This window comes from Maniola hyperantus, chromosome 7, assembly GCF_902806685.2.
Source record: "Maniola hyperantus chromosome 7, iAphHyp1.2, whole genome shotgun sequence".
Classification (NCBI taxonomy): domain Eukaryota; kingdom Metazoa; phylum Arthropoda; class Insecta; order Lepidoptera; family Nymphalidae; genus Maniola; species Maniola hyperantus.
In genome coordinates, this window is record NC_048542.1 from 11,189,737 (window position 1) to 11,432,639 (window position 242,903).

Genomic DNA, 242,903 nt, shown 5'->3' on the forward strand with positions numbered 1-242,903 from the left:
TACGTTCAAATTATAGCTAGTTCCTTCTATAAAATAATTTATTTATATAAAGTAAACCTAATAAATCGGTAGGTACCTATGTGTTGTACCTATTTAGCAAGGTAATAAATATTTAATCACTACCCATATTATAAATGCGAAAGTGTGTTTGTTTGTCCTTCAATCACGTCGCAACTGAACAACGGATTGACGTGATTTTATGCATGGGTATAGTTAAAGTCCTAGAGAGTGACATAGGCTACTTTTTATCCCGGGAAATTAAAGAGTTCCCACGGGATTTTTAAATACCTAAATCCACGCGTACCTACGCGGGGCGAGTATCAGCTAATAATAATATTATATTAAAATATACTTTTAATTCCGCATTATAGTTTCCGTATTTCATATTTTAAATTTGAACATAATAGTACAAGTTAGTGCCTTGCTTGACCAAGTATACCCTGCATTGAAAGTATGAATGAATAAAAGTTACTTATTTTATTTTACACCACAAAGATCAGTAAGTGCCTTATGTGTTTGCAAGGACAAATGGCTTTTCTGTCGCGTTTGCCTCTTCTTTTTACGTGTACCTTCTTAGTACCTAGTACGTAGAGATAAGTGATAAGCCTTACGCCCACTTACAGCGCTATCGCCAGATAGATTGTACCTATCTATATTATGACACAATAACAATAACATATTATAACAGTAATAATATGTACAAAACCTATAATTATTTAAGTATTAATTATGTATGTTTTATAAAAATGAACTCTGCAGTCAAAATTGATGTAGGTACCTACACGATATGTGACAAAATTCCACCCAAAATAAAACCGTCGTTAAGGGGACATTTACCCCACAATGACTTGCTTCACGCAGCCCTGAAAATATCAAACAAATTTTCCCCGTAATTGACAACGTAATAAGCAGAAATAGCACCATCATTACCCTCACCTCCGCATTGAAAAGAGATTTCTCCCGCGGGCTCCGAGCTCCTTCCGTCAAGCGGCCATTTTGAAGAATTTTATTGGCATTAAAGAATAGATGCTTTTCCTTTGATATTCTCTACAAAAGACACATATAGCACACAAGCAACTCAGCATATATACTAATTTATCACCTCTATCATCTGTATCCCGACCATCAAAAACAGTACCTACAATAGTACCTACTTTGAATAAATGATTTGAATTAAATTGAATTGAACTGAAATAAAAATAAAATATATTACAAAAGGATAAACTTACTGAATGCCTCAATCAATGAAAAAAGCCTCAATAGCTCAACGGGTATTATGAAGCGGATAAAATCCGAAAGGTCAGCTTTTCAATTCCCACCCGTTGCACTATTATCGTACCCACTCCTAGCACAAGCTTTATGCTTAGTTGAAGATGAAAGGTGAACTATGGGGCCGATTCTCTTGTACACAATCTCTAAACTAAACTAAACTAACAGGCCTAAATCTAGTTCCATCCTTTTCCGCAAGCAACATTACATAAGGGATAGCAATAGATTTAGGAGTGACATTTTAGTTTAGTTTAGAGATTGTGTACAATGGAATTAGCCACATTAAAATATTAAACTAAACTCTGGATCTAGAAACATAAGATTTTGCATGCAGGCTTTCTCTACAACGCACACCTGCCCTACTAAGTAAGGGTTTTCAGGAATTCTACCCGAGCAAAGCCGGGGCGGATTAGATTGTCTTTCTAACTGATTTTAGCTACCTAAAGTATTATAGAGTCCTTGTACCTAAATAATACCCAGACACTAATATAGATTTATACTTTCCCGGGAATATTTTAAAGCTTTTAATTTCCCAGTGGCTCATAAAACAAAATCCTACGACAGAAAAACGAAAATGTAAATATTTCCAAAGCACCTGTATTACTAGGAGACCGACTCTCTTTATTAAGGTATCGAATCCACCGAGACCTTCAGCTAAACATTAACTCTATTTACTTAGTTTTTATCGCGAAGCTTTGGTCTGAATATTAAATAATCTATTAAATTTAAAACGTATTTTCACTCAAGTGAAAATCTTTTAATAGCACTAATTCAACTTATTTTCATTTATAATATTATTATGTTCATAGGCATAAATCAGCGTTTTAGTTTACTTCAAAAAGAGGAGGTTCCGGTTTTACCCCGTATGTACATATATTATGTATGTAACACCGAAATAATACAAAAAATTATAAGCGACATTAAAAAATCGGTCTACGGTTACATTTAGAAAAACCACCAACCAGTCAAGTGCGAGGCAAACTCGCGCACCGACGGTTCCGTACTACTGTCGTATTTTTTCGACATTTTGTAAGATAAATCAGAAACTATTGTACGGGAGCGGTGTGCAGGCTCGACCGTACCAAAGGGGAGATCTCCCACCGAGCGGTTGGTTGTGCTCGGTAGCGCCAGCTGGGCCGACGGTTATGTCTTGAAACTTCTATATATAGTCCAGATTGCAGAAAACTCCGTTAGTGCGATTACTATCGGCGGTACATTTGTTCGGGACTACGTCATCGATTGAACAGCGCCATCTAGTTTCTATTGTGGTAACCGCCACATCACTCTCCTCCGAGATGAACGCGTAGTGTGAAGCAGTGAAGAGAGGTGGCGTTGTAGCGTGAAGGCGTGTGAAGGGCAATGGCTGCTAACCATCCAGAGAAGCGGTAGACCAGGACGCTTGTAGCTGGCGATGGAGTGCAGGGCCATTGTTGCCCCGAAGCTGTGGCTACATCCGTCTCACAGGCCTCGATGTGCTTGCTGTTGCTGCTTGTAGACTTGGAGTTGGAGGAGACGTCGGCTTGCGGTGTGTGATCCAAAGGTGTTGCGGTGTATGCGATCACCCTTGATCACGTTGAGTGCGCAGTGCGGAGTGCGGCGGTGTGCGGTTGATCTTCGATGACGTCGGCTGTTGTAGTGTGCGACCATTCTTGATTTCGTCGGTTGTTGAGGTGTGCGACCGTTCTTGATCACGTCGGGGTCACCAATGTACGGGAGCGGTGTGCAGGCTCGACCGTACCAAAGGGGAGATCTCCCACCGAGCGGTTGGTTGTGCTCGGTAGCGCCAGCTGGGCCGACGGTTATGTCTTGAAACTTCTATATATAGTCCAGATTGCAGAAAACTCCGTTAGTGCGATTACTATCGGCGGTACATTTGTTCGGGACTACGTCATCGATTGAACAGCGCCATCTAGTTTCTATTGTGGTAACCGCCACACTATTATGCGTAAAAATAAATAAAAATCTGTTAAGAATCTACAAGTGCCCTTGCATAATATGATACCCCCTTGGTATAGTAATCTTACATTGAAAATTGAAATTTTTTCTGTGATGCACTTAACCACAAATTCACGGTTTTTGGATTTTTTCCTTTACATGTGCTATAAGCCACCTTTTCCTTTTGAGGTACGAACCCTATAAACAAAAAATATTATGTCATAAAGTCATAATTAATTTCGCTTTAGGTATTGGATAATGGACCTAAAGGAAAAAGTAGCCTCAAAATGGCGTACTCGAAAAATCGCAATGCAACGAAAACTTCGTGTTTCAATTAAGTTGGAAACGTCGTCGTCGCGACTTAAAAAGTTTCGACTTAAAAGCTTTCTGCCAAAAGGTCGGGATTATTTTCTGCTCGACCTTTTAAATAGACGTTGGTATTGTTTAAATTAAAATCTACAGGTATTTTAATCTATATACCTACTTAATATTAATTACCTAATACATGTTGTGGTGTTTGTGCAATTAATTAACAAGTTAGCCTATCTTTCTTTTCATGGATCAACAGCTGAACCCACATAATATAGCTGAACCAACATGTGGCTGAACCGATCTTGATTGAACTTGGCACAGAAGTAACTTAGTTTTCATCCCAGATGAAAAAAATTATAAAACAAAATCCTAAAATTAGCTCTCTTAATCAGATTTATAAGTAAACAAATTACAAAATTTCGATGCGGAAACATATTAAAATTTCAGTTTTAATTAAAAGGAATTTTATTTGAACACCAGCAAGACCATATATTTAGCGGTGCATAAATTTTCGAGTTCCTTGTTTTTTCCCCGCTTCAATCTGTGTAATGGCGGTGGAAATGAAATGTGGGTTTGGGAGTTATTTCGTAAGTCGAACAATAAAATATCACTCGAGAAATCTAAAATTTTATTCAAAAACTGTATGAGCTGTTTACGTGGACAATCATTATGATCAACCCTTCGCCGACTCACTACTGAGCACGGGTCTCCTCTCAGAATAAAAAGGATTTGGCTACATAATATAGTCCACCATGCTGGCCAAGTGTGGATTGGCAAACTTCACACACATTTGAGAACATTATGGAGAACACAAAACGAAAATATAGCTATGCAAAATATATTAAGTACTAATGCTTTAGTTGCTTAATAGGTAATATTCAAGTAAAAATCAAACTTCGTTTATATGGGCTGTGCTTGTAGGACACTTCTTTTAAACTTCAATAATATAAAATGTTATAAAGTGACTTTTCATGTTACTTGCTCGAAAGCGAAGAAGGTTGAAATATCACCCGTGTGATAAACGCTTAAGGTGACGCTGGATGCACGTCCGAACTGCTCGGCCCACGTGGGTAACCTGTATGCTATTTCACCTAACATTGTGATAGAAAGAAATAGACTCAGTGATGAGCAGTGTAGCGAGTGCATGCGCTCACACTAGCGTCCGGATATATTGATGATGGCACACAGATAGTTGGACAGATGTCACCGATGAATTTTTGTAAATATATGATTTATGAAGGAACTACTTATTTCAATTATTATTGTATAAGATTTTATGGAAGAGCGGGGTCGCCTGCCACGAGTACTCGTAGCAATACTAAAACACTTACTGGGATGGTCCCAATTACTACGCACTATGTGAAATTGTTTTACCTACTGAAATAGATATTTTTAATTTTTTTTTGAATGATAATGATTACCTACTTATCTTTTGATGAATACTATAAAATCTCACTTACATACATACCTATTAGGTAACTACTACCTCAGCGTGTATAAACAACTCGTACTTATATTATATTATAGAAATCCATACTTCTATGAAGTGTCTGTCTGTAATTTCGAAATAACTACCGCAAGCTCATAATATTGTTATTTGAACTGTACCATAACAGCTGAATCAAATGTTTTTAAAAACTGTCTGTCTGTCTGTCTGTTTGAACGGGCTAATCTTCGGAACGGCAGAACCTATTTTGACGGGACTTTTACAGACGTAGAGGATTAACAAAGGATACTTTTTTAACCGACTTTTAAAAAAGGAGTTGTGTTTTTCTACCTATGTACACAGAAATCTCCGAGATTTCTGAACCGATTTGCGTATTTTTTTTAATTGATAAAGAAACTTTGCAACATTGTCCTATATAAAATGTGGATTTCAACTCCTCAATCCTGATGCTGCAGGGGACATGACCACCAAAACTTATGGGATTTTGAAACTGTCGGTTATAAATTGATATTGAGAGGTAGGTACCTATATCTACCAAGTAAAGACTTTATCATTGAACTCGAAGACCCACTTCTCGACCCTGATGCTGTACCTAAGGAATTGCATTGCTAAATCGTGGTGATCCCACGGAATTTTAAATGAATCATCGCCCACGCCCGTTCGGTACCCTCATTCCGCACATTGTTTTTATTAGTCAGTCCACCAATCACAACAAAGCATTCTCCCCTGTCCCCCGCCAACATTTTTCGATTTTGTTTTCATGTAAATCCTTGTATATGCGTACTCTAGGAGTTGAATTCTCTGTGCTGGCGGATTACCTATTAGGAACACATGATTACACATTCGTTTGTCTGTGAAAATAAATTTTGTTGCCTACACTTATCTATTAGTAGCGACTAAAAACTATATATACCATCTACTTGTGTATAAAAAAGTCTAAATAAATTCCACTTTGATCTCAAAAATGAAAATTTTATTTTTATAAGTAGGAAGTAGGTACAATTCAATTTCCCTCTAAAAGCCCACTACACACATAAACACAATATGTATCATTTTCTGTTTCAACAGTCACATTAGATGTATCATTCGACGCAGAACTATTGAAGCTCTCCATTTCATTTCTGGAATTAATAAACATACAATCAACATATTAAATATATTGTGAGTATTATCTATATAGAATGTATGCAAAAAACATAGCATAACAACTTACAAGTATGGTATGGGTAGACCTTTCAATATTTAGTACGGAATTGAATGTTGCAGCATCATGTTGGATTTCAGTGGTACGTATATTGGGCACATTCATTTTATTTTCCTTGTTTTCTTCTAAAAGGAATGTCTTGAGTCACTAAAATACAACATAATTCAGCATTGACAAATCTGACAACAAATAGTAAATCTCTATATTATTATATAAAAATGAATCGTTGAATGTGTTGCTGATCGCAAATCTCGAGAACAGCTGCACCGATTTCGCTAATTCTTTTTGATAATATTCCTTGAAGTACGGGGATGGTTCTTATGGAGAGAAAAATTTAAAAAATGTCCTGAAAAAGAATCTACTGTAGGCGGTGCGAAGTTCGTCGGGGCAGCTAGTAACATAATAATAATATTATCCTAATCCTAATTCCTAATCTAAATATATAAAAGAAAAAGGTGACTGACTGACTGACTGACTGACTGACTGACTGACTGACTGACTGACTGACTGATCTATCAACGCACAGCTCAAACTACTGGACGGATCGTGCTGAAATTTGGCATGCAGATAGCTATTATGACGCAGGCATCCACTAAGAAGAGATTTTTGAAAATTCAACTCTGGAGGGGGTGAAATAGGGGTTCGAAATTTTGTGTAGCCCACGCGGACGAAGTCGTGGGCATTTGCTAGTATCTAAATAATATCAACTTACAAACACAGTGTCAAACTTTCAGAAGCTGGCTCTAAATGGTACGGTGTGATAGCATCATAATCTAATTCAATTCGATTTTTTGCTTTGTCGTTTCCTTGCCAAAGAAAATCTCGTGATCCACTAAAATAGAAGTATAATATATAAGTATTTATTAAAAATAAATAAATGTCATCATCAAATTCACCATCCTGGAGAACCTTGAAAACGACACTCGCGTCTATTTTTTATAAAAAGTGCTGGCCCGCCATCTTAGATTAAAAAATTAATGTCATTATCAAAACCAGCATCCTGGAAATTTTTAATTAGTTTACGTTTTATGAAAACTTTGAACTTATGACAGTCACTTTGAACTTATGACAGTCACTTTTTTTTTAATTTATTTATGTTTTTATATACGTACAATAAATTTTCAAAAATATATTGATTATGCACTGTCATAAATTTAGTTCTCAGCGACTCTCGTGGTCCCATACTATATATGGCTCGAACAGCCCTTTTCTGCAGCACAAAAATAGAATTTATATCAGCAGCATTACCCCATAATAATTCCGTGGTGCCATCTGAATCAGGGTTTCTACTGAAAACCAGCGCTGTATGTTTTTGTACTTGTGCAAGACAATATGCATTTATGCTGAGTAGGGACCTTTTTTTTTGGGTTGTGCCACACATGACATACTTTATTCCGGCGCTTCTTCTACTTGAGGTTTTTTGACTTTATTACTCAAGTATAAGAGGCGCTGGGATAACCTAACCAGTTGGTAACTGGTAATGTGTGGTACAGCTTTAAAAAATAAACGTTTTTTCTTTTCTTGGTACGATTTGACGTCATACTATGAGGATATAGGATATAGGATACTTTTTATCCCGAAATTCAGCATGGTTCCCTTAGGAGAGGGGTTGAAAGTTAAAATGTATACTGAGCTGTAATTCATTAACGCGTAGTCCGATTTCATTCATTCTTTTTTGTTAGAAACCATACATGTTAAAACTTCAAGTTCCAACTTCTCAACCATCATCATAATAATGACGGGTAGCTTTTGTACTTTTGGATTTCAATCAGCTGTTTTAGGAATAGTTGATGTTGAATTGATATTAAAGGTACGCTTAGAATAAACTATCTCTGGTTTAGGTACCAAGCAACGACTTCATAATTCAACTCGATATCCCAACTCTTCAACCCTGATGATGCAGGGTACTGCACTCCTAAGCCACTGTTGATTGTGAGATAATATTGTAGATGCCAAACATATATACCATTATTGAACTTTAAGTTCCAACTCTTCAATACTGATGCTGCAGGGTACTGCACTCCTATTCTATGGGTTTTAGGAACTGTTGTTGGTGAATTAATATTGTACCATTTACTATTGTACCAAACCACGACTACATGGTTGAACTCCGTTCACAAAAATCCACGCACTCCATCGAAATCCTATTCTATTCCAAACTTATTCGCCAGCGTGACAGGAGTGGAGAAGGCGGATAGGGACGTGTGAGGGGTGCAACGGATCAACGTGATTTTTTTCCATCATCATCAGCCTGCGGTCGTCCACTGTTGGACATAGGCTTTCCCTAAAGAGCGCCACCACACCCGGTCCTCAGCCTTCCTCACCTAGCCACTTCCCGCCAGCCTCTGTATATCGTCGGTCCATCGTGCTGGAAGGCGTCCCACACTACGCTTACTTATACCTACGCGGTCTCCACTCAAGAACTTTCCGGCTCCAACGGCCATCACCTCTACGACAGGCATGACCTGCCTTCTTTTATCCCAGAAAATAAAAGAGTTCCCACGGGCTTTTGAAAACCTACATCCACGCGGACGAAGTCGCGGGCGTCAGCTAGTAAATAAATAAAAAAGTACTATTTGTACGAAGCGTTGCGTACTTTATTTGTAAGACGGACAGACAGACAGACAGACAGATAGACGGACAGACAGACAGACGGACAGACCGACAGACGAACAGACGAACAGACGGACAGACGGACGGGCAGACGGACCGATGGACGGACCGACAGACGCATGGACGGACGGACGGACTGACGGACGGACGGACGGTCGGACGGACGGACGGACGGACGGACAGACGGACGGACGGACAGACGGACCGACAGACAGACAGACAGAGGGTTCCGTTTTTTCCTTCTGAGGTACGGAACCCTAAAAATACAAAGAAATACCACCAGGTAGGTACCTACCTACCTATATTATTATACATATACAGGTACCTTTTTAGGGTTCCGTACTTTATAAGGAAAAAAGGGACCCTTAGGATCACTTCGTTGTCTGTCTGTCTGTCCGTCTCTCCGTCTGTGTCGTATCTGTCACACAAACCTATAGGATACTTCTCGTTGACCCAGAATCATGAAATTTATTAGGTACGTAGGTCTTAGAGCACAAGTAAAGGAATAAATCCGAAAACCATAGATTTGTGATTACAACTTACAAAAAAAAATTAAAGTGTGTTAATGAAAAAATAATTAGTATTTTCAATTTTCAATGTATAATAAGTATACCAAGTGGGGTATTATATGAAAGGGCTTTACTGTATTGTGTGTATTCTAAAACACATTTTTATTTATTTTTATGCATAATAGTTTTTGATTTATGGAACAAAATGTCAAAAAAATACCTGAGTACGGAACCCTTGGTGCGCGAGCAACTCGCACTTGGCCGGTTTTTTAAAATTAGATAAAATAAATAACTAAACAAAGTTACTTACCTATTGTACTAGGACCACACGAGTAGATATCCCTACTAGGACCTCAACAACAAAGTCAGGTCAATAAACCAATGAATAAAATTGGTGTCCAAATTTCAAATTCCAGAGGTCAATGTACAAAATGCAATAAGTATTTGAAGGACTTATTGACTCTGCTCTGCTCAATCTTCTACACATTTGCATAGCCACTGAATAAAAATTAATTTTATAAAATCATTACGACTTTTGTTTTTGAAAACATATTAATAACAACAGTTGTCGTCATAGAAACCACAGTATTACACGCGCAGCCGCGCGCCCGCTGGGCTGGCCCTTCCCTCCGCCACCCGCGCGGTGTCTAATGTTTTGGGGTGAGAAGCATGATGATTTTAGCCGAAATCTAGCGCTTGAAAAGGGTTGAACAGTAGTTTGGGAAAAGTATTTTTGAGAAAAAACTACTGAATTTAGGTTTGCAAAGTAAAGTTATTTCAACTAATGAATAAATAAACTACGTGTAATGATAAATTGTTTTAGGATTTTCATATCCCTAATCTTATTTATTTACGCCCAAAGTTGTCATAGATTTAGTGTTAAAATAGGAATCTTTTGAGGCTCGTAACTTTTAAATCAATATTTTTTTCAATGTTTTAGATATCATTGAACCTAGATAATGACGAGATAAATCGATATAATTCTTAGTTTTGTGCGTACAATATCGAATATTGTTGTATTTTCCCTCCTACGTTTGTATGAAGAAAGCACCGAACTGAGCTGCCTTAAGGAAAAATTTCCTCCGTGGACTTTTCTAGAAAATGTTTACGGATAAGCGTTGCACCTTCAAGGGCTGTCTTAGAATAATTTTGCAAGATTATATTATTTTTCAACGGCAGACTGAGATTTTAAAAGTATTTTCCAGAAAATGTTTAATGCATTTATATACAGGATGTTTTAGCTGATGAAAATTAATTTTGAACTTTACAGGTAGCTAGATTTATTGATTTCTGATAATAATTAATTGTTCCTACTAACGTACCTATCTTGTTAAAATCAGAGGCCCTAGTTTAATTTTTCAAATTAATATTAACTGTGCGTAAATTGGTATTTTAGTATGATAGGAAAGGGATAGAGAATTTTTCCGTCCCTTTTTCTTTTCCGACTTGTGCGGGTGGTGTATAAATGACGAATTTACACACAGGCACAATAATTTAGGTACTTATCTAAATTATCTTAAAAGTTACACTAGTGTCCCCGATAAGATTTGCACTTGGAAACAACATACAGTTTAGAAAAATTGAGGATCGATACAGGAACATACCTACATAGATTTGGACATACATTTTAGTACATTGTTTGACTAATTTGTACCAGTGAAATCAGCTACTTAGGCTACTTCAATTCAATTCAATAATCAGCTACTTAATATTATCGATCCCGAACTACATTTTATAGGCAAAGCTGGAAATAGTCCCCCATTTTTTTCATTTCACGTCGATAAACCGAGCTCTTATAATGCATCGGTCGGAATAACACGTATTTGCCGACAAACCGTAACTTTCCGTTTACTTTTAACTACTTTTCAGCTTACCTACTTTATGAATTTCGAACATTATTTCATTCGCTACAAAATAAGAAAAAAATTATGAGCTAGATTTGACTTTCATAATACGGTATTTTACACCAAGCGAGAAAAAAAAATTAAAAATGTATAAACAAGATAATATTAACAATAAGGAATCGAAAAATATTATAAAATAAATTTTATAGTTCATTTTAAAGATTTCACTTTTACAAATATGCAAAACACATGGTACCGTAGACGCCACGTTAATTCCGACTGTAACGTCACATGGATTGAAATCGTAATGTATTTCACTAATAAAACACCGTTGCTTACCAATCCGTGTGACGTCATGAACCTAAAAAGATGGCGGGCAGCGTTTTCGCGGCGAATTTGACATGCTTAAATGCATTTTTATTGTACTTATCGATTGAATAAAAAATTTGTAAATTTTTTGGTAGTTTTTTATCACTTTAGGACCAAATTAAGACACTTTTCAAAAAAGGGTAAAATACCCTATCAGCAACCTGATGCCCGCAACTTCATCCGCCTAGATTTGGATTTCTAGAAATCCCGTTGGAACTTCTATTTTCTTGATGAAAGGTATCTAGCCGACTCCGGCGTGATCAGCAAACAAACAGACTTTCGTATTTGTAATAATATGGGTATGGGGTAGTGGGTAGTGGGTATGAGCCGCAAGTACCCGCAAAAAAATCACGCGCGAACGGCTTCAGACAATTTTCATGTCACAGAATTCTGCGGAAAATTATATCGCGCGGCGAGCCGGTGAAATTTTGCTGTGCGGGATTACCCTAAGTCCGTAAATGCAGCAAGAATTTATAGCGGCCATGCAGTAGGTATTTTCCTTCAAAAACTCTCTTCTTTATAATAATTGCAAGATCGTATTTTGTAATATTACTGTACCAAATATCGTACGAAACAATAAACAACAATAAAAAATTTAAACCAAACACAATTATCTAATTCGAGATGCATAATCGCCTTTACGCAAAACGCTTTAGAATTTAAAATCAATTTCGCTTCAAATTGCTTCCATACATCATAATCTGTTATTCATATGCAATACAATTTAATAATGAACTTTGCTATGTAAAAAATAGAGTTGAAAATTCATTGAAGTGGCGACGCTAAGTAAAATATAAAGTAAGTGGATACTGAAACGGCTCGGAGTGATTTCAGAAAAGCCTTCTGAAGTCCGCCGAATTAGGGCCCTGGGTAAATAGGATTACATATATTTGTTCAGCATAGCCTCCCAGTTGGGGATAATCTATTTTGAAAGAGATTTTTGTCTTAGGGAATACCTACTCTAAAAGGCTTTGTTTAAGTTATTTAACTGACTTTGAAATTGTGTTTACAGCTACCTACGCCTTTTGCTCAGATCTTGGCTTGTACGAGTATGTAAGATGCCTTCTAAATATTTCTAAATAAGTAGATATGTTTTGAAATAATTATAGTTCGTCAAGTACCTACCTAAATATTTTTAAAATTAAAGTAAAAGTAAAACAATAGAACGAAATTGTAAAAGAAAGTTTTTTTTTTTAAATATTATATGTAGAAGCAGGCGTTACTTTGCGAAAGTCCATGTGATTATTATGATGTACATCAAGGAACCAAAAGCTTAATTTGCCACTTCGCTAAAACTGACAAATACTGGACGGATTGGGCTGAAATTTTGGGCATGCTATTATGATAGCTATTATGACGTAAGCAACGGCTAAAAAAGGATTTTTGATAATTCAACCCCTTAAGGGGTGAAATAGTGGTATGAAAGTGTAGTCCACGCGGACGAAGTCGCGAGCATAAGCTAGTAAACAGAGCAAATATTTTTATCGATGTTTCATGATGATCATTCAGCAAAACAAACTTCATTTCCATAACAAAAGAATTCCTTAATAAAAGTAAACATTAAATGGCTTTCCTATAAACAGTATGCTTTTACATAATGATGAAATTGTTTTTAAGGGAAACATTGTTCCTAACATTATAATATTTTGTCAAGAGCGAATCTTTTGTCCTTCAAATTCAATGGCCCACGAGTTAAAATCATAATAAACGAATAAATCATCGATCTACTGAATCATTTGTCTGGAAGTGTCATTATGAAATACCTACCTTATTATGGACTTTCCCTGTATCAGTAATCGCACCTAAGTGCTGTACTAAATTCCTCCTATATCAATGGTTTAGGTCAGCGGTCAGCAACAGGCGGACCGCGGTTTGAATGTTCATTCTTTTTCATTTCCTTCCCTGCCTTTCCTTCAAATGAAGATGATTCGACTTGCAAGTAATATTTCCTTGCAATTTTTTTTCTGGACCTCGATAAAAAAATTCAGCAGTATCCGGACCCCACTTAAAATTACTTGCCGACCCCCTGATTTTCTATCTCGCACTTGCAAAGTGTAAAATCCACCAATTCTTAATGCCTTGAATTCCGAAAAATCCATGACATTAAAACTACGTATGGGACCCTTAGAAAGCTTTGAAATTTTTTCTAAGCCTTCATTTTTATTTTTTATAATATAAACACATCGATAATTGAAGCACAGATATACTCGTAAGATTCAAGTGTATATACGCGAAAACCTGTTGGTTTGTCCTTCAATCACGCCGCTACGCAGCAAGGGTTGATTGTAAATTTTTTCATGGATAAATAAGTAGGTATATTTAATGACTTGAAGAGTGATAATCATGCTACTTTTTATCCCAGTAAAATAAAAGAATTTCCATGGATTTTTTTAAAAACCCAATCAGGGTCGTTAGAAATTCCATGGGAATTTTTGGACTCATTGGAAAGTTGTTTTGGGCAGAATTTGAGTTAGGTAGGTACGTACCCACCTAATGATCAATTTGCTACTAGAGTCGCTACACTTTTTACTATTGCGTGATTTTGCTTTCTAGCCAAATAGCTCAATCTGTATGTTTCTTCCAGAATATTTTACATCTTTGTGCGAAAACAAGCGGGAGGTGTCCGGGACGTTATCAAGAGCGTTCAACTTCGGAAAATTGTTCTCAAGATCTCCAATCTGAAACAATGGGCGTTAGCGCAGTTGCCTACGGCGTTAATTGAAATTTTAACACGGAAAAAGTAGGAACACTCTTAAAACAATGGCATTTATTCTCTATTGTTTTAACATTAGTTTGATAAAATACGAAGAATAAAATACACTACAAAATAGAAATACAAATAAAGATCAGTGTATAATCGAAATAACTGTCTTTATTTCTTATTTATATTTATTAAGTCGAGGGTTCCATACTATGGTAGTTTTTCGACATTTTGCACGATAAATCAAAAACTATTATGCATAAAAATAAATGAAAATCTGTTTTAGAATGTGCAAGTAAAGCCTTTTCATATGATACACCACTTGGTATACTTAGTATAACTTGAAAATTGAAAATACTAATTATTTGTTCATGAACACTTTTTTTGTGATGTAACCATTTACATGTGCTATAAGACCTACCTAGCTACTAAATTTCATTACCTACCCTACTCTATAGGTTTTCTTGACAGACACACCGGACAGGCGGATAGACAGACGGTCAGACAGACAGACAGACAACAAAGTGATCCTATAAGAGTTCCTTTTTTCCTTTTGAGGTACGGACCACTAAAAATACACGGATGAAATCTGGGATTCAAAGAATTTGCATTAATTTCAGTACTCGTTACAGTGCAGTGTGGGACGATACCATAGAGATTAGAGATATATATATAAATAAGTGACGACCTTCATGTTTGCGGACGAGCTAGCTTTACAATCGTAGCATCTTTTGACGACCTCCCTGGCACAGTGGTAAGCGCTGTGGTCTTATTAGTGGGAGCTCCCGGGTTCGATTCCTGGCAGGTGTTTGGGATTTTATAATTTCTAAAATTTCTGGTGGCTTCGGACGTGGCTAGTTACCACCCTACCGGCAAAGCCGTGCCGCCAAGCACTTTAGCGTTCCGGTATGATGCCATGTAGAAAGGCGCATGGGTTTAATAAAAACTCCCATATCCCTGCCAGGTTAGCCCGCTTACATCTTAGACTGCATCATCACTTACCACCAGGTGAGATTGCAGTCATGGGCTAACTTTAATGTTAACAAAATTACAGAGAGTAAAAATACAGGATACACTTAAAAAACAAAGGGCAACCTTATCGCTAAAGTGATCTCTTTCAAGCAACCCAAAGAACTTATAGAACTGTAAGATGGGAAGTCGCAACGCAGCTACATAGCAATATATTATATTATGTATACTAAGAATAACTTAGAAAATAACGCCAAACATCTCTCAAAAGAGGTGGAAAGTAGAAACAGTCGCGAGGAAAATTCTTGTATTAAAATCATAAGTAGGTAGGTAGGTACCTATCTATCGGTTTTCGATATTCTGATTACCGGAAAACATTTTGCTTGGAAATAAGATTGAGTCCCTCAGGAGCTGACGAGAAAACTGCTAATGAAATAACCTTCCTTCAGGCATTTTGCACTTTAAGATATTTATTATTAACACCGTGTTCCTAGAGCATATTTTCATTGTACATAATATATTTTTTTATCTTAATTTACTGCAGGTTAAAATCATGTCTGCAATCTTATCTGGTATAGCGACCCGCCTAGCTTCGTACGGGTAGCTTATTACAATTTTCGTAGCGATTTCAAATTTTTTGAAAAAAGATAATATAACCTATGTCATTCAGGAATAATGTAGCTTTCTACTGGGGAAAGAATTTATAAAATCGGCTCCGTAGTTCCCGAGATAGGAAGTGTACTACAAACAATCTTACAAACTTTACCTCTTTATAATATTAAAGTATAGGTAAGTGTTATTAAGTAAGTTTAGAAAGGGGTCCCAAGATGCTCGAATGGCGACCTCGCACCAGTAAGTGCATCGTTGGAAGAGCCCCTACTAATTAGTAAACGACAACATCAAAGGAACTGTAGGGATCTGCTGGATTTCGTCCAGTAGTGGACGTCTATCGGTTGACGATGATGATGATGATGATGATGATGAGAAATTATGAATTTCCATATAGACCCCACCAGGATCGAAATCGAGACCTCCTTGATTCCATTCAATCACCTATGGATCCTGTAGATCCAATTGTAAAGTTAGCCCTATCTCCTGAGTCGAAGTCATTTTGTCCCAAACGAAAATTTCACATTTTCATATTGAAAGAGTATCTCTGTAAAATAATCTGCCCATTTTTAATGCAAAGGAACTGGGGAATATGTAACATTTGTTCTGCATGATTGATTGGCAAAGTTAATAACCTTTGGGACCCGATCCTTTTATTTTGTTCGATATATTTCGACATTTCGTTCTTTGCACTATAATATTATGCTTAATGTTCAAACAGGCTACAGTTTCTACCAATAAAAATATTAAAATAAGTATTATCATGGGACTCTGTTTATTTATTGTTATAAATCTCACAAAGATATTCTGTTATTGTAGTTTCCTAATATTTCCTCTCGACAACAATAGAACGAATTCAATATTGCTTTATCTAAATCTGCTTTTATATTTTTCTTTTGAATCGACATTATTACTTATTTCAAGAAGATGTTGAAAGCTGGGAAACCGATTACCTAATATTTTATGGTTTTGTTCTTTATATACTTACTGTTAGAATGACAACCACTTTGATATACTTTAACATACTTTTAACCACTGTTTAATTATTTAATTAATTTACAAGTCGATACAATGCACTATTCATATCCTAAGCGTCAGCATAGAGTGTAGAGTCGATCCGAAACCATAGACTCTCGGACAATGTCAGAGCTTGTTAGGCAGACTTTCAACAATTCATGTAACACACTATCAACAATCCACCTAACAATACTTACAGGAAATTAAACACGATTATATATATCGTTTATTTTTTTAAATGAAGATAACGGAGCATAAACAGAACTGTCGTGCCTCCTCGGGGAAGATATAATTTGTAAAGTTTATAATGAAATACTCCGCTGAAGATGCCGAGTTTGTTATAGAGCGAGAAACTGAAGTTCATGAAAATACTGAAAGATATTGGGTCACACCGGGCGATTTTTATGTTAGGTACATTTTTATTATGTATATTTTTTACAAACACACATAATACGTACATACTGTTCTGTATGTACGTATACGTAACTCTTACATACAGAACAGCAATCGAATCGATCTTGATCAAGTGTGATCAGCCCATCGGTTGGGGTTTAGGCCATAATCTACCACGCTGGCTAAGTGCTGACTGGCAGACTTCACACACTTTTGAGAATATTATCGGGAACTCTCAGACATGTAGGTTTCCTCACGATGTTTTTCTTCAACGTTAAAGCAATTACTGATATTTAATTACTAAAATGCACTCCGAAAAGTTAGAGGTACGTGCCCGGGATCGAACCCCCGACTTCCGATTAGGAGGTGGACGTCCTAAGCATTAGGCTATCACAGCTTTTACCACATACAAAAAAAAACAAATTTATCTATATATTATATTAAATGAAAAGGTGACTGACTGACTGACTGACTGACTGATCTATCAACGCACAGCTCAAACAACTGTACGATCGGGCTGAAATTTGGCATGCAGATAGCTATTACGACGCAGGCATCCGCTAAGAAAGGATTTTTGAAAATTCAACCCCTAAGGAGGGGTTTGAAATTTGTGTAGTCCACGCGGACGAAGTCGCGAGCGTAAGCTAGTTTTACAAATAAAATTGATCTCATTGTACCCACAGGTTTAGTAAAACTCGCCAGCGCGTTCCGTCGAAGCGCGAAATGGGACGAGCGAGTTGTTAAAGTCTCGACTGCCGACAAAAAGAGGACCTTATCTCAAACTTACTTATACCCGTCAAATGACGTCTTTTCACGATGCATTGCGCTGGGGAAATGAAATGAAAACTATCGTAAACTTGTCTGCTTTAAGCTACAGTATCTATAGGTTTGTTTCCTTGAGATTTTCTGTCTTTGACAAGGTACTTACTGTGATAAGACTTAACTTTAAGGTTTCTGTGCTAAAGCACGAACATGACAAACTAAACCAACTTTTCCAAGATTTTTAATGTGTATCATCCATTTAGTTTGACGTGCTTTTACAGTTCCTTGTATTACAAATATCGTATATCTACGCGTACGCGCGCATTTAGTGTGATATCCTACAGTGCAGCTGATCGATTGCGAAAAAGACGCTACATCAGTCATTGCAACAATCTCAATAATTGTGATGATTCGCTGAATCTATGGTACTCTTGCTGCAACTGGGAATTTTAGCTAATAGAGAGAGAGAGAGTCAGCCAATCATATGACGTGATTGCGATCGTTACACTGTGCCTACCCACCTAGCTGTCAAACCACGATGGTAATAGGGCGATTGTCTAAAACCTGCATCAATCATTATTACAATCTCAATTGTTTTGATTGGCTGAATTTGTGCGATTCTTGTTGCAACAATGCATTGTAGCCAATAGTGAGCGAGCGTTAACCAATTAGAGATGATTGCGATCGTGATATTGTAGCTGTCATTCTCCCGCAATCGCGCATTGTTTTGGTTCTGTTTGCGCGTTCTGTTTGTTTCAGGCTTAACACGTTGTTTTAACACGTGTAAATTGTAAAAGCGAGTCTATTTACTCGCGGAATTAAACCAGCGTTTATTAAATTCATACGTTTCATGAACACGAGCGCTTCAACTAGGTCTGCGGGTCACACTTTTATTACAATAATAAAAAAATTTATGTTTAAACTTAATCTTATCTTTTAATTTTTACATAATATCACAGAATATAAAGTACAGTAGCCGGCAAGAAATATTGTACCTACATCGATTGTATTGTGTAGAATGACAATTCGGCTTTGTAGAGCGTTGTCTCTGTCACTCATACCTATATGACGTTTTGTCGGTCTCAACGAGACAGTGCTCTATTTTGTTATCTCCTTCTAAAGGTCGATGGACTTACATTACTTTCAGCCGCGTAGGTACTGTAGTTCTTAACTCTTAACCAACCAAAAAGTCAAACATCTCGTGAAATTGCCGTCTGCTTCGAACCTATTAGATTGGTGCCGAATGAATATTAAGTTAGTGCTTTCGCGATAGCGGAAAAAAATGTTAAGCGGTTTTCTAAAAAAATACCTAACCTCTTAGTTTAAACCATCAATACCAACAATCGATAAATTTATTTTGTAATATTTAAAAAAAATGGATAAAAAAGATATAGAAAATATTACTTACAATAAAACTTATTAGCTAGCCTATTGAACTATTATGTACTAACGCTAGCCTTATCTAATTAGGTACATAATTATGCAGCTTTCTATTAACATTAAACTTAGTTACCAGAGTATCTTCTTGACTTAATCTAAGAGGTAGAGATGATCCCACAAAATTAATTATTACCACCTAGAAACTACAGATAATATTATGTAGAGTCCATGTTCTAGAATGTATGATCACTAAATACGCTACTCCCTACAGTATATCCCCAGGCTTGATCCATGATAGTTTGATTGCCAAAACAAGTTTGAACTATTTGCACTTGACACTAAAGCACTAAGTGGGTGGCCCGCCGATCGGATCGTTGTAGACTGGAGTAACATTGCCCGTAGCAATTAAGATTGCATGTCTCCAAATTAAGTTTAAGCCCGACTCCAATTTATTGGTTCGTTTGCTTTGATAGTGCCGTCTAGTTTGGTACAGTCGGCAAAGGGCTTACTAAATGAGACCATGACCTGACCGTAGTATAAATTACACTAAATCTACGGTTACTTACTTTAAACGCTAAATTGCTTAGAAACTTGAAAACTCCAATGCTAGTTGCTACAGTTTAGTACAGAAAATACAGAAATATATTATTGTTGACTTGTTGACTTGATTGTAATGAATCGTTACCTTATGAAGAACTAGCTTATGCTCGCGACTTCGTCCGCGGTGACTACAAAAATTCAAACCCCTATTTTTGACCCCTTAGGAGTTTAATTTTCAAAAATCCTTTTTTAGCGGATGTCTACATCATAATAGCAATCTGCATGCCAAACAGCCCGATCCGTCCAGTAGTTTAAGCTGTGCGTTGATAGATCAGTCAGTCAGTCACCTATTCCTGTTATAAGTATAATACTAGCTTATGCTCGCAACTTCGTCCGTGTGGACTACAAAAATTTCAAACCCCTATTTCACCCCTTTAGGGGTTGAATTTTCAAAAATCCTTTCTTAGCGGATGCCTACGTCATAATAGCTATCTGTATGCCAAATTTCAGCCCGATCCGTCAAGTAGTTTGAGCTGTGCGTTGACAGATCAGTCAGTCAGTCAATCAGTCAGTCACCTTTTCCTTTTATATATTATTTAGAAGATATAGATAGGCGTCCATCAGAGTGTGTTCCCACAAAACTACAGTTTGGTGCTAGTCAACCCTGGTGCTGTTGATGTAGGTAAATGTGCGTACATACTTTATACCGACGACCAGGGAGGTCCCTGGCGCAGTGGTGAGCGCTGTGGTCTTATTAGTGGGAGGTCCCGGGTTCGATTCTTGAGTTGCATGCCCAGGGTCAGACCCCCGACCTCGAGGCGGACGTCCCAACCACTAGGCTATCACGGCTATCTTAACAATGTTGATGATGTTCTTAATCATTAAACATAATATCAGTTTGATGCCTCAGCTATTAGTTGATAGATCTTAAGACGGGCGGTTAATTGGCAACAAGAAGTGATGCGAAACATCAAACCGCGCGAGGGGCTTCGCCGGTAACAGCGTTTAATCACGCCCTTTGAGCCCCCACCTTTCTACTAGTGACTCTATAATTTTGTCTTTTTCAGGATAATCCGTAAAATATGTGATAACTTAAGTCCCTAGTACAGTGTTTTGAGACGCCTTCATTTAGGACCTAATTAAAACTGTGATACATAAGTACCTATCCCTAATAATAAACCATTCTATTAGGCTTTTGTAAATTGTATAAAAACTTAAAACGTCATGATAAAAAATACCCTTTGTTGACTGAAATACTCGTAGGCAAATACACACTAAACTACGTGAAACATTTGATAGAAAGTCAAAACATGGACGTTTCCACAGAACACGGTCTTGTGCCGCTTGACGTATGCGACAAGTGACAATTCATATTCTTCATCTAACTTCTAAACTTATAGAAGTATCTCCTAACTCCCACCGATGCATTTACAGATGTCGAGTTGCCATTCCACCATCCCAACGTTTATCATTTCTTCGAGCTAAACACCTATTCCCCATTTTTGTGTGACCCGATTCTTTGAGCTATATCGGTAACTCGTTCGTCCACAGATCTCCGCATTTCCGATTTGATCACATTGAGAAACTCCGAGCATAGCTCTCCTCGTTAAGTGACTCTGAGCATTATTATGAAGCCCATAATATTAGTGACCATGTGGATGTCACTAGCCACATGCAATGTTGGAAAACTTTGGTCTTCAATACAAAATAAAGCATAGTCACCTATTTTGCATGCTCAAATGGAGAGTTCACCTTAATTGGAGGCCCCAATACGCCGTAACAAGGCAAATGGAAATTACAGCGAAGGGCGAATGTAATCGAATAAGACCTCCGATTTTCCCATAAATATCGTCTACTATTGGAACAGTGATTTAGTACGGTCTATTAAGTTTGTTAAACAAAATCGGAAGAAGAATAGAAGCACGTGAGCCCTTGTGGATTTAGGTCATCATCATCATCATCGTCAACTGATAAAACTGACAGGTTGAAATGGCAATCGGGGAGGGAACGCCCCACACACCCGCACAGCCCCCGCGCTAACCAGGTGCAAGCGAGCGCGGGTGACGTACGGGTGTGCACTGCGCAGGGCGTCCCTCTGCCTCATACCCCAATCGCCATCTCAACCTGTCGCGGACTATAATTATGTAAATACTAGGACATAGAAAACAAAAAAGTGGAATTATCTAAATAAAAATACTTTATTACAATATTATTTACAATTAGATCAGTATTTACAATTAGTGAATATTATAGAAAATCATTTTTGGAATATTTTACAAACCACAGAATATTCAAGTTATTTTTTAAAGAAGCTAAGTAGTTAGCGAAGTAAACCTTAAGTAGAGTTTAATTATTACAAAATACTGTTTACACTAGGTGTATTAAACACAACATTGGTGGTAGCTTGGTGATAGCTTGGTGGCCATTCACCAACGGTAGTTGAAGTTGGCCATCCCACCGTATTCACGGGGCAAGCCGTGTTGGCGGCCGTACGTGCCTTGGAGAGAGATGTCGCCGTTTTTGCCAACTGGCCATTTTCCACCAGCCGCTGCTTGGTACTGTAAAAAAATAAAACAATCAATAGATGTACAGTACCTACCTACGCGGCAGAAAATAATGTACATCGACCTTTAGAGAGACTTTAGCAACAGACAGGTCTACCAAGTACCGCCACTTCACTGGTAGCAATAGACAGACAGCAATAGATTCCTCCGTGCTTGTGTAACCTATACCCGGGGTTGTAGGTGGTCCAATAGTTTTGTTGTATCTTTCAGCTTATATACAGCTCTCATTGTATACCTAGGTATATAAGTAATCGCTGAAGGACTGTAAGTACCGGTATTCCACCCGCATTTAGGAGTTCTGCAGTAACTCAGTCATTGTTTGGTGACATGTTGTTTGTAAACTATTTGACAGCCACACTAATCTCGTATTGGCTGACGTCCGGAATCCTCCGTATAGTATAGGGTCAGTTGTCTCTGGGTATCTTTAGCCAAATCTTTTACTGACTTCTGTATAACGGCGTATAGGTATACTCACTTTAACTTTACTTATAATATACGGTACTCCGTAGAGAAAAACAAGCGTGATAAGGATAAGGAAGATTCTTACAGAAGTGCCACCATGGATCTGTCGGCTGATATCAAGCGAGGCAGCCGCGTTAGGGTTCTGCCAGTTGAGGCCGCCACCTAAGTGCGAGGAGTCGCCTGCGGCACCCAGTACACGTGTTCCGTAGACTTGACCGTTCAGCTTGCCGCGGTTGTCGTTAAAGATTTGGTGCTCGTAACCGCCTTTGCCCTGCAAAAGTAGGTATTAAGTCCAAGTCAAAATCATCGTTTAGGTACATGGCTTACTTTACAACTTAAAAATCAGCTTAAGTATTTTTTTCAATCCCGCTTGAATAGGCTGCATCTGTATTTTCAGCATCGTGACTTTTGAAAATTCACGTCTATGTTTAGGCATTTTTGGAGACCGTATGTTTGTTGGAATTTGCCTGTGATCAGCTTGAAAACCTCGGAGTTATCATTTTAGAAACCACTTAAAATAAATGTTACAATAGATCCTAACTAAGTATATATCCTATTTTTGATGTACCTATCAAGTGCTAATTAATACAAGAGAAGAAACAAAAGAGAAGATCGTGTGAAAAGCTGCACTCAAAAACCCAGAAAACGTCACTAGGTAATGCATGTCTCGAAAGAAATTCTGGTACATAAGTTGGTAGCCCACTACATCCCACTAAAGTAACAAGGTGTCTCAAATCTCCTCTCTGCTTTTGTCCGCCAGCGCATTAAATCTTGAAGCCGAATCAGGCTTCATTATTACATAGCTACCGCAGTAGGTATAGCCAAAACTTTACTCACAAATAAACCGGCGCCATTTTGTCCAAGAGTTCCAAACACACGACCATCATCTCCGATCTTCCTGTCCAGCAGGGTAACATCACGACGCTCTCTCGGATGACTTTGCACGTACCATTCTGGGTAACTAGAAGAAAGATAATCGAGCTAAGTTGCCTATAATAAAATTAACCATTTAAGAGAACATAATATTTGGCTATGGCAGTCGGCGAGTGTTTAAAGGATTTTCTTTGAAACGAATTTCTAGTGAAATATTATGATTGCCATCAGGTTAGTCATGTTGCCCGTTTCGATGAGATAACTGATTAATCTGTTCTAATTGATGCATCCCATTACGATTTTTTTTAAATAAGTACAACCTTATGCGTGGCACTTGTTAGGTTAGATACTCACATAGAGTAAAGGATCAATACCCGCAGGAGCACGGGTCTTCTATCAGAATACTTATCAATCAAGGAATCAAACCTCGTACCCCCTAAATAGAAGGCCGACGCGGTCTTAATCACTAGGCTATCACCGTTTTTTAAAATTACTTGATTAGGCAATAGAAATTATTATTAATAATAGACTGTTATACAATTACATTTCTATGCTTATTAGAATGTCATTGCTGTTATATAAATAGGGTACTTACGTATCAGCTACTATAACTTGTGGTGCATAGTACTCTTGGGCGACAACAGCTAGAAAGACCGCGGGTAAAATGTAGAGGAACAGCATTTTCTACAGAAGAAAAATAAAATTAGGAGATAAATTAGGAATTTGAATATTGGTTGATACGATAACAGTCTAAAAGTCAACGTTCACATACTACACTTTACGATACATCAATGCAGGCATTCTGAACCAGTGGTAGAAGCATTTAACGATTCAAAAAGTTTACTTAATTGTATAAAAATATTTTTATTCATTTATCACTATCCTTACAACTTATTCCATTATAACGTGGTTAATTGACATCAGCAATGAAGAATTAAGATTTAAGACCGACATAGAGAAAGATGAGTAGATATACTTATGTGCGATAAGTACCTACCTACATAGTAGCTTAAAAACCCTTCTTCTCATATTTAATTAAGTAGAAAAATTCTTACCTTTTTATTAAAGTACGAACACACGAAGATAGAATACTGATGTTCTTCCAAGGAGATTCACAGTTGGAATGATACATTTCCCCGTCCAGAAAGACTATTTATATAAAAAAACAGTTAGCGCGGGAGTTCCTGCGCTCACACAATCTGTAAGCTAACTGCTAAGTTATTCCCCTGGTACGCGGTAACGGGACGATCCACTAAATTATTAATTTGCTTGCAAATAATATTATTTGATAAGAGGTTAATAATTCCTCTGCCTTTTCTTATCAGTTGTACAAACGTATGACGTTTTCATCTTACTATTGAGGTGGTGACTCATTGCAAAATTTTATGCATTTTGTCGTACTAGTCTAGTACCTACCACCTACCTAGTTCATGGGTAAAAATCATCTCTTGAATTTTTAAATAAAATCACCTAATTAAATTTTTCTACTTCTTGTCCACAATTTCTCAGTGCTTCAAGACCAAAATCTTCAAACAGTGCGTGTTGCCAATGATAACATAATATGGATCCGAGACATGGTCGCTAAGTATAAGGGCCTCATAAGAAAGCTCAGTAACTCAGCGGGCGATGGAAGGAAGGGAATGTTTTGAAATTGTTGGCTCCTTGTGTCACAGTGTTACACACGGGGGTGTGACTCAACGGGAATAACCCGAGAAAGCTATGCTTGGAGTTTCTCTACGTGATCAAATCAGAAATGAGGAGATCCGTAGGTGAACTAGAGTAACAGACGTAGCTCAACGGGTTGCGAAGCTAAAGTGGCAATGGACAGGGCATATAAGTAGTTCGAAAAACCGTTAGACGTTGCTGAAATGGCGATCTCGCACCGAAAAGCGCAGCGTTGGAAGATCCCCACTAGTGGTGGAGTACGCCGACTTTTAAAACGGCCGATTATAAAAGCCGTTTTAAAAGTCGGCGAACTCCGTTCTTAGTGGACGGACAAGTCGCAGGGAGCAGCTGGATTCAGGCGGCGCAAGACCGTGGCGTGTGGAAGTCCCTAGAAGAGTCCAGCAGTGGATGTCTATCGGTTGATGATGATGATGGATTAAAATTTTAGGGTCTTGGGACTGTAATCATAAAATGACGTCATTTTTTTTAAATTATTTTCTTCAATAATGAATTCTAGCGCCATGCGTAGAATTCATTATTGAAGAGAATCATTTTAAAAAAATCATGATTTATATTTAACTAGCGACCCTCCCAGCAGACCAGACCAGAAATTTAGAAATTATAAAATTCCAAACCCCTGCCGAGAATTGAACCCGGGACCTCCCACTAATAAAACCACAGCGTTTACCACTGCGCCAGGGAGGTCGTCAAAACTTGACTTAGAAAGTGATTAGACGGAGGACTATACGAGTCGGTTCGTCTGTTCTTACTCAGAACGAATTTTACTAGGTTAGTAAGGTAAAAAATAAAATACCTAGTAAATAAAATAATCACCACTTTATTTTTACTTCTGTTGTGTATAATTTCTTTTATACACAATCTCTAAACTAAAATGTTCAAAACTAATGTACCTATCAACATTTTCATTAGTAGGTACACTGTAACAAAAAACATAAGAGCTAAAGTTAAATTAAACTATTTTAACGAAAATAAAACTTATAAAGCTTCTGTTCTTAAAAAAATTATATATAGGATGTACATTACACCAAGAATCCTATGTTATGCTTCCACCAACCTACAATACACAACAATAAGATACTTACTTACCTCCTATGATAGCATTGGTTTTTATCAAAAGGTTGATTATAATTTATCAACCTTTTGATATACATAGGTAAATCAAGTGTCTGATCAAAAACCAACAATAGGCTACTTGACTCATATCTAATTTCGTCCAATAAATGATTATTTATTATAGTATTTTGCTTAAGACAACGAAATATATCAATAACAATTTTTAAAAACGCAGGATGGATATATAAAACCAATTTAAAAAAATACAGTTTTTATTTTTATTTGAAACGCAGAAAACGCTGTCCGCCATGATGTGACGTCATTAAATATGTAAACAAAGAAATGTCATCCATATGTCACGCGGGGACTAACGTAGTATCGATATATATAAAATTTAAAGTCCTGACTAACTTATATATCAACGCACAGCCTAAACATCTAAACAGCTGGTCCTAGATACATGAAATTTGGTGGGTGTGTTCTTTGTAGGTAAAGAGAAGGTATCCACTAGGAAAGGATTTTTTGAAATTCCACCCCTGAGTGGGTTAAATGGGGGTTTGAAATTTATGAAGTCCACGCGGGCGAAGTCACGAGCATAAGCTAGTTTTTATATATTTCTAAAAACTCATAGTAAACGTAAAAAAATATCGCTTTCTCTTTATAAATTGAATAAGTTATTAAGTAAGACTTACAACAAACTGATCTTTGCAAAAATAAATTTGGGTTGAAGTCTTTGTCATATAGGATCCCTTTAAGCAAGTCTTCGTGTGTTACGTATATTTATTTCACTGGGCACTCTAATCCACAACTTTCCTGTGGTCTTTATCGATGCGTTTTTTACATTCTCGAATGATACAATAACGATAATTACTATATTTTTCATGTAAACTAGTATAGAAGTCATGTTTATTAAACTTTGGGAGGTTATGCTGTTGTTTACAAATGCATGACGGCAGAGCACAGATAATCTATGGGCCAAACATGGCCGACAGTGTTTTCACCTGTCTAAGAAAAATATATTTTTAAATTAAAGTTTTACGGTTTTTAGGGCGCAAAAAAATATAGTGTTAATTTTTTTGATCTAATAGGACAAATATTAACCATTTAAGACCAACTTAAAAAAAGTGTCAACTAGCCTATTCCATTTTCAAAAAAAAAATCTTTTTGTTCTGATCGCGATAGTGACGAAAATATTTAAATTTATTAAAAACTTCCATTGACTTATATATTAAAACTTCAGACATTTTGTTTCAAAAATCAATAGTTCTGTTGTAAAAAACCAATTCAAAAATCTAATTCGCATCAAAAACCAATAATGAAATAAAATGAATTTCATAGTATAATGAAAGATGTACATCGTTTTCTGTAAAATGACTTAGAATGTGTAGTGTAGCAGAAACTCTTTGCAGTTTCTGCAGAACGAAAACTAAATGTAATAATTTATTGTCACTCCTTCCTGTCGTAGCGAAAATGCTAAATTTATATTTTATTTTGCTTATTAAAACCATTATTCTAAAGGTTTTCACTTATTTAACAGAATGGAAATATTGGTTTTTGATCAGACACTTCTATGACCTACCTATATTTAACCACTATCCAAAAATGCAAGATTTGTTCCAAAAAAGAATTAACTTCCGTGATTCACGATGTTTTACAAAATCTATAAAATTAAGGTGTAGAACTGTAAAAAATCATAAAGTCCTTATCAATACTGTCAATACTGTGTGTCCGTCTGTCTGTCTGCTAGCTTTTCACGGGCCAACAGTTTTTAACCCATTTTGATGAAATTTGGTACAGAGTTGTCTTACACCCGGGGGACTTAAGAAGACGTTGGCTACTTTTTATCCCGGAAAATCAAAGAGTTCCCACGGGATTTTTAAAACCGAAATCCACGCAGACGAAGTCGCAGGCAGATATGCGCGCATGATCACTGTTGAACCAGATTTAACTTATAGGTATAAAAAACATACATAAGATCAAAAAGTGTGTTACAATGTCAAAAAGTAAAATATAAACTGAAAACTTACTAAGAAATCGGGTGCATATAGAAAAAGATTAAGCAAAATTAAAAAAAATTAGGTAGGTAGGTAGGTAAATGAAATAAAAAAAAATGAAAAACTAATAAACAAATTAGTAAATATTATGTTAAATGTAACTATGTCATACACACTTAGTTTTTAAAGCAAATCAGATTATTTGAATCAAATCACAGCTTACTCAACACTTGTAATAACAGTCGTATCCGTAAACAAAGTCAAAAAGTAAAACCTTATAAAAGTAAAAGAAAAGCGAATTTATTATAATAATATACTAATATAATAATAATTAATAGTAATGTGATTTGCCCTCAGCCAATCGAGCAATATCGGACAGATATAAATAAAAAATCGGTATAAGAAAGCTTGAGTTGCAATGACCTAACCTGATTTCTTATTCACAAATATCACACAGACTTAAACGATAAGCTCGCACAGCAAAATTCAACCGTGCGATTTATTCCGCAGAATTCTATGACATGGAAATTGTATGAAGCCTTACACACTTTAGAGCTAATAGCAACATATTGACCCTTTACAGTACGCGGCAGAAAGTAATGTACATCGGCCTTTAGAATGACAATTCGGCATTGTAGAGCGTTGTCTCTGTCACTCGTACCCATGTTTTGTCGGTCTCAACTACAGAGACAACGCTTTACAAATCTGCTTCCAAAGATCGATGTATATTACTTTCTGCCGCGTACTGTACTAATAAACGTTTTAAAACTGTTGTAACTGGTATGGAATGGGTCCACTAGAGACAGGGCGGGCCGCGGCGCGGCCATCAATATTTTGTATGTTCATATGTATTATCCGTCCTCCCGCCGTGCATCTTGTTTTTATATTATTTATTTATTTATAATCAAGATAATTGTACATTTTTACGCAGTTGGTTACGCAGTTTCATAATATAGAATGTATAGCAGACAGATTTTTGCGTTGCAATGCGGCCCGACCCCGTCCGTCTGGCTCTCTCTTCTTTCGAATCCCAAATTACCGATGTCTGAGAGAAAAAATCGGTGTGTAACTATATATCCGCTATACACCATTAATTAAAGACGTACCTAAATAAATATTTGTTTTAACGTTCTACCTTTAATTTGAATATGGCGTAACTCAACACCGTGAATCCCGAGATCTTCATACGAACATCACCCCATACAAAATAATTTTATTAATTAGGTTATTTTGGAACGTTGTAACTTTATAACCAAAGTAATTTTATGAGAAATACTGAAATCCTATAAATTAATTATCTTGATGAATTTAATTCCGTTGCCTATTCATTACCCGTATTATAAATGCGATAGTGTGTTTGTTTTTTGTTTTGTCCTTTGTCTGCAACGGAGCAACAGATGAGGAGAGTGACATATTATGCTACATTTTATCCCGAAAAATCAAACAGATCCCATGGGATTTCACAAACCTAAATGCACGGTGACGAAGTCGCGAGCATCAGCTAGTGTCTAATAATATGCTACCTATGGGCGCCTTATTATTAGATTAAATTGACACGAGCCGTTGCTTGCAAGCAAATACTATGATGTTTGCTTGCGAGCAACCGCATGATGAATCATGGCCACAGTTCACTACAGGGAACTTGCACTGGCAATTGTCCTACATTTGACGCTAGGAACCCTATGAATAGCCTATTTTTAGGGTTCCGTACCTCAAAACGAAAAACAGAACCCTTATAGGATCACTTTGTTGTCTGTCTGTCTGTCGGTCTGTCAAGAAACCTACAGGGTACTTCCCGTTGACCTAGAATCATGAAATTTGGCAGGTAGGTAGGTCTTATAGCTGACATTCGGGGAAAAATCTGAAAACCGTAAATTTGTGGTTACGTCACACAAAAAATAATTGTGGCCATGAACTAATAATAATTAGTGTTTTCAATTATGAAGTAAGATAACTATATCAAGTGGGGAATCATAAGAAAGGTCTTCATCTGTACCTACATTCTAAAACAGATTTTATTTAGTTTTAAGCATCATAGTTTTTGAATTATCGTGCAAAATGGCGAAAAAATACGATTGAGTACGGAACCCTCGTTGGGCGAGCCTGACTCGCACTTGGCTGGTTTTTATTTTTTTTCACGTCACACATAGCCTAAGTTTTGGTGCTGATTTTGTCGTTTCCTCACTCTAGTTCACACTGTCATGGCGCAAATTAAGCAATTTTCGTGCTGATTTTGTCAGTTGAATCATGTATAACATGCGAAACTGTCTGTTCCAACGCAGATATTTCACTCGAACCCCTTTGCCTGTACCTACATAATTCTGGAATCATGATTATTTATAACGAAAAATAATAGCCATAATTTTTCGTTCAGTAAGTTAACTTGAACATAATTTACCTACCTATCATAAAATCTTGAACGAATCCTCGCCCAAGTTTAAGACTTAAGTAATAAGTTAAAGGTAAATAAACAGTACGCAGAACCCGAAAAAAATATAAAAACAATACAGACTACCAGCCGTTTTGCGAAGACAAATCTAAAATAAATAAAAATATTTTTCACAACTTAAAATAAAAATTGTTACAGTAAAGTTTAAAACTTATAAGCTAAGACACTAAACCTAAAATCACACAATTTGTATTTACTATTTACTTTAAACTTAAACTACTTACTTACTTTACTTAAACTTTTAAAAAAACTTAATTTACCATAATATATTTAGTTACTATATTTACAGATATTTATATTTAAATAATAATAAAATTTTGTGGCCGACCGATCATTCACCTTCGGCCGAAAAAATCACCGTCAGCAAAATCTTTGGCTTCGGTCACATTGGGCCAAAGTTTTTGGCTGAAACCGAAGGTTTTTAGTTCAGGTAAAAATTACTTGTATATATAAGCCTAATCGACATTATTTCGACGTGTTACCTATAGTCCGTACAAAATGACTCCTCACGCGCCATTTTAACTCAACTGTCATGTCAAAAGTACGGTTCACCGGTTCACCTTTAAAATAAGGACTAAAATCGTACTTTTGACACGAAATTTGACACAAAAAGTTAAAATGGCGCGTGAGGAGTTAAATTGTACGCGTTATAGCAAAGAGAATATATTTTATGACAAGTTCAACAAAACCATTCCGTCAACATAAAAAAACAGGGTTATTAAACCTTCGGCTTCGGTTAGAAATTGACCTTTGGTCGGACACTAAAACAATAGTAGTAGGTACCTACTCACATAAATGTTGTTTTTCTTTGTAAAAAGTTTATAAAACACCAAAAATATGTTATTTTGATGCGTGGACACGATTTTGCAAAAATACGATTCATCCATTCGCTCATTTCGAAAGTTTTTATAAGATAAATAGGTACTTTCAAAGGTAAAGAAATAAAAAATATACTCAAAAGATCCAAACGCACTTACACTGCGCGTCGCGTTCGCATCAATTTTACCATAAAAGATTGTTATCAAGATGAAGTACAAGTGATAAGAAAGCAATAAAGAATTAAGAAAGAAATGAGGAACAGAAAGATGGAAGACGATTGAGAAAACCTGTCTTACAATTTAATAAATGAACGGTATCATGCAACAAAAAAAAAAATACAAAACCTTATGCTGATTGCATGTTACATGCAAACCGAACGTGCCGTATGAGACGTACCTAATACGTATCAATGTGCCATACCGTATTCAAATGCTAACAGCTATGCTTTAACATCTTTATTTTAGGGCAAATTTTGAAGCAACTCCGTGCGTAAATAAACTGTAAAAAATAATTAGAAAACTACAAAAAACAGCTACCCCAAGACATACTGTACTCAATAATGATTTCAAATGTGTTTAGTTTGTGTACAAATATTGATCAGTTTTGCATGATAATAACGTAATACCAAACTTTGACGTTGTTAAAACATCGTGCATCTCGCCTTTGAATATGTGACGCTCCGTGAATGTTGATTGAAATAGTAAGTACAATACGCAACAGAAAGTAATGTACATCGGCCTTTGGAATGACATTTAGTCTTTGTAGAGCGTTGTCTCTGTCACTCGTACCTGTCGTTATATGACGTTTTGTCGGTCTCAACGACAGGGACAATGCTCTACAAATCTGCTATCTCCTTCTAAAGGGCGATGAACATTACATTCTGCTGCATACTGTAAAATAATTATGTTCTCTAGGACGACCACGTTCTACCGAAGAGAGTACTGAGACTAAGGCCACACGATACGTTTCCAGTGCATTGCGGCACAGCACTACTGTGGATTTCAGTATTCGATGATGCACGGACACTGCGTTGCCGCTCCAGCACAAAGGCGTTGCAACGCACCACCCCTCCTCGCCTCGTCTCTTTGGTCCTAAGTCCGTTGCGCGTGCGGTGCGGCGCCGCACGACGTCACAACGCATCGTGTGGCATGATACAGCAATTTCTATGTAAAATGGCGCAGCTAACGCAGCGCATCGTGTGGCTTCACTTAGGTGTAATTAGAAGAGACCGGAGTCTACAAAAAATTCAGCGATCGTGGTTTTAGGGCAGTCTTCCGCAGATACTGATGGGCGAGCTTGGTTAGGTCGAGTTGATCCTGAGTCTTACCGCATACCAACGTCTGCCATTTATTGTTATCATCAGCCTGAAAGATAATGTTTATTCAAGTACAAGGACTCAAAAGGGAAACATTTTTAAAAAGAAGTTTTACTTGCGACTTGAGACCAACTCTGTTCATTTCTGGGATGGAAGTAACGCGAAATTTATTTCCGGTCGTATTTAAAATGGCCGCCAAACAGAACAGCTGTTTTGAGACCGCTATCCGCTGTAGGTATAACTAAGAAAGTAGCGGGTACAGCCCCGGTTTATTTGCTGTCCAGCACTACCTACTAGGTAAAATGTTAGATTATAATTTCAATTCGCTTCGACTCTGCGTTAATATGAATCGATCCTAAGTCTGACTATAATTTCGAACTGTAGTTTTTTTAATAGGTCCAGGGATTTTGCCGCCATTTTACTTTAAATATGAAAATACAAACCAAAATAAAAGATGGCCGCTCCTCTTTAAGCTCATCGGACGGTTCTTCGTCGAACTTAATGGAGCGTACTGCAGACTTCTTCAGTACCAGCGGCTCCCCGGTTACACGAGATACCTATTGGAAAATTGAGAACTTTCTATGTTTTTCCCCAGTCCGGCAAACCATTCCTTTAACATCTTGATATTACCCACTGAACGACAAAACATAGAAGGTGTCATTTGAAAATAGAGGCTCATGGTGGTTCTTTCTGTCATGCGACACTGGCTGCTGCCGTGATTGGCAGACTGAAAGTGACAGTTACGGAATATGGAGCTACTCGGACTCGCGTGCGGTATAGATCGCCCACCACTATAGGGATTTCGTTGCGCTATGATGAAGCGTACGGCATATTTCTATGTTTTGTCGTTCACTGATATATTCAACTGCTTACTAATAGTCTAACACGTCTCGAACACTTTCATAGTGTTCGGGACGTGCGTTTTGTCTGTCCATTTGTCCAAGCCTTAAGCTAGCATAAAAACTTATAGTCTGTACTCAATGAGAACTCACTCGCCATTTTAACTTTGTGTCAACTGTCATTTCAAAAGTATGATTTTAGTCATTATTTTAAAAGTGACTGTACTTTTGACATGACAGTTGACACAGAGTTAAGATGGCAAGTGCAAACCTAAAATTTATGCATTATGCATAGCTTTGGCAAGTAACTTGCACGTTTCTTACTCTGAGTAAACGCTTGTAGCTAAAGTCAACTTCTGCATTTTGTACATATTAAAACTTGCAGACATTGACGTAACAATGCCAGTTGACTTCTGCAAGTTTTATTGTTACGGATATTTAGTAAAGTATAGTATAGTATAGTAGTATTTAGTATAGTAGTACCGAGCCTTTGCAAGGCTTTTTCCTATCTTTTTTCCATAGGTACTTAGAATATTTTGAAATCGGTTCAGATGTGAGAAATATTACAAAACAATAATTATCATATTTTATGCTTAGATAAATTAAAAAAGTATGTAACGAAAATATCGATTGATAAAAGGCAGCTTTTGGGTGAAAACAAACAAAAAAATTAGTTGTTAAGTACATTTATTGAAATAAAAAAATGACATTGGGTCACATTTGGACTTTGGAATGGACTAACAATATTGACAGCGACTAAACTAAAAAAACAGAAATAAACACAATGTTACTTTAATCTTACAATAAAATAGTTCGTGATAATACAAAAAAAAACCTATTACTACAGAATAAATTAATACATTTTTTGTAAAACATAAAAAATATTAACAAAAAGAAAAACAAAAAATGTTCAACAAGAAAATAAATAAGTTTTTAAAATAAATATCAAAAAATGTAGATTCAACACTGGTCTGTCAATATTGTACAGGGAAAGATGGGAATATAAAATAGATTGAGCGATTTATAGCTATTAGCCCCTTCATTAACTGAAAGAAAAAAGTGATAACTATAATATGTAACAGTCAAGTTTTAATACAGAAATGCGATATGTTTTCGCTTTGTATAAACTCGATTGCTCGATTTTTCGATATTTAATAAAATTTTGATTTTTGATTTTTGGCTAACAATAATAGTGATAAAAAGATTAATTTTATTGAAGATTTTTACTGACTAATTGTAGAGGTTGGCATAATGCACCAAGACAATCTTTTAGATTGTAAACATGACTGTAGTTCCATTTATTCCTCTTTTGTTTAAATGAAAGGATAAAAATCGCAGTCTATTTTATACCTGTACTGGAAAGGGCCTAGGTAAGGGTTGCAAGATAGTGGATCAGGTTATGGGAATATGCCATTTTATCATTTCAAAAAATACTCTTTAAGTAGCTGCCGATTTATATTAAAATTGTGAATATTTTAACAAAAAAAAAGTGATAGAAAATAAATAGTTTCGTAATCACATTACACACGATGGTAGTCGAATAAATTAAAAGAAAAAAAAGATAATAAAATTTACAGGCAAAATTACAAAGCAAAATACTATTTAATAGACTTTCACTATAAATAAATACAATGGTAGGATAGGTCACCTAACAGGGAAAGTTAGTATTTGAAACTTAAAACCGTAACTACGACAGCCTACGTCTAGATTTTTATCCGTACAGCCAATTTTAATACTTTCAATTCACATCCAAATCTTTCTTCCTAACCGACTACGGTAAAATTTATTGCAAGTTGTTTTTTTTATTAAACAAGTTTTTAAATCAGTGTGGCTAATTCTGTTGTATACAATCTCTGAACTAAAATGACAGATCTAAATATACTGCTATTTCTTTATTTTTTTTAACCTTCAGATGTCTTCTTCTGAATATATAAAAAGAAAAGGTGACTGACTGACTGACTGATCTATCAATGCACAGCTCAAACTACTGGACTGATCAGGCTGAAATTTTGCATGCAGGTAGCTATTATGACGTAGGCATCCGCTAAGAAAGGATTATTGAAAATTAAACCCCTAAGGGGGTGAAATAGGGGTTTGAAATTAGTGTAGTCCACGCAGACGAAGTCGCGAGCATAACCTAGTACTGTATAATACGAAACATCAATTTAAGGCGCGGCAGCAATGTAGCGGAACATTGCTGCCTAGCTCGGAATGTAATGTCATTTAAGCTTATAGAGATTGTATGGGGACCAGTAGTGCCGCGACAGGACTGACAGCTGGGGACAGCACTGTTGCGGCAGCACTGGTGCGTGCAGCGTGGTTCGGAATCATACCTTAAAATACAGGCTTTTTGCCTAGTTCAAGGACAGTTGATTTTCTGTATGCACCTCTTTTTTAGAATAAGATAACAATAAGTACATTTCAATGCAGATGTAACTAAACCTATCTATGCTTTGCCTAATAAATGACTTACTTATTTCTTTCTTTCTTTCATAATACTTCTTGCGGAAAAGGAAAGCAAAAGATTTAGTCCTGTCAATTTAGTTTAGTTTGTTATCTGCGTGAAACAGAATTAGCCACAATATTATAACTTTTTTTAATTTTAATAATTATTATTATAATAATAATATGTTAGTGGATGTTTTGTTTTGATAGTTTATTTTCAAATCACGCCAAAAATTATTTTTCGTAACCGTAGTCGGGCTTATTTTCTTTACAAACAATTCGTTTCACATTATCCAAAACAAACCAAACCTAAACTCTAAACTAGCGATTCTTAAAAAAAAATAAAAACTAATAACACTAAAATAATTTGGTGCATGGTAAACTTGAGGTAAACTTTTATAAACGTAGAACCTAATATTAATGATGAATATATTAAAATCCAAGGATATATTCATTTGATGAAGATTTCATCTTTGGTAGCCTACGCCCTAATCACTTCTTTTGGTGCACTTATTACTATTCATATTATCTAATTAAAAGTTTAAACTTTTTTTACAAAAAAAAATCGAACATTTATAACTTTGATCATAATAATTAAATCCTTCGAAAAGCCGAACAAGTATCCTTACAAATATTTATAAGCAAAAAAGTTTTCATATCTTTGCGATTATGCAAGAAATGATTTTCAAATTTAGGCATGGCGTTGTCATGATTCGTAAATATTTTATAACATTATTAATATTGTTTTTTTGAAAAATCCCTATCCCCATCTGAATGAAATTAAAAGTTATTATAATCCGTAAAAAAATGACTCCTCACGCGCTATTAACTCTATGGGTCAACTTTCATGTCATAAGTACGGTTCACCTTTAAAATAAGGACTAAAATCGTCTTGAAATTTGACACAAAAAGTTAAAATGGCGAGTGAGGAGTTAAATTTTACGCGTTATACTTGTCTTTTCAAAAATTTGAGTTAGATATATGCACACCCGCCAGCAGCCACTATTAAAGTACAAACACATTACACTGTTTTGTGATGTGTAGTAACCACAGAAATCTAAATAAGTTAATAAAAAATTATATACGCAGTTTTCAATGCTAATTTTTTATATAATAATACTCGATTCGAAAGAGTATAACTCTAGCGTATAAATCAAACTAACTGTAACAATAAGCAAATACGTATTTTTGCAAAAACACACACTGGTGCTTTTGATGGGACTGGAGTGGCGACATCTCACGTTCCTATGACAATCCTATATTATCTACTTTGATTTCTAGAGTCGCAATGCAATCTCGTACGACACATGAGAGCCTGAGAGTTATATCATCTTCAAACGATAAGAGAATACTTATCTATATAATAGCACCTTACGTGTACAAAAGGCTGACGCCGCGAAGATTCGAATAAATTGAATTGATATAAATTGATTATTGTGAAAGTGCAATTCAGCTCGCACAGTAACTGCTTCTTAAAGTTTAACAAATGCCTCTCTATCTGTCGCGTAAACTCTTCTAACTCTCTCTCACGTGACAAAGTGAGCCCGGCCTATTCCAATGTAGATTCCGATCGCCATCTGTCGTGTTATGACTCACGAGTCACGACACACCACACAACACAGTAATGTGTTTGCGTCTTTATATTATAACCTACATACCACAAATCGGTATTTATATTAATTACTTCACAACCTGTTTATACTCCTGTACATTTCTATTATCTAATTATTATCGATTTAATGCGAAACATCCTGTAACTTTTAGCGTTCACGTCAGTCATCGAGCAACTGATTAGAATGACGTTACAAAAACTAACGTTATTAGTTACGTTTTGTAACTGTTAGCGATGTTTTATTACCATATCCCTTTTACTTAATACCGAATTTCACATATTATTAGTGAACATATAATAGTCATTGTATAATTCATCCGTTTCTTTTTCTATCTGCCACCATTGATTCTCCTTTTCAACCTCATTCGTTTTCAGCACTTTATTGGTCAATATTTCATCTATACGTGACGTAGACGGCTTCTGATTCGTCACTTTATAAATATGATCGGCCAAGGCATTAGCGAGTACTTCTTTAGGTGCTATTAACGAACTTCCGTTATTTGTAACGTTACTGGCGTTAGTAACGTTATTACTAATATTACTTACGCTATTACCGTTATCGCAACCTAACTCATTAGAACTTGTAATAGTTCGTAACCTATCCGCGTTTAATCTTGCGAAAGTTCTGGGGGATTCGATATTAGTGATATTTCTAAATACACTAGGATTCGGCCGTAAGTCCGTCTGATTGTCGTAAATGTCGTCATAGAGTATTAAATTGGGATCGAGGGTGTTAGGTAGAGGATTAGTAGGGATATAGGACCTGTGTTGTACCTTAGTTTTTTCTGAGATAACGTTTTCTATGTCCATTTCCTCCATATTCATTGGTTCCGGAGTGTTTTCGAAGCTATGGAGGCTGGTAGATTCTTCAAGAAGCGAGTTCTTCACGATGGATGGTGGGGAGAAGAGTACAGAATTATCTCCAGCAAGGGTTTTGCTCTGAAACAATAGAAAAGTCGTTAAACTATTTTAATGTTTCTTTTCACAAAAAAAAAATTAGTTTTTAAACTTATTGTAGAGTGCTAGTAACAGTAGCGTTGCCCCAGCTCTGCGCCAGCGCTTTGCGCGCATTCTTTTGTGACGGCATGTTTTCCTTATATTGGTACTGATTCTGAGCACAACCTAATTTTAGAGTATTCGCATCCTCTTCTTATTAATGTAATATGAAAGGACAGACGCAGTTTGATAGTTTTAAATTTAATTTTTAGATGGTAAAACCCGTGATATTAGGGCACAGTCGCGAGCCTACTGTATAAATTTGTAGCGTGCACTAAAATTTAGAGTCTTTAAATGTAAAGTTCATGTTCTGTCCCTTTTTAGCATTGTTAAAAAGAAAAGGATGCAGATACTCTAAATTTAGTTTAGAGAAAGACAACGGAAACGGTGCCATTATCCATGTAATAATCAATTTTGAGCCTCAATAGCTCAACAGGTAAAGGAGTGGACTGAAAACCGAAAGGTCGACGGTTCAAACCCGCCCGTTGCACTATTGTCGTACCTACTCCTAGCACAAGCTTGACGCTTAGTTGGAGAGGAAAGGGGAATATAACATGGCAAATATTCTTTTTACAAAAAAAAAAAAAACTTACCGGCGTTTCCACGATAAATGACACGTCGGGCACTTGCGATTGCGCGTGCGAGTGCGAGTGTGGAGTGCTAGTAGCAGTAGCGTTGCCCCAGCTCTGCGCGAGCGCTTTGCGCGCCTTCTTGTGCGACGGCATGTTTTCCTTGTCCGTATTGCGTCGACCGCTGCCTATGCCTGAATCGTTTACCTGTAAAAAATAAATCAAAAGCTATATTTTTGAACAACGTAAGTACGTACTGTTAGGTCGTATTTTCATTCATCTAAAGCACTTGTCTTTCTTCCCTTTTCTTGCAGAGTTGTAGTTTGAAATCTGGTCATTAACCCCGTACAGTTGTAAAAATATGTGAAAACCATTCCACATCAGAAGGAATTGGAATCGAACACTGGTCTAGGAACAAAAATACCCACACATTATTTTCTTGTTCCACAGTTGATGATAGTATAGAGTGGTTCAGCTGCACAATGTATTTTATTATTTATTATTATTTATTATTATTTATTATTATACCATAATGTGCACTGTTCACATGTACTAGTCGAATTCTCGTCACGTTTGATTATCTGTTATATTATTTAGGAGAGCCTCTTTTATCAAAGACTGCAGACTGCACCATCACTTAACACCAGAAATAATTATTGCAGTCAATCGAAAACTGGTCACAGAACAAAAAGCTTAGACATACATAAAATATATAAATTATGTGAGGTCAATGATCTTTGTCAGCCCTGGCACAGACTACGGTCTATTTAGGCTGCAAATTGCAAACACCAGTCTCGGTTTTTATCTAGTGCTTTCGTCTAAAAATGTGGTGTAAAATGGTCGAAATAAAAAAATAAAAAAAAATACCTGCACATTAACTTCTTGTTCTGCAGTGGATGACAGCATAGAGTCGTTCAACTGTACAGTACTATCGGAATTCTCTTCGCGCTGTATCATCTCTGTTATGTCCTCAACGAGCAGACCAGGGCTGGACGGTTCGTATTTGAGGCCGGATTTCTTGCCTATTTCCGCCATTGCCATTTTGAAAGGAGTCGGTGTTCTGAAATAATATAAAAATATTTTTTAAATGAAAATATTACAATAAAACTTAAAGCCTATCTAATTACCATACAAATCATGCCTGCGTGGAATGGTGCCAAGAATACTGGCTGCATATCCGCGCTGGACAGCCAGGCTGATCCATTGCGCAAAAAATGAGCACCAGGTGAGACTATTAATCGCGGTGAAATGTCTCGTAAATTTTTTAGCACTAAAAGACTCCATGGCCCCAGGGTCTCTCTCCACGGTGATGTAACTCTCGATAAGAGAGGCATAATATAAAAATATTGAATTATAACGTAATATCACAATATAACGAGAGAGAGAGAGAGAGAGAGAGAAAAAAAATTAAATAAATTTAATTTTTAATTATAATTTTTTTATTAAAATAAATTTAATTAAATAATTTGACTTTGACTGAAAATTTAATAAGAATTGTGTACTAAAATAATTTTAGTTTTTTGAATACAACTTACTTTGGTGTGTTTGCCTTGAAGTGACTTCCTTCGGGGGTTATATTCACGGGCGTAGGAGTGTGAAGTAATGGACTAGTGCCCAGATCCTGAAATGAAGAATCACTACAGTTAATATCGTAAAGCAGCCAAAATCATATTCTCAACTAGCTTATGCTCGCGACTTCGTGGGCGGCGTCTAAATCGTGAAATGTTAGTAGCAAAGAGTTCCCAAGGGATTTTTAAAAATCGCGGACTTGACGAAATTTGGTACAGAGATAGCTTTTATCCTGGAGACCTAGAATACTTTTATACCGGATTCTTTTCGGGATGGCATCAGCTAGAAGTAAAATACTGTTAAAACTGTATGAACTTACTCTGCTGCTTTGCGTATGCCTCAGAGGCGTATCGAAGGCCGGGAAGGAGAGTCCGGCGGGCGAGTTGAGGAATTGAGACGGACTGAAGGGCAGAGCTTTGATTGGCGTTGCGCCGTCCAACACTTTTGACATTGATTTCTCCCATACCTGGAAACAAAGTGAAAAATGTATCAAAATAACCACAAAAATATAATTTCATAGATTACATATTTTATTTTTAACTAGCGACCCGCCCCGGCTTCGCATGGGTACAATGAAGATACTAATGTGGTGTCAGTGAGGAGATTACAGGTGCCGCGGCACCGCCGCCGCCTCCGTCTCGTTTGTTGCGCGTTTTTTCCGACCTAATTCACGTTATTTCAATTTCCCTAGGGATCTCTAATTTATTGAGAATTAAACTATACCTATAAACTTTCCTCTTGAATCACTCTATCTATTGATGAAAACCGCATTCAATTCCGTTGCGTAGTTTAAAAGATCTACGCGTTCATACATACATACATACATACAGACAGCGGGGAGCGACTTTATTTTATACTATGTAGAGATTTAATTTCATATTTTAGTAAGTCAAGTACTAATAAATCCTCTTCCGACAGATTACACACACTCATTTTATTTCAAAAATAAATATGACTTTAAAAGGATTATAAAAAAAAATAGTGATACAATACGTAGACTCACGTGTGGGTTGTGTGTGAGGGCGGCCTGCCTCCTGACTTTGCCTCGCCTAAGTATGGGCGGAGGGCTAATGGCCTCCATAGTCTTCTTCTTTGGAGATAGATACACTGTGGGAATCACGATCTCTTTGCTGGCTTCCGATTGGATTGAGTATGTTACTGGAAAACAATTATCCATACTGAATACTATCCATATTTATTAGCCTCATCTTTTTATTATTATTCAGATACAAGTTAGCCCTTGACTGCAATCTCACCTGGTGGTTAGTGACGATGCAGAAGCGGGCTAACCTGGAAGGGGTATGGCAGTTTTTAATAAACCCATGCCCCATTGGTTTCTACACGTCATCGTGCCGGAACGCTAAATCGCTTGGCATGCCGGCTTTACCGGTGAGGGGCAGGGTGCCATGCCCCTTCCAGGTTAGCCCGCTTCCATCTTAGATTGCAACATCACTTACCCCCAGGTGAGATTGCAGTCTAGGGGTTATATCTGAATAAAAAAAAGTAATTTCAATACTCAAGCCAATGACTCGTTCGGTCACCACCCCGTATCCCCTAAAGTGGCAATTTACCTGTGCTGTGGCTATTGCTATCGGCCGTAGAGGCTTGATTTAAATAATTCTTGATAGTGGAGTCATCGGGGAGATGTTCTATGTTCACGAATCTGAAAAGAATTTTTTAATATGTATTATATTAAGATTTTGATATCATTTATACTCTATCCACGAAAAGAAGTCAGTATAGGGCTCTCTCTGTTACGTTATCCCATATAAATGACAGAGACGAAAATCTCAGAGGGCGTTAACCATTTTGAGCCACCAACAACATTTCCGTGGGTAGAATATAGTTATGTTATAGGTATTTTTGACTGATAGGCCGACTTCTTAACTCTTCCGCTTCATTCAGTATTATCGACATGAATCCTACCAATGAATGCAATGATCCAAATCCTTCACATTCTGAGCAGAGACCCGAATAATATCATCGATTCTGATATTTTTCTCTGAACTAAATTTAGAGTATCTGCCTCTTTTCTTTTTAATATTGCTAAACAAGGCCGAAAAATGAAACTTAATTTTAGTGCACTCTACAAATTTATACAATAGGGTCACGACTGGCACCTAAAGTCACAGGGTTGGACATTTCTAAAGTCTGTCTGTCCTTTTCTTATTAATGTAATATATGGTATTATATCTTATTAATTTTATGGTAAGAAAAAGAGGCGAATACTCTATTTAGATGTTCTAAGAATCAGTACAAATGACGATGAACTTACTTGAACGGTGTTTCAACAATCTCCACAGTATCGGCGGCGACCAAGCCTCCTCGATCGGGCGACTTATTCCTTATAGGCTGCTGCTGCAAGTTGTTGAGCTGATCCTTCAACAGTTGCCTAAAGTGTAACACTTGCTTCGACGGCTGGCTCGTGCTAGAAGAGTTGCTCTGTGTTGACTCGTTGAACGTGTCTGTCCAGGTCTGACTCGACTGAAACCAAATACGTGCCGAATCGAGAACCTCTTTTTTTGGAAGTCGGTTAAAATATTGATATGAGCAGACAATACTTGGCGAGATTCTAGAATTTAGGGCGCGATTTAGGGCGCGTTTCTTCTCATACGGATCTGAGCGAAGACGTGTGTTTTCAACAAATCACTTTAATGGGTGATGACATGACACAATGATCACGTCATCTAACAATAAACTGATTGGTCTATTGAACACGTCTCCGCACCGTTTCGCTTCAGTGTAAACTCGCCCTTACCTACATTGCGGAAATTGAAACGAAGCGACAAAGAAAGAAACAAAAAGAAAACAAAATAACCACACTAATAAAAAACAAACACGAAATGATTATGGAAGAATGTGTGTCTTGGAACATTATTACACGTGGCGTGGGGTGGCGTAACGTAGTGTGGGTGGGGTAGTGCAACATGTAGTGGTGTCTTGGTGTGGGTTGGGTGGCATGACATGTAGGTGGGGTGGCGTGGGGCATGTAATGATATGGGTGGGGTGGCGTGACATATACTGGTGTGGGTGGAGTGACTTGACATGTGGTGGTGTGGGTGGAGTGGAGTGACAGAGTAGTATGGTATGAGTGGAGTAACATGACATGTAGTAGCGTTGGGTGAGGGGGAATGACATTGTATGGGGAGCGATTAGCATTAAATTAAAAAAAAAAAACACTACATCAAAAGCGTCTGCGACCCTCTCTTGCCCCTCTCGCGTGGGGTGGCGTGATATGTCATGGGGTGGGGTTAGTGACATGGCGTGAGGTGCGGTGTTGCAAAAGTGTTTTATTATAACATAAAAAACAAAAAGCACATTACATCATTGAAAGCGACTACGACCCTGTCTCTATGCTCGTCGCTTACTTGCTCAGCTCGCTTGGCTCGCGACTGCTTGCGTCGGAGTGTTTCGAAGCTATCCAGCAGGTCCAGCTTGTATTTCTGTCTCATTGTGGAGTTCCAATGTTATTTTATTGCAAGTGGCGTGGCGTGGGGTGGTTTGACATGTAATAGCTGGGGTGAGTGGCATGGCGTGAGGTGCGGTGTTGCAAACGTGTTTTATTATAAAATAAAAACAAAAAGCACACTAACATCATTGAAAGCGACTACGACCCTTTCTCTACGCTCGTCGCTTACTTGCTCAGGTCGCTTGGCTCGCGACTGCTTGCGTCGTAGCGTTTCGAAGCTATCCAGCAAGTCCGGCTCGTATTTCCTCCTCATTGTGGAGTTCCAGTGGTTTTTTATTGCATTGTCTGTCCTGGAATTATAAAAATTAAATAACTACCACACTACTAGTAGAGTTCCATAATATGAAAATACATATAAATAACATACCTAAACCGGTCCTCTAATTATTGTCAGATTTTAGTTGACTTTTGATCTTATATTTTGAACTGTGTGATAGGGTTCAGTTCAGGTCTGGTATAAAAGGAATGAATTCTGGTAATATTTACAAGTGTTACGATTGCCGCATTGGCAATGCGTTGCATTGTAGACAGTAGTCAACATTTACTGAGGATGCCCTAGTATTGAAACGTGCTTGGAGTGTGACTAGGGGCATCTCTGTGGTAGTGGTGCGTATTATCCTATTCAAATACTAACAGGCAAAACTTGACACATACCACATTCAACGAATTTAAGAAAGCAGTAAGAAGCAAGGGTCACGCCATCTATGTTAGCATTTGAATATGACTGTATTGCTAGTTTTTCTTGCATGAATAATAATAGTTAAGACTGGGGGAGTGACGAGCGGTTCATAGTGCATGCTGCATATTGTGGCATACAAAATATTTAGCGCATTATAGCAAGAAAATCTAGTTAATTATGTGTCACTAGCGGACTTCGTCCGCGTGGACTACACTAATTTCAAACCCCTATTTTACCCCCTTAGGGGTTGTATTTTCAAAAATCCTTTCTTAGCGGATGTTTAAGTCATAATAGCTATCTGATGCCAAATTTTAAGCCCAATCCGTCCAGTAGTTTGAGCTGTGCGTTGATAGATCTGTCCGTAAGTCAGTCAGTCAGATTTTCTGTTTATATATGTAATGAACTTTCGCTAGTGACGCCATTCTTCTATCTGACCTGATATATTCAAAATAGCTTTAAATTACAAGTTATTCTCAGTTGCTTTTTACCTGCCCGGCAGTAGTTTGGCAATCCTGGCCCACTGGTTCCCTAATTGTTTGTGCGCTTGGTATATGATTCTGTCTTCCTGATCCGTCCACGCAGTTTTCTTTATCGACGGATTTAAATGATTGTGCCATCGCTCCCTGAAAAGAAGCATAGAACTTTCTTGTATATTCTACAATCCCTTACCAAATTGCTGAGATCATTTTTATCCAAGCTGATATTATAAATGCAAGTGTGTCTGTCTGTTTGCAACCTTATCCGGCTGATTTCCAAACAATTTGGTACTTAATAGAGGTCCGTAGCATGCATTCCGGGGACGGGCAGGCTACTTTATATCCCAGAAAATTAAAGAGTTCCCACGAGATTTTTAAAAACCTAAAAACCACGCGGCCGTCCAGTTTTTATATTAATTGGAAAACTAATTATAAGATACTAGCTTACAATACAAATTTCAAACTCCCTGAGGGGTTGAATTTTCAAAAATCCTTTCTTAGCGGATGCCTACGTCATTGCGTTGATAGACCAGTCAGTCAGTCAGTCAGATTTTCTTTTTATTTAAATAGATATCTATCTCTACTGAGAATTACAATTCGTTTTATTTAAAAAATATTGTTTAGCTGCAAACCTCTGCGGTATTTTTGGACAATATTCTGAATATGTTGAGAGAATTATAACTTAAGGAGAAAAATAGCTGAAAATAATTACCTGCACTGTTTTCCTATCCTGCCTTTGAGGTGCCTCGCGATTAGGGTCCATTTCTTTGGACCGTACTTAGTAACTAACTCTGTGACTTTCTCGTCCTCCTGGAACAACAAAACGAAGAGTCTTTAAATAATTTATTATAAAATCTTAAATTCTGCGTGGATTTTATAGGTATGCGTGTCTCTGATTTTTGTATTTGAGTATTAAATACTTAATTGGTCATGATATTGCCTTAACGGAAGATATGTCGTTCCAGATGGCTCTAAACGACGAATTTGTGTAAAATTATGACTATCGAAAACAAGACATTTTGCACGATAAATCATAAACTATCTACTATGCATAAAAATAAATAAAAACCTATTTTAGAATGTAACGGTAAAGCCCTTTCATATGATACCTAATTACTTTGAAAATTGAGAATACCTACTAATATTTTTTCATGAACACATTTTAATTATTCTTTGTGATGTAACCACATATTCAAAGTTTTCGGATTTATTCCTTTACTTGTGCTATACGAATTACGACCTACCTACCAACCGAATTTCATGATTCTAGGTCAACGGGAAGTACTCTATAAGTTTTCTTGACACACGACGGACAGACAGACATACAGATCCTATAAGGGTGGTGGTCCTATAAGGGTTCCTTTTTTCCTATTGAGGTACGGAACCCTAAAAACATGCGTTATATCAGTTTTTACTACAATATCAAGTTCACATGATACAAACAATTTAAAAAACAATATTTCAATTAACGCAGTCATGCTCTTGTTTTTTACGGCCAACATACAAGTAAGTTCCACGTGATCTCTCAAACTAAAAGTATCATTATAAGATTATCAATGACCAATATGATTGCAAAAAGCAATCAAAAAAAGTACAAAAGAAGTGATGAACAAAACATGTGAATCGTTACTTCTCAAGGTAATCTGGTGTTTGAAAAAATTCGAATAACATCGTTGGATCAGCTGTGAGTGGTAGAGAGACAGCCAGTGCGTGCCAGACCTTCGTTATTTTATAAAAGCTGAATCTTTCTCTGCGTATTGTCTCCAATACAGGGAGGGACGATCAGTGACCAGACACCCTTAAACTCAAACAATCTTTCCTGCCTATATTGGGGTTTCTTTTTCTGAAAGTTTCTTTGCGTATTGGACAAAACTTACAACTTTTATAAAACAACAAAGGTCTGGCACGCGCTGGCTCTTAGTCTTATAAAAAAAAAACTCGTCACACGACAATATTTATGATTATTAAGTTAATAAAGATGTTATTGATCTTAAGGCTCAACGCTGAATGACTTTGTCTTTGATATTTAAGGTCTAAATTGGTATTAATAGAGTTTATTACACTTTTAGTCATGATGCAAATTAGTTTTGATCCTTTGGATTGTCTAGTCATCATCATCATCATCTTCATCAACCGATAGACATCCACTGCTGGACATAGGTCTCTTGTAGGGACTTCCACACGCTACGGTCTTGCGCCCCCTGAATCCAGCGGCTCCCTTGTCTAGTATTTTGAATTATGTAGGCAAGAGAGCACTAAAAAAATCATTTAATAGTCCCATACTAAAACTGCTCCAACAATTCGTCATGCCTATTATAAAATACACGTGTTCTGTTACTAGAAGCGTAGGCATATGGGAAAAATAACTCCTTTGTAAAACCACATCCATATTATGTAGTTCTATAGTTTGTAACTAATTGCGTCCTTGAGATGCCGTCATATTATACTAAACTTTATAGTCTTGTTATCTTGTAGCACTTGAGAATGTTAACAAGATTATATTCAGAAGATTAACAATGTGATATGATATGTGGGCTATGTCTGACATGTTAAGAATTAATATTTTCTATAGTGGTATATATTATTATGACAAAGTGCTTAAATATCGAGAATAAACATGGCTGAGACAAAAGGATTAGGTGATTTTCCGTTGAGTTGGGGAGCTCAAAAAATTACCTAAGACGGCGACAGAAGCAATGATTTCGTTTGTTTTTGAATAAAATATAACTGGTTTGGAAATAATTGCAAAGAACGTGTAATCTTCAGATAAAAATGTGCAGCCATGATACCTAAAGTCAAATCCATACTTCCAAACTAATATTATAAATGCGAAAGTGCGTCCGTCTGTCTGTCTGGTAGCTTTTCACGGCCTATCCGTTTAACCGATTTAGATAAGATTCGGCATAGAGATAATTTACAACGCGCGGAAGGACATAGGCTACTTTTGATCCCGGAAAATCAAAGATTTCCACGCGGACGAAGTCGCAGGCATCGTCTAGTCGTTGATATTAGCCTTAATTATTGTCATCGTCATCATCCGATAGACGTCCACAGCTGGACATAGGTCTTGTCTTCTGCTGACTTTCACACGCCACGGTCTCCGCCTGAATCCAGCGCGGAGGCTACGTGTGACTCGTTTGATGTCGTCTGTCCACCTAGTGGGGGGTCTTCCGACTTAATCGTAAATGAATCTACGGGACATACAAATTGTCTCAAGTTTCAATTTATAATCATCTACAAAGTCATACTAACGTCTGGTACAAATCGATTAAGGATAGGACTACCATATTAAACATACTAAGATTTCTGGCCCCATTTATAGAAATGTCGTCCATAGGGACGACTCAAGTTTTAGAAAACAATGCTAATGTAACACTGCGAGAGTAACAAGAGAACCGAAAATGATCTGAAAGTACTGAAAATAATGTAGGTACACCAACCTTTAGAAGGAGATAGTGGATTTGTAGAGCATTGTCTCTGTCGTCGAGACCGAGAAAACATCACATAGGTATGAGTGACAGAGACAACGCTCTAACGCCGAAATCTCTTTCTAAAGGTCGATGTACTTACAATATTTCCTGCCGGCTACTGTACTTGCTTTTTACTACATGTAAAACCACAAATTAGGTCTCTATATTATTTCTTCTGTTAGGTACCATAATAATTTATCTCACTACTTAAAAGTTGATAATAAAAGAGGATAATTTTAAGGTATATGTCCCGGAAACAAACAACTAATCATGGAAACCCTAGCCAAGGATCATTTCTAGGGTACATACGGATAGAAAAAAATCAAGGTCACAGACGATGTCACCGTCTAAACGCGTCCAGGCAAACATATCGTCATATGTTTACTTAGGTCTTCAAGTGATCCTGTTTAAATTAATGTTTTTATTGCGTGTGAATGAAGCTTTTAATGGGCAAGGCGTTTTGTTTTCGCAGCTGGCAGATTAGTCACAGACTGGAGAATGCCTTAACACTATTTTTAAAACAAGCCAACTAGCAGAGACCTAGCCAGAGAATAGAGACCATCACAAAAGGCAAAACTGCTCAGATACCCGCCTTCTAATTTTGAAGTTTGATGTTTTGAATGTTTAGCCTAAATATTAGCTTTTTAGGGTTCCGTACCTCAAAAGGAAAAACGGAACCCTTATATGATCACTTTGTTGTCTATCTGTCTGTCTGTCTGTCTGTCCGTCTGTCTGTCAAAAAACCTACAGGGTACTTCCCGTTGACCTAGAATCATGAAATTTGGCAGGTAGGTAGATCTTATAGCTGACATTTGGAGAAAAATCTGAAAACCGTGAATTTAGGGTTAGATCACACAAAAAAAATTAAATTGTGGTCATGAACTAATAGTTAGTATTTTCAACTTTTGAAGTGAGTGACTATATCAAGTGGGGTATCATTTGAAAGGTCTTCACCTGTACATTCTAAAACAGATTTTTATTTATTTTTATGCATCATAGTTTTTGAATTATCGTGCAAAATGTCGAAAAAATACGACTGTAGTACGGAGCCCTCATTGCGCGAGCCTGACTCGCACTTGGCCGGTTTTTCTTTGAATATTTTTGGTACAAATAAAAAATAAAATAAATAAGTTTATTTACTATATTGGGAATAGATAGTGATTGAATAGGTCATTTAAACTAATAGAAAACGGAGATTAGCTGCTGTAGATGTATTTTTCTGCATAATGTCGCACGTTTTATAATTTAGTAGATTTAGCTCATATTATCCTAGACGGGGAAGTTCATAATAGTGCTTAGTGATTATATTTCTGCTGACACAAATTTTATTCTAAAATAAACTTTGCTCTCATAAAATCTTATCAGTATTCTTGTATTTTATTCGAGACCACCTAAGAGAGTTATAATCTATCCATTCATACATGAACAATACAAAATGAATCTCTATGGTCTTGAAAAAAGAGTGTTAATTCTAGTCATTAAGTTTACAAATTTTTATATCCGTTCGATGTCAACACATTTAGGGTGCGTCCACATCTGGCGAATGTGCCGCGAATGTGCAGCTCGCGAGCCGTTTGCGAGCTGCCCGCGAGCTGCACGCGTGCAGTCACGGCAATGGTTTGGTGCGCCTCTAGCGCAACTCATGCAAGGCTCGTAAAAGGCGAGCGCGCGGCGCGCGATCTGCGCGCACTCAATTCTCGCGCTTACAGTTCCGTTTACTGGCTCAGTACTTCCGAAGATGTCGGACGACACTAGTGCTTTTAATATAATTGCTGCATCATTAGCTATTATATTACTGATAAAAAGGAAAAAAAAGAGACAACGGCGTTGGTGGCAAAATCCTATTTTTAAAAGAAAACAGAATATAGTAGCGGAGTTGAAAAGCCATCAATTAAGCGGACACTATGCCAATTTTTTAAAATTGTCACCAGAATTATATCAAAATCTTCTACATATGGTTAGTTTCAAGATTGCTAAAAAGGAAACGCATTTTAGGCTACCAATTTCAGTTGAAAATAAATTAAGTTTGACATTACGATTCTTGGCCACTGGAGATTCCTACACAAGCTTGCAGTACCTTTTTAGAATTTCTAAGCAAAGTATAAGTATTATTATTCCTGAAGTGTGTTTGGCGATTATCAAGTGTTTAAAGGAAAACGTACGTGTGAGTATTTTTCCAATTATTTTTATTTAAAAATCAAATAGCCTTTTTTATAAGCAACATATAAGTTTACGAAAAGAAAGTATTAATATTGAAACAAATCATCGAGGCTGTCATTCGTATCTTCTGTCGAATAATTACTTTCCTGACTGTGCGGTCTGGACGTAGAAGCACTTTGAGAATAAGTTGTATAACCTTGCACATCTGGTTGATAATTATAGTACCCAGAATCGGCTTTCATTATGACATCAAATATTGCCTTTTGAACCATATTTTTTGTTAAACGTGAATAAGATTCCATTTTGGCTCCAATAAAATTTATAAATGAATGTACTTCTTGTGACAACTTGGAATTATCGCTCAATTTTTCTGTAGCAGTCTTTAAAACTTGTAGGGCTTCAGTTACGATTTTATCATCCGTCGATTTTTTCTTTTTGGGCGGCGGAGGTTCAATAAAAGACAGGTTGCTTTCGGTGTCAGTATTTATTCCATCATCTTGTACCTGTTCCTCATCCACTTTATCTTGTTCTGTATCTGCTTGTTCCTGTAATAATGTTTTTATATTTATATTATTATTATTCAGGTGCCAAGGAGACCAGATATATGGCTAGAAGTGAGTAAAGGATTCGAAAATAAATGGCATTTGCCCCATTGCATTGGCGCAATAGACGGTAAACATATAGTCATACAGGCACCTCCGAAAAGTGGAACTGAATATCATAATTACAAATCTACTTTTAGTATTGTTCTGTTTGCACTGGTAGACTCAGATTATAAATTTATGTTTGCTGATGTTGGTTGCCAGGGGCGTATATCTGATGGAGGGATATTCAAAGATACAGAGTTCTACAAGATGATGCAAAATGGCACCTTAAATTTACCAAGCATTACCTTATAGGACTAAAGCGATACCCTACTTCTTTGTTGCTGACAGCGCTTTTGCTCTAGATAAACATGTGATGAAACCATACTCCGGTAACCACAGTAAAGGCACTCCGGAACGTATTTTTAACTATAGATTAAGCAGAGCTCGCAGAATTGTTGAAAGTGCATTTGGCATTGCATCATCCATTTTTAGGGTACTTAGAAAACCCATGATATTAAAACCAGAAGTTGCTGAAGTGGTCGTTATGAGTATTATTCACTTGCATAATTATTTGAAACTGAACGCCACCAATACTTATACTACTAATTCTAATATGTACATCAATCAATCCGTACCTAATTTCACATCTCTTTCAAATATTCAAACACCACAAATAAGATATTCCAGAGAAATAAACGAAATAAGAGATGAGATTGCTTCTTATTGTGTAAATGAAGGCCGTATTGCATTTCAAGATAAATATTGTTGATTTAATTACTTACAGTATTTAAACGTTTCCTTGGTTTATCCCGATCAGCTAAAAAGGAAAAAGCGTCGTAGGCAAACCATCTACTTTTGTAAGTCTCGGATGCACCTAAAAATATATGTAGAATAATATTAGTTACATAGTCAATTTAATTAATAAAATAAAACACAAAAAGTAACAAGTAGTTTTTACTCACCTTTCCCTGTCCCTTTACTTTTTTTACTTTTTCCTTTCTCTCTTCTAAAAGAAGATAAAAGACTTAACAGTTTGCTACGGCATTGTTCATAATCGCTTCCCATTATAGCACCTATTTCTTTCCACGCATCATTTTTTAGATTTTTTCTATAGTAATATTGATCTTTGGGATCCCACAAAACTGGAAATCTTTTATATGTTTCAATTAAGCGTAAACAATTATCCTCCGTCCACTCCATGACAACACGTACTTAGCCTCCAGTAATCAGAAACGAACTGAGCGGAGGGGTGCGGGCCGCGGGGCTTGAGGCGCGGGCGGAAGGAAGACGCGAGCCGCTAGCGCGCCGCCCGCTCGCTGATCGCGTACGGCGCATAGGTTGCGCGCGAACTGCGCGCGGGCGGCGCAGGAGCGGCTCACGAACAAAAATGCACGCGCGCAGCTCGCGGGCAGCTCGCAAACGGCTCGCGAGCTGCACATTCGCGGCACATTCGCCAGATGTGGACGCACCCTTAATATTATCACGAACTGATTTTACTATACCCACTATAATTATTATGAATTATATAATTTTTGTTGAAGCACTAACAAAAATTAAAACGATATGTATATTTATACCTAACGAAAAAATGCGTGCGAAATGTTTAATTGTTTATCTTTGTACAAATACGAAAATATTTTTGAATGACGCTTTACTTTAAATCGTTTTTAAATTGCATACATTTTCTTTAAATAGGTCAGGTAAGTAACCTGCATTAATATGAATTTTGTTTTCGATTTTTAACATTAGTTATTGATTGTGCCAGTCACGTAACTTACCACTTGCTCACTTATTTGAACCATAATGTCTCCGGTTCTATACATTTACTATGCAAAACATGATTGAAAGCAATGAACGCCCAAAAATATTAAGCTTTATCTATTCGCCAAATCACAAAGTAGACCTACGTAAACGCACATATTCGTTTAATCTGTCCTCCGCATAATATAATTGTCAAATGGCAGTAAAATCCAGCGTAAACAATTTTGATTAAAATTCCTAGTGCGTGCTCCTAGACAATGGATTCATTCATGAAATCTTAGAACTGTTACAAGAATGCTAAGTTCTGTTACTTAAGTGTTCAATAATACACCTAGGCGCCAATTTTAGTTGTGTCAGAATAATCACATTTTTGCTATAAATCGTTACAGTACAGTCAAATTTTTACATAATAATAAACAAATCGTCTAAGTAATTTCTCTAGCGCCTTAGGGCGTCTAGCTAGTTTACTCAAGCTATCTTTTATACTTTGTCAATTCATCAAGTTTTTCAAACAGAATTATGGTGATTTTCTGTTTCTAAGATTTCTCATAGTCTGGATACAGCATAATGATAATTTAAACTAGTTATTCATCTCTGCAGTAACCAGATATTTAGAATTTAGATAACGAATAAAACTGCAATGATGTCATATCTATAATAATTTATACATAAAATAATTTGATTCTGAAATCTGAAAACTCGAGCTTACTTTCAGCAGATCCAAATCATTATCTCTCTAAAATATAAATGGTGATCTATCTTGACCACTGCAAATTGCAACTGCAGAGTGCTAATTTCATAATGTTGCATTTAGCTTTAGTTTCCTTTGCATCTAACGAACAATAACAACATAAGTGACGGTATGAATGAAAGGTGTAACATTCAACGAGCGTGCAAGTTACTGACCTATGACGCATCTTCCTTGCACTGTTAGACTCAATGGCGTGCGTGCGTGAATGGAGAGATGCGATAAATCTACACTAACGCGGCAAATTACTAATGCTAATATTATAAATGCGAACGTGTTTGGTTTTTGTTTTTTAGTTTGTCCTTCAATCACGTCACAAGGAGTAGTCGACGTGATTTTTCGCATGGATACCTACTGCCGCTAAATAGATTGAATATGTATGTATAGTACGCGACAGATGAGATCGAGATGGCAATCGGCGTATGAGGCGGGGGACGCCTCAACCACTCGCATGTCACCCGCACCGGGTTAGCACGGGGGCTGTGCGGGTGTGCGGGGCGTTTCCTTCCCAATTGCCATCTCGACCTGTCGCGGACTAAAGTTAAGGACCAGGGAGAATGATAGACTACTTTATGTATTATCCAAATGTAAAAACAAAGAGTTCTCCCAGGTTTTAAAAAACTTAGACCGCAGCGTTGAAGATTCAGGAGGCGCAAGACCGTGGCGAGTGGAAGTCCCTACAAGAGTGGCATCTATCTGTTGATAACGACATTTTGCACCCACCTCCTTGGTCCAAGGGCCTTTGACTAGATCAGGGTTGACGACCTTCGTCCACCGCTGCTGGCACTGGACGTCGGACCGGTCGGAGAACTGCGCCGATATCATCTCCCAGTTCTCATTGTATATCCTTACGTAATTCTTGAGTCTTTTGTCCTGAAACAGAATACATCCTTTGTTACTCATTTGGTCCGGGGACAAATCTAGCGGAAAAAGTGTCCAGAAATGTTCTTGGGCACCATACTAACCCGGCTAGGTTAGTATGGTGCTCAAACATTTTAAGAGGAAGACTGGGCCCGGATTTCGAATCTAAACACGAATTGGTGTTAATTCTACTTGACACACTGGCAATTTCAAGTTCTTGACCCAAAAGATAATCTTAAGGCCCAAGACATGGGTCGGTTTTTCACAATTTGTAAACTAATGCGACAAAGTAGACTTATGGCATTCAAGTGAGTTAGACGTGAGCTACTCACAAATTAGTCACTATTTTGACTAATTTCTTAAACTGGACACTTTCAAGTAAAGATTTTTATATAAACCTATGAAGATGATATTGCTAGGGGTGAAATTTGAATGTTATAATTCTGCTTTGTTGCATTAGTTTACAAATTGTGAAAAACCAAATTAAATTTGAATTTCGAGTAGAAAAATTAATTTTTATTGTGTCTCCTCCATCATCAATTTTATTCATAGTGAAGTATACTTTAGATAAAACTATACACAATATGGTCTCTATCAATGCCACGTTAACAATAGACATGTGCTTCTGATTGATAATGTTGCATTAATATACGGACACTAATAGCTAATTTTTCAATGAAGTTTGCCTCTTCAGGTATAATGCTTGAAATTCTCTATCTACTTCCTATAAAAATATCATACGAACTTAATTTGTACTTGCTAAAATCATCTTTTGGTAAGAAAATAATTAACTAAATATCTATGTAGGTACATTATTATACAAAAGATTCCTGTCAAAACTCTTTCAATTGATTTAATTTGGAGTTCGGATTGGATCTGTTTCGATCCTAGAATAATAGGGGGATTCCAACATCAATGGTTTCGATAATACAGTTAATCTTACCTCATCTTTCGACCACCTCCCCCTATTGATATTCTTCCTCGTCCCAGAGCTTTTGGTTGTAATCGGTACATCTTCGTATACCGTCGAGTCCTCTGAATATTCGCTCGACTCTGACTCATAGCCGCTACGTCTGTAGACAATTAAAATTATACTTTTAGATCGAGTTACACCTTTACCCTACAGGTGTGTTACGGTCAATAGAGATATCAAATATACGGTCAATATGGGGACATGAAAAGAGCCTCCCTGCGTGGTGCTTAGTTTTATACCGATCACAAGCACCCGGCGTCCCTGGAAGCAGTCTTTTCACCACGATGGCTACCCTTAAGACTTATCGCAGTTGCGGCTTTTTGGATCCGTGTTTGAGGTGACCGTGACTCGAGAAGAAGAAGAAGAATAGAGATATCAGTGACGTTAGAATAGGATAACCGAAAGGGGCTGGGGACGAAACTGGTGTCCGACTACTTTAAATAACGTCGTTCTTTGAAATACAATTACTCTTCCTTTTTCTGAGACCTTGGTTAGGGGTAAAATAACTATACATTTTGAAAATTGAGACAGTGAAGAAAACAGTGTTGCTTATAATACAAGTAGCTATTAGTAATATGACTATTGCCCTATAAAGATTTAAAAGTAATGCCCTCAACCAAAAAAAATTTTTTTCACTAGGGACTTCGTAAAAGCTTGTTGAAGCACAGGTATTTACCGGCGATACTTCGTAAATCCTGGCGCCATTCATACAATTGTAGATACAGAACAAAATTCCCAGAAGACCGGCATATCCATGTCGGCCTTTAACTTGTTTATAGTGCACATAATTTTAGTTCTTATTTACTCAAGCATAAAGACTGTAAGTGCGTGTGGACTGTAGAGACGTAGATAAGCATTCCTTTGATAGCAAGAAACGAGTTTCAGTATGTAGGAAAAATAATTCCGGTTTTAATGTCTATAACTCTCAATTCGGTCCATACTTTCGATGAGGTAAGAATGGTTTATAAATAAGATAAATTATGCACGCCGGCCGGCATCAGCTGATAGCAAACAAGTTTCTCATTCATTGCGAATACTGGGACGGGAAACGTCGGCAACATATGAATTGAGTCATCTAAGCAATTGTTGACGTTACACTTATATAAATATGTAATTACTATCAGCAACATATGAGTTTTATTTACTTAACTAAGAGTGCATCGCTGTCTATTACATATTTTGCAAATACCCGAATACCTACTACTTAAATATCTTCACCATTGAATAGCTTGAGTTCTATGTGAGAAATAATATAAACTTCTAAGGTTATTCTCAACCTCCCATGGCTGTTTATCATTAGTTCATGTCAGATATTTATTTCTAAGTCTTAAAGCTTGTTCTAAAAGTAGAGGCCATGGCGATAGACTTAATATCGCTGCTTAATATTATTTAGAATAGGTATGCTCATTGCTCGTTGGTCTGGCTACTTGCGTTACGCAAACGCCATAGACCAAAATGTGTATGAAGTAGGTAGGTATGCACCATGACAATTTCAGCTTTCTTCCACTCGTCCATATCAATCTCTGTTCAGAACTTTTGATAATATAGGTAACCCAATTTTAACTCATTGCTGTTAATAATCACATCACATTGTGTATTTTTTTAAAATCTAAATATATAAAAGGAAAAGGTGACTGACTGACTGACTGACTGATCTATCAACGCACAGCTCAAACTACTGGACGGATCAGGCTGAAATTTGGCATGCAGATAGCTATTATGACGTAGGCATCCGCTAAGAAAGGATTTTTGAAAATTTAACCCCTAAGAGGGTGAAATGGGGGTTTGAAATTTTTGTAGTCCACGCGGACGAAGTCGCGAGCATAAGCTAGCAATAAAACTTAAAGCTAGCCAGCCTTATCTGATTACTATAAACATCATGCCCGCGTAGAATGGTGCCAAGAAAACTGGCTGCATTTCCGCGCTGGACAGCCAGACTGATCCGTTGGGCAAAAGATGAGCCAGCCCTTCTGTCACCAGATGAGGCTATTGATTGCGGACAAGCATACTTGCACCGCTTGCCGTCATAAATTAATATCCTTTATCTTGTCTTGTGACAAAATGTGTGTACAATTTTATGTTTTTTTTTCATTATCCGTAGTGGATGAACTAGTAGATAGTTTTTGTATTAACTCGGGATCCTTCATTCCATGAATTTATAATAATTTGGTTCTTGTTTTGAATAACCGGTTAAACTTGTTAATGTGTTAGATAAGGATTTAAGATGAGGGCAATGAGGGCCTCAATAGAATGCCGATGTCTACTTTCCCAACCACGTTTTCCAATAGAATATGGATTTGGCTGGTCCCTTCCCTAATACGTTTTTATAATGCAAATTATTATTGATCTTGTTTTATTTAATTTTATTTCATTTCCCTTATTTATTTTCAACAAAAAAAGTTAACATTATTGGTTTCTTCGTGCTCGTAAGCGCTTGACGACTTGTCTGAGGACTTTTTCTGTGCCAATTTTTACAGATTTTTTAATTGCATGTTAGGTTTGCACTGGTCGTCAATCATGCTTAGAAAATGTTGAGGTCTAGTTTGGAGCGCGCTTGCGTATTCACTCTTGTTTTGAAGGTAATTAGGTTATACCTAGGTACTTGGCAGAAAACACGGACGCCGCAAACACGGTAATATTATCAAACCGCAAGGGCATTCCCGGTTCGTATCAGAAACATTGAGCAAAAATGTTTTGTGCGAGTTGATTGGATGTCGACCACATAAGGATGCCAAAGTTCACGGTTTCACGCTCTGTGGTACAATGATGCACATATTATGTAGTAGGTATGTACCTACTACTTCCTACACCACCGATGTCCTTGTCAATGGATTTCGTTTAACTCATGGCAGTAGCATCTTTGTGCCAAGCTTAGATATAAGCAAAATGTTTAGTATTGTTTTACTTATTACTGGTACCAAGTCCCAACCTCCATATCTATCTATTGACAGATATATAGTTATAAATTCTGGAGGTTGGTAGGTAAGTACTTCGCCGAAGTTTTTATATTCAGAATCTTTCACAGGAACCACATAGATAGATTACAGCTATAAACAAAGGGTACCATGAAATACCTACTGTATCATAAATTTCAGTGCATATGTACTCATAATATGATTAAATTTTATCACAGCCATGGAATGATGTCATTGTTAGGTAGGTATGAATATTTTCTACATTGAGGCCCGTACGCTCCCGAGTCAATAATAATCTCACAACCGGACCTCTTTTAGAACATATTTTTATTGATACCTACGTCTTTCGGTTTAATAAAAGCGTGGGATCCAAATATTTCAGTAATTGGTTAGATACGTAGCTGTTAGAACTTTGACCCTGATGACTGATCTCGTATAGCCACGGTGTCTTTGTCTTTGAAAATATCTCGCCCAATCATGTTAATTTCGAGTTTCCAATGTGACAAGTCTTAAATCTTCATCTGTAGATAGTTAAATACAGCTACTAGATAGGTACCCCTAAAATAGAATTACTTATTCTAATTCTATAGGTTTGTAAAATCGTTTTAACTTATTACTTAATGTAGGTATTCATTACTGATTATTTAACAGAATCACTATAAATTATAATATACCTATGTAGGTACCTACCAACCGAAAGTAGATAGGTAGGTAATATGATAATTATAATTGTATAGCCAAATTCATACGAATCCAATTAGATCTGGTAGGATCTCAGATGGTAAGTAAAGTATCTATTTACATCTTGCATTACGGATAACAATCATCAAGTTTTCATACTTTTAGATAACAATCAAAGCAATCAATACTCACTCATTTAACATCACGCTAAAATTATCCGAAAAAGAAACGCGATGCCGATTCATCAACCGCTAATAACTCCATTATCCACTTATATGCATTTTACACTAACATCAAAACACTCAGAAAAATATTATGTTCCCGCCAAGCCAAAACGCGTAACACACATTTTTACCACGCACACTCATTGGAGGACAGGACCAAACTATAGTGTATTGTTGAAAAATTTTATCCTTTTCTCACACTTTGAAGGGAAGCACTCACACACCCACACGGAACGCATACGCAGTACTAAATAAGGGTGAACTGCAAGGACTACAAAGACCCTGAAGGGACGTGGTGCGATGAAAAGGACAGCAAACGAGACACAAAGGAAAGAGAAGGATAGAAAAGTAGGTGCTGGATCATACCCTCCAGTTGGAACTTGTGACGCAACACGGGCGAAGGTAAGCAGGTGTAAGCAACATGCATGAAAAAAATACACTTTTTTATTGGATAGGTCAGTCTTTAGTTCTTATGTAGGTACGAAGATTTGAAAAAGTAGGTACCTACATACCTACTTGTACAAAATAAGTTAAGAGTTTAAAAAACCTATTTTAAAGTCAAATCTTTTTCAATGTAAGTACTAAAAATTTTAGTACATATTTTGATTTAATGACAAATAGATTAAAGCTTACTCGTGCCATTATGGAGTTACATTGCCCACTTTCCGTGACCATCATCATGCTTTTGTCATTGTTTTTTTTAGTGCATTCATAGAAACAAATTCGACAGTCCTGCCATATGCCATCAGAGAGTTCCAATATCTAACTCCCAACTAGGTACATCATCAGAGACGTTCAATGGTACCATAGTCATATGACTATGGTACTGAATCTATGGTCATCCAAACCACAGGTGTCTGCAGATTTTCAACTCAAACCATTATTATTACTCGATCGGACAATTTCGAAGTGCCTAGGCAGAAAATCTGTTAGGTACCTACCTACCAATTTCCATTCAACTAATAAGTCAAAATAATAAAAAGCTTTTTAAAAAAGTTAAAAAATAAATGCTTTTATTTATTTAACTTTTTAATGATCGAAAACAAAATAGGGTACCTAGCGAAAAATCATTATTAAGTAGGTAGGTACTAACTAGGTATTTCCAAAGTAGCCGTCCACAGCCTTCTTTGTCAGTGTATTGTCATTTGTCTTACAAGAAGGCTGTGGACCGTCTCATCGGTCGTCCAATTTCCTAAAAAGGGCAAAATGAAACCTTTTCATTTTCACATTCGAGATGTTAAGTACTTTACTCGTATATCTATATATTTAGATACGTATACTCGCTAAATATTAACAAGCTCCTTTCATTTTAGTGAGAAAGGGACTGGTGGGGAGGGGTGAAGAGATTGGGACTTACGATTGAAAACAAAAAAAAAATAACAAAAAGTTCTTAAGGAGCGGAAGCCGCATTGGTGATCCATCGGCATTTTCGTTTCTTGCCAAATTCGAGAGGTCACAGTTGAATTTTTTTTCAACTAATATTATTCTTTAAGTTATAATGTAACTGAGTTATAACTACATTAGGTAATCATAACTACATTTTAGCTAAAGCTTATTAAGTGCCAGCGCGTGCCAGACCTTCGTTATTTTATAAAAGCTGAAAGTTTATATGCGTATTGTCCCCAGCACAGGGAGGAACGATCTGCGACTATGAAGTTTGGATCATGGTGGCTTTGGGAGATAACAGACCTAACAAAAGTATTTTTTTTCTTCAGGATAGTATTAGAAATTACGTCATGCATTTGCAGACACTTTTATATCGTTGCAACCACCTGTCAGACACCCTTAAACTTAAGAACTATAACTTGACCTTTTATAGAATAACGAAGGTCTGGCACGCGCTGGCACTCTCTCTATTAGTAATAAAGGATTCCGAATCTTCGAGACTTTGGCAAAGTAATATTTACCACTGAATAGGATTAGTTAAAGGACGAAGACAATCCTACAATTTTAAAAACACATTTACTTGGATGAAACTGAAGAAAATATAATTCAAATTCAATTTGGATGGATTCTCCAATCAGATATCGTAAATAAATAAACATCCTGTTATGTGCACAATGATAAAGTTCTTTTGGATCCCGCTAGAGGATAAACTTATTATTACTACCGACTTAAAGGGCATTGTCAGATACCTAATCTTCAGTCAGATTAGATGCCGATAAATAGAACTTTTTCACATAGAAAAGCTAATTTGATGAGGTAATATTGATAACAATTCCTCTCAAAGGACTTATCGCTAAATTTTTTCACATTAATCATTTTATTACATTGACAGTCTTTTGCTTTCAATAAGTTTTTCTTTAATGTGACACTATTACGTTTTGCTTTGCTAGTTTTTGAAATACGGAAATGGTTGGACGATATAAGGGGGTGGACAGGGCTTAGTTACCCAAAGTTAAAAGAATGACCTCCGAACTTCGTTTCGAAGAAGGCACGCGATGATGATGATGATAATTATCACGTTTTGCATTTCTATAATATTATGCTTCATTAAAGTATAGGCAGTTAGATAGTTGGAATTGACCACTCAGGGAGCTTAGCAACAAACGTAAGGTGGTACGAATGTAGTATAATTTCTAATTAAGGCAAGGAAGTAGATAGCTAATCTATGACCATTTCCACCTGTCTTTAGTACCACCCTTCGGACATGATTTCAACTGCGATTGTGTACTTACACGGAAATAGTCTGATTATTATTGTTATTTACGAACCCAAGGCATGACAAAGGGGTAGGAGTCATCAAGGAAATTAAATTATAGAAAGAACATCATTGAGTAATTTTAAAAATGAAAAATATGCTGCAATCAAGAAAATGTAAATAGAAATATGTATTGTAACACAAATGCATCAGAAGTCAGGACCTCTGTAGCTGTACGAGTACGTAACTGAGTATTTAAAGTTATCAAAGCAAATTTTATGATGCTGTGAGCTCATCAGTATCGGTTTGGGCTCTAAGCCCTAAACGTACAAGCACTGAGGAGAAATCTCTGCGTAAAAGTCAAAATAAAGGCTCTGATTGTAAATATGTATGGGGTTTTACTTTAAAATTGACCAACGTCGTTATACTTTATATTATTGGCTTTGAAACATTTGGCTGCATTTCTAATTATTTATGCGTAAGTCTAAGTACACACCTTGGCAGCTATGTATTTAAAGTAGCCGGCAAGAAAATATTGTACATCGACCTTTAGAATGAGATTTCAGCATTGTAAAGCGTTGTCTCTATCACTCATACCTTTTTTTTATTTATTCAGATACAAGTTAGCCCTTGACTGCAATCTCACCTGGTGGTAAGTGATGATGCAGTCTAACATGATAGCGGGCTAACCTGGAAGGGGTATGGCAGTTTTTATTAAACCCATACCCCTTTGGTTTCTACACGGCATCGTACCGGAACGCTAAATCGCTTGGCGGCACGGCTTTGCCGGTAGGGTGGTAACTAGCCACGGCCGAAGCCTCCCACCAGACCAGACCAGAAATTTAGAAATTATAAAATTCCAAACCCCTGCCAGGAATCGAACCCGGGACCTCCCAGTATTAAGACCACAGCGCTTACCACTGCGCCAGGGAGGTCGTCAAACCTATGTGACGTTTTGTCGGTCTCAACGACAGAGACAACGCTCTACGAAACCACTGTCTTTCTAAAGGTCGATGTACAATATTTTCTGCCATGTACCGACTGTATCTACCGGATTGCAAAAAACAAATATATACATTATACAACACAAGTTAGGGAAACAATATTTTTTTTTAATTTGTACCTATCTACAATCTACATACAAGTAGGTTACTGCCTATACAAAGTAAAATTAATGTCTTGAGACATTTGTAATTATCAAAGGACAATCAAAGGACTTCCTCCTAGTGGAGGTCTTGCGTAAAATGCAACAACGCTAACTCGAGGGGTTTTGAGGAAGTGGCCAGTTAACTCACGCATATTCCATGTTTCCTGTCTTATGTCCCCTAGGTATGTCTCAATTCTCGATGTTTGGCTCTTTAGCTGTTAGCACTTCAAGACTTTCTCGAAACAAGTTTGAAGAGGAATGGCAAACAAATGTCCCGTTATATTTCGAAATCTTCGAACTCACATTTTAGAAAAAAGATCTTAAGTACTTACTTACTACTCGAAATGTTTGAGTTTCTTACTCAGGTAGGTATATTCCTGCACTTTCTTATATTCATTTATTTACTAGCTTATGCTCGCGACTTCTTCCGCGTAGATTACATAAATTTCAACCCCCTATTTTACTTCCTTAGGGGCTGAAATTACAAAAATCCCTTAGCTGATGCCTACGTCATAATAGTTATCTGCATGCCAAATTTCATCCCAATCCGTCCAGTAGTTTCAGCTGTGCGTTGATTCAGTCAGTCACGTTTTCCTTTTATTTATTTAGTTTATTCATTTGCCTTCACGTACAATATTATAGTAAATGCTTAAATCTAGCATTCACATGAGGATGTCAGGCTCAGGACATTGCAAATATTACATTGTAATAAAAATATCAATTAAATTAGCTAAAATATTATCCAGTGACCATTATACATTGCTCATGCTTAACCCAGGAGTTTCAGAATTCAGAACGGAATTATTTTCCTCTCGCACCATCTACTCCATACATTATTATCGAGGTTCATTCGTATTTATCAATAGCGTAAGTATTATTGCATCTACCTACTTTTCATTCCTTATTTTTCTTTTTAAATTCCATCAGAACTTGTTTCTGTTCCCAGAGGTATTGTTATTGCGTATTGGATTGTGGCTTGGTTAAAGATGCAACTTTTGCTTTACTTAGTGAACGATAGTTGTTTGATAAAAAGCTTATTTCGTTAGTAAGTATACCTAAGTACATTATATTATGGTGCGCAGGAAATTTTAAGGCTGTGAGATTTTGCACAACCATAAATTATTCACCAGCCACCATAGTCGTCGGCTATGCTCCCGCATGCCATAGGTACATTTTCTAATATTTGTTTATAGCCTTATCAACCTGTTTATGACCTGTACAGTGTACAACCTTAAAGCTGTTCACCTGCTTAAAATAGAATGCTAAGTATTAAAATTATGATAGTGATATAGTTCTTGCATTTCACGAAGGCCACTGACTCATGTTTGTGTTTTATACATAATGTAAATGTGTGCGTTCTTGCGCTTGCTCGCGACTGATTGGTCCGACATGCACGCACACTTACGCAATGACCATGTAAACGACGTTACCACAAGTAAAGTTCAGTAGCGTTCGTGAATTGCAAGAACTGTTTTATTAAATCTGCAAACTAGATTGCGTCATTTCGTGGGTGACCATAGTATAAATATAAATAGATGTTATAGATAAAAGCCTAATAGACAAAATCAAGGTGGCCACACTACTCGGAGTCAAGTTGAAACTGCAGAAATAATATACTGTGTATCAGGTATAGGCTCGTCTCAAATGCAACACGTTTGACCTGTAAGCACTTGAATGAGCATAGTTAGCAGTTCGATGTACTCAGTAGGAAGAATGTAGGTTATTTAATAGTTTCTCATTATTGAAATAGCCTTACAAGCTGAGTAACAAAAAGTTCACAGCATTTTTATGCCATCTTAAGAAAAGAGCAAGGGACGACTAAATAAATAGAAGCGAATACGTAATTATGAAACAAAATAACAAAATTTTAAAATTTATTTATATTTCAAAATCAATTCACCAAATTTTTACTATTTTCAGGGTCTTTCAAATGCGATCCCGGCCACGATTTTCTTGTTTCTATTTTGTAGGTATCTTATTTCTTAATGCATAAACATAAGTACCTACCTACCTAGGCTTTTGTTTTATATTTAGACTAGCTGATCCCCGCGGCTTCGCCCGCGTGTATATAATATAGCCTATGTCACTCAGGAATAATGTAGCTTTCTATTGGTGAAAGAATTTTCCAAATAGGTTCAGTAGTTCCAGAGATTACCCCCTACAAACAAACTTAACGACATTACCTCTTTATAATATTAGTATAGATAAAGCATTTATTCTATTATTTTGCTAACATAGAGCTGAGCAAATGTAGTCAAGTGAGGTAGATATTTATTCTCTTTAAACATAGGTATCCTGTAACCATATTTTATGAAACTTGTCTTCAAACAAGTATAGTTGGAAGGCAATACGACACCGGATTCTGTCGTATGAGAAAACACTTCGCAGGCCTCCGACGACGCATTTTTACGTAACACAATCCAACCAATGAAATGGAACTAATTGTTTTCATCCTCCGACAGGTTTCTAGTGGTATTAACTTTGACAATATTAACTTTTACAATGAACTAGTCATAATTTGCAAATTCCTAAAATAAAGGAAATGAAAATCCATAGATTAATTATTATTGGTCTCGCTCCGCTCTACTGAAAATCTTTTTTCTGCTTAAATATGTCGAACAGCTAGCTAATATACAATTTTTCCATGCCATAAGTAAATGTTTTAAAAAAATAGACATAGCGGTTTATACGTAAAAAAAACCTAGGTATAAAACTTATGGAAATGAAGTCACGAGCATCAGTAGCTATACCTACTAAAGTAAAAAACTTATTTAAAAAACTGTCCCCCCAAGATAAGCAAGCCGATCGCACTTTAAATGGCGAAGGACGGTCGGCTCCTTTATATTAATGTTTTACCAAAGTGTTTTTGTCTCATTTTACTAATTAAAATAGCTCCACATTTATCGCGACTCTTAAAAGTACTCCACTTATGAAGTAACTAAAGGCTTTTAGTAACCGAATGCAACGCAGAAAGTCATGTGTTTATTTTTAGGGTTCCGTAAATCAAAAGGAAAAACGGAACCCTTATAGGATCACTTTGTTGTCTGTCTGTCGGTCTGTCTGTCAAGAAACCTACGGGGTACTTCCCGTTGACCTAGAATCATAGGCAGGAAGGTGGGTCTTATAGCTGGCCTTAGGGGGAAAATCTGAAAACCGTGAATTTGTGGTTATATCACACAAAAAAAAAATTGTGTGTCATAAACTTATAACTACTATTTTCAATTTTCGAAGTAAGATAACTATATCAAGTGGGGTACCATAATATGAAAGGGCTTCACCTGTGCATTCTAAAACAGATTTTTATTTGTTTTTAAGCATCATAGTTTTTTAAGTATCGCGCAAAAACGAAAAAATACGACTGAATTACAATTACGGAACCCTCGTTGCGCGAGCCTGACTCGCACTTGGCCTGTTTTTCATTATTGACTAAGTATAATTCAGCGTTCAGCGCGACACTTAGAACTTTCGGACAAAAATTCATATAATAATATAATAGGGTCCAATGCAATAGTGTTTTTGCATGTAGTAGTCAGAAGAATTTCAAAAAAATTCGATACCTATAAAATCATAAATATGTATTGGTTTTATGATAGTGTCACACAAATTGACGGACGGGATTCATTTTTTGTTACCCTTTCATCTCTTTTTTTGCAGCCCGGTTGTAGTATCGCTACTGAAATTCTACAATAAGGTTTTAGTAACTAAGTAACAACGTTGGGACAAAAAGATCTCTACATATTATGTACAATATCTAATCTCTTAAAAATAATATGTAAAGAACTTGGTCTATGCCAGTCTCTTATAATCTGAAAGCAAACAAGTGAGGGTCCAAACAGGTTCAGTATCCCTTTGAGCATAAGCGAATAGACGAGCCTAATGTCTCTAATGTGCCCACGTGAGTGTCTACAATAGTGCCAAAGTCTAGGGGAAGGATGCGAAATTAAACCCTTGTCTATTCATTAGGACGTTCTCACGCATCGTCATGGTCATGTACAATTTATCATTATAATTCCCCTACATTAGGAGCCAGTGCTGTTTATAAAGTTATGTATGAGGTCAGTTGGTATGTGTGGCATAGTTAAAAGCTTGAAATAGCATTATTGATGAACCAAAAGATTAATGCAATATGATCCGAGCCACTGAGTTGTTAAATGAATGGGTGACCTGATTTTTGTGCTGCTTCTTCTCTTTACTTTCCATCTCAGAGCTATCAAATATAATCAAAATAGAGAACTTACTCGTTATTACATTTACCGTAGGGTTCCGGAAGATATATCATTCAATATTTAAATTTTTATCTAATTTGATTAAATTATGGATATAAATGCTGGTAAATTACAAGATCTGGCAAATACATAGGTATATGTACATATATCAAAAAATGTTCAAGTATGTTATTTTAACAGGGTTCTTAATGGGGACTGCTTTGACAAAACTGGACTGATAATGGGCAGATAAAGAAGAAACCAAAAATCTGGTAGCAACTTCCGACTTGTTTACTAAACGAGGGGATCCAGGTTTTTGTTGGAAACATGCGACGCGTCAGCGCCATCCCATATGTCGATGACACATTTAAAACACACATGTGTAGTTTTTGCTAGTTAGCCGAGCTGCCACTTGGCCTTTTCGGGAGACCAGTTTCTGTTATCTCCGAATTGATAAAATTTCTTGCTACACGGCCCTCTTGCTAAATTTTCCCTAGCATATTATTAATGAAAACAGTGGTTTCATTACTGAAGGAACAATTGTAATTGCTTTTTTTAATATGCAAAGGACATTAGGATAGGTATAAGAGTGGGGTGCGTTACAAAAGGACAGCTGGTCCCCTCGTAGTGATTACGATCGCTGTAGCCTTGGTTAGGACTTTAATAAAATATTACACGGTACGTCCGCAAGTTTTCAGTATGCATCAAGTCTGGACGGACAAATCCTAAAAGTCAACAAATAAAAGCCATTATTGTAGAACAACAAAGGTCTAGGGGTTGTTCACCTGGTCATTTCCCCTAAGATTAATGTCTTAAGGCGTACAATGACTCCCGCGCACATTGCCTGACATTTCTCAACCCCGCGTAGCATTTTTTTTCTTTTTTCAACTTCCTCCCTCCCCTTATTATCGTCTTACAATAATTGTGAAGCAGCACGCGCCCGAAAGGTGTTTAGAGAAAGCGATAATGAACCATTTACTTTGTGAGCCTTTGTGGGAACAGAAATTCTATAATTACCTCTTAGTACTCTAATAGAAAAATAAATTTTATTGCATGTAGTATTGAAGCACATACAAACTTGAAATTACCTAATTAAACATCTGCTCTAGGTAGGTACAGGCAATTTAGATTCCTTACCAAGTAGTGAACTCTGTATGGATAAAAATGAAGTGACTAAACATATACCTACCTATTCTGCACAGTTTAGAGTAAATGCTGAAATATAGCACAAGGCAATCATAACCGCGGAGGGGCCTCTTGTTTTTATTATTTGAGGTCATTGTTCCTGCTCGAAGCGCCACGGGACTGAATTGTAACAGTTTATCATATTATCATCCCACATGCGTAGAGATTGGAGAGTGGATACTGGAGACACAAGGATATCACTTAATAGTTGACAGACCAAATCCTTTGCTAGTCTACTAATTATATTACACTAGCTTATACCCGCGACTTCGTGTGCCTGGTATTAGGTTTTTGAAATCCCGTGGGAACTCTTTGATTTTCCGGGATAAAAAGTAGCCTATGTCCTGCTCCAGGTGTTTATCTATACCCATGCAAAAAATCACGTTGCACCATTGCGACGTGATTGAAGGACAAACCAACAAACCAACAAACAAACACACTTTCGCATTTATAATAAGGGTACCCACTGATTACCCTTTATTGGGGTTAAAATATTTTAGTCACAGCAACTGTAATGTCCTGTCTTTCAACTAGTTTTCTATTCAATTCAATTTACTTTATTGCGAATTTGGGTTAGTTTACAGATCTTAAAGGTATTTATTATTAGTGTACGTCCAAATTCTACCTTGCGGCATGCAATGATACAATAATACAAATTACATTAAAAATACATGCACATTAAATACTGATGATTAAATTGTTCTCATTATCTAGATCTGTCAGTATTCAGGGAGAAATGCTATCTGTAATAGCTCCACCTCCAGTTGTAAGAAAAAGCAGAAAATGCAAGTACAATTCAATTCCCAGCAATTCAGACGAACTTATTAAGCGAAAACGTACATAAAATTAATTTTAAATGTCTGCAGACGACTAATTAAATTTAAAGCAGCCTGAAATCCTTTAAAGGCCCGAAAGTTTCGCATTCACTATGGAATAATCAAAAAAATCCGCGGTGCATTGACCGGTAGTTGAGTTGCGAAGAATGCAGTCTGAGTCGTGTTCCAAGTAGTGTCTTGGGCAGGTGATAAAGCCCATCTGGTAAGCACGTGTCAATTTTACCCGATATCGTTCGGAGTGTGTTCGCCAATTATCCAAAATTAGATTTCGAACGGTTCCCGTGCCGTTTGTTTCCTTTATCGGATTTTAATAGACCTTTTAGTGATAATGTTGATTAACACCGAAATAATTAATCGATTGGTCCCATAGCCAATGATGATCGTACAAAAAGTTGCACAAAAGCGATTTATAACTTCAAGGCGTTGAAAGGATACCAGCTGCAATAAATTTTAGGATGGTATGTAGACAATAATATGCTGTCCTGCATTTTGCACGTATCTAATAATTGGAACATCATGCTGTATCAAACAGTACAGTACGCGACAGGACGAGATAGCAATAGGGGTATGAGGCGGGAGGACGCCTGGCACTCCCGCACGGCATCTGGTCCCGCATCAGGTTAGCGCGGGAGCTGTGCATGTGTGCGGGGCGTCTCCACCCCGATTGCCATCTCGACCTGTCGCGGAATATAGTCTTATTATACTTAGATTATTCCTGCAAACATTTTGGAATATGTACAATTTATTACTTCAATGGGGCCGATTCTCTTGTACACAATCTCTTAAGTAAACTATATTCAGGTCTAAATCTACTGCTATCCTTTTCCGCAAGCAACATTACGAAAGGGATAGCAATAGATTTAGATGTGTCATTTTAGTTTAGGTGTACCTACCACGAAATTAGCCACAATGTTCTACTTTCGAATGGCGACAAAATAGTCACAATTTCCCACTTGAGGATGTTATAGTATAGGACGTTTCCGAAAAAAACCTGCTAAATACAGCAGTTGATACCTACATAAAGGATGAAAATGATAATGATATATATACTACGGTCATGCTTTTCAATAGGTCTACCCGTGAAGTTGGATAAAAGTTTCAAGCTATCTACACAGATATCTACATGTAACATGTTGTTGCCCATAATAAAGTAATATAGAATTATCGATCGAATTCAAATGCGGGAGTGCACGCGCCATCTGCGCCCCCACACAATGTTCGCGCAGCTGCTCCCATAGGTCTAGGAAAAACCTTGTTACACGTCATAGGTTCCGCCAAATCTAATTACACTAATATTAAAAGATGAAAGTTTGTGTGTGTGTGTGTATGTTTGTTACCCTTTCACGCAATTACTACTGGACCGATTTGGCTGTTTGGAATGGAGATAAATTATACCCTGGGTTAAAAAATAGGCTAATTTTTATCCCGAAAAATCAAAAAGCTTCCACGGGATTTCGAAAAATCTAAATCCACGCGGACGAAGTCGCAGGCATCAGCTTGTAATTTTATATGCAATACAAGGTAGTCTAACGCTTACCATTTACAAACACGAAGAAATCAACAATGTACCTAAGTTGTAAAATTGTTGATGAAGAAACTAAAAAATCACAATTATGATAAATCTTAAATCTAAATATATAAAAGGAAAAGGTGACTGACTGACTGACTGACTGACTGACTGACTGACTGACTGACTGACTGACTGACTGATCTATCAACGCACAGCTCAAACTACTGGACGGATCGGGCTGAAATTTGGCATGCAGAGAGCTATTATGATGTAGGCATCCGCTAAGAAAGGATTTTTGAAAATTCGACCCCTAAGGGGGTGAAATGGGGGTTTGAAATTTGTGTAGTCCACGCGAATGAAGTCGCGAGCATAAGCTAGTGGAACATAAAACTTTATCACGCGGGTAACTAATTATTTTTCAAGCACAGCGCGTTAAAAGACGCGTTAGAATGACACCAAATATACTTGTTGAGTGTAATCCATCCATCCATAGCACATAAACAGGTGCCTTCTTTAATGGAAATCACATCAGAAAGCCGCTTAGGTTCTGTATCAGCGTAGTATTCTAGTAAGTAGTAATCCTCATTGCCGAGGGGCATGGGACCCTTATCCATTAATCACATAATAGTGTTTTCTTGGGATAATAATGCAGTGGGTTCTCAGGTCCTATAATTATTGAGTGTTAGACTGCAGGGCGATTTCGTAAAACCTGTATCAATCATTATTACAATCTCAATTGTTGTTATTGGATGAATTCGTGCTATTCTTGTTGCAACAATGCATTGTAGCCAATAGTGAGCGAGCGTCAACCAATCAGAGGTGATTGCGATCGTGACATTGTAGCTGTCATTCTACCGCAATCGCGCACCAGTGGCCCTACCGCGGTTGTTTGACAGCTACAATGTCACGATCGCAATCATCTCTGATTGGTTAATGCTCGCTCACTATTGGCCACAATGCATTGTTGCAAAAAGAATCGCACAAATTCAGCCAATCAGAACAATTGAGATTGTAATAATGATTGATGCAGGTTTTAGACAATCGCCCTACTGGTGTGCACAAACTAGATCCAAATAATGAAACGTTATTTAAGTATCACCAAAAAATTTTAAAAATAACAACGGAGAATTCTTAGCTCTATGCGGTGCGGAACCCTAATCATATTTGTATCTCTTTTTTGTTTGATAAAGGATATCTTCCTGGGTGTGCCCAATGTAAAAGCGATTATAATTGGAACTGCTTTGTTGTTTTGTTTATAAAAGGTCGGCTGTGTTATTTTAATGTTATGGGACAAGCTGATAGCAGTGTTCTTATAAGACATGTTCGAGTATATAAACAACTACGTAGTTAAGTGTAACTTTTAACTATTTAGGAAATCCCAATGATTGAATGATAACTACACGCCCTAACTATAATTCAAAGCAATTCAAAATACAGCCGTTTGTATAAGTTAAGCATTCATAGACCAATCTATCTACCATATTTTTTTCTAATTCCATCCGGGTTAAAATGTTCTTGGATTTTTCAATACGACATTCTCGTGTAAAGCTATGTCGTCGCGCTTTGCGTGCCTACTAGGTTCTTTTTTTTTTATTATTATTAACACACAAGAAAATTTACATATAATAGGTAGTACGCATTGCAAAAAACCGAAATAATACTATTTCTAGAATTCAGGTAGAAATCATCTGTAGTCAATCTTTCGAACATCGGGAAATCGGTAAAGATTATTGATATAGCTGTAACCTGACGAATTAGCCAGCCGAAGTGGCAGTGGGCAGGCCACGTCTACCCGATGGCCACTGAGGCGGACGTGTTTTGTGTGTTTTGGAGTGGAGACCGCGTTTCGGCAAGCGCAGTGTGGGACGACCTTCAACACGTTGGACTGACGATCGAAGTGGGTGGATGAGGACGGCACAGGATCGTATGTGGTGGCGCGCTCTTGGGAACGCCTCTGTCCAGTAGTGGACGCAAACAGGCGATTGATTGATTGATTGAACCTGAAGAAGAGTTCCGGTGGAAAACTTTACAGTCTCTTGTAATTTTGTACAAATTCCAGATTTAGTAGACCTAACTGAAGTATAGGTCATACAATAAACACAAGGGGCAATGCACTTTCTGTAGTCCATTATGTATTTCATACCCTCTCAATAGTTTCGTATAGCTTGCAAACACCTTTATTAAAAATCAGGTTTAAAGGACAAAGGGTCCCTTCAGCCTGACAGTCCTAAAAAGCCATTTCTTAACAATACTTGCTTGTGGCCTAACCCAATTTAGTTGTGTGGTCTAACCAGGAAAGTAGTCTTTTGTTTTACAGTGTGAAATAAAAGACTGTATTTAGGTCGTTTTGTGAAATATAATAGGTATACTCCAGACATTTACCGTGTCGCATGAGAAAAGGGGGATTAGCTCAATGGTTTTTGGATTTATTATCAAATCCTCGAATGAAGTTTTCAAGAACATGAATAGCAATATATTCATCTATTCAGCCCAAAAGTAGGGCAAATGAGTTTCTGATCTTATCTTAAGAACGATGATACTTAATAGAAATGTATACTGCAGTGCTGGATTAAATTTTTATTTGCTTCTTTCGTTATGTAAACTGGATGGGAAAACGCAAATAAGGGTCAAAAAGTTGGAGTGGTTGGAACCGAAACCCCTATTCAGTATTTTTCGTTATCATTTCAATATTTACTTTTATTACTTTGAATTATGCTTATATAATATGAATTCGTGCTCTTGTCTACGAACCTACCCGTATTTTAATCAAGCATGAAACGAATCCAAAATATTGATTGTAATTTATTGCATCTGACGTAATTAACATAGGGGTGTGTACGCATATACCCCACATTTCAATATCAACATTGTCTGAGTAAGGTTCAAATGTTGACATGTAGTTACAGGTAAGTATAGATTCCCACGATTTAATAAACAGGGGAGGCCGTGCATATGCTTGGACAAAAGGGACAGGCAGGCATGCATGCATGTCCTCATGTCTCCGTACAAATTTTTGTTAGAGGATTCTCAGGGGATGATGCTACATTTGTTTTGAATATCCCATAGTGTATTGACCCTGTATACAGTAAAGCTTAACAGATTAATCAAATTGCTTTGTTCGCTGGTTCAGTAAGTTTTAGAGGAGCTAGTAATGTTGTCTAGCTAATTCGTACAAAATTTATAAATCCGTTTCCAAATTACATAGCTGTTTAATCATGGAACTGACAAATTAGATGCATGACCTGCAGAGCTCTCAGTGGATCTCCTTGGTATATCTCTCTCTCCGTCGTTCCTTCATTATTAAACTCCGCTGATCCCATTTTCTTGTCGTTGGTCATTTTAGTGATTGTGTTGAACTTGCAAATCGACTAGATTCGAATCGCATTACTTCAGTTGGTCAGACCATCTTGTTTTAGCTATTGGTCTCTACTTCCTAGGTTTTCTAAAGTCTTTCTATAGGTACTTATAACTCTAATAACTGATGTATAGCTCAGATAATGCTGAAAGTTGAAACTAGCCAAATCGTTTATTACCTCTTGTATACAGGGCCACATGTCACACAATTACCCACTGTGTATGTATTTTTAATTTTTATACATAAAAATATCGAAATATCTTGGTGCCACAGCAATTCGCAAACACGTTGGTGAAATTGAACTGGAGTCATCCAGATTGAGAGCCTAAAAGATCTCGTGAATCGTGATACACACGCACTTAATTATCTAAATATATAAAAAAAGATGACTGACTGACAGATCTATCAACGCACAGCTCCAACTACTGGACGTATCGGGCTGAAATTTGGCATGCAGATAGCTATTATGACGTACGCGGTCGCTATGAAAGGATTTTTGAAAATTTAACCCCTAAGGGGGTGAAATAGGGGTTTAAAATTTGTGTAGTCTACGCGGATGAAGTCGCGAGCATAAGCTAGTTTCAATATAGGCCAATATATACTCATGCGAAACGTAAACAAACAAACCATCTTTGCAGATGATTTTTATATTCCCACAGGTCACAGTGCCCCTTCAGCTCATCAGAGCAGAAAACACGTGCAATATGACGGTCACGCCTGTTGGTACCTAACTGATTCTCATTAACACGAATAAATTAAGTTAATTCATGTAATCAGTAACAATTACGCGCATTTTAGGCATATATAATAGAAGAAAGGGAAGACGGGATTTGGATGCGATTAATGCAAAATAGACCAGGGGAAATAACTCTGATTTTAGACAACAGTGTAAATTAAGGTCGTTTAAAGCGTTTTAAAAGAAATACGTGTACTTGTCGTTACTACAAAAAGTATCAAAATAAAATTTTAAACAAAGAACACAACAAAGTTTAAAGCGGAAATTGAAGCAAACATTTATTATGGGGGTACAACAACTGTTGATAATATTAAAAATTATAAATGCAATACAGAGCAGACGCGAGTCAAATTCATAAAATCGGTTTCAAATAGGTACACTCCGCCATATGGTATGAAAGATATAACAGCTTAATTAACATAATACCTAGTCAACATATTAAAGAAAAAACTGTACGAATAAAAATATTAGATACCTTAGAAGTTTATTGCCACTGAAAAAAAATCCCTATCTAGGTTCGCAGATTACAGATGTGGCCTGATCAATAGAACTTGTAGAAGGAACAGGCTTTTGAAATGCTATGCTGTGAATAGCTTATGACGAATTTCTTTGAACAAAGCTAACTTTTTGGTTTATTATCTAAATCTAAATAATATATAAAAGGAAAAGGTGATTGACTGACTGATCTATTAACGCACAGCTCAAACTACTGGACGGATCGGGCTGAAATTTGGCATGCAGATAGCTATTATGTCGTAGGCATCCGCTAAGAAAGTATTTTTGAAAATTCAACCCCTAAGGGGGTGAAATAGGGGTTTGAAATTTGAGAAGTCCACGCGGACGAAGTCGCGAGCATAAGCTAGTCAATCTATAAAGCTGCTAAGAAAAACTGAAATCTTGAGGTAATATGCCTCATGTTATATAGGTATTAGGGTCAAACTCGTATTATGGTAAACATAGTATTATGTCCCAAAGGAAAAGCCCTCATGCGGTAATGGAACTAGTAAAAAATTCATAAACCTAACAGTAGCATTTAATAGGGGTGCTTAGGGAATGTTTAAGACATCGAACTTGCCCGCATGGTCTACTTATCAAAAGGTGGCAAAGAAAATGTTGTACGTATGCGGTTTGCATGTCTTATAGATAAGGTTGACGACCGGCAAAGCAGGCATGCTGGTGTCAAGGGTTATAATCATCAGCATACATATACACCTGCACATCTATATAATTTCTATAATAAGTATATGGCATCTTAAACGTGAAGCAATTGAGCAATACCGAAGAAATTCTTTTTTAACGGCCTTGCGTGAATTTTGATAGGCATAATTTTTTCAAACCTGGGCAAATGGTATATTTTACCATTTTATATCTTGTAACAAAGGGAGAAGCCGCGAAGCTTTAAGATAGAGCTGATATTGGGGAAATTTTAATATCTACCTAGATAGGCTGCAAATTACAACCCTCTGATTCATAGCTCCTTGGTGGAAATATTGAATTCTAGCGAGTAATTCTATGGTTATTTTCTTAGCATGTCGCTCAGGGAGAAATAGTTTGAGTGTTAGTAATTTTGCAATTTAATACATTTATAGAGCGAAGATAATGACTGAGTCTGTATCCGGCGACCCTTTACTTATCAGGTAGGTATAAGCAATAATTAAATAGGTATTTTTTACTACAAACTTAGATGATGCGCGCGACTTCGCGATGATGTCCACATGGATTCATGGTCACTTATGTCAGTCTCGCACAGTCCAAACTACAGGACGGATCGGGCTGAAATTTGGCATGTAGATGACTATTATGACGTAGACATCTGCTAATAAAGGATTTTTGAAATTCAACTCCTAAGGGTTACCCCCTTAATAGGGCATTGAAATTTGTGTAGTCCACGCGGACGAAGTCGCGGGGATAAACTAGTCGGTTACAAGATAAAAAGTAGCCTGTGGCCGTCTCCGGGATACAAGCTATCTCTGTAGCAAATTTCGTCAAAATCGGTTAAATGGATGGACCGTGAAAAGATAACAGACAGGTACATTTTCATATTTATAATTTGACCTAGTATCAGTATATTACAGTATTTAAATACTAACTGAGATTTTTTTTAATTTTTACAGTGCGCTGGATAAATCCGTCAGGGGAATTTTTCTTACAACCGGAACCCCAGAAGTTATAAAAAATCGTAAAAGACATTTTTTACGACACAATATTTCTCAATGTAGGGTTGGTTTGGTATCGGGGTTTTAACTACACCAAATGAATATAAATTAAAAAAAACAGGTTACCTTTGATGAACTTTTGACATTCATACAAGATCGTACCCATGTAACTTAAATAATTTCAGAAAAACTATTGCGAATCTTACAAAGGAACTAGGCTCATGTACGGACTTTGTTCATAGAAAACTGTCTGAAAAAATAAATGGTCCCCTAATTTCTTATACTCCCCGCCGTATTGTAAGTGTAATTCTTGTAGTGGGCTACAAAAACAGCTGGTCTATTCAATGGCTTTTTGATACAGGACAAAAAAACGAGTGGAGCTGTATTTACATCGCGTAGTCCTGAATATTATTACCGCGCATAGATTTGCCTGTTGCCATCGTAATAGAAACGATCAAAACTTTTGTCAAAATCCGAGCTTGACCGGAAAATCTTCTGAAATTAGCTAAATTGAATCAAATCTTATTCAAAGTAGGTACCTACTGTTGTACTCTTTTCATAGTCATAATTTAATCACGTAAACTTAAAACTAAAGCTACGAGCGAAATAATATTTTTCAAAGCTAACCTCTTAATTTCGGAAGGATTATAGAAGGCGAAAGAACTTTTGTTAATAATATTATAGCTTCATTAATAAGATTCAAGTATGATTAGATAGGGGTTTCTAGTAGAGGAGACAAAACATAAATGGAGCTCTAATAAAATTTAAAGTTTACTTGAATAAAATATATTCTATACTGAATATTATATTCTATTCTATTTTAATGAATCTAATTTTTTTACTGCCGCGATGGGGTAAAAATTGGTTGCATTTTTTTAATTTCGTAGTTAAAGGATTTGTGAGAGTGCAATAATGACAGTGGGCACGGTACTTATGTTTGTGTCTGATTGGACTACTTTTTCTGTTACCCTATTTTCATGTTGAACATTTTATTACATGACAGCCTATTTTTAACTGGGCTCATCATGTATGCTCACTTTGACAGCAAAATTGTGTGGATATGATTGATAGCTCAAGATATAATAACTAGGTAGGTACTTCTTTAAGTTCTGATATCGTAGCACTATAGCTGGTAGTTACTATCAAACTGGATACCAAGAAATTTTATAGTGTAGAAAAAGGCTTCGCAGTCAACCCTTGGCAAAATGTCAACAAACGGGGTAAAAAATGGAAAAGGAATGTTTATGAAGCATAACATTATAATTTTCAGTGTAATTCCAGCGACTAGTGCAATAGATGCAGTTGTGTCGTGTGAAAGTCGCGTCCTGCCACCCCAATTACTTAGATATTCATAGAATAGTTAGATATAAGGATGGTCAGTCGTTTATCGATATCGATATGATTACCTTTAGGAAAAATCTGCAACGAGAGGCGATGTCATTTGACAAATCAACAGGGTTCCTAAAAAAGAAATCAATAGGAGTAGATAAAATATTTTCAGTAGGTAGGTATGTTATTTTTGGAACGTTGGTCGTTGTATAAACTTTTAAGATATCTGGACTGGTTATTGGTTACCTTATTAATAAATTAAAAGTTCTGCAACAAAAATAATTATGACGGTTTCTTATTTCCTAAGTAGATACTTACTTAATTAAATAGTTAATATACCTAATATTATTAATCTTAAATTTTAAGGTGTCAATTTCCTTATCATAGTAGTCATAAAATTTATTTACATACAATACTTGCATAAAACAAAATGTATTGCTATTGCATGACTTTAGCAGCTGCTCTATTTAAACACGGTAGTAGATACGTAACATTATTCTTATCGATGCGAATAAAATTCATCGATAAGTTGGCAAAGGTCATCCCTGGCTCGCACCTTGACTGCCATCTGCCGATACACGTGAGGCAATTAAGGCACGGCATCGAACCTTTGGGGGTGCTACCCTCCGTCGTTGGTCGTTTACCTCTGGGGAAAGAGGGGTTGCGCGGTCAAAGCAACTTGTTTGTACTTGTTCTCACATGAAAAGACAGTAATTAGGTGCAGCTATAATAGGAACGAAGTGCAGTTTTTGTTTTAAAGAAGGCACCAAAAGCCTGAATGTCTACATTCAAGTGTAAGTGAACTTGGAGCAACCTGCATTTAACTAAAAATTTATATCTGTTACCTATAACTGAACATGTATGCCTATCTGTTACCTAAACGTTCAAGTATCGTGCATCGTTCATTAGACTCAGTTGGAATAGTTGTTGTTGGCACAAACTTAATTCTAGCACTGCACTGAATAAAGTAGAATCGGTGGTGCGCCAGTTGATCGTAACCACATCGTATAACACAATATGCCGGACATTCCCATTGGACCCTTACGAGTACGGGACCCTAAAAAAGTTTGTACATAAAATTATGACATAATATTTTTTGAGAACCACATGACTTGCCGCCAACATCTAAACTATAGTCCGTAAAAAATGACTTCTCACGCGCCATTTTAACTCTATGGATAAATTGTCACGTCAAAAGTGCGGTTCACCTAAAAAATAAGGCCTAAAATCGTACTTTTCACATGAAATTTGGCACAAGCAAGTCAAAATGGCGCGTGAGGTGTTAAATTTTACGCGTTACATACCTACATAGGCATTTGTGACCTAATAGACATTTAACAGAATTGAAACCGCAGTCTTCAGTAAACGAAATAGGTACCTACTAAGGCCACGTCTAATATGGAGTACCTACCTACTGGCATTTTTCTCTAAATGTTAAGTAGGTTTTTCGGAATATTCCTTCCCTCTGTTCAAATCCACTGGTTTAAGTTCGGAAAATGGCGGTAGGTGGCGGTAGATGTATTAGATGATTGATTGTCGATTCGCGGAATTCATGGTTTATGATAAGTAGAAGTATCTACTATAATAGGAAGGTACTATACTTAGATAATGTTCTTTAGAGTTTAGATTAGACGATTAGAATTCAGAGACAAGATTGATGTCAAAAACTTGTTTAATATACGGCCGGAAATACCACGCCAAATAGTGCGTGTTCTTGTATTTAATGAAATGAATGATGACTTCATTCATGTTTGACATGTTGAAAAACTATTTGCGTTCCCCTCTGGCACACAGGTGCGAATACTCAGAAGGTCCCGCATTCGATTTCTGTTTCGATATTTGGACAGTTTTAGGTAAAACGTAGAAGCAGGGGAGATTCGACTTTCTAGGACTAGTAAAATCTAGTACATACTATCTTCGTTTTTATTACGAACTAGCTAGTGCCCGCGACTTCGTACGCGTAGATTTAGGTTTTTAAAAATCCTGTGGGAACTCTTTGATTTTCTGGGATAAAAGTAGCCTATGTCACTGTCCAGGTCTTTAAATATTACCCATGCAATAAAATCACGTCGATCCATTGCTCCCTTGCGACGTGATTGAAGGACAAACCGATCAACCAATAAACCATCAAACCAACAAACAAACACACTTTCGCATTTATAATATGGGTACTGATTTATAATAATGTACGTGCCTAGGCAGCTAGGTACACCCATTTTCCAATGAACTAGGTATTGGTTCTGTGCAATAATTATTGCACATAATCATCATCATCATGATGATCAACGTATCGCCTGCTCACTACATGGCACGGGTGTCATCTCAGATTGAGAAGGGTTATGGCCATAGTCTATCACGCTGGCCAAGTTTGGAATTTTTCGCACGCCTACGCGAATATCAAGTATGATGCCTACTTTCTGCAGGCTTTATTTCTATGGTAGTAGGCAGTATTTTCGAGACCTTGGCGTGCTTCAAGGTCCCCGAGAGCACGCGGGATTAACCAGACGAGTTGAAGGTCGCGGCTTATTCAAATCTCGCCATTGAAACAACCGGCATCATTGATATAGGTACCTACTACCTACCTACTTAGTACCTAAATCTATCTGACTATACAAATGTAACTAAAAAATTTATCTATATGTCGGAGAACAGGAGGATGGCTGATAATTATTATTCATCTTTAGCCGACATCAGAAGGTAGTAATTAATAAGTAGGTACTTTAATCCATGTTCTTTACAAATAGTTCTCAGTAACGTATCGCACATGGAAACCATCAACGTAACACAACCAGATCACCCTAACCTAACCCTACCTATGGTCGCCTCCAACCACCCCTCACAGCGACCCCTCACCTCACTCTAAACTAGCTAACCTAAGCTAAACACTACATCGTGTGATTAGGGCGCAATTGCTATTGCAACCTCTCAATCAAGTCACGACCTACTCCGTTATCTAATCATCTCAAGGTAATCAATCACAACTTCATGAACGCTCTTAAAAGGATCATTGCATCGACTCTCTTACGATCTAAACCAGATCTTATAATTGACTTCTCATTACTAATTCAGAATATCGCAATAGCTCTACCTTCTCCACTCTGTGCACATCTGCATACAGAACACCATAGCATCGTGCGCCACACGCGCCACGACTACTATATCCACCCAAATAAGCGATCACAACAGAAACCAGGTAGAATGTAAGCTATTCGATCTCATGGGCAACTCATTGTCTAATCCATTTCAACATTACACGAGAGTCATCAATGATTCTTTATCAACCGGGTTATACGATTCTAAAGCGGGTACCTACTATCAAAGTTAACTTCAAGTTACTATCACACTAAACTATCACTTCAAACTAATCACTATCTCAACTGCCGGTATATCTCCAATTACACTCTAAATCACTAGCGTCTGCACAAATAACCTTAACGGATGTCCTTATAATAATCTATCCACTGAGCCAAACGTTAACTCACGAATTACTCTAATATTCACCAATAATTAGTACTCCATATTCGTCAAACAACTACGCGAACATTATTAATTGTGCTTTGCAGACAAAGTCACCGGATGGCACTAGATGTTACGATTTAACACAATGTACATTAGCATCGAACAATTACTGTTCTAACTATATCACAATCACCGAATTAAATATCACGATTAAGAAACTACCTACCTATCTCAAAGAATAATAATTAGCTAAGCTATAATCTGATACTTAATTAATTTAACGCGAGAGAAAATTGTGAACGACAACAAAATTCGTGCGTGTCAAAGTCCAACTCTGACAACTAAAATAAAGATGGCTACCTTCCGTAGAGTAAAACTCATACGTTTCTTTTCACGGAGTCTATAGACAGTAAGAACTCTTTCAATATCGACCCTCCAATATATATATATATAATTTATAATATATATTATATTTTCATCTAGTGAAAGAAGTGAGGGCCCCTTAGGCCCTAGTCTACTTGGTTGGACTCGAACTTTGGACGTTCATCCGTTATTATGTCATCCTGTCATCCTTATGTTTATCTCTCTGTCTGTCAGTCTTCTGAAATTACACAGAGGAGCGGACGCGCAAGCACACGTTCACGCATACGCACAACATTCACGCAATATGCGCACGCCCACTCACATATGTGCACACAAATGCGCACGCACTCTCTCTCTCTCTCTCTCACACACACACACACACACACACACACACACACACACACACACGCAAACTCTTTCACAATGACGATAAAAATGAAGTGTTGGGTATGTAGGTATGTTGGGTAGTGTTGCGTTAGATCAGAGACGGTCGCAGTGATACAGGGATTTAAGAACCTGCATAGCCCCAAAGGTATAACGTAACGTATGAACTATGACACAATTTCAAAATGAGTTTTGTAACAGCAGGCTCTTTTTTGTACTAAGCCAGTACAGCAAACCGCTTCAAATGAGCTGGATGATCTTCAATCCACATCACTTCCATTCAAATGATGTGTGAAGCGGCGTAAGTGACTCTGAAACGTGAGTTGTTCTTGTATTTTGGTCACTGATCGTATTTACCATCTTTATCATATCTGTCAAATGAAGTCACATTTACAACTTGCTGGCTCATTAGCTTGTAGAGTCAAGAACATAGAATATACATAACAGGACATTCATATTGAAATCTTACATGTAATAAATTTTTTTTTTATAAAGAATACTAGCCATGTTCAATGACTAATATTCCCCTTTCCTCTCCAACTAAGCGTCAAGCTTGTGCTAAGAGTAGGTACGACAATAGTGCAACGGGCGGGGTTTGAACCGTCGACCTTTCGGTTTTCAGTCCACTCCTGTACCCGTTGAGCTATTGAGGCTCTTAATTTTGCCAAGAGGACAAAGAGTGATATTAAAATAGACTCATTCTCTGGCAGGGTTTCCTTGAGATAATAATGCGGTGTCGCCCCAGATCCCTCAGTATAATCCATTATCATAAATAAAGGCAGTAACGGGAAGGATGCAGCTTTGGAACTTTGATGCAGCTTGAACAGCTTTTATAATTTCTGTTATGTATGGGACAAAATATGTACAGATCCTTATATTATCAGTATTTGATAATTCCTACTCAACACTTGATTAAACTATCAAATTTTTTTAGAAATAGGTAACCCCAAATTTATTTCATGCCTATTGCACTATCTGGTTTTTAGTATATTTCTGGTGCAGTCTCTTCAAAAGTTTTATTATAAATTTAACATGACATATTTATTAATTATGAATTTTGATAAAAATCAAAGACTCAATCCAGTTTCTTTATTTGCCAGATTGTGTATTCAAAGATACAAGGCAAATATAGTCATTTTTAAAAGTTCTGTATCTCCAGAGAAACCCTTATAAAAAGGAATCACTTTGTCTGACTGTCTAGAGACCTGTCAAGGGAATCAAACCTATAGGGTACTTCGTGTTGACCTAGAATCATAAAATTTGGCAGGTATCAATTTTTTATAGCACAACCGAACCGAATAATTCTGATAACTGTGAATTTGTAGATACATCACAAAAAATTAAAAAGTGTTATCTAAATAATATATAAAAGGAAAAGGTGAATGACTGACTGACTGACTGATCTATCACCACACAGCTCAAACTACTGGACAGATTGGGCTGAAATTTGGCATGCAGATAGCTATTATGATGTAGGCATCCGCTAAGAAAGGATTTTTAAACTAAATATATAAAAGGAAAAGGTGACTGACTTATGTCTGATCTATCACTGCACAGCTCAAACTACTGGACAGATCGGGCTGAAATTTGGCATGCAGATAGCTATTATGACGTAGGCATCCGCTAAGAAAGGATTTTTGAAAATTCAACCCCTAAAGGGGTGAAATAGGGGTTTGAAGTTTCTGTAGTCCACGCGGACGAAGTCGCGAGCAAAAGCTAGTGTCTTATATGATGGTATGGTACAGATAACAGAACTCTTCATGTGCCAGTCTGACTTGCACTTGACCAGTTTTTAACATAAAGATGTTAAGATTTAAAGATCTAGTTCACAGATTGTATTGTATTGATTGTATGTTTTTTTAATGAAATTGTCAAATACATATGTGTAAGGCAAAGTGCATTGTGCTGGTCTGGCACTACAAAAAGCCACCAAACAAGAAAAGAAGAACACCATAAAGTTTTATTTCACTATCATTTTTGATGACAACTTCCAGTAAGTATGTAAATCAAATTTTTCATGGGACTTTTATTACCTACTTAAATATAGGCTTTATAAGTAACTTTTATATAATATAAGTAGTAATGTAGATTCGACCTAAGGGTAGGTAAGCTATTTTATAATATTCAATGTTTATAAGACTAACACATTTAGATGTTTCAGATTTCCTCTGATACTTACATATAGTAAAATATTAAATATTACCTACCTATAAAGCAGCAAGAACTCCAAACCCAAAACAAATTAAAATATAAACGTACATTTCTTATTAAGAAGTAGACAAAAGGCATAATTAGTACAAGCATATACTTTTTAAACCACAAAAAGTGAAGTAAAAACTTAAACTCACTTTCCACGCTGGACTGTGGCACTATCGTTCTCGACAGGAAAAATGAAGGAATCGCCGAAAATCCGATATTGCAAGTCGTCTTCTTCATTACTTGGATATTGCATCGCTTTTAAACACTAATTATTACGAGGCGTGTGACGAAATTAACCACCCTTATCATAACTTGACCTTAAAATCATCGCAACTTAACAAAACATTTCACTTTCCGAATTCCCAAATGACATTTATAATTATAAAAATGTAGGTTAAAAAAGTGGTTTTCGCGCCAAAACCTAAGAATAGACAACTAACTTTTTCTTTTTTTGACCCGGAAGCGAACGAAAATATTTTTATTTTTATATTGAATCTCATCGGAGCCGAGAACCGAGACGCGTACGGAGCCGGACGGGTCCTGACTGAGCGCCTGAGCGAATGAGGCCGGGGGCGCGGTAAGGCAGAAACCGGCATACGTTTATCCCACTCGACTCGTCCCGTGCGAGCCGTCAAATGCCAGTTGTACTGAACATTATTCTGTAGTATGAAATTATTATTAGGAAAAGGACCATAGGGATTAGGGATGTATAATGTATACATTGATGATATAATGTAGGTATTTCGTGTATTTCATAGACCAAAATACTAGGTAGGTACTACTAAAACTAATATTTACTGTTAACAAGCAAAAATAGAGATAGTTTAAGCAAAAAGTAACCAAGTAGGTTCAAAGAGGTACGAAACCCTCGGTGCGCGAGTCCAACTCGCACTTGGCTGGTTTTTTAGGGTTCCGTACCTCAAAAGAAAAAAAGGAACCCTTATAGGATCACTCCGTTGTCTGTCTGTCAAGCTATAGGGAACTTACCGAACCTACCTACTTCCCGTTGACCTAGAATCGATGAAATAACCTGTTGACCTAGAATAGATGAAATTTCTGCAGGTAGGTAGGTCTTATAGCACATAATAATAAAGGGAAAATCCGAAAACCGTGAATTTGTCTTCACATCACAAAAAGTTAAAATGTATTCATGAACAAATTAGTATTTTCAACTTTCAAAGTATGATTACCTACTATACCAATAATTAAACATGCGCGCCCTACGAATAACTGTCAATGTTTTAGTTTTATGCAACCGCAAGATAAATTATAATAATTTGTTTTACTCACGGCTCTTCTTTTACTTCTGTCACAATGTATTGCTCTTCGGACGAAATTTTCGCTTGAAGGAGTTTCAGCCTGCCTATTTGGTAGGCGAGTTTCGGCTTTTCATGATCTTCCATAAGTTCCATACTATAAAAAATATTATCAATACGTAAGAAATCATTTTTATCATGAGTTAGATAGGTACCTACCTACAATATTATGCTCACTTAATTTTTGAATCTTATTCCTAGTTTAAGGGTCAGGATTCCAGAGAGATGAACTGTACTGAGTTATTTAAATAAATAAATTATTATTATTATTATTCAAGTAAAATTTTACAACAAGACGTGCTTTTGAATCGTCAAATATTTTAATTTACCTACTGGTTCGGAACTTTAGTACGCGACAGGTTGAAATAGCAATCGGGGAGGGAACGCCCCGCACACCCGCATGGCCCCCGCGCTAACCCGTTGCAAGCGAGCGCGGGTGACGTGGGGGTACCTACATACATGGTAATATTAATTGTGCATTATGTGGATTTCGGTAGGTAAGTAAGGTAGGTAGGTACCTATCGGTATCAATATAGGTAACTTGTGGATATAATGAAATTAATCTAAAACCGATTGTTAGATTAAGTAGGTATACTATATGCACGGTTAATCGATTCCTCCTTGCACACTTGCACGCATACAAGGAATCCTAGTTTGGGGCCAGGAACTTTACTTGTTACTACCATGGTTTACTTGTGTTTGCCTTGTAACTTTTATCAAATAAAGTTTTAATACAATGTTCGCAAAACACGTAGTTAGTCCTGTCTGAACACGAGGCGTATGATAGGACAGTGTACAAAAAGCGGTCAAGTGCAAGTCGCACTTGCATACAAAGGATTCCGTACCACCATAGTCATCATTCAAGATTACAGTGCGACAAGGCTATCTTGGCGCGTGGCGAAAATCGGAACTAACGTTCCCGTCAACTGTCTCCTTTGTTCTTGTTTGAATATTCCAAGGAATATTCTAAGTCTTTGTTCTCCACCAGCGCCCCCCTGTCAATGTCATTCGAGTGCCAAGAGAGCCATGTCACACTGCATGTACTTTTTTTTAATGTACATGGCGGCCATTTTGAACTTTGTATTGCGGCCAAGAAAGACTTAAATGACTGTTGCTAGTCGTCCGACAGTCGGAAGAATATACACTATTATTCATCCGACTGTGAGTTTTGCTTATCAAGATGTTCTTAAATTTTGAGGGTTTCTTTTTTAAGAATCCAGTTTAATCCTTACAATTGTTATAAATATAATTTATGAAAGATCTGAGAGCTCAGCACATTATTATCTGAAATTTCCCCACCCACTATATGATTGCCATTATGAAAGGAATCGCAACCCTCAGTAATGACGAATATGACGCGCAAAGATAGGGTTGTTGATCAGTAAAATCTATAAATTAGGACAGATAGATCAGATCATTCAAGAAATAAAAACCTGATTTTAATATGTGTATTAGTATTTTCAATAGCCTTCGCCAGGCAAATGACACTTGCACTGGATGGATAGCGAGCCAAAATTTAAACATTTAACACCACCCGGACTCTTCCTGCATGTCCTCCAAACTAAGAAATATCCGGGGGAACCCGGATGGATGGAAACCCTGCTCGGAAAATAATTATTAAATCATAATTTATCAATATTTTCGATCGATTACAAACAACGTTAAAATATTGCATAGCTAACAGATAGGGTGCATAGGTTCAGACGAAACTGCGGAAACCTTATTTAAGAACACCTTAAAATTTAAAAAAAAAGGAGGCGTATTTGATCCTGACTGGATTCGAACCCAGGTACCGCGAGATGTCTGTCACTTGACCACTGCACTATGGAATACTATGGTGTACCTACTTAATGAAATGCGTAAATGAATCTCACTTCGCAGTTCTCGAAGGGCTAGCAATAACCTCCGACCAGCCGGACGAATAATATTAAATTAGTCATCCGACACTTCGGACAGCTAGATACTTTCCTAGTTTAAATAAGTGAGGCATCCTGTCCCTTACCAACCTCATGTCAGTTTTGAATGCGCGATATGATAACATATGGTCTAGTGATATGATAGCACACGAAATTAATCTCATAGGTAGAGGAACACAACGTACAAATTAATTATACGTTACACGTTGTAGGTACCTACGTACTACTACGTATTACGAAATAATATAACCTCTTGGATGTAGGTATAAAATGCATCTACTAATTTTCTGCTACATTTCTATGGTCATAATGAAAAAATATAACGCATTAAATAGCTACTGTTTATCAATTTCTGATTTAGAAAAGTTTTGTAAACGTAACTAGTTAATACTAAAAGATTTTCAATACAGGCTGATAGTATCGTATTGTACTAGCGTACCAACTCGACAATCGACCGATGGCGACCGACATTGAACTTATTACGGAATAATCTTGTCCACTTTGACAGATTTGAAGCAATTTCATAGGTACAGTTATAAGAGACCAAAACATCGATAACTAATTAGCTTTTGTCTCTAACTAAACTATTATGTACTTTCAAAACTTTATTCCGTTAAATATTTGAAGATCGAATTCGAAGGAAAATCGTTACCCAACGGTAACCTCAGACTCACGAAAATTATATTAACACTTATTTTGAAAAACAAATAATATTTCTTGTTTTTATATTAATTTGCGTATAATAACGAAGTATAGATAGTATTTACGTAAACAGAATTAAGTTTGATCGTTTAAGTATCTGTTAGTTTGGTTATAAAATGACGACATTAATATCGATCAGTCCATTTGCCCACAAACCATACCTTGACTGTGCATTACTTCTCCGTAAAATATTTTTGATTGGAAGGTGTGTGTAAAAAACAAGAAATAAATAGACTGAAGGTGTAAATGAAACAGTTAAAATAGCACAAGAACTTACCTATTATAATAATATAAATAAAATTTCTAACTTAACCACGAATTCGTTACAATCAAAATAGAACTTCTCCTATCTTTGTCTAACCATACTAGAATTGATCACGTTTGAAAGAGATGGTAGAAAAACTGTAAATAAATACGGTAATCGTCAAGCGCCATCTTGATTCTTGCAGAACTTTTTTTTCAACTCATGGCTCTGAGTTCTAACTGTTTAGCCTTTACAGGAAGTACCACAGAAAAAAATTCAAATTTTGCATTATTGACTATTGTCTATGAGTCACGACCGCGAGTCACAAAGTCTAGGTCTACAGTGCGACCGTTTAGAGTACAACTTAAATATTTCGGAACTAGAGCCTGGCAATAAGTCCCGCAAAATGCTATTGCGCTGGGACCATGTCTCATTAACATCGAAATGACGTCATTTTGACGTCAGCTAAAATAAAAATATACAATCAGCCGAAACTTCAGTCTAGTGCTGACGTCACTAAAATGGCGGCCACGCACATTAGCAATTTGCGGGATTTATAACGAAAGATGAGACTTGAAAAGCGCGGCTTTATCAGTATGGCAGCCCCAAAATTAGTATGATAGACCTGGAATAACCTAATTTGATACTTTGGAATTATTTATTTTTATTTATGTTCTATCAAATAGGGTTACTTATTCGCGGGTCTGTCATACTATTTTTATAGCTGTCATACTGATATATTTTTAATTTGCTGTGCTTTTTCACTTTCGTTAGCTTTCGTTAGCCAGACTCTAAGACGTTTTACAACTAGAGCAACTCTTTAATGTTAATGATATTAAAGATAAAAAAATATTTTGTTGATTTAGATGGGGTTTAGTAATGTACTAGTTTATTTGTAGTAAATACCACATAACAGCCACATTACCAACAAGAAGATTCTCAAAAGTGATCGTGACGTAACTAAATCACAAAGTTTTAATACGGCCGAACATCAATCTCACCAACTATTGACCGTATTTGTGTGCGGTGGTACGAAGTTCACCGGGGTAGCTAGTAGTTACTAAAGGATAGTTTTGGAAAAGGAAACTTCGTCGTTTCTGCTTGATTTTATGTTTTGGTGATTGAGTATCTTAGATTGCTGGACTTCCTCTTATTAAACTTATGAAATACTATAATATTATTTCTTTACTCCACTCAATGTTTCAATTCAAAAGAATAATATCTTGCGGCAAATTATGATTTAAATTGAATGAAAATAATATACCTATGAACACAAAGAAGAGATTTAAAAAAATAATTGAGTAATGACTGTGCACTTGTTCAGTGTGCACTTGCACTGTACTGTGTTTTGGTCTTAACCCGCGTGGTGAAATGTGTAGGTACAATGATTTCCATCAGGAATGTTAAAGCGTTTTTGCTTGATATACACAAAAATCGTCGTAAATGTTTAGAGAAACGGTGTTTTGGATAGAAGTTTTTGTGTAATGTTCGAGAAAAACGCGCATTACACGCGGCATAACATTATAAATAGCAAAGTAACCCATTACTATGCCATTTGTTACCCATTTCTACTGTATGTCAATGTTACCCGTGCCTCAGTTCACTGGCAAGATAAGCACAAGTTCATGATCTTGGTCTATGACTTATTAATTTGAACCCAGAGCCGTAAAGCCAGTTAAAAAAACCCACAACAACCATCAAACTGACAGTGTCAATCATTTGCAAATCCCGCGAAAAGTTTTAAGGTTTCAAGTTTGTTTTCATTTTGTGATTTTTGATATTTCCAAAGTCAATGAATATATTATATATTTTTAATTTTCTAACATTACAATAACTATTATTGTGATTTGAAGCTTTATAGTTATACCAGAAAGCAGGAGGCATGAAGTTTCGTGGCGTAATGATAGATGCAGGCCCAATGAGAGAATTCACAAGTTAACAAGTTTTTAATTATTTTTGAATTTTTGATCCGATTTGCATTATATGGTTTCAAAATATGTAGCTCTTTGACATTTTATTCAATCCGTTTAGTTCTTAGAATTTATGCCTTACCATTATCAAGCCATGGCCGGCCACCACTGAACAGCTCTTTTAAAATAATAAGGGTGTTGGCCTGTGGGTTTAGCCATAACCCACCATGCTGGCCAAGTGCGGACTTGCAGATTTCACAACTCTTTGAGAACATTATGGAGAACTCAGGCATGCTGGTTTCCTGATGATATTTTTTCACCATTTAACAATATTTATAAATATATTGGCAATACCGGCTATACTCACGTGATTATTGGATGTAAGCCCGACTATTTTCGAATCCATTTTTCACAGCTTGCAACGCGCCGCGGTTCACACTTCAGTCTCAACTTAAATATATTACAAAATTATATTATTCTTAAATGTGCTATTAAAATCGATATTTGCCCTTACCTAAGCCTGCACTCATTGTTCTTCCAATGTTGTAAAAACTTGATGCAATTGTTGTTGTCACTTGCACAAAGGTTTCTGACATACTACTATTAAAATATCAATAAGTGATATTAGAGTAACATTGCAATGCATACAAGGCATTGGCTAGTATAACAAAAATTGATTAAATATTAAAACTGTACTGCATCTTTTATTTCAGATATTGTGACAACAATATCAAAGTTGTCGAAGGAGTGTGTGTTACGACTGTCCAATGATAAGCTATACTTCATAGTTAGCGAGGAGCACAGCGGTCCAGCACCGCCGGTGTTATGGTGTGAGATACCGCAAGCTGTATTTTTCTCTGAGTATCAAATGATTGGTATTGATGAAGAGCATAAGGATATTTATTTAGGCATCATATCTGGTAAGTAAAACATAGGGGGCTAAGGTTATTATCCTTTGCAATATAAGTCCCGCAAATTGCTATTGCGCTGGAACCATGTCTCATTAACATCAAAATGACGTCATTTTGACGTCAGCCAAATTAAAAATATAACATCAGCTTGAAACTTCAGTCTAGTGTCTAGATGTCACTAAAACGCAGACCACGTGCATTAGCAATTTGCGGGACTTATAGTCGCGATTGTTGTAAGTTGTAACTGGTTGAATTTATTGCATTCTTACTGCAGCTAGTATTCTAGCCAAATGTGAGTTATTGGTAATTAGAAAATAATGTAAGTATAATGTATATACATCAACCTTTAGAATGAGAGTTCGGCTTTGTAGAGTGTTGTCTCTGTCTCAACGACAGACAATGCTCTACAAAACCGCTCTCTTTGTAGCTAGTGTTTGACCACAACAATCAAAGAGATAAATAAAAATGTTTGTTTTTAATACATTAACAGGCTTACTTAATGATTGAATGTTATTTTCAGCAAATCTAGCAAAATCTTTAGTAACACTGAAATCAGCTAAGACATTGAAAATTAAATTAACAAAGAAGCAGTGTCCATGTTTGACATTAGAAATTGAAATGGTAAGTATGCTTAAGGTTCTTTTTTTAAAAATTAAATTATTTCATAGATATAGATATCCATACTAATATTATAAATGCGAAAGTGTGTCTGTCTGTCTGTCTGCTAGCCTTTCACGGCTCAACCGTTCAACCGATTTTGACGAAATTTGGTTCGGAGATAGCTTGCATCCCGGGGAAGGACATAAGCTACTTTTTATCCTGGAAAATCAAAGAGTTCCCATGGGATTTTTAAAAACCTAAATCTACGCGGAAGAAGTCGCGGGCATCATCTAGTTATATAGAAATAAATTTTTCCAATTTCAGCCCTCAGCAACCTCTCAGCAAACAAGACAGGTGACCCATGACATCCCCGTAGAAGTGGTGCCCAGGAAGCTATGGACTGACTTTCATGAGCCCAGGGTACAAATACCCGATGTAAGTAAATATTTAACACTCCTTATATTTAGTTATCCATCTTATCCATCCATACTATCCATATTCTATTCGCTCTTGCCTTGAAGGTATTCAAGTTATACTTCTTTCGGATTCTATTCACTCTTGCCTTGAAGGTATTCAAGTTATATTCCTTTCAGATTTTATTAACTCATTGCCTTGAAGGCATTCAAGTTATACCACTTTCGGATTCTATTCACTCTTGCCTTGAAGGTATTCAAGTTATACTACTTTCGGATTATATTCACTATTGCCTTTTAAAGGTATTCAAGTTATACCACTTTCGGATTCTATTGACTCTTGCCTACTTTCGGATGCTATTCACTCTTGCCTTCATGTTATACTACTTTCATTTCAGTCCATCCCTTAACCGTTCAACTTTCTTCTCTCCAGCTGTCAATAGAACTGCCAACCCTGAAGCAGCTGCGTACAACAATAGACCGAATGCGAACCATGGCACAAGAAGTCGTGATCCAAGCTTCAGCAGAAGGTTGGCTTACTTTGCAGATCAAGACAGACATTGTCAAAGTATGCACATGGTTTAAGCATTTGAGAGTTGAAGCTTTTGAAGGTACGTAACGTATCTAACGTATATAAGCTGTGATAGCCTAGTGGTTAGGACGTCCGCCTTCTAATCGGAAATCGGGGGTTCGATCCCGGGCACGCACCTCTAACTTTTCGGAGTTATGTGCGTTTTAATTAATTAAATATCATTTGCTTTAACGGTAAAGGAAAACATCGTGAGGAAACCTGCATGCCTGAGAGTTCTCCATAATGTTCTCAAAGGTGTGTGAAGTCTACCAATCCGCACATGGCCAGCGTGGTAGACTATGGCCAAAAACCCTTCTCACTCTGAGAGGAGACCCGCGCTCTGTAGTGAGCCGGTGATGGGTTGATCATGATGATAATGATGAACGTATCTATTTGACCAGCGGCAGAGTGAACTAGATTGGGGGGGATTCTCGGTTTGATCCTGAATCGACGAAATGTCAAATATTAGGCTATGGCGACATAAAATCAAAGAAATATAGAGCTACTTTAGGGCTACCTTCTTCATATGTAAGTACTAACATTTAACGCCTGCAAGTGACGTCGAAGTCTCGATGTTTTATTAGAAGTTCTCTAACTTCGAGTCTTAGTTTTAAACGATTTTACTATCGATTGTGACTTAGCTTAGCACCTTAGCACACTCTCAGAGTCAAATTAGGTTGTCAATTCAGTTACAGACTTGAGTGACTTGTATCATGTGCTGGCAAAAAATTCTTAGAATTACATCAATTCGGTGGTGTTCCCACAACATGGGATTATTCAAGGCCACACCAACACATTCCAAAAAGCCGGCAACATTGGCGGTTCCTCTGGTGCTGCAAATGTTCGTGGGTGGCGGTAATCACTTAACATCAAGTGACACGCCTGGTCGTTCGCTCTATATTTTTGTTAAAAAAAATCAATGCAGTAATTAAAACAAGTAGTAGTAGTATTGCAAGTATTTATAAGTCCCGCAAATTGCTATTGCGCTGCAACCATGTCTCATCAACATCGAAATGACGTCATTTTGACGTCAGCCGAAATAAAAATATACCATCAGCTCGAAGCTTCAGCCTAGTGCCGACGTTGCTAAAATGGTGGCTACGCGCATTAGCAATTTGCGGGACGTATACAATATATTTTCAGGGCCAATAGAACATTCAGACTCCGAAAGCGAAAGCCAAGTGAACGAAGACATGTCCAAAGTATGCCACTGCAGAGTTGATGCTAAGAAATTTTCAATGTTCCTGAGTGCGGACCAGATCTCACATAATAGGACAATTTGCAGCATCGTGCATAAAAAGCTAGTAATATTGTGCTTACATACACAGGAAGATGTTAAGTTACAGTGCTTTATTACAGGGATTGTGTATTAGGACTTTTTTTTAATTGTTCTTGACCAGTTAGGGCTAAGCGGCGACGCAACACAGCACATACATTTTTTGCAGGGCAGTGCAGGTGAGGCAGATATAGGCCACGAGCGTATGCTGCGACGCAGCTGAGGCGTCTCCACGGGCGAGTCTCGCAGAGCCACCAGATTCTATACAACTCTTATGGGTCAATCTCCACAGGGCGATATTATCGCGACGATACGACGAGTAACTGTACGATTATACGTTTTGTTGTAATTTAATTTGTTCCATATAATGCCATACTTACTTTTTGTCTTCAGTATCTTCAGCGTGTCTCGGGCGCTTGCCATATCAAGTCTGTTAATGTTAAGTAGAAGTATGGAATTTATGCAAAATAAAAAACTGAGTTTATGACAAATTGTTTATTTTTATAATTTTAAATCATCCATTTGATGTTTTATTAGGTTATTCATTATTTACTTTTCTTTTACATTTATCTATCAAATAAAATCGATTAATCTGCCTTATACAAAGGTTACACTGAGGATGAGATCTATAGAGCGCACTCTGACTTAACTTAGACTTAAGACAGAGTTAAAACGAGACAGAGCTATATCTCTCACATGAATCTGTCTCGTTTTAACGCAATCTTAAGTCTGAACAAAGTCAAAGTGCGCTCTATAGATCTCAGCCATAGCGTCAGTGAAGGTCTAACAGTGCGTAAGTCATTTTTGGATTTTTGGCGGGTTTTAACATTTGCCATAGATGTTCACATTTCATTTCATTCAGTTTTTTGCTCCTGTAAAATTTTATTTCTTGCAATTACACCATTTTGTTCACCAGCTCTTCCATTATTTTGGTCGTAAACGATTGAACCTTATACAAACACAGCTAAGACAGAGTGCGCTCTATAGAGCGCACTCTGTCTTAGCTTAAGCTCTGACTTAAGGCAGAGTTAAAACGAGACCGAGCTATATCTCTCACATAAATCTGTCTCGTTTTAACTCAATCTTAAGTCTGAGCAAAGTCAAAGTGCTCCTAAGACACTGATAAAACGAAACAGCATTATATAGCTGGCATAAATCTGTCGCATTTTAATTGAAACTTAAGTCTGAGCAAAGTCTAATTCTGAGTTGAAAGGAAATCTAATTATAAGTGAGCTGGAAGGATCTCTCGTTGTCGCGTCGCAGCGTGTCGTGCGTGGCCTTGAGGGTGTCCAGTTTGGTGGAGATCTGCGCTATGGAGTTGTCTATCCACTGCATTGATGACATGTGAGCGTTCAGTATGCGGCCGATTTGCACGATCTGGAAATCAAGTAAACATTTGAAAACCAACAAACGACGAGCGACGCCACTGCTCAGCAGGTTTTTTAGGGTTCCGTACCTCAAAAGGAAAAACGGAACCCTTATAGGATCGCTTTGTTGTCTGTCTGTCAAGAAACCTACAGGGTACTTCCCGTTGACCTAGAATCATGAAATTTGGCAGGAAGGTGGGTCTTATAGCTGGCATTAGGGAAAAAAAACTGAAAACCGTGAATTTGTGGTTACGTCACACAAAATAAATAAATTTGTGGTGATAAACTAATAATTAGTATTTTCGAAGTAAGATAACTATATCAAGTGGGGTATCATATGAAAGGTCTTCCCCTGTGCATTCTAAAACCGATTTTTATGCATCGTAGTTTTTGAATAATCGTGCAAAATATCGAAAAAATACGACTGTAGTACGGAACCCTCGTTGCGCGAGTCTGACTCGCACTTGGTCGGTTTTTTAATGACTATTAGCCAAGTTTATCATGATGACTAATATTTCCCCTTTCCCCTCCAACTGAGCGTAAAGTTTCTGCTAGAAATAGGTACGACAAGCTATTGTGGCTAATTCCTTTGTACACAATCTCTAAACTAAACTAAAATATCACGTCTAAATCTATTGCTATCCCTTTCATAATGTTGCTTGCGGAAAAGGAAAGCACTAGATTTAGACCTGTTAATTTAGTTCAGTTTAGAGATTGTGTACTAGAGAATCGGCCCCATTGTCTACCTACTACCAGAGATAATATATTACTGCTACTACCTACCTATAATAATTGTTGTGTTGCACTAGCAACGGCATTCCGAACCAGTGGTGAATTAAAACTACCTGACTATTCATAAGTACTTGTAAAAAGTTTACATGAATCAAAAAACATTCTATTCTATTCTATTCAACGGGGTTTGAACCGACGACTTATCATATTTCAGTCCGCTCCTTTTTTATGCAACCTCGATAGGTTAGGTAGGTATGCGTCTTTGATTTGTCAAACAAATAACTGAACTACTGGTTTTTTAGAGTTCCATAGATCCAGAGAAAAAAAGAACCATAATAGGATTATTTGTTGACTGTCTGTCAAGTGGACACTTCCCGTTGACCTAGAATCATGAAATTTGGCAGGTAGCAAGGTCTTATAGCAGATGTAAAGGGAAAAATCTGAAAACCGTGAAGTAGTGGTTACATCACAAAATAAATTAAAAAAGTGTTATTTCTATTTGCTGAAAAATTTCTGGAAAAATACTCACTGGATCATTGCTATTTTGACTTCTATTAGTTTCATTGAGATGTTCAATGACTTCTTTCAGGTCTTCGGACATTCGACGGAGCTGTGTGTCTAAAGTTTCCGCTAGTGAATACCTGAAAATAAAATTAATTCAAGTTATAACATTGTTTTATTACAGACTAGCTTATGCTCGCGACTACGTCCGCGTGGACTACACAAATGTCAAACCCTTATTTCACCCCCTTAGGGGTTGAATTTTCAAAAACCTTTCTTAGCGGATGCCTACGTCATAATAGCTATCTGCATGCCAAATTTCAGCCCGATCCGTCCAGTAGTTTGAGCTGTGCGTTGATAGATCAGTCAGTCAGTCAGTCACCTTTTCCTTTTATATATTTAGACTCCATCAACTGATAATTTAAATTAGCTCATGAATGATCATGACTTATAAATAAACTAGCTTATGCTCGCGACTACGTCCGCGTGGACTACACAAATTTCAAACCCCTATTTCACCCCCTTAGGGGTTGAATTTTCAAAAATCCTTTCTAAGTGGATGCCTACGTCAGAATAGCTATGTGCATGCCAAATTTGAGCTCATTCCGTCCAGTAGTTTGAGGTGTGCGTCAGTCAGTCAGTCACCTTTTCGTTTTATATACGAACAGACAACGACAAGCAACGACAGACCTCCAGCGACTTTTCAAGTCCTGGTTGTGATGGCTGAGTTTCATGCTGGTTCTTGTCAGTAGAATCATTTTCTCCATAACTTCTCATAATTAAGCTCTGTTGCGTACACTAAGCAATATCACTCACATGTGTTCCCTCTCCGGATCCCTCATCCTGTCTCCAGGGTCTTCTTGCAGCTGCTTTTCCAGCGGCACCAGCAATGCCTCCAGCTCCTTTTGTTGTGCTAATACAAAGTCTAGTTCATGCTCCAACCCAGTTTGTTCGTTCTTCACTGTTTCCACTGCATCGTTCAGTTCTAGAATCTGCGAAAGGTAAAAAGAAACATGAAAACCGGCCAAGTGCGAGTCAGGGTAGCGCAATGAGGGTCCCGTACTACAGTCGTATTTTTTCGACATTTTGCAGGATAATTCAAAAACTATGATACATAAAAATAAATAAAAATCTGTTTTAGAATGTACAGGTGAAGACCTTTCATGATACCCCCAATTGATATAGTTATCTCACTTGGAAAATTGAAAATACTAATTATTAGTTTATGACCACAATTTCATTTTTTTTTGTATGATGTAACTTGCCTTCTCTCCATTGGCTACTAGGAGTCTGTCCCACGCGTTAATCTGTGTGGCCTGGTTGATGAAGGTCCTCTCCTGCTCCTCGAGCTCCAGCGTCCACTTGTTGATGCTTTCCTCCAGTTGAGCGAACGTTATTGATGATATCACTGCAGGAGGCGCCGCCGCTGTAGTTGTACTAAAAAAGGAATCAGATCAGTAAAATTACATAGTTATCATCACGATCAATCCATTGCGGGCTCACTACAGACAACATGTGTCCTCTCAGTAAGGTTTGGCCATAGTCCACCACACTGGCCAATTGTGGATTGGCAGACTTCAGTCGTTTTTGAGAACATTATGGAGAACTCTCAGGCATGCGGGTTTCCTCACGATGTTTTCCTTCACCGTTAAAGAGAGTGATATTTAATTTCTTGTAACGCACATAACTCGCCCGGTATCGAACCCACGACCTCCCGAATAGAAGGCTGACGTCCTTAAATTCTTCATGTTTTACTATGACACTGGTACTGATTCTGAGCACAACCTAATTTTAGAGTATTCGCATCCTCTTCTTACTAATGTAATATGAAAAGGACAGACGCAGTTTGACAGTTTTAAATTTAATTTTTAGATGGTAAAACCCGTGGTTTTAGCGCACAGTCGCGAGCCTACTGTTTAAATTTGTAGCGTGCACTAAAATTTATAGTCTTTAAATGTAAAGTTCATTGTCTGTCCCTTTTTAGCATTGTTAAAAAGAAAAGGATGCAGGTACTCTAAATTTAGTTTAGAGAAAGACAACGGAATCGGTGCCATTGACCCTTCGGGTACGGATCCCTAATAACGATATTTTAAGCTTACAAAGTCGCGGCCAAGAACTAGTATTTCATAAAATACTCACGTGGTGACAGCACCAAGTGTGGGCATGGTAGCGGCAGTGGATTTCCCCAACGCTGTTATACCCGAGGGCGCTGTGGCGGACGCTGAAAATCATTTATTATAATATACAAAATAAAATAATTTTGTGAAATAGTCATCATTAACAATGTCATGTTTTATTTGAAAACTTGTGTGATCAACACAATTATTGTAAACTAGCTGATGCCGGCGACTTAGTCCGCGTGGATTTTCATTTTATTTTTTTGCTACACTCTTTTCTGAATGATTTTCAGTCAAGATATTTTAATCCTACAATCCTACTAATATTATAAATGTGAAAGTGTGGATGTTTGGATATTTGTTATTAAATTACGCAAAAACGGCTGAACGGATTTGGATGAAGTTTAGAATGGAGATAGATTATACCCTGGATTAACACATAGGCTACTTTTTATCCCGGAAAATCAGAGTTCCCACGGGATTTTAAAAAAACCTAATTCCACGACGAAGTCGCGGGCATCATCTAGTTTGCTATACAGGAGTATCCTGTATAGGGAATAGAAAAACAAAAGAACTCACTAGTTCCTGACGTAGCAGCTGTTGAAGTCGGTTTAAAAGACAGTCCAGTTCCAAAACCGAGTCCACTTGATGTAGTACTAGCCGTCGACGTCCCAAACCCAAATCCGGCTGCAGTCGTCGAACTAGTCGCTTGACTAGTCTGAGCTGTGCCGAAGCTTAACGTAGTCGCCTGAGTAGTTTGAGCTGTAGTCCCAAACGATACTGGTTGAGATTGGGTTGTGCCAAATGACAAAGTTGAGGCCGGTTGAGTCGTTGTTGCAAACGAAGATGGAGTCGTCCCGAAACTCAACGGTTGACTTGTCTGAGGTTTTGCACCGAAGCTTATACTAGTCTGCGGTGTGGGAAAAGCTTGAGTTGTTGAAATTGTCCCAAGATTTTGAATTGTTGCCGCTCCGAACGCTGGAGTTGATGAAGTCACTCCAAAACCTTGAGTTGAAGCTACTCCAAGAATTTGAGTTGCTGTTCCAAAAGCCGGTGGTGTTGAAGTAGCACCAAGATTTTGAGTTGTTGTCCCAAAAGATGGTGGTGTTGAAGTCGCGCCGAGATTTTGAGCTGTAGAGGTCCCAAATTGAGCTCCTGTAGTTGTTCCGAATGTTTGAGTTGGTGGAGTTGAACCAAACGATAGTTGAGTTGCTGGAGTGATTTGAGTTGCGAGTCCTTGGGTGGTTTGAGTTGTGCCGAAAGCTGGAGTGGTTCCAAAAGTCGGTTGGGATGTTTGTGGTGGGGTTGATCCGAAAGCAGGTGGTTGAGCTTGAGTTGACCCAAATGCGGGCGGTTGAGTTGTTGCGAAACTTTGTGGAGTAGATCCGAAACTGAGAGGCTGGCTGCTTCCAAATCCAGATGAAGATTGACTTCCAAAAGCAAATGCCGACGGTCCTTGGGACAGGTTTAAACCAGATTGTTGTTGTTGTTGTTGTTGCGCCTGTTGTTGCTGTTGCGCCTGTTGTTGTTGTTGTTGTTGCGCCTGTTGTTGTTGTTGTTGCGCCTGTTGCTGTTGAGTGGGCTGTGTTTGACCAAACCCAAATCCTGGAGATGCTGTTAATGTGCCAAAGGCTGGTGGTGCTGAAATCAAAAATATGTCTTGTTCAAACATTAATATGTCTTGTTTTAACATAATGAAATTGCAGATATACTCGTGAGAAAATCCCAGTTTTTAGGGTTATATATCTCAAAAGGAAAAAGGGACCCTTATAGGATCACTTTGTTGTCTATCAGTCTGTCTGTCCGTCGTGTCTGTCAAGAAAACCTATAGGGCACTTAACGTTGACCTAGAATCATGAAAGGTAGGTAGATGATTCAACCCCCTGCTACAATACCTCACGGCATATTCCTCTCTGTGTTGGGGATAATATACAGAGAAACTTTCAGCTTTTATAAAACAACAAAGGTCTGGCCCTCCTGGGCTCTTTCTCCATTACGTACCTGCACTGGTAGCAGCAGCAGAAGCCGATCCGAAGCTAAAGGGCTTCGCGCCGAAGGCTTGCCCAAAGCCAGGCGAGGCTGAGGCCTGTGTAGTTGTTGTGCTTAGACCGAAAGCTTGTGCTGTCTGCGGGGCTGACGATGTTATTGCCTGGGAAAATATTCCATTCAATTCTTGGTTTTATGACACACAGTTGTACCAACTGGGTACCAATGATGGGTAGAAAAGAAGAAACACTAGAAAATAGGCAGTGGAACTTGGGAATTCTTATAAATGTGAATGTGTGTCTGTCTGTCTGCTAGCTTTTCATGTTAATAATTTTCACACTGTCAATGGCCATTGTAGAGAGCCAATAACTGTGCAGTAATATTTTTATTGCAAATGTGGAATAACAATGACTACTTTTCGGTTTAGACAGCAATGATTATAAGAAACTAGCTCATGACTACGACTTCGTACGCGTGGATTTAGGTTTTTTAAATATCCCGTCGGAACTATTTGATTTCACGGGATAAAAAGTAGCTTATGTCACGCTCCAGGTATTTGACTATACCCATTCAAAAAATCAGGTCAATCCGTTGCTCTGCTGCGACGTTATTGAAGGACAAACCAATAAACTAACAAACAAACACACTTTTGCATTTATAATAAGGGTACTGATGGGAGCTGTTTTAAGTGACATTGTGAAATCTTATTCTTAACATTATCTTACAAATTCAACCATTGACAATCAAAAAGTTTACAAAGGTACCTATCCATATACTTCCATACTAATATTATAAATGCGAAACTGTCTGTCTGCTAGCTTTTCACGGCCCACCATCATCATCATCAACCGATAGTCGTCCACTGCTGGACATAGGTCGCTTGTTGGGACTTCCACACGCCACGGTCTTGCGCCGCCTGAATCCAGCGGCTCCCTGCGACTTGTCTGATATCGTCCGTCCACCTAGTGTGGGGTCTTCCAACGCAACGTCTTCTGGTGCGAGGTCAACAGTTTAACCTTTGGTACAGAACTTACATCCCGGGGAAGGACATAGGTGACTTTTTATCCTGGAAAATCGAAGAGTTCCCACAGGATTTTTTAAAAATCTAAATTCATACGGACGATGTCACAGGCATCATCTAGTTTTGAATAAATAGTTTTGACTTTGAGCCATTTTACAAGCAAATAGTAGTATTAAAAAACTTATTTATCATGCATAGTTAGGTTAGTATGAATTTTTTCTTACAGTAGAGGGTTGTGGCGCTGAAAAACCTGACGCTGGTGTGCTGAAACCCCCACCAGTTTTGCCGAATGAGAAACTAGGTCCTGTTGGAGAACCAAACAGAGATGTCGCTGAAACAAAACAGATTGTTATAATTTAGACTGGCAGTGGCAAAAAAAGCTGTGATAGCCTAGAGGTTAGGACGTCCGCCTTCTAAGTGTAGGTCGGGGGTTCGATACCGGGCTCCTCCAACTTTTCAGAGTTATGTGCGTTTCAATTAATTAAATATCACTTGCTTTAAGGTGAAGGAAAACATCGTGAGGAAACCTGCATGCCTGAGAGTTCCCCATAATGTTGTGAAAGGTGTGTGAAGTCCACCAATCCGCACATGGCCAGTGTGGTAGACTATGGCCAAAACCCTTCTAACTCTGAGAGGAGACCCGTGCTCTGTATTGAGCTGGCGATCGGTTGATCATGATGATCTAATGTACATCATCATGATCAACTCAATAGGGTATTTGACAGCATCATGTCATGTAAAATATAGGATCTATTGATGGTATTATGTATACACAGTGCTCAGTAAAACCGACTGTGGTTTTTGGCACTGAATGTAGCAGGAATAATATGTAAGTGTAATAATAATAAAAAAAAGGTACCTAAAATTATAGTTACCTTGTGTTGCCGGGGAGCCAAAGGCAGGGGCTGCTTGTGGGTTCGCACCAAAAGCTGGCGGCTGCTCTGTTGCCTGAAATATTGCAAAAAATGTTTTAAACTCAAATCAACAAATTCTTGAAAGGGCGGCATTCGAGGTTCCTCTGGTACCATCGTACAAGACAGCACTTTTATGTGCAACACTGCAAGTTAATGACGGACAGCGCCATCTATATGTGATTTTGTAAACTAATTCAATTCAATTCCCAATTATTGGCTTTTAGGTGTGCCAGGTGGGCACAGAGTATTCGCCAGTGTAACCTTTATGAAGAAGGCACGAAGGAGACTGTTCGGTGAGAGCTGTTGTACAGTTAAATTTTGAATATCTACAAAATAGTTAAAAAATTTTTTTTTGGTTGGATTTTGTAAACTAAATAATACATTTCAATTTTTTTTGTAATGTAACGGTTTTCGGACTTTTTCCTTTACTTGTGCTATAAGACCTAGCTACCTGGCAAATTTCATGATTCTAGGTCAACCGGAAACAAAACCCTATAGGTTTTGATTACCGTGTCTTGACAGACACAACTTTGGCCATCTTACCACCAGGTGAGATTGTAGTAAAGGGCTAACTTGTATCGGAATAAAAAAATAGCTCTAAATAAATTTTTACCAGCTCTTTTGTAGGACCCAATCTCCAAACCAGTGGTAGGTGGAGTCTATAATTCCCAACATAAAATTAGTGGCACAAGTAGTCCTACATGAAATGAATACATTTTATTTCATTACCGGTTTGACAGGCTGCCCGAATCCTGGACTCCCAACTGTTTGTACGGGTGGAGCATTGAATGCACCATATGCTTGCGGCTTGTTAGACCCAAATGCACTGACACTAGTTGTAGCAGGTGTTGAAGAAACTGTGAAAATAGATGCAAAATTATTACCATGTCATACAGAGAATTTTATAGTCCGTAATAAATTACTCCTCACACGCCATTTTGACTTTTTGTGTCAAATTTTATGTCAAAGTACAATTTTAGCCCTTACTTTAAAAGTAGGTCGAATTCGTAAAACCTGCATCAATCGTTATTACAATCTCAATTGATGCAGGTTTTACTTTTGAGTTTTGACATGACAATTGACCCATAGAGTTAAATGGCGCATGAGGAGTCATTTTGTATGGCCTATACAAAGATTTTCATATATGAATGTCAGGTTAGTGGCTATAGTCAGAGGCAGGTGTCAAATGTTAGTACATTCAACGCAGGTAGCCCTAAAGTTGCCCATTTTTCTATCACTTTAACAGTGAAGGAATAATCGTGAGAAAACTTGCATGCCTGAGAGTTCTCCATAACGTTCTCAAAGGCGTGTGAAGTCTGCCAATCCACACTTGGCCAGCATGGTAGACTGTGGCCAATACCCTTCTCACTCTGAGAGGAGACCAGTGCTGTGTAGTGAGCCAGCGATGGGTTGTTCATGACAATGACAGAAGTAATAAATGCTTGAAATAGGTCTGTATAAATTTTAATCTCATGGTGCATAATAATAGCTTACATAGACCAGTTGACGCTGTTGTTTTTGCTCCAAAATTAAAACCTCCAAATGCTGAGGTTGCCTGCCCGCTAAACAGATTTGTTTTATTATCTGTGGAAAAAGATAATTTGCTCTTAATCACAAAGTTAGTTGTATTATAGATTTAATACATAGAAATATTAATATTTGCCAACAAAAATGCTAAAAAGTGCATTTTATTATGAACCTTGAGTGATGTCAATTTTGACAAATTTCATTATGACCAAAAGTAAAAAAAAAGTTTAGTCATAATCATGCAGAAAATAACAAGTAATAATTAAAATAATAATTTTAAAATTTTAATCTTGTAAATCCAAATTCTAAACTGTGGCTCCAGCTTGAAAAGATTTTGTAGCATCTCCACCCTGACTCCAGTGACCCTGATGTACAAAATGAGTATCTAATATTGACTGTGGACCGACAAATGTTTATTTTGTTTGTTTAATTTGGCGTTGCTTTCATGTGTTTCCTTCTCAGTTAACCAAGCACTTATGCTTATAGTAATGATAATAATGTCATATTTCATTAAATAACTCTATACTTATAAGTAAGCAAACTAAACAATGTCATCCTTTCAATACAACATAAGTGGATGACCAAAATTTACATCTTTTGAGGATTTTGCTCTGCAACCATAGGAAAAATTTCACGCTTTCAGGAATATTTAGGTTCTTTCGCTGACCTTGCTTGGGCTCCAGCCTCCAACTGAAAAACCTAAGACCTAACCTAACCTATAGCCAAAAATATAAACATTGCTAGTTAATTAATAATCATCAAGTGGTAACTTCCCAGTGTAAAACATACCTAACAGACCTGTCTGATTTTTAATAGTTTAAATAAGTAGGTACTTATTTTTGTGTAGTTAAATACATTTATTAGCTAAATACCGGGAAAATTCACCTACCTGATGCAGAATTTGTGCCAAATGCACCGCCGGCTGTCGTTGTAGCTTGTCCGAGCGGGAAACTCATCTTTTCAATAATTCCACTTTTTTTAGCCCAATTTCTTGTAGAAAATACACAAGAAAAGCAATAAATTACAAAATTTCGTTACGAAAACCGCAAACGGTAAAAACTATTAAAATGTCACCACCAGGCCGATTGCGAATCGACTGCATCTATCATTTAATGACTGTTCGGGCCGATTGCGAATCGACTGCATCTATCATTTAATGACAGCATCAATGTCAAAATATGGTTTTCCTATCACGGTTCGGTGAGACAGTCCACAAAGGATAGATGTGGACAAAAAAATGTTTTGACAGTTCATTTACACTATCGATAAAATTTATTGTATGAAAAATGCTATTGCGGACGCGTTTTGAAGTTTGATGTCATATAAGAACCTCGACAAATGTTACGTCAAATGAGGTTTTCATTGAAACAACTCGAGAGGTGTTTTTATCAGTGACATAAGCTATCCGCAAATCGTTTTACTACTCATATTAATTAAAATAAAGTTATGAAAGGGATTAAAAAATGCTATAGTAATTCTTCTGCTAGATTAGAAATCAATTATTAATTTTAGAAGCTAGTATAATAGTATAAAAGCATTTTTAGATTAATAAGTCTCATAAGTACTTTTAAAAGAATATGTGATGACTCTTTCATTAGTAGGTTTGATGCACAGAGTACATTAAATATAGAGGTATACTAACACTGAGAAATGAGAATCACAGAGTACTTTTTACATTTTAAGTAAATAATTAAATATCATTGCTTTAACGGTGATGGAAAACATCGTGTGGAAACCTGCATGCCTGAGAGTTCTCCAAAATGTTATCAAAGGTGTGTGAAGTCTACCAATCCGCATTTGGCCAGCATGGTAGACTATGGCCAAAACTCTTCTCACACTCAAGAGAACCGTACTCTATAGTGAGCCAGCGACAGGCTGAACATAATAGTATACCTTTGACTCCTTTGAGAACAATATGGAGAACTCTCAGGCATGCAGATTTCCTCATGATGTTTCCTTCACCGCTAAATCAAGTTAAGTATAATTAATTGTTTAAAACGCACATAACTCTTAGAGATGCGTACCTAAAATTGAACCCCCAACCTTCAATTATTCAGAGGTGGACATCCTAACCACTAGGCTCTTCGGGGGACTTCTAAAATTATTCCCCAAAGTAATGTCCAAAAGTCAAATCATTTTCTGATTTAATTGATTTAGCTTTGGAAATTACTTTGGAATTTAAATTATTTAGGCAAATAAAACAACAGTTTGATGATTTTTTATGTTTTCTTTTATTAAAGTAGATTAGATTCTGACATCTTAATTATATCACCATCTGCTTCTTATAAATCTAATCTGGCACCGTTCATTATTTTATTTGTCTCTGCACGGGGTCCAAGAGCTCGAGTTCACAACATATCCCAATCCATATCTTTGTCAGGATGAAGAAATGAATGCAGCACTGTATCACCTTTGCCTGAAAAAAAATTATGATAACTGAGTAAGTGACCACTGACTGTGTTGCTTAATCTATACCACTAGGCACTACCAGCTTCTGTTTAGGTATGACGTTGTCTGCGAAGACTTTAGAATCAGTGTATATGGTATCTTTATTACTAATTTAGCTAATCCAAATTATTTCTTTAAATATTTGTGGTGCGAAGGAGTAAGAAACATCCAAACTTTCATATGAAGAGCAACGTTTTAGGCAGCTCTAGATACATAAGGAAACATACTCGAGAAAGCACTTGTAGTGTGGAGGTACTTACTATGAAGTCATAACCACCAGTAGCAATGGACTCAATTTGTATAATAGGTACTTTATGAAACGCTGTTAAAACTCCTCTAACTTTTCGGAGTTTAATACCATTGTAACAACTAAATATCACTTGCTTAGCTGTGAAGGAAAAGGAAGATCGTGAGGAAACCCGCATGAGAGCCTTTACTTGTATTGAATGATAACGTTTGTTAACTTACGAGTTCTAACTTCCAAGCAGCCACAGTCCGTCAATAAGGGTCCCAATACTTAGGCAAATCAGTGCCCAGGCATTTGCGTATAAGTTCAGTGAGAAAAACTAAGTCTCCGGAGTCCGAGGAGCAAGCAAAGTTGCAGAATTAATCACAAAAAACAAACGCGTAAACTAAGGAAAAACAACAAAAAATTGTACTTTGTGGTCTGGGGTTCTAAATAGTTACCACAGACTAACTACTTATTTGTAATAAGTAACGTAGCCAAATTTAGGAAACTGTTATGTCCATGTAAATTGCTAGATTACCAGTTTACGGCAATCGGCATCACGGTTCGGTGAGACAGTCCACAAAGGATAGATGTGGACAAAAAAATGTTTTGACAGTTCATTTACACTATCGATAAAATTTATTGTGTAGACTTCGTCTGTGTTGGCTTTTGTCGACACACGTGCGGCGTTTTTCGGACTGTTTTTCTTGTTAAAAAGTAGCCAGTTTTTGAGTTTTAATTAGTGTTTTTTGGTGGTGGGACTAACTCGGTGCGATGGGAATGGAGGTGGACCCACCTCCGGAGCCCCCGGACCCTGATGGGTCGCGGAACGGAGACGCGTGTGACGCTTCTCGACAGGCGGCTTCCTCTCGGAAGCGACCTGTCGATATCGATGAGCCTGCCGCAGAAGGCGGAAAAAGAACGGTGTTGAATCCTCCCCATGCAGCTGTGCATTCTGTATACACCCATCCCTCATTTTCTGAAGGCCCTAAAGGTTACAGTAGGGATGACAAAGGTCCCTTCATAGTCCACGTCTCGAAGGAGGTCTCGGACCCATCCGCAGCCACATCAATTAGAGCATTGCAGTTTGGCCAGTTTCTGCACCATAACAAGTTCAGTCACATCATTAAAGACGGCGTTAAAAGTGTTGGCCGCAATAGAGTCAGCGTAGAGTTCTCAACCGCGTTAGCAGCCAATGACTTCCTAGCAAGCCAGATCTTGACGTTGGCAAAGTATAAGGCCAACATTCCAACATTCAATATCACTCGGATGGGTCTAGTGCGGGGTGTTCCTATAGACTGGTCTATGGGGGACTTCGTCGAATCCCTTGAACTACCGATTGGCTGTGGCGAGGTTTTAAAAGCCCGCCGCCTGAACCGTAAAAATACCATTGAAGGTCGTGTTGAATGGGTGCCCACCCAGTCGGTGGTTGTAACCTTTAGAGGCCAGACGCTCCCCTCAAGAATTTTCTCCTTTTACACGTCCCTCCCTGTTGAGTCTTACAAATTCCCGACCATTCAGTGCCTAAATTGTTGCCGTTTTGGCCACATTAAATCACAGTGTAGGTCTAAGCCAAGGTGTTACAGGTGTGCCCAGCCCCATACAGGTGAGTCCTGCGATGTTTCGAAGGAAAAGGCTACCTGCTTGCATTGCTCAGGTAGCCATTTCGCGTCAGATAAGGACTGTCCAGAGTTTTCCCGACAGGAAAGCATTAAGCTTGTCATGTCTCAAGACAACATTTCGTATATAGAGGCATCTGCGCGTTTCCCCCCAGTCCGTAGGTCATATGCTGAGATGACTAGGGAGTTGTTCTCAACTCCTACATTCTCTCCCCGTCCTCCCCATCCTACAAACTCATCTCGTCCCAATGTTACTCCTAAAAAATCATACCGGGAAACAATTATTCGTTCTCCTCGTCCCCGTGCCCCCTTACCGAAGGGCTACAATAAACAGGCACATGAATCAATTATTAACAACCCATCTTCCTCCCTACCCAATGGCTGTGCTCTTGGCAACAGCCAACCCGACTTTCCGCTATCCCAAGGAAAAATGTTAGAAGACCTTACCGCATTGCTCCTAAGCATCGTTGCTCCATGCAGCGAACTCCCATTACCGCCCAACGTTGCCCAAAACCTATCCCGTCTCTTTAATATTTTAAACAATGGCCCCAACAGTTCTACTTCAATGGAATTGTAAAAGCATCCGTTCCAAAAAACAAGACCTTATATCCTTAATTAACCTGCATAGTCCTGTCATAGTTGCCGTCTCGGAGACATGGCTGAGGCCTGGAGCCCGATTTCGGGTCCCTGGTTTCTTCTGTTTGCGGGATGACAGGGATGACGGCTATGCAGGTAGTGCCTTATTCATTCGGCACAATCTCCCCTTTTCTTCAATTCCTATCCCCTCTCACAGTAATCAGATTAATGCTGTTGCTGTGAGAGCTGTAAATATTTCCTTCCTCTCTTTGTATATCCCTCACCCAACCCCCTCCCTGATTCCAGAAATTGAAAGTATCCTTTCCTCTCTCCCCAGTCCGACTGTGATTATGGGTGACTTTAACACCCACCACTCTTTGTGGGGGTGTTATAACTGTGACGGGTTCGCTCCGTCGTTGGTTGACATTTTTGAGGATATGAACCTTTGTATCCTGAATGATGGCTCCCCGACTCGCAGAGTTTACCCCAATCAGAACCCAAAATCTGCAGTAGATCTATCTCTTTCTTCAACTTCTCTTGCATCTCAGCTATCCTGGCAAACTCTTCCTAGTACCTATGGTAGCGACCACTTCCCTATCATCCTAACTATGAATAATAGAACAATTCCTTCCCCCAACCCTAACCCCTTGTTAAAATATAAATTGCACAAAGCAGATTGGTCCCGCTATGCTCAAACCGTGGATGACCTGATGGACTCTCTACCTGATCTTCCGTGTGATGGTGACCTCTTGATTTACTATGATCACTTCGTCAAATCTCTTATTTCTTCGGCCGACTCCAATATTCCCCGTAAAAATCCTTCTGTCTCAAATCATTTGCCTTCCCCTCCCTGGTGGGATGAGGAATGCAAAGATTTGTTCAAGCAGAGAGTGGCAGCAGAGAAAGAGTACTCAGATCATATGACAGAAGAAAATTTTATTAAATATAAGCGTATTGATGCCAAAACTAAAAGAATGGTTTCAAAAAAGAAAAAGTTTGGCTGGACTAAGTTCTGCGAATCACTTAACCCTAGATCTCCCTCTTCGATTGTTTGGTTAAACATAAGAAGATTCCGCAGAACCCTTAACTACTCCGATCCAAGCTCCAACGATCCCTCTGAATGGCTTAGTACTTTTGCTGACAAACTTGCTCCTCCGTCTGTTCCCCATCAGGACGAATTCCCTGTTTTTACACCAGCACCCATTATGGGTGAAATGGATGCCCCCTTTTCCTTCTCAGAGCTTCAGATTGCTCTCGGTGGGCTAAAAGACTCAACCCCAGGGGAAGATGGTGTGCCCTACTCTTTTTTGGTAAATTTAAATGAAAACTCTAAACATCGCTATCTAAATTTAATTAACGGTTTTTTTGAAAAAGGAATAATCCCAGATTCCTGGAAGTCCCAAATAGTGATCCCACTTCTTAAGCCTGGGAAAAAAGCTTCAGACCCTAATTCATACAGGCCTATTGCACTGTCGTCCACATTAGCGAAGGTTACGGAGGTCCTCCTTAAAAACCGATTGGAATGGATAATGGAAAGCAGAGGAATACTGGCCCCTTCGCAGTTTGGTTTCCGCAAGGGTCTCAGTACAGCAGACAGCCTCAGTATACTCACTACAGACATTCGAACTGCCTTTGGTAAGGGTGAATACCTTGTGGGTGTCTTTCTCGATGTAGCTTCTGCATATGATAATGTACTTCTTCCGTTGCTCAGGCAAAAGCTGCACCAGCTGAGTGTACCGCCGAGGATATCACATTTCATATGTAACCTGCTTGCTGGTAGGTCAGTTGTGGTAAAACACCAGTCATCCACTCTCCCCCCCAGACTAGTCTGGAAAGGTCTTCCCCAAGGCTCTGTTCTCAGTCCTCTGCTATACAGCATATAATATACCCAAGATCTAGAAATGTCTGTAAATAATTTTTGTAACATCTTGCAGTATGCTGACGATATCGTCCTCTATCATAGCTCAGGCTCTGTAGAGGAAATATCCCAATGTCTTAACTCTGCTTTGTATTATCTAGGGCAGTGGCTCTCTGACCACGGCCTATCTTTGTCAGTGGCTAAATGCCAAGCAGTCGTGTTTACGAGGAAGCGATCTATCCCTAACTTTAACTTTTATTATGAGGGTCAACTCATCAACTTGGTAGATAAGGCAAAGTTCCTTGGAGTTATTCTCGATTACAGACTGAACGGATTGGCTCATACCGAATATATAATTAATAAATGTGAAAAGGGCATCAATGTTCTACGTGCGGTGGCGGGAGTTTGGTGGGGTGCTCATCCCTACTCCCTCAAACTCTTATATAATGCTTTGGTTCGTAGCCACATTGATTACTGCTCATTTGTATTAGACCCCTTAAATAAAACTGTGTCTGAGAAGTTGAATAAAATTCAGTACCGTTGCCTCAGAATCATTCTGGGTGCAATGAAGTCTTCCCCCACTAACGCTCTACAGGTTGAATGTGTTGATCCTCCTTTACATCTCCGACGGCAATACCTATGTGACCGCTTTGTCAGCAAAATGTTACAGCTTTCCTCTCACCCATTGTGGACCAAATTGGACCAGTTATCACAAGTCCTTAGCACACGCAATCCTTCCTCCTACCTATTGGATAGTTTCCGTAAGTTTACCAATCTCCCTCATCCCTTGTTATCTTTATCAAAAAATCCTCTATTCTCCACATCATATGAAGCCCTGGTATTCAATCCCTCTGTGGTTACTGATCTTGGTTTGGTCAAAGGTGCCCCTGATACTAACTCAAAATTTCAAAGCTTAGTTCATCAAAATTGGTCAAATCATCTTCTTATCTACACCGATGCTTCAAAAATGTCCACAGAAAGTTGTGTCGGTGCAGCCTGCTGGGTGCCCAGGTTTAAAATAATTCTACAATTCCAATGCCCTCCTGAGTCTTCGGTGTTTACAGGAGAGGCCATTGCCTTATTAGAAGCAATCCTGTTTACCCGCTCCCATAACATGAAACAAACTGTTATTTTTACTGACTCTCTTAGTTGCTTGTTATCCATTAAGGAAAACCCATTCAGGAGTAAATCAAGATTTCCCATTATTCTACAGATTAGGGAAGCTCTGTTCTCCTGTCATCAAAATGGAATAGCTTTAACACTTGTCTGGATTCCAGGTCACTCTGGCATTGCAGGCAACGAAACGGCTGACTCTTGCGCTAAATCTGCTGTACAAACGGGTTCCCATGAACATTTTAAAACCATTTCCCAAGATCTGAGTGCATTATCTAAAACATATCTGGACAAGTCCTGGAACACATACTGGAATGAATCAAAATCGGTTAAAGGTAAATTCTATGCCTCAGTTCAACCGGATATTCCAAGGCGCCCATGGTTCTTCTCCCATAGATACGCAGACAGGTGGGTTACCTCCACGATATGTCGCTTACGCCTTGGTCATTCCTGCACACCTGTCCATCTGCACAAGATCAGAGTTAGAGATCACTCCCTGTGTGAATGTGGCTTAGACGAAGGTACTATTTCCCATATATTCTTTTCTTGTCCTAAACTTCTTCACCCCCTCTATGATGTCCTTCCTCCAAAATTTCCCCGTCCAGTAAATGTTGAGTGTTTGTTAATGTCTGTTTTTAGTCCTTACTGTAAATTCTTATGTAAATATGTCAAATATAATAATATTAAGCTGTAAATATTTATGTATATTATGAATAGTGTGTATTTTGTGTACCTAATAATTGTGTTGTTCCAGGCCTGAAACTAACCCTATACAATAATATATTATTCTTTGAAAAACCTGCTACTTATAAATTATCCAAATTAATAGATAGTCTTCTTCCCAGCTATCACCAACCATTCGTATCGTGTCTCTTCAATTCCACACGACATTGGCGAAGTAAATTGCGCCCGCTTGGTGCAGCCGCGCGCCATTAAAAAAAAAAAAAAAAAAATTTATTGTATGAAAAATGCTATTGCGGACGCGTTTTGAAGTTTGATGTCATATAAGAACCTCGACAAATGTTACGTCAAATGAGGTTTTCATTGAAACAACTCGAGAGGTGTTTTTATCAGTGACATAAGCTATCCGCAAATCGTTTTACTACTCATATTAATTAAAATAAAGTTATGAAAGGGATTAAAAAAGGCTATAGTAATTTTTCTGCTAGATAAGAAATCAATTATTAATTTTAGAAGCTAGTATAATAGTATAAAAGTATTTTTAGACTAATGTAAGTCTCATAAGTACTTTTAAAAGAATATGTGATGACTCTTTCATTAGTAGGTTTGATGCACAGAGTACATTAAATATAGAGGTATACTAACACTGAGAAACGAGAATCACAGAGTACTTTTTACACGCACCTATAACTTCTTGGAGAACAGTTATGTGCATTTTAACTAAATAATTAAATATCATTGCTTTAACGGTGATGGAAAACATTGTGTGGAAACCTGCATGCCTGAGAGTTCTCCAAAATGTTATCAAAGGTGTGTGAAGTGAAGTCTACCAATCCGCATTTGGCCAGCATGGTAGACTATGACCAAAATTCTTCTCACACTCAAGAGAACCGTACTCTATAGTGAGCCAGCGACAAGCTGAACATAATAGTATACCTTTGACTCCTTTGAGAACAATATGGAGAACTCTCAGGCATGCAGATTTCCTCATGATGTTTCCTTCACTGCTAAATCAAGTTAAGTATAATTAATTGTTTAAAAAGCACATAACTCTTAGAGATGCGTACCTAGAATTGAACCCCCAACCTTCAATTATTCAGAGGTGGACATCCTAACCACTAGGCTCTTCGGGGAACTTCTAAAATTATTCCCCAAAGTAATGTCCAAAAGTCAAATCATTTTCTGATTTAATTGATTTAGCTTTGGAAATTACTTTGGAATTTAAATTATTTAGGCAAATAAAACAACAGTTTGATGATTTTTTATGTATTCTTTTATTAAAGTAGATTAGATTCAGACATTTTAATTATATCACCATCTGCTTCTTATAATAAAACAACAGTTTGATGATTTTTTATGTATTCTTTTGTTAAAGTAGATTAGATTCAGACATTTTAATTATATCACCATCTGCTTCTTATAAATCTAATCTGGCACCGTTCATTATTTTATTTGTCTCTGCACGGGGTCCAAGAGCTCGAGTTCACAACATATCCCAATCCATATCTTTGTCAGGATGAAGAAATGAATGCAGCACTGTATCACCTTTGCCTGAAAAAAAATTATGATAACTGAGTAAGTGACCACTGACTGTGTTGCTTAATCTATACCACTAGGCACTACCAGCTTCTGTTTAGGTATGACGTTGTCTGCGAAGACTTTAGAATCAGTGTATATGGTATCTTTGTTACTAATTTAGCTAATCCAAATTGTTTCTTTAAATATTTGTGGTGCGAAGGAGTAAGAAACATCCAAACTTTCATATGAAGAGCAACGTTTTAGGCAGCTCTAGATACATAAGGAAACATACTCGAGAAAGCACTTGTAGTGTGGAGGTACTTACTATGAAGTCATAACCACCAGTAGCAATGGACTCAATTTGTATAATAGGTACTTTATGAAACGCTGTTAAAACTCCTCTAACTTTTCGGAGTTTAATACCTACCATTGTAACAACTAAATATCACTTGCTTAGCTGTGAAGGAAAAGAAGATCGTGAGGAAACCCGCATGAGAGCCTTTACTTGTATTGAATGATAACGTTTGTTAACTTACGAGTTCTAACTTCCAAGCAGCCACAGTCCGTCAATAAGGGTCCCAATACTTAGGCAAATCAGTGCCCAGGCATTTGCGTATAAGTTCAGTGAGAAAAACTAAGTCTCCGGAGTCCGAGGAGCAAGCAAAGTTGCAGAATTAATCACAAAAAACAAACGCGTAAACTAAGGAAAAACAACAAAAAATTGTACTTTGTGGTCTGGGGTTCTAAATAGTTACCACAGACTAACTACTTATTTGTAATAAGTAACGTAGCCAAATTTAGAAGACTGTTATGTCCATGTAAATTGCTAGATTACCAAGTGATTACCATAGATATTCGATTTAGTCGGGTTATAAATAGGTCCGTGCTACCAATACGTCATCAAAATGTCGATAATGACGAAATGCGATATAGTGCATTAGTCGTCCGCGATAGCAAATTTATCAACTGTAACGATCACGATTCTTAAGGATATTTCTATTGCGATGTCACATGTCAGTTTACGGCAATCGGCCTGGGCCGATTGCCGTAAACTGGACATAACTGGACATAACAGTCTTCTAAATTTGGCTACGTTACTTATTACAAATAAGTAGTTAGTCTGTGGTAACTATTTAGAACCCCAGACCACAAAGTACAATTTTTTGTTGTTTTTCCTTAGTTTACGCGTTTGTTTTTTGTGATTAATTCTGCAACTTTGCTTGCTCCTCGGACTCCGGAGACTTAGTTTTTCTCATTGAACTTATACGCAAATGCCTGGGCACTGATTTGCCTAAGTATTGGGACCCTTATTGACGGACTGTGGCTGCTTGGAAGTTAGAACTCGTAAGTTAACAAACGTTATCATTCAATACAAGTAAAGGCTCTCATGCGGGTTTCCTCACGATCTTCCTTTTCCTTCACAGCTAAGCAAGTGATATTTAGTTGTTACAATGGTATTAAACTCCGAAAAGTTAGAGGAGTTTTAACAGCGTTTCATAAAGTACCTATTATACAAATTGAGTCCATTGCTACTGGTGGTTATGACTTCATAGTACCTAAGTACCTCCACACTACAAGTGCTTTCTCGAGTATGTTTCGTTATGTATCTAGAGCTGCCTAAAACGTTGCTCTTCATATGAAAGTTTGGATGTTTCTTACTCCTTCGCACCACAAATATTTAAAGAAACGATTTGGATTAGCTAAATTAGTAACAAAGATACCATATACACTGATTCTAAAGTCTTCGCAGACAACGTCATACCTAAACAGAAGCTGGTAGTGCCTAGTGGTATAGATTAAGCAACACAGTCAGTGGTCACTTACTCAGTTATCATAATGTTTTTTCAGGCAAAGGTGATACAGTGCTGCATTCATTTCTTCATCCTGACAAAGATATGGATTGGGATATGTTGTGAACTCGAGCTCTTGGACCCCGTGCAGAGACAAATAAAATAATGAACGGTGCCAGATTAGATTTATAAGAAGCAGATGGTGATATAATTAAAATGTCAGAATCTAATCTACTTTAATAAAAGAATACATAAAAAATCATCAAACTGTTGTTTTATTTGCCTAAATAATTTAAATTCCAAAGTAATTTCTAAAGCTAAATCAATTAAATCAGAAAATGATTTGACTTTTGGACAAGTTCCCCGAAGAGCCTAGTGGTTAGGATGTCCACCTCTGAATAATTGAAGGTTGGGGGTTCAATTCTAGGTACGCATCTCTAAGAGTTATGTGCGTTTTAAACAATTAATTATACTTAACTTGATTTAGCGGTGAAGGAAATATCATGAGGAAATCTGCATGCCTGAGAGTTCTCCATATTGTTCTCAAAGGAGTCAAAGGCATACTATTATGTTCAGCTTGTCGCTGGCTCACTATAGAGTACGGTTCTCTTGAGTGTGAGAAGAGTTTTGGCCATAGTCTACCATGCTGGCCAAATGCGGATTGGTAGACTTCACTTCACACACCTTCGATAACATTTTGGAGAACTCTCAGGCATGCAGGTTTCCACACGATGTTTTCCATCACCGTTAAAGCAATGATATTTAATTATTTAGTTAAAATGCACATAACTGTTCTCCAAGAAGTTATAGGTGCGTGTAAAAAGTACTCTGTGATTCTCATTTCTCAGTGCTAGTATACCTCTATATTTAATGTACTCTGTGCATCAAACCTACTAATGAAAGAGTCATCACATATTCTTTTAAAAGTACTTATGAGACTTACATTAATCTAAAAATACTTTTATACTATTATACTAGCTTCTAAAATTAATAATTGATTTCTTATCTAGCAGAAGAATTACTATAGCCTTTTTTAATCCCTTTCATAACTTTATTTTAATTAATATAAGTAGTAAAACGATTTGCGGATAGCTTATGTCACTGATAAAAACACCTCTCGAGTTGTTTCAATGAAAACCTCATTTGACGTAACATTTGTCGAGGTTCTTATATGACATCAAACTTCAAAACGCGTCCGCAATAGCATTTTTCATACAATAAATTTTATCGATAGTGTAAATGAACTGTCAAAACATTTTTTTGTCCACATCTATCCTTTATGGACTGTCTCACCGAACCGTGATAGGAAAACCATATTTTGACATTGATGCTGTCATTAAATGATAGATGCAGTCGATTCGCAATCGGCCTGCTGGATGTCACAACAAAAATCCATTTTGATTTTACATTAATGTTACCAGAACAATTTGGGTGCGTTCATTATTATACAGTGCGCCAAAGATCTTTTGGCGCATGGCCAAAATTAGAACTTACGCAGTTACGCCGCCATCTTGTGAAGTGTCACGCTGTTCCTTACAATGTGGTGTTGCTGCTAAGAAAAAAATATGATATTTACTCTTTTTTTAATATTAGAGCCATTCCTTTTCTCAAATATTTTATTTTGTATTTATTTGTAGTGTTTTATAAATTATTTTATAGGAAGCCAACGGTATACAAATAAATATTTTTATTATAACTATTAGAGCCATTCTATATAGGTACATAACATCATAATAATATATTATCCTGATAATAGATAGGTAACTATAGCATAATTAATGTGTCTGCATGTCATAGCTATATTTAGCACTAGTTTAGCACTAGCACATGTAGTACCTACCTATTTGAGCAGGTAAACATGATAAGTTGCAAGTCCATGGCATAAAAATGGTTTTCATTATTCTTTCTCGATTTGGCAACCCAATTTCTCATTTAGTTTAGTTTAATATTCTTTATTGTACACCAAAAAGAAAAGACACAAAAAGAAACATGTAAAATAAGAACATACAATTACGCCCCTGTCAATGTCATTCAAGTGCCAAAAGGGCATAAAAAGCCTCCGCTGCTCGATTGCGGTAGAATGATAGCTACAGTGTCACGATCGCAATCACCTCTGCTTGGTTAACGCTCGCTCACTATTGGCTTACAATGCCTACAATGCATTGTTGCAACAAGAATCGCACAAATTCAGCCAATCATTACAATGAGGAAGTTTCATGGCAACGTTCGATAAAATTGTCATAGATGCATAGATGCGCTTCCATTAGATAAAACCTTATCAAAGTAACGTAAACGTTAGTTAGGCCGTCCGTAAAAAATGAATCCTCACGCGCCATTTTAACTCTTATGGGTTTATGAAATATGTAAGTAGGCAATAGACAATAAAAATAGTAGGTAAATACAGAACAAACCAGTTATAAACTGTTAAAAAATTATAATAGAACTTGTATTCAAACGACGTTATATCTAGATCTCGGTACAAAAGGAACAGGGTTCGTGTCCGGGGTGAGCAGCAGCTGCACGTTGACGTTGGCGCGGCGCCAGCGGTTCCACATCACGTAGTGGTCCTTCCACAAGAAGTACACTGTGACAGAGTAGCCACATAGTACTATAGCCATGAAGAAGTCCATTGCCGTTTCGGTGATTCGGTGCGATATTCCTGCAATAAAGAGGACATAATCTAAAATTACTAGATGATGCCCGCGACTTCGTCCGCGTGGATCCGGAACCCGTTCTACTCTTCAATTTTCCAGAATAAAAAGTAGCCTAAGTATGTTTTCCCCGGGATAAAAGCTAACTCTGTACTTTTCATCAAAATCAGTTGAACTGTTGGGCCGTGGAAAGCTAGCAGGCAAACAGACAGACAGACACACTTTCACATTTATAATTCTTCTTCTTTCTTCGGTCCGGACAAAAAAACCGGTCAAGTGCGAGTCGGAAGGAAGGAATCATGAAGCTCTTAAGCAACTCATTCCCAAGATTTCTTATCATTTATATAACTCTTTACATTGTAATAGGATTTTTCAATAAGTTAATGTTTTATGAAAACTGAACTTGTTGAGAGACATCTCCAATATGTCTTCTGGAAGCTACTATAAGCTGTCTTCTGTTACCTAAGTAAGTACCTATACCAAGTTAAAAAATAACACAAAGAAAAAACAAACCTTCACTTTTTCTAGCTGCATCGAGCTTACCAAAATTGTTACCCTCAATGACAAAGTATTGTGTGCCAACGATGCACACCGCCAGGAGGCCGGCGGTTACCGTGGACAGCAGCCAGAAAATCAAGCAATCTGACTGCAAACAGAGACATTATATAAGTACTTGTTTAAGTAGGAGCTGATTTCCTAGTCTAAAATAATTATTTACAATTTATATTCAACTAGCTTATGCTCGCGACTTCCACCACGTGGACTACACTAATTTTGAACCCCTTATTTTTAAGGAACCAAGTCACAATATCACGATTCTAACTTCATATCCGACAGACTTTCATACAAAATCCAAACCCCTATTTTACCCCTTTAGCTCAATTTTATTTTACCACCAGCCCGATCCGCCCAGTAGTTTGAGCTGTGCGTTGATAGATCAGTCAGTCAGTCAGTTACCTTTTCCTTTTATATATTTAGATAATATATAGATTCCTGATATTAAAGACAGCGGATGGATATCATTTCTATATTTTTTTTAGAATTCCGTGGGTGCCTACTTGCTTTAAAGGTGCTATTCAGACCACCTGCAATAACTGAGTCACATAATTTGTAAAATAATTAATACTACGTAGCGACACAGCGTTTAGGTTAGGTAGGTAAGTATTTAATTACTAGGTACCTACCCTAGCTGTATACTAAAATAGACGTCTGGGTAGGTACCTGTAATTAAACACCAGCGAGCAAACAAAATAACTCACGAAATTCCAGCGATTCTCAACCCAACCTTATTTCACCCCCTGACCACAAGAGAGCGCTGTCGCCCGCCAACCGCGCGTTAAAGATGGCTGACATTTGACGTGACAAGACACGGGCATATTGAATTTGTGTATCGCTTTTGCCGCTTATTGAATTATTGTCACCCTAGCATTCGCTGTAATTTACGAGGCAAATATACAATCATGCTTTGTAGGCAGATGATATTAAAGTAAATACAGGATGTAACCAGAACGCTAGCATAAACTTAGCGTTATTGTTATATGCTATCTACCACAGTCCAATACCAATAACCGTTTGCCATATTTTCTCATTTATTTCGCGTTTTTCGCTAGTTGTAGATGTGTAGACAATCTTAAGATTTAAAACAAGGCAGTTAATAATAATCCAGTTTACTATAACGCGGAAGTGTTTCGACACTCGAATACTATCAACATTGGTGAGACATACGAACTCGTACTGAGCGTACAGGTTCCTAAATGGGGATAAGAATGATAAAATGCAAAGTTCGAGACCTGCGAGATACCAGTAAGTAGGTACATTCAAATACTAAAAATATAATGGGTATTTAAAACGATTTATCTAAACCACCTAAACTGTGACGGGCCAAAGCCATAAACAAAGTGTACCGACACAAATGGCCTTTTAAAAGCGGAGGGCCGATCGGATTCGTCGGGAAAAAATTGCTACAAAAAAATTTGGAGTGTGGACAAAAATTTCGAAGACGTATTGCCGGATGGGCGGGCGGGCGGGCGGCGGCGTAAATGGTACGCGAAGTAAAATGGAGTGGAATTACTGTGAGGATGCTTTCTAGTATCTAGAGGACAATATTATTTCTGAAATAGGATAGGTGAAAACTTTTAAACATAGTATATGAATTTTACTACTATACTATACAGGGCGTAACAACGCTAGCAAAAACGAAGACAGGTGATATTACCTACCTACTCTACTGGATGATTACTGATATTATACCGCGCCAATGCCGCTTCGTAGGTGGGGGCATTGACCCCAGTTTTGCACGCTATACATTGCGGGTTCGAAAAATAGTAAATAACTAAAACTACAAAATGAGGCAAATGGTTATTGGTATTGGATTGTGTTTAGATAGTACTAGCTTATGCTCGCGACGTCGTCCGCGTTGACTACATAAATTTCAAACCCCTATTTCACCCCCTTAGGGGTTGAATTTTTAAAAATCCTTTCTTAGCGGATGCCTACGTCCTAATAGCTATCTGCATGCCAAATTTCAGCCCGATCTGTCCAGTAGTTTGAGCTGTGCGTTGATAGATCAGTCAGTCAGTCAGTCATTCAGTCAGTCAGTCAGTCAGTCAGTCAGTCACCTTTACCTTTTATATATTTAGATAATAATAACGCTAAGTTATTGCTAGCGTTCTGGTTTCATTATATTTTATAATATTATACTGTATGTATAGTGTATACTAAGCGATTCGCTTCTCGTATTTAATAGGCAATGAATGCTAGATGCTATTATGAAAATATGGAAGAAGAGTGAACGAATACTGTAGGAACCTACCTACCTTCTATACTCTATCCATGGAAGTAGGTTCCATTAATAGAGTATAGAAAAGCATAAAAAGGTGTTTTTTGAAAACATTTTCGAATTGAATTTTGAACGTTTTTTTAAAACATGTTTGTGATTGGTTGGTGTCTGAAAATGGTTAACGCCCACTGAGATTTTCGTCTCTGTCATTTGTATGGGATTACGTAACAGAGAGAGCCCTATGTATACTAAATTCTTTCCGTGGATAGAGTAGGTATATGCAAGCGCGCTCCTTGTCCCGCAACACTACATCATTACTTGCTACTTGATTTCATTGCAATCAAGCGCATGCCTACCTATATGTTATAAATCATAGTATTTTGTTTATTAAAATGTAGTTTCAGTTTATAATAGATAAGTTTATAGGTGATGCTGTAGTACTTTATATTATAATTTGTATAAATGTTTACTATAACATGTATAATGCGAACTCGCCATCCCCACATAAAGATTTAAAAAAAAAAAGTTCTACAGTTTCCAGAGGGTTTGTGTATTTTCATCATCATCATCAGCCTGTGGACTTCCATTGTTGGCCTTCCCTAAAGAGCGCCATCACACCCGGTCCCTAGCCTTCCTCATCCAGCCACTTCCCGCCAGCCTCTTTCTTTTCTCTTCGTCGGTCCATCGTGCTGGAGGGCGTCTCACACTACGCTTGCTTAAACGCGGTCTCCACTCAAGGACTTGTGTATTTGTGTACTTGTGTATTTTAATGTAATTAAAAAGTTTGTAAATAATAGAAACAAAAAAATCCCTCAAGCAGCAAAAGCGTGGCTACAACGCAACCATAATATTCACCTGTAGATGACTCCTATTCCGTGGATTGCAGAACCACAGCCGCAGCGCCTGTAGCACGGTGTATCGAGGCGTGCGGATCGCCGGGTAGCTGGAAATACGAGTAGAATGGATTCAATTGTTCGTACGGTACCTACGTGCAATTGTTGGTCTATTCTGTGGTGACGTATGGAAAACAATACGTACCTACTTATATAAATAGTAAGTATCTACTGTATTGTATTTGACAAGAGGTGCAAGATAAACTTTTTCATTAGTGTTCTGTTTTTCCCGTCGATGTTTTTTAGGGTTCCGTACTCAAAGGGTAAAACGGGACCCTATCACTAAGACTCCGCTGTCCGTCCATCTGTCTGTTCTCCAGGTTGTATCTCATGAAGCGTGATAGTTAGACAATTGAAATTTTCACAGATGATGTATTTCTGTTGCCGCTATAACAACAAACACTTACTAAAAATAAATATTTAAGGGGGCTCCCATTCAACAAAAATATGATTTTCTTTGCTCGTTTTGCTTAATATTGATAACGGCAACAGATAGATGCTTGAATTATTTACAGAATATTTGGTTAAGTATATATATTCATTTTAAAAATAAATAATTAAAACAAAATAAAACAAATTTAAATATTTGTTTTATTTTATATACATCAAATTCAAATCATAAATTTTTTTAATGAAAATATTACAATAAAACTTAAAGCTAGCCTTATCTAATTACTATATAAATCATGACCGCGTGGAATGGTGCCAAGAATACTGCCTGCATTTCCGCGCTGGACAGCCAGGCTGATCCGTTGCGCAAAAAATCAAAGTCAAAGTCAAATGATTTATTCAAAATAGGTAATAAATTACTCTTATTGATTGTCTGGTATAGTGTTAGATTTGTAAGATAATATAGTGGTGATAATTATAACGCAAACTTAAAACTAAAGCTACGAGGGTTCCAAACGCGCCCAGGTCTGAGAAGAGCCCACAACAAACTCAGCCGGGTATTCTTTTTATTATCACCACTTTACAAAATTATTGAAACGTATTAGAACTATCACAAAGTCGTTAAGCAACTCATTCCCAAGCTTGCTTATCATTTAAATAATCCTTTACATTGTAATAGGATTTTTCAATTAGTTTACGTTTTATGAAAACTTTGAACTTGTTGAGAGACATCTCCAATATGTCTTCTGGAAGCTTATTATAGAAACGTATGGAATTACGAGCAAATGAATTGCTAACTTTACTGAGCCTAGAGGCGGGAATTACAAGTTTATTTTTATTTCTAGTATTTATATTATGACAGTCACTTTTTTTTTTAAATTTATTTATGTTTTTATGTACGTACAGTAAATTTTCAAAAATATATTGATTAAAATGAGCCAGCCCTTCTGTCATCAGATGAGGCTATTATAAATCATAAATCATAAATAATTGTTGTAAGTATATAAATCTGCAATAGAGTAAAGAGTGTGGTAGATCACCCATTAAATTAAATTAATCCGATCAGTAAACTTCTGTGGAAAAGTAACCGATCTTGATGCATGCTTTCATTGAAGCTTAGTTAACGATGAAGTAGTTACTTTCAGTCGTCAGCAGACGAAGAAAATCGTGGATCAGTTAAAAGTGAAATTAAATCGGCCACTGATATTTCATCTGTTAGGGTTGTCACTTTAAAACATAGAATATTAATTGAGTGAAAAAAAACGTAAGTAGGTATTAGGTTTTTGTAAAAGTAATAAACTAGAAAATAAACCAATTTCAATCAAATTAGGTTGCTAATATTGCATTTTTGTAGTTTTGTAGGGTTGAGAGTAATATTTTTGCATGAAAATGCTTATTTTAATGCAACTGTCATGTATAAAATACAAACACGTACAAAGTATAAAGTTCTTAAATGTGCTGTACACGAAATACCTACTGGTATAGTTACTAGTGTGCTGGCCTGCTTTAAAAAATGATGTTCTTAAGTTATAGACGACCTCCCTGGTGCAGTGGTAAGCGCTGTGGTCTTTTAATTAAGAAGTCCAGGGTTCGAGTCCTGGCAGGGATTTGGAAATTTATAATTTATAAATATCTGGTTTGGTCTGGTGGGAGGTTTCAGCCGTAACTAGTTACCACCCTACCGGCAAAGCCGTGTCGCCAAGCGATTTAGCGTTCCGGTACGATGCCGTGTAGTAACCAAAGGGGCATGGGTTTACTAAAAACTGCTACACCCTTTCCACGTTAGCCCGCTTCTATCTTAGACTGCATCGTCACTTCCCACCAGGTGAGATTGCAGTAGAGGGCTAACTAGTACCTGAATAAAAAAAAGAATAGTTTCAGAACAGTGTTAAATTAATAATTAAAATGGGCATCGGTTTTTGACAACCTTAGTACAGATTTTTATAAGTCTGCAAGTTAGCTCGGATACTCGAACTCACTCTAACGTAATCTGTTCGATTTTGTGTCCGCAATTAGCTGGATGCGATTTATCTGCGTCACACAGACGGCCAAGCGTTGGTCGGTTTCGTTAGGTACAGATCTAACCGATGATATAGGCATTTAGAGTCTGTTGAACAAATGCTTAAATAACGATTTTAAGTTTTTAGGATTACTTACCTCAAAAGGAAAAACGAAACGTTGTCTGTCTGTCTGTCAAGAAACCGTTGACCTAAATCATGAAATTTGGCAGGTATAGGTAGGTCTTATAGCACACGTAAGGGGAAAAATCCGAAAACCACGAATTTGTGATTACATCACAAATTTTTTTTAATGTGTTCATAAACAAATATTAGTATTTTCAACTTTCTAAGTGAAATCGAAATTAGGCGATAGAAATCGCATGACTTCAATAAAATTATTCTGCACCTAAACAGTAGGTATATTATTTATTTATTACTTAATGCAGTTTAAAATCTCGTCAATCTTTTACACGAACTTACAAAATTGATAAACGTTTAAAAACTATGTTTGAGTTAGGAATTTTGTCGCACTTTAAATAACGAATTTGTATTTGGATAAAATAAGTATCTTTATAAATACTATCTGTCCCGGCTTACTCACGTGTGTAGTCGACGTTAGCCCGACTAGTTTCGAACCCATACGGGGTCCTTTTTCAAGGGAGTCCGTCCGCGCCCGCGCCGCGGTTTCCGCCGCCAGTCAAAACCGCGGCGCGGGCGCGGACGGACTCCCTTGAAAAAGGACCCCGTATGGGTTCGAAACTAGTCGGGCTAACGTCGACTACACACGTGAGTAAGCCGGGACAGATAGTATTTATAATGGAAATCACTCACGGTAGTTTAAACGCTAAAATAAGTATCTTATTATTTTTTTGGGGGTGGGCTTAGTTTACACTTAGCTTTTTATGGTACATTTTCTAACGTGTAATTCCTACTATTTCATTTCGATTAGTAGACGACGATTTAAACTAAATACTTAAAAACGATCGTTAAATCAAAGTGGTAAGGCAGTTTATTTCGCTAAATTAAAGTTCGAAGTACGTTCGTTCTTAAAATTGAAAACGAACAGTTAACTACCCAGTGCCGACAACTGTTGTGACGCCAACCATTAAATAAGTTTTATTAATGGAATATCGCCGGCCGAGCTTTTAAAAGCTTTAGGGATACAGACGGGATACAAAGTACTCACACGTGGCCGTAATGTAGCACGTGTCTATAGTACGCGACAGGTCGAGATGGCAACCTGTCGTGTTCTATACGTACGTCGTCGTCCAGTGGGCCTAATATAAATGTTGAAGTTAACGTCAACTGTGCCTAAATCTGTCACTTAGTATAGACAGAGTGAACTCTCGGTTTGATCCTGAATCGACGATAATACTTACTTCATCATGATCAACCCATCGCGGCTCACTACAGAGCACGGGTCTCCTCTCAGAGTGAGGGTGTTGGCCATAGTCTACCACGCTGGCCAAGTGCGGATTGGCAGACTTCACACACCTTTGAGAACATTATGGAGAACTCTCAGGAATGCAGGTTTCCTCACGATGTTTTCCTTCACCGTTAAATCAAGTGATATTTTAATTACTTAAAAACGCACATAACTCCGAAAAGTACGAAGTGCGTGCCCGGGATCGAACCCCCGACCTTCGATTGGAAGGCGGACGTCCTAACCACTAGGCTACCACAACTTCTTATTATTTCTCACGATAATATTTACCTATGTCAAATATTATAGGCTATGGGTGACGAGAAACCGAATCGGTAAAATCAAAAGAACATAGGCAATTCATAGGCTACCTAGCGTCAAATGTAGCTGTAACATTTGCCGTGGACGTCGAAGCCTCGACTTTTCGTTACAAGTTCCCTGACTGTTGTGAACTGTGGTATGCACGGAAAGAGGACAGAAAACTTTTCAGTCCCTTTTCTGTCCGTGTACTTAAATGACAGATTTACGCACAGTTTGCGTTAACTTGAAAAGTTACACTTTGGCCTAAGAAGTCAGAGCCCAGCGTGCAGCGTGTTATTTAAGTTATTTTTAAGCTACGTAAATCATCATTACACCATTCAAATAAGCCAATCCTTATTGATTCCCATTAAATAGGCTAAAATATTATTTGCTTTAACCACTTTAACAGTGAAGAAAAACATCGCGCGGAAACCTGCATGCCCGCGTTCTCCATAACGTTCTCAAAGATGTGTGAAGCCTGACAAACCACACTTAGCCAGCTAAGGTTTAAAGCCTAAACCCTTCTCATTCTGAGAGGAGACCTATGCTCAGTAGTGGGCCGACCATGGATACCCCATATCGGTTTTTACACGGCATCGTACCGGAACGCTAAATTGCACGGCGGCACGACTTTGCGGGCAGGGTGGTAACTGGTAACTAGCCACGGTCGTAGCCTGCCACTAGACCAGACTAGTGACAATTATTCTAGAAATTATAAATTCTGTACTACCCCTGCCGGGAATCAAAACGAGAACCACGGCACTCACCACTGCGCTAGGGAGTAATATTGAAATTCTTTAAAATTGCGATCAATTAAAGGTTTTTTAAACCTTGGTACTTACCTACTTACGAGATCGGAAGAAAGTCGCAAGTCTACATCACCAATTCTCCTATATTTTGCTTCATATTATTAGCATTCATTGCAACGCAATTCAATTAATTGTCCCATTCACAGCACGTTTTGCGAAATGAAGATAAATTCAGTAGTCATTGTACCTACCGTTTAATTACTGAACCTGCTAATCGGCTTGCTTTATTCAATTTAATATCAATTTATCGACGAAATATTGCCCGAAATTGAAATGTAATGATGAAATGTTAACTAAATTATTAAATGCTGAATTACATTTGGTTTTGAACATACTTATTTTGTAACTGGTAGTACCTACCTAGGTATTAATAGGTAGATACATTATACATACCGCTTACCACTTAGGTACAGTTCTTGCAATTCACGAAGGCGAGTGGACTTTACTTGTGGTTACGTCGGATACACGGGCATTGCGTAAGTGTCCGTGCATGTCGGACCAATCAGTCGCGAGCAAGCGCTGGCAAACGCATACATTCAGTGTACGTTACTTATACCGATACCACTTAAACACAAACATGAGCCACTCGCCTTCGTAAATTGCAAGAACTGTAGTTAATAAGTATCTATGTCTGTAGGTAGTCTGTAGTGTCAGATTCTGTAAAAATATGCAGTTTCAAAGTTACTGGGCTCAAAGGTTTACATACAAATTTTTGAGACCATGTGACTTTTAACTTTATCTTTCTTCTCTTGAAAAACTTACACTCAATATTATAGATTGAAAAATTACACTCATGGCTTCAATCACTGAGTAGTAATATCTAGGTCTAACTGCAGGTAGGTAATAGGTTCAGTACCTTGTCAAGTAAAAGATTTTAGATTTTTGATAATTCACACCACCCCTACATCCAAACATGGCTTGATATCACTATCATTATGTTCTCGAGATTAATGATTTGTACACAGAGCGTTTGACATCTCCTTTATTAGATTTGATACTAATTATGATCTTAGTGGTAATTACGTATCTACACCCTACTAGTAGGTATCTAATTTAGATCATTATTATTATTATTATTATTATTTATTTATTATTTAATTAGAACGGCCATAAAGCCAATTACACTAATTAAAATACGAGTACAAACTAATACACAAATCATGATCATCACAATATTGCTTACTAATAATAATCGAGATTGACATGCCCAGGTGTAAGTCCCGCAAATTGCTAATGCGCGTGGCCGCCAGTTTTAGTGACGTCAGCACTAGACTGAAGTGTCGAACAACCAGTACCGTTGACAAAACTGTCGGTAGAGTACGTTTATCGTGTTTTGAATACTTAATTGCAAATTCACACATTTTGTTTCGTTTTTAACTGACTTCAAAAAAAGGAGGAGGATCTCAATTCGACTGTATGTTTCAACCTATAGGTACTAACTACTAATATAAAATGTGATAAAAGGCATTTTTGAAGACTGTAGGTAAATAAAGAAATCACAATGATTCGATAGAAACCCGTGCTACCACCAACTACCTATATCAAAGAGTAATAAAATAAAATAGACATTACCTGAAACCGCACAGCTCACAGTGGTTTCTGCCCACTTGATTAAGCCACCTTTGCAAACACGAGAGGTGGACGTTTGCCAGCGACCCCTTGCAATTGCAAGGCGATATTAGTCTGTGGGAATACGGAGCACAGAATTATTTTTAAGCCTTAAAGTAGCTACCTATAATAATTTGAATGTACATAATTTTAAATGTTGTATCGAAACAGGCGTTACTTCATTATTTTGATATAATCCACTGAAACATTCAGCTGATTACAGCAAACTAACCTTTTGGTTCCTTGTGTACATTTTTTTTTTTTTTTTACTCGGATACAAGTTAGCCCTTGACTGCATTCTCACCTGGTGGTAAGTAATGATGCAGTCTAAGATGATAGCGGGCTAACCTGGAAGGGGTATGGCAGTTTTTATTAAACCCATACCCCTTTGGTTTCTACACGGCATCGTACCGGAACGCTAAATCGCTTGGCGGCACGGTTTTGCTGGTAGGGTGGTAACTAGCCACGGCCGAAGCCTCCCACCAGACCAGACCAGAAATTTAGAAATTATAAAATTCCAAACCCCTGCCAGGAATCGAACCCGGGACCTCCCACTATTAAGACCACAGCGCTCACCACTGCGCCAGGGAGGTCGTCAAATTAAACATAATTTTAATAGTTGCATAATTTACACCTGCATTTATAAATAGCTGATAATAATTATTATTTGTCTATATTTGCCGTGTCAGAGACTATTTTGACACGGCTGAAACGATTTTGACAAGACTAATTTTAATCCTGGGATAACAAAAGATCCCTATGGGATTAGTAAGAACTACTATGGTTGTATAGGTAGGTAAACATTTATTTGGTCGTCGTCATCAACTGATAGACGTCCACTGCTGGACATAGGTTGGTAGGGACCCACCACGCCGCGGTTTCGCCTGGATCCAGGGTCTCTAAGGCGATTTATTTGATGTCGCTTTTCCATTAGATAATTTTAACAAATCTATATTTTCAGTCACTATATAATTGATACTTGTATGAAAGAAAATCATTTGTAACTAACGTGTCATTTTAATACAAGTTCCAACCCTTATTACTTCAGAACGTGATTGCGAACTAATATTCTAAACATTATGTACAGTAAAACGTTTCAGCGACGGCGTTCAGTGCAATTTGAAACTCATTCGGCGGGTGCTAATGAAGCTTCCGTAACCAAACATGACCAGTAGGGTTGGTACTATTTTTAGCATTGCAAAAGTCCACAGGATATCATTGTATAGGTAGATAAAGTTCAATATGGTTTGTTACTGCTAACTAACGCAAGAGGCACAAAATATTTTAATTCTGTGAATGATATTTGCAAACGTTCCTATTTACGTAATGCATCTGGTGAGGCTTTTAATATATTTTTAAAAAGGCTTTTTATTATGTAGTTTGACTTTTTCGGATAATATGTAGTCAATATGGATGTAAATATTCCATCGAAATTGGTTAATTAATTTTCGGCTAATTCCATCCGATTAAATTGAATTTTTGCAGATACTTGTGGATTGGAAGTGCGTCTCTGATGATAAAAGTGGGAGGTAGACATTGGAATTCTATGATGGTATACTAGCAGGGTCATAATAATAATAATGTCCAGTGTCATATGCATGTTGGCTGAAAGCAGTAGGTACCTTTTTGTGAGAACCTAAATAAAATTGACAGCCCTACTGAATATGATCCTGATAATTAGGTTACGTTTGCTTCCAGTGCTATTTTGATTTATTGCGAAATATTTTGGACAGTATATTATTGTGTAGGTGTAATAAAAACATTCATCGAATATTGGATACAGACAGGCGTTATTTTCATTCATCATAAACAAGGAACAACAAACTTAATTAACTGTAATCCGCCATCCATACAACGTACAGCAGGTGATAATATATACCACCCGTCATCCCACTATTAAACATGCAGGAAAAGCAAGCAAGCTGTATACACCACCACTATATAACACCACACAAATCTTCTAAAACATACTCAACGTACGTTTCACTTCAACACAAGAGAATCCTCATGAGATGTAGAGTCTACAACAATTCATTAATCATAGCCATTTATTACTAGTATGTAAGTAAAGTAGTGAAATATACTCGCTAACCTTTCCTTTCCTCTTGTCATGCAAATCCTGCACACATTAGACCCGATGCTTGAAAGAGAATCTCGTTGTACTACTTCTAAGTTTGACCTTTCCGACGCATTATCTGATGTTTTCTTTTTGTTACTTTCTTCGGCAGTTCTAGATTGATTAAGAGCACTTTTTGGTACCATAACCTCATTCACAGTTTTTTGATTAGTTAAAAGACTTATATTTGGAACGTTTTGAACTAAATCATTAGTTATTGTACTGATAACAGCGCGAATATTCACATTCGATGTTTCATTGATTGTGTTCGGCACAGTTTTATTCAGTTTGAAACAAGAGGCCATGAACTTTTTAAGTTCATTGTATGTAATAGAACCATCTTCTCTATTTTGAAAATTTTCTAGTATTGGTATTTTCAGTTCTTTAATTTCTACATTTTTCGTTTGGTTTGCTTTACCAAAGCTTATTGAGGTAAGTCTGAGAGCATCAGCAACATCTTGGCTTGTAATAATTTGTCTAATACTATGCTCGGACTTCGATAGTCCAGTTCTTAGGTTATTCCTAGGACTGTGTGGGATTGCTCCGGGTAAATTTAAAACTCTAGAAGGACCGGCAACATTCTGAGTTTGTACGATTGCATTGTTAATCGATTTCTTACCACGTATGTTTTCTTCATGCGACGATTTTTCTTCTATTGTTTCTGATTTTTCTTTATCACCCATTAAAACTTGCGATTCATTTGTATTTTTATTTTAAAGAAAATGTTAGTAAAATAAACCCTGTATGAATGTTTCAGTTTTGACAGCTAGGATTTAACAATCGTTCATGTCAAATCTGCCAAACATACAGACAGAGTCCTCCCAAGGCTTGCAAGGAGTCCTCAGACTAGTTTGATTCAAGAAGTATATATACCTAAAAGGTTTTATTATGTTTAGTACACATTCTCTCAGATATTCTTCATGAAAACAAAATTTCAGATAAGTAATAAGATAGGTACGACAATATTGCCGGTGTCGTACGATAATACATTGAAACGTCTGGCAGACTATTGGCTCACTCCCGGAGAAACAATCAGACCTCTCCAAACATCTCTAAGTTCTTGGTCCAAATACCCTGGGGGATTGGGAGGAGAAATGTTTATACTTTATTATACTTTATTATAATTACAAAAGTGTGTTTGTTATTTGGTTGTCCTTCAATCACGCCGCAACGGAGTGAACGGATTGACATGATTTTTTTTAAAGAATATAGTTTAAAACCTAGAGGGTCACATAGGCGCACTTTTTATTCCGGATTCGAAGAGCTCCCAAGGAATTTTTAAAAACCTTAACCAATGCGGAGGGAATCGCGGGTATCAAAATAGTAATAATTATTGTAGTATAAATTGCTAGTCATCTCATTTTGTCGATATTAATTGTTTAGCTCTTGATTGAAGTACCTAAGTAGGCTTACCTAGGCAGGTGCTTGATAATAAAATTGAGATATCGGCAGACTCCAACTCACTCTATAAACTAGAGCTTTCCATGAACTATCCTAATTAAATATGGTTGAAATGCTTCATTTTTGAATATAAGAGATTATTACAGAGGTTTTTATAGCGTAACATAGTAAATATTGTTATGATTTTTTACGTGTTACTGGCCTTATCAAATTACTGTACAAATTATGCCCGCGTGAAATGGTGCCAAGAATACTGGCTGCATGTCCGAGGGATGCTATGCGCAAAAAATGAGCCAGCCCTTCTGTCACCAGATGAGGCCATTGACCGCGGTGAGATGGCCATGTTATGACTTGAAGTTTTCTTGAAGTATTGTTTTTATTAGTCGTCAAAGAAATTTGAAAGCACAAAAACATTTAATTATTTTAACGACACAGGCTTTACCACAGCAGTGAGATGGCAAACCGTAAAAACCGTAAAAATTTAACAGACCGTAAAGTGGTGATTTATTTTTTTACGAGTTGTAATTACTTCTCATTACCACTCGTAAAAAATATCGTTAATCCGTAATGTGAAACGCGACGGATTAAAAATCTGCAGAAAAACTAATAGGTATAGACCGTACGGTACCTACTACACCTGTTTGATTTTAAAATCAAAAATTAATGTGCAAGTGTAGTGTGTGCGATAAAGTTTTGGCTATTTAGAATGCGGTTTATGACTTCAAAAGTTACAACGATCAGCAAAATACCGTTTAATTAATTTAACATAATATTTTAGCCGAACACCAATTAATTAACCTCATATATTCCCGAACACATTTATTAAAATTACGATTTATTACATAATTATTTTCTTCCGGTCGACGCGTTTTCTTCCGCTGCCGCAATTAGCAAAATGTGCTGTTTTCATGAAAATATTTTTGATGCAATAATTAAGTCAACACTCAACTTTTCCTTTTTAGCAAGCGAAATATTTTAATTAGTTTGTCCGAACTCACGGCACGACCCGCGTGTAAAAGTGCGGTTAATGCTATGCAATAAAGTGCTAAGAAAATAAACAAAAACTTTTAAAATTATGCGTTATTAGTTCGACCGATTAAAGATCGAATACTTATCGAGTATTTTCTGATAATTTTATCTAGAAATGCTTTAAATTATCTTTAGTGAGCAGTGCCTTACTAAGTAACTGAATTTTGGCATTTTGTCCATACAACGAAAAAAAAACTTCTTAGTCTTTGGGATACACTTAAATTATAACCAATAAGATGTCGCAAACTAAGACGATCCAACATCGTAAAATTATATTTATGGATATGGGTTTGACAGTTCAAAGTTAATGCGCTTCCCTTGATGACTTTTACGTGCTTTTACCATCTACTTAGCAACATTACAGTCTAGTCTATAAATTAAAAAATATATATTTAAATATAGATCAGTCTCTGTTGCATAGGACAATCCACAGTAACGGCCCGATGACTTTTTGACAACACCGGGGCGTACTGCGGTATAATTTGTAATTAAAGGCCCAGGACCCAGGTGTGTTTTCAGCTTTGTCCTGCAGATTTCTGCTTCACATATTATACCTCGTTGTTATGGGATTTTGGCGGGCTTTTCTAAAATTAGCTTTATTCATAAAAGGGTTCCTAATTTATGATTATTACCCTTTCTAGCAGTGACAACTTTTAGGAGTTATGCGCGTATAGATAAATATAACTTGCTTTAACGGTGAAGGAAAACATCAGAAAACCTGCATGACTGGGAGTTTTCCATAATGTTTTCAAAGGTGTGATAAAGTATGAACTAAGTCCTTCTCATTATAAGATAAGAGGACTGAACAAGCGATGGCTTGAAATATGATGATGATAATGTAAATAAAATAAATCTACCATTAAAAATATTTCGTAAAAACGTAATGCCAGCTGAGAATAAAATTATCGAATATTACGTCGAAACCATACCTAATCTCGTTTCCAAAATGATCACGAAGGCTTCTTAGTAAACATTATTACCCTAGTTAAACGATTTGCATTAGGGAACGATGTTTTGTTAAGAACCGCAAAATTTGGACCTATATTAACAAATTATTTTCCAATAACATAATTTCCCATGAAACAAGACGAGGACGGAGCTGCTGCTTGCTAAAGAAATTATCGTTAAGCTAGACTTCCGTGGGTCGCGGCCGAAGCGACGGATGCGCTGCGGTTTCACATCAACGTCGCGTTGACGTCAACGTTAACGCGTTCCGATGTTAAGTCTGGTCTAAGCGTTTGCTGTGACGCAGCTGGCGTAGCACACTGCACAGCACAGTACAGATTTTGCAGGGCAGTTGAGGTAGGCATTGGCCACGAGCATATACTGTGACGCAGCTGAGTGAGACAGATTCGTTTTAGACAAAGAATAGACGTTTCTGAATTGACGTGCACGCGTCGCGCACAAATCTGTGCCTGCACTACTACGTAATGCAGAACAGCTCTGATACATGTCTGCGTCGCACGAGCTTGTACGTTCATGTACTACAAAGTTTGCTCTGCTCTGAACTAGGTACGTTGCCTGCGTCTCAGCATACGGTTAGCCTAACAATCTGTCTCGTGCGTATAAAAGTTTCATATTTTTGTTAAGACAAAGTTACATTGTGCTGTGTGCCAAATACCTTTCCACGGGCAATAACACTGACCGGCTGAGGTACGGTCACGTGCGGTTTACTACAGATCTACAGCCGTACTGATCTGAAACGGGGGGCTACGAAGGGGCAGCAAATATAGCCGACATACTTAATACACTTTCCTAGTTTTTAGTATTGTCAGAGCGAACTTAAGTGAGGGAACTCTTGGTTTGATTCTGAATTGACGATATGTCAAATATTAGGCTATGGGTGACGTGCAATCAAAGAAAAATAGGCGTTTATTAGGTTACCTAGTTTGGCGTCTGGCAGACGTCAAAATATGTTACCTACATTTGATACGCCTGCCACCATTTGCTTATCTTAATGGGACGTCGATTCTTCGACGTTTTGTTAAAAGGTCCCAAAACTGTCGTGAACTGTGGTATTGTCGAATGAGACGCGGCGCGTCCGTCGCACGCACTTCGTTCGCGACCCACGGAAGTCTACCTTTAGCAAGCAGCAGGCCGAACACAGTCAGTGTGACACGTGATCTGTCTCACGGCTTTTGAAACGCTTTTCCATGAAAAAGTCGCGAGAAAGCGTTGTCGCGTTGATTGTGCTTACGCCGCCGTAATCAAGATTTATATCATGCTTTTCAATACTGTTGCTACATGGATGCCGCGTTTGGAAAATAAAATCGATTCCTAGAATGTTAAGGAAAAACGTGGTCAAATATTCCTAGAGTCGACATTTCTTTTAAGTTTAGGAACACTGAAATGTTGAAGAGAAACCATACACTCGAGCTTATTTTGAATGGTATTTATTCGTGCCGACCTTCAAGTTGTTTACCACTCGACCAATGAAGCCTAGATAAACTAAATAAAAAGGTCAACATTGTAGGTAGGTAAATTTCCGATAAATTATTTTGTACTTAAGACTTGTTGAGATTCGTAAATAAGTATTAAGTAATAACATCCTAAACCTAAATCTCATAATTACGTGTAATAGAGCTAATAGCTATACGGTAATTCTCACCTACATGTGACAACCACTCTTATTACTAACAAAACTCAGAGCAAAAAGTATAAAATAACATCGAATAATTCGAATTACAATAGTTTAATATCTTGCAAATGATCTAGCCAGCTTGGTCGGTTAAATGGACCAACGATGTTCAAATTACCATGGAACCTAGGACAATTGGGACTTTTATTAAATGCAAAGTGTTGCTGCTTGTTAGGTTGGCTGCTGTCCAAAATCGAAGAAGATGCTACTTGATAGCCAGTTTGAACTTTATAGAATAAAGTGAATACGAGAATGGCTAATTAGGTAGGTACTTAGCTAACTAATAGGTATGTAGTCTACAAAATAATAGGTAGGTATGCATGATCTACTTATCAATTTAAAAATTTATTATAAAACTTATCAATGACAACTAAGGTCTTATAGGTAATCTGGGTATTCTACCCATAGGCTTAGTATGTACAGCGAAAAAATTCTAAGCCTATGATTCTACCTATAGAAAAAAAACCGGCCACGTCACGTATGTACGTGTCACGTTAGGGTCCGTTATGACCACTTCCCGATATGTCTACTTTCCGATATGACCACTTCCCAATATGACCACTTCTCACGATATGTAAACTTCCCGATACGACCACTTCCCGTTACGACCACTTCCCGATATGACTACTTCCCGAAATGTCCACTTCCCGATACGTCCACTACTTCCACTCGCCTCTGTCATTCGTCAACGCATTATCCACCCCTTTTACATTTCACGCAATTCATTTCTTTAATTATTTCACGCAATCCATCCATGTTTTTTTTGGTCTTCCTCTCCTTTTTCCTTCCACGTGCATTAATTTATCTAAACAATATTTTTTATTATTCATTTATTGTATGAATTTGAATAATTCTATGGCAGCCAGGAGTTTAAGTTAATATTATAAAGTGCAAAATTGATTATCCGAGTGGCCGGGGTACTTTATGTACATTTTAGCTAGCTATTAAATAACGTGTAACTCCCAGCTTGGATTGCCGCCAAGCTAACAAGCGGTAGCATGTTGTTCCCAATCGGATTCACCAACGTCTTAAATGTTGGCTGAGAATTTGAATTACCAATTTACCGGAAGTTTTTTTGGTAGCTAAATTCAAAAGCTAAAATCAATGCTTTAGTTGCTCTGCCAAACACATTTTTGCCAATTACGATGTCTGTTTGAATGTTCATAGTACATGCTGTTCATCATCATCATCGTTATCATTATTGTCAACCCGTCGCAGGCTCACTACTGTGCACGGGTTTCCTCTCAGAATGAGAAGGGTCGAATGGGTTGAAAAGGCCCGGACCCCCCGACAAGAGACGGACGTTTTAACTACTAGCATATATAATCTACTAGTCTATAATCGCTTTAATTTTGTACACTTTGTTCGATAGAATTATTAATTAATTGTTATAGGTACCTTGGTCTAGGTATATGCATTTTTTGTATATTTGAAGCTTGCTTGCGTTTGTCGATACTCGACAATAATTATTATTTACTAGCTGCCCCGGCGATCTTCGTACCGCCTAACAGTCGATTCTTTTACAGGAATTTTTGTAAAATTTTACAAAAATTTAAGAAATATTACTTGAAGGAATATTATGAAAAAGAATTAGGGAATATAGAGATTATTATGCCTGATTGAAAGCAGTTACCTATGCTGAAGTTGGAACTCGCTTGCTAGAAGATGCCTTGATTTACTCTTTCCTTGATGATATTCCCACTTACTAGGTGGACGGACGACAATCGACTCGCAGGATCCAGGTGGCACAAGATTGTGTGGTAAGTCATTACAAGAGACATAATTTTTGTACCTACGCCTTTTTGTACCTACTTATTAAGATTTCTTTTTGTAACCTGTCATTTGTGTTTCTGTGGTGCAATAAAGTATATACATACATACATACATACATAATTGTACAGGTAGTGGACGTAGTAGAACTTCGTATTTTGGCACCAACATATTTCCGATTCTGGGCATGTTCATGGGCGGCGCTAATCACTTAATATCAGGTGACCCGCCTGCTCGTTTGCTCGCAATTTATATTAAAAAAAAACCGGAAATGCTGGATTGTTATTATGTAGAGATCTATATAGCTCAAAGCTAAGCAAAATTTAAAGATTATACTCTATCAGGGAAACAAGTTAGTAGGTGTAGCACTCTCTCTGTTATAGGTACGTAATCCCATACAAATGATAGACCCAAAGAATCTCAGTGGGCATTGAATCACCACCGATCACAAACATTTTTTCAAAAACATTCCAAATTTAATTCGAAGTTTTATAAAAACATTCGAAATTCAGTTGAAAACATAGTTTCGTTTGTGATTGGGTGGTGGCTCGAAATGGTTAGCACCCACTGGGATTTTTGGCTAACCCCTTTCCGCGGATAGGGTAAGTATATTATAGTAAGTACCATTGGGGCTTTCGACGATTACACATTAAAGGCATCTGTATGTGATTGTATTTTCAATCTAGACTTGAAATTGCTAGTTGAAAATACGTAAAAGCCAAGTTGCAGCCAGAAAACTAATGTGACAATAATTTGGAGTCATTAAACGTTCGTTCCGGTTTTTACGTTATCAATTTCGGTTATATTTTGCTAAGTGTTTTCGAGAAAGATATTAATATCAGCTTTAGCATCGTGAACGTTCTCGCATAAATATTTATTGGGGTCTTTTGGTGGAGTAGTCGACGTACTAGTCATCGATAACGGGATGGCATATTTTGATGAAAACTTAGGATAGGACTTAGAATAACTTTAGGATTTTTTTTCTCTTTTAATAAAGAATATTAGCCATGTTAAATGACTAATATTCCCCTTTTCTCACCAACTAAGCGTCAGGCTTGTGCTAGGAGTAGGTACGACAATAGTGCAACGGGTGGGGTTTGAACCGTCGACCTTTCGGTTTTCAGTCCACTTCTTTACCGGTTGAGCTATTGAGGCTCTAAATCTTTATTAGCATTTTAATGAGGTGGGAATATAAATTTAATATGACTAGCTTTATGCTCGCGACTTCGTCCGCGTGGCCTACACAAATTTCGAACCCCTATTTCACCCCCTTACGGGTTGAATTTTCAAAAATCCTTTCTTATCGGATACCTACGTCATATTATGGTAAAATAGGGGTTAGAAATTTGGGTAGTCCACGAGGACTAAGTCACGGGAATAAGCTACCTATTGTAATATGTATGCAGGTAGGTATTTTGGGTACTACTTAGTTATAGCCCTCGATTACTTCCGTATGGATTACGGTTTTATAAAAAGGTTTCATATGTAGGTACGACGAATCGACGTAATGGTTGAAAACTATTATTATGTGGTCGCCCTATTGAACGCCTTTATACTCAGGGGGCGCATAAAACGAAATCGTCCGAATTGCCTCCGTGTATAATGCCTCAGTTTTCAGATCGCATACAGGGAACCAATCTTGCCCCGATCTACTGAAATTGATGCGCGGCCCGCACTAGGTCGGCTCTAAAATAACTATGAAGGTTTCGATCACTACACACGATCAAAGCCCACGGCCATATTGCTTGGAAGTTTTTTAAAGCTCCAGTGGAGAGTTGGTATTTGCAAGTAAAAAGTAAAGTAAAGTAAAATATGTTTTATTGTACACCAAAACCAAAACAATAGAAACATAATAAAGATAGCATGTACAAATTACAATAGGCAGCCTTATCGCTAAAATAGCGATCTCTTCCAAGCAACCTTAGGGTAGAGGATATTATAAAAATTAAAGAAAGCGGAAGGGGAAGTAGATTATGTTCTACTTGTCTGGCGGTCTGGTTTTCTAGGATAGTGTAAGCGCCCGCTACAATATTATGAGGGCTATACTTATAATAATATTTTTTAAGTGAAATCCTTTTAAAGTAAAGGTCGTATTTGCTTAAGGGAGACGTTTGACTCGGGGAAATGTTTCATAAAAACCTTAGAAGTGTTATGGTCTTATCCAGGTCACACAAAGCCAACATAACGCAGGATAAGTTAAGAACTCCCTAAGGAATAAGAAACCTCTTCTGTGTAGCTTAGCTTTACAGTTTTATGTACCTAATTTCGAAATTAAATGCGTTATCTTGACTTTGACTTTGTCTTACATTATTAATTTTATTTTATTTTATAGGTTTGCCAACAGATATAGTACACATATTATAAAATAACAATTTACAATTCACGGAGAAAAAATTTAGAGTGTACCTACACCCAATTACTGGCATTTTAAAAGTTTGCAATTAAATTATGTTCATACCAATCAGTTAAACTGATGGTTCTTTGAGAATCCCGTGGGAACTCTTCGATTTACCGGGATAAGAAGTAGCCTATGTCCGTCCTCGGGATGTAAGCTAACTCAATACCAAATTTCATCAATATCGGCTAAACTATCGTAAAAAGATAGCAGTCAGACAGACAGGCAGAGAGACACACTTTCGCGTTTGTAATATAACTAGCTGATGCCCGCGACTTCGTCCACTTGAAATTAGGTTTTTAAAAATCCCGTGGGAACTCTTTGATTTTCCGGGATAAATATTTGCCTATGTCGCTCTCCAGGTATATCTATACCCACGCAAAAAATCACGTCAATCCGTTGCACTGTTGCGACGTGATTGAAGGACAAACCAACAAACAAACACACTTTCGCATTTATAATATAGGTACTGATATGGATTCAGGCTCAAATAGAAATAAGAGCTAACAGCTACAAAAATAAATGCCACCACAATATCTAATGAGAGCTCTCATTATTCCAAAGGGCTTAAAAAAAGTTCAAATATGTGGAGTCAAATGACGGACCGCCCATACATCAAGCCACATAAATATTAATGTCCATCTCAAATGACACGCCATTAACATATCATATTCCCGACATGTCGCTTTCACGTGACTTTTGTATGAAAATCTCGTAATACCCGTAATACCCGAACCGACCGGCTGAAATGAAGGGTTGGATCTAGCTAGACACAACGCGCGACGTTAAAAACCTGCAGGCCGATTGCCGTAAACTGACATGTGACATCGCAATAGAAATATCCTTAAGAATCGTGATCGTTACAGTTGATAAATTTGCTATCGCGGACGACTAATGCACTATATCGCATTTGGTCATTATCGACATTTTGATGACGTATTGGTAGCACGGACCTATTTATAACCCGACTAAATCGAATATCTATGGTAATCACTTGGTAATCTAGCAATTTACATGGACATAACAGTCTCCTAAATTTGGCTACGTTACTTATTACAAATAAGTAGTTAGTCTGTGGTAACTATTTAGAACCCCAGACCACAAAGTACAATTTTTTGTTGTTTTTCCTTAGTTTACGCGTTTGTTTTTTGTGATTAATTCTGCAACTTTGCTTGCTCCTCGGACTCCGGAGACTTAGTTTTTCTCACTGAACTTATACGCAAATGCCTGGGCACTGATTTGCCTAAGTATTGGGACCCTTATTGACGGACTGTGGCTGCTTGGAAGTTAGAACTCGTAAGTTAACAAACGTTATCATTTAATACAAGTAAAGGCTCTCATGCGGGTTTCCTCACGATCTTCCTTTTCCTTCACAGCTAAGCAAGTGATATTTAGTTGTTACAATGGTATTAAACTCCGAAAAGTTAGAGTTTTAACAGCGTTTCATAAAGTACCTATTATACAAATTGAGTCCATTGCTACTGGTGGTTATGACTTCATAGTAAGTACCTCCACACTACAAGTGCTTTCTCGAGTATGTTTCCTTATGTATCTAGAGCTGCCTAAAACGTTGCTCTTCATATGAGAGTTTGGATGTTTCTTACTCCTTCGCACCACAAATATTTAAAGAAACAATTTGGATTAGCTAAATTAGTAACAAAGATACCATATACACTGATTCTAAAGTCTTCGCAGACAACGTCATACCTAAACAGAAGCTGGTAGTGCCTAGTGGTATAGATTAAGCAACACAGTCAGTGGTCACTTACTCAGTTATCATAATTTTTTTTCAGGCAAAGGTGATACAGTGCTGCATTCATTTCTTCATCCTGACAAAGATATGGATTGGGATATGTTGTGAACTCGAGCTCTTGGACCCCGTGCAGAGAAAAATAAAATAATGAACGGTGCCAGATTAGATTTATAAGAAGCAGATGGTGATATAATTAAATTGTCTGAATCTAATCTACTTTAACAAAAGAATACATAAAAAATCATCAAACTGTTGTTTTATTATAAGAAGCAGATGGTGATATAATTAAAATGTCTGAATCTAATCTACTTTAATAAAAGAATACATAAAAAATCATCAAACTGTTGTTTTATTTGCCTAAATAATTTAAATTCCAAAGTAATTTCCAAAGCTAAATCAATTAAATCAGAAAATGATTTGACTTTTGGACATTACTTTGGGGAATAATTTTAGAAGTTCCCCGAAGAGCCTAGTGGTTAGGATGTCCACCTCTGAATAATTGAAGGTTGGGGGTTCAATTCTAGGTACGCATCTCTAAGAGTTATGTGCGTTTTAAACAATTAATTATACTTAACTTGATTTAGCAGTGAAGGAAACATCATGAGGAAATCTGCATGCCTGAGAGTTCTCCATATTGTTCTCAAAGGAGTCAAAGGTATACTATTATGTTCAGCTTGTCGCTGGGTCACTATAGAGTACGGTTCTCTTGAGTGTGAGAAGAATTTTGGCCATAGTCTACCATGCTGGCCAAATGCGGATTGGTAGACTTCACTTCACACACCTTTGATAACATTTTGGAGAACTCTCAGGCATGCAGGTTTCCACACAATGTTTTCCATCACCGTTAAAGCAATGATATTTAATTATTTAGTTAAAATGCACATAACTGTTCTCCAAGAAGTTATAGGTGCGTGTAAAAAGTACTCTGTGATTCTCGTTTCTCAGTGTTAGTATACCTCTATATTTAATGTACTCTGTGCATCAAACCTACTAATGAAAGAGTCATCACATATTCTTTTAAAAGTACTTATGAGACTTACATTAGTCTAAAAATACTTTTATACTATTATACTAGCTTCTAAAATTAATAATTGATTTCTTATCTAGCAGAAAAATTACTATAGCCTTTTTTAATCCCTTTCATAACTTTATTTTAATTAATATGAGTAGTAAAACGATTTGCGGATAGCTTATGTCACTGATAAAAACACCTCTCGAGTTGTTTCAATGAAAACCTCATTTGACGTAACATTTGTCGAGGTTCTTATATGACATCAAACTTCAAAACGCGTCCGCAATAGCATTTTTCATACAATAAATTTTATCGATAGTGTAAATGAACTGTCAAAACATTTTTTGTCCACATCTATCCTTTGTGGACTGTCTCACCGAACCGTGATAGGAAAACCATATTTTGACATTGATGCTGTCATTAAATGATAGATGCAGTCGATTCGCAATCGGCCTGCAGGGTTTCATAGCGGCCGTTGTATGACGACACTGCTAGAGAGACCGTTTTATGACACCAACCTTAGCGTCTATTGAAACGGAGCGTTGCGGAGACTGTAGATCATTGATATATATTACTTCGTATGGACAGGGTTATTAACATTTTTATCAAACATTTTTATAACGCCTTATGTCACGATTCACGAAACCACTTCATCATTATCACAGAGGACGATGCTACCCGTTTTCCGTTATATTCCCTTAGCCTTCTCGTAGTAGTACGACATCCGTGGGGCGAGGAAGGGTAGTGACAATTGTATTCTGATCTGCTATTACCACACAGCATACGGCACACGGCACGAAACCGCTTACTAAAGCGGAATTAGAGCTCAACGTATACCTCTCAGAAGTTTTGCGTTCATAGTTCGGAAGGTGGTAGAAGCAGCGCAGCTATAGTCGCGTACTGACGTACTCCAAGTTCAATCAGTGTACCAGAGCAACTTTTGCAATGTTTGTCGATGGAAAAAGCACTCGCAAACGTTGCAATGATTCTGTTTGGACGCGTAACGCCACCGTTGTATTTTTTGTCTGTCCAGACCTTTAAATAGTGACCTAGTCTGCTAGTCTGAGGGACATACGGTAAACATTTTTATAATGCCTTTTCGCAAATTGCGTATAGTCACGAGCTAGATAATACGAAATGTTTGACTCAATATCATCACATCATAATATTATCCAAATCAGAAAAAGGGTTCTGCTATATTTTTTAGATTTTATGAAAAAATTAGGAAAAAATAGATTAGATCTTACTTAGCTTGAAATATATACCGATATATTTTGTAGAGAACTTCTAGAGAATATAAAATCTGGTTTCTAAATAAAATAGATGATACTGACTACTGAGCCAATTGCATTCTCAGTTGCAAAACGCCAGGTCGTAAGGTTAAGCGCATTTACGGCCGACTCACATCCTACGTCCTAGGATAACAATGGGGCCAATTCTCTTGTACACTATCTCTAAACTAAACTAAATTAACAGGTCTAAATCTAGTGCTATCCTTTTCCGCAAGCAACATTATGAAAAGGATAGCAATAGATTTAGACGTGCCATTTGAGTTTAGTTTGGAGATTGTGTACAAGAGAATCAGCCCCAATGGCATATAAAACTTTGCCGTACGTACTTTCATATATCCCAGAGTTTATACTAGATCTGTTTACTCACTTGACTGAGTATTGGCATGCGCTGGACAGGCGGAAAACTGAAGCGAGTCGAGCGAATCGTTTGTTGGTTAAGCTTGGTATTTGGAGCGATAAGAACGTCTAGTTTTAGTTAAATAAAGTTTATACTGCAGCAGTTTGTATGGTTTCTATAGCTTGGATGTCAATCGGATTTCACTGTGATTTCTCTATGAAATTTCGTTGCCCTTAAGAGGTTCTTTTATCTTTTAACTTTACTTTTAATTATTTTTATCCTTTTTGTTTTTGTACATAATACCTACTTACCTACTTGTTAAAATTTATCTCTCTAAGTCTAATATAAATTTCTTAGCTGATGCTCGCGACTTCGTCCGCGTGGGTTTAGGTTTTTAAAAAAACATTCGGGAACTCTTTGATTTTCTGGGATAAAATGTATCTTGTGTCCGTATATCTGTCTATCGGTCTGTTTCTTCCGGCTAATCTTCGAAACGGCTGGACCGAATTGATGGGACTTTCACTGGAAGATAGCTGATCTTATAAGGACTACTTTATTATGTAAGTAGGTTTTTTGTAGGTATAGTAACCTACTTATAACAAATTTCACCCAAGCAAAGCCAGCTAAATCAGCTAGGTTTTGAATAAAATCAATTAAAGTACGCGACAAGTTCAGATGGCAAACGGAGAGGGAACGCCCTGCCCTGCCCTGCCCTTCACAACCCCCGAGCGAGAGTGACGTGCAGGTGTGCGGGGCGTCCCACCGCCTCATACCCCAATTGCATCTCGACCCGTCGCGGAATATAAGTATTTATTGGTAAACTAGCTTATGCTCGCGACTTCGTCCGCGTGGACTACACAAATTTTAAAACCCCTGTTTCACCCCCTTAGGGGTTGATTTTTCAAAAATCCTTTCTTAGCGGACGCCTACGTCATAATAGCTATCTACATGCCAAATTTCAGCCCGATCCGTCCAGCAGTTTGAGCTGTGCGTTGATAGATCAGTCAGTCAGTCAGTCAGTCAGCCAGTCAGTCAGTCACGTTTTCCTTTTATATATTTAGATTAGTTCCAAAAATGAAATAAAATGTCAATTTTCAATGTAAGACGATATGAAGCTAGACACGAAAAAAATTAACACGTTTTCTTCGTTACATTCGCGTGAAAAGCTATTTGCTGTGTTGACGTTGAAGATATCTAATTACAAGAAAAGTGGATTACCTTCGGTAACTTAATTTTATTTGGGTGTTTTTATTTGTCACAGCGAATTTTCAGAAATATCTTTAAATTATATTCAGGTAGGTACTTAGGTATATTTCTCCGGTCATAAGAGTGCAAAAAATATAGGGTTGTCATATACGTCTATGGTACTTATAATAAAACTGTTATTAAATAATTTCGATACATTAAATATATTTTGAAAATTTTAATCGGGGGAAACATAATTAGCAATATAGACCAGAAAACATTTTTTTTTGGAATATTTGTCTGTCTGTCTGTGCTCGCATTAATTGTGCATCACGCGAAATCTACTGAACGGATTTTGATGAAATTTGGTACAGTGGTAGCTGATGGTTAATATGAGGGGTAGTTTTTATCCCGAAAAAAAAATTAAGGATTCTTTGGGATACGGGATCAAATTTTTATCGATTTTACTCCATAACTCCGTCAAAGAACCGATTTGCACAATTCTTTTTTTTATAAAAAAAAGAATCTACTACTATCATGTTGCTGCCTGTAAGTTTAGTGCAGATTTGATGAACAGTATTAGAAATAGTGGCTGAACTCCTCAACGGGTAACAGCAAATCGATCGCGATCAATATAATAGCTTGGTAAATAGTAGACTCTTAACAAAAATACATGCGAGCACCATAGCATACAATCCATTTTCATTTCTTCCCTATAACTTAGTAACTGGTTTGATTCCGACAAAAAAATTGGTTCGCACCTAAATTTCTTAGTGCAATTCAATACGGGTTTAGTATTCAGTCATTAGTATTCAGAACATTTCAAGAAGAATCACTACCAGGGAGTTCCCACGGGATTTAAAAAAAACTTAATCCACGCGTACGGAGTCTCGGGCATCAGCTAGTATTGTATAAAATCCCTGTAAAAATAAATAAAAAAACAAGTGCACAAATCCTTTGCCTTTGCACTGAATCATCATCACTAAAATATTATCCCATTTCAATAATTTAAATCAACATAGATCGCATTAAATCACTATGTGGATTAGTTTGAACATAAATTCTGCTTCCGAGCGAGGTGGCCATTAATAATAATCGGCTATCTCTTGGACTATAGTATAATTTGGCTCTTAATTGATTTCTCCACGGATTAGCTGGAAATAAGCTTTTAGCGATAGCGGAATATATCTAAACTATAAAATGTACCTACCTACCTTCTTACCTAACGTCTTGTCCTAAAAACATGTATTCCTAGGTAAAAGTGTTATTCAAATGCGAAAGTGTGTCTGTAGATCCGCTAGCTTATCACGGCCGATCCGTCAAACCGATTTTGATAAAATTTAGTACAGAGATAGTTTGTATCCCAGAAAACCAAAAACTTCCCACGGGATGTTTAAAATCCTAAATCTACGCGGATGAAGTCGCGGGCATCACCTAAAATAAAAATAACAAAAGCGTACAAGCGAAATCACGGGCGGTCGCTAGTCACATAATATTATAACGGATAAATTATGCAAAGCGCGATTCATCTGATGTAACTTTTGTTGACCGTCGCATTGTAATTTGTAAGTATGATTAGTTAGTATAATATTTGATAAGCCAGTATGGGCCTCATTACAAAGCTCAGAGCCACTCAGTCAGCGGGATGGAGAGAGCTATGCTAGGAGTATATCTACGTAACCAAATCACAAGGAGATCCATCGGAAAACCAGAGAAACCGGCATAGCCCAACGGATTACAAGAATGAAGTGGCAATAGGCAAGGCATATTATAGTTTGAAGAGCCGATAGATGTTGGGGTACCAAGGTGCTCGCATCCAAAATATAAATCGCAGTTGGTGGATAGAAGACATCAAACGAGTACATAATATTATTTATGAGGGAGAGTATAAGAGGTGTGATCTAATGTTATAATGTAGGCATAATTAGCAAAGAGGGATTAAAAGATTAACTAAGTATTCGTAGGTAGGTAACTACGGCTTCTTCTATGTCATAATTAATAGGTCCGTTAGGCAAAATTAGTTGGTTGACAAATAACCGAATCGCCACACGATGAGATTGATTACGAACTAGGCCCTGTGATTAATTATTCTTGATGGCTTAATTAATTCTAGCTGGGAATCGAAATTCAAAAGACTAGTAGGCAATCCATCCATACTTTTATTATTATAAATTCGGAAGTGTGTCTGCTTGTCTGTCTTCTAGCTTTTCACGGCCCAACAATTTAACCGATTTTGTTGAAATTTGGTACAGAGTTGGCTTACACTCCGGAGACGGACATAGGATTCTTTTTATTCCGGAAAATCAAAGAGTTCCCACGGGGTTAAAAAAACTATAATGCGGATGACGTCGCGGATTCATCTAATCCGCTAGTAACTACTTAAGTACCTATGTAGTTTACATGATTAAATATTATATTAAATAGTATATTCCGAGAAAACCTTGACAAAACGTTGTTGGTGCGATGTTCGATAGAGGCTAAACTTCTCTGAATATTGCAAAAGATGAAGAGGACATGGGGGGGACACGGTTTAAAGAACTGATAGAAGGGATCCCAAGGTGACGGAATGGTGACCTTGCGTTGCCAACCCAACGTCAACATCAAGCAAGTCGCAGGGAACCGTTGGATCCAGCCAGCACAAAACTGCGTCGTGTAGAATGTAGAAGCCCCTACAAGATGCTTTGTGCCCAGCAGTGGACGTGTATTGGTTTATGATGACGATGACCGATTTTTTCTTTCTGCACGAAGACTTTTTTAGTTAGCCTAGGATTGAGATCTCAGCTGGTGGTAAGTGGTCTGGTGGAAGCGGGCTTGCCTGGAATGGATATTATATTGCAGTCATATTATTAAACTCTTCAAGTCATCACCATGCAGACGATTGATTTATATTTAAATATGTATAAATTATATATAAGACTAAACATTTGAAATTTTCATAATAACTGCTATGATTTGATATGAGTCCACTACTGAGAACGGGTCTCCTCTCAGAATGAGAAGGGTTTGGCCACTGTCCATACCAGCTCCAAGTGCGTATTTGCAGACTTCACAAACCTATTTGAAGAAGAATATCAAATGTTGTGGAATGTTCGACTAATATTAAAAATATATACACCTAGTTCATGTGAGTAAACTAGGCCAAATTCATTGCCAAATTTACATAGTTGACAAATGACTGAATCGCCACGCAATAAGATTGATCGCCAACCACACGCTGTGACGAATGTGCGACGCGATGCTCCGGTGATTAATTGTTACGCCTAATTGATTCTAGCGGCCATTTGATATCTAGCGCCTAAATGAGATATTATTAGGCAGGCCAACTAAAAATCTGTTACTGGATCATCTAGGTATATAGAATAGGTAAGCTTTGCTGCGTGAAGACTTTTTTTAGTTAGCCCTGGATTAAGATCTCAGAGGCGAGCTTCTGGAAAGGATATTTATTGTATTGCAGTTATATTACTAAACCCATCATCATCATAATCTACCTATAGCTGGCTCACTACTGAGAACGGGTCTCTTTTCAGAATGAGAAGGGTTTGGCCATAGTCTATACCAGCTGGCAGATTGGCAGACTTCACACACCTTTGAAAAAGAATATCAAATGTTATGTTCGACTGTTATTAGGAATTTACACACCCAATTCATTAAGTAAACTAGGCCACATTCATTGCCAAATTTACATAGTTGACAAATGACCGAATCGCCACGCAATAAGATTGATCGCCAACCATACGCTGTGACAAATGTGCGACGCGATGCTCCGGTGATTAATTGTTGACGCCTAATTGATTCTAGCGGTCATTTGATATCTAGCGCCTAAATGAGATATTATTAGGCCAACTGCAAAACCTACCCTGTCATCTATAGAATGGGTAACCCTAGCTGTACGAAGCCTTTTTTAATAGACTTCAAAAGAAGAGGTTATGTATTCGATTCGAATGTATATCTATAGAAGTACTTCCTATTGTGTATCAAAGTAGCACATTCTTTAGACAATGTCTTTAGGTATATTGCATATTTTTAGCAAGGCCATTATTTAATAGTAAATACCTAAAACATTTGATCTAGCAAACCAGTTTTTTCCGCTTAGCCTCGGTGACTCGCCTTAATTTTTTTTTTAGTTAGCTCTGGACATAGATCTCAGCTGCTGGTAACAGTGCTGTCTGTTGGAAGCGAGCTTACCACTTACCAGCAAAGGATATTGCAGTGATCTATTAAACCCATAGGTAGTACCTACCTACTTTTAACGAGTACGGCAACGTACCGAAACACTAAATCGCTTGAGTGTATGGCTTTTGCTAGTAGCCACGACGGAAACTCCCCACCAAATCAGAAATTGAGCCTATTTGAAACTTATTAATTCCCAAATTGACCGTACCATGAATCGAATCAGGAACTTTACAGTAAAATTATAAGACCATTAACATCATTGCGTTAATGGTCTATACCTACCTACCTATACCGGAACGAGGATTATCTAAATATATAAAAGGAAAAGGTGACTGACTGGCTGACTGACTGACTGATCTATCAACGCACAGCTCAAACTACTGGACGGATCAGGCTGAAATTTGGCATGCAAATAGCTATTATGACGCAGGCGTCCGCTAAGAAAGGATTTTTGAAAATTTGACCCCTAAGGGGGTGAAATAGGGGTATGAAATTTATTTAGTCCGCACGGACGAAATCGCGAGCATAAGATAGTATATTATAATATATGGAAATAATGAATACCTAATAAAGCTCCTAGGATTGCATTTTATTCATTCTTTCTCTGTTACATTGAAGCATATAGTAATAGAAGTCGGATGAAAGATCTATAGTGGCTATAGTGTGGCAGTAACAGCGACTTTGCATTGCCGCTGATATATTGTCTACCATTTACGATCGATCCTAGTTTCAGTGTTGTTAGGGTTCGGCAAAGTTTGCTTTAAACCTTATTTTCATAATAGCGATAACTTTATGTAAATGAGTTTTTGTTGATCTAAGACCGGTAGGGCGATTGTCTAAAACCTGCATCAATCATTATTACAATCTCAATTGTTCTGATTGGCTGAATTTGTGCGATTCTTGTTGCAACAATGCATTGTAGCCAATAGTGAGCGAGCATTAACCAATCAGAGATGATTGCGATCGTGACATTGTAGCTGTCAAACAACCGCGGTAGGGCCACATGTCTATTGCGATCGTATTTTTGTTAAAAATAGGCCCTAGAATGCTTTTCTAACAAAATAGGGCGAGACCTAACTGTTTGGTCTAACTTAACAAAAACACGCTTGGATAGCATCCCCAATTTCGCGTACAGAGAGAGAGGTATTGAGCTATTAATTATTATGTACGAGAAGTAGAGGGTATCCCACCGACCTTTTTTATTTTTAGGATTCCGTACCTCAAAAGCAAAAACAGGGTCACTTTGTTGTTTGTCTGTCTGTCGGTCTGTCAAAAAACCTACCGGGTAGGTACTTCCCGTTGCGTAGACTCATGAAATTTGGCAGGTAGGTAGGTCTTATAGCAGACATTAGGGGAAAAATCTGAAAACCGTAAATTTGTGGTTACATCACACAAAAAAATTAAATTGTGGTCACGAACTATAGTATTTTCAATATTTGAAGTAAGATAACTATATCAGGTGGGGTATCATAATATGAAAGGACTTCACCTTTGCATTCTAAAACAGATTTTTATTTATTTTTATACATCATAATTTTTGAATTATCGTGCAAAATGTCGAAAAAATACGACTGTAGTACGGAACCCTCGTTTCTCACTTGGCTGGTTTTCCTTTTTTTATTCACTATGTGCACTCGCTTGACCACAATCACACCTGATGAAAAGTGGTGATGTGGCCTAAGATGGAATGCGTTTACCGAGAATATGCCTATACTCTTGTTTTAAAGATACCCGGATTATAATTGGTAGAAAACACAGAACGCGGAAGTATATTCCAAACCAAATATGAGGAACGATGACGCAAAACGTTTTGTGCGTGTCTAGATAGATTGCCGACGACATAGGGCGTTTGTGCACTCATCCGTGATTTTACGGATCCGTGAAAAAAAATACGAATCGAATGTACGTATTTGTATGACGGCCACTGCGAAGAATCACGGATACGAACCGCCGTACCGAACGAACACATGAGTGCACAAACGCGCATAGGCTGGGAACTCGCCCAACGCCTTGCGGTGCGGTGTACCTTGTATACGGAACATTTGTAAATTAAACAAGTTCGAACTTACAGAAGAAGCAGTATTCGTGCGACGAACCACCGTTCAGAAACTTTTAAGTTTCACCATAAACACAAAATATAGGTTAGATGGGTATCGATTTATTTTTTCCATTTTTATTCAGTTCCATCGGCAAGCCAGCGGTGCTGGTCGGTATTTGGCACACATTGTTGTAGGGCGGAAATTGTGTGAGTTTTTTTTTCTTTTTAGGCTATTAAAGCGGTGATAGCCTAGTAGATAGATAGTGGTTAAGACGTCAGCCTTCTATTCGGGAGGTCAGGGATTCAATCTATTCAGAGTTAAGTGCGTTTGTTTAAGTATGGTGGAGAGCTGCTGGCGTGGTCACATAATGGTATCATATCATTTATAGACTACCGACGTAATGGTTTCTGATGATTTTGAGATTATTTCGACTATCGTCTAGGGACAAAACGTGACGCGAGTAGGTGAAAAAGTACAAGAAATAGGGTATTTCGCTACTGCCCATAACAACTCGAATTTCATCTCTCGCAGCACTGCAGTCCCGTTGTGACAATGTTGTGACTTCGACCGAACTGGATCGAAATATCGGCAAATCAAAATCATCAAATTAATTGTGGCATGTACCCGTTATCTACATAATAATAATGCTGTCTGCGCAATGTACCTATAGCTAACTATGCAAACTAAGTAAGTAAAGCTCCCCATTTAAAGACAGAGATATTTTTATCCAGTTTGCGAAAGGCTGAAGGAATTCGTAGTAGGTACGTGAGTCCTTTCGAGTTTCAACTTCATTCAATAGATATCTCAAAGTCAACCGGCAAACAGGTGAAACAACGTTTGTTCAAAGACAATTCTATCAGATAAGCAAACGATTGGGAGGGTCGAAGGTCCCTTTATTTAATCAAACGTCACACGTATCGAATCGTTTCCAAGATTCGCTTTAGATAAGGATGTCCCGCAAATTAGTTTCAACAGACATGTGCTTGTTGGACTCACCTTAAATAAATACATTGGTAAATAGGATTAAATAGGTCCATTTGAATTATCTAGGCGGAAAAAACTTTTTTTAGTATTAAGGGTATGCAAATCAGCAGGCGGGTCGCCTAAGTAATTACCACCGCCTATGAACATTTGCAGCACCAGCAAATGCGTTGCCAATTTTGATGGAGTTTGTTTATGTCCCATTGAATAGCCTATATCTAAATATATAAAAGGAAAAGGTGACTGACTTACTGACTGACTGACTGATCTATCAACGCACAGCTCAAACTACTGAACGGATCGGTATGAAATTTGGCATGCAGATAGCTATTATGACGTAGGCATCCGCTAAGAAAGGATTTTTGTAAATTCGACTCCTAAGGGGGTGCAATAGGGGTTTGAAATTTATGTAGTCCACGCCGACGAAGTCGCGAGCATAATCTAGTTGAATATAATATTATGTTAGTTTTAAAGGGACATAAGAATTAATGTAAACTGGTTCCCCAATAAATTTTCAAAAATAAAATTAAACTCAAAAATTAAAGAAAAAATTGCCCCCTTTTTTAAATTTCTCTAATAACACCGAAAACTTCGCAATGAATATAATTATTTTAAAATTATTATTAAACTACAGATTTTACTCACAATATCTCAGAAAAATGTTTGTAGGTATCTCAAACATGTGCCAAAATGAAAACTCTTGAAATATGACCCTTCCCTTGGCCGGTTTTTTTTCCTGTTGAGGTACGGAACCCTAAAAATTATAATAATAATTAACTGATCTACATTATTTATCAGAAACGAAATGAATGATCAGTAAAGTATTTTCGATTGAATAGGTAGTAGCTAGATATGAAAAAATACGGTGCTAATTCGGACCTAAGATACAATCTCTAAACCTAAAATGAAGGGTCTGAATAATATAATTATTATTTTATTATTAGTGCTTCTTCCTACATCAATGGCGTATTCCTTTCACAAATTATTTTCCCTGCGAAAACGATATACTTAGTAGTAGGTAGGTACAACTGAATCAACGCCATTATCATTTTTCATTTAAGGTACAGGTGGGGTTAATTCACCAGCAATTGTTTAGAAATTAGCACGTTACCACCGAAGAAGGGTAAATCACTTCAAAATACCCAGGTTCACTCGTACAGTACAAGGTTGGTGCGCAAAATCGCAATTAAATACTGGAAAACTCTTTTTAAAGTAGATGCATTTTTAAAGCCTTTAAATTCGAGTTCGCTCATGGTTTTGTACGGACAAAAGAAAGATTTACGCTTTCAACCCTTCCAAAAACTGCCAAATTTTTAGCATTCAACTCTGATAAATAAAAAGTTTGGAATCAATATTTGATGCTGTTGTACCGTTCGCGCCAAAGTTATATTACCTATAGGTCAGCAACAGGTCGAGATGGCAATCGGAGTATGAGGCGGGGAGACGTTCCGCACACCCGCACGTCCCCTGTGCGGCTATGAAGCTGTGCGGGTGTGCAGGGCGTTCCCTCCCCGATTGCCATCACGACCTGTCACGTACTATACAATCTATATTTAATTTGCTGTCCTAATAATAATTTAAAATACGCTACGAATACCGCAACGACATATTATCAACGCGTAACCTTTTATTTTGACCAAACATTGCTATATTTTATGGGTATTATAAACTACAGATTTGGTGTATAGATGTTTACTGGGTTTAGAAATTTTACATTTTTTTTCAACTTTACAAGAAAGGCTTTTGAGAAATCCCAGCCTTCTTCCCAGTTCTTTTAAAACCTAAATAACTTGGACGAATTCTTGGGATAAAGCTAGTAATATATAAGTAATAAGTATGTATTTGAGATCAAGCTCAAAAGCACTAAGTTAGGCAGGAAATTTGCTCTTTTAGAAATATAAAATCGTAACCAGCGACCTGAATTTAACTTGACTTTCAGTCTAAACCACGCTTTTCTACATAAAATATTAAAGCTTTAGGTAAGTACACAGAAATGCGATGTAAAATGTTTAGCGACGATTTTCACCCACAAAGGGCACGATGCGTGTGCCACGCATCTTTTGAATTGTTAGCTCTAAAATTACATGCCTATACCCGAGTGGGGACGGTTTTATAATATTTTTAAAATAATAAACTCGCCTTTTATACGACTTTGAGTTAGCAGCTTTGTAAATAGGCTTAAGTACCTACTAATACATTAGGGGAAGGGAGAGGATTAATAGAGAGAGAGCCAGTGCGTGCCAGACTTTCATTATTTCATAAATGCTGGAAGTTTCTCTGCGTATTGTCCCCAACACTGGGAGGAACGATCAGCGACTATGAAGTTTAAATTATGGTGGCTATGGGAGATAACAGGGTGTAAAAAATCATACGTCAAAGTATAAAGTCAATTTTTTTTTCTATTTTCATCGGAATAGTTTTAGAAATCACGTCATGCATTGCCAGACACTTATTATCGTGTCAACTCCTGCCAGGCACCCTTAAACTTTAATAAATTGTTAAACTTTATGCCGTCTATTCCGAATAAAATATTTTAAAAAAAAAATGACGTAAGATTTTTTTGCACCTTTATTAAGTACCTGTTATCTCCCAAACCCACTATGATCCAAAAAAATCCTATCCAAAATTCATAGTCATTGATCGTTTCTCTCTGTGTTGGGGACAATACACAGTGAAACTTAGATTTTATAAAATAACGAAGGTCTGGCACGAGCTGGCTCTTAGTCCATTACCTAAATTAATATCCTGGTGGTTTGAATTAAAAACGAGGAGGCAAATATCTGTAGTTATGTGATAATGAAAGAATTTCAAGAATAGGATAATACATTTCGTTCAGGAAATTACCCTCTACATAAAAAAATCATAAAAATAACTTTTTGTAATATTTTAGTATAGACAAATAACACATAGGATAAGTTGGGTAGGAACTCATAGATTTCAAAGAACAAGAGTTAATTTTGACGTTGGCATTTTAATTTGTCATTTTACAGCAAATATTTACTTACCCATGGACTTTTATAATTACCTACTGGAAAATACAACTCTATATTCCTAAATAAACATAACAAAAGTTCCTTCCCTTCAATTCATGCCGTGATTAAACTTTGATTAACGTTCCAAATTATTACTGTGCCAAGTTTAATTAGTTCAACTCACAAAAGGTTATAGTTTACGAAGATAACGGGGGTAAGGGGCATCGATGTAAAGGGGTAACAGTTTGGATCAAAGGTAACTTTAGAGACTCTTGGATACCTAGCTAATTCTAGATTATATCGAAGTGGCGCGAGATTGAATTATAAATTGAATATTGGGTTAGGGCGAACTATAATATCGCAGGCACCTCAACTCGGGATACGGAATTGAAATTCGTTGTGAATGCTGTCGAATTTGTTGAGTTAAAATCTTTCGAAGAAAAATCATGGAGATTTCCATACGAGATTTTCAAACGTTGTCTTTTAGATCTTAAAGCAACGAGTTATTTTATCGTATGGGATAAAAGGCATCAATAGCTGGTAGATACTTAAGTCAAGATCTTTAGGAACCTGATTGGCGTAGGTATATACTACCATCACTAGCTGATATCCACGATTTCGTTCGCCTGGTTTTCTGGAACTTTTTGATTTTTCGGAAGAAAAAGTAGTCTATGTCACTCTACAGGTCTCTAACTATATTCATGTAAAAAATCACGGCGATCCGTTGCTCCGTTGCGACGTGATTGAACAACGAGCCAACAAACCAATAAACCAACACAACACTGTCGTATTTATAATATGGGCATAATATGGGTTGTGGTGGAGATGTTATACCGTGCCAGTGATATTATATACCAAAAACTATCAAAAGAAGTCCATCACCAGTCCATATGTATGTACTTACCAGGCACATAATGTGCTGCTACGTTGCAATAAACACGGCTACAATTCACTTATCATCATCATCATAATCAACCCATCACCGGCTCACTACAGAGCACGGGTCTCCTCGCATAGTGGGAAGGGTTTTGGCCATAGTCTACCATGCTGGCCATGTGCGGATTGGTAGACTTCACACACCTTTGAGAACATTATGGAGAAATCTTAGGCATGCAGGTTTCCTCACGATGTTTTCCTGCACAATTCACGCATACATCGATATAACATTTTCCCATAACAAAACTGAAAAGATCAATTTTCTCGGCAGATTCGCCTATTGCGGTGAGATCCGACTTGTTTTACTTATAGGTTACGATTTCGTCAGTCTACATAGATTAAACGTTTAAAGATTAATACATACATTATGCTATACCTATTTGGGTGACTTTTGATGTAGTCAATCAAAGCAACCATGTTGAATCCAAAACATTTTGTTTTCAAAATCGTTCTTAAATCTAAACGATCATTTATTTTTAACTCCAATTACAAATTAATGTTTTCAGATATCCTTCACTACACTAGAGGAAAATGGCTAAAAGTGCAGAGCAAGAGGTAGAGAAAATGAAACAATTAGAAGAAAGGATAAAAGCGCCTTCAATATGGGGCCGACTGCCTTGCGGTATTAGGTTTGAGGATTTACAAGACAGGAGGTATGAAGACGCCGTACGGTTGCTTAAGGAACACTATTTACCTGAAGAGGTGAGTAAAAATAGTGACAAAGATGAAGAACTTTAAAAAAAGAAAAATCAACCTGGAATAATTTTAATATGTAACGATAATCTTTAAAATTGCATTACAATGGAATTTGAAATTTAATTTCAACGTCATCTATGTAAAATTTAAAAATTGAAAATTGATCGCAATTATTCATATTGAAAATATTCGACTAACAGCATGGCAAATCTAGCACAAACTAGAACGAACTACTCCAAAACTTTAACTATTAGCTAATCGGGACGTCTTAGATAGTAATGGAACAATCTTTGATTATGTAGGTAATAGTCTGAATAAAGACCCCAATATGATCAGGCAATAAAGTACAAATAAGCTCTGTCGAATTTTTCAAACCAATTTTTCCTATTATAAATTTTATTTTACTACTAGATGATGCCCGCGACTTCGTCCGCGTGGATTTAGGTTTTTGAAAATCCCGTGGGAATCTTTAACTTTCCGGGATAAAAAGTAGCCTATGTCCTTCCCCGGGATACAAACTATCTCTGTACCAAAAATCGTCAAAATCGGTTGAACGGTTGAGCGGTGAAAAGCTAGCAGACAGACAGACAGACAGACAGACACACTTTCGCATTTATAATATTAGTATGGATTCAACAAAGGCCAGCTAAATCTCTTTCGAATTCTTTCCGCGGGAACATTTAGGGTTTAATGACTCCTATCCACAAAAACTTGAAAAGTAAAACATTTAAATATAAAGTTTCAACCAAATCGTTCAAACTGTTATAATACCTACTAGCTAATCTGGTTCTATGTTTTGTTAAGCGCTGACAAAAACCTTATTTTAGGCAATTAGTACTTTTAATATAATAAGCATTAAAGCACTAATCGCCAAAAATAAGATTAAAAACCAAAAGCTTGTGACCCGCATAAAGGAAGCCCTAATCCCAGATTAACAAAGAATAAATTGACAATGGAAACCTCAAATCGGAAAGGCATTTTTCAGGGCGCGATTCCTCAAATTAATTTAATTAACCGACCGGAAAAAGATTTAGGGGATTGAAAAGCTATATTCACTTGGACTTTATTAAAAATTGCGAAGATTTCTCGAGTGTCCCAAGCGTAATACATATTAATATTTGGGGTATACGTCTATAATCCACGACAGGTCGAGATGGCAATCGGGGTAAGAGGCGGGGGGTTGCCGCACATCCGCACGTCACCCCGAAGTTGACTTGCTTGCGAACATTTGACTGCGACTGGCGATTTGACACGGCACAAGTGACTTGCCAGGATTTTTGCAAGTTTTATCGTTAGCGGTCACTTAGCTTTATGCTCCAACATTTTTAGTCTTAAATTTTCGTAACTTTGTAGATACTTCTGGTATATTTTACGTCGCGTGTAGTACTTACGGGCCGTGACAGCATTACGGTGCTCATTATTCTTGCGTATGCTTACATTAAGTTTATGTAAGCCCCCATATAAGAGGAAAGTTGTGATCTCAGGACGCCAATTAAGAATTTCAAGTAGTTAGTTTCGCTGGTTAATTGTGTTGTATGAAAATTATGACTTCGTACTGCGTTGCCTTGACATAATTTTGTTCATCTAGGTTTTCAAGTAAAGTCATACTTTATCCCGGAAAACAAAGTTTTCCTACGGGAATTCTAAAAACCTAACTCATGCGGATGAAGTTGCAGACAAAAGCTTATCTTCCCGCGTCGTATTCCTCATTGTTGAGGGTCGTGACCCCTTTCCATTAATAACATAATGTCAGGAGTTTTCTTGGAATAACAATGCGGTGGATTCCCAGATCTTTCCAGGTACAACTCGAAAGAGATTTCAACTTTTACATTTTTACAGTTTTAATCAGGTGTTAGTGATAATAATAGCCGAAACCAGTGGCTTAACTCGGGCATATCGGAAACGAAAATGATGAATTCGGACTTTCGGGTCAACCAGTCACCAATTTGGGTCAACCTTGCTTAACAATCACAACCAAATGATATTCATTGTCACAATTAGACCACACGTCACTGAAAAGCTAGTTTAAAATTAAATCTGTAAACAAAAAAAAAGATAGAAAGTGCGGATTGCTGACAGAAGATGAAATTACTACCCAAAGCATACTTAACATTTACGTTAAAAATTATTGAACTTAGCAGTTGCGCTAAAGAACAAATTTAATAAGCTACTAAAATTAGCATGTCGGTGAGGCGAACTTGACTTTTTGCCCATACCAAAATCACCCAATGCACCTAAAGAGGTTTCCACTTCAACAAGTAATTTCTTTTCTTCTTTCGTCTTCTTTCTTTCTTCTTCTTTCTAATTTCTTTGCAGATCACATACCGATCAGTGAAGATATCGGAAAACAAAGAAGGCGTCGATGAGTTTGTACATAACGTCAGGATTTGGATGAAAGACAAAATGTCGATAGCAGCTGTTAAGGAAGGTACAGACAAACTGGTTGGTGTACTCATCATGAGGATACAGGAGAAAAGTAAGTAGGAAGGTGGTGCCGACGCATTATTTTTTACCATTTATTATTTTTTCTATCTGAAGACTCCCCAGACCGAGGCAGGCTGAGACGACGATGGCGTGATGAAATAGATTTTACAGTTAGGTGGCCTGAAAAGGTACAGAATAGGGAGTGGTAGAAAAATTGGAGGGACCGGTGGTTCAAACCTCCAACTTTTCGCAACTAGGCGCGTTTTTAAGCAATTAAAATGTCACTTGCTTTATCAGTGAAGGAAAAGATCGTGAGGAAATCTGTATGCCTTAAGAGATCTCCATAATACTCTTAAAGGTGAGTGAAGTCTGCCAATCTGCACTTGGGCAACTATAGTCAAACTCCTTCCCATTCTGAGAAGAGTCACGTATTCACTAGTGACTCGGCGATAGGTTGATCATGATGATGACGATAACTCGTACTATCTACGCACTCTTAGATTCATGATTTTGTCAGCACATCGGCGACCCTCATTCAGTAGTGACCCATTGATGGATTGATTATGATAATGATGATGATATCTACGTACTTTTAGAGTCAAGATTTTGTCAGCACATCGGTGGGACTATTGAGAATTGAGAATCTATTTGCGTATCAATCGAATCGATTCGCATAAAACCAGTCTCTGTATCGGTAGCCGTAACATTAAGGGCGGATTGTTTGACTGCTTTGAGCCTAAATTTTTACTGCATCCGTAAAAGAATTCCGAATTCAGCTTTGGGATTTTGGGTATGGTGCAAGCTTTAAGCTATTCGGACTTCGGAGGCTTTGGATTTTATTCCGTTTTTGCTACATTTTTTCGTCTACCTGAAAACTATTGTGCCGGTCATAAATTCACAGTATATATTATATAATATCTAATTATTTAGCGGTTCCAAGCGAATTGCTTGAAATCATACGTGTAGCCATAGTGGCAGTCCCATTGCATTTTTGGTGCAAGGTTACCATTCCAGCTCCTTGGGTCCCTGAGCTCTATTGACTTTTCAGCTATATAATTTACTAGATGATGCCAACGACTTCGTCCGCGTGGATTTAGGTTTTTAAAAATCCCGTGGGAACTCTTCGATTTTCCGGGATAAAAAGTAGCCTATGTCCTTCCCCGGGATGCAAGCTATTTCTGTATAAAATTTCGTTAAAATCGGTTGAACGGATGGGCCGTGAAAAGCTAGCAGACAGACAGACAGACACACTTTCGCATTTATAATATTAGTATGGATTGTATGTCAATAACTATACGATAATCAGAAGTGATATCAAGGTTTTCTCTATTTTAAACAATTTTGCCTGATCTCTTAATACCAACAATTGTTGACTTTAAGTGTATTCAAGTCCTTCATCATTTGGCCTTCCCGACAATAATTCAGATGATACGACAAATTCGGTTATATCTATGATTGAGTTATTTTTATATAGGTACCTATTGCTCTACACCAGACTATATCACAGAAACAATTTATTTTAGAATCTGTTCTTGAATCTTGAACCTTATCATCGAGTAAAATACTGTTTGACGGCAAACAAGTTATTAATATACGCTTGCTTTACTGAATATTTCATTAAGGTGAAATCTAACTCAAGTGAAATATCTCGGTTCTGTAACTTGCACTGAACAATTTGAACGTAAATTTGATTCCAAGTAGTCTATCGGGTAAAATGGCAGTATTAAGGAAAGTTGTTGGTATTGCATATAGGTGAACATGTGAAAGGTGGGTGCTTACATCACGATATTGTTTTGGTTAAAGTATTTTGTGGGCGTGAATTGTCGCCAAGAATTTCGTTTACTTCTACGTCGATTACCGTATTCATTTAATTCGAATTGTGTAAATTTTCTGATACGAACTGCTAAGGTATGGAATGCTCCTTTGGCTCCTATATTCCCTGTCCCTTAAATACTCTTTTAAGGCTAAATGGATAACTTCAAGGCTACTCTTTAACTGCTATCCCTTAGGCAGAATTGTCATCTAGAAGAGTAAGAATGGACTTCTATAAAATAAGAGTAGATTTCACATCGATCTTTTTTGTTTTTACTAGATAGGATGACCAATCAACACTGAACTATGCTGTGATGTGCTATGGTCTATCGCTCCTCTTAAATTCTAATGATGATACAAACAAACCCTGCTACACTGCGCTTTGTGCGGCTGCCGGCTATGCTGCGTTTTAAGCATAGCAAGGATCACGCGACACGTGCTGACTCACTTTTCATCGCATTGCCCATCTCGCTGTCTTCCATCATTTCGCTTGCACTTGTCCGCATGCATGTCGCGCTATCGCAGTCGCACAGAACACTGCGCAGCTCAATGTTGTTTGTAGAAAAAACATAGCTCCAGATTGCTTTGCTTAGCACAGCACAACACGGCGTAACTCAATGTTGATTGGTCACTTTTATACTTTTTACCTTATTTATGTCATGATTCAAAGAGCTATTTGTGTTCGATGAAAGTTAACTTAACGAATTAGCCAGCTAAAGTGGCAGTGGGCAGGCCACGTCTTCCGCAGAACCTGGAGGCCGACGTGGCCTGGAGTGGAGACTGAGTCGGACTGAGACTGACTGTGATCGGCAAGCGCAGTGTGGGACAACCTCCAAACCACTGGACTGACAACCTTAAGAAGGTAGCGGGAAGTGGGTGTATGAGGAAGGCAGAGGATTGTGTGTGGTGGCACGCTCTTGGAAAGGGAGTGGACGCAAACAGGCTGATTGATTGATTGATCATCGTTCCGTTCATAATAAAATTTGTATAATGTAACTTCAGGTGCTTTCTCCAGAACCTTCAGCCGAGTGAAGATCACCTACAACCCGCAGTACACTACTGTGATGACTTTCTACAGAGCGATCGAGAAACCCGTGGATCTGTACGATAAATTGGGTGTGAAAAAGTATTTTAAAATTTATCTGCTGGCCTTGAAGACCAGGTACCGACATAGGGGTAAGGATTCTACTGTGCAGTGCTAAATTTAATTTGGATAAGGAAACCGGCTTATTTGTTTTGAGTGAAATGAATCATATTATGTAATTAACTTAAAAGGGGTATGGCAGTTTTAATTGGACCTAAACGGTTTATATACGCAGTATCTTACCGGAACGCCAAATGGCTTATCGTTACGTCTTTGCTGTTAAAAAACCATAGCCCAAGCCTTCCACCGGACTAGAATGGAGACAATTTAGAAATTTTCCTAAATTGCCCTTGCCAGGAATCAAACATGGGACCTCCACTTGTACAGCTCTTAACATTAAAGTATGGCAAGTGGGGTTGTGTCACAGTGCAGCTCAAGGATAATTATTTCACGTTTTGTCACACCGTTACACACGAATGTAAGCCATACTTAGGGAAACTACTTAGGGAAAATAAAATTCCTCTTAGGTCACACTAGGACTCAAGAAGATTTTTTAAAAATATTTTTTTAATATTATTTTTCAACCTATTTGTTTGGGCTTAGGTATAGCCAATGATATGTTGAAGGCAGCGATAGCGTTAAGCGTTAACGCAAACGTGCCAGCCATATCTGGCATCTTTACAACGGCGCGTGGACAGCAAATGGCTGAGGAGCTGGGCTTCGAGAAGTTCAACGAGCTATACTATGTCAGATACCTTATAGATGATCAGGTGAGGAGTATTTAATCAGAAAACCCCCTGATATTTGTATTTCAGGGTCATTGAGTGTCGAAAAATTATTACGTAGTTTATTTAATTATCAGCAAATGATCATGAACGTTCACCACATAACAGGGAATTCCAGTTGGATGCTAGATGTCAACCAGTCAATAATTTCTGAGTCAACCTCGAGCTCCAACTTGCATCCACTGAAGCGCGGCCATCCGTTCAGGTCACGCTCAACTGTTTGCTCGGTAACTGAGGAACATTGTACCTACATACCTACAATTTTGTTTTCGTGTATTAATTTTTTTTGAGTAGATAATGCATTGATTGAGAAAATTTAAAAAAAACTAAATCCATTTGGCAAACTCGTGGGAGTTTGCCAAATGGATTTAGTTTTTTTTAAATCTCGTGGGAATTCTTTGATTTTCTGGAATAAAAAGTAGCCTATGTCCGCCTCCGGGATTCAAATATCTCTTGGTATATCTATACCAAAAAGATGATGCCCGTAACATTGTACACAGGGATTATGCTTTTTTAAATATCCCACGGCTCTTTAATTTTCCTGGACAAAAAGCAACCTTTAGCCATAGCGGCATGCAAGGTATATCTGTACCAAATTTTGTACGTATCTATAGTGAAGACTTAACTACGACACTTTGGTCACATTTGTAGAGCATTATGTCTTCTACTTTCGTGCGTACTGTATCTTCTGTCTCACTCGATACCGAGCACAAATTTTATAGTATATTATGATGAAGGCAGCATATCTAAGGTGTAATATCCTTAACAAATTTTCCAGGTAGTATTTTGTGATACGGGTCTCGGTAACTACGGAGCAGCGCTCATGGCCTACCGGATCCCGTCGGTTGAAGAGGCGGCAGAGATCCAGACGCAAGCATCTTCCCGTTTCACCATACAGCAGCCTGATGACGACGACGATGACGATGAAAAATGATCAATAAACAAATATCAAAACTATCCACGGTGACTTTTCATTACTTACTAATAAACAAAGACTTAATTAAATCTTAAAAAAAACTTAATTGGAAAAGCTGACTGACTGGCTGACTGACTGACTGATCTATCAACGTACAGCTAAAACTACTGTACGGATCGGGCTGGAATTTGGCATGCAGATAACTATTATGACATCCTCTAAAAAAGAATTTCTGAAAATTCATCCCCTAAGAGGCTAAAATAGCGGTTTGAAAGGAGTATACCCATGGATAGTACCTACTCTCTTTAAGAAGCAGACAGATATTATATACATATAATGGAAATCACTCGCGATAGTTTAAACGCTAAAATGATGCAGCATATTACATTTACCCCAGTGACCCCAATAGACCCTAAACGGTTGAATAGCTATCAATGTCATCCTGATACCCCGTAAAACAGATGTTTAGGACCAGTGTCTGACTCAAAGGATCCCTGATCATCCCTTGTCATTGAAATTACTAACTGAGATATATTCAAAGAGTCAAATTACTATTTACTACCCATTTTGTGGTTTGGCTGTTTGAATTAGATGTTTTTTTAGAAAGCTGTTTTGTTAATTAATTAAAAAAAACACTGAAATTCCCATTCGGAGCATCCCATTTGCTTAAGTCTGAGCAAATTCAAAGTGCGCTTTATAGATTTCAGCATTAGTTATCCCAGAATATCTAGGTCTGGCCACATCAGCTGTTAGTTCTACTACAGATACTGGTATATGGCATGTTCACTTAAGTTTTTTTAGTTTAGCTTGCTAATCCTTTGAGCTATGGCGGTCACATTGGTTTTCCTAGGAATAATTTCATTTTCACACACAATTATTATTACTCGCTAAATTTTTCACGAACAAATTATTATTTATTGCTTCCAAAATAAGTACTAAGAAAAGAAAATATAAGTAAGTCGCCAAACTTAAACAAGAAAACATAATGAGTTAACTTTCCAGAGATAAGACGGGCCGGACGGACATCAAAACATCGACGTCATCGAAAATGTCCTCGCCTGCCAATTTTAACGAGATCCAGATACTATCGCGATATTTGTTAAAAGTTAGATTAAATAAGTTATTTTTCTTTTGGACTATCTAAGGGACCTAATTAAAAAGTTTTTGAGACAAAAAGCTGCGATTGAAACGCGCGGTGGGGACAACTTCCCTTAACCTGTATTCAGATGATTGCTATCAGTCAACTTTGTAATCAGTTGAAACTTGAAAACAAATACTATGACGAACGCAGACAGCCGTTTTTGTTTGAAAATGAGATTCTAAAAACGATGTACGATTTTTGCGCAATCAACGCTTAGGTGTTATGTACGTTAGGTAAGGTTCACATTTCACTCATCTATATATATATAATTCAAAGTCCTGACTGACTGACTGAGATATATATCAACGCACAGCCTAAACCGCTGGTCCTAAAGACATGAAATTTGGAGGGTCTATTCTTTAGCAAGAGTAGATATCCACTAAGAAAGGATTTTTCGAAATTCCACCCCTAAGTGTGTTAAATGGGGGATGGAAGTTTGTATAAAAGTCCGTCATTTTTCAAGTTATTTGCATGAAAATGGGTATTTGGGTTTTCGGTCACAAATGAAGAAATACGTGTTTCAGGGTTGGAAGGTTATATGTGTTATTCGGTGCTGGTGCAGGGTGCACGTCCTGGTGTTATAATGTTTGTTTCTGAATAAAAAAATGCCATTTATCTCCTGTAGGCCACGCGGGCGAAGCCGCGGGCAGAAGCTAGTATTCTTATATTCTACCATCCTTCTTCTTCCATTTGTCCAACGAAAATCGGATCGGATCGAGAAGAGCTGGTCACACCGATTTTCGTCAGACTTGCTGTAGCGTAGTCTTATAGCACAGGTAAAGGAAAAAATCTGAAAACCGTGAATTTGTGTTTCCGAAATACTTAGTTTACTAAATCACATCAAGATGACACTGTACGGCTTTAACTTGTAAATTACTAGGTATATATACTGGTTTGAGATTAATTTTCTTGTACGATAGTGCGGAACCCTTCCTGTGCGAGTCCGACTCGCACTTGACCGGTTTTCATTATATATTTACAAGACGTTAAATAAAAATTGTAATTAGGTAAACTGTTTATATTTAATAATAACACAATTCGATTAAATGAACTTAAATATAAATTAAAAGTACTTAAAAATATTAAAATAAAACATACAAACTTGAATAAACCTTACCTACTTAAAATTAAACGTCGTCAAAAAGTCCGCCCCTGGTTGCCCCTGGGCCATAGGTGCCCATTAAGCTGGCATTACTGCCACGCTGAATGGCGAAAGGTAAACATATTTTAAGAAAAACCATAAAAGAAATTTATTTTATAACGGACTAGCTTATGCTCGCGACTTCGTCCGCGTGGACTATACAAATTTCAAACCCCTATTTCACCACCTTTGGGGTTGAATTTTCAAAAATCCTTTTTTAGCGGATGCCTACGTCACAATAACTATTTGCATGCGAAGTTTCAGCCCGATCCGTCCAGTAGTTTGAGCTGTGCGTTAAAGATCAGTCAGTCAGTCAGTCACCTTTTCCTTTTATATATTTAGATCACTAATTCATTTCATAATATCCCAAAATTTATTAGGAGATGGGAAAAGATAAACAAGGAGTACAAATTATTGAAAATTTGAGAACCTTTTTAATGAAGTAAAGTTTACGGAAGCGTTATTATCTTTACTTAATTAAATAACTTGATAGGAAATTAAGAACTTTCAAAGGTTGAACGCGCTAAACTCTGTTTATACAAAGATATATATTTTTTACTTATTAGTATTTTTTCTTCTCTAATTGAAATAAGTAGGTAGGTAAGTAGGTATTAGAACAGTCTACCGGATACACAGTCACATATCAAGTTGGCCGGTCTCCACAGTCCATTCCGGCAACAATAAAGAGTTTTATTGTTCTGTTTGTTTCTTCCAATAAGGCGGAACCATTCCCTCGGTTTATGACCGGATTGACACGTTCCCGTTAAATTGTGACTTCTTTATCAGTACTGCTTCTATTTATAAGATAGAATCGCTAATGTCGGTCAGTAATCGTCAGTTTTGTCTTGAAAAGAAGAATCTTTCTATAGATTGCTCGTAGGTATGTATTGTCTCCCAACCCGCACATGGCCAGCGTGGTAGACTATGGCCAAACCGTTCTCACTCTGAGAGGAGACCCATGCTCTGTAGTGAGCCGGCGATGTGTCGATCATGATGATGATGATGACGTACTACATTAATCTTTTCATCATCATAATCAATAATGATGATGATCTGTCTGTCTGTCTGTCTGTCTGTCTGTCTGTCAAGAAACCTACAGGGCACTTCCAGTTGACCTAGAATCATGAAATTTGGCAGGTAGGTACATCTTATAGCTGGCATTTGGAAAAAAATCTGAAAACCGTGAATTTAGGGTTAGATCACACAAAAAAAATTAAATTGTGGTCATGAACTAATAACTAGTATTTTCAACTTTCAAAGTGAGATAACTATATTAAATGGGGTATCATATGAAAGGTCTTCACCTGTACATTCTAAAACAGATTTTTATTTATTTTTATGCATCATAGTTTTTGAATTATCGTACAAAATGTCGAAAAAATACGACTGTGGTACGGAACCCTCATTGCGCGAGCCTGACTCGCACTTGGCCGGTTTTTTTGTTAATTAGTTACGCTTATCTGTCTTAAGTCTGAGCAAAGTCAGAGTGCAAAATAGGTAAGTACATAATCTAAATAGCTCCTCGTAGCTTTAGTTTTAAGTTTACGTAAAAATTATCACCACTAAGTATATCTTGCAAATCAAACAATTGACAATCAAAAAGTGTAACTTATTTACCTATTTTGAATAAATTATTTGATTTTGATTTGATTTTGATAAAAAATATTTATTACTTTTCAGTGCTTTTTAAGTCGGATAGGATGATAGGACGATAGGACGCTCGTATCTCATGTTACTTACCTTGAAAAGTTACATAAAAATCCTGAAATAGCTTGTTATTAATTATCCAGAGCAGCGAGGTTTATCAGTGTACAGTGTACACGCCGCTGCACTGAGCACCTGATTTAGACGAGGGAACTCATATGTGACAATGATAGATAGAGTTAGAGAATATACACCATACTCACACTAGGGATTACTTTGAACATCTTGACTTAGCTAAGTATAACCTCTTCTTAAAGGTATGTAGGTATATAGATAGCTATTCAATTTCACTATTCAATAAATATTTGCAAAATATATTTTTCCTAAACGCGCCGGGCGCGTCATTCCAATCAAAAATTTAAAAAGTTAGGACTTTTTTTACGTCTTCATATTATTAAAAGGCGCAAATTGACTGTACGTTTTAAATTATTTATTAAACAAGTTACCAACTAGATAAAATGAGTTCAAGTGAGGATATTACGGAATTTGATTACACCTCCTAATTAGAGAGCGGAGGCCGAATTAGCAAAATTTGTATTTTTTTAAAATAATTTACTTGTTTCATTCTTTAGAAAAGCACTAAGTATACATGTCTCGATGTGCCTTTCTGACCTCGTGTTATCTAAAGGCGTCCTTGCCAAGGCTCGGCCGTCTAACTCACACTCGACCAGAAAACGCTTACTTCTCGGTCTCGTGCAGTAATGTACCTACTCTTGCACAGACAGGCGAGTATGAACTGGGAGGTTACAGAACTTTATATAGTTTTGTGTATTTCGTGTAGGTTATAGCGTGTAGAAATGAAAAAAAGTGATATGTTGTCACACATCGCTTTGAATAGAGCGGATCAGCACAGCTAGTACGTGACCGTGCGTATAATGTTTTGATCAGAGTCGGAATATAAAAAATGCTGACCTGATTTTTTTACTCAAGCTTAGTTTTCTGTGTAGTCTATCTCTAGTGAATTGATAGGATGATGAAGTGCTTAAGTTTTACGCGATTAAAAAAAATTGCAAATCGGTTCAGAAACCTTCAAAAAATCGGTGTACATACATTTAAAAAAACCCGGCCAAGTGCGAGTCAGACTGGCGCATTGAGGGTTCCGTACTACAGTCGTATTTTTTCGACATTTTGCACGATAATTCAAAAACTGTGATGCATAAAAATAAATAAAAATCTGTTTTAAAATGCACAGGTGCAGACCTTTTATATGATACCCCACTTGATATAGTTACTTACTTCGAAAATTGAAAATAGTAATTATTAGTTCATGACCACAATTTTTTTTTGTGTGATGTAACTACAAATTCACGGTTTTCAGATTTTTCCCCGAATATCTGCTATAAGACCTACCTACCAAATTTCATGATAATAGGTCAACGGGAAGTACCCTGTAGGTTTCTTGACAGACCGACAGACAGACAGACAACAAAGTGATCCTATAAGGGTTTCGTTTTTCCTTTTGAGGTACGGAACCCTAAAAACGGGCCGAATTTTTGAAAGTCAGTTAAAATGTTAGGTATATCGGCACTGATCCTGGTTTTATTCATAACGATACGGCTCGGGTCCGGCAAGGTCTGCTACGAAGAATACTTAATTCCTGGTTAACTAACTACCAACAATATTATAATATTGTTGATCGAATTTTTAGTTTGCAATTCCGGATTCTATTCAAATCTAATTTTACCAATAATAGATAAAGGGAACCTGTAACTCTTTAGACTGATACAAGGAGTAAAAAAGAGGCGAATTTAAATCCCAAAAACCCTTTGTGACATTTTTAGATGGAGGCTGGATGGAGCCAATTGAATCAAGATAATTTGAGTGATACGGGTACTTTATTCCTAGTGGGCCTTTCCTATTCAGATTTCTATTAAATTCCGTCTTGTTCAGGCCTAGCATCAAAGTTTGATATCAATGTTATCATAGTTGCAATCACTTCAAATTGGCTGAAACTCACTAATTTGCCACTTACCACCAGGTGAGGTTGCAGACAAGGGCTAACTTGTATCTGAATAAAAAAAGTGAGTTTTCAAGCATAAAGTATGTTACTCTCCAAGCTCACAGCAACTCACTAACGAATGTTTTTTTGGATGACAAGTTATATCTTGACCACGATTTCATGACGTGGTAAGTGTCATATGCAGGCTAAGATGGAAGTGGGGTAATTTTGACAGCTTAATTACGTGTAACCCCATTTATCACTTAACGGCACGTTTTTGTCGCTGTGGTGGTAACTTACCACAGCCGAAGCCTTTCAGCAGACCATATCCTTGCCAGGAATCGAATTTGGAACCTTTCACTTATATAAGACCGCAGCGCTTTCCATTGCGCCAGGGAGATCAATAAACACTTAAATTTACAGGATGTAACCGGCACGTAGCAAAAACTTAGCATAATTGTTACACTAGCTAAACACACTCCAATACCAATAACCATTTGCCTCATTTTGTAGTTTTAGTTATTTACTATTTTTCAAACCCGCAATGTATGGCGTGAAAAACTTAGGTCAATGTCCCGCCTACGACGCAGCATTGACTCTGAGTAGCCCACTTAGGCAACGTTCGTTGACCTCTAGTGCCAGTCAGATGTTTTATTTGCAATAGGTATATCGTAAACTTTTACAAAATAATAGATATTTTTTTTTCGCGTTTTTTTGTGGTCAGTAATTATCAGTACTATCACCTGTCTTCGTTTTTGCCAGCGTTCTGGTTACACCCTGTATAAGACCGCAGAGCTCTCTTTTGCGCCAGGGAGGTCAACAAACACTTAACTATAAATGTACCTACCTACTCACTAAACGGGTTAAGATAAGATTTTGTATAATTTTCCAGTTTGGGTTAACGATTATCATGACACGATAGTGATAATAACTGGGACCGGCGACTTAAGGTCTTTTCCGGGATACGAAGGATACCGAAAATCTCGTATCAGCAGCTTTATTTTGTGTCAGCAATTTACTTCCAGTACAGGATAGTACGTCGTAGAGTACCTACATAATATTATAATACGTATCACATTTAAATAATTTTGTAAATTAATTAAATAATATAATTTTTTGGTATTAACTATGTACATTGACTAGGTAGATGGTGATAAATCATTTTCACCGTTTATAATTTTTATGATAATGTTTTTTCTTACACTTCGAGGCTATATAATTTGGATCATGGTGGCTTTAGAAGATAACAGGTAATAAAGGTGTAAAAAAATCTTACGTCAAAGTAAAAAGTCTAATTTTCTTCGGTATTATAAATAGCGCCATGCATTGCCAGACACAAGTATCGGGGCAATCCCCTGTCAGACGCCCTTAAACTTTTAAACTTTAATAATATAATTAGTTCTGCATTAATTTACATGATAAAACAAGTTCTAGGTGATGACGTCGGAGCTTTTACCAATTTTATTAATTACTCACATAAAATTGCTTTTCGTTTTTAATTATTTATCCCTCGTATTTTTTGAATAGGTTTTTATTGGTAGGTCCCTCGTATTTTATGGAATATTAAAATAAATCGAAAAATATATAAAAAAATACGCACTTACTTAATAACATTAAAACATCCAAGATGAAAATAATACTCTAGTGACTCTGGTCGGCTTGGAATTAGCTTTTCAAAGGTAATCGAATGATTCCAATTGCTCATTCTGAACACAAACCGACGCAATCGTTCTATAAAACGAGACCAGCTGCGGCTAAGCCGCAACAGCCGATTCTGCTCGGCAAATTGACCAATTGATCAATTCAAACATCAGAAAATATACTTTTGTTTTATGTGTGAATTGTTAATGTGTTGTTGCAATGTCCTTCCGACCGAATTTCAGCCAGGACGTATCAGTATTGCCACTGAGGTCAGCCATCTGCGGCAAGATCATACGCAAGACCGACGACTTTATGAGCTTTCCGAGGCACGGGAGTAAAACATAGCTAGTATGTATTGAGAATTTTTGGGACCTGGGAACTTGGAAATTGAACCCAGGATCTCGTCATCCGCAGTCGAACATCCTAACCATTTGACCAACGATACAATTGTTTTATTATACTTCCCTATGAAGTGCATAAAAGTAGCCACACTTTATTTTTCTCTTCAGTCAGTGTGGCTGAGAACTAAACTAAACTAGAACTTCAAATTTCGTCAGACGTTTTAGGGTTCCAAAGGGTGCCAACGGGACCGTATTACTAAGCTGCCGCTGTATGTCCGCCCATCCGTCCGTATGGAAACCGTAATAGGTAAAGAGTTGAAATTTTCAGAAAATGACTGTGTATTTCTATTGCTGCTATAACACCAAATACTAAAAATTTCAAAATGACCGTCATGAAAATTAAATAGTACTTAAGTAAATAAAAGCGTTGTTTCTTGTTGATACGGTGGTACGGAGTCCGACTCGCACTTCACATCCACTGATAAGTCACAATCGCGCTGGATGATCCGCCAAATTGGTACTTAACGATTCCGAGTTTAATTTCTCAAATGAAGTTTGAGTCAGCATTGGATTTGTTCTAACAATTTTGTAGAAAAGCTTCTGTTTTTTAACTTTTTATAGAATCTTCGATCTTGATTTGCCTTTTACGAAATTACTTTTTGTTCATTTTGTCTTACTTGTTAATTAAAATAGGATTTGCCAATTTATTATTTTAGTTACCTTTAGGGAAACGTTTTTCTACTAAAATTTTGTTAGGTATATTCTCTTCCTTTAGTGCTCTTTTTTAAGTAGGTAAATAAGTATATAGGTTTGTTTATTGAGAACCCATTAGTGACTGGTTGCATTGTTAAAAGACGACTTTTTTATTGAAATGGCCCGTCTATCCATAGATAGTTGTTGTTGTCGTAACTCATTAGTTGCACTGCATGAATATTATATTAGTTATGTTTATTTTTTACAGATAGGTACACTTAATAATGTTATGAAAAATATTTTTGGTTTTGAGTCTAACTTTAGTGATAAGAAAAGTAAACTTTCTTTATCAACTCTACCGAAATAAATGAGAAATTTATTTATTTACTAAACTGATTTATTATAAGCAGGTTAACTATAAACTAAGACCTGGTCTTGCCACATCTGATAAATTGACCTGTCAAACTTCTTAGCTTTGGGCATATCGACATACTATAGTTGAAATCAACCCAAATCAACCAAAATACCGCAAATCCTCAGAAATGCCCAGAGCACTTAGTCCAAAGCCTAGGCTTCGGCTTTTGTCTAACGAGTTTTTGGGACAATCTATAAGTGGCTATAAATGCCTAATTACGAATTTAGAGTAAATGTTGGGCATTCCTGAGGATTGCCTTGGCCAATTGCGATCTGCCGGCTTTCGACTTTGGACTTTAACACACATAGGTACGATTTAAAACGGACGCATGTGAAAATGGAAACGATGACTGATTGTAACCGAAATCTATGGTAACGTGAGCGTAAAAGTTATTTATTAGGCGACGGGAACTCTGTTATTACATCGTAAATAATATTTATACGCATTACACCATTTAACATCGTCGCCTACGTTATTAGCGTAAATTTTTTACGGACGCAAATTTTTTAAGATATTTCGTAAGGTCCATTTTGGGACCGATAAGAAAATTCGAACTTTTAATTATTGCTTTTGGCGAAACAGTTGTATTTTATTTATATCGTTGAGAGTTGATTTGGGGTGTAATGGGCAGCACCAACATCTTGTCGCCTATCGGCTAAGTCAACCTGCTGAACAACGAATGATGCCCTGACGGCACACGGGCCGTAAACGCCTGACGGCAGTTGCTGTAGGTACACTAAAACCTGTATAACTTCGCCAAATCAACTATGGAAAGACTCAAAAGAATGGTAAGTACTATAATAATATACCTTCAGTGGGTATAAATGTAGGAAAACAGACTCCATCTGGATTGGAAAACCCTAAGTCGAAGATAAAAAAAGATAAAAAGTAACCTATGTCACTCTCCAGCTCCTTAACAACGAGTATAACCATGCCAAAACCAGGTTGATCCATTGCTCTGTTATGACGTGATTGAAGGATAAACCAACAAACACACACACTTTCGCATTTATAATATGAGTAGTGATTTTTTACATGAGTCTTAATAGCTCAACGGTTAAGGAGCGGACTGAATTCTCTAAGATCGGCGGTTCAAACCTCACCCGTTGCACTATTGTCATACCATAAGGAAGGGGATTATCAGTCATGACTAACATGGCTAATATTCTTTAAAAAAAAAAGAAACTAAAAAAAATATGATGCGAAATGCCAAAAGTATTATTTATGTATTTCATACTTTATGAGTCGTGACAGCCTTGGATTTCATCCATCCTATACGAGCAAACACTACGCAATACTCGTCACCTTCACAAAAATAATATCTGACATGAAAAATACTAATTTATTTATTAGAAGAAAATGCTGAAAGCTGAGCAGCGTTGCAAGAAATTCTGAGAGTTGTTCAGAAAGTGCAACAGTTTTGGAGTTGAAGTCATCCACGCTCCAATTCCCTCAGTGGCCTAGGCTGGGATGATGTTCATATTTTTTAGGGTTCCGTACCCGAAGGGTGATAACGGGACCTTATTACTAAGCCTGCGCTACCCATCCGCCTGTTTGTCAGGTTCTCTTGAACCGTAGTAGGTAGAGTGTTGAAATTTTTACAAAATGTGTATATATCTATTGCCGCTATAACAACAAATAATAAAAAAATAAAAATGGCCGTCATGTCAATTAAAAGAATTGAAAATTACACAATCTTGTACGATGGTACGGAACCCTTCGTGTGCGAGTCCAACTCGCACTTGACCAGTTTTTTCATAACTGTCTAGATATTTTTCTTTCACACGAAAAATAAATATTTTCAGTGAAAAGAATATTTTATGTCGAGCGAAGAGGGAATTTATTCGGGTTCTTGTCGTCGGTTTTTTTCAGTTCAATACATGGTTTCATGGTCTATATTTCTGCTTTGGTTGGACTATATAGGTATTTCGTGGATGGTATATATAAAAATAAAATAAAATAATAAAAATCCTTTAATTCGATCATAAAACACGATCATAATTTGTTAGTAATAATACACGCCTTAAAAACTAATGTTAGTAATCTTATAACTATTTACCTAATCCTAATACTATATCTAAGACAGGCCTGATTAGTCAGCACGTGCACCATATGACAATGGTTCAGGTACTGACAATCAAACCTGTCAGCAAATGCCCTCAGGATGCCACTGAAGCTAGCCCGTACCCTGCGCACCAGGGATGTGCACCGTTTACGCATGGTCGTGTAGAAACAATCCACATGCGCATCCGCGAACATCCCCGACGCGCTACAGTAACGAGGTAGACCCATTAACATCCTGAACGCATTATTGAACTGAACACGCAGGGCATTGTACTGCTTCTGCGTGTAGTCCACCCACAGGCTGCTCGTGTAAAAAGAAGTGCAGTAAGCTATATAGGTATCTCATAGTTTATTATAGTCGTTACATATGATTGTTATAGTCGTATCAGTTTTTTTATTTAAATAACTTATTCAAGTGCTTTCGTTTCGTCAATTTGAATCTATCACTGGTTCGGAATGCCCATCCTACCGAAACTAGTTCAGATTGTTTTGTATTTGTCTGCATAATATAATTAAATTAAATTAAACTACCTGATGATTCAAAAGCACTTGTAAAAGTTTACTTGAAGAAACTTAGAAATTGTGCGTGCATTACTTTGGTACTTAGGTAGCTAAAATAAAACATTTGAAAGAGTAATGGATTTTCTACGTGATAGACGAAAAAATTACCTTCATTGAATTTACAATAGTTTTTTTTTTGTGTTTTTATTCAAGTTAGCCCTTGACCAATCTAACCTAAATGTTGAGAGTTTTTCAGAAGCGGATGCAACATCGTAAAAGTTTAGAGTCATTTACGCTCCATATCTTTTTATATTTTGTGGAGCGGATATTAACATTTTTTTACTACTCTTTAGATATTTTTCTTTGAAAACCTTGACGCAAAATGAGGATTGCTATACTTAATATGTTTGACTCCATCATCTTGACTGTTCGTAAATATACTTGTGTGAACGTACCTACCTATGTGAGTATCTCTCACATTTTAAAATGTTGGCTGTGTGTCTGTATGTGTGTTTATCCGATAAATGTTTAAATTAAGAGAAGTTTATTTATAGCGCGCTCCAATGTTCCAATGCTCCAATCAAATGTTTGAACCAGTGTAACTAACTATAGTCCCGCGACAAGTTGAGATTGCAATCGGGGTATGAGGCAGGGGGCGCCCCGCACACCTGCGCTCGCCCGCACCTTATTAGCGCAAGGGCTGTGCAGGTGTTGCAGTGCCCCTCCCCGATTGCCATCTCGACCTGCAGCGTGTTATAGATGGTTTTACAAATATTTGGCCAATTACGGTACCTATTAGTTTCTGTCATGAACGTGAACGGGAAGAACACAGATGTACAAAGAACGTGACTAAACAAGTTTGATTAGTTATATTCGAATGAAAGCTAATAAAGTATTTTATACGGAGAGTACTAGAACTGTGTATGAAGTATAACCCTAATGCAATTTGTATGGGCCAAATACATTGCACGTTGTGAAATTTTACTTTTTTTGTATGTACGATAATTATTATTTACTCGGATATCAGATTTAATTAAATGATTTATTTAAACATTGTGAATCGCCGTAGAACATGAAAGCTATCCAATTTACGTTATTACAGCAAAACTAGGTGTTGCCTTGTCTTGTTATTAATATAGCAAAAGCTAATGTTAGCGGCTACATTGCACTTCAACACGCCATGTCGTGACTTTAAACATTGCGACTGTGCTGAAGGTGGAAGAAGTAACTGCAAATTATTTCAAGATAATAATACTACAATTTTTTACACTCGCCACCTGCCCTGGCTTCGTATGGGTAGTTCATTAAAATTTTCATGGGGATCTCTATTTTTTGAAAATAAAATATAGCCTATGTCACTCAGGAATAATGTAGCTTCCATTGGTGAAAGAATATTCAAAATCGGCTTAGGACTTCCAGAGATTACTTAATACAAACAAACTTACAAACTTTACCTCTTTATAACATTATATGTAGTATACATTGGCTACATAATATATCGTAGCCAACGGCTTACCGTGTTCACTTACTATGATATTAATAACTAGCTTTTGCGCGCGACTATACATTTTATAGCCCATAGAAATTGAGAATAATGAAGCTATCTATCAGAGAAAAAAATTTCGGAATCGGATCATTAGTTACCTCGTACATACAAACTCACAAACTAACTTTTACCTCTGATATTAGTATAGATAATAGCCACCGGCCAATCGATAACCAACATTCTACTGTTTCCTGTATTACCACACCTAAAACGTAAGTGAATTATTCTTATTCTTCTATGTATCAATTTCTATATCATATACTCGCCACATTTAATAAAGCAAATCAATTATTGAAATCGATGCAGGTTTGAGAGGTTTACGAAATAATTACCAATTCAAATATTACGAGTAAGAAATAGTTTACGAATTTTGAACTGGCTTTTACAATTTTATTTTTTATTATTCGTATATACACAGTTCAATCCACTCACTCACGCGCATTCTAAATTCGAAAGAAGAGAAAATCAAAATTCATTTACGGTGTTTTCGGGTAGCTTTGTTGGTAGACGCTCGCGAAGCTGCATTTATCTTTCGCTTTATTGCAAAACAAACTTTAGCAAACCTTTGTTTGTATGTATTTCATTACGGGCTAAGGTTTTTAAATTATTATTTATCAGAGGTCACTAGTGATTGAATATAGACTTTCGCATTAATACCGCATAATATAGGTACTTAGTTTAAAACTAGTTATTTATTTTCGTTGAAATAAACTGGCTTTTTATTTTAACTAAAACTAATGAAAATCTGTTGAGATATTTTAGTTTGGATTAGTAGTCCAAAAGTATATTTTTGTTGGTGATGGAGGTATGTAATATAATTGGTTACCTACCTATTCTTGAAGATAAGATCACAATATTCTTATAAATTTTAAACAGTTTTAAAGAGAGTTAATAATATATCTCTACCGTCTTTTATTTCTCTCAATTTTGTAAGGGAATAATATATTATATGCTTAAAGTCGTTTACCGTCAATAAATTCCGTTTTACATGGAGCCAATATTGCCCGGAATCCCGTAAAACTCTTCCGATCGCCCCCGCTTATACCGGGTTTATTCATACAGTTTCATTTAGCAGTTTTATTTCAATTTTATAGCTTGTAGTTTTGTTTTCCATTTACGTTACTCTGTCTTTTGACATGATATTATTTAAATAGCTCAAATAACTTGAGAGTCAAAGCCAGTGTGTGTAAAAATGTTTAATATTTTTTTGTGAAACATCAAGCACAGAAACTATGTTGTTTATCAAGATAACATCAAGTTAGTGCTTTGAATTTTAATTAAAAAAAAGTTTTCTTCGATAATAAACTACTCTTGTAGGTATTCTGTACTATACATTATGATGTACCAAACGCAGGTATAGAAGAAGCAATTCCATCAGAGTGTAATCTTCATAATACTGAATACACGGGAAAGAATTCGATACACGAACAGCGGTAACGAGTGGAGCGGACGGCCCGCAATATATCACATAGTAAGTGTTCCACAACATTTTGTTCTTTGTTAAGGAATTCTTTTCCGCCAACGATGCCGCGTTATCCCTGAGGATTTCATATTTGATACACACAGTAAGTAACTACGGCGAATAAAATGTCAAAAAAATAAACTGTTCAGAACTTCACAGCAATCTCCCAGAATATATGTATACGCTAATATATGAAACGAAAAACTGACTGACTGACCGCTCTATCAACGCATATCTCAAACTACTGGACGGATCGGGCTGAAATTTGGCATGGCAGATACGTAGGCATCCGCTATGAAAGGATTTTTGAAAATTCACCCCTAAGGAGTGAAATAGGGGTTTGAAATTGTGTAGTTTATATACAAAAAAAATATGTGTGTCATCCTAAACGTTTTTTTGTGTCATCCTAAACGTTTTTGTGTCCCATGTACCTGTAGAGCTTTCTGATTTCCCAGCACAACATCCGAGCCGTAGCAATGTACAACGAGGCATGGAGCGTAAACATCTTTAAGCATTGCCAACTCCCCATATAAACTTGCAAATTTTATCATGGCCGTGACATTTAAGCTAGTACACAAACTATGACGTAAAAACATGAATAATGAATAAATAAACTTTTATTACACACTATACTTACCACAGAACCAAAGAAATACAGAAAAGCATCAACAGAGTAAGTTAGGTAGAAAGTACCCTACAAATTGGCGTCGTTCTTGCTACCACGCAACCAAAGGCATATTATAAGAATACTAGCTTATGCTCGCGACTTCGTCCACGTGGACTACAAAAATTTCAAACCCGTATTTCACGCCCTTAGGGGTTGATCGAATTTTCCAAAAACCCTTTCTTAGCGGATGCGTACGTCATAATAGCTATCTGCATTTTCAGCTGATCCGTCCAGTAGTTTGAAGGCTGTGCGTTGATAGATCAGTCAATCAGTCAGTCCAGTCAGTCAGTCACTTTCTACACTAATCTACACTAATATTATCTACACTAATCTACACTAATATTATAAAGAGGAAACTTTGTTTGTGTTTGTTTGTTTGTTTGTTTGTTTGTTTGTTTGTTTGTTTGTTGTTTGGTTGTACTGAATAGGCTCAAAAACTACTGGACCGATTTTAAAAATTCTTTCACCATTCGAAAGCTACATTATCCACGAGTAACATAGGCTATATTTTATTTTGGAAAAAAATAGGGTTCCGTAAGATATTTGGTTTTTTCGGACACAAGGTTTAAAAAATCAACCAGAAAAGTTACTTATTTTGCGTTACGCTGCCTAAACTATAAAAGATAGAACCATAAAATGTTCTAATTAATTGTAGATCTTATAAATATCTACAAAAAGTCCGCGACACCACTATACCCATCTATGTCGAGTGAGGCACAGCAACCATTTTTTTATTTAAAAATCCTTGAATTTTTTTTGGACTACATTTAAACGCGTTTATTTTACTCATGCTATTAATCCTTATCAAAATAAATGATTTCATCACTAAGAACAGTTTATGGAGATAATATTTGGTCTTTGAATGATTAAAATTGGACGTTTGGTTTTGAAGTTATGGCGAAATTAAAATATTACGATTTCTGCTGCACGGCCCGTTGTCTACACTAATATTATAAAGAGGAAAACTTTGTTTGTTTGTTTGTTTGTTTGTTTGTTTGTTGTTTGTTTGTACTGAATAGGCTCAAAAACTACTGGACCGATTTTAAAAATTCTTTCACCATTCGAAAGCTACATTATCCACGAGTAACATAGGCTATATTTTATTTTGGAAAAAAAATAGGGTTCCGTAAGATATTTGGGTTTTTCGGACACAAGGTGTAAAAAATCAACCAGAAAAGTTACTTATTTTGCGTACGCTGCCTAAACTATAAAAGATAGAACTATAAAATGTTCTAATTAATTGTAGATCTTATAAATATCTACAAAAAAGTCCGCGACACACTATACCCATCTATGTCGAGTGAGGCACAGCAACCATTTTTTTATTTAAAAATCTTGAATTTTTTTTGGACTACATTTAAACGCGTTTATTTTACTCATGCTATTAATCCTTATCAAATAAATGATTTCATCACTAAGAACAGTTTATGGAGATAATATTTGGTCTTTGAATGATTAAAATTGGACGTTTGGTTTTGAAGTTATGGCGAAATTAAAATATTACGATTTCTGCTGCACGGCCCGTTGTCTACACTAATCTACACTAATATTATAAAGAGGAAAACTTTGTTTGTTTGTTGTTTGTTTGTTTGTTTGTTTGTTTGTTTGTTTGTTTGTTTGTTTGTTGTACGGAATAGGCTCAAAAACTACTGGACCGATTTTAAAAATTCTTTCACCATTCGAAAGCTACATTATCCACGAGTAACATAGGCTATATTTTATTTTGGAAAAAAATAGGGTTCCGTAAGATATTTGGGGTTTTTCGGACACAAGGTGTAAAAAATCAACCAGAAAAGTTACTTATTTTGCGTACGCTGCCTAAACTATAAAAGATAGAACCATAAAATGTTCTAATTAATTGTAGATCTTATAAATAATATCTACAAAAAAGTCCGCGACACACTATACCCATCTATGTCGAGTGAGGCACAGCAACCATTTTTTTATTTAAAATCTTGAATTTTTTTTGGACTACATTTAAAACGCGTTTATTTTACTCATGCTATTAATCCTTATCAAAATAAATGATTTCATCACTAAGAACAGTTTATGGAGATAATATTTGGTCTTTGAATGATTAAAATTGGACGTTTGGTTTTGAAGTTATGGCGAAATTAAAATATTACGATTTCTGCTGCACGGCCCGTTGTTGTATTGTATATTATATAAAGAGGTAATGTCGTTAAGTTTGTTTGTAGGGGGTAATCTTTAGAACTACTGAACCGATTTTAAAAATTCTTTCACCAGTAGAAAGCTACATTATTCCTGAGTGACATAGGCTATACGGGATCTTTAAAAACCTAAATCTACGCGGGCGAAGCCGCGGGGATCAGCTAGTAATATTATAAAGAGGAAAACTTTGTTGTTTGTTTGTTTGTTTGTTTGTTTGTTTGTTTGTTTGTACTGAATAGGCTCAAAAACTACTGGACCGATTTAAAAATTCTTTCACCATTCGAAAGCTACATTATCCACGAGTAACATAGGCTATATTTTATTTTGGAAAAAAATAGGGTTCCGTAAGTATTATATAAAGAGGTAATGTCGTTAAGTTTGTTTGTAGGGGTAATCTTTAGAACTACTGAACCGATTTTAAAAATTCTTTCACCAGTAGAAAGCTACATTATTCCTGAGTGACATAGGCTATACGGGATCTTTAAAAACCTAAATCTACGCGGGCGAAGCCGCGGGGATCAGCTAGTCCTTTATATATTTAGATGATTACCGAATATACAAAGCAGAAGTGCAATATAAAATATTCTAAACTATATTTATTTAACAAGATAATATTATGATGAGAATTTAAAAATGACTCCAGAAATCTATTAATATTTTTTTGTATAGCCAGTGTTAGGTAGGTACTGGGGGTTTTCCAACTCTGCATTTTCCGGTCGCCACTCGCTATTCAAGCTCCTTGGGGCCGTAAAGCCTATTAGTTCTTAAAGCTATGTACTCGGTAAATTACTACTCCAGCTTTGCAATCATTATGTCTGTTACTCATCTCCTCATTATTATTTAAATTGCGTAGAGATACTCGGAGCATAGCTCTCTCCGTCACCTGATGAGCCTTGGGCCTTTTATCAGATCCATGTTTCGTAGTCATAAGTTAAACTCTCAACCTGACCTGAAAAACCTTGATTGAATTTTAAGAAAAAGTTAAAATATAAGTTGTTGCAATGTCCTTCCGACCGAATTTCAGCCAGGACGTATCAGTATTGCCACTGAGGTCAGCCATCTGCGGCAAGATCATACGCAAGACCGACGACTTTATGAGCTTTCCGAGGCACGGGAGTAAAACATAGCTAGTATGTATTGAGAATTTTTGGGACCTGGGAACTTGGAAATTGAACCCAGGATCTCGTCATCCCGCAGTCGAACATCCTACCATTTGACCAACGATACAATTGTTTTATTATACTTCCCTATGAAGTGCATAAAAGTAGCCACACTTTATTTTTCTCTTCAGTCAGTGTGGCTGAGAACTAAACTAAACTAGAACTTCAAATTTCGTCAGACGTTTTAGGGTTCCAAAGGGTGCCAACGGGACCGTATTACTAAGCTGCCGCTGTATGTCGCGCCCATCCGTCCGTATGGAAACCGTAATAGGTAAGAGTTGAAATTTTCAGAAAATGACTGTGTATTTCTATTGCTGCTATAACACCAAATACTAAAAATTTCAAAATGACCGTCATGAAAATTAAATAGTACTTAAGTAAATAAAGCGTTGTTTCTTGTTGATACGGTGGTACGGAGTCCGACTCGCACTTCACATCCACTGATAAGTCACAATCGCGCTGGATGATCCGCCAAATTGGTACTTAACGATTCCGAGTTTCATTTCTCAAATGAAGTTTGAGTCAGCATTGGATTTGTTCTAACAATTTTGTAGAAAAGCTTCTGTTTTTTAACTTTTTATAGAATCTTCGATCTTGATTTGCCTTTACGAAATTACTTTTTGTTCATTTTGTCTTACTTGTTAATTAAATAGGATTTGCCAATTTATTATTTTAGTTACCTTTAGGGAAACGTTTTTCTACTAAAATTTTGTTAGGTATATTCTCTTCCTTAGTGCTCTTTTTTAAGTAGGTAAATAAGTATATAGGTTGTTTATTGAGAACCCATTAGGACTGGTTGCATTGTTAAAAGACGACTTTTTTATTGAAATGGCCCGTCTATCCATAGATAGTTGTTGTTGTCGTAACTCATTAGTTGCACTGCATGAATATTATATTAGTTATGTTTATTTTTTACAGATAGGTACACTTATAATGTTATGAAAAATATTTTTGGTTTTGAGTCTAACTTTAGTGATAAGAAAAGTAAACTTTCTTTATCAACTCTACCCGAAATAAATGAAAATTTATTTATTACTAAACTGATTTATTATAAGCAGGTTAACTATAAACTAAGACCTGGTCTTGCCACATCTGATAAATTGACCTGTCAAACTTCTTAGCTTTGGGCATATCGACATACTATAGTTGAAATCAACCCAATCAACCAAAATACCGCAAATCCTCAGAAATGCCCAGAGCACTAGTCCAAAGCCTAGGCTTCGGCTTTTGTCTAACGAGTTTTTGGGACAATCTATAAGTGGCTATAAATGCCTAATTACGAATTTAGAGTAAATGTTGGGCATTCCTGAGGATTGCCTTGGCCAATTGCGATCTGCCGGCTTTCGACTTTGGACTTTAACACACATAGGTACGATTTAAAACGGACGCATGTGAAAATGGAAACGATGACTGATTGTAACCGAATCTATGGTAACGTGAGCGTAAAAGTTATTTATTAGGCGACGGGAACTCTGTTATTACATCGTAAATAATATTTATACGCATTACACCATTTAACATCGTCGCCTACGTTATTAGCGTAAATTTTTACGGACGCAAATTTTTTAAGATATTTCGTAAGGCCCATTTTGGGACCGATAAGAAAATTCGAACTTTTAATTATTGCTTTTGGCGAAACAGTTGTATTTTATTTATATCGTGAGAGTGATTTGGGGTGTAATGGGCAGCACCAACATCTTGTCGCCTATCGGCTAAGTCAACCTGCTGAACAACGAATGATGCCCTGACGGCACACGGGCCGTAAACGCCTGACGGCAGTTGCTGTAGGTACACTAAACCGTATAACTTCGCCAAATCAACTATGGAAAGACTCAAAGAAATGGTAAGTACTATAATAATATACCTTCAGTGGGTATAAATGTAGGAAAACAGACTCCATCTGGATTGGAAAACCCTAAGTCGAAGATAAAAAAAGATAAAAAGTAACCTATGTCACTCTCCAGCTCCCTTAACAACGAGTATAACCATGCCAAAACCAGGTTGATCCATTGCTCTGTTATGACGTGATTGAAGGATAAACCAACAAACACACACACTTTCGCATTTATAATATGAGTAGTGATTTTTTACATGAGTCTTAATAGCTCAACGGTTAAGGAGCGGACTGAATTCTCTAAGATCGGCGGTTCAAACCTCACCCGTTGCACTATTGTCATACCATAAGGAAGGGGATTATCAGTCATGACTAACCATGGCTAATATTCTTTAAAAAAAAAGAAACTAAAAAAAATATGATGCGAATGCCAAAAGTATTATTTATGTATTTCATACTTTATGAGTCGTGACAGCCTTGGATTCATCCATCCTATACGAGCAAACACTACGCAATACTCGTCACCTTCACAAAAATATATCTGACATGAAAAATACTAATTTATTTATTAGAAGAAAATGCTGAAAGCTGAGCAGCGTTGCAAGAAATTCTGAGAGTTGTTCAGAAAGTGCAACAGTTTTGGAGTTGAAGTCATCCACGCTCCAATTCCCTCAGTGGCCTAGGCTGGGATGATGTTCATATTTTTTAGGGTTCCGTACCCGAAGGGTGATAACGGGACCTTATTACCTAAGCCTGCGCTACCCATCCGCCTGTTTGTCAGGTTCTCTTGAACCGTAGTAGGTAGAGTGTTGAAATTTTTACAAAATGTGTATATATCTATTGCCGCTATAACAACAAATAATAAAAAATAAAAATGGCCGTCATGTCAATTAAAAGAATTGAAAATTACACAATCTTGTACGATGGTACGGAACCCTTCGTGTGCGAGTCCAACTCGCACTTGGACCAGTTTTTTCATAACTGTCTAGATATTTTTCTTTCACACGAAAAATAAATATTTCAGTGAAAAGAATATTTTATGTCGAGCGAAGAGGGAATTTATTCGGGTTCTTGTCGTCGGTTTTTCAGTTCAATACATGGTTTCATGGTCTATATTTCTGCTTTGGTTGGACTATATAGGTATTTCGTGGATGGTATATATAAAATAAAATAAAATAATAAAATCCTTTAATTCGATCATAAAAACACGATCATAATTTGTTAGTAATAATGACACGCCTTAAAAACTAATGTTAGTAATCTTATAACTATTTACCTAATCCTAATACTATATCTAAGACAGGCCTGATTAGTCAGCACGTGCACCATCTGACATGGTTCAGGTACTGACAATCAAACCTGTCAGCAAATGCCCTCAGGATGCCACTGAAGCTAGCCCGTACCCTGCCGCACCAGGGATGTGCACCGTTTACGCCATGGTCGTGTAGAAACAATCCACATGCGCATCCGCGAACATCCCCGACGCGATACAGTAACGAGGGTAGTAGACCATTAACATCCTGAACGCATTATTGAACTGAACACGCAGGGCATTGTACTGCTTCTGCGTGTAGTCCACCCACAGGCTGCTCGTTGTAAAAGAAGTGCAGTAAGCTATATAGGTATCTCATAGTTTATTATAGTCGTTACATATGATTGTTATAGTCGTATCAGTTTTTTATTTAAAATAAACTTATTCAAGTGCTTTCGTTTCGTCAATTTGAATCTATCACTGGTTCGGAATGCCCATCCTACCGAAACTAGTTCAGATTGTTTTGTATTTGTCTGCATAATATAATTAAATTAAATTAAACTACTGATGATTCAAAAGCACTTGTAAAAGTTTACTTGAAGAAACTTAGAAATTGGCGTGCATTACTTTGGTACTTAGGTAGCTAAATAAAACATTTGAAAGAGTAATGGATTTTCTACGTGATAGACGAAAAATACCTTCATTGAATTTACAATAGTTTTTTTTTTGTGTTTTTATTCAAGTTAGCCCTTGACCAATCTAACCTAAATGTTGAGAGTTTTTCAGAAGCGGATGCAACATCGTTAAAAGTTTTAGAGTCATTTACGCTCCATATCTTTTTATATTTTGTGGAGCGGATATTAACATTTTTTTTACTACTCTTTAGATATTTTCTTTGAAAACCTGACGCAAAATGAGGATTGCTATACTTAATATGTTTGACTCCATCATCTCTGACTGTCGTAAATATACTTGTGTGAACGTACCTACCTATGTGAGTATCTCTCAATTTTAAACTGTTGGCTGTGTGTCTGTATGTGTGTTTATCCGATAAATGTTTAAATTAAGAGAGTTATTATAGCGCGCTCCAATGTTCCAATGCTCCCAATCCAATGTTTTGAACCAGTGTAACTAACTATAGTCCGCGCCAAGTTGAGATTGCAATCGGGGTATGAGGCCAGGGGGCGCCCCGCACACCTGCGCTCGCCGCACCTTACTTAGCGCCAAGGGCTGTGCAGGTGTGCAGTGCCCCTCCCGATTGCCATCTCGACCTGCAGCGTGTTATAGATGGTTTTACAAATATTTGGCCAATTACGGTACCTATAGTTTCTGTCATGAACGTGAAACGGGACGACCAACAGATGTACAAAGAACGTGACCTAACCAAGTTTGATTAGTTAATATTCGAATGAAAGCTAATAAAGTATTTTATACGGAGAGTACTAGAACTGTGTATGAAGTATAACCCTAATGCAATTTGTATGGGCCAATACATTGCACGTTGTGAAATTTTACTTTTTTTGTATGTACGATAATTATTATTTACTCGGATATCAGATTTAATTAAATGATTTTATTTAAACATTGTGAATCGCCGTAGAACATGAAGCTATCCAATTTACGTTATTACAGCAAAACTAGGTGTTGCCTTGTCTTGTTATTAATATAGCAAAAGCTAATGTTAGCGGCTACAATTGCACTTCAACACCCGCATGTCGTGACTTTAAACATTGCGACTGTGCTGAAGGTGGAAGAAAGTAACTGCAAATTATTTCAAGATAATAATACTACAATTTTTTACACTCGCCACCTGCCCTGGCTTCGTTATGGGTAGTTCATTAACATTTTCATGGGGATCTCTATTTTTTTGAAAATAAAATATAGCCTATGTCACTCAGGAATAATGTCAGCTTTCCATTGGTGAAAGAATATTCAAAATCGGCTTAGGACTTCCAGAGTTACTTAATACAAACAAACTTACAAACTTTACCTCTTTATAACATTATAATGTAGTATACATTGGCTACATAATATATCGTAGCCACGGCTTACGTGTTCACTTACTATGATATTAATAACTAGCTTTTGCGCGCGACTATACATTTATAGCCCATAGAAATTGAGAAGTAATGAAGCTATCTATCACGAGAAAAAAATTTCGGAATCGGATCATTAGTTACCTCGTACATACAAACTCACAAACTAACTTTTACCTCTGATATTGTATAGATAATAGCCACCGGCCAATAGATAACCAACATTCTACTGTTTCCTGTATTACCACCCTAAAACGTAAGTGAATTATTCTTATTCTTCTATGTATCATTTCTATTCATATACTCGCCACATTTAAATAAAGCAAAATCAATTATGAAATCGATGCAGGTTTGAGAGGTTTACGAAATAATTACCAATTCAATATTCCGAGTAATGAAATAGTTTACGAATTTTGAACTGGCTTTTACAATTTTATTTTTTATTATTCGTATATACACCGTTCAATCCACTCACTCCCGCGCATTCTCAATTCGAAGAAGAGGAAAATCAAAATTCATTTACGGTGTTTTCGGGTAGCTTTGTTGGTAGACGCTCGCGAAAGCTGCATTTATCTTTCGCTTTTATTGCCAAAACAAACTTTAGCAAACCTTTGTTTGTATGTATTTCATTACGGGCTTAAGGTTTTTAAATTATTATTTATCAGAGGTCACTAGTGATTGAATATAGACTTTCGCATTATACAGCATAATATAGGTACTTAGTTTAAAACTAGTTATTTTATTTTCGTTGAAATAAACTGGCTTTTTTATTTTAACTAAAACTAATGAAATCTGTTGAGATTATTTTAGTTTGGATTAGTAGTCCAAAAGTATATTTTTGTTGGTGATGGAGGTAGTAATATAATTGGTTACCTACCTATTCTTGAAGATAAGATCACAATATATCTTATAAATTTTAAACAGTTTAAAGAGAGTTATAATATATCTTACCGTCTTTTATTTCTTCTCAATTTTAGGAAGGGAATAATATATTATATGCTTAAAGTCGTTTACCGTCAATAAATTCCGTTTACATGGAGCCATATTGCCCGGAATCCCGTAAAACTCTTCGATCGCCCCGCTTATACCGGGTTTATTCATACAGTTTCATTTAGCAGTTTTATTTCAATTTTATAGCTTGTAGTTTTGTTTTCCATTTACGTTACTCTGTCTTTTGACATGATATTATTTAAATAGCTCAAATAACTTGAGAGTCAAAGCCAGTGTGTGTAAAAATGTTTAATATTTTTTTGTGAAACATCAAGCACAGAAATATGTTGTTTATCAAGATAACATCAAGTTAGTGCTTTGAATTTTAATTAAAAAAAAGTTTTCTTCGATAATAACTACTCTTGTAGGTATTCTGTACTATACATTAATGATGTACCAAACGCAGGTATAGAAGAAGCAATTCCATCAGAGTGTAATCTTCATAATACTGAATACACGGGAAAGAATTCGATACACGAACAGCGGTAACGAGTGGAGCGGACGGCCGCAATATATCACATAGTAAGTGTTCCACAACATTTTGTTCTTTGTTAAGGAATTCTTTTCCGCAACGATGCCGCGTTATCCCTGAGGATTTCATATTTGATACACACAGTAAGTAACTACGGCGAATAAAATGTCAAAAAAATAAACTGTTCAGAACTTCACAGAATCTCACAGAATATATGTATACGCTATATTATGAAACGAAAAACTGACTGACTGACCGCTCTATCAACGCATATCTCAAACTACTGGACGGATCGGGCTGAAATTTGGCATGCAGATACGTAGGCATCCGCTATGAAAGGATTTTTGAAAATTCACCCCTAAGGAGTGAAATAGGGGTTTGAAAATTGTGTAGTTTATATACAAAAAAAATATGTGTGTCATCCTAAACGTTTTTTTGTGTCATCCTAAACGTTTTTGTGTCCCATGTACCTGTAGAGCTTTCTGATTTCCCAGCACAACATCCGAGCCGTAGCAATGTACAACGAGGCATGGAGCGTAAACATCTTTAAGCATTGCCAACTCCCCATATAAACTTGCAAATTTTATCATGGCCGTGACATTTAAGCTAGTACACAAACTATGACGTAAAAACATGAATAAATGAATAAATAAACTTTTATTACACACTATACTTACCACAGAACAAAAGAAATACAGAAAAGCATCAACAGAGTAAGTTAGGTAGAAAGTACCTACAAATTGGCGTCGTTCTTGCTACCACGCAACCAAAGGCATTATAAGAATACTAGCTTATGCTCGCGACTTCGTCCACGTGGACTACAAAAATTTCAAACCCGTATTTCACGCCCTTAGGGGTTGATCGAATTTTCAAAAACCCTTTCTTAGCGGATGCGTACGTCATAATAGCTATCTGCATTTTCAGCCTGATCCGTCCAGTAGTTGAGCTGTGCGTTGCTAGATCAGTCATCAGTCAGTCAGTCAGTCAGTCACTTTTCTACACTAATCTACCACTAATATTATCTACACTAATCTACACTAATATTATAAAGAGGAAAACTTTTGTTTGTTTGTTTTGTTGTTTGTTTGTTTGTTTGTTTGTTGTTTGTTTGTACTGAATAGGCTCAAAAACTACTGGACCGATTTTAAAAATTCTTTCACCATTCGAAAGCTACATTATCCACGAGTAACATAGGCTATATTTTATTTTGGAAAAAAATAGGGTTCCGTAAGATATTTGGGTTTTTCGGACACAAGGTGTAAAAAATCAACCAGAAAAGTTACTTATTTTGCGTACGCTGCCTAAACTATAAAAGATAGAACCATAAAATGTTCTAATTAATTGTAGATCTTATAAATATCTACAAAAAAGTCCGCGACACACTATACCCATCTATGTCGAGTGAGGCACAGCAACCATTTTTTTATTTAAAAATCTTGAATTTTTTTTGGACTACATTTAAACGCGTTTATTTTACTCATGCTATTAATCCTTATCAAAATAAATGATTTCATCACTAAGAACAGTTTATGGAGATAATATTTGGTCTTTGAATGATTAAAATTGGACGTTTGGTTTTGAAGTTATGGCGAAATTAAAATATTACGATTTCTGCTGCACGGCCCGTTGTCTACACTAATATTATAAAGAGGAAAACTTTGTTGTTTGTTTGTTGTTTGTTTGTTTGTTTGTTTGTACTGAATAGGCTCAAAAACTACTGGACCGATTTTAAAAATTCTTTCACCATTCGAAAGCTACATTATCCACGAGTAACATAGGCTATTTTTATTTTGGAAAAAAATAGGGTTCCGTAAGATATTTGGGTTTTTCGGACACAAGGTGTAAAAAATCAACCAGAAAAGTTACTTATTTTGCGTACGCTGCCTAAACTATAAAAGATAGAACCATAAAATGTTCTAATTAATTGTAGATCTTATAAATATCTACAAAAAAGTCCGCGACACACTATACCCATCTATGTCGAGTGAGGCACAGCAACCATTTTTTTATTTAAAAATCTTGAATTTTTTTGGACTACATTTAAACGCGTTTATTTTACTCATGCTATTAATCCTTATCAAAATAAATGATTTCATCACTAAGAACAGTTTATGGAGATAATATTTGGTCTTTGAATGATTAAAATTGGACGTTTGGTTTTGAAGTTATGGCGAAATTAAAATATTACGATTTCTGCTGCACGGCCCGTTGTACACTAATCTACACTAATATTATAAAGAGGAAAACTTGTTGTTTGTTTGTTTGTTTGTGTTTGTTTGTTTGTTTGTTTGTTTGTTGTACTGAATAGGCTCAAAAACTACTGGACCGATTTTAAAAATTCTTTCACCATTCGAAAGCTACATTATCCACGAGTAACATAGGCTATATTTTATTTTGGAAAAAAATAGGGTTCCGTAAGATATTTGGGTTTTCGGACACAAGGTGTAAAAAATCAACCAGAAAAGTTACTTATTTTGCGTACGCTGCCTAAACTATAAAAGATAGAACCATAAAATGTTCTAATTAATTGTAGATCTTATAAATATCTACAAAAAAGTCCGCGACACACTATACCCATCTATGTCGAGTGAGGCACAGCAACCATTTTTTTATTTAAAAATCTTGAATTTTTTTTGGACTACATTTAAACGCGTTTATTTTACTCATGCTATTAATCCTTATCAAATAAATGATTTCATCACTAAGAACAGTTTATGGAGATAATATTTGGTCTTTGAATGATTAAAATTGGACGTTTGGTTTTGAAGTTATGGCGAAATTAAAATATTACGATTTCTGCTGCACGGCCCGTTGTATTATATAAAGAGGTAATGTCGTTAAGTTTGTTTGTAGGGGGTAATCTTTAGAACTACTGAACCGATTTTAAAAATTCTTTCACCAGTAGAAAGCTACATTATTCCTGAGTGACATAGGCTATACGGGATCTTTAAAAACCTAAATCTACGCGGGCGAAGCCGCGGGGATCAGCTAGTATATATAAAGAGGAAATGTGTTGTTTGTTTGTTTGTGGGGTTTGTTAGAAACTACTGACCGATTTTAAAAATTCTTTCACCATTAGAAAGCTACATTATCCTGAGTGACATAGGCTATATTTTATTTTAAAAAAATACGGGCGGGGAAGTATTATATAAAGAGGTAATGTCGTTAAGTTTGTTTGTAGGGGGTAATCTTTAGAACTACTGAACCGATTTTAAAAATTCTTTCACCAGTAGAAAGCTACATTATTCCTGAGTGACATAGGCTATACGGGATCTTTAAAAACCTAAATCTACGCGGGCGAAGCCGCGGGGATCAGCTAGTCCTTTATATATTTAGATGATTACCGAATATACAAAGCAGAAGTGCAATATAAAATATTCTAAACTATATTTATTTAACAAGATAAATTATGATGAGATTTAAAATGACTCCAAAATCTATTAATATTTTTTGTATAGCCAGTGTTAGGTAGGTACTGGGGGTTTTCCAACTCTGCATTTTCCGGTCGCCACTCGCTATTCAAGCTCCTTGGGGCCGTAAAGCCTATTAGTTCTTAAAGCTATGTACTCGGTAAATTACTACTCCAGCTTTGCAACTCATTATGTCTGTTACTCATCTCCTCATTATTATTTAAATTGCGTAGAGATACTCGGAGCATAGCTCTCTCCGTCACCTGATGAGCCTTGGGCCTTTTTATCAGATCCATGTTTCGTAGTCATAAGTTAAAACTCTCAACCTGACCTGAAAAACCTTGATTGAATTTTAAGAAAAAGTTAAAATATAAGTTGTTGCAATGTCCTTCCGACCGAATTTCAGCCAGGACGTATCAGTATTGCCACTGAGGTCAGCCATCTGCGGCAAGATCATACGCAAGACCGACGACTTTATGAGCTTTCCGAGGCACGGGAGTAAAACATAGCTAGTATGTATTGAGAATTTTTGGGACCTGGGAACTTGGAAATTGAACCCAGGATCTCGTCATCCGCAGTCGAACATCCTAACCATTTGACCAACGATACAATTGTTTTATTATACTTCCCTATGAAGTGCATAAAAGTAGCCACACTTTATTTTTCTCTTCAGTCAGTGTGGCTGAGAACTAAACTAAACTAGAACTTCAAATTTCGTCAGACGTTTTAGGGTTCCAAAGGGTGCCAACGGGACCGTATTACTAAGCTGCCGCTGTATGTCCGCCCATCCGTCCGTATGGAAACCGTAATAGGTAAAGAGTTGAAATTTTCAGAAAATGACTGTGTATTTCTATTGCTGCTATAACACCAAATACTAAAAATTTCAAAATGACCGTCATGAAAATTAAATAGTACTTAAGTAAAAAAGCGTTGTTTCTTGTTGATACGGTGGTACGGAGTCCGACTCGCACTTCACATCCACTGATAAGTCACAATCGCGCTGGATGATCCGCCAAATTGGTACTTAACGATTCCGAGTTTAATTTCTCAAATGAAGTTTGAGTCAGCATTGGATTTGTTCTAACAATTTTGTAGAAAAGCTTCTGTTTTTAACTTTTTATAGAATCTTCGATCTTGATTTGCCTTTTACGAAATTACTTTTTGTCATTTTGTCTTACTTGTTAATTAAAATAGGATTTGCCAATTTATTATTTAGTTACCTTTAGGGAAACGTTTTTCTACTAAAATTTTGTTAGGTTATTCTCTTCCTTTAGTGCTCTTTTTAAGTAGGTAAATAAGTATATAGGTTTGTTTATTGAGAACCCATTAGTGACTGGTTGCATTGTTAAAAGACGACTTTTTTATTGAAATGGCCCGTCTATCCATAGATAGTTGTTGTTGTCGTAACTCATTAGTTGCACTGCATGAATATATATTAGTTATGTTTATTTTTTACAGATAGGTACACTTAATAATGTTATGAAAAATATTTTTGGTTTTGAGTCTAACTTTAGTGATAAGAAAAGTAAACTTTCTTTATCAACTCTACCGAAATAAATGAGAAATTTATTTATTTACTAAACTGATTTATTATAAGCAGGTTAACTATAAACTAAGACCTGGTCTTGCCACATCTGATAAATTGACCTGTCAAACTTCTTAGCTTTGGGCATATCGACATACTATAGTTGAAATCAACCCAAATCAACCAAAATACCGCAAATCCTCAGAAATGCCCAGAGCACTTAGTCCAAAGCCTAGGCTTCGGCTTTTGTCTAACGAGTTTTTGGGACAATCTATAAGTGGCTATAAATGCCTAATTACGAATTTAGAGTAAATGTTGGGCATTCCTGAGGATTGCCTTGGCCAATTGCGATCTGCCGGCTTTCGACTTTGGACTTTAACACACATAGGTACGATTTAAAACGGACGCATGTGAAAATGGAAACGATGACTGATTGTAACCGAAATCTATGGTAACGTGAGCGTAAAAGTTATTTATTAGGCGACGGGAACTCTGTTATTACATCGTAAATAATATTTATACGCATTACACCATTTAACATCGTCGCCTACGTTATTAGCGTAAATTTTTTACGGACGCAAATTTTTTAAGATATTTCGTAAGGCCCATTTTGGGACCGATAAGAAAATTCGAACTTTTAATTATTGCTTTTGGCGAAACAGTTGTATTTTATTTATATCGTTGAGAGTCGATTTGGGGTGTAATGGGCCGCACCAACATCTTGTCGCCTATCGGCTAAGTCAACCTGCTGAACAACGAATGATGCCCTGACGGCACACGGGCCGTAAACGCCTGACGGCAGTTGCTGTAGGTACACTAAAACCTGTATAACTTCGCCAAATCAACTATGGAAAGACTCAAAAGAAATGGTAAGTACTATAATAATATACCTTCAGTGGGTATAAATGTAGGAAAACAGACTCCATCTGGATTGGAAAACCCTAAGTCGAAGATAAAAAAAGATAAAAAGTAACCTATGTCACTCTCCAGCTCCTTAACAACGAGTATAACCATGCCAAAACCAGGTTGATCCATTGCTCTGTTATGACGTGATTGAAGGATAAACCAACAACACACACTTTCGCATTTATAATATGAGTAGTGATTTTTTACATGAGTCTTAATAGCTCAACGGTTAAGGAGCGGACTGAATTCTCTAAGATCGGCGGTTCAAACCTCACCCGTTGCACTATTGTCATACCATAAGGAAGGGGATTATCAGTCATGACTAACATGGCTAATATTCTTTAAAAAAAAAAGAAACTAAAAAAATATGATGCGAAATGCCAAAAGTATTATTTATGTATTTCATACTTTATGAGTCGTGACAGCCTTGGATTTCATCCATCCTATACGAGCAAACACTACGCAATACTCGTCACCTTCACAAAAATAATATCTGACATGAAAAATACTAATTTATTTATTAGAAGAAAATGCTGAAAGCTGAGCAGCGTTGCAAGAAATTCTGAGAGTTGTTCAGAAAGTGCAACAGTTTTGGAGTTGAAGTCATCCACGCTCCATTCCCTCAGTGGCCTAGGCTGGGATGATGTTCATATTTTTTAGGGTTCCGTACCCGAAGGGTGATAACGGGACCTTATTACTAAGCCTGCGCTACCCATCCGCCTGTTTGTCAGGTTCTCTTGAACCGTAGTAGGTAGAGTGTTGAAATTTTTACAAAATGTGTATATATCTATTGCCGCTATAACAACAAATAATAAAAAAATAAAAATGGCCGTCATGTCAATTAAAAGAATTGAAAATTACACAATCTTGTACGATGGTACGGAACCCTTCGTGTGCGAGTCCAACTCGCACTTGACCAGTTTTTTCATAACTGTCTAGATATTTTTCTTTCACACGAAAAATAAATATTTTCAGTGAAAAGAATATTTTATGTCGAGCGAAGAGGGAATTTATTCGGGTTCTTGTCGTCGGTTTTTTCAGTTCAATACATGGTTTCATGGTCTATATTTCTGCTTTGGTTGGACTATATAGGTATTTCGTGGATGGTATATATAAAAATAAAATAAAATAATAAAAATCCTTTAATTCGATCATAAAACACGATCATAATTTGTTAGTATATACACGCCTTAAAAACTAATGTTAGTAATCTTATAACTATTTACCTAATCCTAATACTATATCTAAGACAGGCCTGATTAGTCAGCACGTGCACCATATGACAATGGTTCAGGTACTGACAATCAAACCTGTCAGCAAATGCCCTCAGGATGCCACTGAAGCTAGCCCGTACCCTGCGCACCAGGGATGTGCACCGTTTACGCATGGTCGTGTAGAAACAATCCACATGCGCATCCGCGAACATCCCCGACGCGCTACAGTAACGAGGTAGACCCATTAACATCCTGAACGCATTATTGAACTGAACACGCAGGGCATTGTACTGCTTCTGCGTGTAGTCCACCCACAGGCTGCTCGTGTAAAAAGAAGTGCAGTAAGCTATATAGGTATCTCATAGTTTATTATAGTCGTTACATATGATTGTTATAGTCGTATCAGTTTTTTTATTTAAATAAACTTATTCAAGTGCTTTCGTTTCGTCAATTTGAATCTATCACTGGTTCGGAATGCCCATCCTACCGAAACTAGTTCAGATTGTTTTGTATTTGTCTGCATAATATAATTAAATTAAATTAAACTACCTGATGATTCAAAAGCACTTGTAAAAGTTTACTTGAAGAAACTTAGAAATTGTGCGTGCATTACTTTGGTACTTAGGTAGCTAAAATAAACATTTGAAAGAGTAATGGATTTTCTACGTGATAGACGAAAAAATTACCTTCATTGAATTTACAATAGTTTTTTTTTTGTGTTTTTATTCAAGTTAGCCCTTGACCAATCTAACCTAAATGTTGAGAGTTTTTCAGAAGCGGATGCAACATCGTAAAAGTTTAGAGTCATTTACGCTCCATATCTTTTTATATTTTTGGAGCGGATATTAACATTTTTTTACTACTCTTTAGATATTTTTCTTTGAAAACCTTGACGCAAAATGAGGATTGCTATACTTAATATGTTTGACTCCATCATCTTGACTGTTCGTAAATATACTTGTGTGAACGTACCTACCTATGTGAGTATCTCTCACATTTTAAAATGTTGGCTGTGTGTCTGTATGTGTGTTTATCCGATAAATGTTTAAATTAAGAGAAGTTTATTTATAGCGCGCTCCAATGTTCCAATGCTCCAATCAAATGTTTGAACCAGTGTAACTAACTATAGTCCGCGACAAGTTGAGATTGCAATCGGGGTATGAGGCAGGGGGCGCCCCGCACACCTGCGCTCGCCCGCACCTTATTAGCGCAAGGGCTGTGCAGGTGTGCAGTGCCCCTCCCCGATTGCCATCTCGACCTGCAGCGTGTTATAGATGGTTTTACAAATATTTGGCCAATTACGGTACCTATTAGTTTCTGTCATGAACGTGAACGGGAAGAACACAGATGTACAAAGAACGTGACTAAACAAGTTTGATTAGTTAATATTCGAATGAAAGCTAATAAAGTATTTTATACGGAGAGTACTAGAACTGTGTATGAAGTATAACCCTAATGCAATTTGTATGGGCCAAATACATTGCACGTTGTGAAATTTTACTTTTTTTGTATGTACGATAATTATTATTTACTCGGATATCAGATTTAATTAAATGATTTTATTTAAACATTGTGAATCGCCGTAGAACATGAAAGCTATCCAATTTACGTTATACAGCAAAACTAGGTGTTGCCTTGTCTTGTTATTAATATAGCAAAAGCTAATGTTAGCGGCTACATTGCACTTCAACACGCCATGTCGTGACTTTAAACATTGCGACTGTGCTGAAGGTGGAAGAACTGCAAATTATTTCAAGATAATAATACTACAATTTTTTACACTCGCCACCTGCCCTGGCTTCGTATGGGTAGTTCATTAAAATTTTCATGGGGATCTCTATTTTTTTGAAAATAAAATATAGCCTATGTCACTCAGGAATAATGTAGCTTTCCATTGGTGAAAGAATATTCAAAATCGGCTTAGGACTTCCAGAGATTACTTAATACAAACAAACTTACAAACTTTACCTCTTTATAACATTATATGTAGTATACATTGGCTACATAATTATCGTAGCCAACGGCTTACCGTGTTCACTTACTATGATATTAATAACTAGCTTTTGCGCGCGACTATACATTTTATAGCCCATAGAAATTGAGAATAATGAAGCTATCTATCAGAGAAAAAATTTCGGAATCGGATCATTAGTTACCTCGTACATACAAACTCACAAACTAACTTTTACCTCTGATATTAGTATAGATAATAGCCACCGGCCAATAGATAACCAACATTCTACTGTTTCCTGTATTACCACACCTAAAACGTAAGTGAATTATTCTTATTCTTCTATGTATCAATTTCTATATCATATACTCGCCACATTTAAATAAAGCAAATCAATTATTGAAATCGATGCAGGTTTGAGAGGTTTACGAAATAATTACCAATTCAAATATTACGAGTAAGAAATAGTTTACGAATTTTGAACTGGCTTTTACAATTTTATTTTTTATTATTCGTATATACACAGTTCAATCCACTCACTCACGCGCATTCTAAATTCGAAGAAGAGAAAATCAAAATTCATTTACGGTGTTTTCGGGTAGCTTTGTTGGTAGACGCTCGCGAAAGCTGCATTTATCTTTCGCTTTTATTGCAAAACAAACTTTAGCAAACCTTTGTTTGTATGTATTTCATTACGGGCTAAGGTTTTTAAATTATTATTTATCAGAGGTCACTAGTGATTGAATATACTTTCGCATTAATACCGCATAATATAGGTACTTAGTTTAAAACTAGTTATTTTATTTTCGTTGAAATAAACTGGCTTTTTTATTTTAACTAAAACTAATGAAAATCTGTTGAGATTATTTTAGTTTGGATTTAGTCCAAAAGTATATTTTTGTTGGTGATGGAGGTATGTAATATAATTGGTTACCTACCTATTCTTGAAGATAAGATCACAATATTCTTATAAATTTTAAACAGTTTTAAAGAGAGTTAATAATAATCTCTACCGTCTTTTATTTCTCTCAATTTTGTAAGGGAATATATATTATATGCTTAAAGTCGTTTACCGTCAATAAATTCCGTTTTACATGGAGCCAATATTGCCCGGAATCCCGTAAAACTCTTCCGATCGCCCCCGCTTATACCGGGTTTATTCATACAGTTTCATTTAGCAGTTTTATTTCAATTTTATAGCTTGTAGTTTTGTTTTCCATTTACGTTACTCTGTCTTTTGACATGATATTATTTAAATAGCTCAAATAACTTGAGAGTCAAAGCCAGTGTGTGTAAAAATGTTTAATATTTTTTTGAAACATCAAGCACAGAAATATGTTGTTTATCAAGATAACATCAAGTTAGTGCTTTGAATTTTAATTAAAAAAAGTTTTCTTCGATAATAACTACTTTGTAGGTATTCTGTACTATACATTAATGATGTTACCAAACGCAGGTATAGAAGAAGCAATCCATCAGAGTGTAATCTTCATAATACTGAATCACGGGAAAGAATTCGATACACGAACAGCGGTAACGAGTGGAGCGGACGGCCGGCCAATATATCACATAGTAAGTGTTCACAACATTTGTTCTTTGTTAAGGAATTCTTTTCCGCAACGATGCCGCGTTATCCCTGAGGATTTCATATTTGATACCACACAGTAAGTAACTACGGCGAATAAAATGTCAAAAAAATAAACTGTTCAGAACTCACAGAATCTCACAGAATATCTGTATACGCTATATTATGAAACGAAAAACTGACTGACTGACCGCTCTATCAACGCATATCTCAACTACTGGACGGATCGGGCTGAAATTTGGCATGCAGATACGTTCAGGATCCGCTATGAAGGATTTTTGAAATTCACCCCTAAGGAGTGAAATAGGGGTTTGAAAATTGTGTAGTTTATATACAAAAAAAATATTGTGTCATCCTAAACGTTTTTTTTGTGTCATCCAAACGTTTTTGTGTCCCATGTACTGTAGCGCTTTCTGATTTCCCAGCACAACATCCGAGCCGTAGCAATGTACAACGAGGCATGGAGCGTAAACAGCTTTAAGCATTGCCAACTCCCCATATAAACTTGCAAAGTTTATCATGGCCGTGACATTTAAGCTAGTACACAAACTATGACGTAAAAACATGAATAAATGAATAAATAAACTTTTATTACACACTATACTTACCACAGAACAAAAGAATACAGAAAAGCATCAACAGAGTAAGTTAGGTAGAAAGTACCTACAAATTGGCGTCGTTCTTGCTACCACGCAACCAAAGGCATATTATAAGAATACTAGCTTATGCTCGCGACTTCGTCCACGTGGACTACAAAAATTTCAAACCCGTATTTCACGCCCTTAGGGGTTGATCGAATTTTCAAAAACCCTTTCTTAGCGGATGCGTACGTCATAATAGCTATCTGCATTTTCAGCCTGATCCGTCCAGTAGTTTGAGCTGTGCGTTGATAGATCAGTCATCAGTCAGCAGTCAGTCAGTCACTTTTCTACACTAATCTACACTAATATTATCTACACTAATCTACACTAATATTATAAAGAGGAAAACTTTGTTTGTTTGTTTGTTTGTTTGTTTGTTTGTTTGTTTGTTTGTTTGTTTGTTTGTTTGGTTGTACTGAATAGGCTCAAAAACTACTGGACCGATTTTAAAAATTCTTTCACCATTCGAAAGCTACATTATCCACGAGTAACATAGGCTATATTTTATTTTGGAAAAAAATAGGGTTCCGTAAGATATTTGGGTTTTTCGGACACAAGGGTAAAAAATCAACCAGAAAAGTTACTTATTTTGCGTACGCTGCCTAAACTATAAAAGATAGAACCATAAAATGTTCTAATTAATTGTAGATCTTATAAATATCTACAAAAAGTCCGCGACACACTATACCCATCTATGTCGAGTGAGGCACAGCAACCATTTTTTTATTTAAAAATCTTGAATTTTTTTGGACTACATTTAAACGCGTTTATTTTACTCATGCTATTAATCCTTATCAAAATAAATGATTTCATCACTAAGAACAGTTTATGGAGATAATATTTGGTCTTTGAATGATTAAAATTGGACGTTTGGTTTTGAAGTTATGGCGAAATTAAAATATTACGATTTCTGCTGCACGGCCCGTTGTCTACACTAATATTATAAAGAGGAAAACTTTGTTTGTTTGTTTGTTTGTTTGTTTGTTTGTTTGTTTGTTTGTACTGAATAGGCTCAAAAACTACTGGACCGATTTTAAAAATTCTTTCACCTTTCGAAAGCTACATTATCCACGAGTAACATAGGCTATATTTTATTTTGGAAAAAAATAGGGTTCCGTAAGATATTTGGGTTTTTCGGACACAAGGTGTAAAAATCAACCAGAAAAGTTACTTATTTTGCGTACGCTGCCTAAACTATAAAAGATAGAACTATAAAATGTTCTAATTAATTGTAGATCTTATAAATATCTACAAAAAAGTCCGCGACACACTATACCCATCTATGTCGAGTGAGGCACAGCAACCATTTTTTTATTTAAAAATCTTGAATTTTTTTTGGACTACATTTAAACGCGTTTATTTTACTCATGCTATTAATCCTTATCAAATAAATGATTTCATCACTAAGAACAGTTTATGGAGATAATATTTGGTCTTTGAATGATTAAAATTGGACGTTTGGTTTGAAGTTATGGCGAAATTAAAATATTACGATTTCTGCTGCACGGCCCGTTGTCTACACTAATCTACACTAATATTATAAAGAGGAAAACTTTGTTTGTTTGTTTGTTTGTTTGTTTGTTTGTTTGTTTGTTTGTTTGTTTGTTTGTTTGGTTGTACTGAATAGGCTCAAAAACTACTGGACCGATTTTAAAAATTCTTTCACCATTCGAAAGCTACATTATCCACGAGTAACATAGGCTATATTTTATTTTGGAAAAAAATAGGGTTCCGTAAGATATTTGGGGTTTTCGGACACAAGGTGTAAAAAATCAACCAGAAAAGTTACTTATTTTGCGTACGCTGCCTAAACTATAAAAGATAGAACCATAAAATGTTCTAATTAATTGTAGATCTTATAAATAATATCTACAAAAAAGTCCGCGACACACTATACCCATCTATGTCGAGTGAGGCACAGCAACCATTTTTTATTTAAAAATCTTGAATTTTTTTGGACTACATTTAAACGCGTTTATTTTACTCATGCTATTAATCCTTATCAAAATAAATGATTTCATCACTAAGAACAGTTTATGGAGATAATATTTGGTCTTTGAATGATTAAAATTGGACGTTTGGTTTTGAAGTTATGGCGAAATTAAAATATTACGATTTCTGCTGCACGGCCCGTTGTTGTATTGTATATTATATAAAGAGGTAATGTCGTTAAGTTTGTTTGTAGGGGGTAATCTTTAGAACTACTGAACCGATTTTAAAAATTCTTTCACCAGTAGAAGCTACATTATTCCTGAGTGACATAGGCTATACGGGATCTTTAAAAACCTAAATCTACGCGGGCGAAGCCGCGGGGATCAGCTAGTAATATTATAAAGAGGAAAACTTTGTTTGTTTGTTTGTTTGTTTGTTTGTTTGTTTGTTTGTTTGTACTGAATAGGCTCAAAAACTACTGGACCGATTTTAAAAATTCTTTCACCATTCGAAAGCTACATTATCCACGAGTAACATAGGCTATATTTTATTTTGGAAAAAAATAGGGTTCCGTAAGTATTATATAAAGAGGTAATGTCGTTAAGTTTGTTTGTAGGGGGTAATCTTTAGAACTACTGAACCGATTTTAAAAATTCTTTCACCAGTAGAAGCTACATTATTCCTGAGTGACATAGGCTATACGGGATCTTTAAAAACCTAAATCTACGCGGGCGAAGCCGCGGGATCAGCTAGTCCTTTATATATTTAGATGATTACCGAATATACAAAGCAGAAGTGCAATATAAAATATTCTAAACTATATTTATTTAACAAGATAATATTATGATGAGAATTTAAAATGACTCCAGAAATCTATTAATATTTTTTTGTATAGCCAGTGTTAGGTAGGTACTGGGGGTTTTCCAACTCTGCATTTTCCGGTCGCCACTCGCTAGTCAAGCTCCTTGGGGCCGTAAAGCCTATTAGTTCTTAAAGCTATGTACTCGGTAAATTACTACTCCAGCTTTGCACTCATTATGTCTGTTACTCATCTCCTCATTATTATTTAAATTGCGTAGAGATACTCGGAGCATAGCTCTCTCTCCGTCACCTGATGAGCCTTGGGCCTTTTTATCAGATCCATGTTTCGTAGTCATAAGTTAAAACTCTCAACCTGACCTGAAAAACCTTGATTGAATTTTAAGAAAAAGTAAAATATAAGTTGTTGCAATGTCCTTCCGACCGAATTTCAGCCAGGACGTATCAGTATTGCCACTGAGGTCAGCCATCTGCGGCAAGATCATACGCAAGACCGACGACTTTATGAGCTTTCCGAGGCACGGGAGTAAAACATAGCTAGTATGTATTGAGAATTTTTGGGACCTGGGAACTTGGAAATTGAACCCAGGATCTCGTCATCCGCAGTCGAACATCCTAACCATTTGACCACGATACAATTGTTTTATTATACTTCCCTATGAAGTGCATAAAAGTAGCCACACTTTATTTTTCTCTTCAGTCAGTGTGGCTGAGAACTAAACTAAACTAGAACTTCAAATTTCGTCAGACGTTTAGGGTTCCAAAGGGTGCCAACGGGACCGTATTACTAAGCTGCCGCTGTATGTCCGCCCATCCGTCCGTATGGAAACCGTAATAGGTAAAGAGTTGAAATTTTCAGAAAATGACTGTGTATTTCTATTGCTGCTATAACACCAAATACTAAAATTTCAAAATGACCGTCATGAAAATTAAATAGTACTTAAGTAAATAAAAGCGTGTTTCTTGTTGATACGGTGGTACGGAGTCCGACTCGCACTTCACATCCACTGATAAGTCACAATCGCGCTGGATGATCCGCCAAATTGGTACTTAACGATTCCGAGTTTAATTTCTCAAATGAAGTTTGAGTCAGCATTGGATTTGTTCTAACAATTTTGTAGAAAAGCTTCTGTTTTTTAACTTTTATAGAATCTTCGATCTTGATTTGCCTTTTACGAAATTACTTTTTGTTCATTTTGTCTTACTTGTTAATTAAAATAGGATTTGCCAATTTATTATTTTAGTTACCTTTAGGGAAACGTTTTTCTACTAAAATTTTGTTAGGTATATTCTCTTCCTTTAGTGCTCTTTTTAAGTAGGTAAATAAGTATATAGGTTTGTTTATTGAGAACCCATTAGTGACTGGTTGCATTGTTAAAAGACGACTTTTTTATTGAAATGGCCCGTCTATCCATAGATAGTTGTTGTTGTCGTAACTCATTAGTTGCACTGCATGAATATTATATTAGTTATGTTTATTTTTTACAGATAGGTACACTTAATAATGTTATGAAAAATATTTTGGTTTTGAGTCTAACTTTAGTGATAAGAAAAGTAAACTTTCTTTATCAACTCTACCGAAATAAATGAGAAATTTATTTATTTACTAACTGATTTATTATAAGCAGGTTAACTATAAACTAAGACCTGGTCTTGCCACATCTGATAAATTGACCTGTCAAACTTCTTAGCTTTGGGCATATCGACATACTATAGTTGAAATCAACCCAAATCAACCAAAATACCGCAAATCCTCAGAAATGCCCAGAGCACTTAGTCCAAAGCCTAGGCTTCGGCTTTTGTCTAACGAGTTTTTGGGACAATCTATAAGTGGCTATAAATGCCTAATTACGAATTTAGAGTAAATGTTGGGCATTCCTGAGGATTGCCTTGGCCAATTGCGATCTGCCGGCCTTTCGACTTTGGACTTTAACACACATAGGTACGATTTAAAACGGACGCATGTGAAAATGGAAACGATGACTGATTGTAACCGAAATCTATGGTAACGTGAGCGTAAAAGTTATTTATTAGGCGACGGGAACTCTGTTATTACATCGTAAATAATATTTATACGCATTACACCATTTAACATCGTCGCCTACGTTATTAGCGTAAATTTTTTACGGACGCAAATTTTTTAAGATATTTCGTAAGGCCCATTTTGGGACCGATAAGAAAATCGAACTTTTAATTATTGCTTTTGGCGAAACGTTGTATTTTATTTATATCGTTGAGAGTTGATTTGGGGTGTAATGGGCAGCACCAACATCTTGTCGCCTATCGGCTAAGTCAACCTGCTGAACAACGAATGATGCCCTGACGGCACACGGGCCGTAAACGCCTGACGGCAGTTGCTGTAGGTACACTAAAACCTGTATAACTTCGCCAAATCAACTATGGAAAGACTCAAAAGAAATGGTAAGTACTATAATAATATACCTTCAGTGGGTATAAATGTAGGAAAACAGACTCCATCTGGATTGGAAAACCCTAAGTCGAAGATAAAAAAAGATAAAAGTAACCTATGTCACTCTCCAGCTCCTTAACAACGAGTATAACCATGCCAAAACCAGGTTGATCCATTGCTCTGTTATGACGTGATTGAAGGATAAACCAACAAACACACACACTTTCGCATTTATAATATGAGTAGTGATTTTTTACATGAGTCTTAATAGCTCAACGGTTAAGGAGCGGACTGAATTCTCTAAGATCGGCGGTTCAAACCTCACCCGTTGCACTATTGTCATACCATAAGGAAGGGGATTATCAGTCATGACTAACATGGCTAATATTCTTTAAAAAAAAAAGAAACTAAAAAAAATATGATGCGAAATGCCAAAAGTATTATTTATGTATTTCATACTTTATGAGTCGTGACAGCCTTGGATTTCATCCATCCTATACGAGCAAACACTACGCAATACTCGTCACCTTCACAAAAATAATATCTGACATGAAAAATACTAATTTATTTATTAGAAGAAAATGCTGAAAGCTGAGCAGCGTTGCAAGAAATTCTGAGAGTTGTTCAGAAAGTGCAACAGTTTTGGAGTTGAAGTCATCCACGCTCCAATTCCCTCAGTGGCCTAGGCTGGGATGATGTTCATATTTTTTAGGGTTCCGTACCCGAAGGGTGATAACGGGACCTTATTACTAAGCCTGCGCTACCCATCCGCCTGTTTGTCAGGTTCTCTTGAACCGTAGTAGGTAGAGTGTTGAAATTTTTACAAAATGTGTATATATCTATTGCCGCTATAACAACAAATAATAAAAAAATAAAAATGGCCGTCATGTCAATTAAAAGAATTGAAAATTACACAATCTTGTACGATGGTACGGAACCCTTCGTGTGCGAGTCCAACTCGCACTTGACCAGTTTTTCATAACTGTCTAGATATTTTTCTTTCACACGAAAAATAAATATTTTCAGTGAAAAGAATATTTTATGTCGAGCGAAGAGGGAATTTATTCGGGTTCTTGTCGTCGGTTTTTTCAGTTCAATACATGGTTTCATGGTCTATATTTCTGCTTTGGTTGGACTATATAGGTATTTCGTGGATGGTATATATAAAAATAAAATAAAATAATAAAAATCCTTTAATTCGATCATAAAACACGATCATAATTTGTTAGTAATAATACACGCCTTAAAAACTAATGTTAGTAATCTTATAACTATTTACCTAATCCTAATACTATATCTAAGACAGGCCTGATTAGTCAGCACGTGCACCATATGACAATGGTTCAGGTACTGACAATCAAACCTGTCAGCAAATGCCCTCAGGATGCACTGAAGCTAGCCCGTACCCTGCGCACCAGGGATGTGCACCGTTTACGCATGGTCGTGTAGAAACAATCCACATGCGCATCCGCGAACATCCCCGACGCGCTACAGTAACGAGGTAGACCCATTAACATCCTGAACGCATTATTGAACTGAACACGCAGGGCATTGTACTGCTTCTGCGTGTAGTCCACCCACAGGCTGCTCGTGTAAAAAGAAGTGCAGTAAGCTATATAGGTATCTCATAGTTTATTATAGTCGTTACATATGATTGTTATAGTCGTATCAGTTTTTTTATTTAAATAAACTTATTCAAGTGCTTTCGTTTCGTCAATTTGAATCTATCACTGGTTCGGAATGCCCATCCTACCGAAACTAGTTCAGATTGTTTTGTATTTGTCTGCATAATATAATTAAATTAAATTAAACTACCTGATGATTCAAAAGCACTTGTAAAAGTTTACTTGAAGAAACTTAGAAATTGTGCGTGCATTACTTTGGTACTTAGGTAGCTAAAATAAAACATTTGAAAGAGTAATGGATTTTCTACGTGATAGACGAAAAAATTACCTTCATTGAATTTACAATAGTTTTTTTTTTGTGTTTTTATTCAAGTTAGCCCTTGACCAATCTAACCTAAATGTTGAGAGTTTTTCAGAAGCGGATGCAACATCGTAAAAGTTTAGAGTCATTTACGCTCCATATCTTTTTATATTTTGTGGAGCGGATATTAACATTTTTTTACTACTCTTTAGATATTTTTCTTTGAAAACCTTGACGCAAAATGAGGATTGCTATACTTAATATGTTTGACTCCATCATCTTGACTGTTCGTAAATATACTTGTGTGAACGTACCTACCTATGTGAGTATCTCTCACATTTTAAAATGTTGGCTGTGTGTCTGTATGTGTGTTTATCCGATAAATGTTTAAATTAAGAGAAGTTTATTTATAGCGCGCTCCAATGTTCCAATGCTCCAATCAAATGTTTGAACCAGTGTAACTAACTATAGTCCGCGACAAGTTGAGATTGCAATCGGGGTATGAGGCAGGGGGCGCCCCGCACACCTGCGCTCGCCCGCACCTTATTAGCGCAAGGGCTGTGCAGGTGTGCAGTGCCCCTCCCCGATTGCCATCTCGACCTGCAGCGTGTTATAGATGGTTTTACAAATATTTGGCCAATTACGGTACCTATTAGTTTCTGTCATGAACGTGAACGGGAAGAACACAGATGTACAAAGAACGTGACTAAACAAGTTTGATTAGTTAATATTCGAATGAAAGCTAATAAAGTATTTTATACGGAGAGTACTAGAACTGTGTATGAAGTATAACCCTAATGCAATTTGTATGGGCCAAATACATTGCACGTTGTGAAATTTTACTTTTTTTGTATGTACGATAATTATTATTTACTCGGATATCAGATTTAATTAAATGATTTTATTTAAACATTGTGAATCGCCGTAGAACATGAAAGCTATCCAATTTACGTTATTACAGCAAAACTAGGTGTTGCCTTGTCTTGTTATTAATATAGCAAAAGCTAATGTTAGCGGCTACATTGCACTTCAACACGCCATGTCGTGACTTTAAACATTGCGACTGTGCTGAAGGTGGAAGAAGTAACTGCAAATTATTTCAAGATAATAATACTACAATTTTTTACACTCGCCACCTGCCCTGGCTTCGTATGGGTAGTTCATTAAAATTTTCATGGGGATCTCTATTTTTTTGAAAATAAAATATAGCCTATGTCACTCAGGAATAATGTAGCTTTCCATTGGTGAAAGAATATTCAAAATCGGCTTAGGACTTCCAGAGATTACTTAATACAAACAAACTTACAAACTTTACCTCTTTATAACATTATATGTAGTATACATTGGCTACATAATATATCGTAGCCAACGGCTTACCGTGTTCACTTACTATGATATTAATAACTAGCTTTTGCGCGCGACTATACATTTTATAGCCCATAGAAATTGAGAATAATGAAGCTATCTATCAGAGAAAAAAATTTCGGAATCGGATCATTAGTTACCTCGTACATACAAACTCACAAACTAACTTTTACCTCTGATATTAGTATAGATAATAGCCACCGGCCAATAGATAACCAACATTCTACTGTTTCCTGTATTACCACACCTAAAACGTAAGTGAATTATTCTTATTCTTCTATGTATCAATTTCTATATCATATACTCGCCACATTTAAATAAAGCAAATCAATTATTGAAATCGATGCAGGTTTGAGAGGTTTACGAAATAATTACCAATTCAAATATTACGAGTAAGAAATAGTTTACGAATTTTGAACTGGCTTTTACAATTTTATTTTTTATTATTCGTATATACACAGTTCAATCCACTCACTCACGCGCATTCTAAATTCGAAGAAGAGAAAATCAAAATTCATTTACGGTGTTTTCGGGTAGCTTTGTTGGTAGACGCTCGCGAAAGCTGCATTTATCTTTCGCTTTTATTGCAAAACAAACTTTAGCAAACCTTTGTTTGTATGTATTTCATTACGGGCTAAGGTTTTTAAATTATTATTTATCAGAGGTCACTAGTGATTGAATATAGACTTTCGCATTAATACCGCATAATATAGGTACTTAGTTTAAAACTAGTTATTTTATTTTCGTTGAAATAAACTGGCTTTTTTATTTTAACTAAAACTAATGAAAATCTGTTGAGATTATTTTAGTTTGGATTAGTAGTCCAAAAGTATATTTTTGTTGGTGATGGAGGTATGTAATATAATTGGTTACCTACCTATTCTTGAAGATAAGATCACAATATTCTTATAAATTTTAAACAGTTTTAAAGAGAGTTAATAATATATCTCTACCGTCTTTTATTTCTCTCAATTTTGTAAGGGAATAATATATTATATGCTTAAAGTCGTTTACCGTCAATAAATTCCGTTTTACATGGAGCCAATATTGCCCGGAATCCCGTAAAACTCTTCCGATCGCCCCCGCTTATACCGGGTTTATTCATACAGTTTCATTTAGCAGTTTTATTTCAATTTTATAGCTTGTAGTTTTGTTTTCCATTTACGTTACTCTGTCTTTTGACATGATATTATTTAAATAGCTCAAATAACTTGAGAGTCAAAGCCAGTGTGTGTAAAAATGTTTAATATTTTTTTGTGAAACATCAAGCACAGAAATATGTTGTTTATCAAGATAACATCAAGTTAGTGCTTTGAATTTTAATTTAAAAAAAAGTTTTCTTCGATAATAACTACTCTTGTAGGTATTCTGTACTATACATTAATGATGTACCAAACGCAGGTATAGAAGAAGCAATTCCATCAGAGTGTAATCTTCATAATACTGAATACACGGGAAAGAATTCGATACACGAACAGCGGTAACGAGTGGAGCGGACGGCCGCAATATATCACATAGTAAGTGTTCCACAACATTTTGTTCTTTGTTAAGGAATTCTTTTCCGCAACGATGCCGCGTTATCCCTGAGGATTTCATATTTGATACACACAGTAAGTAACTACGGCGAATAAAATGTCAAAAAAATAAACTGTTCAGAACTTCACAGAATCTCACAGAATATATGTATACGCTATATTATGAAACGAAAAACTGACTGACTGACCGCTCTATCAACGCATATCTCAAACTACTGGACGGATCGGGCTGAAATTTGGCATGCAGATACGTAGGCATCCGCTATGAAAGGATTTTTGAAAATTCACCCCTAAGGAGTGAAATAGGGGTTTGAAAATTGTGTAGTTTATATACAAAAAAAATATGTGTGTCATCCTAAACGTTTTTTTGTGTCATCCTAAACGTTTTTGTGTCCCATGTACCTGTAGAGCTTTCTGATTTCCCAGCACAACATCCGAGCCGTAGCAATGTACAACGAGGCATGGAGCGTAAACATCTTTAAGCATTGCCAACTCCCCATATAAACTTGCAAATTTTATCATGGCCGTGACATTTAAGCTAGTACACAAACTATGACGTAAAAACATGAATAAATGAATAAATAAACTTTTATTACACACTATACTTACCACAGAACAAAAGAAATACAGAAAAGCATCAACAGAGTAAGTTAGGTAGAAAGTACCTACAAATTGGCGTCGTTCTTGCTACCACGCAACCAAAGGCATATTATAAGAATACTAGCTTATGCTCGCGACTTCGTCCACGTGGACTACAAAAATTTCAAACCCGTATTTCACGCCCTTAGGGGTTGATCGAATTTTCAAAAACCCTTTCTTAGCGGATGCGTACGTCATAATAGCTATCTGCATTTTCAGCCTGATCCGTCCAGTAGTTTGAGCTGTGCGTTGATAGATCAGTCAATCAGTCAGTCAGTCAGTCAGTCACTTTTCTACACTAATCTACACTAATATTATCTACACTAATCTACACTAATATTATAAAGAGGAAAACTTTGTTTGTTTGTTTGTTTGTTTGTTTGTTTGTTTGTTTGTTTGTTTGGTTGTACTGAATAGGCTCAAAAACTACTGGACCGATTTTAAAAATTCTTTCACCATTCGAAAGCTACATTATCCACGAGTAACATAGGCTATATTTTATTTTGGAAAAAAATAGGGTTCCGTAAGATATTTGGGTTTTTTCGGACACAAGGTGTAAAAAATCAACCAGAAAAGTTACTTATTTTGCGTACGCTGCCTAAACTATAAAAGATAGAACCATAAAATGTTCTAATTAATTGTAGATCTTATAAATATCTACAAAAAAGTCCGCGACACACTATACCCATCTATGTCGAGTGAGGCACAGCAACCATTTTTTTATTTAAAAATCTTGAATTTTTTTTGGACTACATTTAAACGCGTTTATTTTACTCATGCTATTAATCCTTATCAAAATAAATGATTTCATCACTAAGAACAGTTTATGGAGATAATATTTGGTCTTTGAATGATTAAAATTGGACGTTTGGTTTTGAAGTTATGGCGAAATTAAAATATTACGATTTCTGCTGCACGGCCCGTTGTCTACACTAATATTATAAAGAGGAAAACTTTGTTTGTTTGTTTGTTTGTTTGTTTGTTTGTTTGTTTGTACTGAATAGGCTCAAAAACTACTGGACCGATTTTAAAAATTCTTTCACCTTTCGAAAGCTACATTATCCACGAGTAACATAGGCTATATTTTATTTTGGAAAAAAATAGGGTTCCGTAAGATATTTGGGTTTTTCGGACACAAGGTGTAAAAAATCAACCAGAAAAGTTACTTATTTTGCGTACGCTGCCTAAACTATAAAAGATAGAACTATAAAATGTTCTAATTAATTGTAGATCTTATAAATATCTACAAAAAAGTCCGCGACACACTATACCCATCTATGTCGAGTGAGGCACAGCAACCATTTTTTTATTTAAAAATCTTGAATTTTTTTTGGACTACATTTAAACGCGTTTATTTTACTCATGCTATTAATCCTTATCAAAATAAATGATTTCATCACTAAGAACAGTTTATGGAGATAATATTTGGTCTTTGAATGATTAAAATTGGACGTTTGGTTTTGAAGTTATGGCGAAATTAAAATATTACGATTTCTGCTGCACGGCCCGTTGTCTACACTAATCTACACTAATATTATAAAGAGGAAAACTTTGTTTGTTTGTTTGTTTGTTTGTTTGTTTGTTTGTTTGTTTGTTTGTTTGTTTGTTTGTTTGGTTGTACTGAATAGGCTCAAAAACTACTGGACCGATTTTAAAAATTCTTTCACCATTCGAAAGCTACATTATCCACGAGTAACATAGGCTATATTTTATTTTGGAAAAAAATAGGGTTCCGTAAGATATTTGGGGTTTTCGGACACAAGGTGTAAAAAATCAACCAGAAAAGTTACTTATTTTGCGTACGCTGCCTAAACTATAAAAGATAGAACCATAAAATGTTCTAATTAATTGTAGATCTTATAAATAATATCTACAAAAAAGTCCGCGACACACTATACCCATCTATGTCGAGTGAGGCACAGCAACCATTTTTTTATTTAAAAATCTTGAATTTTTTTTGGACTACATTTAAACGCGTTTATTTTACTCATGCTATTAATCCTTATCAAAATAAATGATTTCATCACTAAGAACAGTTTATGGAGATAATATTTGGTCTTTGAATGATTAAAATTGGACGTTTGGTTTTGAAGTTATGGCGAAATTAAAATATTACGATTTCTGCTGCACGGCCCGTTGTTGTATTGTATATTATATAAAGAGGTAATGTCGTTAAGTTTGTTTGTAGGGGGTAATCTTTAGAACTACTGAACCGATTTTAAAAATTCTTTCACCAGTAGAAAGCTACATTATTCCTGAGTGACATAGGCTATACGGGATCTTTAAAAACCTAAATCTACGCGGGCGAAGCCGCGGGGATCAGCTAGTAATATTATAAAGAGGAAAACTTTGTTTGTTTGTTTGTTTGTTTGTTTGTTTGTTTGTTTGTTTGTACTGAATAGGCTCAAAAACTACTGGACCGATTTTAAAAATTCTTTCACCATTCGAAAGCTACATTATCCACGAGTAACATAGGCTATATTTTATTTTGGAAAAAAATAGGGTTCCGTAAGTATTATATAAAGAGGTAATGTCGTTAAGTTTGTTTGTAGGGGGTAATCTTTAGAACTACTGAACCGATTTTAAAAATTCTTTCACCAGTAGAAAGCTACATTATTCCTGAGTGACATAGGCTATACGGGATCTTTAAAAACCTAAATCTACGCGGGCGAAGCCGCGGGGATCAGCTAGTCCTTTATATATTTAGATGATTACCGAATATACAAAGCAGAAGTGCAATATAAAATATTCTAAACTATATTTATTTAACAAGATAATATTATGATGAGAATTTAAAAATGACTCCAGAAATCTATTAATATTTTTTTGTATAGCCAGTGTTAGGTAGGTACTGGGGGTTTTCCAACTCTGCATTTTCCGGTCGCCACTCGCTATTCAAGCTCCTTGGGGCCGTAAAGCCTATTAGTTCTTAAAGCTATGTACTCGGTAAATTACTACTCCAGCTTTGCAACTCATTATGTCTGTTACTCATCTCCTCATTATTATTTAAATTGCGTAGAGATACTCGGAGCATAGCTCTCTCCGTCACCTGATGAGCCTTGGGCCTTTTTATCAGATCCATGTTTCGTAGTCATAAGTTAAAACTCTCAACCTGACCTGAAAAACCTTGATTGAATTTTAAGAAAAAGTTAAAATATTGTATTGAACAAATCTCTCTCGCAACAACAAATTAATCGCAAAATGTGTTGCTGATCGCAAATCTCGAGAACAGCTGAACCGATTTCGCTAATTCTTTTTTCATAATATTCCTCGAAGTACGGAGATGGTTCTTACGGAGAGAAAAATTTAAAAAAATTGAATCGACTGTTAGGCGGTACGAAGTTCGCCGGGGCAGCTAGTTGATAATAAAATAAAATATAATTTTGGAAACGATTCTAATCAATTAAATTACAAGGACAAACTAAGGAAGCGAGAGACGAGAGCCCAATTTGTCGGTTTGTAGAAAATACATTGGTACAAAAATTACGTAGTCAGCCTGAGCCGCAATCGATATTGAATGAAAACAAAGGGAAGTTCTTTCCTCTTACCGACGCGACGCCCGGATATTACGGATAAGGTAGTGGTCCACTCAATCTAAGTTTACCAAAGTTTTTAGAATAAGCCAATCTTAATCATGATCATACAAAAATCTAAAATCTATATAAAACCTCACGTAGGTACCTCTCCTCACCCGTCAGTTTATTAATCATGATCAATCCATCGCCGCGCCAGCTCACTACAGAGCACGGGTTTCCTCTCAGAGTGAGAAGGGTTTTGGCCATAGTCTACCACGTTGGCCAAGTGCGGATTGACAGACTTCACACACCATTGAGAACATTATGGAGAACTCCCAGGCATACAGGATTCCTCACGATGTTTTTCTTCACCGTTAACGCAAGTGATAATTAATTACTCAGAATGCACTTAACTCCGAAAGGGGCGTGCCCGGGATCGAACCCCCGACCTCCGATTGGAAGGGTGGACGTCCTAACCAGTAGGCTACCACAGCTTCATTAAGCGCATTTCATTAATGTAATACATTAATTTATATTATGATATTTTTATCTTAAAAATAAAATCTGCCAATATAATGATAATATCTTGCCAGATGGACGGACAGACTTTGTTATATACTTACTCGTAAATTATACCTATTCCGAGACTTTCATATTTTTATTCTATATATTTTCCTGGTGCTTTTTACGTCAAATGCCTGTTCTTAGTCTATCTCTATATTTAAAGTGTATGAGCCTATTTTTCAGTTCTAACGTTATACGAATTGTTAGTAGTCCTGACAATGAGTTTTTAAAATTTCACTGCTGCCACTCGACCGCGACAAAAAAGCCAGCCGAATAAAAGTGTAGTTAATCCAAATTTTTAGACGATTCTACTAAAATTCTAGTGTAATGACAGTTTGAAAGTTTGGAAAAGTGTCAAAATTTTAAATTATACTAGCTTATGCCACGTGTATTCGTCCACGTGGACGAAGTCGCTGGCATAAGCTTTGAAATTTTGAATCCCTATGTTACCCCCTCAGGGGTTGAATTTTCAAAAATCCTTTCTTAGCAGATGTCTACGTCATAATAGCTATCTGCATGCCAAATTTCAGCCCGATCCGTCCAGTATTTTGAACTGTGCGTTAACAGATCAGTCAGACAGTCAGTCAGTCACCTTTTCGTTTTATATATTTAGATTTCGAAGTTGAACTAAACAAATTCTACAATTTATAGCATGCACAATTTATAGTACAAATTATAAGTTGTGTTTATTTTCTTCCTATATTAATGGTTATTTCGATAACCATTAATTTTGTAACCACAAAATAACTCAATTCAATGAACATTGGCACAGAGATAGCTTGCATCTCGGGAAAGGACATATGCTACTTTTGTTCCTGGGAAATCAAATAGTTCCCAGAGGATTTCATAAACTTTAATCCACGCAGACAAAGTCGTGGGCATCAGCTAGTGTCATATAAATATAGAATTTCAATGGCAATTTCACCAGCATAAATAGAAATGTAGAAAGCTATTTTGTAAAGTGCATTTCGGATTGTTTTGTTATGATTGTGGCTGAGCGGGAGGTTCACTTTGTCCCTACGACGACCACATACAAGGGTACAATAACAGAACCGACTTGTAGTGTCATACGACATATCCATAACACGTGTGCGGGCAAGATTCAAAGACGAACTAAATGAATGTAATAGGTTCTATCACGTAAGCAGAAAGTACTAATAGGTATATTTATAAAAAAAACCCAGCCAAATGCGAGTCAAACTCGCGCACTGAGGGTTCCGAACTACAATCGTATTTTATCGACATTTTGCACGATAAATCAAAAACCATTATGCTTAAAAATAAATAAAATTCTGTTTAAGAATGTACAAGTAAAGCCCTTTAATATGATACCCCACTTGGTATAGTCATCTTACTTTAAAAGTTGAAAATAGCAGTATTTGTTCTTGAACAAATTTTAATTTTTTTCTTGTGATATAACCACAAATTCACGGTTTTCAGATTTTTCCCGCCCAACGACGCGATCACTAAGCTTCGGTTCGCTTGCTGCCAGTGACGAAATTTGTGATATATGTATGTTCACTCAGTACTGAAGCGACCGATTTAATGCCATCCAGTAGCGATACTTTGCAACTATCGAAATCTTCGATAGCGGTTCGATTCCTGCCGTTCCACAATTTTTGATGTCTAAAATTATTAAGTAATATTAAATTGCTTAAAACGCACATAACTCCGAAAAGTTAGAGGTGCAAGCCCGGGATCGAACCCCAACTTTTCGAATAGAAGGCTGACGTTTTAATGACTAGACTACACCGAATTTAACTAGCACGAGTAGTTTACCGAATACCCAAGTTTGAAGTTGGGTATATGCAAATACTCGGACATAGGAAATGAATGCCATTGCTTGACTATATGGACCTAATATGTATTAGACTACATGTACATTGTTCAAGTATGAGTAAGGAAGACAAACACAACAAACGTGAATTTGTCGTCGGGCACAATGGATACCAAGCAAGGCATTGTCTGAGCCGCATTCAGCGTTGTTTTGTTTGTATTGGGATATGTACAAGACGCACAGGAAAGTTGGTCTTGCCTCCAGCTTACGTTGGCCCAACGCAGTCAGCGAATGCCGATCAATTTGTAAACGCTATTTCTAAATTATGCAAAGATATTTGGATGTATACTCAACCGTTCAACCGATTTTGACGAAATTTGGTACCGAGATAGCTTGCATCCCGGGGACATTGACAACAATAGGCTACTTTTTATCCCAGAAAATTGACGAGTTCCCACAGGATTTTTAAAAACTTAAATCTACGCGGACAAAGTCGCGGGCATCATCTAGTAATATAATATAATATAATATGGAGCCGCAGACATTAGCGCGATGGGTAGATCGTCCTTCCTCCTTCAATGGTAACGCGTCGCGCCACGCCACTGAGGAGTGGCTAATTAATAGTCTCTGCGTCACGCAGACGTTTTGACCCGTCCAGTCCTAGTCTGTAGGAGCTCTACTGTTTCACATCGAGTGCTACGCCGGACTCGTAACAGGCACGTAGCCGATGCACTGGGAAAAAGGAACAAGCATGTCAAGCGATATTTCAGTTATATTATATATATAATATATATATATATATATTAGCTTCATTTTATTTTTCATTAACCACGACCAAATACTTCTGGCGTCATTAATACAGATTGGTACTTACTTACTTTTCATATTCTAACCACACCCCCCCCCCGTGTGTCCCCGATTGCCATCTCGACTTGTCGCGTACTATAGAAAAGTGTTTGTTGAACGAGGCGTGCCCTGTTTATTTATACAAAGAGTATACAATGTACAAAAATACGTATTATCTATACAAAAGCTGTCCTGTCTATGAATGCATGCCTCTAAAGCCTTATTCATTTTGGTAGTAAAATTGAAACTCGTGTTTCATGATGCACGACTGTATGTTTTAATGCAGCATAAACTCTGAAACATGACGACTGTCTATAAAATGTTTTAAAATCCAGTTTTATCCACCATAAACCGGATAATTGCGCAATCCAGGATTAAAGCCTATAAATTTTTGGAGCCAAAATTTATGATTTTTTTATTTCATCAATTACTGTATGGAATACCTCCAATATTTCCGCAGGATTCAAATTAATTGTGGTTGGAAATGAAAAGATTTAATACAATCTTTTTTTATTTTGTTTGCAATAACACATTTGGAATATTTGTTTGTTTTTAAAATATACCGCTATAAAGTTGAAAAAAATATTGCTAAATATTTACTTTTGTCAAATATCTCTATTTTTAGAGTTCCGTTCCTCAAAAGGAAAAACGGAACCCTTATAGGATCACTTTGTTGTCTGTCTGTCTGTCTGTCGGTCTGTCAAGAAACCTACAGGGTACTTCCCGTTGACCTAGAATCATGAAATTTGGCAGGTAGGTGGGTCTTACAGCTGGCTTTAGGGGAAAAATCTGAAAACCTTGAATTTGTGGTCACATCACATAAAAAAAATTAAATTGTGGTCTCATGACTAATAATTAGTATTTTCAGTTATCAAAATAAGATAACTATATCAATATGAAAGGGCTTCACCTGTGGATTCTAAAACAGATTTTTATTTAATCTTATGACTCATAGTTTTGATTTATCGTGCAAAATGTCGACTGTACTACGGAACCTTCGGTGCGCGAGCCTGGCTCGCACTTGGCCGGTTTTTACTGTCTATATATTCTATTACTAACGTACCTAATTATTTTTTTAGGCTTTTGTCAATATTATTAGTGATTTCTGTAATATAATCATATCATAATAAATCCTTGATTTTGAATTTATTATAAAACTCATTTCACACTACGGGATATAAATTATATTAATTATAGTCCGATAAAAATAGAATTTCAAAGTTACAATAATTCGCATAGGGCTAAAAATTGCTGCGAATATTGGGAACATCAATATAAATCGATGGGAACTTTCACAATTCATTTATACATTGGTGTTCCCAACATTCGTACCAATTTTTAGCATTATGCGTATTATTGTAACTTTGAATGTCTATTCTGACTGGACTATAACATAATTTATATCCCGTAGTGTGAAATAAGCTTGGTTGTTCGAAAGTAGGTGCCTAGGTTTCGTATAATGTAAGTAATATCTTTTGTACTGATTTTTGTATATTCAACTTGCACATTTTTTTATTTATCCGCATTATTAAAATATTGCATTGAATTTGGTTGGGGTTTATAAAAATCTTTTTTGTATGTATGAAAGGTATCGTATAATAAACCGATCAACGCCTATCACGTAAGGAATACATAAGTGATTTCATCGATTTGCAAGTCACGCATCCCCTACGGACCAGAATTAAAATATTTCGCCAGTCATTGTATGGAATTTTTGGTAAGTACTCGGGAACTTTCAAAATTCATTAGATTAGATTAGTTCGTTAAAACAAAAATAAGTAATTTGTGGAGTGATCAAGTTTTAAAATTACCTTAAGTTACACACTAAAGACATCTCAAATTGACCCCAAAAGTTTTTTAGTACACAGCAACAACATTGCACAAGGTTCAATACACCTACCAAAATATTTTATTGACCTTCACGGAGTTAAGTTACAACAATTAGGCGCAAAGGTGCATAAAAACTGCCAGTCAACTGTGCAACTTTTTTATTTAGGACAGTTTTTTACTCAGTTGTCTAGTTCATTTGATTTAATATTTAGTAGACCACTTTTTTAGCCAATATGCCCCGCGAACATCATTCAATTTGACGAAAGAAATTACCTACTTCTTATAATATTTTAAGAGAAGTTTTCTTAGCGTTCTCTCACCACTTTTCATACAAACATAGTTTGGCTCTCGTTTCAATACTAACTAAGCAATCGAACTCAATGAAATTTGTAGACACGTTTTAAAAACTAATATCTGTATCCATAGTTTGTAAGATTTCCTTAAAATGTCTAGTTTTAAAGATGCATGGGTTCAAAAGGTAAGCAAATACTTGAAATTATGTGTTTTAACGGAAATCTGGTAACCACAAACACATACCTACAGTAGTTCCTAGAGCGTCTCTACAAAATTTTGTTCAGTTTGATTGCTGAATATCCAAATGCCAGCGTGGTAGTATGGCCAAAACCATTCTCACGCTGAGAGGAGACCCGTACTCTGTAGTGAGCCGGCGATGGGTTGATCATGATGATGATGATGACTCGTAATTACTACCTACTGTAACATTTACAAAACAAGAATTTCTGAATAAATAAAAATATATTTCCTACTAGCTGATGCCCGCGACTTCGTACGCGTGGAATTAGCTTTTCAAAAATCCCTTGGGAACTCTTTGATTTTCCGGGATAAAAAGTAGGTCCAGGTTTTTATCTATACCCATGCAAAAAATCACGTCAATCCGTTGCACCGTTGCGACGTGATTGAAGGACAAACCAACAAACCAATAAACCAACAAACAAACACACTTCCGCATTTATAATAAGGGTACTGATTTATAAAATTTGCTGTCGATAGAGAAACAGAATTATTTACAAAATTAACTCTAAATTAGACGCGTATAATTGACCACTCTAGGCACTAAAAGTAAAAGTTTTGTATAAAAATTGTTTATTGAACAAAAATTTAAGATTTATTTTTGTGATATCCAGTCTTCTTTGATCATATCAGAAGCTTTCTCAGCTATCATTATAGTTGGTGCATTTGTATTTCCTCTAACTACTAAAGGCATTATTGACGCATCAACTACTCTAAGGTTTTTGATTCCGTACACTCGTAATCTAGGATCCACAACTGATTTTTTGTCCCACTCTGGCCCCATTTTACATGTACCTGCAGTATGATAAATAGTGGTGGTATATTGAACAAGTAAACAAGCGAAATATGAATACGTTCCCCAAACATGTCCTGTACACCCTTTCACTGGTTCTCTGACGAATCTTGCACCATTTTTTTTAAATATTTCAGTTTCTTCTAAGCCAACAGCAAATCTCATTGCGTCAACCAGTACATCAATGTCTTCTTTATTTGTAAAAAATCGTGGAAATATCAATGGTTGACTCAATATTGGATCAGTTTGGTTCAATAAAAGAAATCCTCTGCTTTTAGGTACAAGTAAAACTGGTCTAGCTGTTAGACCATCGTAGAAAGAGAATGGGAAAAAATTTGTTGCCAAATAAGTTGTAGGGTCTGAATAAAATTCTTTGACATTTCTTCCAGCAAAATGAAATTGAATATCTGGTGCATTTTCACTAGCGTACTTGGTTTTAACAAAGGCCACACTGGTTAAAATACTAGTAGATGATAATGGTCCAAATTTTTTTGGAGGTTGTTTTTTATATTTGCTAACTTCATTTAACAAATCATGACCATTAACTGCTGTTGAAGTTTTATTTGATAGGGATATAATAAGAGCATCTGTAGTCACATGGTCTTGCAAATTTTGTCCTACAGGTAAATTTGCAAAAATTGGTATGTTTAGGCTCTCCAAATGTTCTTTAGGACCGATACCAGAAAGCATAAGCAATTTTGGTGAATTAATTGCACCACTACTAATAATAATTTCTTTTTTAGCATAAGCTTTATAAATCTTTCCGTTTTTAATATATGTTATTCCTTGGGCTGATTTTGTATTTGAATCTATAATTATTTTGGTAGCATGAGCATTCACTAATATATTTAGATTAGCACGTTTTCTTCTTATTGGTTTAATAAAAGCAACATTTGTGGACCATCTTTTGCCATCTTTAGAAGTAGATAAGGCTATATTCGTACCAAAATTATCTGGCGATGTTAAATCATTTAAAGGCGATCCTTTTTCTTTGAATGTATCGACTAACATAACAGTATTTACATCAGTATAAGAATATCTTTCTACGTTGAGTGGTCCACCAACTCCATGGTAATATTTGTCAGAAGATTCTACATCTCGATGGTTTTCAGATTTTTTAAAGTACGGTAGAACCTGAAAGTAAGTAATAAAATATAATGTTATGAAACTTAGAAAATTGTAGTCAACATCGTACGGCACTTTATATCCCGGATTTGGGGAGTGGTAAAAAGACGAAGATAAATAATATTTGAACATACCTCATTATAACTCCAGCCATAGTTACCCAGTTCTGCCCAGTTATCATAATCGAGTCGGTTCCCACGCATGTATACCATAAAATTGACAGAACTAGAACCCCCCATGGTTTTACCACTGAAAAAATAATTATGTTAATTAATTATTATTAGTGAAACATACATGCATCATATCTGTTGTTCCTCAATAAGTATCTCAGTTCTTTTGCAGAGACAAAAGTACCTAGACAGAAGAGAGAGAGTACTACTAGTACAGAGAGTACTAAGACAAAAGCGCCAGAAAATAGAAGCTTTGTGAAAGTGTGTACTGTACTGTGTATAAATAAAACTGACCATTGCAGAGTGATGGTTGATAAGTAATTATTTAGATTTTTTTTTGAGGTGTAGGACGTACCTAAAAATACTATCATAAAAATTATAAATTATGGTGAATGTTGATGGTTTTATTAGTATGTAATCTACTTCGATTGAATAAAGTAGTGTTAGATTATTAATATTGTTAATACCTTGTCCATGAACAACTTTGTCCTCTGGCAGATCTACACGTCAGTGTTTCAGGTTGAGTCCTGAAGTTCCAATCGATGTTAGAGCCTTTAATTACTGCTGCAATTGACGGTGCCATAGTGACATCGGGTTGTTCAGGTCCGGCCTCTATTAAAAGTATCTAGTAATAAAATTTCAAGCGTATAATGTATACAGCTTTATCTAAGAGTATTAATAATTTATTTGTTGGAAAATATAATAAAGCAGTCCAGAACTTTGATAAGCGCTTTGAATAGACAACACGGGTTTACTAAAATTCCGTAGTAAAACACGAAATCCTTAAAGTTTCATCCAGTCCGCTGGTTCTTACTTCAATCTGACAGAAATTACTCCCCATGTTATAAATGCGAAAGTGTGTTTGTTTGTAGGTTTATTGGTTTGTTGGTTCGTCACGTCGCAACGGAGCAACGGATTGACATGATTTTTTACATGGGTAACTGCAAAGTGATATGACTTCATCCGTGCGGACGAAGTCGCAGACATCAGTTTGTATAAATAAGTACCTACTTATTTGAGCTGAATAAAATTTCTACCTATTTAATTAGTAAAGCTGGTGTATTCAATATCCATTCTAGTTCTTACCACTTGGAACTTACTTTCCATTTCTTAATTTCAGATAAGCGATTGGCAACAACACAGCCAGCTGATCCAGCACCAACTATGATGAAGTCGTAATATTCTTCAGTATTTCTTCTATGTTTTGGTTCTCTTTCTCTCTTGTTCTTCTCCTTTGCTACTGGCACTTCATGTTTACCAAAAATTTCCAACATTTTTTTGAGTAAATTTATATCCACTGGTTGATGAAATTCATTGTTATGTTCCGTAGGAAAATTATTGAAACGTGAAGAAGGGTGAAAGGTATTAAAATTATAAAGATCCTTTTCGTCTTTTCTACGAGGCTGCGTGTGATGATGGTAACTTTGTGGAGGCCCGTAGTCGAAATTATAAAAGCCAACTGGGTTGTTGAACTTCAATCCTTGTATTTCTGAATTTATTTGTAATGTTCGACTTGAAAGCGTATATGGATTTTTTTTCAGGTTTGGCACGCTGTATGAAACACCACCAAACAGACGAGTCACTAAGGCCAAAAACATTACACCCGTAGATGAACATGTTGTCAGAGGAGCTTGCTGTTCCTTACAAATATCACTAAAATTTTGCGGTGCCCATGTGGATACCATTTTTGTCACTTAACGTAACTCACTGTTAATTAATTGCTGATAACTGCATTTAAGTATCTCAGAAGCTATGTAATGTGCTACGACGTTGAACACGGTTAAAGTAATGATCTACTCGTACAAGCATCAAACGTAAGTAACTTATTGAGTTCATGCTGCAGAAATAAGGTTACTCAACGTCACCAAAAAACCAACCTCAAGTTTTTTGATTTTGGTGAGTAGGTTTTAAGGTGCTTACTCACTGTTCAAATTCTGTTGAATCAATTGGTTGGAGTCGTAACTGATCATACTCTTCTTACGACTGAACTAAGCTCACAATTTCATTTCGATACCATTAGCTACAGTGCAAGTCTTCGTCAAGTGTATTATGATTTTAAATTGGAAATCTCATCAGTTTGTTTTTTCATTAGGTACTTAAATGTGAGGGATATTTATACAGACCAAAACTTTTAACTACAAGTAACGATGTACTGATGATGGAGATTATCATACAAAACACGAAGAATTTCTTAGTGACAAAATTGCATGGAATCAATCTGCTTTGCACTCACCTGCCTAAAGATCATTATTCTAATCTGTGAAATGATTGGACTACACATTGACGTTATACCTAATATTTTTCATTTTTGTAAAGATTATTATAAGTAATAACTGCTGAGTTTTTTGCTGGCTCTTTTCAGTAGAACCTGTTTTCCGAACCAGCTTTAGTGTAGATAAATCATAAGATCCATGAATTGGCTTGCATTAAATAAATACTTACTCTGACATTAGGCTTTTTTTCAGAACACATGGCGCCTATCCACAAAACATCTTACGATAAGAAACACGCTGCACTCTGAGCAAATAGAATAAACCGCTCTATTCGCGATCCAACGCGCATTAAACATAATATTGACATCACTGACTGCTAGAACGGTCCACTCGACATTCAGAGTTTTGGAAAAAAACAGCAACGTGCTTATTCATGAAGCAATTTATTGTTTCTTGAACAAAATGATGGAACAAAATATGAATTTGGACAGTGAGCAGGCACTTTTAAAAACTTCTTACTATTAGAATTGGTTGTGCTTGGCTGCTATGATTATCTACTTTTCTTGTAAAATGGCGACTGCAAATTAACGATAAATGTTACAAAAAATATTGGAAAAAATATCGCTACTATTATCATAATGGCGAAGGTGTGTCTGTTTATGTTACTTGGTTTAGCAATCAACTGCGTTGCAACGGAGCAACGTGGTTCGACATAGCAGGACCTTGGAAAATTAAAGAGTTTCCACGGGAAGTTGCGAGATTATAGTCTGTTTATAACAAAGAATATGCAAATCAAATTTAACAAAAGTTAAATCTAAAGTATTGTGTATCTTCATTTAATCTTCATCATCACAGTATTATTTTACAAGTTAGTTGCTTTTAGTGAGGAAGTTCGTTTTTGGTACATTTCAAAGATTCTGTTATTAAGTATATTGCAAAGTTTCCAACTCCTGAAATGGTTTCCACGAAAATTGCTCCCGTACTCTAAGAGCACAAGAAACAAACAAGTAAAACGCTTTAACTCAAAACGCTCATAAAATAAAGCACTTATACCCTCTAAATTACCCATACCGTCATAAATCCTATACACCAACGCACGGCTGTAAAATAAAGTATACCTTAGGTAGGTTACATATTGACTGGGTATGCTCGAACCGAACCTAATAATGGAGCTTTTAAATTTCATATATCTTCCCCTATTTCATGTGGGAGCGTTTCCACGTTATCAAATTCAATATCGGATGCCAATCTGATATGATGTATTTTACAAATCCGAATCAAATTCAATGGGCTAAGTTACTATGGTGGAAAAATAAGGTATTGTTAAGTAAACTATTACCATTTTGATTAGCTGTTATCCGTTGCAGAATTCTCTAAAAAAATCACCTTGTTTTAAACGGACAGATTGGAGTCAAACAGCTATAAATTTACCTCAGTACTACCATAACATCACTATCTCATTGAAACAAATTAGCACAGCGTTATTTTTAAAACGAAAGTCGTGTTCTATAAAGCTTTCAAAATTAGTATTACACTGGACATCATTCATTGGGTATACCTACCTATAACATTTTAGATTCATTCATCATCATTGTTGTAAGAAAAATACCTGCCAAGTGCGAGTCAGGCTCGCGCTCCGTACTACAGTCGTATTTTGTCGACATTGTGCAGGATAATTCAAAAACTATGATACATAAAAATAAATAAAAATCTGTTTTAATATGCACAGGTGAAGACCTTTCATATGATACCCCACTTGATATAGTTATCTTACTTCGAAAATTTAAAATACTAATTATTATTTCATGACCACAATTTAATTTTTTTTGTGTGATGTAACCACAAATTCACGGTTGTCAGATTTTTCCCCAAATGTCAGCTATAAGGTCTACCTACCTGCCAAATTTCGTGATTCTAGGTCAATGGGAAGTACCCTGTAGGTTTCTTGACAGACAGACGGACAGACAGACAGACAGACAGACAGACAGACAGACAGACAACAAAGTGATCCTATAAGGGTTTCGTTTTTCCTTTTGAGGTACGGAACCCTAAAACGAGGTGCAGGTCTTGTTGCGTAATATAACCGTTTCTTTTGACATGAAATTTGACACAAAAAGTTAAAATGGACCATGCAGAGTTAAATTTTATGCGTAAATACTGATTTGACTTTCCAGTCAATATGATACCCCCACATAGGTTTTATCGAAAACACTCATATCGTTTTTAAATTTATGTACTCTCATCTAAATCCTAAGTGTTTCCTGATATTATTTGTGCGTAGCCGTGAGTTTGATGTACCTATATTTTTTTTAAGGTTCTACTAAAGTATGTAAGTATCAGACCTAGAATATATTTTAATAAAATATATAACTTAGATATTGATGACATATATATAATATATTCCATCACCATAGCAAAAATAGACGTTTTTTAGGTGAGTGTGTAGGAGTCATAACATTATCTTTCTACTCGACAACAATAAGTGCAGCCATATTGTATTTACGAGTAGGTGTTTGTTGGTCCTCTCTTAATTGCTAAAATTACTCATTAGATTTTTATAAGTTGCCGTTGACTTTGTTTTAGCACTTTGTGAAAAAAATAGATTTTGGTAGGTACTTACAACAATACTGTGTAACATTCATCCATGATAGTACAAAACTAACATAAAATTCAGGTTTTAGTTTTTGAACTTCATCTTGCTTGTAATTTTTAGTTGGTGACCTAAATTATTATGATTTTAACCTAAACTGCTAGAGGGTAGGTAGGTCCTGGTTGCGCTTAATGAGCTACGATGCTCTGTATAAAAGCTTGCAAATCCAGATTAGGATAATTAGTAGGTCAACAGGATGAAATTAGTGAAAAATGTTGGCCAGAAAAGATCGCGGTATACCGCATTAAGGTCAAAGATAAATTCAAGTAAGAGCTAAATTCAAATTATACTAAGAGCGTCTCTCTACTTAGGGTGGACTTTTGAGTCGAGCGTCTGTGGCGTCAGTGGCGTATATAAAATTGAATCCAGAGCCGTAAAAATAAAATAAAAATTAAATTAAGTCCTTACTCATAAGTCGATGCAATACAAGCACAATACAAGTAATTTATTTGCCATATTTTTTTCAGTTTTAACAGTTTTGACGACCTCCCTAGTGCAGCGGTAAGCGCTGTCTTGTTAGTGGGAGGTCCCGGGTTCGATTCCCGGCAGGGGTTCGGAATTTTGTGATTTTTAAATTTCTGGTCTAATTAATACTAATTATAAGTTTATGGCCACAATTTAATTTTTTTGTGTGATGTAACCACAAATACATGGTTTTCAGATTTTTCCCCCGAATGTCAGCTATAAGACCTACCTACCTGCCAAATTTGATGATTCTAGGTCAACGGGTAGCTGTAGGTTTCTTGATAGACCGACAGACAGATAGGCAGACAGACAACAAAGTGATAGGGGTTCCGTTTTTCCTTTTGAGGCACGAAACCCTAAAAATATCATATATCTACCTACTCGTGTATAGTTGCAATCTGCGCAATATCTTCGTGTCTTCAGGAACAACTATCAGCAATCTAATAGAGAGCTGAACATTGCTTGCACTTTGTTTGCTCTCTGCCCCCCTTCACCTATTTGCGTCTAACCCTAGACCATTGCACACTAATGCATTTTAGTGATGCGCTCCTTTTGGATCTTTTATATCGATATTATGATTTTCTTTTGAACCTTTTGTGTAAAGTTTTTATCTCCATTATTAAGAACGTATCTCTGTTTGTTACTTTTTGATGCCTCAACTACTCAAACAATTTCAACTTAGCACAAAGCCTAAATCGCCCGTTGGAGAATAATATTAAGATACCTTTTATTCTAAGGAAATATGGGGTCCGTACAAGATTTTACAATACTTAAATTCACAAGGACGAAGTCATGGAAAACGGCTATTTTTTTAAAATGAAAGTACGAGTATGAAAGACTTTTTAATTTGCAATACTTATTAATACTACACTAGTATCAATAGAGAGGCGTTAGAAAAATGTCCAAGTTTGGAGTTGCACTGAGGTTAGAAAATAATATTATCTCCAGAAGTTAATTAACTTATAAACTACTATATACATAGAGTTTGAAGAGCTTGATTATTGATTCTCTAAAATATATTCAGTAAATAATATATCTATAGTATTTTTTATCTGATTTGCGAAACAAACATCGTCACTTATCTATTATTTTTACGGCAGCAGATATCATCATGCAACTATTGGCGCCGATTCTGTTGTCTTTCTCTTAACTAAATTTAGAGTATCTGCATCTTTTTCTTTTTAATATTGCTAAAAAGGGACTAAATATGAATTGTACACTTAAAGACTCTAAATTTTAGTGCACGCCACAATTTTAAACAGTAGGCTCGTGACAGGCAGCTAAAGTCACGAGGTTTGACGGCTCTAACTTAAACATAAAAATGACAAACTGTGACTGTCCTTTTCATATAACATTAGTAAGCAGAGGATGCGAATACTCTAAAATTTAGGTGTGCTCAGAATCAGTAATAATGTTTTCTTAATTTTCTACTCGATAAATTCGGATGCGTCTCCTCACTATCGCCACGTAGAATACACCTTAATAGTCCACCACTTTGCTCATTTTACACAGCGACCGCGTTACTTTATCTACGTGTCAAGCGCCCTCTGGCGTCTACTTACATTTCCTTCCGAAACAAATAGTTTCAGTACTTCTTTAGTTCAAAATTGGCGGTAATTGTCGTAAAAGTTTACAACTAGTAGCGCATTAGGAATGATGTTGTTGTATTGTTGAATGTTAGGAATTTCTTAAAGGCAAAATTTAAGAAATTGTGCCTCAATTGGAGAGTTTATACCAGCTTAGAAATCTTGTTCTAATGATTAGAATGTAACATAAAATAACCGAAGATTAGGCATATTATATCAAACAACTTAGCTGCTCTGCTTACTACGTCTTAGGGGGTAATGGATTTTATGAAATCGACTTTACCTCTTCCAGGTGAGCCCTCTTCCATTTTAGACTGCATCGTTACATTTCATCAGACGAGATCAGTCAAAAGCTGACACAGGTCAGCTTTTATATTCGATCTAGCTCATGCCCGCGACTTCATCCGCGTGGACTACACAAATTTCGAACCCCTAGTTTACCCCCTTAGGGGTTTAATTTTCAAAAATCCTTTCTTAGCGGATGTCTACGTCATAATAGCTGTCTGCATGCCAAATTGCAGCGCGATCCGTCCAGTAGTGTACGCTACTTGCTTGCGTTGATAAATCAGTCAGTCAGTCAGTCAGTCAGCCAGTCACCTTTTCCTTTTATATATTTAGATTCAAGAAACGGTCTTAAATCATTGAAGGAAGTACAATGAAATCACGGCCATTGTTTATCCCAAACCTACAATGAAGTAAATTAAAATGAATTCAAAACTCAAATTGCAAAATTCGCCATCTTAAACTGTCGATGGTCGAGGACTATCCATTGACACATCTAGTAATAAATCAGTTTAATTTTCTAATTCCATTAATATGTACCGTCAACTGATACGTCTGTCACATTGCCTGTGAGAATTAGGTAACATTTGTAATGAGACGTTAACTATGGTTCTATCTCGGTTTACACAAAGCAACGATTTGCTGTTAACTAAAGTAATTTTGGAGGCAATTTTGCATGGGACTTCCTATATTATTTGATCATATTAAATAGTAACTGACCCGTCCCGGCGTTGCTGGGATGGAATTTCTGAAAATCCTTCCTTTGTAGCTTCTACGAAAGTATAAAGAAAACCTACGTTACAGAACAACAGAATACATATTCCGTTTGCAAAATAGACCTAAACCGCGCGGTTTACTAAGAGAAGTTTCTCTAGCGCACTTTCCATACAAACGTAGTTCCTCATGCCCGTGTAACTTTACACATTTTTACAGAAATCTGGAGGACTGGAGACATATATTTCTAAAGCGTATCAACTATATTTATTGAGTTTGATTGGTCCTATTTAAATAAGAACCAATCGTTGGGGAATGCACTAGATGGCGCTAGGGTTAATTCTCAACGCTCCCGAATTAAAAAAAACTTCATGAAGGTTAATGATTATCTAGCTAGATCTACTATTGAACTCCGCGAGGTAATTTACAACAGAATTCAAACTCCGATCACAAATATTAATTAAATTGTCTCACTCAACGGGAGCGTTAAACCATTCCAAACAATAAGAATTTTCAAGACTTAAAGATTAATTTTGCAAATGAGGCTTTGCTAATGAATATTCAGAGTTTTGTCGCCATCTTTACTGTTCTCCAAACTTGATTTTAATATTTTATTAAATAACTATTTATTCAATTTGTGAGATTTATTGTTGTTTTTAAGGTCTTTGCACATTACACTGACTCGACGCCAACTCCACTACGACTCGACTCACAGTAAAGCATGGAAATGTGAGCTTTATATCGTGTCCCTTATTTATAATTGAAATATGCGTAAGGGCAGTGTAAGATGACCTCCACGGTCCAGCCCACTTTTTTTACACACACCGAATTTTACTTACATTGACATTTTGTTAGGTTTTAACACAAAATTGCTATTTTTATAGCAATTTTGTATACATTTTATATAATATGTTATTATATTATGCAATATAACGCACAACAGACGGAAACGTTTAAGTGCGGAAACCAGCCCAGAGCGAAGAAGAAGAAGAAGAAGAAGATATGCAATATAAACTGCTATTTATATTGTATATAAATTGCAAAGCTAAGTGTATTATTGTACAGTACGCGGCAGAAAGTAATGTTGGTACATCGGCCTTTAGAATGACATTTCGGCTTTGTAGAGCGTTGTCTCTGTCTCTCATACCTACACATGTGACGTTTTGTCGGTCTCAATGACAGACACAGTGCTCTACAAATCTGCTATCTCCTTCTAAAGGTCGATGTACATTACTTTCTGCCGCGTACCTACTGTAGATAATATTTTATTTTAATAACAAGTTCTAAGTATCGCACTAAAGCTTTAAGTTGCTCTCACAGCTTAAATGGTATCTTTAATTCAGTGAGGATTAATATCTTGCAAATTAGGCCATTAAAACCATAAATATTCAAGAGTTTCTTTTAATCTCGGCCTCATAATACAAGTCCATTTTCTTGCATTCAAATGGAGAGAAACTTCAGAATGGGCCTTGTTAAATCTACTTTAGCCGGTGGAACGACTTTAATATACGCCATTTATTCTTCTTCGCATAAATTTCTCAAAATAGGTGTTAAGTTTATTTCAACTAGGTACTAAATCATCGCAAATATATACAGAGTGTAACCAGAACGCTAGCAAAAACTTAGCAAAAAATTAGAAAAAAATAACCTCTCATTTTGTCTCACATACCTTCTAAGGCTTAGAATCTAAGCTATAAATAACTCTACATATAGAATGTTTCGTCCCGTAACCTGCTATGTGCCAAAGACCGGATTTTTGGGATGAATTTATTGAAATTGGTTATCGGTTTTCGGTAAATTATTATTTGAACTTGATCTTTATGGGCTCTAAAGGTATCAGGTTAAAATTAAGAGAATAAAATAATATTATACTATACATTTTCCTCCAATGAAATTGTCTCTTTTTTAAATTTTGGTACAAGTTTTACGATTGCCTTGTGAAGTCATCCGATGGTAAGTGATAATGCAGTCTAAAATGCAAGCATACTAACCTGGCTACTGACCTAACCATGACCTAGGCAGACATAACATGAAAATATGAAACTGTTTAGTAGAATTAGGCCACCTTATGGCGGGCTACCAGTCAGGTAACCTCCTCGTGTGCCTGAGTGTTGCGGGTCCCTTTCAGCAGCACTTGGGTCGGTGCACCCTGGTAACATGGTTAACAATTTCTCTTCATGGGATATTGTTGGTCATGGCTAATTGACCTGGCAGGGTGGGGGTGTTGTCCGCGCGTCCCTTTGAGTGTCTCGAGCAGAGGGCGCAGTAGACGCACCCATGGGGCATAGCCCCAGGAGTGCAGGGTGTCGCTCTGATGAGTGGTTGGTGATGTGTGTTTCATCACCCATTCGACCACAGTTTGGTGACAGATGAGGAAGATGTTGAGGATGGGGACCGTGGAGAGGGAATTCCCCTCCCCGCGAGTTCTAGTCCTCGGGAGGACCTGTGGATGATGGACAGGGGGCGGTCCGTCTCTCACAGTGTGGTCCTCGGGTTGTTTGGTGTGGTGTGGTTCCGGCATGCCTCGAACGGTGTTTGGGGGCACGTAGTGCCCCAGTGGTGGGTCTGCTGCGACGGGCATCCGCTGGCGGAGTAACGAGGCATTGGTCCCTACTCCCTTGTGTAGCGGTGGGATGGAACTTCGTGAGGTTTTTAGTCGGTAGGAGTCCGACATAACCACTGTTCATGATGATTTTGACATGATGGATTTTCCTCACAAAAAAAAGACAACCTTATGGCACTTATGACAAGTCTACTACCGGCACACAGGCAAGAAACTAAACAGTTATTCTTCGAAAGTTAATCAACCTACAATCTCTCAACGGGATCGTAACGTTTTACCGAACATGCTGTATAAAACCTAAATAAAATGTGTGAATAATTTAAACAATTTTAAAAACCTATTTTTAAAACTTTTACTTAACCAAAACTCAAACAAGCTACAAAATATTTAGTTATTGCTTAAAAATATGTTCATAAATCACAATTATTAAATAATGGATTATAAAGTTTGTAAACGTACCGTAGCTGTATACCTAATTAGTATGAAAACTATCCATGATAAATTTTGGACAACATTCAAACATCCAGCTCATTTGGGAAAACCATCGTTAAATGTCACTAATATTTTCCAGCAAATTCGCGAACACTCTAGAAACACTATTTAGGTGAAAATTAATTTACGGTTTGCTAAACACAAACGTAATTTAAGAATTTGTTAACGCAAATTCAACCGTAAGCACAAATCCGTTGGGTTCAAAGTGCTAACTTGTTTAGTCATATTAGGACCTTTTATAATAACAAACAAGGAAGATGATGAATGTGAAACGGCACATGCTTTAACCCAAAATCGCTTTATCCCAAAAAAAATTAAGGATGTATAGAAAGTATCTGGAAGGGCCTCCAATATTATATCTAAACATAAACTAACGCAAAAACTCGAATAATTAAATTTTAAGTACTTATAGAAATCTATATGTTATGAAAGGATAAGCTGACTGACTGACTGACTGATCTATTAACGCACAGCTCAAACTACAGGATGGATCGGGCTGAAATTCACTAGTTCCAGTTGGAAAAAATGGTGTCCTTAACAAAGCTTGCAAGAGAAAAACGTGCGTTTCGTTTGTGCTTACAATCCTTTATTTCATTGAAACTAGTAGTTCTTCACTATTTCACCTGAGAGGAGTAACTGTTTTCCCGTGGGAAATTCTCGGGATCTAAGATTCAGAAATAATTTAAAACAACTAGCCTAGATCACTCATTGTAAAGTTCTCTACCTGCCTGTGAATGCCCTGTCTTTGGTTCAACCATTACAAAGAATAACCTAGAAAAGATACAGCCTTCAGCTAACAGATTAAAATCAGTTATTTGGTTTGTTACAATCAAAGATGGACAGCTTTTTAACAGAACTTTGGGATGAAGACTTAAATGGCAAAAAATGAAACGAATGAACGAACGAAATCAGTTAAGATAGGTACGCCTCTATAATCACTTATATATATCACAAATAAAGCTCATCTCCCAAAACTCCTCACGGCTTTTTGATTTATTTATATTTTGTTTGGATGCTCGACCGATTACCGATATAGTAATTCTAGCTTTCTAAAAATGAATATACTACATTACAGTCTCTTCCATTTGCTCTATTTATAAATCTAAATATAAGCTCATGTTGTATTATACGCACATACAATTCAGTGGACATATTCAATTTCATGGGCAACCAACGCTTCGGTATAAACAGCCGTTCTTCCGTCCGTGTATCAATTGGCGGACCGATTTATGAGTCTCGAACGTTTTGGTAGAAAATGAAATATGACGGGGTATAAAATATTCTAAAAAGAGGATATGTGGATGAAGTTTTAGATGGAATAGAATAAAGAGGGTTTTGTTTTATAGTAAATCTAGCTCTTGAACCGTTTCCTCGGATTTTGGCTTTACTCGGGTGGACTTAATAATTTATTTTGTAGACTACCCACAGTTTTTTTAACGATTTAGTTAGATTTTACTCCAAAAATCTAAAAAACTATTCTATCCTTCATGGCCTCAGATGTACAGAGATACTTTTTAGTATTTTGATGTTAGCTTAGTTTTTATCGGTATTAATATATTGTCTTTTGACTGCAACATAATACTGGAAGTGGCACTTTCGTGCTTAGTTTAAAAAGGGCGACCCCTCGACTAGGAGCCCGACCTCTTAACCACTCAGCTATCACCGTTTGAATTTTTAAAAATAAATTGTTATTTAATTGATAAATAATAAATAACAGAGATAATGTGGCTAATTCCGTTGTACACAATCTCTAAACTAAACTAAAATGACACGTGCTATCCCTTTCATAATGTTGCTTGCGGAAAAGGATAACACTAGATTTAGACCTGTTAATTTAGTTAAGCTTAGAGAGAGTACAAGAGAATCAGCCCCATTATTGATATAAAAATAATACAATATTAATAAAATCGAGCTTTGAGAAAGTAACCGTAAATGTAAATATGATATTCTAACAGTTTACTTATCTTTATAATTACTTATATTATCCTTTAAATAAAAACCAGTCAAGTGTGAGTAGGATTCGCACACGAAGAGTTCCGTACTGTCGTAAGTAGGTACAAGATTTTAAATTTAAATTGTTTTAAATTGTTGTTGTAGCGGCAATCTCTACATATTAAGATTCATGAGCATACAGCCCGCTGACAGACAAACAGATGGACGAAGGACGATGGACAGCGAAGGCTTTGTAATAAAGTCCCGTTGGCACCTTTCGGGTCCGAACCCCTAAAAACGGGTGTCTGAAGCAAAGCTCTGAATAATGAGTCTCCATTTATATGACTTAAAACTAGACTATTAAACAAAAATGATTTAAGAGATGAATTTCGTTTTCAAATTATCATTCAAACTCGGTTGTCGCCAGTACCGGAAATATAAAAAATGGCAAACTTTATAACTGTCTGTGAAGTTTTATTTAATTGGAATCTCCTTGGGGACTCCGCGAGAAAAGTGATAGAATAATTTATTACGGTTTTTGTAAAGGCTAGTGTAGATGCCCTTTGTCTTCGGAAATCGTTTTTTGTTCATCATCGGCTGACTGTAGATATTAGTCTTTATTGATAAACAGATACCTGGGAAGACATCACAGTCGTCCAATTCGCCGTTTTCGCACGTGGATTTCCGCGCACCGAATTCCTGCTAGATTTGTTCTTGACCTTACACTGAATAAACTTTCGCTGTTTTGTTTTATCTTTCTCTCTGTCAAAATATAGATGAGTCAGACTCAAAGAATTAAAAAAAAAGAATATTAGCCATGTTAACCGTGGCTAATATTCCCCTTTCTCACCTAATTAAGCGTAACGTGCGAGAGGTATTGTATAGGTATTGTAGTAGGTACGACAATAGTGTAACGCGCGGGATTTGAACCGCCAACCTTTCGGGATTCAGTCCGCTCTTTACCCGTTGAGCTATTGAGGCTTTTAAATTGGTCATACTGCCTGCTCGGATTTAATTTTAGAACCGTTTTGTAGTGCGAAGTCTGTTTGAAGTAGTAAAATAAGTAATGTGTTTACTTGTATGGACTTTACTCGGATCGACTTTAATTAAATCAAACATTGCCAACATTTTTAAAAGATTGGTTACTGTTGGGTTTTAAATTTTCCGCGAACACTCGCCAACGACAAGCATGAGCAACTTCGGCGCGCACGGCGCGCCCCGCCCCGCTCTATGGCAAGATGTCTGGTGTGTGAACTTTTCTCTCGCTGCAACGCACATAAAACTAAAAAAAATAGCTAATATTTTGCTGGAATAAACGTGATAAATCTTTTGAAAACATCGATGGACCGGGTGAAAAAAACAACATAACCCCAGTGCCTGTGAATACATGAAATGAACACCTACAACCAATTCGGAAGCATGGCGAACCGAGGAATTGGTGAGTGGTGAGTTAACAATCGTACAGTTACTACTAATTTAAAATTTTCTTCATAATTTCACAAAATTAATTTAGCAAATCCATTGCACATAACACTTATTTTAAACCGAAAATAAACACTGTAACTTCTTTAGCGCCAATTAGTAAAGTCAAAGGCAGGAGCTGATGTTTTCAATATTTCAGAGTTTTGAAAACAAGATTTTTTCAAACGATAATAAACTGTAACACATTGTGATAAAGTTTAATTTACCGTGTGTTGGTAAAAGAAAAACCTTGGAAAACAATACGTTGGTGGCACCAAGCTTGGCTTTTAATATTGTGCTGCAAAATCCTGTGACATTTCCTTTGGTATTATAGCAATTAACTTTTTAACATCAAAGTTGGCTTTGGTAACCATAGCAGTACTGAAAATTTGATTTTTTTTGTAAGGAAGCGGTTAATGATATTAATAAGCAATCTTATTTCAATGAGCCCCGACTAGGAGGACGACTGAGCTATCACAGTTGTCTGTGTATTAGCTAATAAATTCTAAACCTCTTGGATTTCCATTCGCTTTTCACTATCATATTTTTAGGGTTCCGTACCTCAAAAGGAAAAACGGAACCCTTATAGGATCACTCTGTTGTCTACAGGGTACTTCCCGTTGACCTAGAATCATGAAATTTGGCAGGTAGGTACTTTGGTTTTATAGCTGACATTAGGGGAAAAATCTGAAAACTCAATCCTGATGCTGCACGGGACCTGACCACCAAAACTGGTGGAAACTGAACTGAAACAAATCCACGCGAGCGAAGCCGCGGGCACCAGCTAATATAAGAATAAGAATACGAAATACCAATTTAAAAACCTGCGTACTCTTTGGTAGCGCGCACTCTTTGGTGGCTCTACCCTAAGTCCTTCCAGAGAGATGAGGATTTTATGACTTAAAAGTTTTTTATTTCTTAGCCTTCATGTTAAGTTTTTATGGGCTTTAAAATTTCCATATACATAATATAGTAGAGCGTTTTATTATTGTTTAAGTGAATACGGTTTTATGTGAGGGTGAATATACGATAATATTTTTAGGGTACCGTACCAAAATGGCAAAAATTGAAACCTTATGCACGGAATTTCTCCTTCCATCCGTCTGTCTGTAACAGTCGATTATTTCAGTAACTATTGAAGCTATCGACCTTTTCTATATTGGCTATTGTAGGCCAACATCACTAGAATAAAAAATAAATGAAAATTATGTATAGTTTAGTCAAAAAAGGGGAAAATTCCGGGGGGGGGGGGGGGGTTGAAATTTCAAAGTAAGATAATATAGATATGCGAAAGGGCTTCACCAATACTTTCTTAAACAGATTCATTCGATATTTTTCTTTCATACGGAACCCTCAGTGCGCGCGTCTGACTCACACCGGGCCGGTTTTTATTTTACTCCAAAATAATATGCATTACTCGAATCCATCAACTCAACGATCTGTGGCTGGAGAATAATAAAATTACTTTCATAATATTTATTTTATGAACGTTCAACTGCGAACTTACTAGAAGTAACTAAAAAATCTTTATTAGAATAAGAAATAAAGATACATAATAAGTTGAGGTAGGTATAAAGGCAGGTCAACTCCCCGTGTGCCTGAGTTTTGCGGGTAAGAGCAGCACTTGGGCCGGTGTGTACCCTGGTAACATGATTAACAATGCCTCTTCATGGGATACTTTTGGCCATGGCTAATTGACCTGGCAAGGGAGGGGGTATTATCCGCGCATCCCCCTGAGTGTTCCGAGCAGAGGGCGCAATAGACGCACCCAAGGGGCATAGCCCCAGGAATGGAGGGTGTCGCTCTTATGAGTGGTTGGTGATGAGTGTTTCATCACCCATTCGACCACTGGCTTTCTCGCCTGTCCAGTTTGGTGACAGGCGAGGAAGATGTTGAGGATGGGGAACGTGGAGAGGGAATTGCCCTCCCCGCGAGTTCTAGTCCTCGGAAGGACCTGTGGATGATGGACGGGGGCGGTCCGTCTCTCACAGTGTGGTCCTCGGGTTGTTTGGCGTGGTGTGGTTCCGGCATGCCCTGAACGGCTAATTGACCTGGCAAGGGAGGGGGTATTGTCCGCGCATTCCCCTGAGTGTCCCGAGCAGAGGGCGCAGTAGACATACCCAAGGGACATAGCCCCCGGAATGAAGGGTGTGGCTGTGTTGGGTGGTTGGTGATGAGTGTTTCATCACCCATCCAATCACTGGCTGCTCTACCGGTTTCTCGCCTGTCCAGTTTGAGGTGAGAGAGATGTTGAGGATAGGGAACGTGGAAAGGGAATTGCCCTCCCCGCGACTGCCCTAGCCTTCAGGAGAACCTGTGGATGATGGATACGGGGCGATCCATCGCTCACAGTGTGGTCCTCGGGTTGGTTGGCGTGCTGTGGTTCCGGCATGCCCTTAACAATGGGCACGTAGTGTCCCAGTGGTGGGTCTGCTGCGGCGGACATCCGCTGACGGAGTAACGAGGCGTTGTTTGTCCCTTGTGCTCCGTCGTCAGGCAGCGGTGGGATGGAACTTTGTGAGGTTTTTAGTCTGTAGGAGTCCGACAGAACCACTGATATAGCGTAGCGACAATCTCACCTCCTTTAATACTTCTATTCTGTACATGTTTTGAATTATGTGATAATATGTTTGTAGTTCTAGTTTAGTTTCCTAGAACTAAAAGCTAGTTATAGCCATAAGACCTATCTACAAGTATGAGTAAAACTGTACATTCATGCCTGACCTACATTCCAGCAATTCGATTCACTACTGAACTGTTCGTTTGGACTTTGATATATCGCCAACGAGCTCATTGTGTGGAAATGTATGGAAGAAGCAAAAGCGCAGAATTCGATTCGTTAAATTAATATTTTTTTTATATTAAAAAGTTCTGCTATTTGTGAGTAGAGATATGTGGTATGAATTTAAGAGGATCTTTTTATTTTTCCGAGGTGCTAAAATGACAACTTCGCGGAAAGCGCATGGACTAACAGCCCGGGAGGGCCAAACCTTCGTTATTTTATAAAAGCTGAAAGTTTCTCTGAGTATTGTCTCCAACAAAGGAAGGAACTATAATTAACGACTATGCAGTCCGGACTTCGGATCATAGTGGCTTTGGGAGCATTTTAACAAATAAAAGGTGTAAAAAATCTTATGTCAAAGTACAAAGTTTATTTTTTATATATTTTTTTTCCGAAGAATAGTACTAGAAATCACGTTACGCTAGACGCTTAGTATCGTGGCAAGGCAACCTACTGCCAGACACCCATGAATTTTAACTACTTATTAAAGTCTAGTCTAAGTAAAGTAGTGTCTGGCGGGAGGTTTCACTGCCTTCCCACTTTAAAGCTGAACCCGCAACCCGTTGAGCTATGTCGGTTACTCTGGTTCTCCTACGGATCTTCTCATTTCAGATTTGATTGAAACTTGAGAAAAATTGACGAACATTGGCAAATATATTGATGTCCTTGAAGCCTGGAGACTGAAATAAGAAACCTTTATTTTTGAACATCAAAAATATTCATTTTATATAATTTTCATATGCATTTAAAAATGACCCAAGCAAACACACGCAAAGTTAAAGGTGTCGAAAGATAAAGAACAGACTTAAAAAATGGAATAAAACTTAAGGTAAAAGTTCAGAAAGCATTGCACATTAAAGAGACGATATTTTTACGTAAACGGTTATAAAATTATCTTGCTGTTTCGAAGAGGACTCTAAAAGGCATAAAACTAACAAACAAGAAACTTTGGAAGACGTAAACGACGGTCGCTCAAAGTTATTTTAAACTCGTAAAGTTTTAAATGGTAGGTACCATTCGAACACGTAGTATTTTAATAGTGTACAAAATACTTAGGTTAAGAACGATAAACGTAAGTTTAGGAATTTTATTGCAGTTTGAATATAAAATGCCAAGTGCCGAGTTGTAATCAAGCTAAACTCATAGTCATAATTAAGTACTTAATTCAGGTACAAGAAATAAAATAAAATTAAAATGCATTTATGTCCTCGAAAGTTATAAAAACACTCATTTTTGAATTTTTTATGATATTTTTTTTTTATTAAAGACAAATGTACACAAATATATCGCACATAACTGAAAAGTTTAATCTGTAATCAGTTGACTTGCCCTTATACCTACACGTTTAAAAAAAATCTGTAAACAGTATGCCTAGTGAAAAGTACATAAAAAGCACACTTATTATACAATCGAAGATTGTGTAATACACACAAACTATATGAAGCCGGGGCGATTCAGCTAGTTGAACAATCATCATCATCATCATCAACCGATAGACGTC

At 36.8% G+C, this 242,903-nt stretch overlaps 8 protein-coding genes and 2 long non-coding RNA genes across 16 annotated transcripts; 3 read left to right on the top strand and 7 right to left on the bottom strand.

The window, feature by feature from the left end:
• Positions 1-5,815: 5,815 nt before the first annotated feature.
• LOC138402608 (uncharacterized) lies at positions 5,816-7,197 on the bottom strand. Its single transcript, XR_011236967.1, has 3 exons — positions 6,880-7,197; positions 6,177-6,314; positions 5,816-6,084 (listed from the first exon to the last, which is right to left on the bottom strand). It is a non-coding gene; the product is annotated as an uncharacterized lncRNA (long non-coding RNA).
• A 14,855-nt stretch (positions 7,198-22,052) lies between these two features.
• Positions 22,053-24,980, bottom strand: LOC117984088 (gloverin-like). The gene is made up of 5 exons (XM_069499477.1): positions 24,828-24,980; positions 24,368-24,456; positions 23,737-23,860; positions 22,985-23,170; positions 22,053-22,431 (listed from the first exon to the last, which is right to left on the bottom strand). Exons 2-5 carry the CDS (start codon positions 24,451-24,453, stop codon positions 22,300-22,302), a joined length of 528 nt encoding a protein of 175 aa, XP_069355578.1. The 5' UTR covers positions 24,454-24,456; positions 24,828-24,980; the 3' UTR covers positions 22,053-22,299.
• Positions 24,981-26,259: 1,279 nt separating this feature from the next.
• Myb (proto-oncogene like protein Myb) lies at positions 26,260-89,933 on the bottom strand. Of its 6 annotated transcripts, XM_069499461.1 has the most exons (17): positions 89,839-89,932; positions 86,918-87,040; positions 56,273-56,402; positions 55,192-55,341; positions 46,455-46,552; positions 45,755-45,889; positions 44,712-44,877; positions 43,394-43,602; positions 42,690-42,781; positions 42,122-42,276; positions 41,438-41,584; positions 41,085-41,170; positions 40,417-40,609; positions 39,574-39,756; positions 38,759-38,923; positions 33,532-33,645; positions 26,260-33,137 (listed from the first exon to the last, which is right to left on the bottom strand). In XM_069499461.1, the coding sequence occupies exons 2-17, from the start codon at positions 87,037-87,039 to the stop codon at positions 33,009-33,011; spliced, it is 2,274 nt and encodes a 757-aa protein (XP_069355562.1). In that variant the 5' UTR covers position 87,040; positions 89,839-89,932; the 3' UTR covers positions 26,260-33,008. The 6 variants fall into 6 exon arrangements, with proteins under 6 accessions (XP_069355562.1, XP_069355560.1, XP_069355559.1 ...); XM_069499459.1 differs by lacking the exons at positions 26,260-33,137; positions 33,532-33,645 and having other exon boundaries at positions 34,598-38,923; positions 44,757-44,877; positions 89,839-89,933; XM_069499458.1 differs by lacking the exons at positions 26,260-33,137; positions 33,532-33,645 and having other exon boundaries at positions 34,598-38,923; positions 89,839-89,933.
• On the top strand, positions 50,752-52,748 carry LOC138402547 (uncharacterized). The gene is made up of 2 exons (XM_069499560.1): positions 50,752-51,376; positions 51,957-52,748. Exons 1-2 carry the CDS (start codon positions 50,951-50,953, stop codon positions 52,269-52,271), a joined length of 741 nt encoding a protein of 246 aa, XP_069355661.1. The 5' UTR covers positions 50,752-50,950; the 3' UTR covers positions 52,272-52,748.
• On the bottom strand, positions 51,822-52,835 carry LOC138402548 (uncharacterized). Its single transcript, XR_011236917.1, has 2 exons — positions 52,742-52,835; positions 51,822-51,917 (listed from the first exon to the last, which is right to left on the bottom strand). It is a non-coding gene; the product is annotated as an uncharacterized lncRNA (long non-coding RNA).
• A 1,591-nt stretch (positions 89,934-91,524) lies between the features above and the next one.
• Hus1-like (Hus1-like checkpoint clamp component) lies at positions 91,525-95,987 on the top strand. The gene is made up of 6 exons (XM_034970737.2): positions 91,525-91,739; positions 92,429-92,635; positions 93,147-93,247; positions 93,551-93,661; positions 94,073-94,250; positions 95,354-95,987. Exons 1-6 carry the CDS (start codon positions 91,688-91,690, stop codon positions 95,581-95,583), a joined length of 879 nt encoding a protein of 292 aa, XP_034826628.1. The 5' UTR covers positions 91,525-91,687; the 3' UTR covers positions 95,584-95,987.
• A 129-nt stretch (positions 95,988-96,116) lies between these two features.
• On the bottom strand, positions 96,117-118,991 carry LOC117984049 (nuclear pore glycoprotein p62-like). The gene is made up of 13 exons (XM_069499463.1): positions 118,860-118,991; positions 106,541-106,728; positions 105,619-105,708; positions 104,854-104,981; positions 104,086-104,158; positions 103,435-103,541; positions 102,205-102,352; positions 100,783-101,844; positions 100,226-100,307; positions 99,352-99,523; positions 98,903-99,078; positions 98,115-98,226; positions 96,117-96,863 (listed from the first exon to the last, which is right to left on the bottom strand). The coding sequence occupies exons 2-13, from the start codon at positions 106,605-106,607 to the stop codon at positions 96,705-96,707; spliced, it is 2,376 nt and encodes a 791-aa protein (XP_069355564.1). The 5' UTR covers positions 106,608-106,728; positions 118,860-118,991; the 3' UTR covers positions 96,117-96,704.
• A 921-nt stretch (positions 118,992-119,912) lies between these two features.
• On the bottom strand, positions 119,913-133,259 carry LOC117983848 (E3 ubiquitin-protein ligase MARCHF8-like). 2 transcript variants are annotated; one of them, XM_034970470.1, is made up of 5 exons: positions 132,429-133,259; positions 130,301-130,411; positions 123,769-123,856; positions 120,678-120,780; positions 119,913-120,142 (listed from the first exon to the last, which is right to left on the bottom strand). In XM_034970470.1, exons 1-5 carry the CDS (start codon positions 133,133-133,135, stop codon positions 119,934-119,936), a joined length of 1,218 nt encoding a protein of 405 aa, XP_034826361.1. In that variant the 5' UTR covers positions 133,136-133,259; the 3' UTR covers positions 119,913-119,933. The 2 variants fall into 2 exon arrangements, with proteins under 2 accessions (XP_034826361.1, XP_034826360.1); XM_034970469.1 differs by having other exon boundaries at positions 120,648-120,780.
• On the top strand, positions 123,839-166,101 carry LOC117983512 (uncharacterized). The gene is made up of 6 exons (XM_069499474.1): positions 123,839-123,966; positions 158,872-159,067; positions 161,378-161,537; positions 164,300-164,473; positions 164,985-165,151; positions 165,945-166,101. The coding sequence occupies exons 2-6, from the start codon at positions 158,897-158,899 to the stop codon at positions 166,098-166,100; spliced, it is 828 nt and encodes a 275-aa protein (XP_069355575.1). The 5' UTR covers positions 123,839-123,966; positions 158,872-158,896; the 3' UTR covers position 166,101.
• Positions 166,102-222,743: 56,642 nt separating this feature from the next.
• On the bottom strand, positions 222,744-226,035 carry LOC117984050 (glucose dehydrogenase [FAD, quinone]-like). The gene is made up of 4 exons (XM_034970702.2): positions 225,363-226,035; positions 224,730-224,887; positions 224,227-224,341; positions 222,744-224,101 (listed from the first exon to the last, which is right to left on the bottom strand). The coding sequence occupies exons 1-4, from the start codon at positions 225,945-225,947 to the stop codon at positions 222,770-222,772; spliced, it is 2,190 nt and encodes a 729-aa protein (XP_034826593.1). The 5' UTR covers positions 225,948-226,035; the 3' UTR covers positions 222,744-222,769.
• Positions 226,036-242,903: the final 16,868 nt, after the last annotated feature.

Excerpts from the sequence above, each read along its gene's own strand:
- LOC117984088 (XM_069499477.1), bottom strand. The coding sequence starts at position 24,453 with ATGCTGTTCCTCTACATTTTACCCGCGGTCTTTCTAGCTGTTGTCGCC. Across the intron at positions 23,171-23,736 it reads AAAATGGCGCCGGTTTATTT|GGCAAAGGCGGTTACGAGCA; the intron begins GTGAGTAAAGTT and ends CTACTTTTGCAG. Across the intron at positions 22,432-22,984 it reads AGATCCATGGTGGCACTTCT|TACCAAGCAGCGGCTGGTGG; the intron begins GTAAGAATCTTC and ends ATTTTTTTACAG.
- LOC138402547 (XM_069499560.1), top strand. The coding sequence starts at position 50,951 with ATGTCGGACGACACTAGTGCTTTTAATATAATTGCTGCATCATTAGCT. Across the intron at positions 51,377-51,956 it reads GTTTAAAGGAAAACGTACGT|GTGCCAAGGAGACCAGATAT; the intron begins GTGAGTATTTTT and ends ATTATTATTCAG.
- Myb (XM_069499458.1), bottom strand. The coding sequence starts at position 87,039 with ATGGAACTTATGGAAGATCATGAAAAGCCGAAACTCGCCTACCAAATA. Across the intron at positions 43,603-44,711 it reads TCGTAGTCGCTTTCAATGAT|TCGAGTCAGACCTGGACAGA; the intron begins GTTAGTGTGCTT and ends ATTTGGTTTCAG. Across the intron at positions 39,757-40,416 it reads AACAAGAAGTTAATGTGCAG|GTAAACGATTCAGGCATAGG; the intron begins GTATTTTTTTTT and ends TATTTTTTACAG.
- Hus1-like (XM_034970737.2), top strand. The coding sequence starts at position 91,688 with ATGAAGTTTCGTGGCGTAATGATAGATGCAGGCCCAATGAGAGAATTC. Across the intron at positions 92,636-93,146 it reads TTATTTAGGCATCATATCTG|CAAATCTAGCAAAATCTTTA; the intron begins GTAAGTAAAACA and ends TGTTATTTTCAG. Across the intron at positions 93,248-93,550 it reads TGACATTAGAAATTGAAATG|CCCTCAGCAACCTCTCAGCA; the intron begins GTAAGTATGCTT and ends TTCCAATTTCAG.
- LOC117984049 (XM_069499463.1), bottom strand. The coding sequence starts at position 106,607 with ATGAGTTTCCCGCTCGGACAAGCTACAACGACAGCCGGCGGTGCATTT. Across the intron at positions 99,524-100,225 it reads ACACTTGGTGCTGTCACCAC|TACAACTACAGCGGCGGCGC; the intron begins GTGAGTATTTTA and ends TTCCTTTTTTAG. Across the intron at positions 99,079-99,351 it reads TAGTAGCCAATGGAGAGAAG|ATTCTAGAACTGAACGATGC; the intron begins GCAAGTTACATC and ends TACCTTTCGCAG.
- LOC117983848 (XM_034970469.1), bottom strand. The coding sequence starts at position 133,135 with ATGGGTGATAAAGAAAAATCAGAAACAATAGAAGAAAAATCGTCGCAT. Across the intron at positions 130,412-132,428 it reads ATGACAAGAGGAAAGGAAAG|ACTAATATCGCCTTGCAATT; the intron begins GTTAGCGAGTAT and ends GTATTCCCACAG. Across the intron at positions 120,143-120,647 it reads TGCAGCTAGAAAAAGTGAAG|GAATATCGCACCGAATCACC; the intron begins GTTTGTTTTTTC and ends TCTTTATTGCAG.
- LOC117983512 (XM_069499474.1), top strand. The coding sequence starts at position 158,897 with ATGGCTAAAAGTGCAGAGCAAGAGGTAGAGAAAATGAAACAATTAGAA. Across the intron at positions 159,068-161,377 it reads AACACTATTTACCTGAAGAG|ATCACATACCGATCAGTGAA; the intron begins GTGAGTAAAAAT and ends ATTTCTTTGCAG. Across the intron at positions 161,538-164,299 it reads CATGAGGATACAGGAGAAAA|GTGCTTTCTCCAGAACCTTC; the intron begins GTAAGTAGGAAG and ends ATGTAACTTCAG.
- LOC117984050 (XM_034970702.2), bottom strand. The coding sequence starts at position 225,947 with ATGGTATCCACATGGGCACCGCAAAATTTTAGTGATATTTGTAAGGAA. Across the intron at positions 224,342-224,729 it reads CAAAGTTGTTCATGGACAAG|TGGTAAAACCATGGGGGGTT; the intron begins GTATTAACAATA and ends TTATTTTTTCAG. Across the intron at positions 224,102-224,226 it reads ATGGCTGGAGTTATAATGAG|GTTCTACCGTACTTTAAAAA; the intron begins GTATGTTCAAAT and ends ACTTACTTTCAG.